Source organism: Mustelus asterias, chromosome 9 (assembly GCF_964213995.1).
Source record: "Mustelus asterias chromosome 9, sMusAst1.hap1.1, whole genome shotgun sequence".
Taxonomy (NCBI): Eukaryota; Metazoa; Chordata; class Chondrichthyes; order Carcharhiniformes; family Triakidae; genus Mustelus; species Mustelus asterias.
Window position 1 is genome coordinate 92,964,336 of NC_135809.1, and position 230,790 is coordinate 93,195,125.

The following is a 230,790-nucleotide window of genomic DNA, read 5'->3' on the forward strand; positions in this document are numbered from 1 at the left end:
GCCGAAACACTCCAGCAAAACTCCCAGCCAGGATATTTGCTCCCTTCCAGTTAAGGTGTAACCCATCCTTTCTGTACAGTTGCCATCCTGACTTGAAGATTTCCCAGTTATCTATGAATTTAAAACCCTCCCTCTTGCACCAGTCCTTTAGCCACGCGTTCAACTGTAGAATCTCCCTGTTCCGAGCCTCACTTGCACTAGACACCGGGAGCAGTCCAGAGATTGCTACCCTGGAGGTCTTACTTTTTAGCCTAGCACCCAACTCCCTGAATTTCTCTCATATGACCCCCCTGCTCTTCCTACCTACATCATTTCCACCAATGTGTACAATCACATCAGTTTGACTACCTTCCTTTTTAAATATGCTTCCTACCCTCTCGGAGACATCCAGTACCCCGGCACCAGGGAGGCAGACTACCATCCTGGATTCTCGTTCAGTCCCACAGAAGCGCCTGTCCGTGCCTCTAACCATTGCGTCCCCCACAACTATCGCTCTCCTAAACCCCTTCTTTCCCTTCTGGACCCCTGAGCCTGTCTCCGTGGAGGCGATCTGGTCCTCGTGGCTTACCCCTGGAGGGTCATCCCCCTCCGCAGAATCCAAAACAATATACCTATTGAACAATATTCAGTTCAGAAAAACTTACTAAAGTTGAATTTCAAGTGAATGATGGTAGATTAGTTTGGATGTCTTTATATGCCCTGTTTGTGAACAGAATTCCCACTCACCTGAAGAAGGGGCTTGGAGCTCCGAAAGCTTGTGTGGCTTTTGCTACCAAATAAACCTGTTGGACTTTAACCTGGTGTTGTTAAACTTCTTACTGAGATTAGTTTGGGGCAGGGGATGGCTAATATCTTAACTCACTTCCCAGGTAAACAACAAATAACATCAATAACATTATCTATTGAGCACCAATCTTTTAAATATATATATAAAAGGAGTTTGCAGACTATTTTTGGATGATCCCCACTGCCATATTCAGCTCCACTTAATAAATATGTTAAAAGAAGAGCTACTACAAGATAATATGATAAACTATGTAATAAAAATTTATTGTACAGAATATCAATTATATTTTATGCACTGTACTTGCATTCTCAAAAAACTTACAAAATGTATTTCATTATACCAGTATTTAATTGTAATCTTTAACCTTTTCATTAGAACACCTGGGTGTAGGTTTGGACAAATTGCACTTCACACATCAGTGACCTATTTGGTTTTAAAAAAATATTGTGCTCAAAGTGATGGAAAAATGCCTTTCCATTTTAGGCACCCATTATCAGCATCAAGCATATCTAGAGGAGGTGTGGCACGGTTGGGAGCAGAGTAAAGCTTTCTCTACTGCTGTATCAATGTGCTTCCATCCTCCTCTTAGCCACAGAGTAGCATCCCTGTTGTAAGAGCCAGGGGACTAAGAACAGACGACAAAATTAAAATGATGAAAATTAAATTTAAAACAGTTAGGAACAATCTCCTTGCTCAAAAATGCAACGGTTTGGAATAATCTACAAGATGGCATAATAAGAGACAAAAAAACTAGCATGTTCAAAGTCCATTTTGTTGCTATAATTGAGAGATGAGCTTCGATGAGTCTTGCAATCTTTTGACATGTTTTCCATTTTCCACTTACAAGCATGTTGGGATTTCACTGAGTGCAAATATAACATGAAATTGGAAAGTTTATTACTCAAGGTTCATAAACTTCAACTCATTTCATGTACAGTCAGCAGAGTCTGTGTTGAATTCAAATTCAGGGGCCAGTGATAGAGGGGCAATGTCTAACCCACTCATCATCCTTCCCCTTGAGCAAAAAGGAAAACGAGAAAAAAATATAATTTCCCATTAACCAGAGGCGGCCAATAGAAAGTTGAATTATAATTGTAGTATTTTGAAGACACAAAAAGGTTTTGCCCTTAAACTTGAAATGCGAAAACCATCATCATACACATCAATATTCTGAAGCAATTAGGGTCCATGGCTCCATAATTAAAATTTATGGAATACATAAAAGAACAAATTCAATGTCATGTCACCTTATTCAATGCATCAGATCCAGAAACAGAAAAAAAAACACTTGGCGATGCATACAATTACGTAAAATTACTCCCGTTACCAGTACAGCTCATTCAAATGCTAATTTATATCTACTGAATTGGTCAATCAGCCTACTGAGTTCCATAGTTTACAAAGTAAATCTTTACTTTAGTGCATATTACTTTATGTAAATAACCAGATTTGTATATAAATAGAATAAATAAATTTCTTGTGATTTTGTCAATGAACTAAAGCTGTTGTTTCTTAACTTTCAGTTTCTTCCTTTTTAGCTCTTCTTCCTCTTTTCTCAATTCTTCTGCATCCTCCATTATACCCAAATGCAAGCTGCAGGAGATTTAAAAAAAGTCAAGTTTTATAAAATAATACACTTACATTTTTCATCAAAGTTCTTCCACCTCCTGTTATCATATAATTCAACACCAACTTCAAAAGGTGATTGGGGGAGTCTGTTGGCAGGCAAAGGGACGTCTGGTAAGTGGGCGGCTTTCAAAAGTGTGTTAACCAGAGGTCAGGGTAAGCACATTCCTCTTAGAGTGAAGGGCAAGACTGGGAGAAGTAGGGAACCCTGGATGACGCTGGATATTGAGGCCTTGGTCAAAAAGGAGGAGGCATATGACATGCATAGGCAGCTGGGATCAAGTGGATCCCTTGAAGAATATAGAGGCTGTCGGAGTAGAGTTGAGAGAAATCAGGAGGGAAAAAAAGGGGACATGAGATTGCTTTGGCAGATAAGGCAAAGGAGAATCCAAAAAAACTTCTACAAATACATAAAGGGCAAAAGAGTAACTAGGGAGAGACTAGGGCCTCTTAAGGATCAACAAGGTCATCTATGTGTGGACCCACAAGAGATGGACGAGATCCTAAATGAGTATTTCTCATCGGTATTTACTGTTGAGAAAGGCATGGATGTTAGGAAACTTGGGGAAATAAATGGTGATGCCTTGAGCAGCGTATATATTACAGAAGAGGTGGTGCTGGAAGATATAAAGCGCATCAAGGTAGATAAATCCCCGGGACCTGATGAAGTGTATCCCAGAACGTTGTGGGAGGCTAGAGAGGAAATTGCAGGTCCCCTAGCAGAGATATTTGAATCACTGATAGTGTAAGAAGGGCCGCAGGGAAAAGCCTGGGAATTACAGGCCGGTGAGCCTAACGTCTGTAGTGGGTAAGCCGTTAGAAGGTATTCTGAGAGACAGGATCTACAGCATTTAGAGATGCAAGTACTGATTAGGGACAGTCAGCATGGCTTTGTGAGTGGAAAATTATCTCTCACGAATTTGATTGAGTTTTTTGAAGGGGTAACCAAGAAAGTTGATGAGGGCAGTGCAGTTGATGTTGCCTACATGGACTTTAGCAAGGCCTTTGACAAGGTCCACATGGTAGGTTGTTGCATAATGTTAAATCTCACCGGATCTAGGGTGAGGTAGCCAATTGGATACAAAATTGGCTTGATGACAGAAGCCAGAGGGTGGTTGTAGAGGGCTGTTTTTCAAACTGGAGACCTGTGACCAGCGGTGTGCCTCGGGGATCGGTGCTGGATCCACTGCTATTTGTATTAATGATTTGGATGAGAATTTAGGAGGCATGGTTAGCAGGTTTGCAGATGACACCAAGATTAGTGGCATAGTGGATGGCGAAGAAGCTTATCTAGGATTGCAATGGGATCTTAATCAATTGGGCCAGTGGGCGAATGAATGGCAGATGGAGTTTAATTTAGATAAATGTGAGGTGATGTATTTTGGTAGATCGAATCAGACAGGACCTACTCAGTTAACGGTAGGGCGTTGGGGAGAGTTATAGAACAAAGAGATCTAGGGGTACAGGTTCATAGCTCCTTGAAAGTGGAGTCACAGTTAGACAGGGTGGTGAAGGCGGCATTCGGCATGTTTGGTTTCATTGGTAAGAACATTGATTACAGGAAGTTGGACAAGACATTAATAAGGCCACATTTGGAACATTGTTCACAGTTCTGGTCACCCTATTATAGAAAGGATATTATTAAACTAGAAAGAGTGCAGAAAAAATTTACTAGGATGCTACCAAGATGTGATGGCTTGAGTTACAAGGAGAGACTGGATAGACTGGGACATTTTTCTCTGGAGCGTAGGAGGCTTAGGGGTGATCTTATAGAGGTCTATAAAATAATGAGGGTTATAGATAAGATAGATAGTCAACATCTTTTCCCAAAGATAGGGGAGTCTAAAACTAAAGGGCATAGGTTTAAGGCGAGAGAGGAGAAATATAAAAGGGTTCACAGGGGCAATTTTTTCACTCGTAGGGTGGTGTCTGGAACGAGCTGCCAGAGGCATGTTGGCGGGTACAGTTTTGTCTTTTAAAATGCATTTAGACAATTACATGGGTAAGATGGATATAACAGGATATGGGCCAAACATGGGCAATTGGGACTAGCTTAGTGGTAAAAACTGGGCGGCATGGACAAGTTGGACCCAAGTGCCTGTTTCCATGCTGTAAATCTCTATACCAGATACTCTGCATGTCCAATGGTTAGCACTGCTGCCTCACAGTGCCAGGGACCCAGGTTTGATTCCATCCTTGGGTGACTGTCTGTGTGGAGTCTGCACGTTCTCTGTGTCTGTGTGGATTTCCTCCAGGTGCTCCAGTTTCCACTCTCAGTCCAAAGATGTGCAGGTTAAGTCAATTGGCTATGCTAAATTGCCCCTTAGTGCCCCAACGTGTGTAGGTTTGGTGGATTAACCATAGTAAAATGCAAGGGGTAACGGAGATAGGACTGGGCTGTGGGCCAGGGCAATATACTGTGTTGGTGCAGACTCAATGGACTGAATGGCCTCCCTCTTTACTGTCAGGATTCTATGGATTAAGGGCAAATATAAAGAACTTAATGTCACCAGTTTACAACTCTTAAATCTCAAATCCTACATTAAAACAAGTTGGCAATATTAAGAAAACAATTTATTCAGCCTATCCTCACAATAAGCTTTTTAGAACATGCCCAGGTTGCACTTCACCCTCATCAGCTTTTCTGTAGTAGTCTACTCTCATTATCGGACTTTACTAAGAGCAATTTTTATTTTAATGTGAAGCTTGAATCACATATGTGACTGAAGTGATGGAACTATCATCTATGAATTAGAAGGTTGTGGGGCCAAGCTTTGTTCCAGGATCCAAGCACATAGTTTGGCGAGTTCTGAAGTTTTGAATGCTCTGCCTGAAAAGATGGTGTATTCAATAACTTTCAAAAGGGAAGATAAACACTTGAAAAAATTAAAGTTTCCAGGCGACGGGGAAAGCAATAGCTCAAATAGTAGAACAAGCATAATGAACCAAATGGTCTCTTTCTGTGCTGTAAGGTGTTGCTTATTCTATGACAATATAATGTAGCACTGAGAGAGTGCTGCACTGTCAGACGAGCCATGTTTTGGATGAGGTGCTAAACCAAGATCTCATGATGTTATTTGAAGAGTAGGACAACAGGACAATTCCCCTCATGTTTGGCCAATACTTTTTCCTCAGCCAAAACTACAAACTAATTAACTGTTCATTTATCCTGTTGATATTTCTGAGACCTTGTTGTATGCACATTGACTGCTTGTCTACATAACAGCGATTATACATCAAAATGATTCACCAGCTGTGAAGAATTTCAGGATGTCCCAAAGACATGAGGGGCACTGTGCAAATGCAAGTTTGTTTGTTCCTAAAAATTAAAATCAGTTTTTAAAACTAACAATATATATTTTGTTGCAGTGTCCTAAAAATAGCAATGCTTGGCACCATGATACTGAATTAATATCTCATATAACTGGGTTTCCCACACAACCACATAGTGCAACAGGAAACTAGTAACAAAATAAAGCTTGTGTTGCAAGTAAATAAGTGCTTTTAAGAAACACAATTAAGATGAAGAAGGTATATTAAATTTTGGCCCAATATCCTTGTAACTAATTTCTTATACATGAAGTAAAAATAGATACTTCAGGCTTCCTTAGATGCTAATTGATCAACGTAAGAGCTGGTGTAGCATATGCCCATCCTCCCTATTTCTGAGCTGGCAGTGGCTTTTGGATTAGAAAGGCACAGATTACCATTGCTCTAACTGCTATCCAGCTATCTGCTGCAAGTGTGGGGTCATTTGTCCTTCCGCCTGGCAGTCAAATAATCTTCTGGTGTTTACACATGAATAATGGCTACTCAAACAAGTTATAAAAGGGCAATCAGTACCCAATAGTGATCTGTACTAAGTCGTTATCAATAGCTCAAGGAGAAAGGAGAACATTGTCAAGACAAAAACATGCTCTATTTCAGTTGCAAAATATACTATGAAAAAACATGTACATTTCCAACTACATACATTATGCATTCCTATTTATAAAAAGTTTATACCACTGGTGATAACACACTTGCGTAAATGCTACACCACTCAGCAGACTTAAAAACTTGTGTACTACAAACTATATACTATTTATTAAGCACGCAAAGTTACCATGGTCACTGGCTCCAGATAAGGTCTGGAGGTGCACCAACATTGAATTTTACCTTTTGGCTTCTTCCTTCTGCTGTTCTTTCCAGCTACTCTCCATGTATCGCAGAGCGTAGTCACTTTCATCCCTGTACCTGTAACACAAAACAATGCTCAACAATCTCTCAAATTCATCAGAAATAAATCTCTCAGCTATAGAATATGGTTTTTATGGCTGTCTTTATGTTATCATGACATTTAGCCTTTGTTCTATTATCACAAGTGCTGCAGTATGAAATACTTTCCAATTGGAACAAAAGGAAAGTATTCAATTTCAAACAGTGTCAGCTTCAAACATGCCCACATCAAATGTTCACTGAAACACCCTGTTACCTTCCCTGACAATGTGCCAGATTCCACTAGTCAGTGAGCCACACCAGCTATCCTGAGGCTTCAATGAGATGGAATGCCAATGCCAGTTTTATGCTGTCAGCATTCACTGGGAGCTGGGTTTGAGACAGTCCAAACAGTTTCCCATAAAAGTCATTACACTCAATGCGCAGATTTTCATTCTATGGTTCTGAAGCTGGGTTCTACAGATGAAAGATTGCTTTGCCACCAAAAGCATAAATGAACATAGATATATTGGAAATTGATATGTGTCTGCTATTAAACTAGCTGAATAAAAATTGAATGTTCTTATGTCTTTCTCTCCCTTCCTACTATGCAATGTCTTACTAGGTTAGCTATAAAACTAACAGATTTAAGTGAATTATCATTCACTGACCATAAGTAAATCTGAAACAGGACTGGTTGAGGCTATCACAGGGCATCCTACTCAGGGTACATTGGTTTGCATCTTTACCACTCATTGAGTTAATTAAGAGTATCAGGCTGGACAGTTAATGTCATAAGCATGGCAGAGTACTCTACTGGTGTGGGGAAGAGAGTCAGTTTCATACTGAAGGAGGAAGAGCTTACCCATACTGTTCAGCCAGATTTAAACACTTTTATAGACACAATGTTACAAATCATTCCCATTCCATTGCCTAGCCAGAGTAAGCATGGAGGCCGTTAGTATAAAATTAACACCTAACCTGGTGAGGTAGTGGAAGAAAGTGGCAAGAAAATCAAAAATGAAAAATAGAAATGAATGAGGACAAGTTATTGACAAGCCTGATAGCGATTTCCATGATGCAGTTCATTCAATTCTTTGGGGATGGGGTAGCTTCATATGTCGCACTTTTGCTGATGGCTGAAGTGACCAATCCCGTCACAAGTGTCACATATGAAGTGGTTATCAAGCATTATTGTGGGTTGCTGTTTTTGGCGTGGGCACCAGCTGCCAAGCTTCTGTAACCACCGATTGTCATGATGACAATTTCCGTGTCATCAACCGGTGCCTTCTAGGTGTGAGAATCTGTGTTTAGGGCCTTCATGCCATGCTTGCAAGCATCATTGGAGTGCAACTCCGAGCATCCTACTTGTGTTCTGCAGCTGGCTACCTAGCCATACAGAAAATCCTTGGGTATGCATCAGCTTCCACCCTGTGAACACATCCGAGCCAGTGACGTCACCTCGACTTGATCAGTCTAACAGACTGAGAAATTTGCCTTTGAAAGGACAGCTGCACTCATGATTGTCCTTCCATCAGATGCCCGGAATGCACCACAAACAACAAGAAGATTGTTCAGTTTCCTTTCTTGATAGCTGTAAGTCACCCATGTTTCATACAACAAAGTGCAAGAACACAAGCCTCCCATTTAAGACTGAGATGAGAATAAATTTTTCCTCTCCAAGGATTGTGCATCTTTGGAACTTTCTTCTGCAGACATCAGTGGAGGTAGGCTCAATTAATATTTTACGGCAGAGGTAGATAGATTCTTGAGGGAGTCAAAGGTTTTTGGGGGTAGGTGGAATGTGGAGTTGAGGCCACCATCATGATCTTACTGAGCAGCGGAGCAGGATCGAAAGGTGTTTCCCTGCTCCTAATTCACATGCTTGTGTGTAAATTAAAACAGCTGCATTCAGAAAGATATGTTTCCACAAAGCATTAGGGACTTGCTGCACTACAAGCATTAGAGAAATGGTCAAGTCTCAATTCTGCTTATACTAGCACCAAACCAAGAATAAAATAGGGAACTACAAACAGAACTTGCAGAACAAAAAATACTATAACTTTCCTCCTTTTGAAAACCACAATAATTCTGCTGCTTCAGGAAAAGGAATGATCCAATTGCTTCATCAGCTTGTGGTTTTCAAAACACCACGTCAGAATAGGTTACATTAGACAATTTAGATTTTATTCTTATTTTCTTCCCTCTTCTGAAGAAGATGCTGTTTCAGAGGACATTTTATCGCATTGGCAACTTGACAGCCTCTCAACCAGGTGTTCATTTTTCATGCATTAACCCAAGCACTGGCTGGATAATCAATTGCTGCGGTCATCAGCATTAAGACCAATTCTATTAGCTGCCATCCATTTAAACTTGACAGCAGAAAATCACAGAACAGCAGTATATGGAAGAATAATCTATGGTAAATGTTTACTTCTCACTAGCCCAGACACAGAAAGGCTAACCATAGCATTCTAACAGTTGCAATGCAGAGATCAAGTAACTCAGCACAGGTCAGGAGTCAAAACATGTAGCCTTCTGGTCTGGTAGGTTATTGTTATAGCACTCAATGCCTTTATGTGTCCAACTATAGAACACAGGAACAGGGAGTAGGTTATTTAGCCCTTTAAGCCTGTTTTATCACTCAATTAAATCATAACTGATCGGAATCTCGACTACATTCACCTGCCTTAGCTCCACATACCTTTGTATCCTTACCTGAAAAAAAATCATTCAGTTTTGAAATTTTCAATTGAGCTGGCCCCAATAGCTGTATTGGGAAGGGAATTCCAGATTAACTCCCTTTCATATAAGGAACTGCTTCTTGACATTATCCCTGAACAGCCTATTTCTAATTTTAAGGTTATAGCTTCTTCTTCTGGATTCCCCAAATTGTTTCTCTTCCTATAAACATATTTACTCCACAACACAGACAAAGCAACTAATCACAACAGTTTTGCCTTACTTTCTGCGGTCATATCCAAAAATATCCTTGATATGTTTTGAGATTTCATCCTGCGATTCTCCAGCATCGTCAATGAAATCATCCATTTCTGAATCATAATCACTTTCTTCATCGTAACCAACCGGCCTCCGCCCATAGGAAATAGGCGACCTTGCAGCAGTTACTGGGACAAGAAACAAAAGCAATTGTTACAATGCATGCATTGGCAATGCCAGTTAATGAACCCAAAGTAGCAGGTCTCTCAACTCCTATTAAGACAGGGTCAGACAGAGAAAGAAAAATTCGAAGGGGAGGACCCACTATCCACGGTTAACTAAAAAAACTTAAAGAAAAAGCATATTATTCTGCAATGATGGGTTACGGATCAAAAGATAGGACAGAATATAAAAATCACCAAAGAATGACTAAAAGATTAATAAGAAGGGAAAAATTAAAGGAGAGAAAACTAGCTAGAAATATAAAGACAGATAGTAAGAGTTTCTATAGATTTTTTTAAAAAAAGAGTTGGTCCTATAGAAAGTGAGTCTGGGGAATAAGTAATGGAAAAGAAAGAGATGGCAGATGAAGTGAACTGTTTATTGCATCAGTCTTCACTGTAGAGGAATAAAGTAACATCCCAGAAATAGCTGTAAATAATATAAAAGGGAGGGAGGAACTCAAGAAAATTACAATCATCAAGGAAGTGGTATTGAGCAGATTGTTGGAACTGCAGGCTGACAAGTCCCCACGTCCTGATGGTTCTTAAAAGAAATAGCTAGCAGGATAGTTGATACATTGGTTGTAATTTTCTAAACTTCCTGAGATTCAGGAAAGGTTTCATTAAATTGGAAAAGAAGAATGTAACCCCTTCGCTCAAAAAGCGAGGGAAACAGAAAGCAGGAAACTACAGTTAGCTTCACATCTATCATAAGGAAAATGTTAGAAGGTATTACTAACGGCATTATAGCAGGATATTTGGAAAAAATTCGGGACAGTCAGGTAGAATCAGCGTGGCTTTGTGAAATTCATTTCAGTTCTTTGAAGTAACACGTGTTGTTAACCAGTGGATGCACCGCATTTAGATTTCCAGAAGGCATTTGGTAAGGTGCCACATCAAAGTTTACTGCGTAAAATGAAAGCTCAGAGTAGGGGTAACATATTGGCATAGATAGAAGATTGGCTAGCTACCCAGAAATAGTGGGTACGCATAAATAAGTCTTTTTCTGCTTGGCAAAATTTAACGAGTGGTGTGCCACAATGCTAAGGCCTCAACTGGTTGGTAAGTTTGCTGACAACAAAGATAGACAGGATAGTAAGATGTAAAGAGGACACAATGAGGAGATGTTGTTTTTTCCTGTGGGAGAATCTAGAAGTTTAAAATTACCTGTTTAAAAAAAGGTTGCCCATTCAGGACAGAGATGGGGAGAATTTTATTTTCTTAGAGGATTGAGTATCTTGGGAACTCTTTTCCTCAAAAGCAGTGGAAACAGTCTTTGAATATTTTTAAGGCAGAGGTAGATAGATTCTTGATTAGAGAGGGTGAAAGGTTATGAGGATAGACAGAAATAGAGAGTTGAGGTTACGATCAGATCAGCTGTGACGCTATTGAATGACGGAGCAGGGGTGAAAGGCTGAGTGGCCTACTCCTGCTCTTAATGCGCATATTTGTATGATCCTGAAATACAGCTTCCCAGTAAATTCCATAAGAGGCCATACCATTTTTGAGATAAGATATTACAATCAAGTTTCCAATGTAACATTTCTTTTAACTGGTGCTAAGAATCAATTCAGAACACATAACAGAGCAAACAAAAGTGCTAGACTCTGGGTTCAAGCACTTGATGTAAAACCTTTGGCAGCCTCACCCAGGCTTCCCCAGTAGTCCATAATTTCTCTCTTCCTCACTAGTTGACTGTAAAATGCATCAATATCTAAGCATAATGCTTCTCTCGCACAGCATTAACTAGCATTACCCATCTGCGTTAACTCGGACAGCTACCAGTGTGGGAATCCTCGCTGATTTTTCCACTGTTATTAATTTGGTTAAGGTGAGCTAACAATGAAAATAAACTGAATCTGAGATCATCTGGCCTGTGCAATCCAGGATATGAATAGGATTTACCTGTAATTCACTGCAGGCATTTTAATGGTCTATAATTGCCTGACAGTCAATGTACTGAAATGTTGGTTTTGGATATTTTCTCAAGGTACTGGTCCATGAGAGGCCTCACCCAAATTAAATCTTCAAAGCAATATTTATTTTTCTACTGCCAGTTTCTAGTAGTCTTGTTGTGCTTTCAGAGTGTGTTTCAAATTTTCCTTTGCAGCAAAATCAAGTTTAGTCATGTAAAAGTCTAAATAGCTTAGGAGCGACACACAGGGAATTGGGTGGGTGAGGAGGAGGGGGGTGGGGGGGGGGGGGGGGGGGGGGGGGGGCGAGATGGCTCGCCAGGGATCTTTTTCCTTTTCTCACCATATTCCATGTGATTCGACACTACATAAAACACATTTTTTTCCCCAATATTTGACATTATGTTGTACCTGGTGGCCGTGCCATTGGTCTGTATCCTGGCGGTGCTGATCTCATATTGCTCATCTGTCCATTGCTGGGCCGTGATGGGAAGTTCTTTGAAGATATTGTTTCTGCTACTACAGTACATTTGGGCTTTGGCACGCCAACTCCACTTCCAGGTTGTCCAGGAACAGAAGAATTTCCCGGCCGCACCGACCCAGAGCCGGCCGGCCGCACCGACCCAGAGCCGGCCGGCCGCACCGACCCAGAGCCGGCCGGCCGCACCGACCCAGAGCCGGCCGGCCGCACCGACCCAGAGCCGGCCGGCCGCACCGACCCAGAGCCGGCCGGCCGCACCGACCCAGAGCCGGCCGGCCGCACCGACCCAGAGCCGGCCGGCCGCACCGACCCAGAGCCGGCCGGCCGCACCGACCCAGAGCCGGCCGGCCGCACCGACCCAGAGCCGGCCGGCCGCACCGACCCAGAGCCGGCTGGCCGCACCGACCCAGAGGCACTCCTGCTTTTTGATTGCACAGACCCAGAGCTACTTGCATTCTTGTGCTTTGGAGGGCCTGAATTGCTTGCAACTTTTGGGTGTGTGGAACATATACCTCCTGCACTGCTGGGACGAGAATTCCCAGAACTGACCAGACCTTTAGATCTCTGTTGGCCCAGGTTGCTCGATCGCGGTTGGTCCGAGTTGCCCGAACTGCTTTTGTGTTTTTGGTTCAAGCCACTGGAACTTTTGGATCGTTCAGGAGCTGAACTGCTCACATTTTTGGAGTGCGATGGATTTGAACCACCTGTCCTTTCATGTCTTGTGGAGGAACTATCAATTTTCTTGGATGAAGTAGACTGATCCAGTCTTTTCTGGCTATTTTTTGAAGACAATGCAGAATGGGTTCCATTTGATCCAGGTTTCAGTCCTTTGCTTGGTGTCTGGGAGTCAGTTCCAGATTTATTTGAACTGTTTAGTACAGTTTTCCCACCATTGTTACTGGAGGTTTTGGGGACAGAGTGTCCAACTCCCCCTGAAGATCTGGACTTTTCCTGTGCAGGTGCTTTGTAAGACACTGAAGATGGAGGCTTTTCATTTTTCGGTTTCTTGTTAATTCCATGAACAGAGCTCCCCTCTCTGGATGAAACAAGTTTGTCTCCTGAATCTCGCACTAATTTTGTGCTTTTACTGTCTTTAGTTGAAGATTCTTTCCTGGATGAGCTAGCTGGGTGTGAAAATGTGACCTCTTTCTCAGATTTCCTTTTGTCATTGTGTTTCTGTCGTTTGCGCTCTAAAAATTCCATTTCTTTCAGTTCCTCCGCTGTGTATAGCTTCTCCTCCACTTTTTTCACTGGCTTCAATGCCACTGGCTCAAACTGCTTCTTTTCAGCTAGTTTCAGGAGTTCAGAGAAGTTCATGGGTGCTGATGGCGGCTTCTTTGGGACTTTAGGTTTTTTGACCTCTCTACAAAATTGCTCAGGTTCCTCAGTTGACACCTCAGGTTCTCTGTGCTGCCTCTTAGGCTCCTTGGATGGTATCTCGGGCTCTCGGTGTTGACGTTTAAGCCGTTTAACTGGTATCTCAGGCTCAGTGTACTGCTGTCTCTCGTCCCAATCCTCTCCAAACTCGTCAGAATCCTCTACTTCAGACATTTCATCCTCAGCCTGTGCCCCAACATTGTAATAATCTTCATCATTACTGTCATCCATTCTTTGGTCCTTCTCCTCATCGTCAGAAGTTTTCTTTTTGCTTTTCTGTTCCACAGGAACACCATCATAGCCTCTGAAATTGTCCTTTGTCCGGGTAGCCATTGCTCTCGCTTTACGATCATGTTTTAGTGCAACCCGTTTTGCAATCAGCTCTGCCTTCTTCCGCCTGTCTTCTAAATCTGCAATAAAAACAAATGAAAGATTCAAAATAGCCCCTTAAACATGACGAAGCAGCAAGAGATGCTGTTTAGTCTACTCTGCATGAAAAAGTCTAGCTGATGCTACTCAATGAACAGTAGGAAGTTTCAGGTAACCCCGCCATCAACGCCACCAAAACAGATGATCTGGTCATCTCTGCACTATGTAAATGCAAGTTCATTAAAACCAATGGTCAAATTCTGATTCTCATATCAAAGACACTAGTTATGAAAACCAGCATCATAACCATTTGAAATTACGACTGTAAGACCTCGTGCATTGGTCTCAAATGGCTAGGAATGGCCCTCTTCTTTTTAAATTATGGACCAGAAGAATATCTGAAGTTTTTCAAAAAGTCATTTTTTTACCATCCAAAACCTGCCAAGTTGACTCATTTCCTGCTGGGAGTTTCAGTGATGTCACCTTTGAGGAGTGTTGCTGCTCAACAACTCTATTTTAAATAGAATCCATGACTTCAGGCAGGTCTAAATTCCACATGACCCCAGGAAACCATGCTATAAGTTTGGGAATAGCGGTTTGGTTTTCCACAGCTCTGCCACTCCAAGGAGAGACACAGGCTGAGTATAGAAAGACAAAGGCAGCAGACACATGGAAACACCAACACCTGCAAGTTCCCCTCCAAGCCATACAGCATCCTGACTTGGAACTATATCGCTGTTACTGGAACTCCCTCCCCAACAGCACTGTGGATGTACCTACACAACATGGACTTCAGTGGTTCAAGAGGGCAGCTCTTCTCAAAGGCAATTAAGTATAGCTAGTAAATGCTGACCTAGCCAGTGGTGCCCACAATCCATAAATAAATAAAAAGGAATGTGTTAAATGGTGCCAACATCTCAAATGATCGGGCATATATATATTTTTAAAAGGGGAGTTCCATGACTAAGGAGCACTTTCCTCAATACTTTTACCCCTTCAGACCATACTCTTTTAACACACCCATTTGGAGACCATACATATTCTTGTGCAACTCTAATGTATCTTAATTCCATTCTGGCAAATGTTTACAGAAAGCAGAAGCTACTTTAGTGCTTGCATTTATAAAATCTCTTGAAGGAACTAATTACTTTTCAGCACAGCAAAGTCTGCAAGCAGACCATTTCAAGACTGCATGAATTATACACCAGATTTGATGTTCACACAGCACTCAGCTGATCAATTTAAATTAACATAAATTACTAATCTACAGGAAGAGGGTTGAAGAGATTTCTTAAATGGATTCCACCCTCTCAATCAAGTACTGAGTTGTCCAAGTCTGCAGTCGTTTGATTGAATTAAGCCATGTAATACAGTAGTATCCTCACGAATAAAAAAGACTGGTATTCCTTGCCTTGCAATGAAAAGAATATTGTGACTAAGCAACCATGATGACGAAATTTGTTCGCAATCTTTTTACTTAATCCTTTTAACAGAAGAGAATTTTGTGATTCCATAACTACCATGATCAAATGTCATACATTTGCCTTTTCAGTTAGATTACATGCATGAGACAGCCTGGCAGTTTGCTATTTTAACTGTACAGTCTTGATTATTTGCCTTCTTAATGATTCACAATGATTTTTATGTGCAGTCAATTTGCTTAAACTAGCTAAAATGGAATTGGGTCTGGAATTGCCTTGCAGACACACAGTCTCTAGGCCTGACATATTCTGGGTGTCGAATGCCTTGTAAGATTTACTAGCAATTGTAGTAGTTAGATGCTGAAAGCTAGCAGAGTCAGTGTTTTGGGTCTTGGGAACGCGGAGGTGAACTGCTGCTGTTTCTTTCCTAAGAATATCTCATTTCTAAGATTGGAAAACAGAATTGGATTATGCCATTCAGCCCTTGAGCCTCTCCACCTATCAATTAAATCGTGCCTAATTTGTATTTTTCTAACTCCATTGACAAGCCTCAGTTCCAGGTCCCTTAATATTCTTGCCTAACCAAACAAAAATCTGTTTCCAGACATCACCCTGAATAACCCAGCTCTGATTTAAAGGTTATGGCCGCTTGTTCCAGAATCCAACCTAGAAATACTTTTTGTCTATTTACCCTGTCAAATCCTTTAATCATCTTAAACATCTCAATTAGATCATCCCTTTATATTCTTTATTCAACAGCATATACAAATTAATACATACTCTCTGATCATTTCATATTTGTCCAAGTTAGTCACTTGGCCTCTAATAACAGATTCTAGTAACTTCCCACAGCATGCTAAAACTAAAGAGTATATAATTTCCTGGCATAGCTCTCCTAACCTCTTTAAATAATGGAGGGAGCCTCACCTGCATATGCTGAGTTCTGGTGATCTATATAAGTAGAGCATTCACCTCTGTGTCAGAGTGAAGGGGTTCTCCATTATCACCAGAATGTTATAGCACAGAAGGCTATTCCACATAAAATACATCTCAGGATTTTTCTGATCTGAATGATCCAGCGTAATTGCACTCTGCTACTCTCTCCACACACCCTTTAATATTTCACATTTTCAACAAACTCCCAAATCTTTGAAAATAATTTCTGGACTTTGCTTATGTCAGAGAATTTCACATTTTAACCACCTCTGCACACAAATTTATTTGCAAGATTTTGTTAGAACCATAGAACCATAGAAAATTACAGCTCAGAAACAGGCCTTTTGGCCCTTCTTGTCTGTGCCGAACCATTTTATGCCTAGTCCCACTGACCTGCACTTGGACCATATCCCTCCACACCCCTCTCATCCATGAACCCGTCCAAGTTTTTCTTAAATGTTAAAAGTGACCCCGCATTTACCACTTTATCCGGCAGCTCATTCCACACTCCCACCACTCTCTGCGTGAAGAAGCCCCCCCTAATATTCCCTTTAAACTTTTCTCCTTTCACCCTTAACCCATGCCCTCTGGTTTTTTTCTCCCCGAGCCTCAGCGGAAAAAGCCTGCTTGCATTCACTCTATCTATACCCATCAAAATCTTATACACCTCTATCAAATCTCCCCTCAATCTTCTACGCTCCAGGGAATAAAGTCCCAACCTATTCAATCTCTCTCTGTAACTCAGCTTCTCAAGTCCCGGCAACATCCCTGTGAACCTTCTCTGCACTCTTTCAATCTTATTTACATCCTTCCTGTAACTAGGTGACCAAAACTGTACACAATACTCCAAATTCGGCCTCACCAATGCCTTATATAACCTTACCATAACACTCCAACCTTTATACTCGATACTCCGATTTATAAAGGCCAATGTACCAAAGGCACTCTTTACGACCCTATCCACCTGTGTTATGGAGGATAACTGTGGGTTCACTGCAGAGTACTTGATTTATCAAAATGGGCAGCACGGTGGCAGTGGTTAGCACTGCTGCCTCTCACTGCCAGGAACCCAGGATCAGTTCCTGGCTTGGGTCACTGTCTTGCGTGGAGTTTTGTCTGTGTGGAGTTTGCACATTCTCCCTCTGCCTGTGTGGGTTTCCTCCGTGTCTGGTTTCCTCCTGCAGTCCAAAGATGTGCAGGTTAGGTAGAGTGGCCATGCTAATTTGCCCCTTAGTGTCAGGGGGACTAGCTAGGGTAAACACGTGGGGTTATGGAAATAGGGCCTGGGTGGGATTGTGGTTCGGGCTGAATGGTCTCTTTCCGCATTGTACAGGAAAGAGATAGAGAATCTGGTGAACTGATGCAAAGACAATAATCTCTCCCTCAATGTCAGTAAAATGAAGGAGATAGTCAACGACTTCAGGAAGCATAGTGAAGGGGATTCCTACGTCAAAGGGGATGAAGTGGAAATGGTCGAGAGATTCAAGTTTCTCGGTGTCCAGATCACCAACAATCTGTTCTAGTCCCTCCGCGCCGAAGCGACAGTTAAGAAAGCTCACAAACGCCTCTACTTTCTCAGGAGACTAAGGAAATTTGGCATGTTCGCTACGACTCTCACCAACGTTTACAGATGCACCATAGGAAGCATCCTTTCTGGACGTATCACAGCTTGGTATGACTCCTGCTCTGTCCAAGACCACAAAAAACTACAAAGCGTCATGAACAAAGCCCAGTCCACCACACAAACCAGCCTCCCATCCATTGACTCTGTCTACACTTCCCACTGCCTCGGAAAAGCAGTCAGCATAATCAAGGACCTCACACACCCTGGACATACTCTCTCTTCCACCTTCGTCTGTCGGGAAAAAGTTACAAAGCCTGAGATCATGTACCAACCAACTCAAGACCGACTTCTTCCCTGCTGCCATCAGACTTCTGAACGTACCTACCTTATATTAAGTTGATCTTTGTCTGTGCCCTAGCTGTGACTATAACATTACATTCTGCACTGTCTCCTTTCCTTCTCTATGTACAGTATGCTTTGTCTGCATAGCGTGCAAGAAACAATATTTTCACTGTATACTAACACATGTGACAATAGTAAATCAAATCAAAACAAAAACATGAAGATTGGCCAGTTTTAAATAAGGGCTGCCAGTAAAACTGGCATGAATCAGTACCTTCAGCAGAGATGGGGAGGAAAGATTATACCCTGTATAGACAACACCCTTAATAGCCTAACTGGGACAAAACTGAAGAAGCATTTTGCTGCTTTGAATAACACCTCTAATATATTTCATCACCTCTCCAACTTGATTGTGTTTTCAATTCTCAAATATCGGTTGCTTGAGGGCTGGTAAATGCATTGTAAAGAGATACGCAAAATGCAGCAGGAAATTTGTTACAGTATTGAGTCAGATACTTGGGTTATGTACAGTACCTTTATTTTTCACCTCCTCTTCTTTGCGCTTGAGGAATGCTTGCACCGCAGCAGACTGAACCCCTTTCACTTGCGTCTGCTTCTTCAAAGGTTTCACTGACAAGCTGTAACGCTTCTATTGAAAGTGCAAAAAGAAATGGCAATATGACACCAAGTACAATTCGTCCAACTAAACCTTTGGAGAAACAATGGCTGTTAGTATTCGACCACAAAGTAAACTCATGTAAAAGTCAATCTTATGTAAAAGGTGACCCCATGATTTTTGACCTAATAAACCTCAATTTTCTTTTTTACGGACCTTGTGTAAAAGTTGACGAGTTTTTCAGGGTTCAAAGCACAAAGATTTCAGAACCATGAAGTATAATGTTGAAGATTTGATTGCACTGCAAATGTACACATAATAATGAAATTAAGTATTGGCAAATAAATGTTTAAAACATTTGTACTCACGGTTTTTTAAATATTTATTGAAATTATCAGATTATGAAAGATAAACAATGTTGTGATTAATTACTTAATGTGACCACTTTACAGAACACCTCTACTTAACCCACAATCGTGACCCCCAAGCTTCTGGTTGCCTGTCATTTTAATTTGCTATCCCACTCGGACCTCAGTCTCTTATACCGTCGCAATGAAACTCAATGTAAATTTGAAGACCAGCACCTCATCTTTTGATTAGGTATCTTTAGAGCCTTCAGACTGAGTTAAAAAATTTCAGATTATAACTCCTCTCTTTTGTTGGGAGCTGCTGGTGATGATTTAGTTTTCACATTTACATCTCCTCCAAAGTCATTATTTTGTTTTGGCCTATGCTCTCTGGAGTTTATAAGAATGAGGGTAATCTCATTGAAATATTAGGGTTAGGATTTTCCATGGATTTGAAAGGGTAGGCACTAAGAGATTGTTTGCCTGAAGAATCTAGGACACAGGGAACATCCTCAGAATAAGTGATGAATTGTTTAGGATTGAGATGAGGAGAAATTTCTTGAGGGTTGGGTATCTTAGGAATTCTCCAACTTCAAGATTTGTGAATATTACATTGTTGAGTATATCCATGATGGGATAGATAGATCCTTCTGTTCTCAGGAAATCAAGGAATATGGAGTGCAGGCAAGAAAGTGGAGTGGAGGTGGAAGATCAGTTGTGATTGTTTTCAATGGTGCAGCAGGTTTGAGGAGCCTGATTTTGTTTTATAAAGTATATCCAAAATGTATCTACTAGTGAATTGGCATTTTAGATGTTGTGTCTTACCACTGCGGAATAGAGAGACAACTGCTCATTTGATCAGAAAGGTTGCGTTTTGTTGCCAGAATGTAAGCACAGAGCAATGAAAACCTTGGAGGAGGCAGAGATGGATCATCCACTCAGAACTTCTGGCTGAAGATTACTGTGAATGCTTCAGCCTCATCTTTTGCATTGATGCGCTGGGCCCCTCCATCATCGAAGATGGGGAATTTGTGGAGCCTCCTCATCTAATGAGTTGATGAATTGACCACTGCAATTCACGACTCGATGTGGTAGGACTGCAGATCTTAGATTTGATCCATTGGTTGGGGAAATTGCTTAGCTCCATTATTTAGACAGCACGGTAGCACAGTGGTTAGCACTGCTGCTTCACAGCTCCAGGGACCTGGGTTCAATTCCCGGCTTGGGTCACTGTCTGTGTGGAGTTTGCACATTCTCCTCGTGTCTGTGTGGGTTTCCTCCCACAGTCCAAAGATGTGCGGGTTAGGTTTGACTGGCCATACTAAAATTGCCCCTTAGTGTTCTGAGATGCGTAGGTTAGAGGGATTAGTGGGTAAAATATGTAGGGATATGGGGGTAGGGCCTGGGTGGGATTGTGGTCGGTGCAGACTCGATGGGCCGAATGGCCTCTTTCTGTACTGTAGGGTTTCTATGATTTGCTACTTATGCTGTTGCCACATATTAGTCCTGTGTTGTAGCTTCACCAGGTTGACAGCTCTTTTAGGTATGCCTCATTAAAACCAGAGTTGATCACCTGGCTTGATGGTAATGTTAGTGTGAGGGATATGCTGGGCTATGAGGTTATAAATTGTGGTTGAGTATAATTCTAAAGCTGCTGATGGCCCACAACACCTCATGGATGCCCAGTCTTGCGTTGTTAGATCTGTCTGAAGTCCATCCCATTTAGTACAGCGGTAGTGCCACACAATACAATGGAGGGTATCCTCAATGTGAAGATGGAATATCATCTCCACAAGGACTGTGTGAACTGATAGGGTCAGGGACAATTGTAACTGCAACAGGCAGGTTAGTGAGGATGAGGTCAAGTACTTTTTTTCCCCCTCATGTTGGTTTGCTCACCACCTGTCACAGACCCAATCTAGTAGCCATGTACTTTAGGACTTGGCCAGCTCAGTCTGTAGTGGTACTACCAAGCCACTCTTTGTGATGGACACTGAAGTACCCCCCTCCCCGCCTCCCCCCCCCACCCCCTTGGAGGAGTTACTGATTCACCAGCTGTTGGGGTGGGGGGGCAGAGATGTGTGGTAATCAGCAGGAGGTTTCCTTGCCCATGTTTGTCCTGGTGCCATGAGACTTCATGACCTCCAGATTAAATGTTGGGGACTCTTGGGCAACTTCCTCCTGACTATATACCACTGCGTCTGTTGGTGGTGTATGGGACATTATTGGTGAGGCATGATTCCATCAGTATGACCGTTAGGTTATTGCTTCATAAAGTTTTCCCAACTTTGGCACAAGCCTCCAGATGTTGGTAAGGAGAACTATGCAGCGTCAACAGGGCTGAGTTTGCCATTGTCATTTCCAGTGCCTAGGTAGATGCTGAGTGGTTTGTCTGATTTCATTCCTTTTTATTGACTTTGAAAGGGTGTGATACGCTGAGGAGAGGGCAGTTAAGAGTAAACCACATTGGAGTCACGTGAATCAGATGGATTCTTAAAACAATTGACATGAACAATCTTTAGACTTTTAATTCCAGCTTCTAAAAACATGTTTTTTTAAACTGAATTTGAATTCCACCATCTAATATGGTGGGATTCGAACCCAGGGCTGCTAGTCCAGTGACAACACAAATACACTACCACCTCTACGTGGACAATGTACTGGCTGAGGGCTGCTTTCATCTAAGAAATGAGGCGGTGGTGGGAGAACAGAGGGAAAGATAGGGTGAAAACATAAAGAACTGATTCTGAGATTCAGGAAAAGACAATTTGTCCAGTATGCACTATGTGAAAACGCAGCATTTATTTGGAGAATTGCACACTCTCTGAATCTATTTGTTTTCATAATGACATCATTAAACATCTCTTGGGAAACCAGCAAAGCTCCTAGCACAGGCAGAGCCATGCCAAGAAGTCTCAGTGTATCAGCATACTCCTACCGGAGGCAACATTTGATGAAAGCATGTCACAGATTCAATGTGGATGTCTAAAATCTTGAAAATTGAACAAAGGATAAACTGGGCGGTTGGAGTCAGGCTGTCACTGTGGCGACTACAGAGTTCCTAATTACAGTGGAGTTACATTTCATAGAATCATACAGCGCAGAAGAGGCCCTTTGGTCCATCGAGTCCGCACCGACACTTTAGGAAAAACTTGAACTCCCACCTAATCCCATCTGCCAGCACTTGGCCCGAAGCCCTGAATGTTATGATGTGCCAAGTGCTCATCCAGATACTTTAAAAATGTGAGGCAATACCTCTACCACCCTCCTAGGCAGCGTATTCCAGGCCATCACCAACCTCTGGGTAGAAAGGTTTTCCTTCACATCCCCCCCCTAAACCTCCTGCCCCTCACCTTGAACCTATGCCCTCTCATAACTAACCTTCAACTAAAGGGAACAGCTGCTCCTTATTCACTCTGTCCATGTATCTCGTAATCTTGTACACCTCGATCAGGTAGTCCCCCAGTCTTCTCTGCTCCAATGAAAAGAACCTAAGCCTATCCAACCTCTCTTCATAACTTAAATGTTCCATGCCAGGCAGCATCCTGGTGAAGTTCCTCTGCACCTCCTCCAGTCCAATCACATCCTTCCGATAACGTGGCAACCAGAACTGCATACAGTACTCTAGCTGTGGCCAGGCCAAAGTTCTATACAACTCCAACCTGACTTCCCTGTTTTTCTAATCTATGCCTCAATTGATAAAGGCAAGTGTCTCATATGCCCTTTTCACCACCCTAACATGCTCTTCTGTTTTCAGAGATCTCTGGACAAACATGCCACGGTCCCTTTGTTCCACAAAACTTCCTAGTGTCCTACCATTCACTGAGTACTTTTTTGTCAAATTACTCCTTCCAAAGTATATCACCTCACACTTTTCAGGGTTAAATTCCATCTGCCACTTATCCACCCATTTGACCATTCCATCTATATCTTCTTGTATCTCAAGACACTTCACCTCTCTGTTAACCACCTGTCCAATCTTTGTGTCATCCACAAACTTATTAATCCTACCCCCTCACATAGTCATCAATGTCATTTATATAAATGATGAATAATAGGGGCCTGACACATATCCGTGTGGCATGCCACTGGCTTCCAGTCACTAAAACATCTTTCTGTCATCACCCTCTGTCTCCTACAACAGAGTCAATTTTGAATCCACTTTATCAAATTACCCTGTATCCCTTATGAATTCACCTTATTTACAAGTCTCCCATGTGGGCCCTTGTCAAAGGCTTTGTTGAAATCCATATAAACTACATCGACTGCACTATCCTCGTCTGCACACCTGGTCACCTCCTCAAAGAATTCAATCAAATTTGTTAGGCATGACCTCCCTCTGACGAAGCCATGCTGACTATCCCTGATCAAGCCTCGCCTCTCCAAGTAGAGTTAGATGCTCTCCTTCAGAAAGTTTCTCTAATAGTTTCCCTACCACTGACATGAGACTCACTGGCCTGTCGTTCCCAGCTAACAAAACCAATGACACAGTTACAGCAGTATTTTTATCTTTACAAGAATTCCAGTTTGGTCTATGTAAATCTCAGTCAAATTTACAAAAAAAAACTCTTGATAATACAATTTACTGGCAATGTACCACGCTGACATTTGTGTATATCGGGAAGAGGATCTCCCTTTCACAAGCAGGGGTTGTATATAGCTGTTTGCATTGTGTAGAGCAGCACGGTGGCACAGTGGTTAGAATTACTGCCTCACAGTGTCAGGCTCTCGGGTTCGATTCTGGCCTTGGTGGCTATATGGAGTTTGCACATTCTCCCTGTGCCTGCGTCGGTTTCCTCTGGGTGCTCGGGTTTCCTCCCACAGTCCAAAGATGTGTTCGTTAGGTGGATTGGCCATGCTAAATTGCCCCTTAATGTCCAAGGATGTGTGGACCTTTTTTACTTTTCTCAAATTTTTACTCCATCTAAAACAAAAACAAATTCAAATTGAATCCAATTCATGGTTCCCATGTGAGGGACAAACAAGATCCAAGCTGAAAAGATGAGACATTGCACCCCATCTTGGGCTTGACTAAACAATGTCCAAGCTGACAGGATAAGGCATTAGACCCACTCTTGGGCTTGATCCGACGCTTCATCTTAGCCAAGGTGGCTTTCAAAAATTGCATCAGGTGATGCTTCGGTCAAACCTCATTGGCTATCCTGATCCTTTACCCCAGCCTGAGCAAACCACCATCGCAGCACACCGCAAGTGCAATGGGCTAGCCTCATCACCTGCTTGTTCATGGATTTACCCCTACCAGGTAGGGGGTTCAACCATGGTAAATGTACAGGATTACGGGGATAGGGCAAGGGGGTGGGCCTTGGTGGGATGCTCTTTCGGAGAGTTGGTGCAGACTTGATGAGAATGGTCACCTTCTGCACTGTAGGGATTCATAGAATCCCTCAGTGCAGAAGGAGGCCATTTGGCCCATCGAGCCTGCACTGACAACAATCCCGCCCATGCCCTATCCCTGTAACTATATGTTTTAACCCTGCTAGCCCCCCTGACACTAAGGGACAATTTAGCATGGCCAATCAAACTAACTCACACATCTTTGGAATGTAGGAGGAAACCGAACGAAAGACATGATGGCCTTTGCTGCAAGGGAATGGAATAGTACAGGAATAAAGATGTGCAGGGCTTTGTTTAGACAACAACTGGAGTGCTGGATGCAGTTTTAGATTCCACATTTAAGAAAGTACTTGCATTGGAGGTGGTATCACACAATTACATCACTGTTACAGTGCAGAAGATGGCCATTTGGCCCATCATGTCTGCACTGGTTCAATGAATGAGCATTTCAATTAATGCCATTCTCCTGCCTTCTCCCCATAGCTTGGCACATTGGTGCTTTGCAAATAACAATTCAATTCCCTTTAGAATGCCTCGCTTGAACCTGCATCCACCACATTCTCAGACAGTGCATTCCAGACCTTAACTACTCGCTGTGGGAAAAAGATTTTTCTCACTGTGCTCCTGCTCACCAACAAAGGGTCCCTGGAATGAGGGGGTTGTCCAATGATGCGCGTCAAAGGTATGTATTCTCTGAGGTTTAGAAGCATGAGAGGCGAAAGATTGAAACATACAAGATTCTGAAGCAACTTGATGTTGTGGACTTTTGAGAGATTGTTTAAGTCAGCTCAGTACAAGGGACAGATCATTTAGGACTGAGATGAGAATTGCTTCACTCAATTTTCTAGCCCAGGGAGTTGTGTATGCTCCATCATTAAATACATTTTAGGTTGAGATAGACAGATTTCAGTCTCTCAAAGAATTGAAGGAGTGAGCAATAAAGTGGCGTTGAAACCCAAGATCAGCCATGATCAGATGGAATGGTGGAGCAGGATCGATGGGCTATGCGGTCAATGCCTGCTCTTATTTCTCTTGTCTTGTGACTGGAAGAGACCGATCCATGGATATTGGGTGGAAATTGTGAAGACACTGGCCTAGAACTTTCTATCCGGCACAGTGGCTAGTGATTAATTAATGGTCACAGCCCAAGTCACTCAACATTTCAAAGCACAAATTAATAAATATTGGTTATAAATTAATAAGCATTGGTTAAATTACATAAGCTTGAGTTTTAACTTAAAATTAGATTGCAAACAGGATAGTAAGCCAATATGTTATTATAATCCTACACAAAATGAAAATAGTGAAGAAGCTGGAAATTTAAAATAACAGAAAACGCTCAAAGTAAATACTGATTAGATCAAGTATTAGGTCACATGGAGCAACAGAACTAACATTTCAGATAAATTATTTTCCATCAGAACTGGAATAAGTTAGAGATGTAATAGGTTTTAAGTACAGAGGCAGGAAAGAAGGTGGGGTTAGTAATGAGACCAAAAGAGGTGATCTGTGACATAGTGGAAGGTACAAGAGATAAAGTGACAAAGGGGTTGATGCAAGGCAAAAGGAGATGACAATGAGACAGATTAATAAATATACATTGGTGTGGAGCAGGCAAAAATGACACAAATCATCATCAACATTGTACTCAGCGCACCCAACTATTTCTTCTATTAACAGGTCTATTCATTTATATTGCTTAACCAGTTGCCTTGATTTCACCAGAAAATATGCTTCAGGAAAGGATTCTAGAACAAAGAGGTGAGACGCATTAATTAAACAGAAGCAAAAATGTCCCCAGTTTTAAGCATTACTGTTCCCAAAATGCTAAGCTCCTCAGAACAGATGCCATGAATCATAAAGGACACAATTTCAGTTGATTGGGAACGTCTTAACAAGTCTGTCTCTTGAGAGACCAACCTCACCTAGCTGCCTGCTCATTGTCTCACCCTCTTTCCACATGAATTCATTGAATATTCTCAATGTTATTTAACTGTCCATTTCAAAGGCTTTTCCCTTTGCACAAAAGAAAATCAATTTTCCCTTTTACTTCCAACTTTTTAATTTTTACTCGCATTCCTGATATTTGAACTCTCCCTGCAATAGAAGACAAATTTAATTTGCAGCCAACCTTTAAGTTGGTGCAAGTATTTTGAGGTTTTAAACTGCTAACTTCAAATTTGAATAGTTGGAATCCTTGTTACGGTGCCAGGGATTCCACCTGGAACCAAAGATACTATTTTTGAGAAACCTGTAGGTAATTATAGCAATGCAAACAGATGGTACTTTCAGACACTGGCCTGGCAATTAATTCATTTGCATATTTCAACAACGGTCTAAACCAAATACCAGCAACAACAACAACAACCCCCCCAACATGTTCTGCAGATGTGAAGAACTGTTTCACTGTCACAGAACTTAGGGTTTTAACTTATCTGCTGTCATTAACAGTGGATAATACTGCTAGGACAGCAGATAAAGTACTGCCAATGCTGATAACACCCTACATTAACAGTGCTTCATATTATCAGTGATGGGTGTTGGGGCCATTGGTTCACACAGCTGATATCAACACCCTAACAGGGTGGCAGAAGTGAGCTTCTCGGCGTTTCGGCTAAGTCAAGCATCAGATCAAGCCCAATATCAGATGCAATGCCCTTTCTCGTCAACTTGAATCTTTTGTGTCCCTTTTGTGGGAATCATGAATTGGATTAAATTTTAATTGTTTTTTTTTGAGCAAGCAAGGAGATGGATTAAGGGTTTGCCCATTGGCTGTGTAACTTTAAGAATCGTGAAAACACTTAAAAAGCTGATATCTACTCCCGAAGGCTGGCTGCTGGGAGGATCCTGACTTTCTTTTTTAAAACTTCCTGAATCTAGCAAGTTATCTCTGGAATTATGGCTAGCTGCAGGAAACTTGTGCATTATCCTCAGTTCCTCACGAAGAATATGAATACCAGCCAAGATGTGAACTTTGCGGTTCTCGAGTTCTGCTAGGAGCTAATTTCCCTTGCAGTTTAAGAAATTGTATGTGGCACTGAGAAGCATCCACAGGCCTGAGAAAATAAAACTGTAAAGTTTAAGATCCCTTATGCAACTGTTTCGTAGCTTTTTAGATATCATCAGTACTGATTTAATAGCATCTAAATAAAAACAGTTTAGGTTACATCTTTGCCAAATACTTGTTGCAGAAGACTGAACAGTTGAGAGGAAGTGTACACCTGCTCTATTGTGATTACAGGGGTGTAGCAGTTACGTATTGTGAGTAGTTCACAAAAATGGCATTCAAATAAGCTCAATAACAAGGCCAGAGGCAACAGAACAAGATGGGATGTGTTGGCGGGGTTTTCTTCTGAGGCTGTATATTGCTAAAACTTAAGCTAAATACAAAGACTCGCAAACTCAATGTCCTGATTCAAAGACGTGTCTTTATTTGATCAATATGCATTAGGAGAGGGATGCAAGAAGGATTCCAACTTCTCTCTAAAGTTACATCACAAAAGCACATTTGATGTACCATTTTCGAAGGTTTGTATTCCCCGCCCAATCTGTCATACAGACTGGATGGTCCAATCACTTTAATACACATTATTTACCTTGGCCAATAGCATTCTACCTGTTGGCATAATTAGGAATTCAATAGCTAATCGGACTCAAAAGCCCTTCCTCTATCGCTTAGCAACCTGCTTACGTACATCAGGTTGGTGTCAGGCCATGAGAATTGATAAGGAGTCACTTTCCCTGTCTGGCCGGCCTTGCCTTTATCAGCAAAACCTGAATACTTTCATTCATTGCAATTAGCAGTTGAACACTTCTATTCATTTATAATCTCAGCAATTCTCCAGCTGCAAGGACTTTCCTCTAATAATTCTGTATCCTATCATTACCAGAGAATACAGTCTGTCTGATTTCACTTTTTCCCATTACGCTGTGGGGCAATTGCTTTTGATCAAAGCTCACAAATACCTTTAAAACTACATTTCAAAGTTACAATACTTGTTAAAAATCCATTCCTATTGTTTATATATGTGGTTAATAAACAATACCCTCTCATAATATATGTAGGAGGCACATTGTGGTCCCTAACTAATCTACTTTGGTTTAAAAGCTCCTTAAGCAGGGGTGTCAGTATCTCCTGTTACAATAGGATGAAATATTTCATTTTCCTCTAATGGTTGCAGTGGACCTATAAAATGAATTTAGATAGTTTCAACAGTTCTCAGTGGATAGGAGTCCAAAGTCTAAAATCACTTAAAATTTGGAACTACCAACCTTACTAAGAATTAACTAGCTTTCTTGATGTAAGAAACTGTAATGACAGGAGATGGTAGGAACTTGCATTTATACAACACCTTTCACATCTTCAGGAGGCATAAAAACAAGTCACGTCTTTGAAGTGCAGTAACAGTGTTGAAGGAAGTCCTGTGGCGTAGAGCTACTGTCCTTACTTCTGAGGCAGAAGTCCCACTCCAGTACTTGATGGTTAAGGAAAGCGCATACATTATGTGGCCAAAAAGGTTGAGTATCAACTTGTAAGTCTTTCCAACATATGCCAATGGCTGGCAGCAGTAGAAGGAGAGATCCCGAGTCAGCCATGACCAGACTTCATTATAAGGGAAGTTTGCTTTACTGAAATATGTACCCTACGGTGTGGTTAGATGAAAACTTCACTACCATCCTGGTGGAAACGATGTTCTAAATTAGCCTACCAACAACAATGGCTGCCATTCAAATTATTCAACTATCTTGTATAAAGACAACCAGCCCCTCCTTCAGATAGCTGCCCCAATAGAACTGGCATCACTAATAATATATAAAGCATATTATCAAAATAATCATCCTGCAATCACAAAGTTACTGGGCTCCTCACGGTCACACATATCTACAGGGATAAAATAAAATCTACCCGGAGCCAACCCAAGCCAAGCAAAAATACTTATCTGAATATTTTGGACAGCCACAAATTTCCAGGGTTTTAAAGCTGTTTGCTGTTGCACTATTTCTGAAGAAAAATGTGCTGTGTATGCAGCTTCTTTATCTCTCCATTCAAAAACACCACATTTCCAAGCTCAAAGCAAACAGCTACAACTCTCATCCAATCATTCATTGTTATAATTTAGTTGTGGTACAATATGGCATTTAGGAGCAGAAAAATGTTTAAAGCTGCGCTGTAAAAGAGCACCAAGAATAAGCGATACATAGTACTCACTCCCAGAACATGATTTAGCATCTCTCCCCGCTAACTAAAACTAGCATCGAAGCACCTTACTGAACTGTGAATAGAGAAAGGGAGCTGTCACATTGAGAACCTCCCCTTCCCCCAGTTCCTAATCAGCAGATAGCTTCCATATGCTGTCATTCAGCTTTAAGATTTTGTTTGGTGTGTAGTATCCTTCAAGATCAGATTTACCAAACGTGATACAGTATGATTTTACCCCTAAGCTAGTTGTTTTGAATAACAAGTTAAGAGCACAAAAAAATAATGCATTTTAGAATCCCAATTCTAGTTTTATGGGGTGCACACCTTTGCTAATTTGTTTGCAGGCCAGTACCCAACTTACATCTTGCATACTCAATTGGACAAGGCCATTTCCCAACTCAAGAACAGCTTCTTCCCTGCTGCCAGACTTTTGAATGACCTACCTCATATTAAGTTGATCTTTCTCTACACCCTAGCTATGACTGTAACACTGCATTCTGTACTCTCTCCTTTCCTTCTCTATGAACGGTATGCTTTGTTTGTGTAGCGCACAAGAAACAATACTGTTCACCATATACTAATACATGAGACAATAATAAATCAAATCATTTAGTTCAATTCTCTAAAGACAAGGTGGATACAAAACTGGCTCGGTCAAAGAAGACAGAGGGTAGCAGTGGCATTCCTCAGGGATCAGTGCTGGGACCTTTGCTGTTTGTAATATATTTGGAGGAAAATGTAACTGGTTTAATTAGTAAAGTTTGCGGACGACACAAAGGTTGGAAAATTTGCGGATAGCGATGAGAACCATCAGAGGATACAGCAGGATATAGATCGGCTGGAGACTTAGGCGGAGAGATGGCAGATGGAGTTTAATCCGGACAAATGTGAAGTAATGCATTTTCGAAGGTCTAATAAGGATAGGAAATATACAGTAAATGGCAGAACCCTTAAGGCAAAGGGATCCCAGTGTACAGGTACACAGGTCACAAAGTGGCAACGCAGGTGGAGAAGGTAATCAAGAAGGTATACGGCATGCTTCCCTTCATCAGCCGGGGCACTGAGTTTAAAAATTGGCAAGTCATATTGCAGCTTTATAGAATCTTAGTTAGGCTGCACTTGGAATATAGTGTTCAATTCTGGTTGCCACACTACCAGAAAGATGTGGAGGCTTTGGAGAGGGTACTGAAAAGATTTACCAGGATGTTGCCTGGTATGGAGGGCATTAGCTATGAAGAGAGGTTGGAGAAACTTGGTTTGTTCTCATTGGAACGACAGAGGTTGAGGGGCGACCTGATAGAAGTCTACAAGATTATGGGAGGCATGGACAGAGTGGATAGTCAGAAGCTTTCCCAGGGTGGAAGAGTCAATTACTAGGGGCACAGGTTTAAGGTGCAAGGGGCAAGGTTTAAAGGAGGTGTACGAGGCAGATTTGTTTTACACAGAGGCTTGTAGGTACCTGGAACTCGCTGTCGGGGGAGGTAGTGGAAGTGGATACAGTAGTGGCTTTTAAGGGGCATCTTGACAAATACATGAATAGAATGGGAATAGAGGGATATGGTCCCCGGAAGGATAGGGGGTTTTAATTAAGTCGGGCAGCATGGTCGGTGCAGGCTTGGAGGGCCGAAGGACCTGTTCCTGTGCTGTAATTTTCTTTGTTCTTTGACAGTGTTGCTTTATGCATATCAAATCTGACAGCTGTCTCCTTCTTTTGGAAGCTTCATTCATCACACTTTCTCTACTCATATTCTTCATCATTATTTCCTCAAATGATCTCAAATAGAATTTCCATATCTCCTCTGATGTTAAAGTTGCCTCCAAAGCTCTTAGCTTCACTTTTTTTCCTGACAATCATATCTTTTCTTAAAAATTCAGGTCAAATTTTACAATGCTTTATCACTGGCAAGGTTCTAACAGTAAGTAGTCTCACAACACCAGGTTAAAGTCCAACAGGTTTATTTGGTAGCACGAGCTTTCGATGCACTGCCCCTTCATCAGGTGAGTGAAGGGTTCAGTTCACAAACAGGTCACATACAGACACAAACTCAATTACAAGATAACGGTTGGAATGCGAGTCTTAACAGGTAATCGAGTTTTTTCAGGTACAGACAATGTGAGTGGAGAGAGGGTTAAGCACAGGTTAAAGAGATGTGAATAGTCTCCAGCCAGGACAATTAGTGAGGTTTTGCAAGCCCAGGAAAGTCATGGGGGTTACAGATAGTGTGACATGAACCCAAGATCCCGGTTGAGGCCGTCCTCATGTGTGTGGAACTTGGCTATCAGTCTCTGCTCTGCTTGTGCTACCAGATAAGCCTGTTGGACTTTAACCTGCTGTTGTGAGACTTCTTATTGTGCCTACCCCAGTCCAACGGCGGCAACTCCACATCAAGTTTCTAACAGCGCTCTTATTCCTAGGCAGGATACAAGAAAATGCTTGTCTGATAGGTACTTGCATTCTTACCTCTCATCTCCCTCAATAACAATCATCTCCCCATGTTCATGTATAATTACATTCCTCTGAACTTTCTTTTCTGACATGCTGCTCATTCATTATTCTACTTGTTTAACTTCCATTCTACCTCCTTATCATACTGATATTACAATAACTTCTACTCCTAGTAGTTCAAGCTGTGACACTCCTACCTACATTACTTTTATTTTTCGTAAAATCCAGAGACGACATGAAAATCAAGATGGACATCTTCTAACCAAGAATTTCTGCTTCATATCATCTTTTTTGGTGCATTGACCATGCTAAATTCTCCCTCTACGTACCCGAACAGGCTCCGGAGTGTGGTGACTAGGGGATTTTCACAACAACTTCATTGCAGTGTTACTGTAAGCCAACTTGTGACAATAATAAAAACTTAAACCTAAAACTTTTACTTTGCTCAATATCAATGCCAGTGCCCACAACTTTTTTTTTCAATTCATAACACACAAGTTTACACAATGCAGACTTGACAGATCATATTTTTCATTCCTGAGTTTTATTGCAGTGTTGAATCTACAATTCCTGTTATTGCCTATACAGCAGCACTCCTTGGAGCTTCTGCATGGTGTCTGAGCACTACCTGCAAAATTGCTACAATCAATCAAAGCTTTCAGAAAATTAATTTGACACAATAATAGCTGTTAAGCCTCATCAACTGGTAGTTGTTATAGAGAATGAGTGGACAGCATTTTACAGAGTTCAGACATGCCACTCACATCAGTATCACAAGCCATTAGAACTGCATTTTGCCGATGGCACAATAAGCAAGACAAAACGGTTTTTGCATTGCCTCCATGAAAACAACTTGCACACATCCCCTTACAAAGGGATTTTTAAAAAACTCCAATAAATTTCAGGCAACTTGCTGTAACAAGCTTTCTGCCAACTGAAATGCTCTGGGGTGGGCCACAGCTGGAATACACCTGTATTCATTTCTGGTCCCCACACATCTAAAGGGACTACAGGTTGCTGTTTATACATTAGAGGGGGGATCTCAAGAGTATTGGGGATGAGTTAAGTTTTGCAAAGTTCAATTTTGTCTACTGATGCAAGGTTAACTTCAGGAAAGTGGAGTAAAACATTAAACATAGTAAGCAGATGGATAGGATAAATTTAGATTGATTCTAACTTGATATACCTTGAAGTAAAGCACATAACACAAGTGAAAAATCAATTTCAAATGTTAGAAATAGTCATTTCACTCAGTAATGCTTGGACTGAACTGCTAGACAACACAGAATGAACAGCATTAGATGAGCTCAAACGCAGTTAAAATGTTTCAGTTTTTTGCCGAAATATCCTTTCTTGCTCCCCAAACATTGTTACAATTGATAATTACTGAAAACATACATACCTAAGTATATTTAAATAGAAACAAATTATTCTTTAAATATATTATATCTCCTAACAGACCTGAGTGACTTGGATTCTACAGATGGCTTTTACTGGGAGCAAGCTTTAAAAGTTCAATTTGGTCCATCACCAGTTCAACAAATAAAACAGATTTATTATGTATTACAGACATAGTAACAGCTTGACTCACAGGGCAGCTATTTATAGTATGTCCCACAATCTCACCAACTATTTGCCTCACTTGGACTTTAAAGGTTAAAAACAAACTGCTGTAACTTGCAAGTTAGCAAGACAACTGTGCTTAATGACAATAATGTACACTGGGAATTTATGAAGTATTTGAAGGAAATGCGAGTTGTGGGGCTGGAGGAAGTTACACACGCGGAGGGACAGTGCCTGTTGAAAACAAGGAGGAGAATTTTACAATTAAGATACTGTTTAATGGGGAACAAGTCAGGAGCACAGTGATGGGCGAATGGGATTCAGTACGAGTTAAGTCACAGGCAGCAGTTTGACAAGTTTACAAAGAATGGAATGGGAGACACCAGCTAAGAGTGAATTTCAATAGTAACATCCAGAGGCACAACTGAGAGATTATGCAGCGGATGAGCAAACTTGGATGATATCAGAGAGGTGGACACAGGCGATCTTACTGATAGTACGATTATGTGGTCAGAAGCTAATTTTGGAGTCAAATGTGATGCCAGAATTGCAAACACATTGACCTAGTCTGAAACTGCTGGCACGGAGAGGGTTGGAGTTGGTAACCTGGAAATGTGTGTTTGCAGCAGAAATCAAAAACCTTTCCTTTCAGGTACTCCGGTTTCCTCCAACACTCCAGAGATGTGTGGGTTAGGTTGATTGGCCATGTTAAATTGTCCCTTAGTGTCAGGGGGATTAGCAAGGTAAATGCGTGAGGTTGCGGTGATGGGGTCTGGAGGGGTTGTGGTTGGTGCAGGCTTGATGGGCCAAATGGCCTCCTTCTGCACTGTAGGGATTTTATGATTCTAATGGTTTGAGTCTTCTAATGTTTAACTGGATGTCAGAAAAACAGTCTGTTAAAGTAGCAATTACAGAGCTGTCAAGAGGGGTAATGGTGAGGTAGAACTGGGTGTTGTCAGTGTACATGCGAAAACTAATATTATGCTTTCTGATACTGTTGCTGTGGGGCAGCATGTGAATGTAAACAGAAAAAGACCAAAGATTGACCCTTGCATTGACATTGATGGTCCAGGAGTGAGAAGTCATTGAGAGTGATATTCTAGTTAGGGATAGATAAGGGAGCTAAATGGAGGAGCTTAAACATGGAGTTCCAAGAAAGACGAGCATCAATCTGGAAGGCGAAAACACATTCAATGACTATGGAGAGGAAAGGAAAGCTGGAGATGGGCTAATAGATTGCAAGGTTTGGTCAAGGGATGTTTTTTGATGAGAATATAAGTTCGTATGTCTGGCTCTGGATGTTGGGGTATTTCAAGGGTGCTCTGTAACACTCCCCAGGCCTGACTCTGGGTGCTGGGTATTTAAAGGGTGCACTGTAGCTCTCCCCAGGCCTGGCTCTGGATGCTGGGTATTTAAAGGGTGCACAGTAACCCTCCCCTGGCCTGCTCTGGTTACTGGGGAATTTAAAGGGTACACAGCAACTTTCCCCAGGCCTGACAGTGATCGTTGGGGTATTTAATGGGTGCTGGGGTATTTGAAAGGAATGCTGTAACTCTCCCCAGGCCTGACTCTGGGTGCTGGGGTATTTAAAAGGAATGTTGTAACTCTCCCCAGGCCAGACTCTGGGTATTTAAAGAGTGCATAGTAACTCTCCCCAGGCCTGGTTCCTGGGTATTTAAAAGGTGTACAGTAACTCTCCCCAGGCCTGGCTCAAGGTGCTGGGGTATTTAAAAGGAATAAGAACATAAGAAATAGGAGGAGTAGGCCATCTAGCCCCTCGACCCTGCCCCGCCATTCAATAAGATCATGGCTGATCTGAAGTGGATCAGTTCCACTTACCCGCCTGATCCCCATAACCCCTAATTCCCTTACCGATCAGGAATCCATCTATCCGTGATTTAAACATATTCAACGAGGTAGCCTCCACCACTTCAGTGGGCAGAGAATTCCAGAGATTCATCACCCTCTGAGAGAAGAAGTTCCTCCTCAACTCTGTCCTAAGCTGACCCTCCTTTATTTTGAGGCTGTGCCCTCTAGTTCTAGCTTCCTTTCTAAGTGGAAAGAATCTCTCCACCTCTACCCTATCCAGCCCCTTCATTATCTTATAGGTCTCTATAAGATCCCCCCTCAGCCTTCTAAATTCCAACGAGTACAAACGCAATCTGCTCAGTCTCTCCTCATAATCAACACCCCTCATCTCTGGTATCAACCTGGTGAACCTTCTCTGCACTCCCTCCAAGGCCAATATATCCTTCCGCAAATAAGGGGACCAATACTGCAAACAGTATTCCAGCTGCGGCCTCACCAATGTCCTGTACAGATGCAGCAAGACATCTCTGCTTTTATATTCTATCCCCCTTGCGATATAGGCCAACATCCCATTTGCCTTCTTGATCACCTGTTGCACCTGCAGACTGGGTTTTTGCATCTCATGCACAAGGACCCCCAGGTCCCTTTGCACAGTAGCATGTTGTAATTTTTTTCCATTTAGATAATAATCCAATGTTGTAATTCTCCCCAGGCTGATTCCTGGGTATTTGAAAGGTGTACAGTAACTCTCCCCCGGCCTGGCTCGAGGTGTTGGGGTATTTAAAGGGTGCACAGTAACTCTCCCCAGGCCTGGCTTGGGTTATTTGGAGGCTGTGTTCAGACTCTCCATAGGCCCTATTCCAGGCGCTGGGATATTGAAAGTTGTCCGTGCTGTCACTCACCGTGGCCTGGGCATCCACTCGGTTCTCGGAGGCCTTATTGAGAACACTGCTGAAGTCCATGGCGCTGCGGTGTCCCGGGAACGACACTGCATCCAACTCAACCTCAACTAGACAGCAGCGTCACTTCCGGATCATCCAGCACTACTGCCGGTCCCTCGAGCGGTCACGTGGCCGGAAGTGCGTCCCAGTCCCTAATGTCACTCAGCGCCCGTCCCACAGAGACTGAGCAAGCATTGCACACACATTCCAGTGAATACCCCGACTCAGCAAGCATTGCACACACATTCCAGTGAATACCCTGACTCGGCAGGCATTGCACACACATTACAGGGAATACCAACTCAGCAAGCATTGCACACACATTACAGTGAATATCCCGACTCAGCAAGCATTGTACACACATTACAGGGAATACCAACTCAGCAAGCATTGCACACACATTACAGTGAATATCCCGACTCAGCAAGCATTGCACACACATTACAGGGAATACCAACTCAGCAAGCATTGCACACACATTACAGTGAATACCCCGACTCAGCAAGCATTGCACACACATTACAGTGAATACCCCGACTCAGCAAGCATTGCACACACATTACAGGGAATACCAACTCAGCAAGCATTGCACACACATTACAGTGAATACCCTGACTCAGCAAGCATTGCACACACATTACAGGGAATACCCCGACTCAGCAAGCATTGCACACACATTACAGTGAATACCCCGACTCAGCAAGGTTTGCACACATATTGCAGTGAATACCCTGACTCAGCAAGCATTACACACACATTACAGGGAATACCAACTCAGCAAGCATTGCACACACATTACAGTGAATATCCCGACTCAGCAAGCATTGCACACACATTACAGTGAATACCCCGACTCAGCAAGCATTGCAGACACATTACAGTGAATACCCTGACTCGGCAAGTATTGCACACACATTACAGTGAATACCCTGACTCGGCAAGCATTGCACACACATTACGGGGAATACCAACTCAGCAAGCATTGCACACACATTACAGTGAATACCCTGACTCGGCAAGTATTGCACACACATTACAGTGAATACCCTGACTCGGCAAGCATTGCACACACATTACGGGGAATACCAACTCAGCAAGCATTGCACACACATTATAGTGAATATCCCGACTCAGCAAGCATTGCACACACATTACAGTGAATACCCTGACTCAGCAAGCATTGCACACACATTACAGTGAATACCCTGACTCAGCAAGCATTGCACACACATTACAGGGAAGACCAACTCAGCAAGCATTGCACACACATTACAGTGAATACCCCGACTCAGCAAGCATTGCAGACACATTCCAGTGAATACCCTGACTATGCAGGCATTGCACACACATTACAGGGAATACCAACTCAGCAAGCATTGCACACACATTACAGTGAATATCCCGACTCAGCAAGCATTGCACACACATTACAGTGAATACCCTGACTCAGCAAGCATTGCACACACATTACAGGGAATACCAACTCAGCAAGCATTGCACACACATTACAGTGAATATCCCGACTCAGCAAGCATTGCACACACATTACAGTGAATACCCCGACTCAGCAAGGTTTGCACACATATCGCAGTGAATACCCTGACTCAGCAAGCATTGCACACACATTACAGTGAATACCCTGACTCAGCAAGCATTGCAGACACATTCCAGTGAATACCCTGACTATGCAGGCATTGCACACACATTACAGGGAATACCAACTCAGCAAGCATTGCACACACATTACAGTGAATATCCCGACTCAGCAAGCATTGCAGACACATTCCAGTGAATACCCCGACTCAGCAAGGTTTGCACACATATTGCAGTGAATACCCTGACTCAGCAAGCATTGCACACACATTACAGTGAATACCCCGACTCAGCAAGGTTTGCACTCATATTGCAGTGAATACCCTGACTCAGCAAGCATTGCACACACATTACAGTGAATACCCTGACTCAGCAAGCATTGCACACACATTCCAGTGAATACCCTGACTATGCAGGCATTGCACACACATTACAGGGAATACCAACTCAGCAAGCATTGCACACACATTACAGTGAATATCCCGACTCAGCAAGCATTGCAGACACATTCCAGTGAATACCCTGACTCAGCAAGTATTGCACACACATTACAGTGAATACCCTGACTCGGCAAGTATTGCACACACATTACAGTGAATACCCTGACTCGGCAAGCATTGCACACACATTCCAGTGAATACCCTGACTCGGCAAGCATTGCACACACATTACAGTGAATACCCTGACTCGGCAAGTATTGCACACACATTACAGTGAATACCCTGACTCGGCAAGCATTGCACACACATTACGGGGAATACCAACTCAGCAAGCATTGCACACACATTATAGTGAATATCCCGACTCAGCAAGCATTGCACACACATTACAGTGAATACCATGACTCAGCAAGCATTGCACACACATTACAGTGAATACCATGACTCAGCAAGCATTGCACACACATTACAGGGAATACCAACTCAGCAAGCATTGCACACACATTACAGTGAATACCCCGACTCAGCAAGCATTCCACACACATTACAGTGAATACCCCGACTCAGCAAGCATTCCACACACATTACAGTGAATATCCCGACTCAGCAAGCATTGCACACACATTACAGTGAATACCCTGACTCAGCAAGCATTGCACACACATTACAGTGAATACCCTGACTCAGCAAGGTTTGCACACATATTGCAGTGAATACCCTGACTCAGCAAGCATTGCACACACATTACAGTGAATACCCTGACTCAGCAAGCATTGCACACACATTCCAGTGAATACCCTGACTATGCAGGCATTGCACACACATTACAGGGAATACCAACTCAGCAAGCATTGCACACACATTACAGTGAATACCCTGACTCAGCAAGGTTTGCACACATATTGCAGTGAATACCCTGACTCAGCAAGCATTGCACACACATTACAGGGAAGACCAACTCAGCAAGCATTGCACACACATTACAGGGAAGACCAACTCAGCAAGCATTGCACACACATTACAGTGAATACCCCGACTCAGCAAGCATTGCACACACATTACAGTGAATACCCTGACTCAGCAAGCATTGCACACACATTACAGGGAATACCAACTCATCAAGCATTGCACACACATTACAGTGAATACCCTGACTCAGCAAGCATTGCACACACATTACAGTGAATACCCCGACTCAGCAAGGTTTGCACACATATTGCAGTGAATACCCTGACTCAGCAAGCATTGCACACACATTACAGGGAAGACCAACTCAGCAAGCATTGCACACACATTACAGTGAATACCCCGACTCAGCAAGCATTGCACACACATTCCAGTGAATACCCTGACTCAGCAAGCATTGCAGACACATTAAAGTGAATAGCGACTCAGCAACCATTGCACACACATCACAGTGAATACCCTGACTCAGCAAGTATTGCACACACATTACAGTGAATACCTTAATTCAGCAAGCATTGCACACACATTACAGTGAACACACTGACTCAGCAAGCATTACACACACATTACAGTGAATACCTTAATTCAGCAAGCATTGCACACCCATTACAGTGAACACACTGACTCAGCAAGCATTACACACACATTACAGTGAATACCCTGACTCAGCAAAAATTGCACTCACATTACATTTAAGTCAGCAAGCATTGCACACACATTACAGTGAATAACCTGATTCAGCAAGCATTGCACACACATTCCAGGGAATACCCTGACTCAGCAAGCATTGCACATACATTACAGTGAGTACCTTAACTCAGCAAGCATTGCACACACAATACAATGAATATCCTCATTCAGCAAGCATGGCACACACATTACAGTTAACTCAGCAAGCATTGCACACACATTGAAGTGAATACCTTAACTCAGCAAGCATTATACACACATTACAGGAAATACCCCGACTCAGCATGCATTACACACACATTGCCAACAAATATCCTGACTCAGCAAGCATTGCACAAACATTACAGTGAATACATTAATTCAGCAAGCATTGCACACACATTACAGTGAATACCCAGATTCAGCAAGCATTGCACACACATTAGAGGGAATACCCTGACTCAGCACGCATTGCACACACATTACAGTGAATACCTTAACTCAGCAAGCATTGGACACACATTACAGCGAAGACTTGGACTCAGCAAGCATTGCACACACATATTCCAGAGAATACCCTGACCTAGCAAGAATTGCACACACATTACAGTGAATACCGACATAGCAAGCATTGCACACACATTCCAGTGGACACGCCCACTCAGCAAGCATTGCACACACATTACAGTGAATACGCCGACTCAGCAAGCATTGCACACACATTACAGTGAGTACTCCAACACAGCAAGCATTGCACACATATTAGAGTGAATACCGTGACTCACCAAGCATTGCACACACATTACAGTGAGTGCACTGGCTCAGGAAGCATTATGCAGAAATTACAGTGACTACCCTGACACAGCAAGCATTGCACACACATTACAGTGAATACCATGACTCAGCAAGCATTACACACACATTACAGTGAATACCCTGACTCAGCAGGCATTGCACACACATTACAGTGAATATCCCGACTCAGCAAGCATTGCACACACCATTACAGGGAATACTCGGACTCAGCAAGCATTGCACACACATTACAGTGAATACACTGACTCAGCAAGCATTGCGCACACATTACAGTGAATACTCCGACAAAGCAAGCATTGCACACACATTACAGTGTATACCCTGACTCAGCAAGCATTGCACACACATTCCAGTGAATACTCCGACAAAGCAAGCATTGCACACACATTACAGTGTATACCCTGACTCAGCAACCATTACACACACATTGCAGTGAATACCCCGACTCAGCAAGCATTGCACACATATTACAGTGAGTACCCTGATTTATCAAGCATTGCACACACATTACAGTGAATACCCGGACTCAGCAAGCATTGCACACACATTACAGTGAATACCCGGACTCAGCAAGCATGGCACACATATTACAGTGCGTACCCTGATTTATCAAGCATTGCACACATTGCAGTGAATACCCCGACTCAGCAAGCATTGCACACATATTACAGTGAGTACCCTGATTTATCAAGCATTGCACACACATTACAGTGAATACCCTGACTCAGCAAGCATGGCACACACAATACAGTGAATACCTTAATTCAGCAAGCATTGCACACACATTACAGTGAATACCCTGACTCACCAAGCATGGCACACACAATACAGTGAATACCTTAACTCAGCAAGCATGGCACACACATTACAGTGAATACCCTGACTCAGCAAGCATTGCACACACATTACAGTGAATACCTTCACTCAGCAAGCATTGCACACATATTACAGTGAGTACCCTGATTTATCACGCATTGCACACACATTACAGTGAATGCCCCGACTCAACAAGCATTGCACACACATTACAGAGAAAACTTGGACTCAGCAAGCATTACACACATATTCCAGGGAATACCCTGACTCAGCAAGCATTGCACACACATTCCAGTGAATACGCTGACTCAGCAAGCATTGCAGACACATTACAGTGAATACGCCGACTCAGCAAGCATTGCATACACATTACAGTGAATACGCCGACTCAGCAAGCATTGCACACACATTACAGTGAGTACTCTGGCTCAGGAAACATTATGTGGCGATGCCGGCGTTGGACTGGGGTGAACACATTCAGAGTTTTAACAACACCAGGTTAAAGTCCAACAGGTTTATTTGGTAGCAAATACCATTAGCTTTCGGAGCGCTGCTCCTTTGTCAGATGGAGTGGAAATCTGCTCTCAAACAGGGCACAGAGACACAAAATAAGGCAGCATTACGCAGACATTACAGTGACTACCCTGACACAGCAAGCATTGCACACACATTACAGTAAATACCCCGACACAGCAAGCATTACACACACATTGCAGTTAACTCAGCAAGCATTGCACAGACTTTACAGTAAATACCCCGATTCAGCGAGTATTGCACACACATTACAGTGAATGCCCTGACTCAGCAAGCATTGCAGGCACATTACTGTGAATACCCTGACTCGGCAAGCATTGCAGGCACATTACAGTGAATACCTTAACTAAGCAAGCATTGCAGACACATTACAGTGAATACCTTAACTAAGCAAGCATTGCAAACATATTACAGGAAATACCCTGACTCAACAAGCATTGCAAACACGTTACAGTGAATAATCTGACTCAGCAAACATTACACCCACATTACAGTGAATGCCCTGTCTCAGCAAGCATTGCACACATTACAGTGAATACCTTAACTCAGCAAGCATTGCACACAGATCACAGTGAATACCCTGACTCAGCAAGCATTGCACACACACATGACAGTGAGTACCTTAACTCAGCAAGTATTGTACACATACATTACAGTGAATACCTTAACTCAGCAGGCATTGCACACACATTACAGGAAATACCCTGACTCAGCAACCATTGCACACACATTACAGTGAATACCTTTACTTAGCAAGCATTGCTCACACATTACAGTGAATACCCTGACTCAGCAAGCATTGCACACACATTACAGTGAATACCCTGACTCAGCAAGCATTCCACACACATTACAGTGAATGCCCCGACACAGCAAGCATTACACACACATTATAGTAAATACTCTGACACAGCAAGTATTGCACACACATTACAGTGAATACCTTCACTCAGCAAGCATTGCACACATATTACAGTGAGTACCCTGACTCGGCAAGTATTGCACACACATTACAGTGAATACCCTGACTCGGCAAGCATTGCACACACATTATAGTGAATATCCCGACTCAGCAAGCATTGCACACACATTACAGTGAATACCATGACTCAGCAAGCATTGCACACACATTACAGTGAATACCATGACTCAGCAAGCATTGCACACACATTACAGGGAATACCAACTCAGCAAGCATTGCACACACATTATAGTGAATACCCTGACTCAGCAAGCATTGCACACACATTCCAGTGAATATCCCGACTCAGCAAGCATTGCACACACATTACAGGGAATACCAACTCAGCAAGCATTGCACACACATTACAGTGAATACCCTGACTCAGCAAGCATTGCACACACATTCCAGTGAATATCCCGACTCAGCAAGCATTGCACACACATTACAGGGAATACCAACTCAGCAAGCATTGCACACACATTACAGTGAATACCCCGACTCAGCAAGCATTCCACACACATTACAGTGAATACCCCGACTCAGCAAGCATTGCACACACATTCCAGTGAATATCCCGACTCAGCAAGCATTGCACACACATTACAGGGAATACCAACTCAGCAAGCATTGCACACACATTACAGTGAATACCCTGACTCAGCAAGCATTGCACACACATTACAGTGAATACCCCGACTCAGCAAGGTTTGCACACATATTGCAGTGAATACCCTGACTCAGCAAGCATTGCACACACATTACAGTGAATACCCCGACTCAGCAAGGTTTGCACACATATTGCAGTGAATACCCTGACTCAGCAAGCATTGCACACACATTCCAGTGAATACCCTGACTATGCAGGCATTGCACACACATTACAGGGAATACCAACTCAGCAAGCATTGCACACACATTACAGTGAATACCCTGACTCAGCAAGCATTCCACACACATTACAGTGAATACCCCGACTCAGCAAGGTTTGCACACATATTGCAGTGAATACCCTGACTCAGCAAGCATTGCACACACATTACAGGGAATACCAACTCATCAAGCATTGCACACACATTACAGGGAAGACCAACTCAGCAAGCATTGCACACACATTACAGGGAAGACCAACTCAGCAAGCATTGCACACACATTACAGTGAATACCCCGACTCAGCAAGCATTGCACACACATTACAGGGAAGACCAACTCAGCAAGCATTGCACACACATTACAGGGAAGACCAACTCAGCAAGCATTGCACACACATTACAGGGAAGACCAACTCAGCAAGCATTGCACACACATTACAGGGAAGACCAACTCAGCAAGCATTGCACACACATTACAGGGAAGACCAACTCAGCAAGCATTGCACACACATTACAGTGAATACCCCGACTCAGCAAGCATTGCACACACATTACAGTGAATACCCTGACTCAGCAAGCATTGCACACACATTACAGGGAATACCAACTCATCAAGCATTGCACACACATTACAGTGAATACCCTGACTCAGCAAGCATTGCACACACATTACAGGGAATACCAACTCATCAAGCATTGCACACACATTACAGTGAATACCCTGACTCAGCAAGCATTGCACACACATTACAGTGAATACCCCGACTCAGCAAGGTTTGCACACATATTGCAGTGAATACCCTGACTCAGCAAGCATTGCACACACATTACAGGGAAGACCAACTCAGCAAGCATTGCACACACATTACAGTGAATACCCCGACTCAGCAAGCATTGCACACACATTCCAGTGAATACCCTGACTCAGCAAGCATTGCAGACACATTAAAGTGAATAGCGACTCAGCAACCATTGCACACACATCACAGTGAATACCCTGACTCAGCAAGTATTGCACACACATTACAGTGAATACCTTAATTCAGCAAGCATTGCACACACATTACAGTGAACACACTGACTCAGCAAGCATTACACACACATTACAGTGAATACCTTAATTCAGCAAGCATTGCACACCCATTACAGTGAACACACTGACTCAGCAAGCATTACACACACATTACAGTGAATACCCTGACTCAGCAAAAATTGCACTCACATTACATTTAAGTCAGCAAGCATTGCACACACATTACAGTGAATAACCTGATTCAGCAAGCATTGCACACACATTCCAGGGAATACCCTGACTCAGCAAGCATTGCACATACATTACAGTGAGTACCTTAACTCAGCAAGCATTGCACACACAATACAATGAATATCCTCATTCAGCAAGCATGGCACACACATTACAGTTAACTCAGCAAGCATTGCACACACATTGAAGTGAATACCTTAACTCAGCAAGCATTATACACACATTACAGGAAATACCCCGACTCAGCATGCATTACACACACATTGCCAACAAATATCCTGACTCAGCAAGCATTGCACAAACATTACAGTGAATACATTAATTCAGCAAGCATTGCACACACATTACAGTGAATACCCAGATTCAGCAAGCATTGCACACACATTAGAGGGAATACCCTGACTCAGCACGCATTGCACACACATTACAGTGAATACCTTAACTCAGCAAGCATTGGACACACATTACAGCGAAGACTTGGACTCAGCAAGCATTGCACACACATATTCCAGAGAATACCCTGACCTAGCAAGAATTGCACACACATTACAGTGAATACCGACATAGCAAGCATTGCACACACATTCCAGTGGACACGCCCACTCAGCAAGCATTGCACACACATTACAGTGAATACGCCGACTCAGCAAGCATTGCACACACATTACAGTGAGTACTCCAACACAGCAAGCATTGCACACATATTAGAGTGAATACCGTGACTCACCAAGCATTGCACACACATTACAGTGAGTGCACTGGCTCAGGAAGCATTATGCAGAAATTACAGTGACTACCCTGACACAGCAAGCATTGCACACACATTACAGTGAATACCATGACTCAGCAAGCATTACACACACATTACAGTGAATACCCTGACTCAGCAGGCATTGCACACACATTACAGTGAATATCCCGACTCAGCAAGCATTGCACACACCATTACAGGGAATACTCGGACTCAGCAAGCATTGCACACACATTACAGTGAATACACTGACTCAGCAAGCATTGCGCACACATTACAGTGAATACTCCGACAAAGCAAGCATTGCACACACATTACAGTGTATACCCTGACTCAGCAAGCATTGCACACACATTCCAGTGAATACTCCGACAAAGCAAGCATTGCACACACATTACAGTGTATACCCTGACTCAGCAACCATTACACACACATTGCAGTGAATACCCCGACTCAGCAAGCATTGCACACATATTACAGTGAGTACCCTGATTTATCAAGCATTGCACACACATTACAGTGAATACCCGGACTCAGCAAGCATGGCACACATATTACAGTGAGTACCCTGATTTATCAAGCATTGCACACATTGCAGTGAATACCCCGACTCAGCAAGCATTGCACACATATTACAGTGAGTACCCTGATTTATCAAGCATTGCACACACATTACAGTGAATACCCTGACTCAGCAAGCATGGCACACACAATACAGTGAATACCTTAATTCAGCAAGCATTGCACACACATTACAGTGAATACCCTGATTCAGCAAGCATGGCACACACAATACAGTGAATACCTTAACTCAGCAAGCATGGCACACACATTACAGTGAATACCCTGACTCAGCAAGCATTGCACACACATTACAGTGAATACCTTCACTCAGCAAGCATTGCACACATATTACAGTGAGTACCCTGATTTATCACGCATTGCACACACATTACAGTGAATGCCCCGACTCAACAAGCATTGCACACACATTACAGAGAAAACTTGGACTCAGCAAGCATTACACACATATTCCAGGGAATACCCTGACTCAGCAAGCATTGCACACACATTCCAGTGAATACGCTGACTCAGCAAGCATTGCAGACACATTACAGTGAATACGCCGACTCAGCAAGCATTGCATACACATTACAGTGAATACTCTGGCTCAGGAAACATTATGTGGCGATGCCGGCGTTGGACTGGGGTGAACACATTCAGAGTTTTAACAACACCAGGTTAAAGTCCAACAGGTTTATTTGGTAGCAAATACCATTAGCTTTCGGAGCGCTGCTCCTTTGTCAGATGGAGTGGAAATCTGCTCTCAAACAGGGCACAGAGACACAAAATAAGGCAGCATTACGCAGACATTACAGTGACTACCCTGACACAGCAAGCATTGCACACACATTACAGTAAATACCCCGACACAGCAAGCATTACACACACATTGCAGTTAACTCAGCAAGCATTGCACAGACTTTACAGTAAATACCCCGATTCAGCGAGTATTGCACACACATTACAGTGAATGCCCTGACTCAGCAAGCATTGCAGGCACATTACTGTGAATACCCTGACTCGGCAAGCATTGCAGGCACATTACAGTGAATACCTTAACTAAGCAAGCATTGCAGACACATTACAGTGAATACCTTAACTAAGCAAGCATTGCAAACATATTACAGGAAATACCCTGACTCAACAAGCATTGCAAACACGTTACAGTGAATAATCTGACTCAGCAAACATTACACCCACATTACAGTGAATGCCCTGTCTCAGCAAGCATTGCACACATTACAGTGAATACCTTAACTCAGCAAGCATTGCACACAGATCACAGTGAATACCCTGACTCAGCAAGCATTGCACACACACATGACAGTGAGTACCTTAACTCAGCAAGTATTGTACACATACATTACAGTGAATACCTTAACTCAGCAGGCATTGCACACACATTACAGGAAATACCCTGACTCAGCAACCATTGCACACACATTACAGTGAATACCTTTACTTAGCAAGCATTGCTCACACATTACAGTGAATACCCCGACACAGCAAGCATTACACACACAGTGCAGTTAACTCAGACAAGCATTGCACACACATTACAGTAAATACTCTGACACAGCAAGTATTGCACACACATTACAGTGAATACCTTCACTCAGCAAGCATTGCACACATATTACAGTGAGTACCCTGACTCGGCACGTATTGCACACACATTACAGTGAATACCCTGACTCGGCAAGCATTGCACACACATTACGGGGAATACCAACTCAGCAAGCATTGCACACACATTATAGTGAATATCCCGACTCAGCAAGCATTGCACACACATTACAGTGAATACCATGACTCAGCAAGCATTGCACACACATTACAGGGAATACCAACTCAGCAAGCATTGCACACACATTACAGTGAATACCCTGACTCAGCAAGCATTGCAGACACATTACAGTGAATATCCCGACTCAGCAAGCATTGCACACACATTCCAGTGAATATCCCGACTCAGCAAGCATTGCACACACATTCCAGTGAATATCCCGACTCAGCAAGCATTGCACACACATTACAGGGAATACCAACTCAGCAAGCATTGCACACACATTACAGTGAATACCCTGACTCAGCAAGCATTGCACACACATTACAGTGAATACCCCGACTCAGCAAGCATTCCACACACATTACAGTGAATACCCCGACTCAGCAAGCATTGCACACACATTCCAGTGAATATCCCGACTCAGCAAGCATTGCACACACATTACAGGGAATACCAACTCAGCAAGCATTGCACACACATTACACTGAATACCCTGACTCAGCAAGCATTGCACACACATTACAGTGAATACCCCGACTCAGCAAGGTTTGCACACATATTGCAGTGAATACCCTGACTCAGCAAGCATTGCACACACATTACAGTGAATACCCCGACTCAGCAAGGTTTGCACACATATTGCAGTGAATACCCTGACTCAGCAAGCATTGCACACACATTCCAGTGAATACCCTGACTATGCAGGCATTGCACACACATTACAGGGAATACCAACTCAGCAAGCATTGCACACACATTACAGTGAATACCCTGACTCAGCAAGCATTCCACACACATTACAGTGAATACCCCGACTCAGCAAGGTTTGCACACATATTGCAGTGAATACCCTGACTCAGCAAGCATTGCACACACATTACAGGGAATACCAACTCATCAAGCATTGCACACACATTACAGGGAAGACCAACTCAGCAAGCATTGCACACACATTACAGGGAAGACCAACTCAGCAAGCATTGCACACACATTACAGTGAATACCCCGACTCAGCAAGCATTGCACACACATTACAGGGAAGACCAACTCAGCAAGCATTGCACACACATTACAGGGAAGACCAACTCAGCAAGCATTGCACACACATTACAGTGAATACCCCGACTCAGCAAGCATTGCACACACATTACAGTGAATACCCTGACTCAGCAAGCATTGCACACACATTACAGGGAATACCAACTCATCAAGCATTGCACACACATTACAGTGAATACCCTGACTCAGCAAGCATTGCACACACATTACAGTGAATACCCCGACTCAGCAAGGTTTGCACACATATTGCAGTGAATACCCTGACTCAGCAAGCATTGCACACACATTACAGGGAAGACCAACTCAGCAAGCATTGCACACACATTACAGTGAATACCCCGACTCAGCAAGCATTGCACACACATTCCAGTGAATACCCTGACTCAGCAAGCATTGCAGACACATTAAAGTGAATAGCGACTCAGCAACCATTGCACACACATCACAGTGAATACCCTGACTCAGCAAGTATTGCACACACATTACAGTGAATACCTTAATTCAGCAAGCATTGCACACACATTACAGTGAACACACTGACTCAGCAAGCATTACACACACATTACAGTGAATACCTTAATTCAGCAAGCATTGCACACCCATTACAGTGAACACACTGACTCAGCAAGCATTACACACACATTACAGTGAATACCCTGACTCAGCAAAAATTGCACTCACATTACATTTAAGTCAGCAAGCATTGCACACACATTACAGTGAATAACCTGATTCAGCAAGCATTGCACACACATTCCAGGGAATACCCTGACTCAGCAAGCATTGCACATACATTACAGTGAGTACCTTAACTCAGCAAGCATTGCACACACAATACAATGAATATCCTCATTCAGCAAGCATGGCACACACATTACAGTTAACTCAGCAAGCATTGCACACACATTGAAGTGAATACCTTAACTCAGCAAGCATTATACACACATTACAGGAAATACCCCGACTCAGCATGCATTACACACACATTGCCAACAAATATCCTGACTCAGCAAGCATTGCACAAACATTACAGTGAATACATTAATTCAGCGAGCATTGCACACACATTACAGTGAATACCCAGATTCAGCAAGCATTGCACACACATTAGAGGGAATACCCTGACTCAGCACGCATTGCACACACATTACAGTGAATACCTTAACTCAGCAAGCATTGGACACACATTACAGCGAAGACTTGGACTCAGCAAGCATTGCACACACATATTTCAGAGAATACCCTGACCTAGCAAGAATTGCACACACATTACAGTGAATACCGACATAGCAAGCATTGCACACACATTCCAGTGGACACGCCCACTCAGCAAGCATTGCACACACATTACAGTGAATACGCCGACTCAGCAAGCATTGCACACACATTACAGTGAGTACTCCAACACAGCAAGCATTGCACACATATTAGAGTGAATACCGTGACTCACCAAGCATTGCACACACATTACAGTGAGTGCACTGGCTCAGGAAGCATTATGCAGAAATTACAGTGACTACCCTGACACAGCAAGCATTGCACACACATTACAGTGAATACCATGACTCAGCAAGCATTACACACACATTACAGTGAATACCCTGACTCAGCAGGCATTGCACACACATTACAGTGAATATCCCGACTCAGCAAGCATTGCACACACCATTACAGGGAATACTCGGACTCAGCAAGCATTGCACACACATTACAGTGAATACACTGACTCAGCAAGCATTGCGCACACATTACAGTGAATACTCCGACAAAGCAAGCATTGCACACACATTACAGTGTATACCCTGACTCAGCAAGCATTGCACACACATTCCAGTGAATACTCCGACAAAGCAAGCATTGCACACACATTACAGTGTATACCCTGACTCAGCAACCATTACACACACATTGCAGTGAATACCCCGACTCAGCAAGCATTGCACACATATTACAGTGAGTACCCTGATTTATCAAGCATTGCACACACATTACAGTGAATACCCGGACTCAGCAAGCATTGCACACACATTACAGTGAATACCCGGACTCAGCAAGCATGGCACACATATTACAGTGCGTACCCTGATTTATCAAGCATTGCACACATTGCAGTGAATACCCCGACTCAGCAAGCATTGCACACATATTACAGTGAGTACCCTGATTTATCAAGCATTGCACACACATTACAGTGAATACCCTGACTCAGCAAGCATGGCACACACAATACAGTGAATACCTTAATTCAGCAAGCATTGCACACACATTACAGTGAATACCCTGACTCACCAAGCATGGCACACACAATACAGTGAATACCTTAACTCAGCAAGCATGGCACACACATTACAGTGAATACCCTGACTCAGCAAGCATTGCACACACATTACAGTGAATACCTTCACTCAGCAAGCATTGCACACATATTACAGTGAGTACCCTGATTTATCACGCATTGCACACACATTACAGTGAATGCCCCGACTCAACAAGCATTGCACACACATTACAGAGAAAACTTGGACTCAGCAAGCATTACACACATATTCCAGGGAATACCCTGACTCAGCAAGCATTGCACACACATTCCAGTGAATACGCTGACTCAGCAAGCATTGCAGACACATTACAGTGAATACGCCGACTCAGCAAGCATTGCATACACATTACAGTGAATACGCCGACTCAGCAAGCATTGCACACACATTACAGTGAGTACTCTGGCTCAGGAAACATTATGTGGCGATGCCGGCGTTGGACTGGGGTGAACACATTCAGAGTTTTAACAACACCAGGTTAAAGTCCAACAGGTTTATTTGGTAGCAAATACCATTAGCTTTCGGAGCGCTGCTCCTTTGTCAGATGGAGTGGAAATCTGCTCTCAAACAGGGCACAGAGACACAAAATAAGGCAGCATTACGCAGACATTACAGTGACTACCCTGACACAGCAAGCATTGCACACACATTACAGTAAATACCCCGACACAGCAAGCATTACACACACATTGCAGTTAACTCAGCAAGCATTGCACAGACTTTACAGTAAATACCCCGATTCAGCGAGTATTGCACACACATTACAGTGAATGCCCTGACTCAGCAAGCATTGCAGGCACATTACTGTGAATACCCTGACTCGGCAAGCATTGCAGGCACATTACAGTGAATACCTTAACTAAGCAAGCATTGCAGACACATTACAGTGAATACCTTAACTAAGCAAGCATTGCAAACATATTACAGGAAATACCCTGACTCAACAAGCATTGCAAACACGTTACAGTGAATAATCTGACTCAGCAAACATTACACCCACATTACAGTGAATGCCCTGTCTCAGCAAGCATTGCACACATTACAGTGAATACCTTAACTCAGCAAGCATTGCACACAGATCACAGTGAATACCCTGACTCAGCAAGCATTGCACACACACATGACAGTGAGTACCTTAACTCAGCAAGTATTGTACACATACATTACAGTGAATACCTTAACTCAGCAGGCATTGCACACACATTACAGGAAATACCCTGACTCAGCAACCATTGCACACACATTACAGTGAATACCTTTACTTAGCAAGCATTGCTCACACATTACAGTGAATACCCTGACTCAGCAAGCATTGCACACACATTACAGTGAATACCCTGACTCAGCAAGCATTCCACACACATTACAGTGAATGCCCCGACACAGCAAGCATTACACACACATTATAGTAAATACTCTGACACAGCAAGTATTGCACACACATTACAGTGAATACCTTCACTCAGCAAGCATTGCACACATATTACAGTGAGTACCCTGACTCGGCAAGTATTGCACACACATTACAGTGAATACCCTGACTCGGCAAGCATTGCACACACATTATAGTGAATATCCCGACTCAGCAAGCATTGCACACACATTACAGTGAATACCATGACTCAGCAAGCATTGCACACACATTACAGTGAATACCATGACTCAGCAAGCATTGCACACACATTACAGGGAATACCAACTCAGCAAGCATTGCACACACATTATAGTGAATACCCTGACTCAGCAAGCATTGCACACACATTCCAGTGAATATCCCGACTCAGCAAGCATTGCACACACATTACAGGGAATACCAACTCAGCAAGCATTGCACACACATTACAGTGAATACCCTGACTCAGCAAGCATTGCACACACATTCCAGTGAATATCCCGACTCAGCAAGCATTGCACACACATTACAGGGAATACCAACTCAGCAAGCATTGCACACACATTACAGTGAATACCCCGACTCAGCAAGCATTCCACACACATTACAGTGAATACCCCGACTCAGCAAGCATTGCACACACATTCCAGTGAATATCCCGACTCAGCAAGCATTGCACACACATTACAGGGAATACCAACTCAGCAAGCATTGCACACACATTACAGTGAATACCCTGACTCAGCAAGCATTGCACACACATTACAGTGAATACCCCGACTCAGCAAGGTTTGCACACATATTGCAGTGAATACCCTGACTCAGCAAGCATTGCACACACATTACAGTGAATACCCCGACTCAGCAAGGTTTGCACACATATTGCAGTGAATACCCTGACTCAGCAAGCATTGCACACACATTCCAGTGAATACCCTGACTATGCAGGCATTGCACACACATTACAGGGAATACCAACTCAGCAAGCATTGCACACACATTACAGTGAATACCCTGACTCAGCAAGCATTCCACACACATTACAGTGAATACCCCGACTCAGCAAGGTTTGCACACATATTGCAGTGAATACCCTGACTCAGCAAGCATTGCACACACATTACAGGGAATACCAACTCATCAAGCATTGCACACACATTACAGGGAAGACCAACTCAGCAAGCATTGCACACACATTACAGGGAAGACCAACTCAGCAAGCATTGCACACACATTACAGTGAATACCCCGACTCAGCAAGCATTGCACACACATTACAGGGAAGACCAACTCAGCAAGCATTGCACACACATTACAGGGAAGACCAACTCAGCAAGCATTGCACACACATTACAGGGAAGACCAACTCAGCAAGCATTGCACACACATTACAGGGAAGACCAACTCAGCAAGCATTGCACACACATTACAGGGAAGACCAACTCAGCAAGCATTGCACACACATTACAGTGAATACCCCGACTCAGCAAGCATTGCACACACATTACAGTGAATACCCTGACTCAGCAAGCATTGCACACACATTACAGGGAATACCAACTCATCAAGCATTGCACACACATTACAGTGAATACCCTGACTCAGCAAGCATTGCACACACATTACAGGGAATACCAACTCATCAAGCATTGCACACACATTACAGTGAATACCCTGACTCAGCAAGCATTGCACACACATTACAGTGAATACCCCGACTCAGCAAGGTTTGCACACATATTGCAGTGAATACCCTGACTCAGCAAGCATTGCACACACATTACAGGGAAGACCAACTCAGCAAGCATTGCACACACATTACAGTGAATACCCCGACTCAGCAAGCATTGCACACACATTCCAGTGAATACCCTGACTCAGCAAGCATTGCAGACACATTAAAGTGAATAGCGACTCAGCAACCATTGCACACACATCACAGTGAATACCCTGACTCAGCAAGTATTGCACACACATTACAGTGAATACCTTAATTCAGCAAGCATTGCACACACATTACAGTGAACACACTGACTCAGCAAGCATTACACACACATTACAGTGAATACCTTAATTCAGCAAGCATTGCACACCCATTACAGTGAACACACTGACTCAGCAAGCATTACACACACATTACAGTGAATACCCTGACTCAGCAAAAATTGCACTCACATTACATTTAAGTCAGCAAGCATTGCACACACATTACAGTGAATAACCTGATTCAGCAAGCATTGCACACACATTCCAGGGAATACCCTGACTCAGCAAGCATTGCACATACATTACAGTGAGTACCTTAACTCAGCAAGCATTGCACACACAATACAATGAATATCCTCATTCAGCAAGCATGGCACACACATTACAGTTAACTCAGCAAGCATTGCACACACATTGAAGTGAATACCTTAACTCAGCAAGCATTATACACACATTACAGGAAATACCCCGACTCAGCATGCATTACACACACATTGCCAACAAATATCCTGACTCAGCAAGCATTGCACAAACATTACAGTGAATACATTAATTCAGCAAGCATTGCACACACATTACAGTGAATACCCAGATTCAGCAAGCATTGCACACACATTAGAGGGAATACCCTGACTCAGCACGCATTGCACACACATTACAGTGAATACCTTAACTCAGCAAGCATTGGACACACATTACAGCGAAGACTTGGACTCAGCAAGCATTGCACACACATATTCCAGAGAATACCCTGACCTAGCAAGAATTGCACACACATTACAGTGAATACCGACATAGCAAGCATTGCACACACATTCCAGTGGACACGCCCACTCAGCAAGCATTGCACACACATTACAGTGAATACGCCGACTCAGCAAGCATTGCACACACATTACAGTGAGTACTCCAACACAGCAAGCATTGCACACATATTAGAGTGAATACCGTGACTCACCAAGCATTGCACACACATTACAGTGAGTGCACTGGCTCAGGAAGCATTATGCAGAAATTACAGTGACTACCCTGACACAGCAAGCATTGCACACACATTACAGTGAATACCATGACTCAGCAAGCATTACACACACATTACAGTGAATACCCTGACTCAGCAGGCATTGCACACACATTACAGTGAATATCCCGACTCAGCAAGCATTGCACACACCATTACAGGGAATACTCGGACTCAGCAAGCATTGCACACACATTACAGTGAATACACTGACTCAGCAAGCATTGCGCACACATTACAGTGAATACTCCGACAAAGCAAGCATTGCACACACATTACAGTGTATACCCTGACTCAGCAAGCATTGCACACACATTCCAGTGAATACTCCGACAAAGCAAGCATTGCACACACATTACAGTGTATACCCTGACTCAGCAACCATTACACACACATTGCAGTGAATACCCCGACTCAGCAAGCATTGCACACATATTACAGTGAGTACCCTGATTTATCAAGCATTGCACACACATTACAGTGAATACCCGGACTCAGCAAGCATGGCACACATATTACAGTGAGTACCCTGATTTATCAAGCATTGCACACATTGCAGTGAATACCCCGACTCAGCAAGCATTGCACACATATTACAGTGAGTACCCTGATTTATCAAGCATTGCACACACATTACAGTGAATACCCTGACTCAGCAAGCATGGCACACACAATACAGTGAATACCTTAATTCAGCAAGCATTGCACACACATTACAGTGAATACCCTGATTCAGCAAGCATGGCACACACAATACAGTGAATACCTTAACTCAGCAAGCATGGCACACACATTACAGTGAATACCCTGACTCAGCAAGCATTGCACACACATTACAGTGAATACCTTCACTCAGCAAGCATTGCACACATATTACAGTGAGTACCCTGATTTATCACGCATTGCACACACATTACAGTGAATGCCCCGACTCAACAAGCATTGCACACACATTACAGAGAAAACTTGGACTCAGCAAGCATTACACACATATTCCAGGGAATACCCTGACTCAGCAAGCATTGCACACACATTCCAGTGAATACGCTGACTCAGCAAGCATTGCAGACACATTACAGTGAATACGCCGACTCAGCAAGCATTGCATACACATTACAGTGAATACTCTGGCTCAGGAAACATTATGTGGCGATGCCGGCGTTGGACTGGGGTGAACACATTCAGAGTTTTAACAACACCAGGTTAAAGTCCAACAGGTTTATTTGGTAGCAAATACCATTAGCTTTCGGAGCGCTGCTCCTTTGTCAGATGGAGTGGAAATCTGCTCTCAAACAGGGCACAGAGACACAAAATAAGGCAGCATTACGCAGACATTACAGTGACTACCCTGACACAGCAAGCATTGCACACACATTACAGTAAATACCCCGACACAGCAAGCATTACACACACATTGCAGTTAACTCAGCAAGCATTGCACAGACTTTACAGTAAATACCCCGATTCAGCGAGTATTGCACACACATTACAGTGAATGCCCTGACTCAGCAAGCATTGCAGGCACATTACTGTGAATACCCTGACTCGGCAAGCATTGCAGGCACATTACAGTGAATACCTTAACTAAGCAAGCATTGCAGACACATTACAGTGAATACCTTAACTAAGCAAGCATTGCAAACATATTACAGGAAATACCCTGACTCAACAAGCATTGCAAACACGTTACAGTGAATAATCTGACTCAGCAAACATTACACCCACATTACAGTGAATGCCCTGTCTCAGCAAGCATTGCACACATTACAGTGAATACCTTAACTCAGCAAGCATTGCACACAGATCACAGTGAATACCCTGACTCAGCAAGCATTGCACACACACATGACAGTGAGTACCTTAACTCAGCAAGTATTGTACACATACATTACAGTGAATACCTTAACTCAGCAGGCATTGCACACACATTACAGGAAATACCCTGACTCAGCAACCATTGCACACACATTACAGTGAATACCTTTACTTAGCAAGCATTGCTCACACATTACAGTGAATACCCCGACACAGCAAGCATTACACACACAGTGCAGTTAACTCAGACAAGCATTGCACACACATTACAGTAAATACTCTGACACAGCAAGTATTGCACACACATTACAGTGAATACCTTCACTCAGCAAGCATTGCACACATATTACAGTGAGTACCCTGACTCGGCACGTATTGCACACACATTACAGTGAATACCCTGACTCGGCAAGCATTGCACACACATTACGGGGAATACCAACTCAGCAAGCATTGCACACACATTATAGTGAATATCCCGACTCAGCAAGCATTGCACACACATTACAGTGAATACCATGACTCAGCAAGCATTGCACACACATTACAGGGAATACCAACTCAGCAAGCATTGCACACACATTACAGTGAATACCCTGACTCAGCAAGCATTGCAGACACATTACAGTGAATATCCCGACTCAGCAAGCATTGCACACACATTCCAGTGAATATCCCGACTCAGCAAGCATTGCACACACATTACAGGGAATACCAACTCAGCAAGCATTGCACACACATTACAGTGAATACCCTGACTCAGCAAGCATTGCACACACATTACAGTGAATACCCCGACTCAGCAAGCATTCCACACACATTACAGTGAATACCCCGACTCAGCAAGCATTGCACACACATTCCAGTGAATATCCCGACTCAGCAAGCATTGCACACACATTACAGGGAATACCAACTCAGCAAGCATTGCACACACATTACACTGAATACCCTGACTCAGCAAGCATTGCACACACATTACAGTGAATACCCCGACTCAGCAAGGTTTGCACACATATTGCAGTGAATACCCTGACTCAGCAAGCATTGCACACACATTACAGTGAATACCCCGACTCAGCAAGGTTTGCACACATATTGCAGTGAATACCCTGACTCAGCAAGCATTGCACACACATTCCAGTGAATACCCTGACTATGCAGGCATTGCACACACATTACAGGGAATACCAACTCAGCAAGCATTGCACACACATTACAGTGAATACCCTGACTCAGCAAGCATTCCACACACATTACAGTGAATACCCCGACTCAGCAAGGTTTGCACACATATTGCAGTGAATACCCTGACTCAGCAAGCATTGCACACACATTACAGGGAATACCAACTCATCAAGCATTGCACACACATTACAGGGAAGACCAACTCAGCAAGCATTGCACACACATTACAGGGAAGACCAACTCAGCAAGCATTGCACACACATTACAGTGAATACCCCGACTCAGCAAGCATTGCACACACATTACAGGGAAGACCAACTCAGCAAGCATTGCACACACATTACAGGGAAGACCAACTCAGCAAGCATTGCACACACATTACAGTGAATACCCCGACTCAGCAAGCATTGCACACACATTACAGTGAATACCCTGACTCAGCAAGCATTGCACACACATTACAGGGAATACCAACTCATCAAGCATTGCACACACATTACAGTGAATACCCTGACTCAGCAAGCATTGCACACACATTACAGTGAATACCCCGACTCAGCAAGGTTTGCACACATATTGCAGTGAATACCCTGACTCAGCAAGCATTGCACACACATTACAGGGAAGACCAACTCAGCAAGCATTGCACACACATTACAGTGAATACCCCGACTCAGCAAGCATTGCACACACATTCCAGTGAATACCCTGACTCAGCAAGCATTGCAGACACATTAAAGTGAATAGCGACTCAGCAACCATTGCACACACATCACAGTGAATACCCTGACTCAGCAAGTATTGCACACACATTACAGTGAATACCTTAATTCAGCAAGCATTGCACACACATTACAGTGAACACACTGACTCAGCAAGCATTACACACACATTACAGTGAATACCTTAATTCAGCAAGCATTGCACACCCATTACAGTGAACACACTGACTCAGCAAGCATTACACACACATTACAGTGAATACCCTGACTCAGCAAAAATTGCACTCACATTACATTTAAGTCAGCAAGCATTGCACACACATTACAGTGAATAACCTGATTCAGCAAGCATTGCACACACATTCCAGGGAATACCCTGACTCAGCAAGCATTGCACATACATTACAGTGAGTACCTTAACTCAGCAAGCATTGCACACACAATACAATGAATATCCTCATTCAGCAAGCATGGCACACACATTACAGTTAACTCAGCAAGCATTGCACACACATTGAAGTGAATACCTTAACTCAGCAAGCATTATACACACATTACAGGAAATACCCCGACTCAGCATGCATTACACACACATTGCCAACAAATATCCTGACTCAGCAAGCATTGCACAAACATTACAGTGAATACATTAATTCAGCGAGCATTGCACACACATTACAGTGAATACCCAGATTCAGCAAGCATTGCACACACATTAGAGGGAATACCCTGACTCAGCACGCATTGCACACACATTACAGTGAATACCTTAACTCAGCAAGCATTGGACACACATTACAGCGAAGACTTGGACTCAGCAAGCATTGCACACACATATTTCAGAGAATACCCTGACCTAGCAAGAATTGCACACACATTACAGTGAATACCGACATAGCAAGCATTGCACACACATTCCAGTGGACACGCCCACTCAGCAAGCATTGCACACACATTACAGTGAATACGCCGACTCAGCAAGCATTGCACACACATTACAGTGAGTACTCCAACACAGCAAGCATTGCACACATATTAGAGTGAATACCGTGACTCACCAAGCATTGCACACACATTACAGTGAGTGCACTGGCTCAGGAAGCATTATGCAGAAATTACAGTGACTACCCTGACACAGCAAGCATTGCACACACATTACAGTGAATACCATGACTCAGCAAGCATTACACACACATTACAGTGAATACCCTGACTCAGCAGGCATTGCACACACATTACAGTGAATATCCCGACTCAGCAAGCATTGCACACACCATTACAGGGAATACTCGGACTCAGCAAGCATTGCACACACATTACAGTGAATACACTGACTCAGCAAGCATTGCGCACACATTACAGTGAATACTCCGACAAAGCAAGCATTGCACACACATTACAGTGTATACCCTGACTCAGCAAGCATTGCACACACATTCCAGTGAATACTCCGACAAAGCAAGCATTGCACACACATTACAGTGTATACCCTGACTCAGCAACCATTACACACACATTGCAGTGAATACCCCGACTCAGCAAGCATTGCACACATATTACAGTGAGTACCCTGATTTATCAAGCATTGCACACACATTACAGTGAATACCCGGACTCAGCAAGCATGGCACACATATTACAGTGCGTACCCTGATTTATCAAGCATTGCACACATTGCAGTGAATACCCCGACTCAGCAAGCATTGCACACATATTACAGTGAGTACCCTGATTTATCAAGCATTGCACACACATTACAGTGAATACCCTGACTCAGCAAGCATGGCACACACAATACAGTGAATACCTTAATTCAGCAAGCATTGCACACACATTACAGTGAATACCCTGACTCACCAAGCATGGCACACACAATACAGTGAATACCTTAACTCAGCAAGCATGGCACACACATTACAGTGAATACCCTGACTCAGCAAGCATTGCACACACATTACAGTGAATACCTTCACTCAGCAAGCATTGCACACATATTACAGTGAGTACCCTGATTTATCACGCATTGCACACACATTACAGTGAATGCCCCGACTCAACAAGCATTGCACACACATTACAGAGAAAACTTGGACTCAGCAAGCATTACACACATATTCCAGGGAATACCCTGACTCAGCAAGCATTGCACACACATTCCAGTGAATACGCTGACTCAGCAAGCATTGCAGACACATTACAGTGAATACGCCGACTCAGCAAGCATTGCATACACATTACAGTGAATACGCCGACTCAGCAAGCATTGCACACACATTACAGTGAGTACTCTGGCTCAGGAAACATTATGTGGCGATGCCGGCGTTGGACTGGGGTGAACACATTCAGAGTTTTAACAACACCAGGTTAAAGTCCAACAGGTTTATTTGGTAGCAAATACCATTAGCTTTCGGAGCGCTGCTCCTTTGTCAGATGGAGTGGAAATCTGCTCTCAAACAGGGCACAGAGACACAAAATAAGGCAGCATTACGCAGACATTACAGTGACTACCCTGACACAGCAAGCATTGCACACACATTACAGTAAATACCCCGACACAGCAAGCATTACACACACATTGCAGTTAACTCAGCAAGCATTGCACAGACTTTACAGTAAATACCCCGATTCAGCGAGTATTGCACACACATTACAGTGAATGCCCTGACTCAGCAAGCATTGCAGGCACATTACTGTGAATACCCTGACTCGGCAAGCATTGCAGGCACATTACAGTGAATACCTTAACTAAGCAAGCATTGCAGACACATTACAGTGAATACCTTAACTAAGCAAGCATTGCAAACATATTACAGGAAATACCCTGACTCAACAAGCATTGCAAACACGTTACAGTGAATAATCTGACTCAGCAAACATTACACCCACATTACAGTGAATGCCCTGTCTCAGCAAGCATTGCACACATTACAGTGAATACCTTAACTCAGCAAGCATTGCACACAGATCACAGTGAATACCCTGACTCAGCAAGCATTGCACACACACATGACAGTGAGTACCTTAACTCAGCAAGTATTGTACACATACATTACAGTGAATACCTTAACTCAGCAGGCATTGCACACACATTACAGGAAATACCCTGACTCAGCAACCATTGCACACACATTACAGTGAATACCTTTACTTAGCAAGCATTGCTCACACATTACAGTGAATACCCTGACTCAGCAAGCATTGCACACACATTACAGTGAATGCCCCGACACAGCAAGCATTACACACACAGTGCAGTTAACTCAGACAAGCATTGCACACACATTACAGTAAATACTCTGACACAGCAAGTATTGCACACACATTACAGTGAATACCTTCACTCAGCAAGCATTGCACACATATTACAGTGAGTACCCTGACTCAGCAAGCATTGCACACACATTACAGTAAATACCCCGACACCGCAAGCATTACACACACATTGCAGTTAACTCAGCAAGTATTGCACACACATTACAGTAAATATCCCAACTCAGCAAGTATTGCACACACATCATAATGAATACCCTTACTCAGCAAGCATTACACACACATTACAGGGAATACCCTGACTCAGTAAGCATTACACACACATTACAGGGTCTACCCTGTCTCAGCAAGCATTGCACACACATTGCAGGAAATACCCTGACTCAGCAAGCATTGCACACACATTACACTGAAAACACTGACTCAACAAGCATTGTACACACATTATAGTAAATACACCGACTAAGCAAGCATTGCACACACATTACAGTGTATACCTTAACTCAGCAAGCATTGTACACACATCAGTTAACTCAGCAAGCATTGCACATACATTACAGTAAATACCCCGACTCAGCAAGCATTGCACACACATTATAATGAATACCCTGACTCAACAAGCATTGCACACACATTGCAGTGAATGCCCTGACTCAGCAAGCATTGCACACACATTACAGTGAATACCCTGACTCAGCAAGCATTGCACACACATTACAGTGAATACCCTGACTCAGCAAGCATTGCACACATTGCAGTGAATACCCTGACTCAACAAGCATTGCACACACATTACAGTGAATACCCTGACTCAACAAGCATTGCACACACATTACAGTAAATACCCCGACTCAGCAAGCATTGCACACATGTTACAGTGAATACCCTGACTCAGCAAGTATTGCAGGCACATTACACTGAATACCCCGACTCAGCAAGCATTGCACACATTACAGTGAATGCCCTGACTCAACAAGCATTGCAGGCACATTACAGGAAATACCCTGACTCAGCAACCATTGCAAACACATTACAGTGAATAATCTGACTCAGCAAACATTACACCCACATTACAGTGAATGCCCTGACTCAGCAAGCATTGCGCATACATTACAGTGAATACCCCGATTCAGCAAGCATTGCACGCACATTACAGTGAATACCCTGACTCAGCAAGCATTGCACACATTTCAGTGAATACCCTGACTCAGCAAGCATTGCACACACACATGACAGTGAATACCTTAACTCAGCAAGCATTGTACACACATATTACAGTGAATACCTTAACTCAGCAAGCAATGCACACACATTACAGGAAATATCCTGACTATGCAAGCATTGCACACACATTACACTAAATACCCCGACTCAGCAATTATTCCACACGCGTTTCAGTGAATACCCTTACTCAGCAAGCATTGCACACATTAAAGTGAATACCTTAACTCAGCAAGCATTGCTCACACATTGCAGTGAATACCCCGACACAGCAAGCATTACACACACATTGCAGTTAACTCAGCAAGCATTGCACACACATTTCAGTAAATACCCCGACTCAGCAAGTATTGCGCACACATTATAATGAATATCCTGACTCAGCAAGCATTACACACACATTACAGTAAATACCCCGACACAGCAAGCATTACACACACGTTTCAGTGAATACCCTGACTCAGTAAGCATTACACACACATCATAGGGTCTACCCTGTCTCAGCAAGCGTTGCACACACATTACAGGAAATACCCCGACTCAGCAAGCATTGCACACATTTCAGTGAATGCCCTGACTCAGCAAGCATTGCAGACACATTACAGTGAATAATCTGACTCAGCAAACATTACACCCACATTACAGTGAATACCCTGACTCAGCAAGCATTGCATATACATTACAGTAAATACCCCGATTCAGCAACCATTGCACACACATTACAGTGAATACCCTGACTCAGCAAGCATTGCACACACACATGACAGTGAGTACCTTAACTCAGCAAGCATTGTACACATACATTACAGTGAATACCTTAACACAGCAAGCATTGCACACACATTACAGTGAATACCCTGGCTCAGCAAGCATTGCACACACATTACAGGAAATACCCTGATTGCGCAAGCATTGCACACACATTACACTAAATACCCTGACTCAGCAAGTATTCCACACGCGTTTCAGTGAATACCCTGACTCAGCAAGCATTGCACACATTACAGTGAATGCCCCGACTCAGCAAGCATTACACACACATTACAGGCAATACCCCGACTTCGCAAGCAGTGCACACACATTATAATGAATACCCTGACTCGGTAAGCATTGCATGCATTACAGTGAATGCCCTGACTCAGCAAGCATTGCACACACGTTTCAATGAATACCCTGAATCAGCAAGCATTGCACACACATTGCAGTTAACTCAGCAAGCATTGCACACACGTTACAGTAAATACCCTGACTCAGCAAGTATTGCACACACATTACAGTGAATACCCTGACTCAGCAAGCATTACACACACATTGCAGTTAACACAGCAAGCATTGCAGGCACATTACAGTAAATACCCTGACTCAGCAAGCATTACGCACACATTACAGGGAATACCCTGACTCAGCAAGAATTGCACACACATTGCAGTTAACTCAGCAAGCATTGCACGCACATTACAGTAAATACCCCAACATAGCAAGCATTACACACTCATTGCAGTTAACTCAGCAAGCATTGCACACACATTACAGTAAATACCCTGACTCAGCAAGCATTATGCACACATTACAGGGAATACCCTGACTCAGTAAGCATTACACACACATTACAGGGTCTACCCTGTCTCAGCAATCATTGCACACACATTATAGTAAATACCCCGACTCAGTAAGCATTGCACACACATTACAGTGAATCCCTTAACTCAGCAAGCATTTCACACACATTACAGGAAATACCCTGACTCAGCAAGCATTGCACGCAAATTACACTGAATACCCCGACTCAGCAAGCATTGAACACACATTACAGTGAATACCCTGACTCAGCAAGCATTGCACACACGTTACAGTGAGTACCCGGACTCAGCAAGCATTGCACACACGTTACAGTGAGTACCCGGACTCAGCAAGCATTGCACACACGTTACAGTGAATACCCTGACTCAGCAAGCATTGCACACACATTACAGCAGGATTAAGGAAAATCCTAAGGCTTATTATACATATATACAGAGGACGAGGGTAGCCAGGGAGACGGTTTGGCCACTCAAGGACAGGAGAGGGAATCTATGCGTGGAGCCAGTGGAAATGAGTACTTTTCACCGGTATTCACCAAAGAGAAGGACTTGGTGGATGATGAGTCTGGGGAAGGCTGTGTAGATTGTTTGAGTCATGTTGTCATCAAAAAGGAGAATATTTTGGGATTCTTAGGAACATTAAGGTAGACAGGTCCCCAGGGCCTGATGGGATATACCCCAGAATACTAAGAGAGGCAAGGAAGGAAATTGCTATGGCCTTGAGAGAAATCTTTGCATCCTCACTGGCTACAGGAGAGGTCCCAGAAGGTTGGAGAATAGCCAATGTTGTTCCGTTGTTTAAGAAGGGTAGCAAGAATAATCCAGGTAATTACAGGCCTGTGAGCCTTACGTCAGATGGAGGGAAATTATTGGAGAGAATTCTTCGAGACAGGATTTACTCCCACTTGGAAATAATTGGAGGTATTAGCGAGAGGCAACATGGTTTTGTGAAGGGGAGATCGTGTCTAACTAACTTGATCGAGTTTTTTGACGAAGTGACGAAGATGATTGATGAGGGTCAGGCAGTGGATGTTGTCTACATGGACTTCAGTAAGGCCTTTGATAAGGTCCCTTATGGCAGACTGGTGCAGAAGATGAAGTCACATGGGATCAGAGATAAGTTGGCAAAGTGGATACAGAACTGGCTCGGTCACAGAAGACAGAGGGTAGCAGTGGAAGGATGCGTTTCTGAATGGAGGGCTGTGACAAGTGGCGTTCCTCAGGGATCAGTGCTGGGACCTTTGCTGTTTGTAATATATATAAATGATTTGGAGGAAAATGTAACTGGTTTGATTAGTAAGCTTGCGGACAACACAAAGGTTGGTGGATTTCCGGATAGCGATGAGGACCATCAGAGGATACAGCAGGATATAGATTGGTTGGAGGCTTGGGCAGAGAGATGGCAGATGAAGTTTAATCCGGACAAATGTGAGGTGATGCATTTTCAAAGTTCTAATACAGATAGGAAATATACAGTAAATGGCAGAATCCTTAAGAGTATTGATAGGCTGAGGGATCTGGGTGTACAGGTACACAGGTCACTGAAAGTGGCAATGCAGGTGGAGAAGGTAGTCAAGAAGGCATATGGCATCCTTGCCTTCATTGGCCGGGGCATTGAATTTAAAAATTGGCAAGTCATGTTGCAGCTTTATAGAACCTTAGTTAGGCTGCACTTGAATTTTAGTGTTCAATTCTGGTCGCCACACTACCAGAAGGATGTGGAGGCTATGGAGAGGGTACAGAAAAGATTTACCAGGATGTTGCCTGGTATGGAGGACATTAGCTATGAGGAGAGGTTGGAGAAACTTGGTTTGTTCTCGCTGGAACGACAGAGGTTGAGGGGCGACCTGATAGAAGTCTACAAGATTATGAGTGGCATGGACAGAGTGGTTGGTCAGAAGCTTTTTCCCAGGGTGGAAGAGTCAATTACTAGGGGGCATAGGTTTAAGGTGCGAGAGGAAGATTTAAAGGAGATGTACGAGGCAAGTTTTTTACGCAGAGGGTGATGGGTGCCTGGAACTCGCTGTCGGGGGAGGTAGTGGAAGCAGATACGGTAGTGACTTTTAAGGGGCGCCTTGACAAATACATGAATAGGATGGGAATGGAGGGATATGATCCCCGGAAGGGTAGGGGGTTTTAGTTCAGTCGGGCAGCATGGTCGGTGCAGGCTTGGAGGGCCAAAGGGCCTGTTTCTGTGCTGTAATTTCCTTTGTTCTTTGTTCTCTGTACAGTGAATACCCTGACTCAGCAAGCATTGCACACACATTACAGTGAATGCCTTGACTTAGCAAGAATTGCACACACATTACAGTGAATACCTTGACTTAGCAAGCATTGCACACACAGTACTGTGAATACCTTGACTTAGCAAGCATTGCACACACATTACAGTGACTATCCTGACCCAGCAAGCATTGCACACACATTACAGTGAGTACCCTGACTCAGTAAGCATTGCACACACATTATAGTGAATACTCTGGTACAGCAAGCATTGCACGCACATTACAGGGATAACCCTGGATCAGCAGGAATTGCACACACATATGGTGCATACTTTTTACAAAACACTCTGACTCGGCAAGTATTGCAAACACATTACAGGGATACCCTGACACAGCAAGCATTGCACACATATTATAGGGATAACCCTGGCTCTTGAGGCTCATTATACACACATTACAGGGATAGTCCTACATTGGCAACTGTTGCGCACACATATTACAGGGAAAACCCTGACTCAACATCTGTTGCACACACTTTACAGGGAATGCCCTGACTCAGCAAGCATTTCACATACATTACAGTGATAGTGCCTACTGGAAAGCTGCATTGCTGTTGCAGCAGCCTAGTTGTTCCTACTGGCTAGAATGTTGGCTTTAACCCGAACTAATGCTGTTCTGCTGTTTTTCCCTGGGATTTTGCAGAGTGGGGCTTCATATGAATGATTGGCAGGTATGGTCATGTGGAAAAGGCAAGAGGGGATCGTGAAAACTTGGGATGAATGACTTACTGCAGTGGTGTTCTGATTCTTTGAGAATTTTGTTTTTCAATCTGTCTGGTTGTGCCTCATTCTTTCCTGGAGATACTGACTGGAATTCCTTTGTATCGTTTGTTTAAAATGTGTTAAATAAATAAAACTTGAGTACAGCTAGAATACTGTTCTGCAAGCACTAGTCCCTCTCTTGTACCTCTCAAGGGGAATGCCACACATTTGTCACTCATAGCTGGGTTTTTCTCATAGAATATTCAAGCTTAGATGCTGCTTTTCAATTAAGAGAGAAAAATCTCTTTACCCCTCTCTGAAGTTGGAGACTGGAATCTGCCAGAAAATTAGTCTCTTTTTGGAGGTTCTGCTGTATGAGAGTGGCTGTGTCAGAAGCTATTTGAAGCTGAGAGAAACAGCAGTGTTTTCCTCCTTTCTGGAGCCTGAAGACTGGAACCCGCTAGACACTAAGTTTATCTCTCTGATGTTTGGCTGTTTTGAGGATATATTCTTCTCTGAAAATTGCTGCCTGGACTTCTGTCCAGAAGTGTTAAAAGGCTGAAAATCCAGCATCACAATAGCATACGTGTTTTTGTGCTAATTTGTATATGTCTATGGGATATTGCTTTAAATTGGAACAACAGAGATAGCTAGCTGTTAAGAAATATACTGTGTCATGTTTAAATCTTGTAATTGGTAAAAGTTATGCTAATTCTTATTGCTATATTCTAACTGTGTTCTTAAATAAACGTTGTTTGTTAAAAGCTTCCTAGTGGGTCACTTGAATCATACCTGGAGAGAAACATGTTATGCTCACCCATGCCAAAATTAAACCCTGACTCAGCAAACACTACATATATATTACAGGGATAACCCTGTATCAGCCAGCATTACATGCATGTTACGGGGATAGCCCTGTCTCAGCAAGCATTGCACACACATTATAGGGTTTCATTATTTAAGGCTGAGATAGATAGATTTTTGATCAATAAGGCAATCAATTATTATGGGGAAAGGATAGGAAAGTGGTGGTGAGGAATGCTGGATCTGTCATGATCCTGTTGAATGATGGAGCATGCTCAAAGGGCTGAACAGCCTACTCCTGTTCCTATTTCTTACGGTCTTATTCTGTTAATTGTGCCAAATGAACATAAGTTTTTGTTGGGTCAGGAAGTGAGCTCCTCAGTACAGAATACCCAATCTCTGGCCTGCTGTAGTACTCCTGTCATTTATAGGGTGTGTGTCATTTTCTAGTTAATGGTGACTCCAAAGATCTTGCTGGTGGGGAATGCGGTGATAGTAATGCCATTGACTGTCACGTGGATATGGGTAAGATAACCCTTGTTGGAGATAATCATCAGCTGGAATTTGTATGTCACAAATGTTATGAGCTACTATTTGTTAAATCGAGGATATCGCTGTAAGGTGTGTACATTGTATTTTGTACAGGCCTTACTGCATGTAGGCGTGAATATTTTGAATATCTGAGGTGTTCTGAGTGGTGCTGAACATGGCTATCATCAGTGAACAGCCATCTTCTCCTTATGGTGGAGAGAAGGTAATTGATGAAGCAGCCAGAAATAGTTGCACCTAGAAAGCTAGCCTGAGGAACTCACGCAGCAGTGCGCTGGAGCAGAAATAATTGACTCCTGACAACCACAACCATTGTTCGTTGTAGCAATTAAGACTCCAGCCACTGGCGAGCTCCCCACTCACCACCCCTAATTCTTATTGATGTCAGTTTTTACCAGGGCTCCTTAGTGCCACATTCGGTCAAATGCTAATGTCAAGGGCTCTTACCTCACCTCTGGAATTCAGCTCTTATGTTCATGTTTGGACCAAGGCTGTAATAAAATCTGCAGTCCAGTACAGCTGCAGAACAAAATCTGAACATCAGAGAGTGGATTATTGGTCAGTAAGCGTCGCGAATGGCGTCCAGATCTGCTGGATGAGAGCACAGAATCAGTGAATTGTTACAGAACAGAGGAGGCCATTCAGCCCATCATGTCCACATTGACTTTCCATTGGAGCAATATACCTAGTGTCACTACCCCACCTTCTTCCTGTAGCCTTGCTTTCTTTTCAGCTAACAATCCAATTCCTATCTGAAAGCCTCATTTGAACCTGCCTCCGCCACATTCTCGGGCAGTGCATTCCAGATCCTAACACATGCTGCGTGAAAATGCTTTCCCTCATGTTGCCATTGCTTCATGCACTGCTTCGTGAATTAAGGAGTTGCAAATGGAATTGAACATTGTACAGTCAAAAGTGAACATCCTCACTTCTGACCTTACAATGGAGGGAAGGTAATGTTTGAAGCAGCTAAAGCTGGCTGGAGCTATAGGAAATAGCCCAGAAGAATTCATGTAGCAATGTCCTGAACCTGAAATGGTTGGCCTCCAACAAACAAAATCATCTTGCAGGCTGATAGGTATGACACCAGCCAATGGAGCATATTTCATCTTATTGACATTGGCTTTAATTTTACAAAGATTCCTTGATGTTACACTTGGTCAAATGCTGCTTTGATGTCAAAGGCAGTCATCAGTCATCTCTGGAATTCATCTCTTTTGTTCTTTTTAGAGCAAGGCTGTGATGAGGTATAGAGTAGAATAGTCCTGGTGGCATCCAAACCGAGCATCATTGAGCAAGTTTTTCATGAGTCAGCATAATTTGATAGCCTGTCGACAACACCTCCCATTATTTTGCTGATGTTGAGAATAGACTAATGGGGCAGTAATTACTGGGTTGGACTTGGCTTGTTTTTCGTGGACCGAACATATCTAGACAAACTGCTGATTTGTTGAGTAGATACCAGCATTGTAGCTGTACAGTATATCCTTTCTCAAGTAAGGAGACCAAAACTGTACACAGTACTCGAGGTGTGGCCTCACCAGCACCTTATACAGCTGCACCATAACCTCCCCATTTTTAAACTCCATCCCTCTAGCAACGAAGGACAAAATTCCATTTGCCTTCTTAATTACCTGCTGTGCCTGTAAACCAACTTTTTGCGATTCGTGCACAAGGACATCCAGGTCCTTCTGCACAGCAGCATCCTGCAACTTTTTACCATTTAAATAATAGTCCATTTTGCTGTTATTTCTACCAAAATTGATGACCTCACATTTACCAACATTGTACTCCATCTGCCAGACCCTTGCCCACTCACTTAAAATATCTATATCTCTTTGCAGAGTTTCAGTGTCCTCTGCACATTTTGCTCTACCACTCATCTTAATATCATCTGTGAACTTGGACACACTACACTCAGTCCCCAACTCCAAATCATCTATGTAAATTGTAAACAATTGTGGTCCTAACACTGATCCCTGAGGCACACCACTAGTCACTAATTGCCAACTAGAAAAACACCCATTTATCCCCACTCTTTGCTTTCTGTTAGTTAACCAATCCTCTATCCATGCTAATACATTACCTGTAACATCGTGCACCTTTATCCTATGCAGCAGTCTTTGGTGCGGCATCTTGTCGAATGCCTTCTGGAAATCCAGATACACCACATCCACCGCACCCCCATTGTCCACCATGCTCATAATGTCCTCAAAGAATTCCAGTAAATTTGTTAAACATGACCTGCCCTTCATGAACTCATGCTGCGTCTTCCCAATGGGAATGATTTGATGGTAATGGTAGAGTGAGGGATGCGCCAAAACCTGAGGCTATAGACGGTGGTTAAAAAAAAATCTGCTTCTGATGACCCCCCCACCCCCAGTGCATCATGGATGTCCAGTTGTGAATGGGTAGGCTTCTTCTGAATCAAACTCATTTAGAACAGTGGTAGTGTCACAAAACATGGTGGAAAGTGTTCTCAATGTGCAGATGTGGTTTCCTTTCCACAAGATTGTGCAGTGGTCACTTTCACCAATGCTTTCATGGATGGATGGACCTGCGACAGGTAGATTGGTGATAATAAGATCAAGTAGGTATTTTCCTTGTGTTGGTTCCACTATCACATGCGACGGGTGCAGACTGGCAACTCTGTCTTTCAGAACTCCGTAAGAAGTTTAACAACGCCAGGTTAAAGTCCAACAGGTTTAGCCAACTTTAACCTGGTGTTGTTAAACTTCTTACTGTGTTTACCCCAGTCCAACGCCGGCATCTCCACATTTCAGAACTCCACCAGCTTGTTTGGTAGTGGTGCTACTGAGCCACTTTTGGGCACAGACTTAAATGTTCTGCACCCAGAATACATTCTGTGTCCTTGCTACCCCCAGTGCTTCTCCCAAATGTTGTTTAACATGGAGTGGTTCTGATTCATCAGCTGAGTGAGGGTGGTAACCGATAATCTGCAAGAGATTTTCTGGATTCTGTTTGAGTGTGACACCAAGGGACCTCATGAGGTGCAGAGTCAATGCTGGGGTCTCCCAGGGACAGTCCACATATACCCTTGTTTTGCACCCTCCGGTGGGTATTTCCTATCAGAGGAAACTCAGAGATGGCGATGGAGGAGTTTGCGATGTTGGTTGAAAGACCATGATTCGGTGTGTATGAGTATATCAGGATGTAATTTAGGACACTCCCCTAATATTGGCATATCCCAAGGTGTTGTGAGGAGAACGTTGCAGGGTTGACTGCGCTTTGTGACACGCTCAAATCCAATATCTAGTCAATGCCAGGTGGTCCATCCTGTTTATTCTTATTATAGTTTCTCATAGAAATTTGATGCAACTGAATGGTTTACTAGGTCATTTCAGAGGACAGTTAATAGTAAACTGCATTGTTGTGGGTGCTGAGTGACATGTAGGCCAGACCGGGTAAGGATGGCAGATTTCTTTACCTAAGGGTATAATATAGACTGAACAGCGCTTGAATTGATAATGTAACTGATTCATTTTCAGTTGTATATTATGACCAGTTATGCATGTTATGCTGTGAGAATGTACATAAGGCATAATGAGATTAAGTCAACTTGGCCACTGTTGAATTTGCTAGCTTGATCTTGTGGGAACACAAGGGTTAAGTGAGTGAAAAATGGTAATGGAGAGTTCAGCTGTGCAGGCAAGCACTTAAACAGGAAAGCATTCCAAAAAGCAGTATTAAAATGACTTAGAGGCCTTTCATTATAAGTTATCAGGAATCATGTCAATGGTACCAATACCTATGATTATAAAGACACCCATAGGTAGGACCTCATTAAGGAAATCTTGAAACATCTTCTGATTTCATGGGGTCATCATTGTGGTGAAGGGAATGAGAAGCCTTGAAACAGTGTGAAGATGCACCTGCGTGATTCTTATCAAACATTGGGAATATTTGGGGGCCTGGTAACAGTCAGAAAGGGCAGTGTGAAACGGTCTATAGGGACTCTGTCCATGAGTGGTGACATCGCTTTTGACCACTCACAGAGATGACCATGCAGGGAGTAACCAATCGCGCACTAGCACAAGTTTTGAACACCTGTACAAAGGGGCATAAAAAAATGTATCTTTCCTTTGTTCCTTGCTGTACAGTTGCTGTACAGTTGGACATGTGCCAACAAATCAGAAGTAACGTTTTTCCCCAAGACTTCTGATCAGCACTGCAGGCATGAACAGGGACTAGGAAATTGTATCATCCAGGCAACACGTAACACTTTAGTTTCCTGGTTGAATTAAAGATAGAAGGCCCGGGGAAAGATACCAACAGTTTTTCTGTGGGTTAAAAGAAAGTTGAGGGGCTAAGCTGCAAAAGATTAAGCCTTGTGGGTATCAACCATAAAACTGGATGTGTAAACCTTTGATCTCAGTTTAAAGTAAGGCATGGAACGGGATGAAAGAGGCCAGTTGTCCTATAGTTTAAAAGGTAAAACATGAACTGGATTGGGAAGATTCAGTCTCTGTGGGGTATTTCTAAAATGAGGATACACTTGAATTGAAAGAAATCAGTTTGTAAGTTTTGTTTTTCACTGATGAGTCCTGCATGACGTTAATTGTCTGTTCATCAACTATGTGTGTTATTCGTATCCTTGTGATCTTGAATAAAATTATTTCAAGAATTTTATAATCCTATACCTTGGTCAGTGTCATTATTTATTTTATTCAAGTCTGAACCTTTGTAACAGTCATAAGAACATAAGAACATAAGAAATAGGAGCAGGAGTAGGCCATCTAGCCCCTCGAGCCTGCCCCGTCATTCAATAAGATCATGGCTGATCTGATAGTCGTTTAGTTCCACTTACCCGCCCGCTCCCCATAACCCTTAATTCCCTTAATGATCAGAAATCTATCTACCTGTGACTTAAACATATTTAACGAGGTAGCCTCCACTGCTTCAATGGGCAGAGAATTCCAGAGATTCACTACCCTCTGAGAGAAGAAGTTCCTCCTCAACTCTGTCCTAAACTGACCCCCCCTTATTTTGAGGCTGTGTCCTCTAGTTCTTGTTTCCTTTCTAAGTGGAAAGAATCTCTCTGCCTCTACCCTGTCGAGCTCCTTCATTATCTTGTACGTCTCTATAAGATCTCCCTTCAGCCTTCTAAACTCCAACGAGTACAGGCCCAATCTACTCAATCTCTCCTCATAAGCTAACCCCCTCATCTCCGGTATCAACATGGTGAACCTTCTCTGTACTTCCTCCAAGGCCAATACATCCTTCCGCAAATAAGGGGACCAAAATTGCACACAGTACTCCAGAGTAGTTTAAGCACTGGTTGTGTTGCTTGAGAACACCAATGGTGTGCTCTATAATGTTCCTTGTGGCACCATGGCTCTCATTGTATGTCTGTTGTGGATGGGGTGATTCAAACATAGGTGGCACAGCCCATAGTTGCAGAATGAAGAAATCCTGACTAGTACCAAGAATACAGACCTTCATATGCATGACGCGCTGCCTGTAGTTGTACATTGAGGAATAGGGTAGAGTTGATCAGGCTCACGCAGGCAATCTGCATGCAGTCAATAGTACAGTGTGCCACGGGGAAGCCTGCAATCTGAGCAAACATTTGTGCTCACTCTGCCTACTTGCCTCTAGTGAGAGAGGATAAGATGAAGCTCTCTCTTTCTGTGCATAGACAGCTCCAATAACCTTTCTTATGCAGGAGTGCACTGCAATCTGCAAGTTGTTGCTTGTTTCTCCATTGGTAGCTTGAACGGAATGCACAAGTGTGATTAGTTTATTTTTGTTTGCATTATGTAATGACTAAAATTATAAAATTGGAGTGGAACGTGCATTTTTCTGGCAATTTTTATTTTTGTGTTGTATTTTTGATTCATTTTGAGCCATGGTCACCCTGACAATACGATCCATAACTTGTTTCAAGGTTGCAGGTATGGCCGCAGCAGTTGGCGGGTTTTACTTATGATGGGTTTTGTGAAGACATTTCAACCACTGATTGTTATTCAAGTAAGGGAATTGCTCCTTAAAGACCTGTGGATTTGGCTTCCTGTTCCTCCGTCTTCTATCAACTCTTCATGTTCTGCATGGCCTCCCTTCATTCTCCTCATCATGTTCAATTCCTAAAGAGAAGTCTGCCAGGCCACCGATATCTGAAAGTAACTTGTTTCAGCACAAGATTTTAAATGATCAGAAGTGTATTTCAGTGCTAACCAGATCACTTCCTTTAGATTATTTAAAATTTAGACAGGCATAAGAAAGCCCCCAACAATGCATACAAGGACTCCAGCAAGCAGAAGGAATGACCTATAAATAGTTCATGATCCCTTTAAATAGTGCTGGTGGAGATCCTTCATGCCTTTTAATGGCTTGTTTAGCTGTTTGAAATAAGACAGCATGTCGGCTTCAGTGTGGTGATTAAAAATGGCAGTGCTGGCATAAATCATCATTGCACATTGATTGACATCCTAATCTATGCACGTTGCTGGTGGCCATTAGGTGCACATGCAAACCTCTTTACCAAGGTGACATCTGGTGCATGTGTGCGCACCCAGATTTTGTGCATTATTGTGACTATAAAGAAACAGGTACCACAGAGCCCAATTTCTCCCTCTTTGTCTAAAATGAAAGAAATTTTTACTTTGAATTTTGATAGCAGTTAAGAGCTTATCATGCCAAACTAAGGTTTCAGCTGTTCAGTTGGAATGGTTCCACACAGATTAGCACGTGGCTGTCACCAGACACTTGGCTGATCACTTACTGCATATTGTCAGCTGGAATATAGGGACTTGTTTCCTGAGTCAATAGCTTTTTGGACAGCTGTGCTTTTTTTAGCTGACATAGCATCATAAATAACACCACTACCCGCATCCCCCTCCTCCCCAACGCCTGATTTAGTTCAACTTATTGAAATAAATGTTGAACACTCACATTTCACTTACATGGGTGAACTGAAGGGGGCTGGAGATCAAAAAAACGGTCTTCTTTAACTTTTGATCTTAAAAGGGTATCTTTTAAGTCCAGTTGACTTACTCTCATTCTTACGCTCATAATTTAGAGGAAGGAAGAACTATTTTAGAAACCAGAGTTGTTTCAAGTTGATGACCTTTCCTCAGCTCTGAGGATGGGTCAATGACCTGCCAAATCCGCTGACTCTTTCCAATGTTTTCTGATTTTTATTTCCGATTTCCAGCATTCACAGTATTTTGCTTTTGTAAAACCTTTTTTTTAGATTTTCTTTACAATAAGGAATTTCTCAAAATCCTATGGATGGTGATTGCTGCAAGATAGAATGATATACGAGGAACAGAATGAAGCCCCTCATTCCTCTCAGAGAGAGATATATGTGTTCTCCAGAAGAAATTTGTAGGGGAGGAGAAAAGGTTGTGTGGAGAGAGCTGCTGGAATTTTACCACCCCGCTCGCCGCGGGAAATGGGAAGGTCCGTTGACCTCGGGCAGGATTTTACGGTTTTAGGACGAGAGATCGTAAAATCACGCCCAGCATCTGCATAGATCAGTTGGGCCAAATGTCTTGTTTCTGTGCTGCAGATGATACAAAGCCTACAATGAAGATTGTTATATGTTAGAGCTGGCCAAAAGCTTTTATATATTCAGATAGATTTCCAACTTTACGCCTATAGAGCTAAGATTGTCGATTGGTTTGATGCTCGCATGGGTCAAAAATGGCTTTGCGCATCGGAAAACACCGTAATCACATGTTCTGAATAAACGCAACAATTTGCGTTTATTTAGTGCCTTTAACATGGGGAAGCATTCCAAGATACTTGGTGAAGAGGGACGGATAGAGAGATAAAGGGAGGAATAGAGGGATAAAGAGTTCCACTATCATATGCCCTAATTGCCCTAATTATCTGAGATCACCTTAAAAGTGATTCTTCTATTATCTTGCAATCATTGCAATATAAGTAATCAGAAATTATTAACCAAGTGTGTGAGCATCATATGGTACATTGATAGAACTACAGTGATTGTAGATTGCTGTTGAGGTGTCCTAAAGCTGTAGAACAATTAAAAGATTGAAATTTCATCCTAACTTCATCATAATTTCATCATGGCCTTTACTTTTGTAGTAGTATTTTTCTTAAGTTTAAAGTGAAAACTGGAAGTGGGCTGCTAAGGAGTCTGGGAAGGGTTTTTATTTTAACTTTAAAAGTCAGTTACCTGGGAGGTTCCCCCTCATTGTTCCAGTGGAGCAAGCAGAGAGGGAGTGATTGGAGGCAGGAGTGCTGGTGAGAGATTGATTGAATTATTTATTTATTTAATTAGTCAGTTAGTGTGTGGTTTTTTTTGGCCTTTATTTTTTGTAGTAGTATTTTTCTTAAGTTTAAAGTGAAAACTGGAAGTGGGCTGCTAAGGAGTCTGGGAAGGGTTTTTTAAGCGCGCGAAGTATAAAAGGTAGGCTGCAGTATACAGCGGGCAGCGTCGGGAGTGGGCAGTGTAGTGTGTGGGAAGCAGAGTGTGAGCTATAAGGGCTTTGGCTCACAGGGCTTCGGCAGAAAGGGCGAGGCAAGGTAAGCTATTTTTATCCAAACCTATATGGGATAAGGCTAACTATGAGTGATAGGCCAGTTCGGTGCTTCCGGTCTGGGATGTGGGAGTTCCTGGAAACACCTAGCCTCTCGGAGGACCACATTTGCGCCAGGTGCGTGGAACTGCAGCTCCTGAGGGACCGCGTCACGGAACTGGAGCTGCAGATTACTGACCTTGGTCTAGTCAGGGAGAATGAGAGAATAATTGACATGAGTTATAGGGAACTAGTTACACCTGGGCATCGGGAGGAAGACACGTGGGTCACAGTTAGGAGGAGTAAAGGTCAGAAGGGTAACGTACCAGAGAGTACTCCAGTGGCTGTCTCTGATAATAGGAAGGGCTCGGCGACAGGTGTGAGAGGGGAGGGGAGTGAGCAATTAGTGGAGGGGTCACCTGTGGTTGTCCCACTCCAAAACAAGTATATTGTTTTGGATAGTGTGGAGGAGGATGACTCTCCAGGGGTAAGCCACAGTGACCAGGTCACTGGCACACAGTCAGGCTCTGTGGCCCGGAAAGGAAAGAGAGGGGTTAGGAGAGCAATAGTGGTGGGGGATGCGTCGGTTAGAGGCACGGACAGGCGATTCTGTGGGTGCGAACGGGACTCCAGGATGGTAGTCTGCCTACCTGGTGCTGGGGTAATGGATGTCACCGAGCGGATCGGAGGCATCTTAAAAGGGAAAGATAAAGAAACGGATGTCATTGTACACATTGGTGCAAATGACGTAGATAGGAAGAGCAGGGGGATCCTACGAGAGCAATTCAGGGAGTTGGGAAATAGACTAAAAAGTAGGGCCATCTCTGGGCTGCTCCCAATGCCTCGTGCCAGTGAGGCTAAGAATAGGGAGTTAGTACAATTGAATGCTTGGCTAAAGGACTGGTCCAGGAGGGAGGGCTTCATTTTCCTAGATCAATGGGAAGTTTTCAGGAGAGGATGGCACCTGTACAAGAAGGATGGGTCACAACTAAGTTGGAAGGGCACGAATATCCTGGCTAGGAGTTTTGCTAGTGCAGTTCGGGGGGGTTTAAACTAGTATGGCAGGGGGTTGGGGATCAAAATATTAGGTCTACAAGTGTAGAGGCTGGGGACGAGCTTGGGGCTCGGACAAGGCTGGCAAAGAAGAAGAGCACTCTGGGGGAGGATGACCTCACTGGGCCTGGAGGTCTGGAGTGCTTATACTTCAATGCAAGAAGCGTAGCAGGTAAGACAGACGAACTTAGGGCCTGAATGCTCACGAGGAATTTGGATGTGGTTGCGGTGACAGAGACTTGGTTGAAAGAGGGACAGGACTGGCAGCTGAATATTCCGGGGTGCAAGTGTTTTAGGCAAGACAGAGGCGGGGCCAAAAGAGGTGGGGGAGTAGCAGTATTAGTTGGAGAGCATATTACAGCGGTGCAGAGGGAGGACAATTCAGAGGGGTCGTGTAACAAATCACTCTGGGTGGAGCTTAGAAACAGGAAGGGCGCAGTCACTATGTTGGGGGTATACTACAAGCCCCCCAACAGCCCAAGGGAAGTGGAAGAACGGATATGTCAGGAGATACTGGATAGGTGCAGGAAAAATAGGGTTGTTGTCGTGGGAGACTTCAATTTCCCTGGTATAGACTGGAAATCGCTGAGAGCTGGGACTCTGAATGGGGAGGAATTTGTAAAATGCGTACAGGAGGGTTCTTTGGAACAATATGTAGATAGTCCGACTAGAGAGGGGGCTATACTGGACCTAGTACTGGGGAATGAGCCCGGTCAGGTCTTCAAAGTTTCGGTAGGGGAACATGTGGCAAATAGTGACCACAATTTTGTTAGCTTTAGGATAGTGATGGAAAAGGATGAGTGGTGTCCCAAAGGTAAGGTGTTGGATTGGGGGAAGGCTAACTTTAGTGGGATCAGGCAGAAATTGGCAGCTCTTGATTGGGAGAGGCTGTTTGAGGGTAAATCCACATCTGGCATGTGGGAGTCTTTTAAGGAACAGTTGTTAGGGCTACAGGACAGGCATGTGCCTGTAAAAAAGAAGGATAGGAAGGGTAGGATTCAAGAACCGTGGATAACCAGGGAAATTGGGGGACTGGTCAAAAAGAAAAGAGAGGCGTATGTTAGGTCCAGGCAGCTAAAAACGGAGGGAGCTCTGGAGGAGTACAAAGAAAGTAGGAAAGAACTCAAACGGGGAATTTGAAGGGCAAAAAGGGGTCACAAAATGTCCTTGGCAGACAGGATTAAGGAGAATCCCAAGGCATTTTATTCATACGTTAGGAACAAAAGGGTTGTCAGGGAAAAAATCGGACCTCTCAGGGACAAAAGTGGGGAATTATGCTTGGAGCCCAAAGAAGTAGGGGAGATCCTAAATGAATACTTTGCGTCGGTATTCACAAAGGAGAGGGATGTGTTGACTGGAAGTGTCTCGGAGGGGAATGTTGAACCGTTGGAGAAAATCTCCATTCCAAGGGAGGAAGTGTTAGGTTTGTTCGAGAATATAAAGACTGACGAATCCCCAGGGCCTGATGGAATCTATCCAAGGCTGCTCAGGGAGACGAGAGATGAAATCGCTGGGCCTCTGACGTAAATCTTTGTCTCGTCACTGGACACAGGTGAGGTCCCAGAGGATTGGAGGATAGCTAATGTGGTCCCGTTATTTAAGAAGGGTAGGAAGGATAACCCGGGTAATTATAGGCCGGTGAGCTTGACGTCCGTGGTGGGGAAGTTGTTGGAAAAGATTCTTAGAGATAGGATGTATGCGCATTTAGAAAGGAATAAACTCATTAACGATAGTCAGCATGGTTTTGTGAGAGGGAGGTCATGCCTCACTAACCTGGTGGAGTTTTTTGAAGAAGTGACCAGAATGGTTGACGAGGGAAGGGCCGTGGATGTCATCTATATGGACTTTAGTAAAGCATTTGACAAAGTCCCTCATGGCAGGCTGGTGAAAAAGGTTGGATCTCATGGGATAAAGGGGGAGGTGGCTAGATGGGTGGAGAACTGGCTTGGTCACAGAAGACAGAGGGTGGTAGTGGAAGGGTCTTTTTCCGGCTGGAGGCCTGTGACTAGTGGTGTTCCGCAGGGCTCTGTATTGGGACCTCTGCTGTTTGTGATTTATATAAACGATCTGGAAGAAGGTGTAACTGGGGTGATCAGTAAGTTTGCGGACGACACAAAATTGGCAGGACTTGCAGATAGTGAGGAGCATTGTCAGAAGCTACAGAAGGATATAGATAGGCTGGAAATTTGGGCAAAGAAATGGCAGATGGAGTTCAATCCTGATAAATGTGAAGTGATGCATTTTGGTAGAAATATACAATAAATGGCAGAACCATAAAGGGTGTAGATATGCAGAGGGACCTGGGTGTGCAAGTCCACAGATCCTTGAAGGTGATGTCACAGGTGGAGAAGGTGGTGAAGAAGGCATATGGCATGCTTGCATTTATAGGACGGGGCATAGAGTATAAAAGTTGGGGTCTGATGTTGCAGATGTATAGAACGTTGGTTCGGCCGCATTTGGAATACTGCGTCCAGTTCTGGTCGCCACACTACCAGAAGGACGTGGAGGCTTTGGAGAGAGTACAGAGGAGGTTTACCAGGATGTTGCCTGGTATGGAGGGGCTTAGTTATGAGGAGAGATTGGGTAAACTGGGGTTGTTCTCCCTGGAAAGACGGAGAATGAGGGGAGACCTAATAGAGGTGTATAAAATTATGAAAGGCATAGATAGGGTGAACGGTGGGAAGCTTTTCCCCAGGTCGGTGGTGACGTTCACGAGGGGTCATAGGTTCAAGGTGAAGTGGGGGAGGTTTAACACAGATATCAGAAGGACATATTTTACACAGAGGGTGGTGGGGGCCTGGAATGCGCTGCCAGGCAAGGTGGTGGAGGCGGACACACTGGGAATGTTTAAGACTTATCTAGACAGCCATATGAACGGAGTGGGAATGGAGGGATACAAAAGAATGGTCTAGTTTGGACCAGGGAGCGGCATGGGCTTGGAGGGCCGAAGGGCCTGTTCCTGTGCTGTATTGTTCTTCGTTCTTTGTTCTAAACTGTGATATTGGAACTCACTTATCTGTCAAGGTAAAATGCACCCTCAATAAATCAAGGCATCAGGAAGAGGTTGTAAGGACAACTGACTCTTCTAGGCTACAATCATTCTGACCATAGATTGCCTGAATATAGATCAGAGCTTTATTGGAACCACTCAGCCTGCTGTCACATGGCCATTAGCTCTTCCAAGCTCATGCCAAGCACTAGTGTGTTGCAAGGAGTGGATGTAGATGCCACTGCTTCCTATGGCACTGACAATGCGCAAACAGCAATGTAGCCCCTCCACACACAGCACAGGAGGGAACTTCAAATCTGAACCTTCTACACATGAAGTGTCAAAACAACATAATCCAATGCAGGTCCTGCAAGAACTTTGCTTTCACTGAAATGAGTGACACCTTGTTGCTCTAGTGCCAGCCTTAAAACCTTCTGATACTGTTGTAGCAACATATCTAACTAATTGGTTAGGATCATGCATAAATTGAGTTTTAGGTGTGAAGCAGCCACATTAACTAGAGGTAGCAGTAGATGTAGGGCATAATGAAGGGGAATAGTTTTTCCCTAGGGATTCCTCCTGTCATTTCTGTTATGGTGATTAACGTTAGTGACTGTCCTCTCCTAGAGAGAATATTAGGCATGTTATAGCTTAATCAAATGGTTTTCTGAGAGCCAGGTGATGATGAAGATCTCCTACTGAAAGTACAGAATGAATGAAATCCCTAAGTGGAAACTGATTATTTCACTACGCTGAGGGCTCCATAAATTATCAACATGCTTCACAAAGTACCTTTCAATGCCCAGAAACTGCAGCTTCTGAATACTGGGAGTGGTGCCCAAACAAAGCAGTTCTGCCAAATAGCACTCCTGGTGTAGCATTTCACCTTTCTGATCTTTCCAGCAGTGGGCCGCTGCCACACAGGCTGAACATAACAACAGCTTGGATTTATATAACACATTATATCGCACAAGGGGCAGCACGGTGGCACAATGGTTAGCACTGCTGCTTCACAGCGCCAGGGACCTGAGTTTAATTCCCAGCTTGGGTCACTGTCTGTGCAGAGTCTACACTTTCTCCCCATGTCTGCGCGGGTGCACTGGTTTCCTCCCACTGTCCGAAAGATGTGCTGGTGCATTGGCCATGCTAAATTCTCCCTCAGTGTATCCGAACAGGTGCTGGAGTGTGGCGACTAGGGGATTTTCACAGTAACTTCATTGCAGTTTTAATGTAAGCCTACTCGTGACACTAAAAAATAAACTTTAAACATTTATTGGAATAAAATGTCCCATGGCATTCTCCAAAAAGCATTATAAAGCACAATTTGATGCTGAACCACATAATGTGTTATTCGGGCAGATAGTCAAAACCTTTATTCAGGAGTTAGATTTTAAGAGTTTAAAGGAGGAGAGCAAGATTGAGGTTTAGGGAGGGACTTCCAGAGCCTCGGGCCAAGGCAGCTGACGACCTGGTTCCAATGGTGGAGCAGTTAAAATCAAGAATGTTTCAGAGGCCAGAATTCGATGAGTACAAATATATCAGATGGTTGTGGAAAGTTACAAAAATAGACAGGGGAAAGGCCATGAAGGGATTTCAAAACAAGGATGAGAATTTTAAAACTGAGGTGTTGCTTAACCAGCAGCCAATGTAGATCAGCAGCACAGATGGATGAATGGAGATTGGTAGGTGTTAGGACAAGTGCAGGAGAGCATTGGATGATCTCTAGTTTACCAAGGGTAGAACGTGGGAACTGGATAGGGGTGCATTGGAATAGTCAAGCCTGGAGGTAAAAATGGCATGGGCGAGAGTTTCATCAGACGATGAGCGGAGGCAGGCCAGATTCAGACAATGTTATGGAGGTGGAAATAGGTGGATTTAGTGATGGTATTTAGAAGCTGCTCTTGGGGCTGCTGGTTCAGTTGCCAGGGAGAGCAATGGTATTGTTAGCAGAGACCGACAACAATGCCAATATTTAACTGGAAGAAATTTCTGGTCATTCAGAACTGGATGTTGGAGAAGCTGTCTGATAAACTAGTCATGACGGGGAGATGCCAGCGTTGGACTGGGGTGAACACAGTAAGAAGTCTCACAACACCAGGTTAAAGTCCAACAGGTTTATTTGGTAGCAAATACCATAAGCTTTCGGAGCGCTGCTCCTTCGTCAGATGGAGTGGAAATGAGCACACTCGAGCGTGCCCCTGCTCGGACGGAATTTCACATTGGCCCCAAGCCTAGACCCCCCCTTCCAGGTCAGGCGCCTCATAGCTTGAGCTGCCTCGTGGAAATGCCCTCTGTGCCCTTTTTGCAACCTTGTGGAGTCTGTGGACCATGTCTCTGTTTAGTGTTATAGGCTGCACAACCTTTTCAGTTTTCTAAAAAACCTTTTATTGAAGTTTTGTTTGCACTTCAGTCCCACGCTCCTGATCTACGGGCACCCGGTGCGGAGGGGGGAGGGCGGGGAAGGAGGATGACCTCCTCGTGAACCTGCTCCCGGACCTGGCAAGGCGTACCAGCTACAACTCCAGGCAGTGGGCAATTGAGGGGGTCGTCCGACCTGACTGTCTGCCCCTCTACTGTGGCTATGTTTGCGACCAAGTGTCCTTGGAAAGGGAGCGTGTAGTGTCCGTGGGCATCCTTGATGCTTTCCGTGCCCGCTGGGCACCGCAGGGACAGGGGTGTATTATTGACCCCTTTAATCGGCACGGTAGCACAGTGGTTAGCACTGCTGCTTCACAGCTCCAGGGACCTGGGTTCGATTCCCGGCTTGGGTCACTGTCTGTATGGAGTTTGCACATTCTCCTCGTGTCTGCGTGGGTTTCCTCCGGGTGCTCCGGTTTCCTCCCACAGTCCAAAGATGTGTGGGTTAGGTTGATTGGCCATGCTAAAATTGCCCCTTAGTGTCCTGAGATGCGTAGGTTAGAGGGATTAGCGGGTAATATGTGTAGGGATATGGGAGTAGGGCCTGGGTGGGATTGTGGTCGGTGCAGACTTGATGGGCCGAATGGCCTGTTTCTGCACTATAGGGTTTCTATGATTTCTATGAATTTGATGTTTTAAGTTTCCTTTCCGCTTTGTTTTTTGTTTTGGGTGATTCCACTCCTTCTAGGGAGCTGCCCCTTTTGAGTTGTCCCTAAGTTAATTTGATTTTGTTTATTTGGTTGGAACGCTCAAAGAGTTCTCTGATTAAGGAGTCACTAAAAGAGTTCTCTAAGTTAGTTTGATTTCGTTTATTTGCTTGGAGAAAAAAAAAGAATTCCCTATTAAGGATATCATTTGTGTAAATAAACAACTGGTATTTGAGACCAAAACTGGCAACAAGCAAGGTCGTATCTGCAATTTGAACCCAGGACCACTCCCACACTCGTTCAGTGAAGCCCCCAAAGCAGGAGTCATACCACTAGTCCAACGAGCCGTTTAGCTAGTTCCCTGATTAAGGAGTCCCTAAGTTAAGTTGATTTTGTGTATTTGGTTAAACACAACAAGAGCTCCCTGATTGAGGTCATAATTGCCTGCCCAATCAGAGAGTCTCATGTGCATAGAAAACTGAGAGTGTCCAATCTTCTGCCACTCTGGATTCTGAATGTGTACCAGAAGAACTCGAGGAATGAAATAGAGTTTGTAAATAAAGGGAATCTTGTGAAGGGACACCGGTCTCTGAGGAGCTATTTCAGGTAGAGGGTCCAAGGGGTGACGATGGTGACACAGTGATTAGCACTGCTGCTTCACAGCACCAAGGACTCAGATTTGATTCCTGGCTTAGGTCACTGCCTGTGCGGAGTCTGCATGGGTTTCCTCCCACAGTCTGAAAGATGTGCTGGTTCGGTGCTAAATTCTCTCTGTGTACCCAAACAGGCGCCAGAGTGTGGTGACTAAGGAATTTTCACAGTGATGTCATTGCAATTTTAATGTCATTGTGACACTAATAAATAAACTTTAAGGTTCTTTATGTCACATATGGCTGACAGGAATCTGCCGCTCTTACTGCCTGCCAATGGTGCGTTGTGTTGGGAGGATTTGCAGATTGAAAATCAACTTGTTTGACCCCGCCATGAACACATCTTCCTTGGCCATCAAGTCCTGGGGAAGGCAAGTGGGATCCTGGGCTTCTGGCTCACCATGATGGACTGCCTCACCATGATCTCCTAAAAATGCCAGTGGTAGATGATCAATTTTTGGTGAAAACAGTTCTGGGTGGGAGTAGTGGCGATGGATAATGTTGGTTCAGAATGCTTCTGAGGTTGGATTTGGGGGATCCCTGCCCCCCCCACCCTGGGTTACCAGCGGTCAAACCACCGTCACGTGGCTCCCCAGCGGCCCCGCCCCCGCCCGCCAGTGACGTCACGAGGCACTGTGAGGGCGGGGCCAGGGGGAGGCGGAATCAAAACGAAAACACAAGCGAAGCGGCTCCGCGAGCGAGCGGGATCCGGATCAGATCCCGATCCAGAACCCAGAGTCAGGAGCCCAGCCGACAGGAGGATGGTGTCGCCTGTCACCGTGGTGAGTGAGTGCCGGCTCAGCGGGATGGATGTTGCTGCTGATCTTATTTACCTGCGGGCCGAGGGTGAGGGGCTGATCTTCACCCTCCCCCCTCCCCCCAAAATACCCCCTCAGGGGAGTTAATTCCACAACTTTTCATTGAAGCTTCAGTCTGTCAGGACCCCCTCTCCAAACAAACGCTTGTGTGGCTTCCCTTTCCCTCTGCAGATGCTGCTAGGGGCTCTCACTGGTCTTGGCTCCAATCTCTCTCAATCTTTCTCTATCCCCCTTTATCTATCTATCTCTCTCTCTATTCGCTCCCCCTCTCCCTATCTCTCTCTCTAACCCTCTCTCTATCCCCCTCTCTATTTCTCTATCCTCCCCCTCTCTATCCCTCTCTATCTCCCCCTCACTATGTATCTCTCTATCTCTCTCTATACATCTCTCTCTCTATACATCTCTCTCTCTCTATACGTCTCTCTCTATACGTCTCTCTCTACATATCTCTCTCTACATATCTCTCTCTCTCTATACATATCTCTCTCTCTCTCTATACATATCTCTCTCTCTCTATACATATCTCTCTCTATACATATCTCTCTCTATACATAACTCTCTCTATACATATCTCTCTCTATACATATCTCTCTCTATACATATCTCTCTCTCTCTATACATATCTCTCTCTCTCTATACATATCTCTCTCTATACATATCTCTCTCTCTATACATATCTCTCTCTCTATACATATCTCTCTCTCTATACATATCTCTCTCTCTATACATATCTCTCTCTATACATATCTCTCTCTATACATATCTCTCTATACATCTCTCTCTCTCTATACATCTCTCTCTCTCTCTATACATCTCTCTCTCTCTATACATCTCTCTCTCTCTATACATCTCTCTCTCTCTATACATCTCTCTCTCAATACATCTCTCTCTCTACATCTCTCTCTCTCTATACATCTCTCTCTCTCTCTATACATCTCTCTCTCTCTCTATACATCTCTCTCTCTATACATCTCTCTCTCTATACATCTCTCTCTCTCTATACATCTCTCTCTCTCTCTATACATCTCTCTCTCTCTCTATACATCTCTCTCTCTCTATACATCTCTCTCTCTCTCTATACATCTCTCTCTCTATACATCTCTCTCTCTCTCTATACATCTCTCTCTCTCTCTATACATCTCTCTCTCTCTCTATACATCTCTCTCTCTATACATCTCTCTCTCTCTCTATACATCTCTCTCTCTATACATCTCTCTCTCTATACATCTCTCTCTCTATACATCTCTCTCTCTCTATACATCTCTCTCTCTCTCTATACATCTCTCTCTCTATACATCTCTCTCTCTCTCTATACATCTCTCTCTCTATACATCTCTCTCTCTATACATCTCTCTCTCTATACATCTCTCTCTCTCTCTATACATCTCTCTCTCTCTATACATCTCTCTCTCTATACATCTCTCTCTCTCTCTATACATCTCTCTCTCTCTCTATACATCTCTCTCTCTCTATACATCTCTCTCTCTATACATCTCTCTCTCTCTCTCTATACATCTCTCTCTCTCTATACATCTCTCTCTCTCTCTATACATCTCTCTCTCTCTATACATCTCTCTCTCTCTATACATCTCTCTCTCTCTCTATACATCTCTCTCTCTCTCTATACATCTCTCTCTCTCTCTATACATCTCTCTCTCTCTCTATACATCTCTCTCTCTCTCTATACATCTCTCTCTCTCTATACATCTCTCTCTCTCTATACATCTCTCTCTCTATACATCTCTCTCTCTATACACCTCTCTCTCTATACATCTCTCTCTCTCTCTACATCTCTCTCTCTCTCTACATCTCTCTCTCTCTCTATACATCTCTCTCTCTCTCTATACATCTCTCTCTCTCTATACATCTCTCTCTCTCTCTATACATCTCTCTCTCTATACATCTCTCTCTCTCTATACATCTCTCTCTCTCTCTATACATCTCTCTCTCTATACATCTCTCTCTCTCTCTATACATCTCTCTCTCTCTCTATACATCTCTCTCTCTATACATCTCTCTCTCTATACATCTCTCTCTCTATACATCTCTCTCTATACATCTCTCTCTCTATACATCTCTCTCTCTATACATCTCTCTCTCTATACATCTCTCTCTCTCTATACATCTCTCTCTCTCTCTATACATCTCTCTCTCTCTATACATCTCTCTCTCTCTATACATCTCTCTCTCTCTATACATCTCTCTCTCTCTATACATCTCTCTCTCTCTACACATCTCTCTCTCTCTCTATACATCTCTCTCTCTCTCTATACATCTCTCGCTCTCTCTATACATCTCTCTCTCTCTATACATCTCTCTCTCTCTAAACATCTCTCTCTCTATACATCTCTCTCTCTCTCTATACATCTCTCTCTCTCTATACATCTCTCTCTCTCTATACATCTCTCTCTCTCTATACATCTCTCTCTCTCTCTATACATCTCTCTCTCTCTCTATACATCTCTCTCTCTCTATACATCTCTCTCTCTCTAGACTCTCTCTCTCTATACATCTCTCTCTCTCTATACATCTCTCTCTCTCTCTATACACTCTCTCTCTCTATACATCTCTCTCTCATACATCTCTCTCTCTATACATCTCTCTCTCTATACATCTCTCTCTCTATACTTCTCTCTCTATACAGCTCTCTCTCTATACATCTCTCTCTCTCATACATCTCTCTCCTCTCTTATACATCTCTCTCTCTATACATCTCTCTCTCTCTCTACATCTCTCTCTCTCTCTCTCTATACATCTCTCCTCTCTATACATCTCTCTCTCTATACATCTCTCTCTATACACTCTCTCTATACTTCTCTAACTCTATACATCTCTCTCTATACATCTCTCTCTCTATATACATCTCTCTCTCTATACATCTCTCTCTCTATACATCTCTCTCTCTTATACATCTACATCTCTCTCTCTCTCTATACATCTTTCTCTCTCTCTATACATCTCTCTCTCTCTCTATACATCTCTCTCTCTCTCTATACATCTCTCTCTCTCCTATACATCCCTCCTATCAACTCTCTCTCTATACATCTCTCTCTCTCTATACATCTCTCTCTCTCTATACACCTCTCTCTCTATACATCTCTCTCTCTCTCTATACATCTCTCTCTCTCTCTACATCTCTCTCTCTCTCTACATCTCTCTCTCTCTCTATACATCTCTCTCTCTCTATACATCTCTCTCTCTATACATCTCTCCTCTCTATACATCTCTCTCTCTATACATCTCCTCTCTCTACATTCTCTCTCTCTCTATACATTCTCTCTCTCTATACATCTCTCTCTCTCTCTTACATCTCTCTCTCTCTCTACATCTCTCTCTCTCTCTATACATCTCTCTCTCTCTCTACATCTCTCTCTCTCCTTCTCTATACATCTCTCTCTCTCTATACATCTCTCTCTCTCTCTATACATCTCTCTCTCTCTATACATCTCTCTCTCTCTCTATACATCTCTCTCTCTCTCTATACATCTCTCTCTCTCTCTATACATCTCTCTCTCTCTCTATACATCTCTCTCTCTCTATACATCTCTCTCTCTCTATACATCTCTCTCTCTCTCTATACATCTCTCTCTCTATACATCTCTCTCTCTATACATCTCTCTCTCTCTATACATCTCTCTCTCTCTCTATACATCTCTCTCTCTCTCTATACATCTCTCTCTCTCTCTATACATCTCTCTCTATACATCTCTCTCTATACATCTCTCTCTATACATCTCTCTCTATACATCTCTCTCTATACATCTCTCTCTATACATCTCTCTCTATACATCTCTCTCTCTATACATCTCTCTCTCTATACATCTCTCTCTCTCTATACATCTCTCTCTCTCTCTATACATCTCTCTCTCTCTTATACATCTCTCTCTCTATACATCTCTCTCTCTATACATCTCTCTCTCTCTCTATACATCTCTCTCTCTCTATACATCTCTCTCTCTCTATACATCTCTCTCTCTCTCTATACATCTCTCTCTCTCTCTATACATCTCTCTCTCTCTATACATCTCTCTCTCTCTATACATCTCTCTCTCTCTCTATACATCTCTCTCTCTCTCTATACATCTCTCTCTCTCTCTATACATCTCTCTCTCTCTCTATACATCTCTCTCTCTCTCTCTCTCTATACATCTCTCTCTCTCTCTCTGTACACATCTCTCTCTCTATATCGATATGATTTTATTATTTAGTTTCTGACTCTTGTTGTTATGTGTTGCTGGACCCAGAGTCAGGTTCAATGACAGGTCTCTTGCAGACTGCCTCTACTGTGGAGCCATGTGATGGATCCTCCTCTCTCTCTCCTTTACTGGCCCCTGTACTTTTCTCTCGGATTTTCTGGATCATTTTTATTCAGATAAAAGGTTGTCATGTGACAGACATGCGTATGTACCGGTTCTGCAGAAGCTACAATGGAGGAGTTACTAAGGAAACTAGGAGGGATAGAGATGAAAAGGGAAAAAGAGAGAGAAGTCAGTGCAGTTGTACATTACTGGTATTTTGGCCTTGTGTTCAAAAATAATAATGTATTACTGAGCTGCCTACCTCCATCTCTGTATCATAGATTGCCATGCTGTTTTATCAATGATTTGATTTGTTATTGTCACATGTATTGGGTCAGTGAAAAGTATTGTTTCTTGTGTGCTGTACAGACAAAATATACTGTTCATAGAGTACATGGGGGGGGAAAAGGAAAAGAGAGGGTGCAGAATGTAGCATTATAATCATGGCTAGGGTCCAGAGAAAGATCAGCTTAATATATAGTGGGTCCATTCAAAAGTCTGATGGCAGAAGGGAAGAAGCTGTTCTTGAGTCGGTTGGTATGTGATCTCAGACTTTTGTATCTTTTTCCTGATGGAGCATATATAATGGTGCAACGACGATAATATCTCCCTCAATGTCAGGAAAACGAAGGAGATAGTCATCGACTTCAGGATGCGTAGTGGAGGACATACCCCTGTCTACATCAACGGTGATGAAGTGGAAATGGTTGAGAGCTTCAAGTTTCTCGGTATCCAGTCATGCTCATCAAAGTGAAGGATGTTATTGCTGGAGATGGGACACCATCAACTTCAGATATCTCAGTGTCAGGATCAATTAGAGCGAAGTTAGTAATAAGAAGAGGACCTTGGAGTTTGTGGTGCCTCAAGGTCAATTTATGTGGCCAGCAAGCACAGTGGTTAGCACTGCTGCCTCGCAGCGCCAGGAACCCAGGTTCGATCCCCTGCTTGGGTCACTGTTTGCATATTCTCCCCATGTCTGCACGCGTTTTCTCTGGGTGCTCTGGTTTCCCCTCTCAGTCCGAAAGATGTGCTGGTTAGGTGCATTGGCCATGCTAAATTCTTGCTCTGTGCACCCCGAACAGGTGCCGGAATGTGGCGACCAGGGGATTTTCAATTATTTTCAACTTCATTCTCATGTTAATGTAAGCCTACTTGTGGCACTAATAAATAAACTTTAAAGCAACTAAATTCTGTAACATGAAAATGTAGATTCTGTAGCTAGTCTACCCAGAATGGGAGCTCATCTCAAGATCGTAACTTGGGGAAAACAAATCACTGATACAAATGCTATATAAAATACTAAATTGGTGGTTTTTGTTAAACGAATCAGTTATTTTAATCTGTTCCACAGCTGTTTACTGTTTAGTCTCAAAATTTCCCATGCACTTGTATGGTCCAACACTTGATGGATACCAAGCACTCTTACTTGATTATTCACCATCCCAGAGAGACAGCTGGGTGTTAACCCCACACAATACTACAGATGTTGGAAATCGAAAATAAAAGAAAATGCTGGAAACACTCAGGATTTCAAGCAGCATCTATCTATAGAGACAGAGAGAGAGAAAAACAGTTAACGTTGAAACAATAACTGTTTCCCTCTACAGAAGCTGCAAAACCTGCTCAGCCAAATACCTGTTTTACTTCAGCTGTTATTTGTAGTTAGAAAGTGTAGTGCTATTTTTCTTTAATATTCATATTTACAACACTATGTCCTTGTACAGTCATATAAATTATAATTGTCCGCAGAACTGTTTAAATATTTGTTCATTTTAAATAATTTAAAATTATAGCATTCAATTCCTAGTATGTTTAAGGTGCCATGGACCCCAGTTTTTGTTGCTGAAAGACAGTAACCAGCAGTATTACATTCAGCAACATGTACTCGGGTTACTACGACATTAATAAACTAGGGGCTACATTGTTTTAATTTCAAATTGGGGTAAAAATTAATACTGATCTAAAATAATAGTTGAGCATTTAGAATGTAAAGGTTCAGAGGAACATCAAGGCCTCCAAACTGTCACTTATTCTTTGGTAACCTGCTACAGGACGGTGGCACAGTGGTTAGCACTGCCGCCTCACAGTGCTAAGGACCTGGGTGACAGTGTGGAGTTTGCACATTCTCTCTGTGTCCGTGTGGGTTTCCTCCGGGTGCTCCAGTTTCCTTCCACAGTCCAAAGATGTGCAGGTTAGGTGGATTGGCTGTGCTGACTTGTCCATTGGTGTCCCAAGATGTGTGGGTTAGGGGGATAGGGCCTGGGTGGGATGCTCTCTTGAAGATCAGTGCAGAATTGATGGGTCGAATGGCCTCCTTCTCCATTGTAGGAATTGCATGATTCCATACTTGCTGCAGACTCATCTGGAGTGGCCATTAGTAGTATCACCAATAACCATGGTCACTGACATTCAGTTTGGATTGTTACACAATCACTTTGCTTCTCATCTCATCACAGCCGCCTTGACTCAGCCATTAACATGAGCTGAATGCTAAAGAAATTGATTTTTTTTTTCAGTCATAGCGCATGGACATCACGAGCAAGATCAGCATTTATTGTGCATCCCTAACTGCCCTTGTGGTGGTGAGCCACCTGCTTGAATCACGCCAATCTTTGTTGTAAAGATACATCCAAGGTTGTTAGATAAGAAATCTAGAATTCTGGTCTCGCGGTGAAGAAGTAATGGTGATATGTTTCCAAATCAGGATGGCCTGTGATTTAGAGAGCAACTTGGAAGTGTCAACCTGGAGGGTTCCCAAGTACTTGCAACCCTTGTCCTTTCAGTTCTTTAGAGAGTGCATGTTTGGAAGCAGCCATTGAAGAAGCCATAGTGAATTGCTATGGATAGGTCACATTCACAGCCGCGGTATGTCGGTAATAAAGGGGTGAATGTCTCAAAGTGGACAGTGCCAATCCAGTAGAATGCTTTGTCCTAGATAGTGTCAAGCTTTTTGATCATTGAAAGCATTGGAAGATAGTTAAGCATAGGATTCTACCTTGTGGAACTCCTCCAGCAATATCCTGGGGTTAAAGTGATTCACATTCACCAAGCACAACCATATTCCTTTATGCCAGGCATGTCTCCTGAAACGGGAGTGTTCTTCCTTTTTGGTTTCACTTTTGTTGGGGCTTCTTGCTGCCACACTGGTTTGATTCCTTCCCTGATGTCAAGAGGAGTCACTCTCTCTTTACCACAAGGAATCAGGTTGGTAAGCTGCTAATTGACCAAGTTGGATTAGTCCTGCTTTTGTAGAAATGTCTATCAAGGAAAGCTTGGCAAGTTGGTGAGTGCATCCTGTAGACAGTCATGCACCACTAATTGAGGGGTGAATATTGAATCACCAATGTCCTGGATTAAGCTTATTGGTCATTGTTGTGGCTGCACCCATCCACATGATTGGTGAGGATTCCATCCATTTTCAGTCTCTCAAATACATTGACCTGGGAGGTTCCCCCTCATTGATCCACTGGAGCAAGCTGAGAGGGGTGATTGAAAAGCAGCAGTGCTGGTAGGAGATTAATTGGATTAATTGAATTGTTTATTTATTTAATTAGTCAGCTAGTGTGTGTATTTTTTTGGCCTTTACTTTAACAGCAGTTTTTCAAGTTTAAGTGAAAACTAGAAGTGGGCAGCAAAGGAGTCTGGGAAGGGTTTTTATTTTAACTTTAAAAGTCAGTTACCTGGGAGGTTCCCCCTCATTGATCCACTGGAGCAAGCTGAGAGGGGTGATTGAAAAGCAGCAGAGCTGGTAGGAGATTAATTGGATTAATTGAATTGTTTATTTATTTAATTAGTCAGCTAGTGTGTGTATTTTTTTGGCCTTTACTTTAACAGCAGTTTTTCAAGTTTAAGTGAAAACTAGAAGTGGGCAGCAAAGGAGTCTGGGAAGGGTTTTTATTTTAACTTTAAAAGTCAGTTACCTGGGAGGTTCCCCCTCATTGATCCACTGGAGCAAGCTGAGAGGGGTGATTGAAAAGCAGCAGTGCTGGTAGGAGATTAATTGGATTAATTGAATTGTTTATTTATTTAATTAGTCAGCTAGTGTGTGTATTTTTTTGGCCTTTACTTTAACAGCAGTTTTTCAAGTTTAAGTGAAAACTAGAAGTGGGCAGCAAAGGAGTCTGGGAAGGGTTTTTATTTTAACTTTAAAAGTCTGTTACCTGGGAGGTTCCCCCTCATTGATCCACTGGAGCAAGCTGAGAGGGGTGATTGAAAAGCAGCAGTGCTGGTAGGAGATTAATTGGATTAATTGAATTGTTTATTTATTTAATTAGTCAGCTAGTGTGTGTATTTTTTTGGCCTTTACTTTAACAGCAGTTTTTCAAGTTTAAGTGAAAACTAGAAGTGGGCAGCAAAGGAGTCTGGGAAGGGTTTTTATTTTAACTTTAAAAGTCAGTTACCTGGGAGGTTCCCCCTCATTGATCCACTGGAGCAAGCTGAGAGGGGTGATTGAAAAGCAGCAGAGCTGGTAGGAGATTAATTGGATTAATTGAATTGTTTATTTATTTAATTAGTCAGCTAGTGTGTGTATTTTTTTGGCCTTTACTTTAACAGCAGTTTTTCAAGTTTAAGTGAAAACTAGAAGTGGGCAGCAAAGGAGTCTGGGAAGGGTTTTTATTTTAACTTTAAAAGTCAGTTACCTGGGTGGTTCCCCCTCAGTAGTAGTTTTTTTTTTCTCTCGGGCCCCTAGCCCTATAAATTGGTGCAGAGGAGATACCCGATCCTCTACACTGGTAGAGGATCCCACCCTTCCATCCTCCTCTAACCTAATTATAAGTGTGGGGAAGTTTTTTGTTTTCTTTTTTTCTTGCTGGTAATGGCTTCAGGGATGGCAGTTCAGGCAGTATGCTGCATCTCCTGTGGGATGTATGTGGTGAGGAAATCCAGTAGTGTTTCAGGAGATTTTAGTTGTAAGAAGTGCATTAGATTGCAGCTTCTGGAGGAGCGTGTAAAGGAGCTGGAGGGGGAGGTAGAGGAACTCCGCATAATTCGGGAGGCGGAGGTGGAAGTTGATAGGAGTTATAGAGAAATAGTAACTCCTAGAAATGAGGCTTGGGTCAATGCCAGGAGGAGGGGTAAGAAGCAATCGGGAAGACAATCCCCTGGGGCGGTTCCCCTCCATAATAGGTTTTCGGTGCTGGAGGCTACAGTTGAGGAGGAATCAACTGAGCATAGAGAGCAGATCTCTGGGGGTGAGCCGAGTGAGAAAGCTCAGGTGGTTAGGGGCTGTAAAAGACTGGGCCTTGTGATTGGGGACTCCACAATTAAGGGGACAGATAGGAGGGTCGGAACTAAAGGTAGGGACTCAGGGTTGGTGTGTTGCCTACCAGGGGCTGGGGTCCGGGATGTGTCTGACAGGGTATTCAGGACTCTTAGGGGGGAGGGAGATAAACCACAAGTTATTGTACATGTGGGGACACACGACATAGGGAGGATAGGGGAAGGGGATATTAGGCAGGGATTTATGGAGTTGGGGTGGAAACTAAAGGCCAAGACTGACAGAGTGGTTATCTCTGGACTCTTGCCTGTACCACGGGATAGTTTAGAGAGGAATAGGGAGAGGGAAGGTTTGAATTCATGGCTGAGGGGATGGTGCAGGAGGGAGGGGTTCAGGTACTTAAGCAATTGGGGCTCGTACTGGGGAAGGTGTGACCTCTATGAGAAGGATGGTCTACACCTTAATCAGAAGGGGACCAATATCCTGGGGGGTAAATTTGCTAAGGCCATGCAGGGAGGTTTAAACTGATTCGGGGGGGGGGAGGGATCCTGAGTAGTGGGGCTGAAAGTGAGGGATGCATGGATGGGGACTGCAATGCACGGCATTGCAGAGGTGGGGTGGAGCAGGGTTTGAAATGTGTATACTTCAATGCCAGGAGTATTCGCAATAAAGTGGGTGAACTTGCAGCGTGGATCAGTACCTGGGACTTTGATGTTGTGGCTATTTCAGAGACATGGATAGAGCAGGGGCAGGAATGGATGCTGCAGGTCCCGGGGTTCAAATGTTTTAGTCGAAGTAGGGAAGGAGGTAGAAGAGGGGGAGGGGTAGCATTATTGGTCAGAGATTGTATCACAGTGTCAGAGAGGAGGTTTGATGAGGACTTATCTGTTGAGGTAGTATGGGCGGAGATTAGAAATAGGAGAGGAGAGGTCACCCTGTTGGGAGTCTTTTATAGACCTCCTAAAAGTTCTAGAGAGGTTGAGGAAAGGATTGCGGAGTCAATCCTGCTTAGGAGTGAAAGTAATAGGGCAATTGTTATGGGGGATTTTAACTTGACTAATATTGACTGGAATTGTTATAGCTCTAGCTCGTTAGAGGGGTCAGTTTTTGTTCAAAGCGTGCAGGAAGGTTTTTTGACTCAGTATGTAGACAGGCCAACTAGAGGTGAGGCTATATTGGATCTGGTGCTGGGAAATGAGCCAGACCAGGTGCTAGACTTGGAAGTTGGTGTGCATTTTGGTGATAGTGACCACAATTCGGTTACGTTCACCTTAGTGATGGAAAGGGATAGGCATGAACCTCGGGCCAGTGGTTTTAGCTGGGGGAAGGGTAATTATGAGGCTATTAGGAGAGAATTAGGAAACATAGGTTGGACTAGGAGATTACAGGGACTGGGAACGTCCGACATGTGGAGTTTTTTCAAGGAGCAGCTACTGCGAGTCTGTGATAGGTATGTCCCTGTCAGGCAAGGAGGAATTGGTAGGGCTAGGGAACCGTGGTGCACCAAAAAAGTTTCTTTGTTGGTTAAAAAGAAAAAGGAGGCTTATGTTCGGATGAGACGTGAGCACTCGGGTAGTGCACTAGAAAGCTTTAGATTGGCTAAGAGGGAGTTGAAGAGCGAGCTTAGAAGGGCTAAAAGGGGACATGAGAAGACTTTGGCGGATAGGGTTAAAGAGAATCCTAAGGCGTTCTATAGGTATGTCAAGAACAGAAGGTTGGTTAGGGCAAGTTTAGGGCCAGTTATAGATGGCAGAGGGAAGTTATGTGTGGAACCGGAGGAGATTGGTGAAGCATTGAACCAATATTTCTCTTCGGTGTTCACGCAAGGGGACATGAATATAGCTGAGGAGGACACTGGGTTGCAAGGGAGTAGAATAGACAGTATTACAGTTGATAAGGAGGATGTGCAGGATATTCTGGAGGGTCTGAAAATAGATAAATCCCCTGGTCCGGATGGGATTTATCCAAGGATTCTCTGGGAGGCAAGAGAAGTGATTGCAGAGCCTCTGGCTCTGATCTTCAGGTCGTCGTTGGCCTCTGGTATAGTACCAGAAGATTGGAGGTTAGCGAATGTTGTCCCATTGTTTAAGAAGGGGAACAGAGACTTCCCCGGGAATTATAGACCGGTGAGTCTCACTTCTGTTGTCGGCAAGATGTTGGAAAAAATTATAAGGGATAGGATTTATAGTTATTTGGAGAGTAATGAATTGATAGGTGATAGTCAGCATGGTTTTGTGGCAGGTAGGTCGTGCCTTACTAACCTTATTGAGTTTTTTGAGAAAGTGACCAAGGAGGTGGATGGGGGCAAGGCAGTGGACGTGGTATATATGGATTTTAGTAAGGCGTTTGATAAGGTTCACCATGGTAGGCTTCTGCAGAAAATGCAGATGTATGGGATTGGGGGTGATCTAGGAAATTGGATCAGGAATTGGCTAGCGGATAGGAAACAGAGGGTGGTGGTTGATAGTAAATATTCATCATGGAGTGCGGTTACAAGTGGTGTACCTCAGGGATCTGTTTTGGGGCCACTGCTGTTTGTAATATTTATTAATGATCTGGATGAGGGTATAGTTGGGTGGATTAGCAAATTTGCTGATGACACCAAAGTCGGTGGTGTGGTAGACAGTGAGGAAGGGTGTCGTAGTTTGCAGGAAGACTTAGACAGGTTGCAAAGTTGGGCCGAGAGGTGGCGGATGGAGTTTAATGCGGAGAAGTGTGAGGTAATTCACTTTGGTAGGAATAACAGATGTGTTGAGTATAGGGCTAACGGGAGGACTTTGAGTAGTGTGGAGGAGCAGAGGGATCTAGGTGTATGTGTGCATAGATCCCTGAAGGTTGGGAATCAAGTAGATAGGGTTGTTAAGAAGGCATATGGTGTCTTGGCGTTTATTGGTAGGGGGATTGAATTTAGGAGTCGTGGCGTTATGTTGCAACTGTACACAACTCTGGTGCGGCCGCACTTGGAGTACTGTGTGCAGTTCTGGTCCCCACATTACAGGAAGGATGTGGAGGCTTTGGAGAGGGTGCAGAGGAGGTTTACCAGGATGTTGCCTGGTATGGAGGGGAGATCCTATGAGGAGAGGCTGAGGGATTTGGGATTGTTTTCGCTGGAAAGGCGGCGGCTAAGAGGGGATCTTATTGAAACATATAAGATGATTAGAGGTTTAGATAGGGTGGATAGTGATAGCCTTTTTCCTCTGATGGAGAAATCCAGCACGAGGGGGCATGGCTTTAAATTGAGGGGGGGTAGTTATAGAACCGATGTCAGGGGTAGGTTCTTTACCCAGAGGGTGGTGAGGGATTGGAATGCCCTGCCAGCATCAGTAGTAAATGCGCCTAGTTTGGGGGCGTTTAAGAGATCCGTAGATAGGTTCATGGACGAAAAGAAATTGGTTTAGGTTGGAGGGTCACAGTTTTTTTTTAACTGGTCGGTGCAACATCGTGGGCCGAAGGGCCTGTTCTGCGCTGTAATGTTCTATGTTCTATGTTCTACCTCCACTACTTAGGACAAAGCCATCCAGTGAATGGGAATGCTATCACTTTCATAATCCTGTCCAAGTCACACACCATCCTAACTTGAAGATATATCACTGTTCTGTCATTGACTCTGTGCCAAATTCCTGGACTACCCTGCCTGACAGCAATATGGGACACTACACAGATCACTGCAGTTCAAGAAGAATGTCCATTACCACCTTCTCAAGAGCAACTAGGTGGCAATACTTGTTGGCCTTTCCATTTGAAACATATTCTGACAATTAACAAAGAAAGAGCCCTCCACGTCTTCAATTTCTAAGGACAATTATAGCCTTTTCTTTTTGTTTGTCTTTAATTCCAGTTTTTTTAGGGCTGATTTCCATGTTGTGGGGCACTCCAGTATTGTTTAGTTTGATAGGATAGAGGACAGCTACTTTCACTGCTTGAGAGCTGTGCTCTCTTGTCAACTACTGGGCGGCATGGTGGTACAGTGGTTAGCACTGCTGCCTCGTACCTGGGTTCGATTCCCGGCTTGGGTTACTGTCTGTGTGAAGTCTGCACGTTCTCCCCATGTCTGCGTGGGTTTCCTCCGGGGGCTCTGGTTTCCTCCCTCGGTCCGAAAGTCGTGCAGGTTAGGTGCATTGGCCATGGTAAGTTATCCCTCAGTGTACTTGAGCAGGTGCTGGAGTGTAACGACTAGGAGATTTTCACAGTAACTTCATTGCACTGTTAATGTAAGCCTACTTGTGACACTAATAAATAAACTTAACTATTTATGTTCTCATGCAATTTCTTAGTCTAGATTTATACCCAATGCCTACATTACAATTAAAATTTGAGAACTATCACCTTTTGACATTGCAAGATAGGATTTTTCTACCTAATCTTCTCTCTGCTTCTGGAGGTGCTGGCCAGCCCTGGAGTACAGGGGGTGCCAGCACCTCTTCAGTATTTCAGCCAAGTGCCTATTCTTCCTGTAAAAGTCTGGGTCATCAGTATAACTAAGTGGAAATATTTCAGATGGTTGTTTGTTCTGAAGCAAGGTTGGTTCTGTCATCTACAAAACAACTTTAGCCTAATAACTGGAATGAAGGATTATTCAGATTCTTTTATAGTCATTGTATTATAGAATGAGTCAGTCTTGAGTTGCTCTTGTATAGCCCCTGGTAATAGATTCAAAACAGCACTCAGCTAGTTGGTTACATGCCAGCCTTTTGGACATAAAAGGGAAGTCTCCCCAGTTCTGTGTATGAGTTCTAGTATCTTTGTGCTGCTAGAAAACCTTCTTGGTTAGTATCCTTGGACTTGAGATATGTTAGCAACAGACTAGGAACTGCAGCTCCCGTGAGAGGAAATCTGTCAGCTCCCATGAGGCTGTTCACTATCAAAACAAGAAACATTTGGAGTATATCCATTTTCGCTGTTACTATCCATATTCATTGATTCTAAACAGGCTTTTATGGTACAGTCGCAAAGAGGAGGCCAGTAAGTCGATGGATGACCTATATGGTACTAATGCTATAACACCAAGGATCAGGACAGTAAGGATCGTATGTTAATGTGTTCCAAAATGCAGCAAAACTAATTGATGTGAAGTTGCACTGTTTTTGTTGGATTGGGGGGGTGGGGTGAACCACTTAAGTGACTGGCTGAATCTTTGCTGATTTTTGTTCTTTCTCAGTTATTGCACTTCAAAAGTAATTTATTGTATGAAACAGAGATATTTCAAAGTAATTGCTATATAAATGTGATTTTCAAAAAAGTAATGTAAGTAAGGCAACGGAAGACCAGTTTCTTTTCAATATGGGTTTCTGTTGTTAGAAATTGACCTTTTGGCTGACTCTGGGTCCTAGTGCTAGCAGCAGCCGAAGGTTGGTCTTCCAGGATCGCTTTTTGGCTAAGATGAAGTGAAAGCATGGAGGGTAGCCAATGAGGTTAAACTGAGGCTTCACCCGACGCAGTTTTTTTAAAGCCATCTGGGCCTTTTGGCTCAGATGTAGCTCAGATCAAGCGCAGGAGTGGGTGTAATGCCTCACTCTGTCAGCTTGGGTCTTGTTTGATCAAGCCTAAGGTGGGATGTATATCCTGTCGTGTCAGCTTGGATCTGATTTGTCCCTCGTGGGCTTAATTGGCTTTTTGATTAGGACTAAAGTATCAAAAGGTGCCAAACAAAATTGAGCCTTTTGGCCGAGGTCAAGCCCAAGATGGGGTGCAATGCAGTATCTTGTCAGCTTGGGTCTTGTTTGCTTCACTCGTGGGGAGCATGAATTGGATTCAATTTGAATTTGGTTCTTGGAGAAGGCAAGGAGATGGATTTGGGTTTGCCCAGTCCATGCTGAGCATTGGCTTTGTAACTTTAAGAATGGGGTAAAACAAAATTAAAAATTGAGCCTTTTTTGGTGAATTTTGTGTTCATCAAAATGAGACATGTCCATGTAGGAGAATTGAGTACCTTCCATTCTAGCAGTGTGAGTGAGCACCCAGACACAGTTAAATGCAGAGCAAAGCTCCCTTCACTGTCCAATAACGTGTATTGGTCCCATTCTTTGGAGAACCATTCCCATTGTTCCATTTCCATTTTCCACACCAATCATCTCCTGGCATCTCTAAGGGAAATTGCCAAGTGAGAGTTGGTTTTGTGTTGTAGGCCCTCGCCCACTTGCTCATTCAGACAGGTTCTTTCTAGCCAACTGAGAAAGGGATTTTCATCTGACCAGCCTGGACTTCATATAAACCCAGTTTCCATAACGATAGTTACTGATTCACTGCATCAGGCCCAGGTGTCAATTCTTCTGCAGTTTGGAAGGTTTTACAAACATCTCATTCTCGTCTCCCCATTGCATACAGTATTCTAAGATCAAGTGGAAGCTATTGGTAACCTGTTCTCTGGTATCTTGTTTGGTATGATGTGGAGATACCGGCGTTGGACTGAGGTAAACACAGTAAGGAGTCTAACAACACCAGGTTAAAGTCCAACCGGTTTATTTGGTAGCAAACGCTACGAGCTTTCGGAGCGCTGCTCCTTCGTCAGGTGAGTGGGAGATCTGCTCATAAACAGCAAAGAGGGCATATAAAGACAAACTCAATTTACAGAATAATGAATAATGATTGGAATGCGAGTCTTTACAGCTAATCAAGTCTTAAAGGTACAGACAATGTGAGTGGAGAGAGCATTAGCACAGGTTAAAGAGATGTGTATTGTCTCCAGACAGGACAGCCAGTGAGACTTTGCACATCCAGGCAAGTTGTGGGGGTTACAGATAGTGTGACATGAACCCAAGATCCCGGTTGAGGCCGTCCTCATGTGTGCGGAACCTGGCTATCAGTCTCTGCTCAGCGACTCTGTGCTGCCGTGTGTCATGAAGGTCGCCTTGGAGAATGCTTACCCGAAGATCAGAAGCCGAATGCCCGTGACCGCTGAAGTGCTCCCCAACAGGAAGAGAACAGTCTTGCCTGGTGATTGTTGAGCGGTGTTCATTCATCCGTTGTCGTAGTGTCTGCATGGTTTCCCCAATGTACCATGCCTCGGGACATCCTTTCCTGCAGCATATCAGGTAGACAATGTTGGCCGAGTTGCAAGAGTATGTACCGTGTACCTGGTTGATGGCGTTCTCACGTGAGATGATGGCATCCGTGTCGATGATCCGGCACGCCTTGCAGAGGTTGCTGTGGGAGGGTTGTGTGATGTTGTGGTCACTGTTCTCCTGAAGGCTGGGTAGTTTGCTGCGGACAATAGTCTGTTTGAGGTTGTGCGATTGTTTGAAGGCAAGAAGTGGGGGTGTGGGGATGGCCTTGGCGAGATGTTCATCTTCATCAATGACATGTCGAAGGCTCCGGAGGAGATGCCATAGCTTCTCTGCTCCGGGGAAGTACTGGATGACGAAGGGTACTCTGTCCACCATGTCCCGTGTTTGTCTTCTGAGGAGGTCGGTGCGGTTTTTCACTGTGGCGTGTCGGAACTGTCGACCTTATCTTGTTTGGTAGCCAGTCATTAAGACATGCTTAAGGAGGCCACGGGGATAACACTTATATTGAAGAATGATGCTAGGGAGCATGGAGGGTTTAAAACAACGGAGCTTTATTTACAGGTATGTGTTCTCTTGCATGGCTGCTGCTTTTCTGCCTGTTTCCCCGCGCAAGTGACTTATCTTGGCATTACAGTTGAATACATTAATACATTAACATAACAGAGCTTAGGTAAGCTAATGGAAATTAATATAAATACATAACGCTGACCCAGTCCCTCTTTTCAGCTGGTGAGCTCTCCACAGGAATGCAGTGAATCATAGAGTGTAAAACTCTGTTCGAACATTTGTGTAAATCAACAACATGCACCCGTGGATCAGAGATATCGCCAAGAGAAATGTGAAAGTTAATTCAATGTTCTATGGATTGTTGTTGCTAAATTATCAGACGGTTTGTCTGACGATATTGGATGAACAGATATACCTCCAATTAATCATTGGGAAGACTGGAGCCATTGTCTTTGGGCCTTGCTCCAAAGTTCATTCCTTCTATTTCTCGCTCTCTCTAGCAACTTTGAGAGTTTTAAAAATTCTTTCACAGGACCGGGGTGTCACTAGCTAGACCACAATTTTTATTGGTTGAATCAGTTTGTCTACAATCTTGATGTCAGAATGGCTCTGAGATGAGATGAGACACAAATCCATACTGTCACTAAGGCTTATTTTATGTTCCTTCATGGGATGTGTGAATCACTGGCGAGGCCAGCATTTATTGCCTATCCCTAAGTGCCCTTGAGAAGGTGGTGATGTGCTGCCTTCTTGAATCACTGCACTACATTTGGCATAGGTATACCCAGGGTGCTATTAGGGAGAGAATTCAGGATTTTAACCTAGCAATACTGAAGGAACAGCAATGTGGATCCAAGTCAGAATGGTGCATGGCTTGGAGGGGAACCTGTAGGTGGTGGTTTCCCATGCAACTGCTGCCCTTGTTCTTCTAGGTGGTAGAGATTGTGACTTTGGAAGGATCCTTGGTTAGTTGATACAGTGCATTTTGTAGTTGATACACACTGCTGCCACTGTGCGTTGGTGGTGGAGGGAGTGAATGTTTATTGTGGTGGGTGGGATGCCAGTCAAGCAAACTGCTTTGTCCTGGATTGTGTTTGAACTTCTTGATTGTTGTTGGAACTGTGCTCATCAAGGCAAGTGGAGAGATTCTGGGACTTGTGCCTTGTAGATGGTAGACTAGATAGGCTTTGAGGAGTCAGGAGGTGAGTACTCTCTGTAGAATTGCCAGCCTCTGATCTACACTTAGAATCTCTACACTGCAGAAGGAGGCCATTCGGCCCATCAAGTCTGCACCGACTCTCTGACAAGAGTGTCTTAATGTGGAGATACCGGCGTTGGACTGGGGTAAGCGCAGTAAGAAGTCTCACAACACCAGGTTAAAGTCCAACAGGTTTATTTGGCAGCACAAGCTTTTGGAGTGCTGCTCCTTCATCAGGTGAGTGAAGACTTGTATTCACAAACAGGGCATATACAGATACAAACTCAATTTACAAGACAATGGTTGAAATACCAGTCTTTACAGGTAATCAAGTCTTAAGGGTACAGACAATGTGAGTGGAGAGAGGGCCAAGCACAAGTTAAAGAGGTGTGTATTGGCTCCAGGCAGGACAGTTAGTGAGAAATAGTGGTAACCCCCACGACTTGCCTGGGCTTGCAAAATCTCACTAACTGTGACGGGTGCAGCAGTGCGTTCGAGGCTCCCCTAACCCCAGACAACAGGAACGAGGACACCCACAACGTCCAAGGCAGAGACCGGCCTGCAACCCCGGCACCAACCGAGGGCTACACGACACCGACCATGTCACCCAGTCGTGGTCGGAGACCTGAGGCAGGGTCGGACTGCTACCTCAGCCCTGCAGAATTTCGTCAGCGCCACAGGCATGCAGCACCTGGAGCAGGCTGACTGAAAGACATGTAAGAATTGACAAACCCTTTATTTTTAAAATGTCTTTAAAGTTTGCATCTCTTAAATGTACGCAGCATTAAAGATGGTCTGAGATGTGCGGCCAGCTTGTCCTACCTGGCCAAGGTAAAGGCTGACCTGTTGTTCTTGCAAGAGTGTGGAATACCCCACCTCAGCAATTACAGGCGCTGGTCGAGTGTGTGGTCCCACGGACCGTCCATCTGGTCAGGTGGGAACGACTGCCGTACATCCGGCCTAGGCATTCTGCTGCGAGGAGGCAACTTCACCGTCTCCGAAGTTAAGGAGATGGTGGGAGGACGCCTCCTCGTAGCAGACGTCACGTACAAAAACTGCCCTCTCAGGCTGATTAATGTGTATGCCCCTGCCGTCAAGACAGAGCGGCTGGCACTTTTTGAACAGCTGCCACTGCTACTCACCACCTCCAGGCCAATCATACTGGGATGGGGATTTTAACTGTATTATTGACAAGGCCGGCCGATCCAACAGGGCTGAAAGCAAACTGGACGCTACGTCCAGAGCCCTGCTGGAAACAGTCAAAGATGCCAAGCTGCTCGACGTCTTCAGCAATCCGGCATACGGAGGGCAGCGTAGATACACGTGGTCGCGGCCAGACGGGTCTGTCCGCTCCAGGATCGACTTCATGTTTGCATCCCGCGCGCTCACGGTCAGGTCCACCGACGTCAAGCCGGTATTCTTCTCTGACCACTGCCTCCTGCTGGCAGACTGTCAGCTGGAGGAAAACCAGAAAGTGGGCCGGGGGTCCTGGAAGCTAAATGTAGAACTGTTGACCCCAGAGAACCTAGAGGAACTCGAGGGTTTACCACTGTTGGAGAACTGTGAAACCCTTCTTTGAGTCTCCATCGCTCTGGTGGGAAACCATCAAGGGCAACATCAAGAGGTTCTTTATCCGAAAAGGGGTTCAGAAGGCCAGGGAGAGATGGGGGGGAAATGTCCCGACTCCAGAAAAGCATGCAGGAGCTACTCCAACTGCAGTCGATGGGGTTGATGTCAAGGAGGATCTCCGGGAGGTGAAGAGCCAGCAAGCCTCGCTCTTTGCCTCGGAGGCCTCCAAGGTGATCTTCCGGTCCAGGGTCCGCTCTGTGGAGCAGGATGAAATGTGCTCGCGTTTCTTCTTCCAGAAGGTGCACAGAGAAACCTCTGTGATCGGCAGCCTGAAGGAAGAAGATGGCTCTGTAAGGTCATCACAGTCTGACATTCTGAGAATCTGCAAATCCTTCTATGCCGGACTCTATGACCTGAAGCCAACAGACAGCACGGCCTCCCAGTCTTTCCTGTCGTCTATCACGCAGGTCTTGGACGACGGCGAGTGGGAGAGCCTGGACAGACCGGTAGCTCTGGATGAGCTGACAAAGGCCGCCGAGTCCCTTCAGAAGGGTAAAACTCCCGGAAGCGATGGCTTACTGGCTGAGTTTTACTTGGCATTGTGGGACTTGACGGGCCCGGACCTCCTGGAAGTATACGAGAGTATGCTTCTGGAAGGCAGCATGTCAGAGTCCATGAGGAAAGGCATCATTACCCTCATCTACAAGCAGAAGGGGGAAAAGGGAAGAAATTAGAAATTGGCGACCCATTTCACTATTGAACGTGGATTATAAAATTCTGGCCAAGGTCATCGCCAACCGGATCAAGTCTGCTCTGGGGTCAGTGATCCATCCTGATCCAACCTGTGCTGTGCCAGGCAGGAAGATCTCTGATAGCCTCGCGCTACTCAGAGATACGATCGCCTACGTGCAGGACAGGCAGGTGGACACCTGCCTCATCAGTCTAGACCAGGAGAAGGCGTTTGACAGAATATCGCACAGCTACATGATGGATGTGCTCTCCAAAATGTGCTTTGGGGAGGGAATCCGCAATTGGATCCAACTGCTCTACACAGACATCAGTAGCGCAGTTTCAATCAACGGGTGGGAATCAGATATGTTTCAGATCAGGTCTGGAGTCAGGCAAGGCTGCCCTCTCTCCTCTGTCCTTTGCCGAGGCCCTCAGAAGCGACCCAGGCATCAAAGGGGTTACGATCCCAGGCAGCGGAGGGACGCAAGTCAAAGCCTCCCTCTACATGGAAAGACATGGCTGTCTTCTGCTCGGACTCCTTGTCTGTTCGCAGGCTCCTTCGAGTCTGTGAGCAGTTCGAGCTGGCCTCGGGGGCCAAAGTCAACCAGGGTAAGAGTGAGGCCATGTTCTCTGGGAACTGGCCTGACACATCCTTTGTCCCCATCACCATCAAGGCAGACTACCACAAGGTGCTGGGGATATGGTATGGAATGGCAGGGGCATGCACCAAAAACTGGGAAGAGCGCATCGCCAAAGCCAGACAAAAATTGGGATTGTGGGAGCAACGCTCCCTCTCCATCACTGGGAAAAACCTTGTGATCAGATGCGAGGTTCTGTCCGTGTTGTTGTACGTGGCGCAGGTGTGGCCTCTCCCCAAATCCTGCGCAGCAGCAGTGACCCAGGCCATCTTCAAATTTATCTGGAGATCAAAGATGGATCTCTAGAGAACGGAGGGAAAAACGTTCCCAACGCCGCCCTCATCCTGATGGCCACCTTTGTGTGCGGCTGCATCAAGCTGTGTGTAGATCCTCGGTACAGTAACAGCAAGTGCCACTAGTTTTTGAGGTTCTACCTGTCCCAAGTGTTGCGGAGGATGGGTCTGGCCACATTGCCGCGGAACGCTCCAAGTAGTTGGACAGTACCGCAGCACCTATCCTTCGTGGAGAAATTCTTCCGGAAACACACCTTTGACCACATGGCTATCAAGCAGTGGTCAGCACGTAATGTCCTTGAGGCCCTGAGAGAAAAGGAGACGGTGGATCCTGTCGGATGGTTCCCTGAGCGGACTGTCAATGTCATTTGGCAGAATGCCTCATCACCAGAACTCACAAACAAGCACCAAGACCTGGCTTGGCTGGTGGTGAGAAGGGCACTCCCCGTCAGATCCTTTTATGCACGCCCGAGGGCTCAACCTCACCGCACGCTACCCTCGAAGCGGCTGCGGAGCTGATGAGATGGTCGCACACCTCCTTGTGGAATGTGCCTTTGCAAAGAAGGTCTGGAGTGAGATGCAGGGGTATTTGTCGCGGTTCGTCCCGAGCAGCTCGGTGACGCAGGACTCTGTGCTCTGCGGGCTGTTTCCGGGGACGCACACAGAGACAAATATCAACTGCTGCTGGAGGGTCATCAACTCGGTGAAGGACGCGCTTTGGTCCGCCCGAAACTTGCTGATCTTCCAGCTGAAAGAATTGTCCTCGACCGAGTGTTGCAGACTGGCACATTCCAAGGTCCAGGACTATGTGCTCAGGGACGTGCTCAAGCTTGGGGCAGCCGCCGCAAAGGCACAATGGGGAAAGGCCACCATGTAAAGCGTCTCAACCGAGGCAGATCGAGGGCCGGGTAACTGCAGAATACCCTCGACCCGCGTAACTGTGTGCCAATCTGAAAAATAACGGCACACAGTAAACTCTGATGTATGTATATAGTTTTTAAGTAATGAAATGCAATGAAATGTAATGTTTTGTAAATAAGCACTGTATTGTACTGTAAAAATGATTCTTTTTTTTGCACTGTTTATAACTTTGGATCTGTTGTTTTGCAATGTTTTATTTGAGAGGTTTTTTTTGAATAAAGTATATTTTTGAAATTTAAAAAAACTGTCCTGGTCGGAGCCTTTACACACCTCTTTAACTTGTGCTCGGCCCTCTCTCCACTCACATTGTCTGTACCTTTAAGACTTGATTACCTGTAAAGACTCGCATTCCAACTATTATCTTGTAAATTGAGTTTGTGTCTGTATATGCCCTGTTTGTGAACACAAGTCTTCACTTACCTGATGAAGGAGCAGCGCTCTGAAAGCTTGTGCTGCCAAATAAACCTGTTGGACGTTTAGCTGGTGTTGAGACTTCTAAGAGTGTCTTACCCAGGCCTTCTCCCCCGCCCTAACCCTGGAACCCCATACAGTTACCATGGATAATCCATCTAACCTACACATCTTTGGACTAGGGAGGAAAGTGGAGCATCTAGAGGAAACACATGCAGACACTGGGAGAATGTGTGGAGTTTGCACCGTCACCCAAGGCCTGAATTGAACCTGGGTCCCTGGTGCTGTGAGGCAGCAGTGCTAACCACTGTGTCATCCCAACAAATACTTCCCTTCCTTGAATATAAAGCACATTTGGCAGTGGTGGGATTCGAACACACGCTCCCACAGAGACTCGAGCTGTTTTAATCAAGCACTTTAGACCATTCGGCCAAGATATCGTATCCACCTTGTAACCGCTGTATTTATGTGGCTAGTCCAGTTCCATTTCTGGTCAATGATAACCCCAGGATATTGAAAGTGGGAAATTTAGCGATGGTATTGCCATTAAATGTCAAGGGACGATGATTAGATTCTCTCTTGTTGGAGACAGCACTCGTGTAGCGTGAGTGTTACTTGCCACTTGTCAGCCCAAGCCTCAATATTGTCCAGATTTAGCTGCATATGGAAATGGGCTGCTTTGTCTCTGTAACATTGCCTGATTCTTTACCTGCCTTAGCTCAGCTGCTTATATAACCCTCATACACTGTCCTTAAAGCCTACCTCTTTGTCCAGACTTTTGGCCACGCCGTAATATCACCTTGCATAGCCTGATGCCAAATTTTGCTTTATAACACTCTTGTGAAGTGCCTTGGGATATTTAATTACTTTAAAGGCACAATATAAATACAATTTGTTATTGTAAGGAAGAAATAGCAGTCCCACCCAATGCCAAATCTCCAGTTCCTGTTTGGAACATTGTGGTCTGAACTCCCTTTGAACACAGGGAATGCGGGATAATGAATGTGTTAGAGAACTGAATGGTGCATTAGATTATACACTGGTCTCCCATTTCTTTGACAAAGTTCAGCTTAGACTGACCTGGATACGAGTCTCCTTTCTGGCTCTAAGTGGCTATGACAGATTCATATTGGCAGTCCTCAAGTCCATTCGTGGCACTAAACATTGACATAAGTTGGCATTAAGATACTTATTGAAAGAAGCTGTAACAAGAGCCGCTGTGGGATACTATTGAGGTTGGGGTTAGATCTGCTTTTGGAACAAAGGAAATTGAGCTTTACTTTGCATTTAATTTGTGTTGTCCTTGAAGGTGCAGTAAAGAGGAACCTTTCCTCTGCATCTAATCATGCTGTACCTGATCCTGTACATGCTCGATATGATTCTGGGTAAAAGGGGAACGATGGGACACTAACTTTTCAGGAATGTAGCTGGTGGCAGACATTCTCATTTCCTTCCATCAGTAATGCTCCTTTGCATAGCTTAGCATACACAGCCAGACTGTAAAATATTGTCACCAGTTTGCATGGTCTTCATACTATATTAAACTGAAGGAAATATTAAACTTTAATTCTGAGATTGAAATGCAAAAATGGATTTCTACCATTAGTTGAGGGGAAATTGTTGCTAAAATCATCCCTTGCAGAATCCCTTCAGAACTAGGCTTTGTAACTTATTCTCATCTTTCTGATAATTCTGCTATTAAAGTAATTTTCACATGCACTATACTTTAATCTGGAGTTTCTCCAGATTGCACACCTAACTGGAGCAGATCACATGTGGCAAGGATTCAACTTAAAAAAAAAAGGGAGCATGGTGCAAGGAGTCCCTATCCCTAGTCTGGAATGTTTGTAGGTGGTATTGAAGTGTCTGTAGATTTTGGCACAATACTTCCCCAATACAAATTAGGGTGGACAATGAGGGATCAAGTAAAAGTCAGATGTGCCTGTGAGAACTCAGCTTCAGCAGGGAGAGTAGATAGAAATGACGACTAAAGGAAGGAGTTTTATCTCTTTTTCACTCGCTTAGAGCAGTGAAGGGCAACGTAGGCTAGTGATGGGCCCCATGAGTGGCCCCATGAATGGCCCTCCTTCATCTCAGTGGGTCACAAGCTTGAAATTTGGCATGTTTGCCGACCATGACCCCATGAATAAGATCAAATACATTTAATACACATGGAGTATTTCATTAATGTGTTATAGAAAATGCTTAATCATTCATTATATTAATACAAATGTCATCAATATCAAATGGTAAAAACAAAAGAAATATTTATACTTTGGATGCAGAGGGTATGGCTCTCCCAATCAATCACCATACATCTCACTTCACGTGCCCTTGCTTTAGTGTGTAGGGAAAAAAATACGCAGATGAAATCAGCGGGATGTGGCAACCCTGTGAGTGGACAGTGGGCAACAGAATGTCTCGTAGGCTGCACTCAGAACCCAGATGGGCCGCATGTGGCCCCTAGGCCTCAGGTTGCCCACCACTGGTTTTGAGAGTGAATAGTCCAGCAAGACCAAAGCAGGCCACTTGGGACTGATATCAGGGGTAGGTGAGAGAGCAATGGGAAATTGAGGCAATTGGAATTTGCATTGGTAGTCAACAGTTCAGTTTAGCATATGAGAAATTAAAACTGAATGGGACTTGCAGGTTCAGGTGTCGCTATGAAATATGAATGAGTTCAAATGCAGAGAGAAAGAGAGAGAGGCATTATGGATTGGCATTATTCCAAGTTTTTATTTGTAAGCCTTAGGCATGAAAGCTATGGGAGCAATTAAACTAAACAACATGACAATAAAAAGCTACAATGTAACTATTGGAAAGGCAAATTAGCCAGCTGACAGTGAATGCTCCTTTTGGCTACTCTAATGAAGGAAGCTGTGTATTAACTGTTCTGGCTGGAAGAGGGTTAAGTCATTTTTTTTGATGCTGGTGTTTTGTGAGTGTGGTGAAACCATGTGACAGTACCTCAACCCACTTTTGAAACTTTAGATTCCACAAACAGCCGGCAAGCAGCAGGCAACCCAGAGCTTCCTCTGAAAGTAATCTTAGTACGTACAGAGCTTGAACAGTCAGCAGTTTCCCATTGAGGTGACGAACAATATGATATCCCTGGAAAAAAGAAGCAGCTGAAGGGAACAGAAGGAATGAGTAAAGTGGCAAATATTTACTATACCCAGTTCTGTGTCAACCTACAGCATTATTAGTTAAATGATGGCTGCTAATGGAAAACTGTGGAGAGCTGGTGCTATCTTTCTCCACTCAGGTTCTGGAGATGCCAGCTATCCTTGCTAGGAGTACGGTTGCACAAGGTGTCGGGACCATTCCGGCACCAGCTTCAACATGTGTGAGCTGGTAGAACCTTCATCTACAGTGGGTTCACAGGTGGATTGAGTCCACCTTTGACAGGACTGTCCATTGGGACCATTGGAAAGTGGTCAACAACTTTAACCTTGTATTTTCTTATCTCTTAGCCTAATAGGGAGGCAGTTGCTGGGCTCCGATTGCTGCCCTGATTTAGGAATGATTCTGAGACCTGGAGGTCTCCTGGTGTGGGCTGACCCATTGCAAAGACTGAAACTCCCTCCAACCTACCTGTCATACTGCGTGCATTCCTCCCCTCGGGTCACCTGAAATCCTTCTCATTCCAGTTACTCATTCTGCTAAGTTCAGGCCTGAGTTTCACTTTAGACATACAAATTAGGCCAGGGAGTTAAAATGGCCTGGAGGTCACAATGGCATTGAATTGACAAACAAGTTTGACCCTTGACAAACCTCCTCATCCCTTTCACATGCCGTACTTACTGCAAGGAGGGCATATATGAGAAATTGAGGCTCATGCTGCAGATAGCATTCTGAACATTTCATCAATGTTTGGACAGCTGTGAGCAGTGTACTCTCCACGTTTGTTAGTGCTTTCTCAGGATTTTCTATTGGAGACATATTAGTCAGAAAATTACCCTGAGTAATTCTGGAAGGAGCAGTTTGGTAACACAGATGACTCAGAAGCTCTTTAAAAGTGGCGGGCGAGTCCAGATTCTGGGATTCCTGACCCCATTCCAAGGCTTTCCAATTTTCAGGCGTATCTCTTTTTAAGGGTCCAGGATATTTGAGTCATGACCACACTTAGCACTCTCGACCTGGCTGGTTCCATCGTAGGGATAGACATTTCCGAGTCTTCCACAATTTTCATGGAGTTAGGCCAGGTTTGCAAAGAGTCATGGTTCACAGCACCTCTGAGCTGTCATGACCATAGTCTGCACGAGGGAACGCTTTGAAAGGTGTGTTCAAAGGTCCTCCCCATGCCTTTTACGCCAGGCTATGTCCCTCCACCCACCCCCATGGCTCCTCAAACCCCCATGCAAAGCTACGACATTTCCATGCCCATAACCCACTATACACTGTAAAGAACCAATGAATTCTATAGTGATAATAGGATATTTGTTATTAAAAAATGCTCTAAAAAGGTAATTCATTTATTACTTCCAACTGCTTTTTTTTAAAAAAAAGTAATTTTACTACATGGGAAAATGTCAATCATTCAGACCCTTTGAAATGTCAATAGCAGGAATTGCAAGCACTTGAAACCTCCTTACCTCCTGTTTTAAAAAAAAATATTGTGCAGTTGTTAGCAGAGGAGAGCTGTCCATCAAGCAATCTTTATTTTCATGAAGTGAAGTTTCAAGTGCTTGCAGCATCTGCCATTGATACTTTAATTGCCATGTACTAAAAGGAATTTTTAAAACATGGTGGAAAGTAATGAATGAATGACCTTTGTAAAATGTTTTTTCATATGTCCTATTGTCACTGTTTGATGAATTGCCCCCCTGCCCCCCCCCCATGGCCTGTTCCTTTGCGGTGAGATGAGACCTGCTATTAGCCAGCAGCGGGATCTTCAGGTCCCATCACTGTCAATGGTATTTGCCATTGAATCCATCCCACACAGCTAGGAAATCAGCGGCAGGGGTGTGCTGCTGGCAGGACCAGAAGAACCCACCGGCAGGAAGGGAGAGGAAATCCCACCCGTTGTATTGTGGGTCAGTGGGAATGGACTTGCCATTATGTGACATTGGGGTGGGTGGAGAGGCATAGCTTGGCATGAAGGTGAATGGTGGGGCATGGATGGGTCATGGGGATTGTGTGAGGAGTTTCGGGCTCAGAGACATTGGGAGGGTGGGGCTTACGATTTTCATTGTAACTGGGATAAAGTCCCACGGCACTTGGCAGCCCCTAATGTTTCCTCAGCCTGCATCCACCCTTATGAGATGAAAGTCCCACCGCTGTGGGCAGTTTCTCCTGAGGTGGGTGCATGAAACCAGGAATTTTCCTGACTCCTGCTACCCACTTCGGTGATGTAAATCCAGGCCTGTGCTTGGGTTTTAAAATCCCGTGAGAGTTCAGAAAGAGTTAGATTGATGGGGTGAAGTGGTTCCTCAGTCTGAGGACCTGGGAAAGAATCAGTTACAGAAGGAGACAGAGTGATGATGCTTGATTTCAGCGCAATGAGGAGGAAGAAAGTGTTGCAGCTCAGGAGCAGGAAATTCATTGGAGTAATGACCATAGTAATATCCATAAGATAAAGACTGAATAGATTGTAGAAAATATGTTTAGAATAAAAGCAGCTGTCATGTAACAATACAGAGGGTCTGATTTCAGTATGATAACTGACTCTGTCTTTCTCTCTCTTTTTACTACCCTGTATAGGTTAAAAATGAGGGGCCTAAGTTAGTGCCTTTCTTTAAGGCCACCTGTGTGTATTTTGTTCTCTGGCTACCAACCTCCAGTCCATCGTGGTTCAGTGCACTGATCAAATGCCTGCCTATCTTCTGTCTCTGGGTATTCTTGCTGGCTCATGGAATCAACTTCCTGGGAACACGTTCCAACGCAAGGAAGATCTTGGCAGGACTGATATTTTCTGCTTTGGGAGATGCTTTTCTTATATGGCAGGAACAAGGATATTTTGTCCATGGTGAGTGGATCTGAGAAGTGGTGTAAACAGTGTCACACTTTTTTCATGTCTGGTGAATAAAGAATGTTCTCCTCTGCTCTGGAATATGAGAAGCTGTGTCAATGATAGAGTGTGTGTGTGTGTTGATGATTAGGGCCTGGTGCCCGTGCTTTGACACTGTGATATCCCAGTACGTGCGCTGATGGTGCGAGGTGCCAGCGCACTGACAGATCATAAGAAGTAGGAACGGGAGGAGGCCTTTTGGCTCTTCAAGTCTGCTCTGCCATTCAGCAACGTCATAGCTGATATTGTGATTTACTCCCACTTTATTTCATGCCTCTCAAACCACTTTACTTCCTTGTTGATCAAAATTATATCAACTGAGCTTTGAATATATTCAATGATCTAGCCTCCACTGCTCTTTGGGGGGGAAAAAAATTCCAAAGATGAATTGACTCTCTGAAAGAAGAAAGCGGCAATGCCCCCCTTCCCCCTCCAAGCACCAACAACCTCGCCCCATTAGGCCCTGCCCCCTTGGCACTGCCTGATGCCTGGTGGGCAGTGCCAAAATGCCCCTGGGCATTGGCACTTTGCTCCTTGGGCAGTGTCGGTGGGTCAGGCTGGCAATGCCCAGGGGTCCCCGTCTCCCCCCCCCCCCCCCCCCCCCCCCCCCCCCCAAACTCCCCTTGCCCTTCACTCCAGTGGGGTTAGGCCATTAACTCCTCGTCACTGGGGAGTTATTGCAAACCCCACGGGAGTGAACCACTCCCGTGGGGGGGGCAGAGTCTAGCGGGCCGTGGTGTCCGCCCTCTGGCACAGAGCTGACGGTGCTGGAAATCCGCTGCCAGAGACGCGCGGAGGCCGTGGTGCCCAGCGGGAAGCCTCTGTTTGAGTCTCCCGGCCCGCTTCACTACAAATGCGCAGTGGACTGGGAGAATCACCCTCAAAATTTCTTCTCATCTCTGTCTTAAAAGGGAGGTTGCTTATTTTAAACCTCTGTCCTTTAGTTCTAAATTAACCCACAAGGGATAACATCCTCATTTGCTGGGGCACTCTGCTCTGTCCCTTCCTGCCACATTCTGGTTATCGTTACCCATCTGGTTATCCCTACCCAGTCCTATTGCCTTGCCCTTTGTATTTACTTTGCCACATCTCCCATTATTACCTCACTATTTAGTTTGAAGCCCTCTCTACAGCTCTCATTATATGATTCATCAGAACACTGGTTCCCAGCATGGTTCAGATGAGGTTGAACAGTTCATCTCCCACTTTCCTCAATATTGAATTGAACCCCATTTCTCGCACACCAACCTTTAAACCACATATTCAACTCTCTGATCATAACCCTATGCCAATTTTCTCACAGCGTAGCTAGTAATCCAGAAACTATTGCTTTTCTGGTTCTGCATTTTAACTTGGCTTCTAGCTGCACCTAACCCTTAAGCAGGACTTCTTTCCTTGTCCTAGTTATGTCATAGATACCTACGAGGACCATGACAACTGGATCCTCTTCTCAATCCCCAAACCTGCCTCACTCACAGTCACACCCTTCTGTCCTTGACCATAGTCTAAATCAGAAGATCCTAGACTAAGGGATAAGACTACCCACTGGAATGAAATGTCCAGGTAAATTCCCCTCTCCCTGATGCATTGTAGTGTCTGCAGTTCAGGCTTCAGCTCATGAACTCTGACCAGTGGATCCGTGTTGGGCCCCCTATTGTTCGTCATTTATATAAACGACATAGATGACTATGTGGGGGGTAGGATCAGTAAGTTTACTGATGACACAAAGATTGGCCGGGTGGTTCACAGTGAGGTTGAGTGTCTTGGGTTACAGGAAAATATAGACGAGATGGTCAAATGGGCGGACAAGTGGCAGATGGAATTTAACCCTGAAAAGTGTGAGTTGATGCACTTTGGAAGGAGTAATTTGACAAGGAAGTATACTATGAAAGGTCTGACACTGGGAAGTTCTGAAGAACAAAGGGACCTTGGCGTATTTGTTCATAGATCTCTGAAGGCGGAAAGGTAGGTCAGTAGGGTGGTGAAAAAGGCATATGGCACACTCGCCTTCATCAACTGGGGTATAGATTACAAAAGCAGAGAGGTCATGATGGAGTTGTATAGAACTTTGGTGAGGCCACAGCTGGAGTACTGTGTGCAGTTCTGGTCGCCACATTGTAGGAAGGATCTGAACACACTGGAGGGGGTGCAGAGGAGATTCACCAGGATGTTGCCTGAGATGGAACATTTATGTTATAAAGAGAGGTTGGATGGGCTTGTGTTGTTTTCTCTGGAGCAGAGAAGACGAGGGGCGACCTGATTGAGGAGCTCAAGATTATGAGGGGCATGGACAGGGTGGACAGAGCAACTGTTCCCCTTAGTTGAAGGGTCAGTTACGAGGGGATACAAGTTAAAAGTGAGCGGTGGGAGGTTTAGGGGGGATTTGAGGAAAAACATTTTTACTCCGCTTGACAAGTACATGAATAGAATTGGAATAGAGGGATATGGTCCCCGGAAGGGTAGGGGGTTTTAGTTAAGTCAGGCAGCATGGTCGGTGCAGGCTTGGAGGGCTGAAGGGCCTGTTCCTGTGCTGTAATTTTCTTTGTTCTTTGTACTCAGAGGGTGGTGACAGTCTGGAATGCACTGCCTGGAGGGTGGTGGAGTTGGGATGCCTCACATACCTGGATGAGTACTTGGCACGCCATAACATTCAAGGCTATGGGCCAAGTGCTGGCAAGTGGGATTAGGTGGACAGATCAGGGCCTTTCATGCGTCAGTGCAGATTCGATGGCAGCGGGACACCCCAGCTCCACCAATCTTCCCTGCCCCCTTGGCACTGTCTGATGCCTGGTGGGCAGTGCCAAGATGCCCCTGGGCATTGGCACTTTGCTCCTTGGGCAGTGTCGGGGGTCAGGCTGGCAATGCCCAGGGGTTCCTCCCCCCACCCCTTTGCCCTCGATGGCCCCCCTTCGCTCCAGCAGGGTTAGGCCGCTAGCTCCCCTTCAGTGGGGAGTTATAGTAAACCCCACGGGAGTGAACCACTCCTGGCTTCAGTGAGGGTGGGGAGCAGATTCTAGTGGGCCCGGAGACTTCAGTCTGGGTCTGCCAATAATATGTAAAATATATTTAAATTAGGATTTCGAATAATTTATACAGCTCTGTGCCGAATTCTGGCACAGAGCTGACGGTGCTGGAAATCCGGCTGTCAGAGACGTGCGGAGGCCGTGGTGCCCAGCGGGAAGCCTCTGTTTGAGTCTCCCGACCCGCTTCACTACAAAAACGCAGCGGACTGGGAGAATCACCCTCAAAATTTCTTCTCATCCCTGTCTTAAAAGGGAGATCCCTTATTTTTAACCTCTGTCCCTTTGTTCTAAATTAACCCACAAGGGATAATATCCTCATTTTCTGGGGCACTATGCTCTGTCCCTTCCTGCCACATTAATAGAAACCCTACAGTGCAGAAAGAGGCCATTTGGCCCATCGAGTCTGCACCGACCACAATCCCACCCAGGCCCTATCCCCATATTCACCCGCTAATCCCTCTAACCTGCGCATCTCAGGACACTAAGGGGCAATTTTAGCACGGCCAATCAACCTAACCCGCACATCTTTGGACTGTGGGAGGAAACCGGAGCACCCGGAGGAAACCCACGCAGACAGGAGGAGAATGTGCAAACTCCACACAGACAGTGACCCGAGCTGGGAATCGAACCCAGGTCCCTGGAGCTGTGAAGCAGCAGTGCTAACCACTGTGCTACCGTGCCACCAGAATAACATTCTGGTTATCGTTACCCATCTGGTTATCCCTACCCAGCCCTATTGCCTTGTCCTTTGTATTTAATTTACCACATCTCCCCTCATGTGATCATTACCTCACTATTTAGTTTGAAGCCCTCTCTACAGCTCTCGTTATATGATTCATCAGAACACTGGTTCCCAGCATGGTTCAGATGAGGTTGAACAGTTCATCTCCCACTTTCCTCTATTGAATTGAAACCCATTTCTCCCACACCAACCTTTGAACCACATATCCAGTTCTCTAATCATGCCAATTTTTTCACAGCGTAGCTAGTAATCCAGAAATTATTGCTTTTCTGGTTCTGCATTTTAACTTGGCTTCTAGCTGCACCTAACCCTTAAGCAGGACTCCTTTCCTTGTCCTACTTATGTCATAGATAACTACGAGGACCATGACAACTGGATCCTCTTCTTAATCCCCAAACCTGCCTCACTCACAGTCACACCCTTCTGTCCTTGACCATAGACTAAATCAGAAGATCCTAGACTAAGGTTTACAGAATCCTACAGTGCAGAAAAAGTCCTTCGGCCCATCAAGTCTGCACTGACGCATGAAAGGCTGTCCTCCGAATCCAACTTGCCAGCACTTGGCCCATAGCCTTGAATGTTACGGCATGCCAAGTACTCATCCAGGTATGAGGCATCCCACCTCCACTACCCTCCCAGGTAGTGCATTCCAGACCATCACCACCCTCTAAGTAAAAAGGATTTTCCTCAAATCTCCCCTAAACCTCCCACCCCTCACTTTTAACTTGTATCCCCTTGTAACTGACCCTTCAACTAAGGGGAACAGCTGCTCTCTATCCGCCTGTCCATGTCCCTCATAATCTTGAACATCTCAATCAGGCCACCCCTCAGTCTTCTCTGCTCCAGAGAAAACAGTCGAAGCCTATCCAACCTCTCTTTATAACTTAAATGTTCCATCCCAAGCAACATCCTGGCGAATCTCCAGTGCGTTCAGATCCTTCCTACAATGTGGTGGCCAGAACTGCACACAGTACTCCAGCTGTGGCCCCACCAAAGTTCTATACAACTCCATCATGACCTCTCTGCTTTTGTAATCTATACCCTGATTGATAAAGGCGAGTGGGCCTTTTTCACTACCCTATTAACCTGCCTTTCTGCCTTCAGAGATCTATGAACAAACACGCCAAGGTCCCTTTGTTTTTCGGAACTTCCCAGTGTCAGACCTTTCATAGTATACTTCCTTGTCAAATGACTCCTTCCAAAGTGCATCACCACACACTTTTCAGGGTTAAATTCCATCTGCCACTTATCTGTTCATTTGACCATTTTATTTATATCTTCTTGTATCTCAGGACACTCAACCTCACTGTTAACCACCCAGTCAATCTTTGTGTCATCGGCAAACTTACTGATTCTGACCCTCACATAGTCATCTATGTCATTTATATAAATGACAAACAATAGGGGGCCCAGCATGGATCCACTGGTCACTGGCCTCCAGTCACTAAAGCGGCCAATCACACTTGTGTTTTAATTAATTATTTGTGTTTTAATTAATTATTTTTCTTAATCAAATTTTCATGATTGCCTTCAGTCCACTTGTGCTTCTGGGCGGGACTAACCATGTTTCCTTGCCACTTGTTTCATGGCATTGGAAGCGGCCCGTTACTGGCTCTTGGTCCCACCGCTGTCGACGGGGTTTCCCATTTTTTGCACCATCCACTGCTGGGAAACCCAGAGCAGCGGTTTGCCATCAGCAAGCCCGGAAGATCCTGCCGGCAGGAATGGATGGAAAATTCCAGCCTATGTTTTTATTACTGTTATTATTTTAATTAATTTTATATTTCTGCCAATTCAAATTCCCCAGTTTTGACAAGAGAAAATGCTCACCATCCAAGCAGTCATGTACCTTCCTCCTTGTTGCCTCTGTAGCAATGGGGTAAGACCCCAGAGTACCTGTACCCTCTGGGTGAGGCTCCATAGTGTCTGGACTGACTGGGTGAGGCCCCAGAGTGTATAATTTCTTCATTGTCTTTCCCTTCCTGTCAGCTAAACTGTGGCAAATTTATTTCCCTTATTCTGAGTGTATTTTAATAAAATAAATGCCAGAGATATTTTGATGTCCAATGTAACAGATGCTGTATACAAATGATGTAAATATATGAGCACTGATAACGAATGTTTGGGGTCAGTTGATGGCAAAATGCTCTGAACTTCTCTAACATTTTGCTTTTTCTAATTTGGGGTTTTGTTCTGCAAATTTATTTCGCCCTAAATGTTTAATCCCAAATGAAGCATTGAACCCCTGGGGCACAATCTTAAAATCACTACCACTCAATGGTTTGGCCCTGCACACAATTTTCCCAGCCTTGTTTTGCCGGTGAGATCAGCTTCACTCACTTTTAACGAGTCCCAGAGGGCATCGCCCAGGCTCACTTACAGTTGCCTCCGCTCCTACCAGCCAGAATCACAGTTGGTCTCCCACCAGTGATGGCCTCACTGGGGGGGATCGGAGATCATTGAAGCCCCTGGATGGTTGTGGGCATGGCTGGGCAGTGCCTATGGGCCAGCCTAGCACTGCCCACCAGGCACCATGGCTGCCCACCGCGTGGCAGGAGATGTTCCCAATTCACTGCGAGATTGGGGCACCTGCGCAATGGCGCCTCTAGCAGTTTGCAGCCAGCTTCATCAGTGAGCTTAATCTCACCCCACTGGTAAGAATCGCACTTCTGTCCAAAAAGGTGAGTGTCATAAGATTGCGTATTTAAGCTCACCCAAAACACAGGTCTGAAACTTCCATTTTCTCGCTCGTTCGACACTTAGAACTTTTTTTCTTGAGATTGCGCCCTAAGGAACAGAAGAGGTATGTGAACCATATTGTTCTAATCAAATTTTTCCTGTGAAGTCACCAACTCCATTATGTCATGGCTCTACACTTACTGATAGCCTTCTGATGTCTCCTCTCAAGTGCCTGTTCAATTTACGTTGTGACTATGGGCAGTGAGTACTGCTTGAATATTCAGTGTCAGGGTAGCACGACAAGATGCACACTTTCCCAACAGGGATCACTGAGGTGAGAACCATGGATGATTTTTCTTTTTCCTCCCTCTAGCCTGTAAGTGTTGAAACCAGTTGTATTTACATGGTAGCACAGTGGTTAGCACTGCTGCCTCTCAGCACCAGGGACCCAGGTTCGATTCCTGGCTTGGGTCACTGTCTGTGTGGAGTCTGCATGTTCTCCCCGTGTCTGCGTGGGTTTCCTTGGGTGCTTCGGTTTCTTCCCACAGTTTGAAAGACGAGCTGGTTAGGTGCATTGGCCATGCTAAATTCTCCCTCAGTGTACCCGAACAGGCACCGGAGTGTGGCGACTCGGGGATTTTCACAGTAACTTCATTGCAGTGTTAATGTACGCCTACTTGTGACACTAATAAATAAATTTTAAAATCTGTGATCAGCTAACTCATGGTTTTTTGGAAATTAAACCAGGAACCTTTCTGAACTGAGTTAAATCTATCCCACTCCAGAGAGTCTGTTTACCGGTGCAATCATTTTAAACACCTTTATAAATCAGCTGTCTTTAGTTTAAGTTTCCAATGTTGGGAGTTTTTATTTCATTTTGATCTCTGTGTTTTAAACTGTATTGTTTACACTGCTTTCTCTTACCAACTCCTCAGGACTGCTCATGTTTGCAATCACGCATATTCTCTACACCTCAGCCTTTGGAATGAAGCCCCTGAATCCTGAACCTGGCTGCGGAGTGGTGGCTATTTGTGGAATCTCTTACTGCCTGCTCTACCCATACCTTTCTGGCCCTTTCACCTACCTGGTGGCAGTTTACATCGCTCTAATCGGATTCATGGGCTGGCGAGCCATTGCAGGGGTGCAGCTCTTCAACGACCTCTGGACGTGGACCAAACTATGTGCCTGCCTTGGAGCCGTGCTCTTCATGGTGTCTGACCTCACCATCGCTGTCAATAAGTTTTGCTTCCCTGTGCCTTATTCCCGGGCCATCATCATGGCCACTTACTATGCTGCCCAGATGCTCATCGCCCTGTCAGTTGTGGAATGCAAGGACGATAGTAATAGGAGCATCGGAAAGATGAACTGAGAGACAAACCCTCTCCGACAATAACCTAACAAAGTATTCTTGAGTTCCAGTGGGCACAGAAAGCTGGAAAACTATGGTGTGATCTGATTTAGAGCCATGTGATTTATTTTCATTGGTTTGCTTCTGTGTTAGCTTGTTACCTCCAAAAAGTAGTCTGCAGTCAGAAAACTGTAAATACTGTGATTGAAACCAGGATAGGCAGCACTCTAGCTGAACCCTGGCTAAATGTTCTCATCTTGCTGCAGTTTTGTGCTGTGGACTCCCCCTGCACGTCAGTAATGAGATAGAAATGGTCCAAACTCATTTCAATAATTATCCCTCGAATCAGAGTGAGAGCGGAGGCCTCATATTTTTAGTGATTGAATTCTGTGACAACAAGTTAATCTCAGACTCATTCTTCCTCAATAATGTTCTGAAATACCCTTTGCTTACACTATGTGGAAGCTTTATAACCAATATCACTTGGTTGTTATATGGTTTGAAAAGAAACTATAACAACATTTAAAGGGAATTGGAAAATATTTGAAAGGAAAGGATGAATATGGAAGATGAAAAACAGGGAACGACCACTTGGTCCATTCAGCCTGGTGATGTCTTGTACATCACAATAAATATATTCCCTACCCCACCCAGAAGTCGTGTAATCTCCCGGGAGTGGTGAGAAACCAGACCTAAAACCCAGGCATGTTAAGGGGGGAAATAGGAAATCTTCCTTTCTGATCTCCTGAGGAAATCGGAATTAGACCAGGAGGCCATTCTAGCGCTGATTCTCATTATACAGTACCTACCTCTTGTACAAAGTGATCTCCGCTTCAGGGAAAGGTTGGGGAAATGGGATTACAGGAGACAAGTCCAGTTGAAGAGCTGGCACAGGTTTGATGGCCAAATGATCATCTGCTGTGTTGCAATTTCTAGAGATTTTTTATGTGATGTATATGTCGTGTTGTTGCTGATCCATGCATGGATGCCTCATGTATGCTGGGTAATGTTTGCAGTATCCAGAGGGGACCTAACTTTAAAGTTTCATGGCAAACTTTTCCTGATGAAATGGGTTGCATTTCAATCCCCTAATCATAAACCGTATCCTATTTTAAAGTGTCATGTGCCAGGTGCTGTTGGAAAATCGACCCTTTACTGTTATACGGCATGGGGGGGAGAAGTTCAGCGCTTTTCTTCTATATCCAGTGCATTCTGATGCTACTCCATACTGATGCCATGTCTGCGTGTGGAGCCTAATTTCATAATGGGGACCGTTGCCAAACATGGACTGAAAATTATGGGATGTACACCCTTGAATTTCAGATGCATGTAATTGATGGGTGAGGCTTCTCACGGCATTGTGTATTTAGAAAATCACTTCCATGCTCTCTAGTTTACCAGACAACTTTCCACAGAATTTAGGTTCATAATGAAAGTGTATCAAAATATAAACATCAAATTGCAAATTTTGTCACATTTTAATTTGCACCCTCTGATTTTCTCTTCTCCCCTTTTTGAAGTTTTTGACTGGAGCTGAGATTATGGTTCAGAGGCTGCTGGCAGTCCGGTAGCTTACCAGGTAGCCATGGGTAAGCTGATGTGGTGAGTGCTGGCTGATGCATTGAGTGATGGAAGCCTGTTTGACGGTGCTGGCATCACAACTTATCCCAGCCCTGTCCTCGACACATGCTTTCTTTCCAACAGGGTTACTGAATAGCAAACAGAGACAGAAGTCCTCAACAGATATTTGTTGTTCCTTCACAGTCCGCACACCGGAACTCTGAAACTCTACCTGGTACGTCCGAACAGATCAAATCTGAAGCCTTCATGGATTGTGTAGCTCAGCTATTCATTGGCCTTAACCAGCTGAGCCATCTGCTGTTCACAATTGATCTGAAATTTCATCTGGATTTAACTTTCTGGCTGAGTTTAAATTCTGTGGATTTTTCTAGTTTAGCATGAAGCAGTTGTCAGAGTATCGGAAGGTGACTCTTCCATCAGCACTACTGCATTGTATTTATTCTGTCTCTTACACCAGGACATGTGTGATTTGCACACCTGGATGAGGAGTGACAGTACCAGAGTTTATAAAATAATCCATTAAAAATGGAGAAATGTCCAGTGGAAGTTCCCTTTATTCAAAGTACCCATCTTTTTAAATGCTATTTCCCTCTAACTTCCACTAACTAGAGGGCTGAAGAACCTCTGGAATTTCAGGACCTGTCTTTTTAATTGTAGAATGGGGTGGAGGTACTTTGAACAAAAAATATTGCTCCTGGACTTGGCTTCTTTTTAATAGGTGTGCATCAGAGCCCAATGTTCCATTTGACTATTTTATTTCCTACTTGTTTGTCAGACAAAGTGCTTTGTTCTTTTAGCTGAGAGCAGAGAGAAGTTGCAGCACCAAGTAGGACTAATAGGTATTACTGTTCCAGCATTATCTATTGATTTCAGTGTACTGGAGCATAAGTGTTACCAACCTGAGGACTTTAATATGTAGGCAAGACAGCTGTGTGTTTATTGGAGAGAGCTACGCACACGTATGTAGGCATAGGAGAGTTGCACGTCAAGCTGCATGTGTAACGATTTCGTGCACCAAACGTATATAGACAGCTGTGTGTAACTATTTCCTGTATCTACACAATTATGTTTAACTATCTACTGTACCTACAGTATGTAGACAGCTGTGTAACTACTGTACCTACACTGTATATAAACTGTTGTAACTGTCTCCTGTACCCTACAGTATTTAGATTGCTGTGCAACTGCAATTTTCTTGTCTGTATTGTTCAGCTACTCACTGCAATAATTAGCTGATGCATCTGGATAGCTAGTTTGCAAATTCTACACACAGCTCTCTGTACTATGTCTATAGTATGTAACTGACTCCTGTACCTTTACAGTATTTAGACCGCTGTGCAACTGTCTACTATGCCTACAGTCTGTAAACGGCTGTGTGTAACTGACTCCTGTACCAACAGTATTTAGACTGCTGTGTGTAACTAGCTCTGGTAGCTATAGTATGTATCCTGGTTGCTGAAGCCGATTGTAACGCCCTTATCATTGCTGCAACTGAGATCAGTTAACTCAGCACAGACCAGAAATCAAGCACGGCAATTTTCTTGTCTGTATTGCTCAGCTACTCACTGCATTAATTAGCTGATGCATCAGGGATAGCTTGTTTGCAAATTCTATACATAGCTCTCTGTGATTGTGTTCTTTAGAAATAGTCCAGTCACTGATTGTTTAGAATGATTGATTAAGACTGAGCAATAACACTATAATCTTTATTGAGTGGTTTAGATGGAGTTATAAATCACAAGATCATTCTTACTCTCCACTAACAATTTTGAGAGGCACACCAGCGATGGTTTAAAAATAGCCATTTAAATTATACCTCTGTGTTATGGCTTATTTTTCAGGAAAGTGTATTGCTGGGTGTGTGAAATCTTTGCCTTGGGTCCATTGGAGCTATGAAAATCATGAGCTTCTGTCCTTCCAACCCTGTCTGAGGGAGTATTTTGAGTAGTTAACACTTAATGGTCATTTCAGATTTGTCACGTGGCTATAGTGGGTGATGATGATGCTTATTGCACCAGACTCTTAGAGCACAATATTGAGGTGTATTGATTAACGTGTAGATAACCCCACCCCTCCCACAATCCTGAGTCCAATGTGTTGTGTTAGTTCAGTGCATTTGATTAACGACTGCTCACTAGTGATTACAGCAGTCAATGCTGTCATTAAATTTAAAGAAGCTTGTGGAATTGGATGATGTAGTAGGTTAGGAACTGGTCTTTCACTCCAGAATCTGAATTGAAATTCAGCTGGATGGAGTTTTGTGCAATAGTGTCAGAACCACATGTTGTCTACTTGCTGGAAGAGTTCCTTATAAGGGAGGTCTCAATCCTGTTTCTGGTAATCAGAGATATGCAGCACAGAATTGTCCCCAATGTGATGGCAGTTGGTACTGAATTGGCAAACTTGTCCAGAGAACCACAGGGTGAGAAATAGACAAATGCCATACTGATGCAATATGGGAGCACGCTCGTGAAATTGGAATTGAAGTACATCCTTAGGGCAGTGTGCATTAACTGAATACTTGGTGCTGACATGAAGGTCAGACAGTGGAAAGTAACTTAGCAATATCCACAATCTTTATGAATATAGAATAATAAATGCCTTTTTTAAATTCACAAGATAATATAAGAAGGAGGACATGTACATTTGGATAGTTGAATCTACAATAAATAAATGTAGGCTCGGATTTTTCAGGCCTGTGTAATAGAACATAGAACAGTACAGCACAGAACAGGCCCTTCGGCCCACTCCCTATCATCCTGGTGTGCTCCATGTGCCTATCCAATAACCGCTTAAATGTTCCTAAAGTGTCTGACTCCACTATCACTGCAGGCAGTCCATTCCACACCCCAACCACTCTCTGCGTAAAGAACCTACCTCTGATATCCTTCCTATATCTCCCACCACGAACCCTATAGTTATGCCCCCTTGTAATAGCTCCATCCACCCGAGGAAATAGTCTTTGAAAGTTCACTCTATCTATCCCCTTCATCATTTTATAAACCTCTATTAAGTCTCCCCTCAGCCTCCTCCGCTCCAGAGAGAACAGCCCTAGCTCCCGCAACCTTTCCTCATAAGACCTACCCTCCAAACCAGGCAGCATCCTGGTAAATCTCCTCTGCACTCTTTCCAGCGCTTCCACATCCTTCTTATAGTGAGGTGACCAGAACTGCACACAATATTCCAAATGTGGTCTCACCAAGGTCCTGTACAGTTGCAGCATAACCCCACGGCTCTTAAACTCCAACCCCCTGTTAATAAAAGCTAACACACTATAGGCCTTCTTCACAGCTCTATCCACTTGAGTGGCAACCTTTAAAGATCTGTGGATATGGACCCCAAGATCTCTCTGTTCCTCCACAGTCTTCAGAACCCTACCTTTGACCCTGTAATCCACATTTAAATTAGTCCTACCAAAATGAATCACCTCACATTTCTCAGGGTTAAACTCCATTTGCCATTTTTCAGCCCAGCTTTGCATCCTATCTATGTCTCTTTGCAGCCTACAACAGCCCTCCACCTCATCCACTACTCCACCAATCTTGGTGTCATCAGCAAATTTACTGATCCACCCTTCAGCCCCCTCCTCTAAGTCATTAATAAAAATTACAAAGAGCGGAGGACCAAGCACTGATCCCTGTGGCACTCCGCTAGCAACCTGCCTCCAATCCGAAAATTTTCCATCCACCACCACCCTCTGTCTTCGATCAGACAGACAGTTACCTATCCAATCGGCCAACTTTCCCTCTATCCCACACCTCCTCACTTTCATCATAAGCTGACCATGGGGGACCTTATCAAACGCCTTACTAAATTCCATGTATATGACATCAACTGCCCTACCTTCCATCAACACACTTAGTTACCTCCTCAAAAAATTCTATCAAATTTGTGAGGCACGACTTGCCCTTCACGAATCCATGCTGACTATCCCGGATTAATCCGCATCTTTCTAAATGGTCTTAAATCCCATCTCTAAGGACCTTTTCCATCAATTTACCAACCACCGAAGTAAGACTAACCGGTCTATAATTACCAGGGTCATTTCTATTCCCTTTCTTAAACAGAGGAACAACATTCGCCATTCTCCAGTCCTCTGGCACCATCCCCGTGGACAGCGAGGACCCAAAGATCAAAGCCAAAGGCTCTGCAATCTCATCCCTTGCCTCCCAAAGAATCCTAGGATACATTTCATCAGGCCCAGGGGACTTATCGACCTTCAGTTTATTCAAAACTGCCAGGACATCCTCCCTCCGAACATCTATTTCCTCCAGCCTATTAGTAATGTGGATGAAAATCCCATTATAGTCACTCTCTCTCATGAGAGAGCCATAATGGGATTTGCACTGGGGAGATCTCACACATGGCATAACATCGTACTTTCTGGGCACTGGCAGGAGGTGGGCGATGATTTGGGGGAGGTTGGAGATTGCCAGCGATGACAGGTGGGAGTGAGATTGCCGGCATTCGTGTTTTGGGGGTGAGGGGATTGTTACAATGTCTGTTGAGGGGGGGCTTATCATTTAGCTTTGAGATCAGGATGCCATCTCTGGAGCTGGCTTCACTGATGCCTTTAGGCCCCACCCTCAGGAATGGCAGCGCAAACCCTGCTATTTTTTGACAAAGTGTCAGACAATCTGGAGAGAGGACCTGGCTGTTTCTCTGGGAAGAAACATGTCAGTTTTCAGTCATATCTTGACACTTTGCTATTTCTTTGCAAATTCCATCCATTGTAAGATTATTAATAACATAGGCATTGTATGTGGAGTAGGACATGTGTGAGCTCAGTCTACAATAATATATAAACCTAGGTGAAGAATTAGTGCTGGACATCATCAAGGTTGAAAAGAACACAAAAATGGCAAAGTAAATGAACATTAGGGTTTTAACAACGTGACGATTTCAGAGAGGTGGAAAGATTGAGGGAGTTAAGGAGCCCCAAAGCTTTGAGTTCATGTGGAAGAATGGGAGTTAGAGACAGTGATGAATTTTGATCTATGTCCAGAAAGGAGAGAATGCGTGGGGTTAATGGGATGAAAAAGGGAAGTTCCGAGGAATAATGATCTCTGTAATATTGCCAAAATAGAGGAAAGTAAGAAAGATGGCAATAGGTAAAGAGAAGCCAGAGGCTACAGATGAGACCAGTATCTCTTATTACAGAACCAGCATTTGTATCGTATCCAGTTGTATAAGAGAGGTTAGAACAACTTGGGAACTTTAAAGAAATCTTAAACTTCAATTTTAATGTTAACTCTGGACATTGAGATTCAAGAGAGTAGAGCAAGTGTGCTCACATATATTGCTGTTTTTTTTTAGGTCAGAGCAATTTGGGCTAGCATTATGTTTCAGGTTGATGACCATTCATCAGAATGTTTAACCTGAAATGTTAACGTTATTTCTCCCTCCACAGACATACTGAGCAATTTGTTTTTATTTCAGACTTCAATGAAAAATCAGGGTAGCCGTTGATTTCCTATCACCCATTTTACACGATTGCATAAAGTCAATCCTCTAGCCTTCCGTGTTACCATACTGATGTAGTACAAAAGGAAGACTGGGAGGTTAATTTGGTACATTTTGGTCATTTAAATCTGCCATGTTTCTAGTACACTGATCAGGAAAGAGAGAAGCAAAATATTGCAAGGCAAAGAGACAAACAGTACTGTAAAGAGGAAATAAAATGATTAAGAAAAAACAAAGAAAACAGAACTTAAAACGCTATACACCGAATTTCAAACATGTTTTCCAACATTTGTTTATTGTTAAAATTTTCTTCTAGATATGCACTGGTGTCTTTAAGAAGGGAAATGACCATATGAGAGCATTAGAAGTGCTCCTAATTGGCTATTCTTTATGCATGAATCTTGTTAGCAAGCCATTTGGGGGCATGAGAATCAGCGCATTCCTCTCTCATTCAATGTGCACAAACTTCATTTAGCAGTATCAGATCAGGAATGGGACCTCTGACTGATTTTCCTTGTTCCCAATTTACTGATGTTGAGACCAATTGTATCTCCCCTTCTGCTTTCAAATTTAAATCAGCTGATTTAGTTTAGATTGGTGATCATCTAAATGTAGTTTTTGTATTATTTCAGGCAGGACTCACTCCTCCCAGGTCTGGATGTGTGTTTTGAGAGGGTTAGGAGTAAAAGGTTTGTTTTGCTCAATTGAAGGACACCACAAGAATGTTGTCTGTATGCTGCTGATCTGTCTACTGGACATGTGACAGGAGTTTGTCTTCCCTGTCAGTGATACTTTGTTATTTCTGTTTCAAGCCAATGAAACAACCAGTGAGGAACCTATTAGTTTAGCTAAGCTACAGTCTTGATGTGTCCTAAATGTACAAAATTCAATCAGCACTACAAATAATGTGTATATGCCAGTACAATAATCCCTATCCTGTGCACTTTGGTTAAAAGGGAAAACTTCACTGCTAGCATGTGTACAGTTGACTCAAGGGAAAAGGGAATGATTGACTCTTGTGTGATTCTACACAGCTGTGTGTTTCAGTTTCAGGTCTGGCAAATGTCATATTTAATAAATTTGCATGATAGCAGAGACGATAAACTATTCCCAAAATGTATCACGTAGTATTTGTACAGCTGGCAGGTCAGATGAGTACAGCACTCATCTTCGCTACATTCATTACTTATGCAACCAATCTCATAATGGCTGTTCATTTCTGTACTGAGAGAGTTTGGCAACTTTGCTCAGTAGCACTCTGTGTCGAAGGTAGCTAGTTTAAATCCTTCACCAAGAACTGAACTCTCTTGTTCTCCGCCAACATTTCAATGCGGTGTTGACCTCCAGCTGAGATGTGAAATTGAGACCCTGCCTACCTGTTCAGACCCCATTAAAGAGCCGGGTGACTTGACCCAGCATACCCCTCTCACCACCAGAAAAAAGATTAACAGCTCATTCATTTTATTGTTATTTGTGTGGTTTTGTTATGTGAAAAGGGCATTGCAGTTCAAAGTAATTCATTGTATCTAACACACACATGAGTTTCTGAGACAATGATAAAGTGCTTTCTAAATGCACACATGGATTAGCGCTTCATTTCATAGACCGGTGACACAGTCAAAGGTAAATCAAGTTCCTTTTTCCTCTAGTCTTATATTTTACCGACTCTGTATTTAAAATTCTTAAAAAGCGAGTGGGAACCAAACTTCACGTTGTTGCTTTTTATTTCATTTAGGTGACATTCCTTTCCTCCTTCCCTGGTGATTAGGAATATTTACTGAGGGAGTTTTAGGTGGATATTGGTCACCCTTTCATATATACTCATTCTTTATGCATGGACCTAGATAAATGGCAGCTGCTCCGTCAAGAGGAGCTTCAGAGTCGAGGCTTGTCTGTCCGCATCTTCCAACAGCTTCACCACATATTTCAGCCGAAGACACTGGATATAGATTCGGAGCAGGAACCTGAATGGCTTTGTTTTACCTGCCCTTCCCAAACAAAGGTACTGAGGCCAATTATTGCTGCTCTGACTATTGTCAGCATATGTGTACAGAGGTTGGACTGGTGGGATAGGTTTCACCTACTTTGCTGAAATATTTGGCATTATGACCTATTATCTTACTGCTATATATGCTATAGAGTATGAATGTCTAACATATTTGTACCAATTTTGCAGTCTAAACAAAAAAAAATCATTAATTTTAAAAATCCTTGTTAAAATACCGACAGAATAATTTGACGGGAGTGTGTTAAGTGCCTAAATTATGATATTTCTCGGAAGTATTTCTAGTGTTTTAACCCCCGTTCTTCTATACACAGGAACATTATAATCCCGATACAGCGTGTGTATATAATAGTGCAGTATTAGAACCAAGGAGAAATATGTTATATAGATGCAGCATATATGTATAGTGCAGTATTAGCGCTAAAGAGAAATATATATTATATAAGGAAGAGTAATATTTTGGTAAAGATGTATCTATTTTCCTTTTGTGTGTCTGGGGAATCTGCATTCCCTGGCTCTGGACAAGTGAGACAAGGATGCAAAGATCTGTTTATGTTGGGTCTCCCTCTCTGCACCATTTGAAAGTTTTAACATGTTCAGTGTTTTTGAGAATTGGCATGTGGAACATGTGCAACGTAGTGGCCCTCCCCTGTGAGAACACCACGTTGATACTAGATTGTGCCATTACGCTGATGGGTGTTCACTTGTGTTTAATGGGAGCTGTGATGTCTTGCTGGTAAGGTTAAAGATCAGTAATTTTGTAAGCAGCACATTTGTTAACACAGGACAGTTGTGGATTGCAAGCTAACTGAGTTCTTTCTCGTGCTTCATTGAAGAGCTTCAATGTTAAGAGCTTTATCTGTACCTATGGTAAAACTAAAAACTTGCAAAAGTAAATACAGCAAAACTTAAAGGTTGAAACTGCTCTGCAGACCACTTACATTAGTTATAGTTGAGTTTGTGGATTTTTGCTTTTAATTTTAGGAATTTCTTAAAGTTGAGGGAAATTGGTTGCGACTCTGTACCCAAGGTTTCATTTTTAGCTGAATAGCTGTTTGTTAGTGTATTGCTTTGGTATGACTGAGTGGAATCCTAACTAAATGTGAATTTAATTGCAGGGACAGCGTAGACTCGGTTTCTGTCGGGTCTTCGCTAATACTTAAGGACTAGACTTTCTTCCCTTTGATAATGAATAGGAGAATCTAGCCCTAGTGTCAGTATAAAAGAATGGAAGGTACCAACTCTCAAACACAATCTTGAGATCTGTTGCATTTTATTATATGACTTATTTTAAGCCTATTTGCCACCCATCCCATTTTAGACTGGACATAGTTTTTGTATGATTGTGGCAAAAGGTAACGACCCTATTTTAAAATTATTTCTTCTAAAAAAAAGTTGCAATTTTGTAATTGTTGAATCTGTGTACAGTGCATCACTCCAGGTATCTACCATGCAATAACCATTGCTGTATCAATTGCTTTTCTTCAAGACATAACAGTTTATAATAGACCATTTCATAATTAGTTGACCTGTATTCCCTATCCTATAATTCCATCGGTCGACTAGTGCACACAGTGTTACTGAGCTCTGAGTATGGATATCCTGTTAGTGTTATGGTGCATGCATTGAATAATCTGAATCTTGTGATTCAGATGGTAGCTACCTTTTGGTTTGTATATCTGTTTTATGTACCCTGATTTGTTTTTGTCCGTGCTTTCATTTAAAAGTGTTTATTTTCATTGTAAAGGATAATGCGGTGAAATTGTTCTTTGCCCATAATGCAAAATGGGTGGCAGTGAATTGACAGCCTGTTTAAATCTTGTTTGATTCTCTATTCCATTGATGTCAATGGCGCTGCCTAAAGCCTGTTAATAAATTGTACAAAGCAAATTGGTGTTCTTCATTTGTTATTTATATGCAACCCCCCCGCCCCCACCCCCCAACAACCAGCAAATGTTCTTACCCCCCCTCCTAAATTGCTGAATCTTCAGTGGCATGCTGTTCTGTGGATGCTCCTGATACCATGCCTGTGTACTGATGCTTCATGTGTGAAACTTGAAGTGAATGTTGACAGGCTATTCAGCTGTTGAACCCTACCCCTCCTCACCTACAAACATGCATTCTCCAACATAGAATTACAGAATCGTAGAATGGTTCCAGCACAGGACAAAGCCATTTTGCTATCAGATTCATGTTAGCTCTCAGCAAGAACAATTTAGCTACACCACAGCTGTGCCCTTTCCCTGTAGCCTTGCATTTTTTCACTTCAGATGCCTATCTTATTCCCTTTTAATTAAAAGCAACCATTCACCATTATTCCGTTTCCTGTTATTTGATTAACCTCAAACTATGATATCACTATCCCTTTTATCCCAGAGGCTTCAGCTTTGCTGGCAAGCCTGTTATCTAACACTCTATCAAACACCTTTTGGAAGTCCATGTGCTCCTCACCAACCCTCCTTGTTACCTCAAAAAACTCAATCAAGCTGGTTCAATACAATGTGAATTTAACAAATCTGTGTTGCTGTTCTTTAATTAACCCACTTGTACAAGTGACTATTAATTTTGTCCCAGATTATCATTTCTAAAAGCTTTCCCATCACTGAGATTAAAGTGACTGGCCTGTAGCTGGTTGGTTTGTCCTTGCACTCTTGTTCAAAGAAGTGTACAAGATTTTCAATTCTGTAGTCCCCTGGCACCACCCCCTATCTGTAAGGAGAGCCCAGAACCACTGCAATTCCCACCCTTCCCTCAGCGTCCTCAAATGTATCCCATCCATAGTGATTTATCAATCATACAAGTGTGGTCAACATTTCAAATATCTCCTCTGTACATCAATTTTTAATCCACCCAGTGTTTCAACTACCTTCTTATTCACCATGAGCCCTCGGTAAAAACAGATGCAAAGTACTCACGGATTAGTCATTGTGACTTGATGTATTCCAGAACACTGCAGCAACAATAATGTCACTACTGTAACCTCAGCTGACTGTAGATAGAATAGGGATTACTCCTGAGGCCTTCTAGTCCAAAGGACTCAATTACACACTGATGGTACAAATTGTGCTAAGTAGAAGCTCTGTTATTCATTCATGTGTCACTGTGGGGTAACTCAGGTAAGGAAAGCGTGGAGATGGACAAGAGAGTGAGTCATAATAGATATCTGACCCTTTTAAAATTACATTAATTGTTAGGAACAGGAAAACACTATTTGGGTCAAATGAATCTGCCTTCTCAGTGTATACATCAATCCCCCCCCCTGCCTCTAACTGAGGTGAGCAGTATAAATGAGTTCAGTCGTTCTTTCACAGTAATCCACACCTGTATTAACCTTCAGATGAAAAAAGTTCCATCCTGCCTTTGTTTCTTATTCTTCATTTAATTTTAAGCTGTACTAACTGATATTTGAACTCACCATTCACCGTAGTGGACAATTTCTTTAGATCAGTTTTGTAAATTCTCATAATCTGGGAAACTTTGATTGTGCCAACTTGAAGTCTACTTCATTTAAAGTTATGCCAAAGTTTCCAAGTTAACACCCCAATGTCAGCTCAGGCCTTCAGTGTACCAGTGAATGACGCACCTCATGAAGTGTCAGGGGAGCAGCAAGTGGATCAAGACTTAACCTGCAATATTATCCACTGCAGGGTTTTTAAGGTCTGCACAGAGCTTCCTTCCTCAAATGTGTAGATTGTGCAAAAGATGCTGATCTTAGAAAAACAGCCTGGTTCAGCTGAGTCCACAAGCAAAAGAGGGAAGGGGAATTAACCCCAGTGACTCTCACAATATGACCACATGAACAGTTTTTTTTAAAACATAATTTATTTTCACAATGACAATATTTTGTAAAAAACAAATAGATGAAGAAATTGCACAGTTTACAATACAAATGTTGAGATGATCTGCTACTCCATCCGGCTTGTATTTAAAGCGTTGGCACCAGAGTAGGTTTTGGTTTGGGTACAGGCTTCTTTAACATTTTGCTCTTTGCGTTTTTCAGACGATAAACCACGTTTGCAACCTCATCAGATAATGCCTGTAGGGAATTTAAAATGGAATTACCTCAATGGAAGGAGGTTTTGCTACTAAGATGGTATCTGAATTTCATTTCACCTCAACCTTGAGAGCAAATGAAACCACCTGCTGTTGTTTCAGAATTACAACCTTCCGGCCTGTCTGACATCAGTATACACGACACCGAGGAAAATTATAGAAATGAACCTGTCTAATGCCAATTAAACACAGTGCTAAATGAAGACTAATTTTGAATTTATTAAGTAGCTTTTGGAATTGACTGAAGCCCAAACGGAGAATCCTGTATCTAGTACTGTCTTGGGACTTGCTGCTTTTTTTAAACATAAAATAGGAACGCACTCCTCATAGTAAAGCATTTAGCAATACCTATATATTTAATGACAGCACATGCATCTGATACCATGATGCATTTCCATGGCATTTTAAGTCATGGTATTGCCTGCAACAAATGTAAAGTAGCTTGTTCAAACACAGTTCCATGAAGATGGTTCCCCTTTAAACTACTAATTTCTTGTGCAAAGCATTGCTCCCATGAATTTTATCCTTTTCACTTTCCCTCCCCTCTTTGAAGTCACCAATTCTTGGGGTATCATAGATCATAGAACCCTACAGTGCAGAAAGAGGCCATTTGGCCCATCGAGTCTGCACCGACCACAATCCCACCCAGGCCCTACCCCCATATCCCTCCATATTTTATCCACTAATCCCTCTAACCTACGCATCTCAGGAAACTAAGGGGCAATTTTATCACGGCCAATCAACCTAACCCGCACATCTTTGGACTGTGGGAGGAAACCCACGCAGACACGAGGAGAATGTGCAAACTCCACACAGACAGTGACCCGAGCCGGGAATCTAACCCAGGTCCCTGGAGCTGTGAAGCAGCAGTGCTAACCACTGTGCTACCGTGTCACCCGGGTAGTTTCACCTGAAACAGAAGACCTGTCTTCTGCTTCTAAGGAACTAGTCTTCTTTATGTGAACCTGATCAATATGAGCTTTTGTGTTATTCTACTGTGGAAGCCATTGCGGCTGATGTCTACCTGGCAACACTGTTTGCCTTGCCCCCTTTGTGCTTAACTAGGGAATTGAGTCAATTGTAGTGTTTCAAATACGACCCTGCTTGCACCCAGCAGCTTCAATCTAATGCCTGGCAACAAACTTATTGAAGTAAACACATACCTTGAAAACAGAATCACTGTTTTCTCTTTCATTTTTTGCTTTTGCTGTACTTCCCAGCTGAAAGAAGATCATAAACAATTAAAATCTGATTCAGTTAAGCATGGGGCAAAATGTCAGGGAATTGTATTTTTTTAAAGAAATCATGTTTCCTTTTGGTTTTTCTCCCTATGTTTCTGAGATACTCGTTCTTACAAGTACCAGAGACCCAAAGGGTACTGTTTGTGGTTGGGCACGGAGTGTCAACAAAGCCTTTGACTACTGGGGGCATCACAGCTAAATATGGAAGACCCACAACATTCCAGCGTGCTTAGCTCAGCAGAGATTGGGAAGGTTCCAGGTTCAATCTGCATTGCTCAATGCCTTGGATAAACTCATTGATCTGAAAGGAAAGCACTACCTCATCATTTAACAGCATTGACACAAGGATAGCAGCCCTCCGACCTTGCCCATGATTGGGATTCTCTGTTCCCGTTGCAGTGAATGGAGATTTGGCTGAGCTGGCATGGGAGGTGGGGCGCCTGACAGCGGAGCATTCCGGCCAGTAAACCTGGTGCTGCACAGAGGTTCAGGGACACTTCATGTCCTGCAGTGCTAAAGCACTGTGCCATCACACAACAGGAAACATGTAAACTTTCAATATTCACCTCCTCAGAGTTTGTCAGGTCTTCACATACGACTGCCACAGAACGGAGCCAGTTCTGATAAATGTCTTCCTCTTCTTGGTTATGTTTCTTTTCACTGAAAGGAGACGATTCAGTCAGTAACACTACAAATCAAAAGTACTTTGTACATGTTAAGCCATATTTGTAGAATCCAGTAGAAAGAATGTGTTGGGTTTGATATTGGTCTCCCACTCTGTTTATACTGCTTCTCTGACCAGTTTGCGCAGGCTAAGCGTTCCACCAAAAACTGGAAGGAAACAAAAGCAGCTGACCACATTCCTCTACAGTTACTGCCACTGGTGCTGGCAAGAGCAAGGTAACGATCCCCTCCTCACCACTTCCTTACTTACCTTGTAGTACTCCTACTGAATGAATGGCACGGTGGCACAGTGGTTAGCACTGCTGCCTCACAGCGCCAGGGACCCGGGTTCGATTCCCAGCTCGGGTCATTGTCTGTGTAGAGCTTGCATGTTCTCCTCATGTCTGTGTGGCTTTCCTCTGGGTGCTAAATTGCCCCTTAGTGTCAGGGGGACTAGCTTGGGTAAATACATGGGGTTATGGGGGTGGGATTGTGATTGGTGCAGATTCGATGGATCAAATGGGCTCCTTCTGCACTGTAGGTATCCTATGAATATTGGGCTATTGCCACTCTCTAAGGTAAGTTCTCCCACTCTTGGGTGTAAAGGTCATATAATAAAATGCCTGTGAGTAGTGTGAAGCGGTCCCAGCCAAATAAGATTGGGACATTACTGGGTTAGAGCGGAGAAATGTTTATGTTTTGCATTTAACCGTGCTATACTTGGCCTGAGAATGTTCGCTCAGCATGAACATCTTTCACCTTGTTGAGTGAAAAACATGCCTACAAGTCATCCAAAAATAAAAAACTTTCTATTTGTTTCTGCTTTCCTTCCTGATTCATTTGATTAGCAGTTCTTTCTTATCCTCATGGAATCTTGGAGTGGTTTTCCGAGCTCGATACAGAGACCCTGGGAATGGAATGGTTCCAGCATTATTCAGCTCACATTGTGTACATCCCACCATGCAAAAAACATTCACTTTAAATTGATTAATCCTGGGCTAAAATTGTGGACGGATGAACGTTATTGTGAATGTGTAGTGTTTTCCCACTAACACGCATTTCTGGGTTTTATGCACACCCTCTGAAGCTGTGTTCCAGTTGAGTTTGGACTAGGGTGCTGTATGTCCCCTGTTGATGCACCACTATTTGGGTCCTACCTGTACCCAGTTCAATTGATGTCGGCTAAGGATAAAATTAAGCTGCATTTCGGGACACCCCATCCCACCCTCCTCTCCTGAAAATGGACTACATTCCATGGCTGGAATGTAGTCCATTAACATCAACAACTCTCCAGTAACTCATATAAGTGACAATAGGCAGTGTTTATAGAATCAGAGAATCCCTACAGTGCAGAAGAGGCCATTCGGCCCATCAAATCTGCACCTACTCTCTGACAGAGTGTCTTACCTAGGCCCTTTTTTCCCCCACCCTATCCTCATAACCCCACACAATTCCCATGGCTAATCCATTTAACTTACACAGCTTGGGACACTAAAGGGCAATTTGGCATAGACAATCCACCTTACCTGCACATCTTTGGACTGTGGGAGGAAACTGGAGCACCTGAAGGAAACCCACACAGACATGGGGAGAATGTGGCACAGTGGTTAGCATTGCTGCCACTGTGCCAGGGACCCAGGTTCAATTCTGGTCTTGGATGACTGTCTGTATAGAATTTGCATGTTCTCCCCAAGTCTCCGTGGGTTTCCTCTGGATGCTCCAGTTCCCTCCCACAAAGATGTGTGAGTTAGGTGGATTGGCCATGCTAAATTGCCCCTTATTGTTAAGGATACTAGTTAGGGTAAATGCGTGGGGTTATGGGGATAGGGTCTGGGTTGGATTGTGGTCAGTGCAGACTTGATGGGCCAAATTGTCTCCTGCACTGTTGGAGTTCTATGATTTCAATGATGAATGTGCAAACTCCACACAGTCACTCGAGACCAGAATTAAACCCGGGTCCCTAGTGCTGTTAGAGGTGGGAACCAACCTGATTCCGACCCATCCTTTTCAGAACAGACAGAAGCTGATGCCAATTGTAGGAGATCCCATGAGTAAAGGAGCAGAAAGTTGACCATCAAATATTGGGAGGTTCAGAGACTCAGGCCCACACTGCACATGTTAGTGATCATCCTCCCTCTGAAATGTCTGCATTGAAATCAAAACACACTGCACCATTTCCTGCTCTAGCCCATTCTTTCCCCCAAAATTATGGAGCTCCTCGCCTCTCTCAGTACTTCTTTCACCCACAATTAGGCTTCTAAATTCCAGCACTGTTTCCTGACCTGGTTTGCTTTTCAACTCTGAGCCTGGCCACATGACCCAGGTTTCTCATTTAAGAAAATGCCACGTCTGCCTTTGTTATGTATGTGACATTACTTAGGCTAATTTTAACTACCTTCCCTTCTCAACGCACACTGCACTGTAAGGACGGCACGGTGGCACAGCGGTTAGCACTGCTGCCTCACAGCGCCAGGCACTTGGGCTTGATTCCTGGCTTGGGTCACTGTCTGTGCAGAGTCTGCACGTTCTCCCCATGTCTGTGTGGGTTTCCTCCGGGTGCTCCGGTTTCCTCCCACATTCCGAAAAACGTGCTGGTTAGGTGCATTGGCCAAGCTAAATTCTCCCTCAGTGTATCGAAGTACGGTGACTAGGGGATTTTCACAGTAACTTCATTGCAGTGTTAATGTAAGTCTACTTGCGACACTAATAAATATAAATAACTCTCTCCCTACTGGAAAGAGCATTTGTTCTATACACGATCATTAAATGAGTATGGAAGAAAGTTCTATTACACAATCTTTTGAATGAGCTCTTTTTGAGCTTCCATTTCCCTGCACGCTTCCTTCACTCGACCCTCCATGGTCAACCGGCCACTGAGTTGTGCAGCGTGTATTCCCAGCACAGTTATGTTCACACTGTCCTCAACTAAGGAGCTGAAAAACAAGAGAAAAACAACTCAAAAAACATGGCCTCTCACCATGCAAAGAACCGGTGACTCAAATTCACTGTCAGAACTTAGATCCGTTAACACCTGACAGTAAGAGAAAAGTTAATATGGAAATGATTGGTTGAATCTGTATGCTCATAAATCTATTCCTTTCCACGACATTGTTAACATTGAAGAAGGATGAATCGCAGGCCTCGTTTTCAAAGAATAGATACAGCTAGATTATTAAATAGCTAAGCTAGTTGGCATTAATGACAAAATGTGCAGGGTTGCTAGGTTAAAACACACTGGACTTCAAAAGACAGGCTTTTATCACAACAGCGGTGGCACAGAAGAAGGGAAATTACTGCAGGAAAGAAGGAAACCGGTTCCATTTACGATGGAGACTGCAAAAGAAGTAAGACGTTAAAGGTTTGTACAGAAATAGGGTATAATTGAGGAAGGACAAAGGTAGGAAGCAGAGGTCACGCCAAGATACAAGGATCTCATCATTATCTCCTAACTTGTGCAATGAGCTGGGCTTGTAAAGTGCCCAGTACAGTTGAACTTAGCAAGATCTATGAGACCGATATGCAGAAACATTTTGAAGCTATTAATGCAAGCTACAACCAACGGTTTCAGATAAGGATCTCTCATCTCTTGCAAAGCTCTTTGCACGTCAGCTTCAGATTTAGAACTGCAGGTGCTGCCCTTAAAATAAATGTTTTGAAGGATATTAAGGTAATTGGTGGAAATATTACTGCCTGCAGTGTTTCAAATCAATTATTAAGAATAAAGAACAAATCATTCTAATGTTGAGCTCCCAATATTCCTATAAACTCCTTCCCCATAAACAGACCCACTCCCCATAAACAGACCCGCTCCCTTCCCATAAACAGACCCACTCCTTCCCCATAAACAGACCCACACCCTCCCCATAAACAGACCCACTCCCTTCCCATAAACAGACCCACTCCCCCATAAACAGACCCACACCCTCCCCATAAACACACCTACTCCCCATAAACAGACCCACTCCCTTCCCATAAACAGACTCACTCCCTCCCCATAAACAGACCCACTCCCTCCCCATAAACAGACCCACTCCCTCCCCATAAACAGACTCACTCCCTCCCCATAAACAGACCCACTCCCACCCCATAAACAGACCCACTCCCTCCCCATAAACAGACCCACTCCCACCCCATAAACAGACCCACTCCTTCCCCATAAACAGACCCACTCCCACCCCATAAACAGACCCACTCCCTCCCCATAAACAGACTCACTCGCTTCCCATAAACAGACATATTCCCCTCCTGACGTCAGATGTGTTCACCTTCCCTGGTAACTGCAGCTGACAGGGGTAAAATCATTTGGCAAATTGATGCGAGTTGTCCCATTAGAATTTGGAAATATATTAGAATACACTTGCTGTATCAACCGATTAACATCAACTGTGGAGTAGGGAGCTCAGAGTGGGAAGATGGATGTCAGCTTTATGAAGCAGTGCCTGGGGTACCTGTTGTTTGTGATGTGTTTCTCCTGACTGATGACTCGACAGGCCTGTCTGTCATCCAGAGTGGTAAAGCTGACTTGGAGCTGAAAGGGCAACTTCTCAATCTCCTGGATTGCTAAGGGAATTAAAAGATTCATGCAGTCTGAGTCACAGAGCTGAATAACATTAAACATTATGAAACAAAATTCATTCAAGCTCCCCCACCCTCCCCGGGACCGGGCGGAGGGGACATTTCATTGGCCGGAGACATTGTTGCCTCCCTGCCTCCACCCCTTGATGAAGTCCAGCATCTTCTCGCCCAGGTGCCAATTGATGCCCTTAAGTGGGCAATTAATGCCCACTTAAAGCCCCCCCTCCCACTACTATTGGTATTCAACCAGCAGAGGGTGGGGAACTCACCATGCAGGGAAATCGATAAGCAAGCCCTGTTGGGTTTTCTTGTGACCTAGTTAGGGGTGTGCTCCCTCATTCACAAGCACTCCAGGCTGATCAAGGGACACAGCATTGGGAATGGGGGTGACGTTGGGAAACGGGACCTGCTGAGAGCAGCCCCAACCATGCCCTCCCCTCCCTCACCAAAGAAATCCCCCTCCCACGACCTACATCCTTGTGTCACTTACCTTTCTCCAGTGAACCCATGATGAAGGCCCAAGAGAGCTACTGGCAGCAGCCACCAATCCTAGCCTCAAATTGGCCAGCAGATCTCAAGGGCAGCTGCGGGGAATGCAGCAATTAACTGTTATCTATGAAGCTGGGGGTCCCAGTTTGGGGATACGACTGCAAATTAGGGGTCTAAATCCTTTGGGATCCTGGAGATTGAGTTGGCCACGGTGCATGTCAGGACGCGGTGGCATTCATTAAATTTCCCCTCAATGGATGGATTTCCATGCAGGAGGTGGGAAAATTAAGCCACAAAACCTTTGGCTTTGGCAGACCTTTAAAGTGGCCCCTGGCAGCCATATTTTAGTTCCAGGGAAGCAGGGATAGGCTGAGGTTGGGCCTGCTGCCTTCCATGCTCCCTGACACCCCCCCATGTCCCTTCCATGCCCCCCATGCATCCTCCGTACCCACTTTCCCTATACCCAAGTCTGCCAAGTCATTGAAATAATTCTGAAAGTGATAAAATAAGCAAACATGCTCTGAAAATCTATTGCGAAAATCAGTGATCCGTTTGCAACCTTATTAACATGTCAATCAACCACAGATATTCATGCGATCATTGTTAGTAGCTTTTATCCACTTCCGATTTCTTAATCTTGTGTAAATAAGCACATCCAGTGAAAAAAGCTCTTCGAAGAAACAGCAGGTTATGACAAAATAACAGAGATGTCAATTAAACAAAGCTTTTTCTCCCATCTGCAGCTATACATGGAACAAATGGCCTCATTATGAATGCCAATTTATAATATGAATTGTTGTACAGTGACTTGATTGGAAAAAGTGAGAGTGTTTGCACCAGGTAAGCCCAGGATTCTCACAACTGTGATATTTTCTGCAGTTAAATAGCTTGTAACAATCACATTTGATAGATGGCCAGATATGTAAGATGCCAGAGGGCTGGTGACATCCCTGGAAATGTAGGCCAATAGAGATTTGAGTCTTTATGTGGGGACAAGGATAAAATATATCTGAAAAATTGAACAAAGTCCATGGCAAAATTTCAGGCCGAAGCTTGTATTGCATTTCCCACTGCTGGAACTGACTGATGATAGTAAAGTGGCGACATTATGTCCAATCTTTCCAGACAGAAACATTCCAAGAGCTGAACTTCCCTTCAATGGAGTAATGGAACATTTCCACTTATGTATGTAATGCATTGGCTAACCACAAGGTGGTGGACATTGAAACCTGAAATAGTTGAATATATTAAGGACAAAATGTAATGCCCTCCCTCCTGATCAGTCTGATGGCAGGGGCATTGAATCAGGCAGGAGGGTGATGTGTGGGACCTGCTGCCTTCCTGCTCTTCCCCAATCAAGTATTTAGCCAGCGGCAGGCGGGATAGTCACCATGTGGGAAGACCGGAAAGCCCAATCTGGGATCCAAGGAAGGGCCATTGGTTCAAAGGTATTCAGTGCCAGATTGAGAAAGCTGTGGTTGGGAAGGGAGGTGGGGAAACGGATGCTGAAAGCCAACTCCCTCACCCCCCTCTTCCTCAACCTTGCAACCAACAAAACCCTCTGGTTCCCCCATCCCTTCTATGACCCCCAGTAATCCTGAGCCTCTCCCTAGGTGCATTGCTGGCAGCTACTGCCACTCCCCAGGTGGAGCTGCCTGCAAGACCCAGTAGCCAGTCTCTGAATGGCCAAAACGGAGGCTGGGCCTCCATCCCTGGAAACCTTGATCCTGGGAAAGGTCTGCAACTGGCCAATCAACATAGCCTGTGCTCGGCACTTAACACAACAGACCTTCCCCAAAGAAGGCAATGTAGTGCTCTCACTGGCTTTCCAACCAGCCAGCAAGCCCCCATTGCCCTCTCTAACTACCCCTTCAACTATCGTCTGTTCCATGTGATAAGTGTCAGTGTGATAAGTAGGTAGAATGTTGGAGCATCAATCGATATTGCAGAATTATCAATAATAAAGACAGAAACTCAGCAGGTCTGGCAGCATCTTGTGGAGAGAGAAACAGTGCTAACATTTGGAGAGCATATAGTTTCCCCCTCCACAGTCACTGCCAGACCTACTGAGTTTATCCAGCATTCTCCATTTTTATTTCAGATTTCCAGCATCCACAGTATTTTGCTGTTATTTTCTTGCAGAATTATCTGTCCAGTACAATTGAAGTACAAATTAAATAAAGCAATGTGGCACTCTGGTTAGACTGAGTGCTTAGTCAAGTTTTAGCCATCAAGTTACAAAAGAAATAACTAAATCCCCAAGGCAACTGAGAGAGGAGCCAGAGTTCTGATATGTTAAAGGATGTAGGCAAGACACATCCTAAACACTGAGGTAAAATAAGTCAGAAGGACAAGAGTGTATGGGATTAGATTTGATTTTGATTTGATTTGTTATTGTCACATGTATTAGCATACAGTGAAAAGTATTGTTTTTTGCGCACTCTACAGACAAAGCATATCGTTCATAGAGAAGGAAATGAGAGAGTGCAGAATGTAGTGTTACAGTCATAGCTAGGGTGTAGAGAAAGATCAACTTAATGCAAGGTAGGTCCATTCAAAAGTCTGACAGCAGCAGGGAAGAAGCTGTTCTTCCGTCGGTTTGTACGTGACCTCAGACTTTTGTATCTTTTTCCCAACTCTTGCCAAGAGTGGCTTGTACAAGGTGGAGCCCCGTTCCCTCAGGACTTTGAGGTGAATGCAACATAGCATTGCGGTGCTCCTGCTGCACTGAATGTTTCTCTCTGGGACTGAAGGGTTTGTTCCCTCCAGCTCCATGTTGAACTTGTCTTTATGGACATCACTGTGCTGCGCGTCTCCCCTTTTAGAGAAGGAAAGGAGAGAGAAGGGCAAATGGTGAAGGATAAATTTAGGATGGATGTCATGAAGGACTTCTTGACAAAAAGAGGAATCAACACTTGAATTTCGGAATTGGGCAGAGCAGCCAAACGTTTTGGAGCCATTCTAGAGCTTGTTGGATGACTGGATGGTTAAGATGGAGAAGCTATGATAGGCCAAATGACCTTAATCTTCCACATTTATCTTCACAGTCCCAGATTTCATTGCAGGGTCATCTATTTTCTTGGTGGTATTTCCAACTCTACTGCAGCATCCTTTCCTCAATCTCATCCTTTGCTGATCCCAGGATCTCTGGGATGCTGCTTATCTATATGGTTTTATTCTCATTTTTCTACACAGTTCCAGCAGAAACAAGAATTTATTTTCCTCTCCCTAATTTAGAGTCACAGAGGTGAAATGTATCGCTGCAATTGCTGCTCTAACAGAGATCAGCCAACATATCACAGGTGGCACGCTGGCACAGTGGTTAGCACTGCTGCCTCACAGTGCCAGGGACCCGGGTTCAATTCTGGCCTCGGGTCTCTGTCTGTGTGGAGTTTGCATTTTCTCCCCGTGTCTGCATGCGTTACCTCCGGGTGCTCCGGTTTCCTCCCGCACTCCAAAGATGTGTGGGTTAGGTTGATTGGCCATGCTAAATTGCCCCTTCATGTCAGGGGGATTAGCAGGGTAAATGGGTAGGGTTAGGGGAATAGGTCCTGGGTGGATGTGGTTGGTACAGACTCAGTGGGCTGAATGGCCTCCCTCTGTACTGTGGGGATTCTATGATTCTATGATCAAGGGTTGAATCTGGAATTTCCTGCTCACTTTGGTTCAGGAACAGATTGAGTGATGGACGGGAGCGCGAATGAGTTTGCCTAAATTTGTCTTTAGAGAAGACACCACTGAACCACAGCTGCAATAAAATAATATCTGCAGAATGTTCATTGCTTTTTGTGAATGTTGTGCTCAAGGTTTCTAACTCAGGCAGCCATGTTGGACATCTAGCACTCCATGGTCAGGTATGGCTAGTAAGAAGTTTAACAACACCAGGTTAAAGTTCAACAGGTTTATTTGGTAGCAAAAGCCACCAGAAGAAGGGGCTTAAGGCTCCAAAAGCTTGTGGCTTTTGCTACTAAATAAACCTGTTGGACTTTAACCTGGTGTTGTTAAACTTCTTACTGTGTCTACCCCAGCCCAACGCCGGCATCTCCACAGTATGGCTCAGTCAGATACAGAGTAAAGCTCTCCCTACCTGCTGCTTGATCCCACCTCAGCAAATTAGTCTTCATCAGTGTGACATTCTCATTTTCCACACCAACCAGTCTGTGGCCTCAATGAATGAAGTAGCCATTGGTGCAATTCACAGGCACTTTAGTACAATGAGATGATGCCCACTAATACCAATATTGAGAGTAGCTAACCTCATTTCACATAGGGCCCTTGTAACCATCAGGTATACTTAAAAAAAAATACAGTAGTAATCAAGTCCCGGAACTCACTGCCTGAGTGAGTGGACATGATAATGATTTCAAATGGAAAATGGTTGGTCGCTTGAGAAAAGATAGAGCAGGGAAATGGGACTGATTGACAGAGGAGCCAGCATAGATTTGATGGGCTGATTAGCCTCCTTCTATGTAATAATGACTCTACTCTTCCTTCCTATTTGACTAGATTAGATCTGTGCCCGTGTACCCACATGAAAGACAAGGGGCTAGCTCATTGCATCACTATTTCAACACTATTTCCTTCATTCTCAGAATTGGTCAATCACTATGTTTCATTTGCAATGTTACTGCTTGAGCTGCTTTTCTGTCCTCTTTCTCCATTGTTTATTTATTTCTCAGGTTTAAACACACATGGCACCATCCCCGGGTCTTTTCACACCATTATTTGCACATACACTTTTCTTCCCAAACGCTTGCGTGACCTCTTTAATTGTTTCCTTTTACATAGTTTGTGGGTCTGTGACCACACTTCAAAAGTACTTCCTTAGTTGCAAAAGGCATCCAGAGGTCATGAAAAGTGTTTTTTTTTAAAGATGCGAGTTGTTCATTTTTCTTTCTTAACCCCCCACTACATTTCCCCCCCATTATTCCAACCCACTCTGATGAAGAGTGCACATACCCCAAACAAAAACTGCCCTGTGTTCCTAACATTTTTTGTTTTCATATCAGATTTTCAACATTTAAATCTCTTTCTGTTGATTTCTTCTGACTCACAATGTTGGCCTTTGTGAAGGTCAAACAGATGGAAGATTTCAAACAGTGTCCAAGGCAATTGGTATGTTGGCCTTCATAGCAAGAGGATTTGAATACAGGAATAGGGATGTTTTACTGCAATTGTACAGGGTTTTGGTGAGGCCACACCTGGAGTATTGTGTACAGTTTTGGTGTCCTTGTCTGAGGAAAGATGTCCTTGCTACAGAGGGAGTACAGCAAAGGTTTATCAGGCTGATTCCTGGGATGGCAGGTCTGTCATTGAGGAGAGATTAAGTCGATTAGAATTATATTCATTAGAGTTTAGAAAAGTGAGAGGGGATCTCATAGAAACTTATAAAATTCTAACAGGGTTAGACAGAGTAGATTCAGAAAGAATGTTCCCGATGGTGGGGGAATCCAGAACTTGGCGGCACGGTAGCACAGTGGTTAGCACTGCTGCTTCACAGCTCCAGGAATCTGGGTTCGATTCCCGGCTTGGGTCACTGTCTGTGTGGAGTTTGCACATTCTCCTCGTGTCTGCGTGGGTTTCCTCCAGGTGCTCCGGTTTCCTCCCACAGTCCAAAGATGTGCGGGTTAGGTTGATTGGCCTTGCTAAAATTGCCCCTTAGTGTCCTGGGATGCGTAGATTAGAGGGATTAGTGGGTAAAATATGTAGGGATATGGGGGTAGGGCCTGGGTGGGATTGTGGTCGGTGCAGACTCGATGGGCCGAATGGCCTCTTTCTGTACTGTAGGGTTTCTATGATTTCTATGAACTAGGGGTCATAGTTTGAGGATAAGGGGCAAACCTTTAGGACTGAGGTGAGGAGGAATTTCTTCATTCAGAGAATGGCAAATGTGTGGAATTCACTACCACAGAAAGTAGTTGAGGCCAAAGCATTGTCCAATTTCAAGAAGGAATTAGAAATAGCTCTTGGGGCTAAAGGGATCAAGGGATGGGGGAAGGCGGGATCAGGATATTGAATTTGATGATCAGCCATGATCAAAATGAATGGTGCAGCAGGCTCGAAAGGACAAATTGCCGACTTCTGCTTCTTTTATCTACGTAGCCATCTTCTTAGAGCACGTGGTACCATTTTCTGCAACTCCATTTTGGAACATTAATCACATTAGTAAAACTGAGGTGCAGTGCAGTTGGCAATTCTTTCTGCCACTTACTCTGAATGTGAGATTCCTTTATTCCAAATTCAAATGTCAGCTCCGTATCTTTGGTCACATTACCGACCCGTTTCACATACTTATTTCCTGCTTGTTCCTCATATTCAAAGTACCTAAGGATAAGGAGGCAAAAGAAAAGAGTTTTCTCCGCTTGCTTGTAGAGTGAATAGAAAGAACAACCTGCATTTATTTGGCATGTTTAACATAACAAAACATCCCCCAGGAACAAAACAGGACAAAGGAAAGATTACACTGAGGTGCATGAAGACAGGTGACCAAAACTTGGTCAAAGAAATAGGAATGTCTTTAAGAAGGAAAATAAGATGGACAAGTGGAGAGGTTTAGAATGGAAACTCTGGATCTTGGGCCTGGACAGCTTAAGATATCGATGCCAATGTTCGTAGAACCACAGAACTGTCACAGAACAGAAAGAGGCCATTAGGCCCATCGTGTCTACACTGGCTCTCTGCATAAGTAATTCACATAACGGCATTTCCCACCTTCTCCTATAACCCTGCACATTCTTCCTTTTCAGGTAACAGTCCAATTTCCTTTTAAATGCTTTGACTGAGCCACCGCATTCCCAGGCAGTGCATTCCAGATCTTAGCCACTCACTGGGTGGAATTTTCCTGTCCTGTCCACCACGGGAATCGGGGCAGGCAGGACACAGACCATGCAAAGATCCATTAACTTCGGGCAGGATTTTCCGGTCTTGGAGCGAGCACGGCCAGAAAATTCCGCCCACTATTGCAAAAGCTTCACATTTGCTTCTTTTGGGAATTACTTTAAATCTGTCCCCTGTTCTTGATCCTTTCACTTTCACAAGTGGGAACAGTTTCTCTCGATCCATTCTGTCCAAACCCCAGTGATTTTGAATACCTCTATCAAGATAATCTCCTCTCAGTCTTCTCTTTGAGGAAAACAATCCCAACTTCTCCAGTCTATCTTCATGACTGAAGTTTCTCATTTCTGGAACCATTCTCATGAATCTTTTCTGTACTTTCTTTAATACCTTCATATCTTTCCTGAAGCGCAGAGCTCAGAACAGGATGTTGCCTGGTATGGAGGGGCTTGGTTATAAGGAGAGATTGGGGAAACTGGGGTTGTTCTCCTTGGAAAGACGGAGGATGAGGGGAGACTTAATAGAGGTGTATAAAATTATGAAAGGCATAGATAGGGTGAACGGTGGGAAGCTTTTCCCCGGGGCGGTGGTGACGTTCACGAGGGGTCATAAGTTCAAGGTGAAGGGGGGGAGGTTTAACACAGATATCAGAAGGACATATTTCACACAGAGGGTCGTGGGGGCCTGGAATGTGTTGCCGGGCAAGGTGGTGGAGGCGGACACACTGGGAACGTTTAAGACTTATCTAGACAGCTATATGAACGGAGTGGGAATGGAGGGATACAAAAGAGTGGTCTAGTCTGGACCAGGGAGCGGCGCGGGCTAATTGTTCCTTGTTTCTCGTTTCAAGGCTTCATTCTATGATCATCTTGCTGGTGCCAGTACAGAGCGAGACTGCGGATAGTTGGGAACCTGTCTTGGGGGCAGGGAATTCAGATGGTGTTCGTGGAAGTGGAAATGACTAGGGTTGGGAAGCATTTCCCGATCAGGGCCACTGTGATCTCCTGGACTCGTTTCGATCGCCTCAGGGGGTCGGAGAGGAATTTCCCAGATTTTTTTCCCCATATTGGCCCTGGGGTTTTTCACTCTGGGTTTTCGCCTCTCCCTGGAGATCACATGGTCTGGAATGGGGAGGTGGGGGTGAGTTAATAGGTTGTAATGAACAAAGCATCGTAGCTGTGAGGGACAGCTCGGTGGATAGGATATTGGTATGTAGATAGGCTGGAAAATTGGGCGGGGATCCTGGATTCAGGATTCAATCCTGGACCGGGGAGCGCCGCGGGCTTGGAGGGCCGAAGGGCCTGTTCCTGTGCTGTATTGTTCTTTGTTCTTTGTTCTTTGTTCTTTGAAGGCAATATTCCAACTAATGCCAAACTAGTGCCTTATACAAATTCAACATAACTCCCTTGCTTTTATAGCCTATGCCCTATTAATAAAGCCTTGGATATTCCACGTGTCTGTGTGGCTTTCCTCTGGGTACTCCAGTTTCCTGCCACAGTTGAAAGGTGTGAAGATTAGGTGGATTAGCCCTGATCAATGCATGAGGTTACAGGGATAGGATGGGGCAGGTAGAGTGCTCTTTTGGTGGGTTGGTACAGACTCAATGGGGCGAATGGCTTCCTTTTGCACTGTAGGGATTTTATAGATACTGTATACTTTATTAACTGCTCTATCAACCTGCCTTGCCACCTTTAATGACTTATTCACATTTCCACCCATGTTCCTATGCTCCTGCACTCCTATCAGAGTTGTACCCCTTATTTTACATTGATTCTCCATGTTATTCCCACACTTCACACTTCTCCACATTGAATTTCATCTGCCATGTGTCTGCCCATTCTACTAACTTGTCTATGTTCTTTTGAAGTTCTACAGTATTCTCCTCACTGTTCACAATGCTTCCAAGTTTCATATAATTCACAAATTTTGAAATTGAGCCCTGTACACCAAGATCTAAGTCATTAGTATACATCAGGAAAAGTAAGAGTCCCAACACTGACACCGAGGGAACTCCGCTACAAGCATTCTTCCAACTCGAAATACATCCATTAACCGCTACACTCTGCTCTGGCCACCCAGGCAATTTTATATCCATGTTTCTGCTTTCCCTTTATTCCATGAGCTATAACTTTACTCACAATTCTGTTGTGTGGTACTGGATCAACTGTTAAGGCAAAGGAAACTGTGAGTGCACTAGAACATTGGAGCAATGCAGAGTTCATGGAGGGCTGGAGGAGATTACAGAGATAGGGCAGGGTGAGGCTATGCAGGGATTTAAACATGAGGCTGAGCATTTTAAAAAGCAAGATGTTCAGGAATCAGAAGCCAATGTAGGTTAGCAAGAACAGGGATGAAAAATGAACTGGACTTGAAGCAAGTTAAGATATGCAATAGTGTTTTGGATCAGCATGGAAGATGGAATGCTGCTACGGATGGCATGGTGGCACAGTGGTTAGCACTGCCGTCTCATAGTGCCAGGGGCCCGGGTTTGATTCCCGGCTTGGGTCACTGTCTGTGTGGAGTTTGCACATTCTCCCCGTGTCTGTGTGGGTTTTCTCCAGGTGCTCTGGTTTCCTCCCAAAGGTGTGCGGGTTAGATGCATTGGCCATGCTAAATTGCCCCTTAGTGTCAGGGGGACTAGCTGGGGTAAATGCATGGAATATGGGGAGAGGGCCTGGGTGGGATTGTGGTTGGTGCGGACTCGATGAGACGAATGGCCTCCTTCTGTACTGTAGGATTCTATGGATTCTATGACTAGGGAACCATTAGAACAGTTAATTGTTGATAATATTAATTAAATTTAATGTCTTAGAACTTAGAAACACATTCCTAGTATTTGGACTTAAATGACTTGGGACTATTTGGGCCTAGGAACACACCGTGTTAATAGGGTTTATGTGGTTCAGTATCACCAGGGTCAATGTTGCACCATAGAAGCTACACCTGTCCAGTTCAGCATCACTTGAGGTCCAACAGTGTGCTTTATCAATGAGGAATATTTGACCCTTATCCTGCACTGCTATCTCCTATATCTCCTCAGCTTTCACAAAAACAAGCACATTAACATATAAACAAATGAATCATTTAAAGAATTTTCAGAAATGTTTTCATGGTTTTTCAAGATATTTATGAAAGTACAGTTAACAAACAGAATTTGGAAAACACAACCCAACATCAATAAATAAATTAATAACTCTTAATTCTCTTTTTCTCTCCACAGATGCTGCCTGGCCTGCTAAGTATTTCTAGCAGTATTTTGCTTTTATCATCCCAACATTACTTATTTTAAGTGTCAAGCAAATGCAATAATTACCTCAGTGAAAAAGGTAGTCATTCACAACGCCTTGTTTGCACAGATTGCCAGGGGAGAATGTCTCTATTGCTGACAAGGTAAGGGTTAGGACCTCAGCTGGTATATTGGTGATTGCTAGTATGATGTTAAAGGTGAAAGGTTACCACCCTATTTAATGGAAATCTGACTTCATTTGTGGCTCACTGCATCCAATGGTTGAACCTTCAGCCATTATGCACCTTGACTCTGAAACTCATTGCTCAACCTCCATCATCTGCCTGTTTTGACATATCTCTTACCATTGTCAAAGATTTTCTCAAAACCTCTCTTTTCATCTGCAACTTCATATCTCTTAATCATAGAATAGAATTATAGAATCCCTCCTATGCAGAAGAGGCCATTTGGCCCATTGAATCTGCACTGACCCAACGAAAGAACACCCAACCTAGGCCCAATCCTCCCTAACCCTGTAACTCCACACATTGATCATGGCCAATCTACCTAACCTGCACATCTTTGGACTGCGGGAGGAAACCAGAGTACCCGGATGAAATCCATACGTACACGGGGGGAACATGCAAACACCACACAGATAGTCATGGATGGAATCGAATCCACTGTGCCAGCATGCTGCCCTTTTCCTCCCTTTTCCTGCTTGATGCCTATTTTCCACACACTCTTCTGTGAAGTGCCAATGGATATTTTGCTGAATTAAAGGCATTATATATACATAGGACACAACAGATGACTTTTAGTGAATTACAAGGGATGTGTCTATTCTTGGTCAATTATTTGATAGCTACATATACTTGTTCCTCAGAAAGTTACACTCACATCTGTTCAGGGACCACAAAGGTGACAGTGGCATCAGTCGCAATTACATCATCCTCCAAAGTGGCCTGAATCTCTTTCGGTAAATTAATTGGATCAACAATGTTGACCTGGAATGGGAAATGATACCAGATGACAATGTGGCATGTGAGAAGTGTATTGCAGTTCTGTAGACCGTCGCTTGTACATATATAAACATTGTTAATAATAACTTGAAGCCACAAGTTGACTTCAAAGTTACTACACAACATAAGTCAGGTGTTAAACCTGAGATTTTCTACTTTATGGTTCAGTACATCTCACATTGTGCGTTCCCTCACTGAACCAATGGGGACATTTCTACAGGAGTTACTGAAATATCTTTCAGTCCACGTACTGCATTTCTAAATGAAGTAACTGGCAATAGTATCACTTCCCCTTGCTCCCATGTTCTTACCCTTCCTCCTGTCTGATCTGCCAGTTTGCCGAGCTCTGCCAGTCGACAATCTGTGCCCTCTATTGTCAGAATAGATACGATCACCCTAGAGCAAGGACAGAAATTGTGACACTGCAGAACAGAACATTTCTGTGTTTTATTACTCCCTTACTATAACTTTACAACTCGGAATTTTGCTGAAGTCTACCTTTAGTGTTATAAAGGTTTTTAATGGGATTTCCATTGGTGCCTATTCAATAAATATGAAAATATATGCATGGAAACAGAATTTTATTAGATCCATAATGCGCTTTGGAAAAGCAGGAGAGAAGACAAATGGAACCAAGAAATAGTGGCTAGGTGACACTAAGATTATAAAATATTATAAAATATTCTGGGAAAGAATAGTCTAATGTAGATCGGGAATTCCACAGGTTTGATGCCAATGCAGCAGGACACTACAATTTCAGTTTTTATTTCAACATAGTAAGGGTGTAGGGAGAAGGAAGAATGGGTAGGGGAGATACTTGGAGCATAGAACGAACAAAAGAGGAAGATTCTGAGAAAATTGGCGAAAACTAGAAATGTGTGAAGACAAGTTAGTTATAGATGAAGTTTTTTAAAAGTTTATTTATTAGTGTCACAAGTAGGCTTACATTAACACTACAATGAGTGAAAATCCCCTAGTCACCACACTCCAGTGCCTGTTCGGGTACACTGAGGGAGAATTTAGCACGGCCAAATGCACCTAACCAACACGTCTTTCAGATTGTGGGAGGAAACCCACGCAGACATGGGGAGAATTTACAGACTCCACACAGACAGTGACCCAAGCTGGGAATCGAACCTGGGTCCCTGGCGCTGTGGGGCAGCAGTGCTAACCACTGTGCCACCGTACCTGCCCAAAAGGAAGCTAAAGGTGGTGAAGGATCAGATGATAGACCATCTGGGAGTTAGGAAGAAGAACGTTCCCAGGTGTGGGAATATTCAGGCTGAGACAGACTTTAGCAAGCTAGTCTGATCCAAACTGGCAGCTTAGAGTAACACAGGGACAAGGTGATTCATATTTACATGCTTTTTAAACAACCCTGAACTGAATGCCATTCTTCTCATCTCTACTTGTGAGAGATCAAAAGGACAGAAAGCTGAAGCATTTAGCTACTAAATAACAGTTACTTCATAAAGGTTATTCATTGCATATGGACTGTTTTCAGATTGCGCTTGGGTATGATAAAACCCTATATAAATTCTACATTTCCCAAAGTTAAAGTAAAAAGAATTAACAATAACGATTAAACAAATCGTTGAACAAATTGAGTGATTGAACAAATCGGGGCGGCATGGTAGCACAGTGGTTAGCACTGCTGCTTCACAGCTCCAGGGACCTGGGTTCGATTCCCGGCTTGGGTCACTGTCTGTGTGGAGTTTGCACATTCCCCTCGTGTCTGCATGGGTTTCCTCCGGGTGCTCCGGTTTCCTCCCACAGTCCAAAGATGTGTGGGTTAGGTTGATTGGCCATGCTAAAATTGCCCCTTAGTGTCCTGAGATGTGTAGGTTAGAGGGATTAGTGGGTAAATATGTAGGGATATGGGGGTAGGGCCTGGGTGGGATGGTGGTCGGTGCAGACTTGATGGGCTGAATGGCCTCCTTCTGCACTGTAGGGTTTCTATGATTCTATGATTCTAAACACTGGAATGTAAAAGAAGACTGCTTACCCGCTTAAGGTCGCTTGCTCTCCTACGTTAGAGTAAAACTGTCTGGAACACTTGTACACCTCTTCCTCCACACTCTCCAGGTATCCGAGGCCTGTGTTTGCCCTCCCGTCTGTGCAGATGATTACCTAAATTAAGCAGAATTCACTGTGGTTATAGACCTGACTTTACAGGTGCAATATGTTTGTTGAGAACCCAGCCCTCTACTGGAGATGTAGCACAGATGATTGCCCCCAGTCCCCATAATTTTCAGCAATAGCACTTGATGGCAAGCTGAAAAGCATGCCAGTATGTGATGTGAATGAGAAGCCTTAATTCCCCATGACTTGCTGCATAAAGGAAGGGTGAGCTTTGTACTCAGGCTATGAAGGCAAATTGGGGACCCAATGATTGGATTCCAGATCTGTACTGCGTTAGCTGATTTTAGATATTGCAATTTGTCTTATATTATCAGAAACAGGAAAGGTGCAATCACTATGCTGGGGGTATACTACAGGCCACCCAACAGCCCACGGGAAGTGGAGGAACGGATATGTCAGGAGATTCTGGATATGTGCAGAAAAAATAGGGTTGTTGTAGTGGGAGACTTCAATTTCCCTGGTATAGACTAGAAAGCGCTTAGGGCTGGGGGTCTGGACGGGGAGGAATTTGTAAAATGCGTACTGGAAGGTTCTTTGGAACAGTATGTAGATAGCCCAACTAGAAAGGGGGCTATACTGGAACTAGTTCTGGGAAATGAGCCCGGTCAGGTCGTCAAAGTTTCGGTAGGGGAACATGTGGCAAATAGTGACCACAACTCTGTTAACTTTAGGATAGTAATGGACAAGGATGAGTGTTGTCCTAAGGGTAGGGTGCTAAATTGGGGGAAGGCTAACTATAGCCGGATTAGGCAGGAATTGGTGGCCGTTGATTGGGAGAGGCTGTTCGGGGGTAAGTCCACGTCTGGCATGTGGGAGTCTTTTAAGGAACAGTTGATAAGGCTGCAGGACAGGCATGTGCCTGTAAAAAGGAAGGATAGGAAAGGTAGGATTCGAGAGGCTTGGATAACCAGGGAAATTGAGGATCTGATCAAAAAGAAAAGAGAGGCGTACGTTAGGTCCAGGCAACTGAAAACAGATGGAGCTCTGGAGGAATACATAGAGAGTAGGAAAGAACTCAAACAGGGAGTTAGAAGGGCAAAAAGAGGTCACGAAATGTTCTTGGCAGACAGGATTAAGGAGAACCCTAAGGCATTTTATTCATATGTTAGGAACAAAAGAGTTGTCAGGGAAAAAGTCGGACCTCTCAGGGACAAAGGAGGGGAATTATGCTTAGAACCCAAGGGAATAGGGGAGATCCTAAATGAATACTTTGCATCGGTATTCACAAAGGAGAGGGACTTGTTGACCCGAGGGTCTCAGAGGGAGTGTTGACCCGTTAGAGAGAATCTCCATTACAAGGGAGTAAGTGTTAGGTTTTTTACGTAACATTAAAACTGACAATTCCCCAGGGCCTGATGGCATCTATCCTAGACTGCTCAGGGAGACAAGAGATGTAATTGCTGGGCCTCTGACGGAAATCTTTGTCTCTTCGTTGGACACAGGTGAGGTCCCTGAGGATTGGAGGATAGCGAATGTGGTACCATTATTTAAGAAGGGTAGCAGGGATAACCCGGGTAATTATAGGCCAGTGAGCCTGACGTCCGTGGTAGGGAAGTTGTTGGAGAGGATTCTTAGAGACAGGATGTATGCGCATTTAGAACGGAACAATCTCATTAGTGACAGACAGCATGGTTTTGTAAGAGGGAAGTCGTGCCTTACAAATTTGGTGGAGTTTTTTGAGGAAGTGACAAAAATGGTTGATGAAGGAAGGGCCGTGGATGTCGTCTATATGGATTTCAGTAAGACATTTGACAAAGTCCCTCATGGCAGGTTGGTTAAGAAGGTTAAGGCTCATGGGATACAAGGAGAGGTAGCTAGATGGGTAGAAAACTGGCTTGGCCATGGGAGACAGAGGGTAGCAGTCGAAGGGTCTTTTTCCGGCTGGAGGTCTGTGACCAGTGGTGTTCCGCAGGGCTCTGTACTGGGACCTCTGCTATTTGTGATATACATAAATGATTTGGAAGAAGGTGTAACTGGTGTTATCAGCAAGTTTGTGGATGACACAAAGGTGGCTGGACTTGCGCATAGCGATGAACATTGTCGGACAATACAGCAGGATATAGATAGGCTGGAAAATTGGGCGGAGAAATGGCAGATGGAATTTAATCCAGATAAATGTGAAGTGATGTATTTTGGAAGAACTAATGTAGGGGGGAGTTATACAATAAATGGCAGAGCCATCAAGAGTATAGAAACACAGAGGGACCTAGGTGTGCAAGTCCACAAATCCTTGAAGGTGGCAGCACAGGTGGAGAAGGTGGTGAAGAAGGCATATGGTATGCTTGCCTTTATAGGACGGGGTATAGAGTATAAAAGCTGGAGTCTGATGTTGCAGCTGTATAGAACGCTGGTTAGGCCACATTTGGAGTACTGCGTCCAGTTCTGGTCGCCACACTACCAGAAGGACGTGGAGGCTTTAGAGAAAGTGCAGAGAAGGTTTATCAGGATGTTGCCTGGTATGGAGGGTCTTAGCTATGAGGAGAGATTGGGTAAACTGGGCTTGTTCTCCCTGGAAAGACGGAGAATGAGGGGAGACCTAATAGAGGTGTACAAAATTATGAAGGGTATAGATAGGGTGAACAGTGGGAAGCTTTTTCCCAGGTCAGAGATGACGATCACAAGGGGTCACGGGCTCAAGTTGAGAGGGGCGAGGTATAACTCAGATATCAGAGGGATGTTTTTTACACAGAGTGGTGGGGGCCTGGAATGCACTGCCAAGTAGGGTGGTGGAGGCAGACACGCTGGCATCATTTAAGACTTATCTGGATAGTCACATGAGCAGCCTGGGAATGGAGGGATACAAATGAATGGTCTAGTTGGACCAAGGAGCGGCACAGGCTTGGAGGGCCGAAGGGCCTGTTTCCTGTGCTGTACTGTTCTTTGTTCTTTATTATCTCATCTTACTCCATATTGGTAACAAAGTTGGAAAGTAAGTTGTATGTAACGTCAGGCGAGGGTAAGGTTGTGTTGGTGTCTTATGCTGCTAAATAACTAAATGGGGAGAGACTTCGGGGTGCTCCGGCGTAGAGGGATCTGGGTGTCGTCATTCATGAGTCACAGAAAACTAGCATGCAGGTACAGCAGATAGTAAAGAAAGCGAATGGAATGCTGACATTTATAGCTAAATAGAATATAAAGGTAAGGAAGTATTGTTGCAACAATACGAAGCATTGGTGAGGCTGCACTTAGAACATTGTGCATACTTTTGATCCCCTTATTTGAGAAAAGATGTAGTGGCATTGGAGGCAGTTCAGAGGAGGTTCACTAGATTGATTCCAGGGATGAGGGGTTTGTCGTATGAAGAGAGATTGAACAGTTTAGGCCTATACTCCCTGGAATTTAGAAGAATGAGGGGAGATCAAATTGAGGTATACAAGATGATAAAAGTTATGGATAAAGTAGACGTGGAGCGGCTGCTTCCTCTTGTGGGGCATTCTAGGACAAGAGGTCATAGTCTTAGGATAAGGGGCAGCAAATTTTAAACAGAGTTGAGGAGAAACTGCTTCTCCCAAAGGGTTGTGAATCAGTGGAATTCATTACCCCAAAGTGCAGTGGATGCTGGGACAGTGAATAAATTTAAGGAGGAATTAAACAGATTTTTAATTGGTAATGGGTTGAAGGGTTATGGGGAGAAGGCAGGAAAATGGGGATGAGGAGCATATTAACCATGGTTGAATGGCTGAACGGACTCAATGGGCCGAATGGCCTAATTCTGCTCCCATATTTTATGAAATTATGAACCTGCCAACATTCACAACCATCAAACAACAAAATATGGTCACATGGGCAAAATATCAGAGAATAACCAGCACCCTTGGAACTCCAGTGGTTTCAAGAGAAGATGTGAATGAACATTTTTTTCAAATTGACCCAAATTTGGGTTCCTTTGGACGCCTGCTATTTCTATGTGGCTTATTCATACAGTCAAGTGCTATTGCCACATTTGAACCAGTTGTTAAGAGGAACAACTGCACTGAAAAATGACCTTTAACTGCCCTTGATTGCAAAGTGATATCGAGAACTCAGTGTGCAGAAGAATTACAGGCGTGAGTCCACATTGCATTGCTGTGTAACACAATGTTCTTCCCCTGTTCATTCCAATTTAAAAACATTTTCCTTTTGGCTGAAGACTGCTTATATTTTTAAATCAGATTAATGCTACCAGTCTTGTTAACATCAGTCAAAGTGGAGTCCATGAAGGTGCCTGTGTGTTTTCCAGTGTTGGATGGAAACCAGCATTAAACAAATTGGAAAAATCTAGCCTTTTTGTGAGGTAACGGGAGAGATTTTCCATGCAATCTGCCACGTGTTTTGCGGCAGGAGAGACAGCCCACTATGACTGGCCGCGGGATCTTCTGGTCCCGTCATTGTCAATGGGGTTTCCCGTTGAACGCACCCTTCATTGCTGGGAAACCCGCGGCGAGGGTGCACTGTCGGTGGGACTGGAAGATCCTACTGGCATGAACAGCTGGAAAGTTACAGCCCACAGGTTTAAAAAAACATATTTCATTTATTATGTAAATTAGAGTCATTGGGTGTGATTTTCCGTCCGCCCTTGCCCCAAGCTGGAAATTCCCCACCGAAGGTCAATGGATCTTTGCGTGGTCCGCCTCTGTCCAGTGCGATTCCCGAGGCAGGTGGGATGGGAGAATTCCACCCATAGAATTCTGACAGTACAGAAAGAACTCATTTGGCTCCAGTTAACTCTTTGAAATAATTAATCATACTTCCCAGCTCTTTCCTCATAGTTTTGGTTCTGATCTGCAATTATTTGAATTCTAAATGCTACGTACTCACCTTTGACCCAGGTTTCTTTGACGCTATTGATACTGAGATGAGTGCAGCTGGTCCCAGGGCCGTTGCACCTTGTTCTCGCATTCTATAGGGATGAATAAAGACAAGAGATCAACAACATAAAGCACAGCTCTGTTCTGGCCTGTGTTGTGTTATCTGAACTCAGATTGGTGAAGGTGCTAGACCTATACTTGTCTAGGAAGGGAGAAGAAAAGAGCTGCTGTGTTCCTGTTCACCCGAGAGACTGTTGCTGGGTAGTGTGCGTACATTAGCTGAAGCCTGGGTTGACATTGACTGTGAATGTCCCATGCAATTAAACTGACTTACACATATGCTTACTATGTTGGTAGCTTGCCCATTTAGAGCTGGGTCTTAGCAGGAGCCAGTCACTTCAACAGAAAAGTTGGGATCAAACAACAAAATGCAGGACAAAATGAGTTAGATCAGTCAGGCCATAAGAGCTGTAAGGGTGAATTAAACAATTTAGCAAAAGGGGGAATAGATCTAACATCTCTGCATTCGAGTAAAATCACATGCTGGTAAAACGTTCTACCTCAAGGACCTGAGATCAGCAGAACTCGCCAACAAGGCTATTTGAAGAAGCGACAGTTTCTAGCTAGAAGATATGTAGACAAGATTGGGATTTTAAACAATGTTCTGTGTACTGACTAACTGTAATAAGAAGTCTGTATCTGTGACTTGGTGGAGAGTGACATATTAAACTGCTGTTCCTATGACTGCTGTATTGGAGAGCTGTGTTAGAGCTGTATTAGAGGAAGATACTACTACAAAGGCTTGTCTGGGGTAGCTCCCTCCATGCTTGAATCATGAATAAACTATTGTAACCTGTCCCTGGGTCTCCTGTGGACAGTTGGAAGAAGTCCACCGCAACAGCACAAAAGGAAAGTCAAAGACAAGAATGGGCTGTTTGGCCCACCAAAGTTCCAGCTCTAGTATTCAAACTCTGTTTGCTCAGTAGCTGACTATGTATGAATGTTTGTAACATCAGCGCCTGTACAATTCTGCTGGTCAAATTATTCTAGATACTGGTCAGCCTTTATATGAACAAGTTCCTTCTGTATTTTCCTACTCTTAGTAAACGCTGGCCCTGTCTGATTTTTAAACAGGGAGCAGAGGGAGATGGGCTTACAACAGGAAAAGGGATGAGGAAGAGCGAGATTGAATCCTGAGAAAGGTGAGTGATGGGGTAAACTGCTTGATCTTGCATTTTCTTGAACAAAATGAGTTTCTAATGAACTGCATCCTGACAATGTAAAGGTAAAGTAAAGTCAAGTTTATTTTTTGGCCACAAGTAAGGCTTATATTAACACTGCAATGAAATTACTGTGAAATTACCCGAGTCGCCACAGTCTGGCACCTGTTTGTGTCAATGCACCTAACCAGCACGTCTTTCAGAATGTGGGAGGAAACCGGAGCACCCGAAGGAAACCCACGCAGACACGGGGAGAATGTGCAAACTCCACACAGACAGTCACCCAAGCCAGGAATCGAACCCAGGTTTCTGGCGCTGTGAGGCAGCAGTGCTAACCACTGTGCTACCGTGGGGTGACCCTTTGGAGTCACCTTGACTATTCCTTAATTTTCAGTCCTGGCTATGGGAGAATATCTCGGTGTAACTCTGCCTAGCAGGATGATGTGCTCTCTTTATATTGGACAAACCAATTCCAACAAAACGAGTATGCTTTGTACCCATTCAATAATTGCTTAACATTCAATTTGTGAACAGTGAATGCAATACTTACCCATGTACTCGGTAATTTAGTGCGTGAAGGCTTTCTGCAATGCATCGTGGAAGAGGATAATCTCTCCCTCTTGTTGTTAGGTAGTCAGAGTCCAATAGCTGATAATCACTCAGTCTAACAGGCTCACACAGACCATCCCCATAGATTGTTACCTAGAGAGAAGAAAGGATATGGACCCAGTAAGACCTGGAGTTTTTGCTCAATTGTTTTGGTTTGCTAAGCGCAATAGATGGCAGAATTTTAAGTGCAATTAAATTCAGCATAACTGGAGTTGCCCGACCTTTTCAGTTAGTTTAAAATGCATTGCACTAGCAACGTTGCCCACACCTCCAGAATGAAATAATCACCATTAGGAGTTTCCACTAACTGCCCTCATTAGCAGAGTTTTGAGGAGACTTCAGAAATTAACCTGCATCTTTTGGGCACAAAGACACTGAGTGAAAACATTTCAAATAGGGTAGCGTACTTTGTTTATTTACTGAGAGACTGACTTTCTGAATGTAAGGAGCAAATGGTTCTTTTTTCTGCAAACATTATTTTCAATAATATCTCATTATGCACAGATGGTGAATTGATACTATGATTAACATTTCTTTGTGATTAAACACATTTTCAGCTAATCAAATTGCACCGGCTTGCCACTTTTAAATACAGTATATATCAAGGAGTGTTTTTAAGTAATTTTTTAAGGGAAGGATTGCTGCCTGATTGCGCTAATCCATGGAAGATTTTGCACATGGTGATGGGGATGTGCAGAGAATGAAAGGAAAAAGAACATTTTTCAAAATGGGCAGGATTTTGGATGCAATTTATGCCAATTTCACCCATTGCATACAAATCCTCATCCCAGGTGTTGAATTACTAAGGGGAGGCAGTGGTGCAACATGGGTGGTTGGTGTAGTGGTATTGTCACTGGTAATCCAGAGACCCAGGGTAATTCTCTGGAGACCCGGGTTCAAATCCCACAATGGCAGATGGTGAAATTTGAATTCAATAAAAATCTGAAATTAAAAGTCTGATGATGACCATAAAACCATGTTGATTGTCATTAAAAAAAAACCCAGGTGGACAATCCTCATGTCCTTTAGGGAAGAAAATCTCCCAACCTTACCTGGTCTGGCCTACGTGTGGCTCCAGATCTACAGGAATGTGCCCTCTGAAATGGCCTAGCAAGGCACTCAGTTCAAGGGCAATTAGGGATGGGCAATAAATGCTGATCCGGCCAGTGATTCCCACAACCCATTAATAAATAAAAAAAGTTGGAATTAGCAATAGACATCAGCTGGAATTCTCTGGTGTCGCACACTCCGGTACCGCTGCGAGCGGGAATGGAAAATTTGACGCTCAGCCAAATCCCCATTCACAGCAGTGGGACTGGTTAATCCCAGCCACAAGTGAGGTTAGAGAATTCCGACCATCAGAATGAAATGATTCCACAGGCCAAGAGATAGCAGCTCAATTCTGTATTCAAATTAAAACTACAACTCTTTTATAAAAATGTTTGGAAAGTAAATCTGGTTTGACATCTATTATTTATTTTTCATAACTATGCCTGTTTATTTCTAGGAAGCAGTGTCAACAAACAGTGGTTGCTGAGCACAGGGGACAAATGGTTCGGCTTTCAAACTGGGAGTTCCCCGGGCTTAATGACAGTTTGGTATATACTCCTCACCCAGAAAGCTCTACTGTCAGATATACCCACCCATCAATCTAATGAGTCCATATGTCAGTTTACCTACCCACTGTACCATTCTTATTATTTCCTAAATGTCACTATACCTCATCATTAAACGTAACCAAGGCGACTCGCTTTTGAGGGCTGGTTTGTGTCATGTGATTCAAAGATCTCAAGATTGCTTCTTGAACACTCTGTAGCAAGGAAAAGGGGTGGTCAGTTTAGCCGATGATGTACAACAGTTTCTACACTCGACCTTACCAAATATTGACACTGCATTATCACCAATGAGAAATAATGAACATCACAAAGTATATCAGCTGCCCCTGGGAGAGTTCTCCATTCCGTTTATTTCACATTGCGGGGAGAATTATTCCCCTAAATTTTGTTTTATTTTTAATGAAGCCCATCTCTACAGTGATGAAACATCTTCATTGCAATGTTGATGACATGACTGCATCAGCGTATTTCTAAACATCACTTATTATTGTAAAAACATTAACAACTATTGTTCTATAAATTATAATAGAGACTACGTTGATTAAATATCCAGTTATACAATGGTCCCAGAATGTTGTTTGTAGTGGGCAGCAAATCAGGTTTGAATGGTGAATTCATCATTGGGGACAAAATATCCTCCAGTGTTCCTTGATTTATTTTAAGAATTACAGAATGTTTTTTTAGAACATGCCTTCAGGATATTAAGTGGGTGGGACAGATTAATTGCAGATTGTGTAATGGGTGACACAATGAAATGGGTGATGTTAATTCTTCAGCATTTTTGATATTCCCTTTTACTGACTTTAATGGAAAAATTCATCAAGTGTGGCATACAATGGATGGCTTTTTCGATATTGTTTGTTTCCCACCAAGGCTCAAAGCTAACATTACCCTCAGGGGCTTGCTGAGAGGGAAAGTCATTCCTGTTGGGTCTATAAGTAAACACTGGCCAACTAGTGAATCCAAATCTGCCATCCAACGGCAAAGAAGATGGACAGATTTTGGCTTGGCCTGGTTCACTTATTGTTCTCCTTCCTCTCTTGCCTGGTTTCTATGCAAAGGTCCTGTTGAAGCCAAGACCTGGCTGTGTGAGGAGTCATGGCTGTGAATCTGTGTCACTGCCACTGTTGAGTTTTAACTGCGTAAAGGAGTGACTGGACTCTCACGGATCCCCAAAAGACTGCCCTCATACCAAAGGTTATCGAAAGGTTGGCACTGGGAGAACTTGCGTTGCCGGGATTAAATTCCGTCCACTGTTGTCAGCAGCCTGTCTGCAAAATGCAAACTTGCACAGTGTCAATTGGATTTTTGATCATGGGAGCAAGTGTTGTGCCTTATTGTGTCAAGGGTCAAAATCCACTCGAGTACTTTTGGTTAGGAATAACAGCAGCTACCCATACTGACTCATCCCTTTCCCCTCCTATTAACTAAGATCATACAATGCACTGGAGAATAGGGATTGAATTTGGGAGTGTTCTAATCTGTGCAGTGCTGAATCACAGCACAAAGTGCATCTACTCACACAGCTATCGGGAAAATCTTTTCTGATTATAAAGAAAACCCAGAAAACTCCTAACAGTTCTATTTCTGCAATTGAAATGACCTATGGGAAGTGCAAGAAATTCCCTAACTGTCCCGTGGCAAAATAATTTGATTCTGCAAACTGAGGCATCTGTGGTTTTCAAAACTGTCAGAAGCAATTTTATATCGTTTGTACAGCCAAGAAAAATCATTTCTAAACAGGACAATTAGTGAGACAAAACTTGCACTTAGCCTCCACATGACCATCTTTTATTTCCAAATAGTTCCTGATGGTGAGAATCCAGTTTCGAAATTACTGTGCCTCTTTCAGCTAATTCTTGCCGCAAGTTGGTACAGTAGAAAACACAGGGAAAGCGGGCTGGGCCCAGATAACAGGCCCAAGCCTCCTCTGTCAGTCTATATGTGGCTGTTTTTGGGCCAGAACATTTGCCCCAAACAAGGGTTGTCTGTGGCTGCAGAGGCATTTCCAGGAATCGCAGAATTCTCCTGCTCCGGGGATGGGGCCTGCAGTGGGCTGGTATAACCTGAATGTCCTGGATGTGGGCCTGCTCCACTGTGAGTTTGCAAAAAATAGTTTTCCTGTTTTGGTTCCTGCATAAAAGGTGTCCATCACACTTGCACTTCTTAGAAGTGTTATAGAGACTCTTCCTAATGGTGGGCGCACACTGGGAAATGCAGATCTGGGAAAGTTTAGCAAGGTGGAGGTTTCTGATGGATGTAACCTGGTATTTACACCAAAGTTGTGAATCTATAGACGTCCAAACCTCTTATTTTTAAACCAAAAGAGAAAATGCTGGAAAATCTCAGCAGGTCAGGCAGTATCTGTAAGGAGAGAAAAGAGCTGACGTTTGACAAAGGGTCATCGAGACTCGAAACGTCAGCTCTTTTCTCCCCTTACAGATGCTGCCAGACCTGCTAAGATTTTCCAGCATTTTCTCTTTTGGTTTCATATTCCAGCATCCATCGCAATTTGCTTTTATATTTTATTTTTAAAGGGGTTTCTGATGATAAGATGTGCCCACAGTTCAAAAAATGATGACAAAACTTTGAAAGGAGACCTTGCTCTGTAGAAATGTTCCTGAAGGCAGAATTCCTTTGTTAAAATAGCAAAGGAATCTCAATGACAGAACTCTGGCCTTGGCCTGGCCTAAATTGTCCCTTAGTGTCCCAAGATGTGTAGGTGAGGGGGATTAGCGGGGTAAATACTTGGGGTTACAGGGAACAGGTCTGGGTGGGATTGCTCCTTAGTGTCAGGGGGATTACGTGATGTTACAAGGATAGGGCCTGGGTGGGATTGTTGTCAGTGCAGACTTGATGGGCCAAATGGCCTCCCACTGCAATGTAGGGATTCTATGATTCTATGATTAGATTTAGAGAGGGTTCTCTGGCAGAATCCCCAGAGAACTGGAATAAAAAGTTAAAAGCAAGCTGCAATGCCACCTCCCTTGGTGATCTACCAGTCTCCACTGGAATCCCAGCAGGAGATCAGGACATCCCCTGCGGAATTTCAGTGTCACATCACATTGAAGGGACCCAAATGCTTTAAAGAGATACTCATTCTTTAAAGAGGGGCTGTATAAAAATGTTCTCTAAAGAGTTAGAGGACAGGATTTTCTGCCCCCCCACTCATTTTCTGCCCCCCCAATGTTTTCCAGCGGTGGAGGCTGCCCGCCATTGGTCGCTGGTGGGATCTTCTAGTCCCACCAGTGTGTACACCGTTTTGCGTGGCTCGCCCGTCCCACTGTGAGGGGTCGCCTTTAGCAGGACTATAAGTTCCCATCAGCGGGAAGGGCCAGATAATCTGCCCAGAGACTTTATAAAGCGACACTGATGGTGAGCCTCTCGGTTTTAAAAGGGTCATCCAGGTTCGACCCTCCTGAACAATGGTAGTGATTCAAAGAGAAAGCTTAGCAAACATTTTCAGAAACGTCTTTATTCAAATAAGGAAAATGAAGAATGGAAAATTACCAAACACTCATTTTCATCCAGCTTAACAACAAACTGAATTTTAAGTCATTAATGATAATTAAAGCCTATTTCAGATTTTTACAGATAAGATTGAATATGAACCAGGCATGATTTGCTGGAATGAAGTGAAAATAACTTGTTTCCTAAATTTCATTTTTATCTCCTGTCCCTAATTTTGCTACTTATTCTCTTTTTCTTTCATCCCTCCCCACACACACAGCTACACTGAAGAGTGCAGTAGAACAGAGGGATCTGGGAATACAGATACATAATTCCCTAAAAGTGGCATCACAGGTAGATAGGGTGCTTTGAGTGCTTTTGGTACATTGGCCTTTATAAATCAAAGTATTGAGTATAAGAGTTGGAATGTTATGGTGAGGTTGTATAAGACATTCGTGAGGCCGAATTTAGAGTATTGTGTGCAGTTTTGGTCACCTAATTACAGGAAGGATATTAATAAGGTTGAAAGAGTGCAGAGAAGGTTTACAAGGATGTTGCCGGGACTTGAGAAACTGAGTTACAGAGAAAGGTTGAATAGGTTAGGACTTTATTCCCTGGAGCGCAGAAGAATGAGGGGAGATTTGATAGAGGTGTATAAAATTATGATGGGTATAGATAGAGTGAATGCAAGCAGGCCTTTTCCACTGAGGCTAGGGGAGAAAAAAGCTAGAGGACATAAGTTAAGGGTGAAGGGGGGAAAGTTTAAAGGGAATATTAGGGGGGGCTTCTTCACACAGAGAGTGGTGGGAGTGTGGAATGAGCTGCCAGATGAAGTGGTGAATGCGGGCTCACTTTTGACATTTAAGAAAAACTTGGATGAGAGGGGTGTGGAGGGGTATGGTCCAGGTGCAGGTCAGTGGGACTAGGCAGAAAAATGGTTTGCACAGCCAAGAAGAGCCAAAAGGCCTGTTTCTGTGCTGTAATGTTCTATGGTTTTATGGTTCTAAATACATATTTGCACAAACATGCCAGTCACAACTGGGTTTGCAAAGCTCATGAAAGACCCACTTCCAGGCCCAAATCAAATGTTCTTCTGTGAAAATACAAAATTGAGGGAAGCAGGAATAACCTTGTGGCATCTTCTCGGTGAACTCACCCAGTCAGATCTCTTCTCCGTGTCTTCTTCCTTTAGCAGGGTGACACACATTCTTCTTGAGAAAGGGAGTGAGGAAGGGCTAGAATACTCCATTATGGTTCCATTGGTCCACAGCATAAAATGGAAGCACTATGGGCCGGAATTCTCTGGCTGTTCATGTCCCGCCACTGCTGCCAGCGAAGACAGAGAATTGGCGCTCAGCCAAATCTCCCTTCATTGCAGCGGGACCAAAGAATCCCGCTGGTGTGAAGGCCGGAGAATCCCGGTATCTGATTACTGTTAATTATATACTGATATTAAATAACATCGAAAATAAGAGACAACTACTGTTAAGAATTAAGAAGATAAACTGTAACAAGCCCTTTGGCGTGCTTATTTCTGACCCAAGTGGTTGAGGGTTTTACAGAGCACCAGTATGCCACCCTACCCAACATTCATTGTATTTCCAATTGGGTCTCCTGAAACATCAAAGCAAATAGTTACCTGTAGTCTTGAAATATGAACTGTTCTGGGACCTTCATCAGCAACCTCAATCTATAAAGGAGAATGGAGGACCTTGAGTTGGTTTAGACATGGGTTCTGGAATTGGTGTGAACAATTATAATGGCCCCAAGATCACTATGATGCTGCATCTCAAGAATCAAAAGCAAAGCATCACAGCAATTTGGTGTACTGAAACAGATCAGTCCTTTAGATTGGAGATCATTGAAGAACCCATATGAAAATAATGATATATACACTTTGAGGGCAATACATATCAAATACGGTTAACGTTCTGATGTGTTTTATGGATCTGTTATGTAAATAACATAACATGTTCTTCACTACTGACACTACATCCATGGTTCGCTGTGCCTGCATTCTGCAAATATCTTAATATTTCACTGTACAAATATTGTAGAGTGCATCTCAGTGTTTTACCGGTACCTGATTTTGTCAAAATATCTCTCAGAACACTCGGCACAGTGGTTTGTCAAGCCTGCTGATTGTTCCCAGTACTTTCTATTTTATTAATAGAGAAATGCTACATGCAGCTAAGGATAGTCACAATTATATTTTGTGCAGTATTGTTAGTTCTCTGGGGTATTGCAGTAATAAGGCTTTTCCTGACTTTTGAGTAGTTTTATTACTGTACTTAAAATGTTCTAAGTTTAATGCTATGTTTGATATTACAGTAAGAGTTGTAAATAAAGAAACTGGCTTGTCTGTGCTGATGAAGAGTTACCTGAATACATTGGTGACAGTGGACACTTGACATGTAGTGAGATGTTGTTCTAGATTCTGAAGTTCCTCTCATGATTCAAGCTAATATTCTGGGGCACGGATCTCTTAGAGGCCCCAGGACTCCTTCTTACCTCATTGGTTACACACATGCTTCCAGAGGTGTCTACACAGAAGACCACCAAAGACTCGTCCACATTCATGTAGTCTTCATTGGTAGACCCTGAGATATATATCACATCTTGACTGTTGGGTATTGTGCTCAAGGTTCGAGTCACCACATTGTGCTTATAACAGAATTCACAAGGCCATATCTGAACAGAGAAGAAAACAGACCTGGGGTTCAGAGTTTAATAAAAAGATAGTTTGCATAAATAATTACAGAGACAACTCACAGCATCAAGCTAGACTCTGGGAGACCCCATTCTGGAGTCCTATTTACAGGGCAACATCTTAAAATGGGCATGTTCTTTAAGCTCAGCTATATCGCAAGTTTTGTCAGGGCCGTTAGAAGTATTATTTTATTTTTTACTTTGCCAAATGAGATGACCTTTGATCTGGAAGAAGTAGCAGTAATGACAATTTGTAATTATTTAAAATGTCTGGGGAATCTGTAATTATTTTAAAAATGTTAGAAAAGGAATTTTAAGAGTTTGAATAAATTGTAAAGGTATCAAAGGTAATTTTCTTGGATAGAAAGAAATGCTGGACCACCTGACCTGGTGACACTTGTTGTGGAAGGTGTACCTGCCAGAAGGAAGTTAAGTTATGGAAGCCATGTGGCCAGAGACAAGGAGGAGCTGGAGGCAAAAGGTGATCAGCACACAGATGCAGACACAAAGAGAAGGCAGAAGAGACAGAAGGAGGAAAACAGAATTGTGTGAGGAGAAGTCAGAAAAGCTCTCTACGAAAAAGTCAGTTTGCCATTTGGCAGTTAGAAGAAAAGTTCCAGAAGCTTTTGGGAAAGTCTTGTATGAATGAGTTAAATGGGACTGAATCCTAGAAGTGCTCGGGTGTGCAAAAGAGATGGGAATTCGTATCTGAGGACCAGATCGTGAACTGGATATTGTTGGTTAGTTAAAAAGGAACACTGGAGAATGATGCCGTCAGGACTAATGCGACTGAGTGAAGGAGAATTTATGCCTTGTCGATGTTAACCATATTCTGGGTTCCCCAATGGAATATGACTGCTGGTGAATGCAACATGGAGTGCTGAATGATTGAATGGGAATGTGAACAATCCTTCATACTGGACTTTGGGTTAAGAACATAAGAACATAAGAAATAGGAGCAGGAGTAGGCCATCTAGCCCCTCGAACCTGCCCCGCTATTCAATAAGATCATGGCTGATCTGAAGTGGATCAGTTCCACATACCCGCCTGATCCCTATAACCCCTAATTCCCTTACCGATCAGGAATCCATCTATCCGTGATTTAAACATATTCGACGAGGTAGCCTCCACCACTTCAGTGGGCAGAGAATTCCAGAGATTCACCACCCTCTGAGAGAAGAAGTTCCTCCTCAACTCTGTCCTAAACTGACCCCCCTTTATTTTGAGGCTGTGCCCTCTAGTTCTAGTTTCCTTTCTAAGTGGAAAGAGTCTCTCCACCTCTACCCTATCCAGCCCCTTCATTATCTTATAGGTCTCTATAAGATCCCCCCTCAGCCTTCTAAATTCCAACGAGTACAAACCCAATCTGCTCAGTCTCTCCTCATAATCAACACCCCTCATCTCTGGTATCAACCTGGTGAACCTTCTCTGCACTCCCTCCAAGGCCAATATATCCTTCCGCAAATAAGGGGACCAATATTGCACAGATGCAGCAAGACATCTCTGCTTTTATATTCTATCCCCCTTGCGATATAGGCCAACATCCCATTTGCCTTCTTGATCACCTGTTGCACCTGCAGACTGGGTTTTTGCGTCTCATGCACAAGGACCCCCAGGTCCCTCTGCACAGCAGCATGTTGTAATTTCTTTCCATTTAGATAATAATCCAATTTGCTATTATTTCTTCCAAAGTGAATAACCTCGCATTTGTCAACGTTATACTCCATCTGCCAGATCCTCGCCCACTCACTCAGCCTGTCCAAATCTCTCTGCAGACCTTCTACGCCCTCCACATGATTCACTTTTCCACTTATCTTTGTGTCGTCTGCAAACTTTGTTACCCTACACTCAGTCCCCTCCTCCAGATCGTCTATATAAATGGTAAATAGTTGAGGCCCCAGTACCGATCCCTGCGGCACGCCACTAGTTACCATCTGCCAACCAGAAAAGCACCCATTTATTCCGACTCTCTGCTTCCTGTCTAGAGATCATATTTGGAACTGCATATGGTACCACATGTGTTGGGAGTGATGTGGGTGCTTGTGGTTGTGCAAGGTGTATTTCCATTATATCAAATAGTTCAAGTGAAATTTACATTTTTAGTTTGAAGTAACATTTGGATTTTAGTTTATTTTTTAAAATTCATTCAAGGGATGTGGGTTTCTTTTGCAAGGCCAGCATTCATTTCCCATCCCTAATTGCCCTTGAGAAGCTTTAATTTACGTTGATTATGAATTGTATTAATGTAAAAGTTACAAAAATGAAATCTTGTCCGGTAAATTTCTTCATTGGGGTACTTTAGGATCGCAGCTCAAATTAAAATCATCTCCTTTCAATTGCCCGTGTTCCAAGGCTTGCCATTGCAAGTTCACTTCTGCAGCAATCCTCAGTAATCATACGACGGCTGATCCAACCTTGTCAAATAGGAAAATACCATGTATGTAGAAAATGTGAGGCCACATCTGGAGTATTGTGCACAGTTTTGGTTCCCTTATTTGAGGAAAGATGTAGTGGCATTGGAGGCAGTTCAGAGGAGGTTCACTAGATTGATTCCAGAGATGAGGGGTTTGTCGTTTGAAGAGAGATTGAACAGTTTAGGCCTATACTCTCTGGAATTTAGAAGAATGAGGGGAATTCAAATTCAAGATGACATAAGGTATGAATAAAGTAGGCGTGGAGTGGATGCTTCCGCTGATGGGGCATTCGAGGACGAGAGGTCATAGTCTTAGGATAAGGGGTAGCAAAATGGCGATGAGGAACATATTAGACATGATCGAATGGCGGAGCGAACTCGATGGGCCGAATGACCCAATTCTTCTCCTATATCTTATGAACTTATGTGAGCTCTTATGTATCATGTTTCCTTGAATTATAGCAATGATGCTTCTCTAAAGGATGTGGACTCTCAAAATAATGCCCAGCGTTCAGCATTATCGTACAAATATGGAACTCACTATGTCGGCATATTTCTGGTGAATCCGGCTAATGCTTGACAAAGCTGCTGAACAATTCTGGCAGTAGATGGCTTTCACAGTCTGGGATCGCTCTGTAATGGAGCAGGAAGATAAAGTTAAAGTTCAGTCTGACTCAGTTGGCGCAACACTTACTGAGTCAACAGTTAATTGTTTCCAACAGCCTTCAGTTCCACTCACTGATTGGCTCAGACTAGATTCCAAACTGCAGCAACTGATCTGGATTGATTCCTTCCTCTTCAGTCGCACCTTGCAACTGACCAAATTAGTTGATATTGATCAACGTCTCATCAAGTGAAATAAAATGGGTTTTCCTCACAAAATACTAACAAGCTTTTGCCTGGGTTGAATGCTAAAATAACAGTCGCAAGTGTGCGAACAAACTGCCACATTGGCCCAACAACAGTCACTGCAGCTCAGAGTAATTGCTTATACATGAAAGGCTTTGCGATATTTCTGTGAGATATGTTAAGGTGCAATTTAAATACAAGCTTCTTTTCTGTACATGTGACGTAGAGATTTACAGCGTCAGAGGAAAGAGGCAATTATTTAACACCCTCTGTGGGAAGGCTAAAATAGAAACCAGCATTGGGGGAAATTGTCCATAAGCCTGTGTTACATCACTCCCTGGCACATTGGTACATCAAAGGGATTAGTCAGGCCTGTAATGAGAATCTGCATCCCCTTTATTTTTATATGCAGAAGAATAATGACCTGGTAATGCACTTACCATCACTGATGTCTACCAACCTTCCCAGGTTAACAGAGACCACGTTTATATTGGCTTGTTTACTCTTGGGGGAACTAGACTTCTTAGGGGCTGGAAAAGCTACAAGAAAACAGACATTAAGTTACTCAAACTTCACCTCGTACTGAAAATTATTATTATATTAACCATCAAATCAATCCGAGAGGAGCAACAACGTCAATCAAACATCAGAATGTAATAGGGGAACAGGAATGAGTTACACAGGAACGGGAGTGAGTTACGCAGAGGAACGGGAGCGAGTTACACAGAGGGGAACAGGAGTGAGTTACAGAGAGGAACGGGAGCGAGTTCCAGAGAGGAACGGGAGCGGGTTACGCAGTAGAACGGCAGTGAGTTACACAGAGGAACAGAATAGGAATTAAGCATATTGGGCAAGTGATCATTTAGTTTGAATGATGAACCCAGAATATATTATCTCCTGGGCGAGAAGAGTTTGCCTGGACAGTGACTCTGCTCAAAATCAGCAGGATGCTGTCCATGTCATTGAGCAAGAGCCAACATTGTCAAATCGGATCGGGGAAGTGATGTCTAGATTGGAATATAACCAAAGGACTGGGAAGTGATATCCAGGTTAGAATATAACCAAGGGTGTTGAGATGTTCGTGTTCATTTCTAGAATAATGGATTCATGAACGTGAATTATGGGCTGAAATCTAATCAAGGGATTTTGGTGCTCCCAAACACATTCCTTTTAAATATTTTAATACTGAATATTTAATATGGTCATTTTAAATATTTTGGTATTTCATCTATAGGCTATCTAACCTATCCATTAACTGCCTGTGAACTTGTTAGTGGTACTGTAGAGTATCCAATCCTAATTATTTCAATAGCAGAATAGATGTTGATAGTGAAATATGGGTCCCTATGTTAAGAATAACTAGGGAAAGTCAGGCAAATTTTTTTTCCCAAAGAATAATTGGATTTTGGAATAAGTTTCTAAGAAAGGCAAGTGAAGTGGGTGGGATAGTTGTATCCAAGTTCCATCTAAAATGAACAGGCTGATTTGATCTAAGCCCTTTTCCACAAGCCAACCACTGTTACACATCCCAGTGCTAGCCATTAATGGATACACCTCACTGCAGGCCCCTCTTCAGTTATCAGTCTGTTATCTGATGCCCTTACCTGGCCTGGTCTACATATGGTTTCAGACACATAGAGATGTGGTTAACTCTTAAAAGCCCTCTGAAATGACCTAGCAAGCCACTCAGTTGAAAGGCAATTAGGGATGAATGAATTTTTAAAAAAGCAACTAGTAACCTCAGACCAGGATAATAGGGGTATACAAGGGAGCGAGGGACTGATGGGTAGAAGAAAAGCCTAAGTCCTGAAATGAAGCAGTCACAGATGGGAATCTGAATAACTAAAGAACATAACAATGAATACTGAATGCCCTTTCTCCCCTTCCTTCCACTTGTGGGTGGCACAGTGGCAGTGGGCAGTATGGTGGCACAGTGGGTAGCACTGCTGCCTCACAGCACCAAGGGCCCGGGTTCGATTCCCAGCTTGGGTCACTGTCTGTGTGGAGTCTGCACATTCTCCCCGTGCCTGTGTGGGTTTCCTCCGGGTATTCCGGTTTCCTCCCACATCCGAAAGACGTGCAGATTAGGTGCATTGGCCATGCTAAATTCTCCCTCAGTGTACCCAAACAGGCACAGGAGTGTGGCGACTAGGGGATTTTCACAGTAACTTCATTGCAGTGTTAATGTCAGCCTACTTGTGACACTAATAAATAACTTTTAAAACTTTGACTTTACCTTTGGTTCTGAAAGGCTACACACATTTTGCTGAGGGATGCATATTGGGAACCCATTGTACCTTGGCCAATATGACATTTTGCAGGTATGAGTTCAGACAGAAAGTACTCCAGACTATTTAACCATGAGGAGCACCACATCCCAGACCAATTTTGCCCTCATTTAAATTCCACATACATGAGCTTCCATTGGGGGCTTACTGGATAATGATCGGGAGTGAGAACATGGCCGAACTGTTTTCTGCTCCTTAGCCTGCAGGCTAAGTAAACTGATCCTAGGTAGGATTGAGATGCAACGTTGTTGAATTGAACTTCTGCTGAACCGCCTGCCAACACTGTCCAGAATCACTTTCAGGCTGGGTTCATGTGAAAGAATCATCCCCACTCTAACGGGATTGATTAGTTGGTTAGGCTGTCTGAAACAGGTGATGAAATGCAATAATTGTCGAAGTCTTTACACTGAACACCTCGAACCTCCTCATCTCAGAAATTGCAGTCTAAAAAAATCTTAATGCAAATTCGCTTTGTTTTAATAATTCATTCACAAATTCATTCTGGGAGAAGAGTGATTAACAAGTTCCAAGGTGTAACAGTAAGATTGGGCGAATCCTCTTAAGTAATCCCTATAATTGTTAAAGAAGGAAAAGCAAGCATTTATACAATCCCTATAATGTCCTCAGAATCTTTCACTGTACTTTTAGCACCAGTAAATTAATTTTAAAATGCAGTTACTCTTGTCACACAGCCACACAGGTTGCACAACTCAATCATCTTTAGAAGCAAAATAATTTCATTTATCATGAAGCAACTTACCACGCTTGGGCCTTGGTGGAGGGGTCTGAGGGTGTGCGTTCAGTGCAGTTGGCAGAGTTGCAGAGAGATGAAGGCTGGTGAGAGAACTGGGACGTGGAGGCAGAGGAGGAGCCTGGCTGTCTTCATCATCTGTTACCAAACACAATATCAAAACTTAATAGGAAACACAGAGAGAGTATAACTGATACTATTCATTCTCTATCATCTTTTGTTTGCCTTTCTCTGTTCTGTCTTCTGTCTGAAACTATGCTGCCCTACATTCTTCTCCTCCCCACCTCTTTTTCCATTTTACTGAGATGGGTTGGGCTCGATTTTAAATGTGTGTAAGTCAATCTGTTTAGAGTGAGTTAAAATTGAGCTCCAGGACTTTCACATTAACCTCCTGCTAGAGCCTTGAAGTAATGCCACATCTCACCTCTCTCAGTCTTCCCTTCCTTCTGCAATCTGGATATTTATAAGCTCAGCATCAGCTAATCAGGACTTTCACTCTCCAAATATGCAAGATTAAACAGCGGTGTGTTATGCAAGGCTTTGCAGTTGTCAGCTGTACATTGTCTGACCATGTCTTCTCCCAATGCTCCTACTCCATAATCGTGATGCACTGTCTCCATCTGAAACATGGCTGCTCCTTTCGATTCTCATTGCAAGAGAAATTTGGAGCATTCCACAATCCACAACAGATAATCCTCAGAGAAGAAGCGATCACTGCCTGTGTGCAGCAAGACCAAGATAGTATTCAGGTTTGTGCTAATAAATGGCAGGTAATGTTTGTGCCCAGAAATGTTCATCTCCAACAAGAGAGAATCTAATCATCTCCCCTTGACATCCTTAAACATTGAATCCCTCTAATAGCTACAGGGCACCAATGTGTCCCATATATAAGATAAACTCCAGTGACTCATAATTGCTTCTTTGACAACAGCTTCCAGATGCACGAGTTCTACCACCTGAAAAGGAACAGGTGCATAGAAATATCATTACCACCAAGTTCCCCTCCAAGTCACACACCACCCTAACTCGGAAATATACTGCCATTCCTTCGTTGTCGCTGGGTCAAATTCCTGGAGCTGTGTCCCCAACAGCACCTACGCTATATGGACTGCAGCGTTTCAAGTGGTACCACAAGCTAATCAAGGGCAATTAGGAATGGGGCAGTAAATGCTGGCCCTGCCACTAATGTTCAATTCCATGAATGAATAAAGGAGAATAGACGGCACTGTATTTTTATGTAAGGTGCTCAGTCTGACAGGCTGGTTCCTGTGCTCCTTGCTGACTGGAACTACAAATCCAGGCGATCTACCTGAATGGATCAGGGACAAGTCTTTACCTATTGGAATTGATTTTCTAGTTCTGGCAGGAGGCTTCGGAAGCTTTTCTCGGTTCCCACTGTGTGAAGATTTTGGCACGGTGGCGTACACACAGTTCCCCTCAGTTGAAGGTGATAGTAGGAAACGGTTGTCATACTGATTAATACTGCCTCGGGCCTGGAGTGGTGGAGGCCTGAAATTTGTACTTGAATATGTTTGATTTTCGACAAGATCAGGAATAGAAGCTGGTCTCTCGAGCGTTTGTTCTGCAATTGAATACAAACAGAAAAAAAAGTTAAACATCTATTCACATTTATTTTGCCTGATTTGTTATGCTTCTCGAAGTGAAGTGTGAAGGCGATAGGAAAGACGGATTTTTTCAATTCCAGATTATTCATGGTAGATTCAGAGCAAATACAAAGTGAATCTCCCACTCCTCTGACCCAGCTATCTGCCTGAGCCCCAGTTTCAGAATCAGATAGCACAAAAGGAAGCCAATCAGCCCCCGCTGCCTCTCTGAAAGAGATATCATAGAACCCTGCACCGACCACCCAGGCCCGATTCCCATAACCCCACATATTTACCCTGCTAATCCCCCTGACATTAGGGTCAATTTAGCATGGCCAAGCAACCTAACCCACACATCTTTGGCCTGTGGGAGGAAACTGGTACACTTGGAAGAAACCCACGTAGACTCGGGGAGAATGTGCAAACTCCGCACAGAGAGTGACCCGAGCCGGTAATCGAATTCAGGTCCCTGGCGCTGTGAGGCAGCAGAGCTAACCTCTGTGCCACTGCGCCACCCGCGTTATCCAGTTAGTCCAGCTCCCCTCCAAAATCACTGAGGAGGATGACATTTCTCCATTTCCCACTTCAACCATCTTGTGCACTCCCCATATTTATGGGGAGACAGGGAGGGAGCAGAGGTGCACATTAGTGCCTGGCATACCCAGGGATAATGGTCCTGCAAAATGTAATAACAGCATGTCATTAGAATTATTTTACTCATTTGCTCGCCCAGAAGTCAGCCAGCTTGACAGGCTGTTAAACTGGAAAACTTGCTAAATAAAGCAGCTGTCTGGGACCAGCAAGGTTCAGACATCATTGCAGGGGACGGTGAAGCCGGGCTAGGAGATAGAGAACAGATTGAGGGAAAGAGATTGGGATTGGAGAAGGGAAGAGAAATATCATTGTAGTGGAGGAGGGGTATTCGGGGAGAGATCTGATTGTAGGGAAGGAGATGGAATTGCAAGGGGCAAATCATAGCAGGTTTACTTCAAGGTCGGGCAGTTCAGCACTCTTGTTCTTTCTGACCCACAAGCAGTGCTGGAAAAGCATTTACCTGTTGGATTTACAGAGCTTTGGGAAACTCAATCTGCATCTGTTAAATTTAAATATTGGCTAAAATCTGAGCAACACAGCCTCATTAACATATTAAAAACACTGACCTGGCACCCAAGAGAGAACAAAGAACAAAGAACAATACAGCACAGGAACAGGCCCTTCGGCCCTCCAAGCCTGCGCCACTCATGTGCCCACTAGAGGGTTACTCACTAGTAACCCACTAGTAACTAGAGGGTTATTTAGCCAACCTCAGCCCGTCACAGTTAAACCTGACGAAGACACAATCCCAGTGGTTTGGAGTTGGATTGGTTTCACATTTGTACCAATGTAGCCCCCACTCCAAATCTCTCACCTCTCCATGTTTGGTGATAGTGGGGGGAGGGAGGCGGTGGGGGTGGGGGGGAGGGATGGGGAGGGAGGGGTGGGGAGGGAGGGGTGGGGGGGGAGGGGTGGGGAGGAGGGGTGGGGAGGGAGGCGGTGAGGGCAGTGGGGGAGGGGTGGGGGGGGTGCACGGGGGCACTGTTAGGAATTAAAATTCCACCTAAAGTGACAACATCCAAACTTATCTCACACAGGAACATTATCTTAAGGCAGCCGACAATTTAATTCCATCGTTCAGGTTGGAATCAGAACCTCTATCCCACAGTGAAGGGATAGTGCACTAATTGACTTCACAGTCCATTCCCTCAAAGAATAACGTGGGCCAACTTCTCCCCGTTTTGAGTCAGCTTCTCTCCCGAGAGTTGTTGTTTGACTAAGAGCAGAGTTAGCTATGGTTGTTTGTGACCTATCAGACTGCCCTCAGCCACAGCTTGTGGCACACATTAAAGATCGTGTTGCAGATTGCTAGGATTCTGCTGCTGCCTGTCAGGAAAACACCTTAAAACAATAAGTGAACGAGCTTCTCTGGATTTTCACCTGATATGGTGATGGAATTCAGGAGGATCACAGATCGCAATGCAGATAGATAGATCAAAATGTTTGTTTTATATTAAATAAATCCTTAACATAAAACAAGAAGATTTTGAACCTCCTGGATTTAGTTTTATCTGGCTGTGTTAACTAAGCTAACACTCAGCTCATGCCACAACTATCAAGCGTGCCGAAGCAGGCTCAGGTATGGTAGTGTAGTGTACTAGTAATACAAAGGCCTGGGGTAATAATCCTGAGATTCTGAATTTAAATGTATTTATCTTTGTAATTATTTTGTTGCACTGTTGTTACCTCCATGTATCTTTGCGCCAGTGTGATTTATTGATAATATAGATGAAATTTAATAATCAAAGGAAACAATGCTATTTGGATGTCAGAAGATCACTGTACAGGATAACTCGTGCTGGGATCATGAAATAAGATGCCTCAATAATGACCTAATCCGGCTTTATTACAATTGTATTTCTGTGTGTATTCTGGTGGTTAAAGTACCCGGACAAATTAGAATAAGAAAGCAATCCAACTGCATCTTCCCAACAATGTGGAATTTGTCCAGGAACATCCTGTCCACAAACGGCAAGATCAATCCAATCTGAACAACTGCTGCCCATTCGTCTATTCTTACTCATCAGCAAACAATACTTTTCACTGTATACCAGTACATGTGACAATAATAAATCAAATCAAATCAAAGCAATGCAAAGTGCCATAGACAGTGCTAGCAAGCGGCACTTACTCACTAACAACCAATTCACTGACACTCAATTTGGACTCCACCGGGACCACTTAGCTCCAGATCCCTTTCCAGCTTTGTTCCAAACACGGACAAAAGAACTGAATTACATTTGTGAGGTGAGAGTGATTGTCCTTGACAGCATGGCAGCAATTGACTGAGTGTGACATCAAGGAGCCTTAGCAAAATGAGAATCAGGGGAAAACTTTCCCCTGATTGGAGTTGATACTTAGCACAAAGAAAGATGGTTGTAACTATTGAAGCCTAACCATCTCAGCCCTGGGTCACTGCTGCAGGAGTTCCTTGGGGTAGTGCTGTAAGCCCAACCATCTTTAGCTGCTTCGTCAATGACCTTCCCTCCATCAGAAGTAGGAATGTTCATGGATGATTGCACAATGGCCAGCTCAGTTTGCGACTTCCCAGATGATGAAGCAGTTTGTGACTGCATGCAGCAAGGCCCAGGCAACATTCAGGCTTAAACTGAGAAGTGGCAAGTCATTTTTGTGCCACGCTCGAACCAGGCAATGACCACCTTCATCAAGAGAGGGGCCAGTCCCGATGACATTCAGCAGCATTATCAACATCAGATGCCACCTATAAGGAAGAAAATAATGGCACCAAAGAATGACAAATCGCAATGGTCAGTGGCTTCCAGTCCAGGGGTTTAAAGGGAGTAGGTGAGAACATCGCAGATGCCCAAATTATAATCTTCTAAAGTTCTCAGAAACACTGCTTTAGATTTGAACATTGAGCAGATCACTCCACTATTTACAAAAGGTGACAAAGGGAAACAAAGGAATTAAACCAGTTGGCTTAACATCCGCTGTTGGGACATGGTTAGAGCCTAGAATTAAGGATAGGGTGACTGAACTCTTGGAATTTTTTCAGCTGCTCCGAGAGGACCAGGATGGAATTGGAAATGGTCGGTCACGCCTGACAAACTTGACTGATTTTGTTTGAAGAGGTGGCTGGAGTAGTGGACAGGGAAATGTCCATTGAGCTTATGTGTGTGGACCTGTAGTATTTTGAATTGAAGGCAAATTATTAACCTGGTTAGGAAATTGGCTGAGGCAGAGAGTAGGGATAACGGACAGGTACCCGAATTGGCAGGATGTGATTAGTGATGCCCCACAAGGATCTGTGTGGCTGCTAGAGATATTGATCGAGAATTGGCAAAACTGGTTTAAATGAATATCGATGTACACAAATGGGGATTCGTCTGGATTAGACATAAAAGGACAGCACAGGGTACTTTACTAATGATCAAAAGTTAGAAACAGTGGAGGTTTAAAGAGACTTGTGTACCCACAGGTACACTGACCATTAAAATGCCTTCATCAGGTAGAGAACAAGGCCAATGGAATGCTGGCCTTCATTTCTAGTCTAGAACACAAGGGAGTAGGAGTCATGCTACAGCTATACAAAACCCTTGGTTAGGCCAGTTGTAGGATACTGTGAGCTGTTCTGGGCACCACACCTTAGAAAGAAGCTAGTTTTGACGGGGGTGCCGAGTAGATTTACCAGAATTTTATCAGGACTCCAAGGGTTAAATCATGAGGAGAGATTAAATAAAGTAGGATTATATTCCATGGGAGGTTTTAGGGTTGATATGATCAATGATTTCAAGTAATTGACCTGAAGTATATATGTTCAATAGAGAGAGACTATTTCCATTGGTTGTGGAGTTTAGAGTTAGGACTGAAGTTGAATGTTCCTAACTCAAAGTCTGCCCATCACCTATAAGGCACAAGTCATGAGTGTGACGAATACTCTCCACTTACCTGGATAAGTGCAGCTCCACAAGGAGCTCAACACCATCCAGGAAAATGTAGCCAGCTTGGTCGGAATCTCATATACCACATTAAACATTCACTTCCACCAGTGGCACAAAGTGGCAATAGAATTCAACATACACACACCAATTTATCCTAGCTTCTTTGACTGTATTTCCTGAACCCACAAGCTCTACCTACCATCTAGCAGGACAAAAGCGACAGGCAGATGGGAACACAATCACAGTTCAATTCTCCTCTAAGTTACACCATCCTGACTTGGAACTATATCGCCGTTCCTTCATGATCACTGGGTCAAAATCCTGGAATTCCCTCCCAAACAGCACCTTGGTTATACCTAAAGCACATGGGCCAGCAGTTCAAGATAGCAGCTCTCCAGCACTTTCTCAAGGGTAGCTAGGAATGGGCAATGAATGTTGGCCTTGTCAGCCAGGCTCACATCCATGAATGCATAAATTATAGAAAAGAACGTGTTGGAAATATTTGTTGTTATCGGATTTTTCCTTTCGCTATGTACAGTTTATTGTAAGTTTACACTGCCAAAAAAGCACAAGCTTTTTAAACTCATTCAAAATCCTGTAGATTTTAGTCAAACTGGGTCTTCCTAGTCCTAGTAAGCGGTACGGTGGCAGCACTAATGGGTGGCACGGTGGTACAGTGATTAGCACTGCTGCCTCATAGCACCAGGGATCCAGGTTCGATTCCCAGCTTGGGTCATTGTCTGTGTGAAGTTTGGACATTTTCCTCGTGTCTTCATGGGTTTCCTCTGGGTGCTCCGGTTTCCTCCCACAGTCCAAAGATTTGTGGTTTAGGTGGATTGGCCATGCTAAATTGCCCCTTAGTGTCACGGGGACCAGTTAGGCTAACTGCATGGGGTTATGGGGATAGGGCCTAAGTCGGATTGTGGTCGGTGCAGACTCGATGGGTCGAATGGCCTCCTTCTGCACTGTAGGGATTCGATGCTTTTTAATGTGGACCTTTCTGTGAATGGAGTTTAACACCTATTTGAATAGAACTGGATGTTGGAAGGTGCTGATACTCAGCAAGGTCCCAACTTCACCTTCAGCAATGTGGTATCAGCTGGAAGGATAGAGTGACTAACACTGCAGTAATGGGGTAAAGATCTATGTACAGTAACAGAATGACCAACACTTCAGTAATGGAGTGGCCTGTGAATAGTAAAACAGCAAGTTACAACATTCCAAAGAAATGATACGTTAAAAAGCTGAAGATTTTGTTGCCTCAGGAAATTGATAGAATGGGTGTCAGTTGAAAGATTACATGTAAGAGCAAAGCTGAGTTTAAAGTTTTATTTTATTAGTGTCACAAGTAGGCTTACATTAACACTGCAATGGAGTTACTGTCGCCACACTCCGGCTCCTGTTCGGGTACACTGAGGGAGAATTTAGCATGGCCAATGCACCTAACCAGCATGTTTTTCAGACTGTGGGAGGAAACCGAAGCACCCGGAGGAAACCCACACTGACACGGGGAGAATGTGCAGACTACACACCGACAGTGAACCAAGCCGGGAATCAAACCCGAGTCCCTGGTGCTGTGAGGCAGCAGTGCTAACCACTGTGCCACGATGGTGAATAGACATGTAATAATGGACACAGAGCTGATCATAATGGTGATATCTGGTAGTGTCACTGCGCAGTTTGGTTATGATGAATAAGTGACTGGGCAAGTACTGAACAGATTATTTATAACATATGTCTAATAATGAAAGCATGAGTTGTTAGGAAGCCCTGGGCTGAACAACATCTGCAAGGGTTTTGTCCCACCAATTGATTTCCATCTTCTGATATCTGAAGTTTCTGTACCTGCCACACAGCCTATGTTGCTGTAAATGCAGCTTGTGTTGAGGTCTAAGCATTCGCCACATGGTTCTGGGTAACCTCAGTATTGTTTAGCAATGGAAATATGACAGTGCTCATGTGTCACTGATTTCACCAACACACTGCCAAGTTGCAAAATGCATCACAAATTTTCTGCTGTTGCTCAGTGTAGTGGAAACAAGCCCTGCATGCACTGAGTCCGAGTGCCACTGAGAGAGAAACCTCACCTCCAGTCATTGGTTTCCAAATTCTGACTGAATATCACACACATCTTGCACTTGAAGACTGAGTATGGGGGCGAAACAGGAAGCCATTGCACCGCCACCTGCTAACACAACCTCAGAATTTTTTTTTATAAGTCCTTTGGAAAGGAGCCTATTTTAATCTGAAAATATTGAACTGTAAGAGTGACGATGCAGCTGTGATTACCAGAGTTGGAATGTTCCACTTGTCAAAAGGCTCCCTTAATTTCCCAGCTAATCTTTCCTCTCATTTTCATGTCATTTTCTCCCCTCTTTGCCAGAAGGCTTTGACTGCTGCTGGCTTTATGGCTCCACAGATGACACTATCTCAGCCATGTTCATGAATCTGGACAGTTAGTGTTGAAAGGTTAGATTATCAGTGATAGCGAGAGTGATGAGCAGACTAGAATAACTGCCATAGGGAAGGTACGATATAAATAATCAAACAGGAAGGTGACCATCTCACCTTCCTGTAAATGTAAATGGAAAGTGGGAGGCCTTCAAAGGAGAAATTTTGAGAGTGCAGAGTTTGTATGTTCCTGTCAGGATTAAAGGCAAAGTAAATAGGAATAAGGAACCTTGGTTCTCGAGGGAGATTGTAACACTGATTAAGAGGAAGAGAGAGTTGTATGAAATGTACAGGCAGCAAGGAACAGATCAGATGCTCGAGGAGTATAAAAAGTGCAAGAAGCTACTTAAGAGGGAAATCAGGAGGGCTAAAAGAAGACATGAGGTTGCTTTGGCAGACAGAGTGAAGGAAAATCCAAAGAGCTTCTATAGGTATGTTAGGAGCAAAAGGATAGTGAGGGATAAAATTGGTCCTCTTGAAGACCAGAGTGGTAGACTGTGTATGGAACCAAAAGAGATGGGGGAGATACTAAATGGTTTTTTTGCATCCGTATTTACTGAGGAAACAGGCATGGAGTCTACGGAAATAGGGCAAACTGGTAGGGAGGCCATGGAACCCCTTTACAGATTAAAGGGGAGGAGGTGCTCGCTGTCTTGAGGCAAATCAGAGTGGATAAATCCCCAGGACCGGACAGGGTATTCCCACGGACCTTGAGGGAAGCTAGTGTTGAACTTGCAGGGGCCCTGGCAGACATATTTAAAATGTCAGTATTCAAGGGGGAGGTGCCGGATGATTGGAGGGTGGCTCATGTTGTTCCGTTGTTTAAAAAAGGTTCCAAAAGAAATCCGGGAAATTACCGGCCAGTAAGCACAGTGGTTAGCACTGCTGCTTCACAGCTCCAGGGTCCCGGGTTCGATTCCCGGCTCGGGTCACTGTCTGTGTGGAGTTTGCACATTCTCCTCGTGTCTGCGTGGGTTTCCTCCGGGTGCTCCGGTTTCCTCCCACAGTCCAAAAATGTGCGGGTTAGGTTGATTGGCCAGGTTAAAAATTGTCCCTTAGAGTCCTGGGATGCGTAGGTTAGAGGGATTAGTGGGTAAAATATGTAGGGGGAGGGCCTGGGTGGGATTGTGGTCGGTGCAGACTCGATGGGCCGAATGGCCTCCTTCTGCACTGTAGGGTTTCTATGTTTCTATGTTTCTATGTAAGTTTGACGTCGGTGGTGGGCAAGTTATTGGAAGGTGTGATAAGGGATAGGATCTACAAATATTTGGATAGACAGGGACTTATTAGGGAGAGTCAACATGACTTTATGCGTGATAGATCATGTTTGACCAATCTATTAGAGTTTTTCAAGGAGGTTACCAGGAAAGTGGATGAAGGGAAGGCGGTGGATGTTGTCTACCTGGATTTCAGCAAGGCCTTTGACAAGGTCCCTCATGGGAAGTTAGTTAGGAAGGTTCAGTCACTGGGTATACATGGGGAGGTAGTAAATTGGATTAGACACTGGCTCAATGGAAGAAGCCAGAGAGTGGTTGTGGAGGATTGCTTCTCTGAGTGGAGGCCTGTGACTAGTGGGGTGCCGCAGGGATCGGTGTTGGGTCCATTGTTGTTTGTCATCTATATCAATGATCTGGATGATAATGTGGTAAATTGGATCAGCAAATTTGCTGATGATACAAAGATTGGAGGTGTAGTGGACAGTGAGGAAGGTTTTCAAAGCTTGCAGAGGGATTTGGACCAACTAGAAAAATGGGCTGAAAAATGGCAAATGGAATTTAACGCAGACAAGTGTGAGATATTGCACTTTGGAAGGACAAACCAAAGTAGAATGTACAGGGTAAATGGTAGGACTCTGAAGAGTACAGTTGAACAGAGGAATCTGGTAATACAGGTACAGAATTCCCTAAAAGTGTCGTCACAGATGGATAGGGTTGGAAAGAGTGCCTTTGGTACATTGGCCTTTATAAATCGGAGTATCGAGTATAAAAGTTGGAATGTTATGGTAAGGTTATATAAGGCATTGGTGAGGCCGAATTTAGAGTATTGTGTACAATTTTGGTCACCTAGTTACAGGAAGGATGTAAATAAGGTTGAAAGAGTGCAGAGAAGGTTCACAAGGATGTTGCCGGGACTTGAGAAGTTGAGTTACAGAGAGAGATTGAATAGATTGGGACTTTATTCCCTGGAGCGTAGAAGAATGAGGGGAGATTTGATAGAGGTGTATAAGATTTTGATGGGTATAGATAGAGTGAATGCAAGCAGGCTTTTTCCACTGAGGCTAAGGGAGAAAAAAACCAGAGGGCATGGGTTAAGGGTGAAAGGAGAAAAGTTTAAAGGGAATATTAGGGGGGGCTTCTTTACGCAGAGAGTGGTGGGAGTGTGGAATGAGCTGCCGGATAAAGTGGTAAACACTTTTAACATTTAAGAAAAACTTGGACGGGTTCATGGATGAGAGGGATGTGGAGGGATATGGTCCAAGTGCAGGTCAGTGGGACTAAGCAAAAAATGGTTCAGCACAGACAAGAAGGGCCAAAAGGCCTGTTTCTGAGCTGTAATTTTCTAGGTTCTATGGTTCTATGAGATCCCTACCGAATCATAGAATCCCTACAGTACAGAAGGAGGCCATTTGGCCAATCGAGTCTGTACTGACTACATCCCACCCAGGCCCTATTCTCGCAACCCCACATATTTACCCTGCTAATCCCCCTGACACAAGGGTCAATTTAGCATGGCCAATCAACCTAACCCGCACATCTTTGGAGCACCTGGAGGAAACCCACGCAGACACAGGGAGAACATACAGACTCCACACAGACAGTAATCCAAGCTGGAATTGAACCGGGTCCCTGGCGTTGTGAGGCAGCATTGCTAACCACTGTGCCACCGTGCTGCCCATGATGGAAAGTTGATTTCCATGATGGAATGATGGAAAGTTCATTTCAAAATATTCAGCAGCCAAGTGATTATATAAGTGTCTTATCGGAGGCAAATTACACATGTTCACAAATCAAAATAGATGATTTGTAAAAGGCTCATATTTTATCTCCACATTAAACAGCAAAGCCTGAATCATTCAGTTTATTTATCTCAGTTCGGACCGAGGATAAGGCTGCAGCTTTGTACTTTCTCCTCCATTAGCTCCACCATCAGAGAGAGGCAGAAACTATTAGTTGGGAGGCAGCAGACTAAAAAGCTAGCTGTTTACCAGCGGAAATTCTGATTACTCCAAACTGATTTCCAATCCATCTCTGTACTAGATAAATTATGTTGACCTGGGGTTTCTTGATGCAGTCAGCGAGTGCAAGAAATGAAATACTTTAAATACTCGTTTGGTAGTGCAGAACTCGGGTGTGGCTGAAAAAAGACACATGTCAAAGTTTTTCATCTTGCACTCATCAGGACATTTGCAAGAGTAACAAATGTAAAGGGAACAATAATTTATAAATTGATACTCAAATTAAATACTGTTCCATTCTCCAGCATCAATGATCCTCAGCTTGCTGGAGAAATGAAATTTACCCGCCCTATAAATTTGCATTGTAATTTCCTTTGCCTTCTCAAGGTACAGGGGCAGATGAGAATCAATGCCTACCTACACAAACCTAAACCCATCTAAATGTTACCAGCAAGTAATGATGCCAAAATCGCTCTCTGTATCTTGTTACAGTCAGAAACTAAAACTTTCACACATGGAGCCTACACACTGATAATGTCATGTGTTGGCAGGTGACACTTTCAGTCTCTCCTACTGACGGGGGAAGAAAAATTTGTAACCTTATAATCTGCAGTGTCTGCACAAATTTGCCAAGTAGCTTTTCAATTGTCTTGTGATCAAGGTGGTACCATTTTAAGGTTCACACATAAATGATCCTGTTAACTTAAACATGCTGGGTTTGGGACCTCAGATTTGCTACATAAATTATATTAAAGTCCACTGAATATGGATCGTTGTGGTCAGGGATCAATATATTCTGTCAAGTTTCTGAATAGTCAATCTCCATGCTTGGTTAATATCAATTAAGTTTGCAGTCAGTTTTTAAGTCTGTGCTATATTTAAAAGCTTTTTTGCACCAGTATAGAGTCCAAGAGCTTGCTGAGTTGAGTGGTAACGAGTTATTTGATAACAAAGACTAGGTGAGGGGGCACAGCACTGGGAGCCCATCAGTTCCCTCCCTAATACAGAGACGCTAAAACCAACTGTAGCCCTCCACCAGCACATCTGCTGAGATCGGTTACATTCTTTTCAAGGAGGATCAGAGCTTGGGTCTTTCTCTGTGTGTGTGTGGCTCCATAACCCAGATGGGAAATTTATCCAAGAGCTAATAGGAGAATAAAAGGTAACAATCTTCCATAAACACGGCGAGAGAAGAAAGAAAGAATAGATTGATATTTTGTTCAGATGAGATAACTGGCACTTACCACGCTCCCTGTTTCTGCAATTTGGGGAAGGTGTATTTTGCGAATTGTACACAATGTGACTGTATGCAAATTCCATGACTTTTAACTGAACATCCAAGCTGGAAAGGAATGACCAGAAAAAAAAGAAAATGTTATTACTGGAAAATAAAGACATTAAAAACCATGAATTGCTCAACGTTGGTGACGCACCGTACATAGATTTCCAGAAGATATTTGATAAGATGCCACACCAAAGGTTATTACGGAGAATAAAAATTCATGTTATGGGGGTAAGATCTTGGCATAGATTGAAGATTGGCTAGCTGACAAGAAACAGAGTTGGCCTATATGAGTCTTTTTCTGGTTGGCAGGATGTGGGTAGCATGCCACAGGGATCAGTGCTGGGCCTCAATCTTCTAGAATTTATATAATTGACTTAGATGAAGGGACTGAAGATATGCTTGCTAAATTTGCTAATGACACAAAGGTAGGGAGGAAAGTAATTAGGATGTAAGGAAGATACAAAAGGACATAGATAGGTTAAGTGAGTGCGCAACAATCTGGCAAATGGATTATAATGTGGGAGAATTTAAAATTGTCCAGGAAGAATAAAAAAGAAGCTTGCAGAGGTCTGAGATACAGAGAGATCTGAGTGTCCTAGTGTATGAATCACAAAATGCTATTATACAGGTACAGCAAGTAATTAGGAAAGCTAATAGATGTTGGGTGGGATTCTCCCAAAAACATTCTAAGTGTCGAATTTGCGTAAAAACTGGAGTAAATCACGGTAGATTGCTCAGCGGGATTTCAAAATGAATCTCTCACACTCTGTACATCACAGACAGCACTAACATGATTCGTGTGAAAAATCAGGGGCAGGACCTATTCCTGCTGGAGAGGCCGGCAGCATAGTGCTGAGTGGGCCATTGCGCGTGCGCCGATCTGTCAGTGCTGAGATCGGCGCATGCACAGTAGCCCCGCACTGCAGGCTTCCCGATCGCTGGCTAGCCCAATTGCTGGCCAGCCCCATGACCCCCCACGTCACTGTCCCTCCGAGCCCTCCTTGGCCCGATTGCTGGCTCCCCGAGCATGTCCAGACTAGCCTCGGCACTCATCCCTACACTCCTGGCAGGCGGGGGAAGACACTAACGAGCCTGGAGATTTCAGTCCCAGGCCCACTAATGGGATGTCAATCCCCATTAGCATGATCTATACAGCCCTGCACCAATTTCTGGCATGGAACTGATGGTGCCGGAAATCCGGCGCCCGGAGACTCGCGGAGGCCATAGCACCCAGCGGGAAGCTCGTGAAACAGCCTCTGCTTGAGTCTCCCGGCCCGTCGTGTTGCTGGGCTGTGAGAATCGGCCCTGTTATCCTTCATTGTGAGAGGAATTGATCTTCAAATTGCTTCAATTGTACAGGACATCAGTGAGACCACGTCTTGTGTATTGTGTCGAGTATTGCCTGTTTATCTAAGAAAATAAGTAAATGTGTTAGAAGCAGTTGAGAGAAGTTACTAATACCAGGAATGGACAGCTTGACTTATGAGGAAAGGTTGGAGAGGTTAGATTTGTGTCCAGTAGAATTTAGAAGAGTAAAAGGCGACCTGATTAAAAACTTTATGATTCTGAGGGATATTGACAGAATGGTTGTGGCGAGGATGTTCTCTTTAGTCAGAGAATCTAAAACCAGGGATCACTGCGTAAAAATAAGGGGTCACTCATTTAAGATGGCGACGTGAAGAATTTTTTTGTCTCATAGGGTCATGAGTCTCTTCCTGAGAAAGCAGTGGAAGCAGGATCTTATTCAGAGTTAGGCAGATTCTTGATTAACAAAGGGGTGAAAGATCATTGGAGGTTGGCAGGAATGTGAGGTTGAGCTTACAATCAGATCAGCCATGATCTCATTGAATGGTGGAGCAGGATTGAGGGACCGAGTGGCCTTTTCCTGCTCCTAATTTGGATGGATGTATGTGTGCATGTCTGTACTGCTCACCATGTGTGCTCTCACTCTATGATTTCAGACGTCAGCATTTAAATTATGGGGAAGGGTTAAGGTGAGGATTGCTTTCGGTTGAAAAACAATACCTATTTGAGGCTTTAAAGATTATGAAGAGAATTGAGAAAAATTAATCTGGGTTTTAAAAAAAAACTGTTCATCCATACGCCAGAAGGTCCAAGTTAGAAAGCTCAGAGGAAGAAGGGAAGTCAAGCAGAATATATACATTCCTTGAGCAGAGGACTCATTGAATAAGCTCAGAAAACACTGGAAAGACTCAGCAGGTCAGGCAGCATCTACGGAGAGAGAAACAGAGTTAATGTTTCAGGTCTGTACGACTCTGCTTCAGCTCTGAAGAATCGTATGCACTTGAAATGTTAACTCTGTTTCTCTCTCCACAGATGCTGCCAGACCTGCTGAGTCTTACCAGCATTGTCTGTATTTATTTCAGATTTCCAGCACACGCAATATTTTACTTTTATTTAATAAGCCACCATGAGAGAATATTGAAACGGACAATCTAAATGAGCAGAGACACACTTTTGGACAGAAAAGGGATTGAGTGATATGAGGACATGGAAACTGGGTGGAATTGAACATATTAATTTTACAGTCATGTTGATGATTTTGAAAAACTCCACTCAGCCAGCAAAGAGGGGGATGTTTACCACTTCATGCAACAGTTGACATACCTCATGCTTTGCAACAGTGATCTTTACATGCCACGCACCAGTAACTATCGGTCCCCAGCACATGTACTCAATGTTATTATATCCCCTCCACCCTGTTAAGAAATCTGTAAATGTATCAGGGAGATTTAAGGAATGAGAAAAGAATATTCACCCCATTTTGTCAATGTACAAACCACCTGTCTGGATCCACATTCTGTAAGCATACATATCTGGTGATCCACAAGCTATACATTCAGGGTAAATCAGTACTCTATCGCTGAACTTAAATCAATTAGAATGAATCTCATACAAGCCAACTGACACTTTTCACTGCTGAGCTGAGGTGGTGGTCATAAGCATTCTAGTGAATGCCAGCATTTAATTGCTGCTCAACACGGCACAGTGGCACAGTGGTTAGCACTGCTGCCTCACAGTGCCAGGCACCCGGGTTCAATTCCCAGCTTGAGTCACTGTCTGTATGTTCACCCTCTGTCTGCGTGGGTTTCCTCCGGGTGCTCTGGTTTCCTTCCACTATCCGAAAGACGTGCTGGTTAGATGAATTGGCCATGCTAAATGCTCCCTCGGTGTGCCCAAACAGGTGTCGGACTGTGGCGACCAGGGAATTTTCACAGTAACCTCATTGCAGTGTTAATGTAAGCTACTTGTGACACTAATAAATAAACTTTAACAATTTTCACTGAGCCAGATATCAGTGTGATCAATTAAAGTCACTTATTGGGGATAAATCTGGCCAGATCTAATACACTGCTTGATGTTTCTCATCCAGGCATTTCTCTGTCTGATTCTCCCTTAAACCTAGTTTCCGATCAATTTCAATAACTTAACAGGATAAAATTAAGCTTTATGCAATTTTAAAATTTGAATGTGCTGTTTGGTAAACTGGGGCATTTTGTCAAGATTCCTCTTATTCCAAAATTCTGCAAATTGTTTGAGATATTGGTAAATACGATGATTTTGTTGTTAAAACGACAGCTTGTGAATGATGCATATCATTATTGGCCATTATAACAAAAAAAAAACCCCACAATCACCACAAGTTGTTGTACGCAAAAAATGTTAAGGAATTTTAATTTGAGTTGAACAGTTTTGGAATTAATCTCAGCTAACATTGCACGCCTTGAGGTGTTCCGTTCCAGCAAGATTTGCTGGGATTGGGAAGGAGTGGGGTCGAGAATTCCAGCCAGGAATGAAGATTGGTTTTTGAAGATTGGTGAATACCTGCAATCATTCGGGATCCGGGAGTGTTTATAAAGAAATTTCCCTGAGGAGACTGAACAGCCGGCATAGAACCCGTGTTCGGGGTAGATCTGGCCTGGCTTATTATAAATTTCAAATCAGTAAATTACAAAGATTCCGACACGCAATAGCCTTTAATAAGGCTACTGAGAGACAACCTTTCAACAACTTACTCTGCTGAACCTTTCAAATACTATTCAGCTTTTCCAGCCAGTGACTGGATAAAATGCAACAACACTGTTCCTTGTTCATGGAATACAGGCACAGGCCACTGAGTCTCCCTCGAATAGTTCTACAACACTTCCTTGCTAGTGCCGCTCACCCTTTATCCATGAGAAGACTGAAGAATCCTATGCTTTGCAGGGACAATATATATTGACCCAGAATTTGGGGATATTGCAGCATCATGCACGCTACAGCATTAGAAAAGCAATTCGCTTGCAAAGTTGCTGGAAGTACAAGCTGACAACAGCAAGGTGACGGCCACAGGGCATCTGGGACCTCGTAGAACCATGGGACCAGCAGTGTGTCCCCTCAGCAATGCGATTAAAGAATGGACATGCTGCAATATCCCCTATTCCAGCTAATTCTGAGTCAATATACATTGTCTCTAAAAGGCATCGGATTCTCCAGGCTCCTCATGGATAAAGGGGGAGTGACACTAGCAACGTAGTGTTTTAAATCTATTCAGGGGACACTTAGAAATCTCTGCCTGTTATTCATTGATAAAGAAAAGTAAATTAGAGAAGGTGAATTCAAATTCAAATCAGGTGTAGGAAGAGAAATAAAAAGAGGGAAAAAGGATTGGATTAAGGGGAAAAGAGAATAAAAGATAAAGGAAAAGTAAGAAAAAGATTAAATCATTTGAAATTTAAAAAAATTTTTTAAAATCAAAGTGGAACAGATTAAATAGTTTTCTTTCTGGGGCACAGAGGTTTATTAGATCCTGTTAACATATTATTAAAAGGGTACTTACACTGTTGAGTACCAGTCCTGACTTGCAACAGCAAGTTTAATTTGAGCTTTTCACTGTTCAAGTTCCAAAGATTCCTTCTAGGTGAAAAGGTTATTTAATTCTTTTAATTTAGGATACTTCAATCGCTGCTTACGATGCAGCCTCTACACTGGGGAGACTAAATGTAGATTGGTTGACCATTTTGCGGAACACCTCTGTTCTATTGGCAAGCATGACTCCAAACTTCCATTTCAGCTGTCAGTTGTTTTAACTTTCCACTGCACTCCCACTCTGACCGCTCTGTCTCCAGCCTCCCACACTGCTTCAATGAAGGTCAAAGTAAGCTCGAGGAACAGCAGCACCTTATCTTTCAGCAAAACACTACAGCCTTACAGATTCAACAACTCAACAGTGTGTTCAACAATTCCAGATCACAACCTCTGCTCCCCCCCTTTAATTGTATTTAAGTTTTGGATGGCAGCTGTTGGTAACAATATTACATCTTCCATTACATCCTTTCCCCCTCACACCTCTCCTTGTATTCGTACTTAGTTGAAACCTGCTACATCTCTTACCTTTCCCACTTCTGATGGAAGGTCTTCGACCTGAGACATTGGTTTGCTCTCCACAGATCTGCTGAGTATTTTCAACATTTTCTGTTTCTGTTCTATTTTCAGATTTCCAGCAGTTGCAGTATTTTATATGTTTAATTTGAACTGAATGTTGCAAATCCGGCAAGAGCTTAGAAGTAACGGGGGCATGAGGGTTTGTTGTTTGAGCAAGGCAAATGACAAGAGTGTTTTAAATCAATCGGCAAGTTCTGGCAATTCACAATTCCCACAGCATATTCTCCTCCTCAGCAGTTTGCTGGCTGGTTGAGGTATTAATTATGTTATCAATTCACTGTTATGAACTCATTGCTATTTTTATTGACAAGGTTAGAGCCTCTTTGTCCTATGGAGTATTTGATTATCTCAGTCCAGTCCACACCAACCTCTATTATCAATCAGCTACTTATCTGTTTCTGTTTCTGAAGAATTTAATAGTCACAGCATCAGCCTTATTCTCCAAAATAGCTCATTAAAGGATGACTTTGAGGAATTTTGCACCCAGTATTCCATTATGGCTTTTTAGCTTCCGTGACTGAAACGTAAGCCTGAGTCTTCGTGGTGAATGAACAACATTATATAATGAAGGGGAGGCACTATTCCTCTCTGCTCTTCCTCATTTTTAACGTCCATTGAAGTATTGGCCAGAATCCAGTGTTGTTCACCCAGCTACCGCTGCCAGCGAGAATGGAGAATTTGGCGCTCAGCCAAATCTCCATTCACTGCAGCGGGACCGGAGAATCCCGGCCGCGGGCGAGGTTGCAGAATTTTGGCCATCATGTCCCATATTGGCATCATTAGAACGCAACAGTACTGGATCCTTTCCCATCTATTCTCAAGACACTGATGTCCAGCTTTTAAATCTCACCACCTTCTGGTTCTTTTAACATGGATTCTGTTCCCCATTAAGGTGAGTGATATTAGTAAAGAAAACCCAGGTTGAGGAATAAAGCTCCTGCTATTCTGCCCATCCCAAATCCAATCACAAAAAAGCATCACCTACTGTGGCAAAACTTCACTTCCTATTTTCCACTCTGAGCACATGGCCTATTTGGACAACATTGCCATTTAGTGTTGATTTATGACCAGTCTTGTACCTTGTATCTATACACATTAAGGACCGGATTGAAACAATCCAAACTCCTTTTGCATATGGACCTTGTCACCAGCAATGACTTTCATCCCACTGGTTTGGGCTGATTTGTGAAAGATCAGCATCTGACCCACTGCTCCACATAGTTCCTGATGCCAAAGGTTCCTGGACTTCCTTAGTTACAAACCGCTGAAAATCTTTCACAGCATATCTCAGGAAAAGGCTTTTTGTATGGTTGGCTGATGAGGTTTTGAAAAATCTTACAAAATGGTGCATGGAAATTTTGAGAAGGTTACCAAAAAGCACCAAGAAGATTACGCAGCTCTGAGGAATTTTTTTTTAAAATTTTTGTTCATCAGATGTGGGCATCACTGGCTAGCTCAGCATTCATTGCCCAACATAGAACATAGAACATAGAACAGTACAGCACAGAACAGGCCCTTTGGCCCACAATGTTGTGCCGAGCTTTATCTGAAACCAAGATCAAGCTATCCCATTCCCTATCATCCTGGTGTGCTCCATGTGCCTATCCAATAACCGCTTAAATGTTCCTAAAGTGTCTGACTCCACTATCACTGCAGGCAGTCCATTCCACACCCCAACCACTCTCTGCGTAAAGAACCTACCTCGGATATCCTTCCTATATCTCCCGCCATGAACTCTATAGTTATGCCCCCTTGTAATAGCTCCATCCACCCGAGGAAATAGTCTTTGAACGTTCACTCTATCTATCCCCTTCATCATTTTATAAACCTCTATTAAGTCTCCCCTCAGCCTCCTCCGCTCCAGAGAGAACAGCCCTAGCTCCCTCAACCTTTCCTCATAAGACCTACCCTCCAAACCAGGCAGCATCCTGGTAAATCTCCTCTGCACTCTTTCCAGCGCTTCCACATCCTTCTTATAGTGAGGTGACCAGAACTGCACACAATATTCCAAATGTGGTCTCACCAAGGTCCTGTACAGTTGCAGCATAACCCCACGGCTCTTAAACTCCAACCCCCTGTTAATAAAAGCTAACACACTATAGGCCTTCTTCACAGCTCTATCCACTTGAGTAGCAACCTTTAGAGATCTGTGGATATGGACCCCAAGATCTCTCTGTTCCTCCACAGTCTTCAGAACCCTACCTTTGACCCTGTAATCCACATTTAAATTAGTCCTACCAAATGCCCAAGACTAATTGTTCTTGAAATACTGCTAAGGAATCTATTTAATTAAAATATATCATTTAAATAACTCTTTGGAACACTCTCAATTTAGACTCAGTTGATAACACTCTTTCCTCTGTGGGTTGTTGTTTCAAACCTTGCCCCGCTTCAAGATTTGAGCAGATAATGTAGTCTGATTCTTCGGTGCGGTGCTGAAGGAGTGCAGTATGGTCAGATCTGCTAATCTTTAGGTTAGATGTTAGCCCAATTCACTGCCTGCCGCCTGTCTGTACTATTTGAAAAACAGATCAAGTAACACTAGTTGTGGTAATCTAAAATGTTAACCGGAAATTATGAAAAATGTACAATAGGTCATTAAACATCAATGGGAGAGAGATAATTAAAGGTTTTTCACAGAGATAGGTTAGTGTGATGCTAACCTGTCTCTCTTTATGACATTGATTAGGCATTTTATTTTCTTGCGTCACTCTTTTCCTGTTTAGATATTGGCACAGCGGTTAGCACTGCTACCTCACAGTGCCAGGGGTGGGGTGGCGGGGAGGGCAGGGGGGGGGGGGGATGGGAGTTGGGGGGGGTGGGAATGGGGGTGTGAGGATTGGGGGGGTGGGAATGGGGGTGTGGGGGTAGGGGTAGGGGGTGGTGGGGGGGTGGGAGGGGTGGTGGGGGTTGGGAGGGGTGGGGGTGGTGGGGGAGGTGAGGAGGTGGTGGGGGGGTTTGGAGGTGGTGGGGGGGTTTGGGTGGTGTGGGGTGGGCCTGGGTAAGATGCTCTTTTGGAGAGTTGGTGCAGACTTGTTGGGCTAAATGGCCTCCTTCCGTACTGTAAGGATCCTATGGATGTTATGAGAGTTGACAACATCATAGTAGGTTTGATGGAGTAAGTGAGGTTGATGGTTTGTGAGACAAATGATCAGTACTGGCAATATACTGATTTGGCCATTAGTTTGGAAATGATTATTAACTCTGTGCTTTAATTCACTTGGGCTCACTCTTAGACTTGATAGTTTTGTTGAAATCAGGACCCAGCCCCAAAGTTTAGCTGAAGCAGCCTCTGAGGAGAGGAGGACAGGACAATTAAACAGGATCCCTTTCCTGTGCCCACCCATTCCACAACCTCATCTCCTGTTTGCTCTCACTCATAATTCACCATTTCTAATTTGACCTCTTGGCTGGGCAAAGATGAGTGGGATCAAAATCAACTATATTAATTTGAGCCTGGTGCATATTTGCAAAGTGAACCAAAATGGTGCAAATTCAGGGCATTGTGTGCAAATAATTATTTCACATACACAAAGACTGACTTCGTACAGGTCATGTTCAATCCTTTTAGCTAATCCCAATTGGGATAGTAATGGGCTCTACTACACAACACTAGCCTGGACTCCAGATGTGAGAATGCAGCCACAACACTATCCAATAGATCACAACCACACCAACTGTGCATAATAGTACACAGCAGCATCCGATGGTGCGTAAAGTATCCAACAGTATTCTGTAGCACACAGGAGCAATAACAGTACACAAAGGTACTCAAAAGTACACAATAGTACACAACAACATTCACTGGTGTCCAACAGCTGATAATAGTACCCAATCATATGGACCAGCACCCACCAGGGCAGAACAATGTTCAACAATATGCAGCAGCACTTAGCAGAGTGCTTACCTTATAGTATACAACAATGCTCAATACTGCACAGCCATGTGTAAAATTACTTAATAGTATCCTACAGTGCATATAGAATTGACTATATAGTATCCTACACTGCATACAGCATTGACTATATAGTATCCTACAGTGCATATAGTATTGACTATATAGTATCCTATAGTGCATATAGCATTGACTATATATACTATGTTGCACAAAGATACGCAACAACACCTAATGGCACACACCAGCACGCAGAAGTGACTGATAGTATTCAATGGACTACAGTAAGGCTTTCACAAGGTCCCCCAAGGTCCCACGTGGGATCAAGGGCAATTTGGCAAATTGAATCCAAAACTGGCTTCTTCTTGAAGGCAGAGAGTGATGGTCGAAGGTTGTTTTGTGACTGGAAGCCTGTGTCCAGTGGCACACCGCAGGGATCAGTGCTGGGTCCCTTGCTGTTTGTAGCGTATATTAATGATCCAGATGCGAATGTGGGGGTATGATCAGTAGGTTCACAGATAACATGAAAATCAGTGGTGTGGTAAATAGTGAGGAGGAAAGCCTTAGATTACAGGATGATATAGATGGACTGGTCAGATGGGCAGAGCAGTGACAAATGGAATTTAACCCTGAAAATTGTGAGGTGATGCATTTTGGGAGGACGAAAAAGGCAAAAGAACACACCATGAATGGCAAGATGCCAAGGAGTATGGAGGGCCAAAGGGACCTTGTCCAAAGATCTCTGAAGGCAGCAGGACAGGTAGATAAGGTAGTTAAGAAGGTATATGGGATACTTGCCTTTATTAGCCAGGCATAGAATATAAGGGCAGGGAGGTTATGATGGAGCTGTATAAATCACTGGTTAGGCCACAGCTAGAGAACAGTGTGCAGTTCTGGTCACCACCATGGCGTTAGTGTACCTTAAAGAATTTTTTCTAAATATGTTCTCTGCAGTTGTAAACAGACCTTTTCAGTTTTTTTTTCTCATTGTTGCCGGGTGGTCTGCTCGAAGTCCGTTTATTGCTACTTCAATGGCTTAAATGGGGTTCAGTTTATTTTTACTCTGGGTTCTTTTATGACCTTGCGGTGTGAGGGGGATGATTGATTGACCAAAGTCAGGTGGTTCCTCCCCAGGAAAAAAATCTAAGGATTCATTTTTAGTTTTAGTTTAGAAGGGGTGGATATCAAGCTGATATCCCTCTTCCCCTGGTTTTGGAAATTCTGCTGTTGGCTGGAAGCAAGGTTCCTGGCTTTCCTGGAGTAGAAAATCTGCTGCTGGTGGTTGGCTTGACTAGAGTCTCCCTGGTGTTTGGGAAACTGTTCTGACTCCAGGTTTGTGTGTGTGTGGGTGGCTCAAGAGAACTGCAGCATTCAACCAAAGGATTAAATTCCAGTATCACGGGAGCATTAGTCTTTGCTGTATTAAACCTGTGGCAAAGATTTTGTTTATGGGATTTGTTTCAATGGAAAGGTGTTTAGCTGTTAAGGTTTATACAATATCATGGTTTTTTTCCTTGTTTGCAATTGCTAAAAGTTATTCTTTTAAACCTTGAAGAAATTGTGGAAGATAGGTGCAAACGCAGGGAAAGATATGAAGGTATAGTTGGGACAGAAAACCAATGTATATCAGCAAGAGTGATGGACAAATAGGACTTAATGTGAGACAAAATGCAGCAAGTGGCAATTTGAAGGGTGAAGATCAGAAGTTGACAATCAGGACATTTGAGAAGTAACAATGACAATAGGATGAATAAAGATGTTAGTTGCAGCATGGTGAAGTAGCTAACATTGCACAAATAGATGCAAATGGCCTTCAGGATGAATATGATGTGGTTGTTCAGCTCTCGGCCAGACAGGATACCAAACGTTTGTGCCATCCTGTTTCAGTGGAGGTTGAAAATAGACCTCAGGAACAGGAGATAACGGAAATGATCTTGAAGATAGTTATGGGGTGGACGGGATGGAAAGTGAAGAGTGATGGTTGAATTAGGAGGTAGTTTGTTAATAGGGGACTGTGTTAATAGGATCCAGCCGACTGGTGAAGTTGAAAATAAGACACAGCGTTTTTTTTTACTTTATTGAGAGAGTTTATTGACTTTGTTCAGTTTCAGTTCTCCTCCCACACCCCCAGTGCCCCAGTTGTTCCCTATTTATACTTTGTTGAGCAAAAAGGTTAACTAATTAACCTAAATCAAACAAACTAAGGGACAAATTAAAAGAGCTGTTCATTAAAGGGGTACTGCATCAAACAAAAACAAATCACAAAGAAAACTAAAAAAAAACCCAAAATGTGATTTAAAGAAAGGTCAATCAAACACCCCAGTCACTGCAGTGCCCATGGAGCTCAGAAGGTCCCTATTTATAGGTGCTTAAAATGCTTAATTAAACAATAGCTTTCCAATGCAATTATTATATCATTAACAACTGGGAACTGAATCTTACAGATAAAGCAATGTGTGAGATCTTTGCCTTCAGCTTTGGGGTGAGATTGTGTGGTAAATTGGGCGGCACGGTAGCACAGTGGTTAGCACTGCTGCTTCACAGCTCCAGGGACCTGGGTTCGATTCCCGGCTCGGGTCACTGTCTGTGTGGAGTTTGCACATTCTCCTCGTGTCTGTGTGGGTTTCCTCCGGGTGCTCCGGTTTCCTCCCGCAGTCCAAAGATGTGCGGGTTAGGTTGATTGGCCATGATAAAATTGCCCCTTAGTTTCCTGAGATGCGTAGGTTAGAGGGATTAGTGGATAAAATATGTAGGGATATGGGGATAGGGCCTGGGTGGGATTGTGGTCGGTGCAGACCCGATGGGCCGAATGGCCTCTTTTTGCACTGTAGGGTTTCTATGATTCTATGAAATGGGTTTAAGGAGGTGTCACCTGAAGACAGCAAGCCCAAAGGCTGGCGGGACTTTAAAAAAAATAATTTATGAGATGTGGACGTTACTGGCTAGGCCAGCATTTCTTGCCCATCCCTAATTGTCCTTGAGAAGGTGGTGGCAAGCTGCTTTCATGAACTGTTGCAGTCCATGAGGTGTAGGTAAAACCACAGTGCTGTTAAAAAGGGAGTTCCAGGATTTTGACCCAGTAACAGTGAAGGAATGGCAGTTTATTTCAAGTCAGGATGGTGAGTGACTTGGAGGGGAAACTCCAGTTGCCAAGGGCAGTCATTTTCACCTCACCTCTGGGAATTCAGCTCTTTAGCCCATGTTTGAACCAAGGCTATAATAAGGTCAGGAGCTGAGTAGTTCTGACGGAACACAAAATGTGCATCAGTGAGCAGGTTATTGCTGAGCAAGTGCCACTTGACAACACTGTTGATGGCACCCCCCATCCTTTACTCATGATTGAGAATAGACTGATGGGATGGAAATTGACCAGGTTGGATTTGTCCTGCATTTTGTATACAGGACATACCTGGGCAGATTTCTACATTGCTGGGTATTTGCCAGTGAAGGGTGGGCAGCATGGTGGCACAGTGGTTAGCACTGCTGCCTCATAGCACCAGGGGCCTGTGTTCAATTCCCGGCTTGGGTCACTGTCTGTGTGCGGGATCTGCACGTTCTCCCCGTGTCACCGTGAGTTTCCTCCGGATGCTCCAGTTTCCTCCCACAGTCTGAAAGACGTGCTGGTTAGTGTGGCGTCTAGGGGATTTTCACAGTAACTTCATTGCAGTGTTAATGTAATCCTACTTGTTACACTAACAAATAAACTTTAAAAGAGGCACTGTAAGTTCTGGAGCACAGGTCTTGAGTATTATTGCCAGAATATTGCCAGGGCTCAGAGTCCAGTCCTTCAGCCATTGCTTGATATCACGTGGAATGAATTGAATTGGCTGAAGACTGACATCTGTGATGAGAGGCACCTCTGGAGGGGCCGAGATGGATTATCCACTTGGCACATCTGGCTGAAGATGGTTGCAAATGCTTCAGCCTTCACTTTGCACTGATTTGCTGGGCCTCCCCCATCATTGAGGATAGCCATATTTATGTAGCCTTCTCCGTCAGTGAGTTGTGTAACTGTCAACTAACATTCACGGCTGGATGTGGTGGGACTGCAGAGCTTAGATCTGATCTGTTGGTTGTGGAATCATTTAGCTCTGTCTATCACTTGCTGCTTATATTGTTAGGCAGGCAAGTAGTCCTGTGTTGTAGCTTCACCAAATGGATACCTAATATTTAGGTATGCCTGGTGATGCTCCTGGCATGCCCTCCTGCACTCTCCATTGAACCAGAATTGATTCCCTGGCTTGGTGGTAATGGTAAAGTGGTGGATATGCCAAACCGTGAGTTTGCAGATTCTGGTTGAATGCAATTTTGCAGCTGTTAGCCCACCGTACCTCGTGGACACCCAGTTTTGAGTTGCTAGATCTGTTCTGTAATAATTCTTGTTCACCAGTTAAGGGAAAAAACAACAACATGTTTATTTACAGGCATAGGCTATACAAAGGCTTGTAGCCTCATGGCCGCAGTTAGCTTCCGAGAAGATTCTAGAACAGGAACCTGAGCTCACCAGAGTGATCCCCCACCCAGCTCCCTGATTCGTTCAATAGGTCTTGTGACCCTTACTCTGCAGATTGATCCTTAAAGGGACAATCACCGCATCCCTCCCCCTCTAGGTCATTTTATACAAATGTCAATACTCGATTTACACACTCCAAAATAATTAAACATTTAATACATGAATTTAGTCAATTATAAATTAAGTCTTCCAGGGGATTTCCGAATCTGTGTGGAGCAGTATAACTCCTCTATCTGGGGCACTTCCACAGGATTGCTGTCAACCAAAACCACATTGACAGCTACATTTTCAGACACAGGCAGTTCAATTTTATTTGTTTCCATGGTGACGCTAGCTGTGTCTGCCACAGGACGACCAGTTAGTTCAATGCTTGGATAGCTGACAATATTACCAGATAGCAATGTAGTACCTGATGGCCGTACTGGCTGCTGGGACAACTCTCACTCTCTCAAATGGTGTATGTGCTTCCGGTGAGTCCTCCCTTCTACGTCCACTTGGTAAACAGGGGTCCAATTTTGGATACAGTGACTCCAGGAACCTAACTCGACCCACTTCCAAAATTCCTCACATACATAGCTTCTTCCATTGAAAAAAAACGTTTGTCTACTGACTCCTTTGGCTGGCCTCTACAAGGCTCCATCGCGTGTTGTGATGACAGTTCATTAACAATTCTGCTGCTGGGACTCCCATTGTTGCATATGGCGTGGCCCTATAGGCCAGAAGGAATTGTGAGATTCTGGTTTCCAGGGTCCCTCCTGATTGCTTCTTTAGGCCAGCCTTAAAGGTTTGGACGGCTTGTTCAGCTAGACCATTGGATGTTGGGTGGAAAGGCACAGTCCTAATGTGCTTGATACCATTGAGTGTGGTGAAGTTCTAAAACTCAGCACTTGTGAATAAGGTTTAATTATCAGACACAATGGGCGGGAATTTACGGCCTCGCTTGTCCCAAAACTGTAAAATCTTGCCCAAGGTCAATGACCTTCCTATTGTCTGTTCCTAGCCCGCTCCGATTCCTGTGGAGGGTGGGGGAAATTTCCGTTCTATGACTTTAGGTATTCCATGGTGGAAAAGCATTGCCGCAATTTCTCAACTGTAGCATGTGATGTCGGAGGCTTCACCTCAAACACTTCCATCCACTTTGAATGTGTATCGACAATGAGCAGGAACATTGTGCCCATGAATGGACCAACATAATCAATATGGACTCATATCCACGGCCAGCCAGGCCACACCCAAGGGTGCAGAGGGGCTGCAGCAAGTTTTAATTTAAAAGTTTATTTACTAGCCACAAGTAGGCTTACATTAACACTGCAATGAAGTTACTGTGAAAATCCCCTAGTTGCCACACTCCGGCGCCTGTTCGGGTACACTGAGGGAGAATTTAGCATGGCCACTGTACCCAACCAGCACATCTTTTGGTCTGTGGGAGGAAACCGGAGCACCTGGAGGAAACCCACGCAGACACGAGAAGAACGTGCAGACTCCCACAGACAGTGACCCAAGCCGGGAATCGAACCCGGGTCCCTGGTACTGTGTGGCAGCAGTGCTAACCACTGTGCCACCATGCTGCCTCAACCTTTGTTGCAATTGGCATTGTTCACAGTGCTTGACTAGAATTTCAATATCGGCATCAATGCCAAGCCACCAGGCATAATTTCCGGCCTTCATCTTCATCTTAGATATACCCAGATTTCTTCCTGCACCTGGAAAATCTTGGTCCAATTTAACTTGATTTCCTTAAGCCAAATGTGGCCCAGACGGCTTTGTCCTTTGACTGACATTGTTTGTATTGGGAGTTGGGCACACTGTTGCCCATAGTTTACAGGTATTGTTGTCAGGCCTATTATTTTTATGGCTTCTCTTGTAAGTTGTTAACTTTGCTGCAATATTCTTTAAATTCAGTGGCTGAGTTCCTCTCATGTATCAAAATGTATGTGTACCTATCACATTAGAAAATGCCCCATTGTCCACTTCCATCTTAATAGAATATTCATTTACCTGGAGCATTACGGTAATGGGGGGCGGTCTTACCCACTTTCACATTAAACAGAGAGTGAACATCGAAATCACTGTGCTAGCTTCTTCCACATTATGTACATGTGATGTTCTACTTAATGGGAGCACTATTTATTTATTTATTGTCACAAGTTACTGTGAAAATCCCCTAATTGCCACACTCTGGTGCCTGTCTGAGTACACTTAACCAGCACGTCTTTCAGACTGTGGGAGGAAACCGGAGCACCCGGAGGAAACTCACGGTGACACGGGGAGAACATGCAAACTCCACACAGACAGTGACCCAAGCCAGGAATCGAACCCAGAGCCCTGGGGCTATGAGGCAGCAGTGCAAACCACTGTGCCACCCCACATTCACATTAAACGGGAGTGGATATCTAAATCATTGGTGCTAGCTTCTTCCACATTATGTACATGTAACGTTCTACTTCACTGGGTAGGTTTGACTTGTTTGTGCACTGATGCCTTAATGGCCATTCCTGTGACAGAAAAAAACACTCAGCCGCTTTCAAGATTCAGGGGAATGGTTACCCCCACAACAGGAACATTTTTCTTCAATCTTTGCTGATTGATTGCCTCGTCTTGTTTTATTTTTGGCTGAATTCACTTCCCACTCCACTATTACATCTTCGTTTTTGGTGCCACAAAGGTTCCTGCCCTAACTGATGAACTGTGCCAATTTGTGTGCTTTCTAACTCTTGTGTGCCCTTTTCAGCACTTTCCATTGCCAGCACTTTCTCCAAAACCCGCTTAAAATTCATATCTGCCTCTGCTAGTAACTTCTGTTGAATAACCTCATTATTCACCCAGCAGACAAATCTGTCCCGCAGCACATCATTTAAAGTCACTCCAAAGGCATACGAGAGTTGTTTCATTTTGGCAACCAAAGTTGCATTAGTTTCCCCTGGAACTCTCCCCCTTGAATTAAACTTAAATCTTTGCAATATGATCGATGGTTTTGGATGGAAATGTAACTTTGCTACCCGACTACAAAGGGTTTGGAAGGTACTGACGAAGGAGGCTTGTCAAGTTCCTGCAGAGCATCTTGTAAATGATACACACTGCTGCTACTGTGTGTCGATGGTGGAGGGGAATATGTTTAAGGTGGTGTACAATTATCCCAATTATCTGAGCTAAAGGATATAGTGAGTGTCATTCTTTATGTGAATAATAACAAAGATATTAAGTGCCAGTAGCACAGCTTTAGATTTCTACATGGAAAAAATAAAACATTAAAAATAGCTCCACCCCCATAACACCTGTGACTCCAAAAATGTGTGTGGCAAGACTGTATTCCTCTAAATAAATTATCACAGTAAACCTAGTTAATTTAACTTGTAAATAAATCATTAATCCATTATTGTGCTAAGTAGAATAAAACAGAGTTGACATTTATTACTTAGGATCTACCAGCAGAACAAAAATGTAGCAACATTTTAAAAAATATGACTGGAATAATTAATGTAATTGAGTCAAATAATCACAGAGAACAGGATATTTTAGATCTGGTATTGCATAATGAAACAGGACTATTTAGTAATTTTATAGTAAAGGAATGTCTTGGGAAGAGTGATCATAATATGAAATAATTTCATATTAAGTTTGAGAGTAATGTGGAACCAGTGGACTAGTATATTTGGATTTTCAGAAGGTATTTGGTAAGGTGCCACATAAGAAATTAGAACGCAAAATTAGGGCTCATGGGATTGGTGGTAATATATTAAACTGAGTTGAGAATTTATTAATGGACAGAAAACCGAGATGGGGAATAAACTAGTCATTTTCCGATGGCAGGGTATAACTATTAGACTGCTACAAAGATCGGTGCTTGGGCCTGTTTACAACCTATATTGTTGCGGGGACCATAGATAAATTATCCAAGTTCGCTGTCAATACAGAGCTCGGTGGGAGATGGGGATGGTGTAGGAATTTTCAACGGGTTAAGTGAGTGGGAAAACAGGTAGCTGATGAAATATAATGTAAGAAAATGTGAGGTTATTCAATTTGATAGGACCAATAGAAAAACTGAACTTTTTAATTGCTGAGAATATTAAATGTTGGTGTTCAGAGGCATTTAGGCACCCAAGTGTGAGAAACATAGAAAGTCAATGTGCAGATACAGCAATTAGGGAGGCAAATAGTATGTTAGCCTTTATGGCAAATCGATTGGAATATAGTAGTAAGGGAGTCTAGTTTGTAGGGAGTCTAGAATATGTAGCTCTTTGGTGAAATCACACTTGGATTACTCAGTACAGTTTTGTCCTCTTTATCCAAGGAAAGATAGACTTGCCTCAGAGAGGGTGCAACAAAGGTTCACTGGATTGGTTCCCGAGATGACAGAGATATGGAGCAGAATTGACCAATATAAGTGTAGAAGAACGAGACATGATCGCATTGGAATGTAAAACGTTCTTCGAGGATGGATGCTGAGAGGCTCTTTTACCTGGCTGAGTAATCTAGAACTAAGAGGCATAATCTCAGGATTAAGCAGTCAACTATTTAGGACTACGATGGGCTGAAATTTTCTCACTAGATGTTTGCGAATCTTAAAATTTTCTACCCCGGAGGGCTATCGGTATTCAGTCATTGGGTATATTTAAGGCTGAGACCATTTCGGCACTGAGAGAATAAAGGGATGCTGGGGAGATGAAGTTTTTAGATGAAGTTGAGGGACTGGATGGAGTACTGATCCTATTTCTTATGTTCTTATGGTGAAGGATTCAAATAGCAGGTTACACGTGTTAGAGATGAGGGATAGGAAGGAAACTGAAGTGGAAACTTTTTACCAAAGGGGATTGCTGCAGTGAGTTGAGAAGTCATTGAAGTGAACAGCATAAATGGGTTCATGAGGCAATTAGATGTACTTCCTGGAGAGATAAGGAATTGAGGAAATGTCAGGAAGGGGATAGGTGGCGGTGTTCTGTCACAAAGGGATAGGATTGTTGAGCCTTATGTTAACTTCATAAATTTCATAGTCTTTATTAATCTAAGGAGCCAGGCAATACAAAAATCCATCAGGAATTAATGTTGAGGACCCAGACTATTTCCTCGGGTGGATGGAGCTATTACAAGGGGGCATAACTATAGGGTTCATGGTGGGAGATATAGGAAGGATGTCCGAGGTAGGTTCTTTACTCAGAGAGTGGTTGGGATGTGGAATGGACTGCCTGCAGTGATAGTGGAGTCAGACACTTTAGGAACATTTAAGTGGTTATTGGATAGGCACATGGAGCACACCAGGATGATAGGGAGTGGGACAGCTTGATCTTGGTTTCAGATAAAGCTCGGCACAACATCGTGGGCCGAAGGGCCTGTTCTGTGCTGTACTATTCTATGTTCTATGTTCGATATAAGAAATCTTAATTATTAAACACATCTCCACCAGTTGATAAAAACTACATTCCAGGAACGATTGAGCGACAATCCTTTTTAATCAGAGCCTCGCTCTAATATCCTAAAGTCATCCTTACTGCATATGCAGTTGCATGTTTGTTATGCCTTCATTTCTAATTTAAGTTCAATGCATCCCTTTATAACATTCAGTGATTTTATTGCTGATGTGGCTTGTGAATTAGAGTGCTCAATTAGGGGTCCATGAACTATAACTGCTCTTCTCCCCTTTGTATGAAAGGATGCTGCTATTCACTAACAGGTCCATTGATGTAATAATGGGATAAACCCTGGCACTTTCCACCTTCTCAATCAACCTTGGCCAATCTTGGGAATCGCAAAGACATACACCCTGAAAGCCATCACATTGACATGCATTTGGCAGTCCAAGTACTACACACTGCTCCCAAATTTATCAATGCAAGAATCCCATCGCCTATAATGGTAATAGTAATGTAATAGTTAAATTGGTGGTGTGTCACAGTTCACTCAAGGAGTCCAAGTTGCTGTGGCAAAATCTTCTTCTACACGCATGTTATAATCTGGAACTATGAACAGTAATAGTAAAGGCTCCAACTTTCTTTCCACGGCTGACCAGGAATCTCTCCCATTCTTTGCATCTGCCATTAATATGTGTCAAAAGGATTTGCAGGTTGATATTTAATCTACTTGGCCAGATCTGAATGTAACTTCCTTGGCCATTCTAGGATGGGTCTCAAGCCTGGAGCTCTGGCTCAGAGACAGGGACACTATCCACTGCACCACAGGACTGCCTGGAGTTATGTTACAGAGCCAAACATGAGAGGCCTGGACAGATTATATGAGCTTAAATTCAATCACGACAGTTTGAGAATTTGAAGTCACTTTTAAATAAATTGAGAAATGTGAAAAGAAAAGTTCTGGTGTCAATTATATTGGCTGTAGAGTTGTTGGATTTTCATTAAAAATTAGTGGCCTTTAGGGTCTTAAACCTTACATCCTTATTTGTTTTGGTGATTCCAATCACATACCAACATAGTTGACGCTTAACTGTTTTCTGAAAGTGATGGAGCAACCTACTCAGTCATGAGACGTGATCAACACAGTAGTGATGGGCAATAAATGATGGCCTAGTCAGTGACACCCAGTCCCAAAAATAAATAAAACAACATCATTTGTTAACAGGAAATCCATCAAAACATAATTAAGTAAGTTTTCCATGTGTAGCAAAGTATTAATATGATAATGAAAGAAACATCTAAGATTTTTCTAGAAATAGCGAACAGGAGTGATCACCATGAACTCAGTTACAATATTAAGGTACATAACAAGCACACTGGTTCTTACCTCCAACATCTTCCCCAAGTATAACAAACTCTCACTTTAACATTCTCTAATATCTTAGAAATCATAGAAACCCTACAGTGCAGAAGGAGGCCATTCGGCCCATCGAGTCCGCACCGACCACAATCCCACCCAGGCCCCACCCCCACAAGGAAATGCTTGCACTTCAATCTCTAAAAGTGAAGTCATATAAAATGCTTCCATACAAGAACTGTCTCGATACATGCTCTGTGTGGTTTCAAATGAAAGTCTTTACATTATATAATTGTACATTGAAAGTGCATGCACACACTTCCCTACTGCTGCTGATAAATCTGCTCTCCCAATTTGTGCAGAAGTGAGGAGAGGGGAGCAAAGCTTTGTCCCAGACAATAGGAAGTGATTTCTGTACCTGACAGACGAGGAAGGGTTTCTCCTAGAATGAGGAGGAAAATTCCAAGGGTTTGGCTAGACGTTCACTTCACAGTCCAAGAGGAGCCCTTTCACCCAATAGCTGAACATTGCAGTGTGGAACTGTGTGCGGGACAGGAAACCAGTCAATACTATCTGTATCCCTTCATCAGCAACTATTTTTAACTGTGAGGTTTTTTTTCAAAAAAGACAGAGAGGGTTCAGATCTGCACAGGAAACAGGAAACGCTTCAGTCAATGAATCATAAACAGGAAGCTACAAGGGAGAAATAAAAAAAATCAGATTTAATGATGTTATTTTAATAAATAGCCCAATTTTAAAAAATAAATCTGAAGTAAATTAACTGTGAATGAAATTTAAACTCTATTTTTGTTGAACAGAGATTTATCTATATTTTAAGTCACAGGGTTCATTATTATAATTGCTTTCTTGCTAGTGTAATGGTTGTGATCTGGAACTAGAAACCGAGAGGTCATTTGTTGAAATCCCACTCTGCCAAGCTGTGAAATTGTGGTAAATAAATCTGACGGTGAGCAGAGTTGTAAAATCTCATCTAATCCACAAATGCTTGTGAGGGAAGGAAGACCGCCATCTTGGTCTGGTCAACCTTTAACTTCAGCCCTACTTTATTTGGTTGACTGATACCCTTTGACATAGTCTAATCAGTAATCAGTCACCACAAAGTTCACTCGAGACATATGCAGGCAACAATAGCACCCCTGTCAACAAACTCTACAGTTGATCAATTTGTCCAACTAATGATGAACAAACAAGCAATTAAAAGGAGGAGAAGAATTTCCTGAACATCTTCATCCTCAACTGAGGTGGAGCCTAACATGGAAGTACAAGAGATAGTTATGTTTAATCAAAAATGCTGAGTGGATGATTCCTAGTCATCTTCTTCTAGAGGACTCTACTGTACCAGTGCACAGTTATTAAGAAGGAAAAGGATGCTAACATTGTCATGTCTGTTGTGCTTAAGACAAGTTTTCCAAAGCCAGCTAACCACCTAGTCAAGTTATTCCAGTATAGCTAGGACACTGAAGCACCTCTGGCAATACAGCGCTCCCTCAAATACTGCCTAGATTATGGCCTGTGGTCGTTTGCATCTAGATATAGCCATGATCTGGGCACAAACAAACAAATGGGCTGAAAAGATAATTGAATTCTAGAAGTAAGTTAGTTCTGAACATAGCTATAATGCACCCAAGTCTCCTTGATCTTTATTTTCCACCCACCAAACCCATCAAATCATTTACTTTCCACCCATGGGGTGGCACGGTGGCACAGTGGCTGCTTCACAGCACCAGGGACCTAGGTTCGATTCCCGGCTTGGGTCGCTGTTTGTGTGGAGTTTGCATATTCTCCCCGTGTCTGTGTGGGTTTCTTCTGGGTGCTCTGGTTTCCTTCCACAGTCTGGAAGCCGTGCTGGTTAGGTGCATTGACCAAAACAGGCACTGGAGTGTGGCGACTCGGGGATTTTCACAGTAACTTCATTGCAGTGTTAATGTAAGCTTACTTGTGATTAATAAATAAACTTTTTCAAACTCTCGGTCAGAATCAATGTGAATCAATGTCAGATAAAATGTGAAAGTACCCTGGGGGCCATTCTCCGGCCCCATGCACCCCGGCAAAAATCACGTTGTGGCCAGAGACCTGAGCGAGGGGGCCAAACGCAATTTGATCCAGGGGAACCCCCTTTGAGACTCCGCCTCCCCACAGCAATGTAATCTGAATCACAACCAGCGAGGACATAAACCTGATTAGCATAATGAAATCTCCATTTAAATATTTATTTCCGGGCTTTAGCTGGATTCACCTGGTTCCCGGTATTCACCGATCTGTCGGTGCAACGGGAAGCCAGCAGGAATCACTACTGGTCTTTACAAATGGAGGCCAAGCATGAAAGCTATGTTGGGAGGCTCGGAGGCCATTGGAGCCCCCGGGTGGTCAGTGGCCTGGCAATGCCCGTGGCACCCTGGCAGTACCAACAAGTCAAGGGGTGGGCCTGAAGAGGTGAGGCCTCAAGGGGCAACGGTCTATAGGCAAGCCCACAAGGGGCTGGGGCTCTTGATGCTGGCAATTGGGAAAGGGGGTCCAGATGATGCCAGTGATTAAAGGGGGGGGGGCTTTGATGCCAGCGATGAGGGCCATAAAGGTTAATCTGAGATCGTGGTGCCCTTTACAAACTGCACCCCGAGGAGCAGGCATTGCCTGGGTCTTTAGGCTCTCCTCTCTCTTTCACAACGCAAATCACCCCACCCCCGCCCCCCACCCCCGTCCCCCCCACAAAAAATGACTAAGTGGGGGAGAATCGCACCGGCTGCCCTAGCGGGAATTGCGCCATGATTCCCACTGGAGATGACACTTAGCCATTTTTTGAAGAATTGCGCCCCCTGTTGTACCTACTCGGGCCTCTTTCAACACTGTGCCCAGATCTTCATGCACTGATATTCTGATCTTCCAATTGCAATTTATTTTTTAGCATTTGAAGAAACATTAATCTCTCTGAGACTTGCCCTCTATATTCTTTTTTTAAACTGATTTTTAGGGCGTAAGTAAACGATACAACAGAATTTGATGGATTTCTCCAATTGCAAGTTATTGAATACTCAATATGGCTGATGTGAATGACTGATGGTTAAATTAGTTGAAAGTTTCAGGATTCAAAGCAGAAAGTAACTGGAGTGGGATCGGCATTTCCTTGAACCCTGATTATTTATGCTGATTTAGGCTCATTCATACCCGCGCTGAAGTTTGGGCAGATTCTAATGAGCTTGGTGATGCGCGATATAACTCACGAGGCGAGAGATGCTCGAGGAAATAAAGGCTTTTATTGACTACTACAATAGAGCTACCAGATATAATACACGATCCCAGACTGAAAGGTCCCAGACAGAGCAGTGACCTTTATACCTCTCCCAGGAGGCGGAGCCCGACTGGGATGTACCATAATAACTATAATACAGGTAGAACAGCCCAACCCTAACCCCAACAGCAACATATATACAGACTCATAGTACTGGCCAGACCCTGGCTCAGTACTACCTGGTGGGAACCAACGATGGTTCACCACATTCACCCCTCCTTTGAAGACAAAGGCCGGTGGGGTACAAAAAAAACACAGAACAATTGGTCATCAGTCTATAAGTTCAGACGGTCTGGGGGACCGCACCGTCGTTGTGACCTCCTCAACACCGGCGATGACACCGGAGTAGGCACTCGCGGTGGCGTTCTCCCCAAGGCGGTGTCCAACGGCTCCTCCAATGTCTCACGGGCCGGTTGACCCCGAGGTGGTGACAATCCACTGAGCTCGGACACGCCTTGAAGTGGCGACCATCTCCTGGACTCAGGCAAGCTGTACACGGGAGTAAAAGGGTTAAGTGATGGTCCCGATGCTGCCCGCGCCGTGTCAGGAGGGGAAACAATAGTTGGGGGGTCTCTAACAGGAGGCATGGGAGCGACAGGGGTTTCCAAGCCCCCTGCTGGCGCCAGGTCTCGAATCGAGACCGTGTCCTCTCGCCCGTCAGGGTATGCCACATAGGCATACTGAGGGTTGGCGTGGAGGAGATGGACCTGTTCAACCAAAGGGTCGGACTTGCGGGCCCTAACATGTCGCCGCAGGAGGACAGGTCCTGGGTACGTCAACCAAGACGGTAATGAGGTCCCAGAGGAAGACTTCCGAGGGAATGAAAACAGCCTCTCATGGGGAGTAGCGTTGGTTGCCGTACACAGGAGTGAGCGTACGGAGTGGAACGCATCAGGGAGCACCTCTTGCCAACGGGAGACTGGAAGGCTTTTTGACTTCAACGCCAGTAAGACAGCCTTCCAGACTGTAGCATTCACACGTTCCACCTGTCCGTTACCCCTAGGGTTGTAGCTCGTGGTTCTACTAGAGGCAATCCGAGGGAAGGGGGCCCTTAAAGTCCACACTCAGTCTTTCGAAGGGACGAGTGGCCTTAACGAGTTGTGCCCTGTCAGGTCGGTAAAAGTGCGGTTTGCATTCCGCGCATACCCGGCAGCTTCTAGTTATGGACCTGACATCCACCACCGAGTAGGGTAGATTCCGGGCTTTTACGAAGTGGTAGAGCCGAGTGACCCCTGGATGGCAGAGGTCATTGTGGAGAGCCTGCAAACGATTCTCCTGCATACTGGCGCATGTTCCACGCGACAGGGCATCCGAGGGCTCGTTGAGTTTCCCTGGACGATACATGATGTCGTAATTATAGGTGGAGAGTTCGATTCTCCACCTCAAGATCTTATCGTTCTTGATCTTGCCCCGTAACGTGTTATTGAACATGAACGCCACGGACCGCTGGTCCGTGATCAGGGTGAACCGTTTTCCCGCCAAGTAATGGCGCCAATGTTGGACGGCCTCCACAATGGCCTGGGCCTCCTTTTCCACCGCTGAATGTCGGATTTCGGGGCCTTGGAGGGTGCGAGAAAAAAATGCGACGGGCCTTCCCGCCTGGTTAAGTGTGGCGGCCAGGGCGAAATCAGATGCATCACTCTCCACCTGGAAGGGGATGGACTCATCGATAGCGTGCATCGTGGCTTTCGCGATGTCGGCTTTTAGTTTTTCAAAGGCCAAACGAGCCTCTGGTGCTAGGGGAAAAGAGGTAGACTTGATGAGCGGACGGGCTTTGTCCGCGTAATTGGGAACCCACTGTGCGTAGTAAGAGAAGAAGCCTAAGCATCTTCTCAGTGCTTTTGCGCTAGTGGGCAGGGGAAGTTCGAGGAGGGGACGCATACAGTCTGGATCAGGGCCAATGACCCCGTTTTCCACCACGTATCCGAGGATAGCTAAGCGGCGCGTGCGAAATACACACTTCTCCCTGTTGTAGGTCAGATTCAGGCGAGATGCAGTGCGTAGGAATCTAAGGAGGTTGGTATCGTGGTCCTGCTGGTCATGGCCGCAGATGGTGACGTTATCCAGGTACGGGAAGGTAGCCCGCAGTCCGTTATGGTCCACCATTCGGTCCATAGCACGCTGGAAGACCGAGACCCCATTGGTGACACCAAAAGGAACCCTTAGAAAATGGTACAAGCGACCATCCGCCTCAAAAGCCGTGTATTGTCGGTCCTCTGGGCGAATGGGGAGCTGGTGGTAGGCAGACTTTAGGTCGATGGTGGAGAACACCCGGTACTGCGCAATCTGGTTGACCATGTCAGAAATGCACGGGAGGGGATACGCATCCAGCTGCGTGTATCTGTTAATGGTCTGACTATAGTCAATGACCATCCGGGGTTTGTTCCCACTCTTGACCACCACGACCTGCGCTCTCCAAGGACTAGCGCTAGGTTGTATGATCCCTTCCTTGAGGAGCCGCTGAACCTCCGATCGAATGAAGATCTGATCCTCAGCGCTGTAACGCCTACTCTTAGTCGCGATGGGCTTGCAGCCTGGCACGAGATTCTGGAATAGGGAGGGTGTGGTAATCTTAAGCGTCGAGAGGCTACAGGTGGAGCGCGTTGGGCAATTTGGAGGCTGCTGTTCTCCCACTGAAAGCAGAGGGAGTGGCCCACCGTACTGTAGGGTTACACTCTTCAAGTGGACCATGAAATTTAGTCTGAGGAGTATTGGCACACAAAGGTGCGGTAACACCAGGAGCTTGAAGCTCTCGTAAACCGTGCCCTGCACCGTTAGATTTACCACGCAACTCCCTAGCACGGTGACAGACCGGGACCTTGACGCCATCGAAATTGTCTGCTTGACAGGCTGGATCTGGAGGCCACACCGCTTCACAGCGTCTGGGTTAATAAAGCTCTGCGTGCTCCCACTGTCAAACAGACAATAAATCGTGCGTTTGTTTACCTGTATGTCCATCATGGACTTGTCGAGTCTGTGAGGCTTTGCCTGGTCCAGGATGATCGACGCCACCGTTGGTTCATGAGCGCCACTGCAGGCAGCTGAGATGGATGATGGCGACCCCTGCTGGTCATTCGCGGTCGGTGCCGACCAAAATGGCTGCTCCCATAGGTCGCACGTGGGCGATGGCGCCAAAATCAGCGACCCCTGGTGGTCGCGCGTCTCTTGCGACTCCGTCGTCAGGAATGGCGACGTCCTGGCCTCGTACGTGGAAGAAACCCTTGACGATGCCGACGACGAGGAACCCGGCTCCGGGGAGTCGCACGCCGCACTGCTGTTCCTGGAAGTAAGTTTGGATCGACATACCTTTGAATAATGCCCCTTCTTGCCGCAGGCGGAGCACAACACCGCTTTAGCGGGACATCGCTGCCGAGTGTGCTTCACTCCCCCACAGAAGTAACACTGCAGGCCGCCTGGAGCTGCTGCCGTCGTCAGGCCCAAGGGTGGGCATGCCATCACGCAGCTTTTCGGACCCGCTGGACGAAGTGGGATCTGTGACTGCTCCTGCCACGCTGTCTCCACGTGGTCTTCGGGATACATCGCCAGGCTTTTGGAGGCCGTTTCTAGCGTATCCGCTAGCTCTATAGACTTAGTGAGATCGAGATTACCTTGCTCCAACAGTCGAAGTCGGATATAAGACGATCCGATTCCTGCCACAAACGCATCTCGAGCGAGGTCGTTCATGTTCTGGTCTGCCGACACTGCTTTGCAGTTACAGCCCCTGGCTAGCTGTAGGAGCTCGCACGCAAACTGTTCCGTCATTTCGCCGGGCTGCCGTCATCGAGTGGCTAAGAGATATCGAGCATGCATCTCGTTTGGCGGTTTAATGTAGCGCTTCTTAAGAAGCTCGAGGGCCCCTTTGTAGTCGGTGGCCGCACGGATCGCTAAATATACAGCGTCGCTTACCCTCGCGTGGAGGACCCAGAGTCTGTCGTCGTCGGTGGTGACCGCTGCGGAGGCTTCGAGGTAATCCTGAAAACATTTCAACCAGCGGTCGAAGGTGTTGGAGGTGCCCGCCGCACGTGGGTCCAGCGTAAGACGTTCGGGTTTAAGCATTTGCTCCATGCTCTCTGTATCGTTTTCTTTTTTTTTTTAACGACGAGAGTTCAATTAGTAGTCAATAAAATTGATGCGCGATATAACTCACGAGGCTAGAGATGCTCGAGGAAATAAAGGCTTTTATTGACTACTACAATAGAGCTACCATATATAACACACGATCCCAGACTGAGGGGTCCCAGACAGAGCAGTGACCTTTATACCTCTCCCAGGAAGCGGAGCCCGACTGGGATGTACCATAATAACTATAATACAGGTAGAACAGCCCAACCCTAACCCCAACAGTAACATGTAGAACAACCCAACCCTAACCCCAACAGCAACATATATACAGACTCATAGTACTGGCCAGACCCTGGCTCAGTACTACCTGGTGGGAACCAACGATGGTTCACCACACTTGGGAAGGCACTTGGGTGGAACATTGAGAAATTGGCAATGCTATTGGGTGCAGATCCTGGGTCTCACTTCTGGGTCACCATCAGGTTGGAAATTTCAAGCCTATCAAATTGTGGAGTGAGGAGGAAGCCAGGCTTTATGTGGAGCTCTGGAGGTTGAGTGGTGACAGAGAACTCAGTTGGTAGAGGTGAGAAAAGAATCATACGTCAAGCAACAAACTCTTGCATCCTGAGCAGGATGTTGTGGCTTTGTCGAATTTATGTGTGAACGTGAACTCTTAAGAAAGCTCAAAGCCACAGTATTCTCAGAAAAAAAAAGTCTCATTATCGGGTTAGCAGATTGTTCAGGAAAGTCCCAGAGATTGTTAATAGAGGGCAAAATGTGAATGACTTCAGCAAAATCTCACCCAGGGTAATACTCCCAGAGGCAACAACCACAGCCTCCAAGTTGTGTGGAAATCTCACACCAGGTTTGTTACCTCAGCAGCTGAGCAGTGTAACACGCCATGCTACTCCACCTTTACAGCTCGTGTGTGACTGACCCTGCAGCCAATGTAGACTTCAAATCAAAAAGGTAAGAGGCCCAATGTGATTCTCAACCCCGCCCCCCACCGCAAGAAAATCTCAGTGCCTTAGTTTATCAAAAGGTTGAAATGAAACTGTTTAAGGAAAGGGAAAGTAGATTTGAGGTACTAAGGGAGAGAGAGCAAATGAAAGATTAAAAGAAATAGACAGAAAGAAAGACAAGTGACACAGGGAGGCAGACAGATACAGAAAAGCAGCATGTGAAGTAGGCATAGAGACTAAGAGGGGAATATACAAAGAGAGGGAGACAGAGAGGAAGCTGGACAGATACAACGAAATATAGTGAATCAGATACAGAGAAGGAGAGATATAGGGATGGAGTCAGAGGTGGGGAACAAGGGAAAGACAGAGAGAGAGAAGGAGAAAAGCATGGACAGAGCAAGAGACAAAAACAGAGTTGCTGTTAGCATATCTTCACACCCATATACTGTTTCTTAGCCTTTGGGGAATAGTGGGGAAGTGGTGGGCGGATTTCCGAGCTGATTATCAGCCCGTTGAACCACGTTGAATGTACTTTCGGTGCCGAACCAGTCCTGGAATTGGACTCGAACCCAGAGCTTCTGGTCCAGTGGTAGGGGCGTTACCACTGCACCACAACACCTCGTGAAAGCAGAGTGAAAATGAGGCAAACTTAACAGTTTAACATTGGTGCTAAGAAACTAATGGGAAGCCAAACTAGAGGAGAGAATAGGAGAACATCAAGGGTGCAATTTACTGGTTGAAGAACTGGTGGGAGTATGGCATCACTTCCATTTGGGAAGGCCAGTTGAATTTAAGTGCTCATAAGGCGGTAACTAGCCAGCATTGGGCCTTCCCTGGGATCATGAATCCCTCCCCCTGAGCGCTGCCACCGAATCAGTGGCCAGCGGCTTTCCATTGCCTGTCAGCGAGCAGCACTGGTGCTGGTAACATACCCACCAGACACCTAGGATCAACAAGGGACACGGGACACAAAGTGTGTGAGGGCAGGGAGGGAGTCAATGGCTGGCGGGAGGAGGCCAGAAGGAAAGGCAAGAAAGTGGGTCGCAAGTACACCCCTTTCCCATTGCCGGGACCCCCGAACAGGCACTAAGTGCCTTTGAACAAGGAAACCCCCCCCCCCCCCCCGGCAACCCCCACCACAACCAAACCATGCCCCCCTCCCCCCAAAATCCCCATAGATAGCAAGCAAACCCAACAAAGTTTGCTTCTTGAGCTCGCCGTGTGGTGACTCCTCCATCTGCCACCGGCAGCGATTAGTGTCCGGGTGAGAAAACGGTCCACGAGCCTACCCGCTCTGGGTCTTAACTGGACAGAGGTAGGAAGATGGCAGACCCCACCCTGCACCCCTCCAATTAATTAAGTGGCCCCTGCCTCCAAACTCTCTGCTGTGTGTGCATTAAATTCTGCTCCTAAATATAAAAACTATACTAATGAATAATCAGCATGGATTTCAAAAGGAAAACTTCTGTTTGACCAACCTTATTGAATCTTTTGATAAGGTTACAAGGAGACTAGATAATAGTCATGCAGTAGATGTAATTTATTGGGATTTTCAAAATGTCTTCAATAGGGTGCCCCATAATTGACTAATGAATAAGATCAGTGAATGTGGAGCCGTGGACAAGTGACAGAAAGGATTGCTACCTGGCTCCCAGACAGAAAGCAGAAAGTGGGGTTCAGGGGTAATTATTCATGCTGGCAGATGGTGGGAAGTGGTGTTCCACAAGGATCAGTGCTGGGAACACCACTGGTCACAATTTACATTCATAATTTGCACTTTGGAATCAAAACGCCATTTCTAAATTTGTGGGGGTGGTGATGGGGGAATGGTCAATACTGAAGAGGACAGCTTCAAATTCCAGGAGCTCATTAATGAACATGCAGAATGGCTAAATGTGAAATAATACGCTTTGGTAGGGAGAATAGGGAGGTCACTTATTACTTGGAAGGTACAGGTCTCGGTGGGGCAGAGGAACAAAGGGACCTCAGAGCACAAAATAGTTTTGCCTAATTCGTCAAACAAGACGTCGTATTTTCTTAACAATTCTGCACTCACCCTGCCCACACTTGAAAAATTGCGGCCCAATTCAATTAAATTTTTTTCAGCAAATCGTGGCCTAGAAGGCTTGATCTTTCACCCATCACTATTATTTCTGGGAGCTAGATAGACTGCTGCCCATAGTTCACAGGGGCTATAGTGGTGGCTTTTACCTTTATCGTTTCTCCCATGTACATCTTCAACTTGGCAGAAGTCTCTAAGTTCAATGGTTGGGCACCCTCTCTCAGGTACTAAAATGTTTGCCCATCACAGTGGCTGATGCCCCTGTATCCAAAGAACAAAGAAAAGTACAGCACAGGAATAGACCCTTTGGCCCTCCAAGTCTGCGCTGATCATGATGCCTGCCTAAACTAAAATCGCATGCACTTATGGAGTCCATATCCTTCCATTCCCATCCTATTCATGCATTCATCTAGATGCCCCTTAAATGCTGCTATCGTACCTGCTCCCACCACCTCCCAGGGCAGCGCATTCCAAACATTCACCACCCTCTGTGTAAAAAACTTGCCTCGCACACCTCCTCTAAACTTTTGCCCACGCATCTTAAACCTATGTCCCCTATTACTTGACTTTTCTACCCTAGGAAAGAGCATCTCACTGTCTACTCTATCCATGCCACTCATAATCTTGTGAACCTCTATCAGGTCACCCCTCAACCTCCGTCGTTTCAATGAGAACAAACCGAATTTATCCAACCTCTCCTCATAGCTAATACCCTCCAGACCAGGCAACATCCTGGTAAACTCTTCTGTACCCTCTCCAAAGCATCCACATCCTTCTGGTAGTGTGGTGACCAGAATTTACATAATATTCTAAATGAAGCCTAACTAAGGTTCTGTACAGCTGCAGCATGACCTGTGAATTTTTATACTCAATGCCTTGACCGATGAAGGCAAGCATGTCGTTTGCCTTCTTGGCTACCTTCTCCACCTGCGTTGCCACTTTCAATGATCGGTGGACATGTACGCTCAGATCTCTCTGCCTGTCAATGCTCCTAAGGGTTCTGCCATTTACTGTACAATTCCTACATGCATTGGACCTTCCAAAATGCATTATTTCACACTTATCTGGATTAAACTCCATCTGCCATTTCTTCGCTCAAGTCTCCAACCGGTCTCTTTCTTGCTGTATCCTCTGGCAATCCTCTTCACTATCCACAACTCCACCAATTTTTGTGTCATCTGCGAACTTACAAATCAGACCAGCTACATAATCAGACCAGCTACATCCACTTCCATATTAAGAGGTTTCCCATTTACCCAAAGCATAATGGGTCTGGCTTGCCTGTTTTTAGACTAAAGAGAGTGTGAAGACCACATTCACTGGTGGCAGGCTCTTCCACCTTGTGTGCTTGTAGCATCTTGGTTGTTCAGTTAGTTACTCAATGACCATGACTCGGCTCTGCATTGGTTTATCAAATATCTTCTATTGTGACAATAATAATATTCCGTTTCCTTACACTTACATGATTCAGGAATGTGGTTATCTCCACATCGGTAACCTTCCATTTTAAGAATCATTGTCGGATTGCCTTTGCTCTATCTTAGTACTCTGTGGGTGACTAGAATCGTTTCTTGCTTTGAGTTGCTTTGCAGGCTTTGGTACTACGGCTGGCTGCATGTTCCCACCCTAACTGGTAACCAGCCCTATTTTATGTGCACTGCAGCTCTTGTGCATCTTTTTCAGTGCTTTCCATGGCCAGTGCTATCGCCATTGCTCATTTAAAATTTATGTTGATTTCTGCATCATTGCTCACACCACGGATTAGCCAATTCCTTAACATATCATTTAGGGTCACTCCAAAATCACAATATCCAATAATTGCTGCAGTTTAGCAATGTAAGTCACGATTGATTCACCCGGGGCTTTCATCCTTGAATTAAATTTGAGTCTCTGGAATATGATTGATGTTTGAGGTTAAAAATAATCCTTCACTAAATCCACGAGCTCCGTGAATGATTCAGAATGGGCCACACTTGGGGCTATGAGACTGTGAATAATGTCATAGGTCTGACTTACACAGGCACTCAGGAGAATTGCTTTGTGCTTTCCCTCCTCCACTATTTCATTTACTTGGAAATAGAACCCCATGTATTGTGTCCCATCCTCCATGGAGGGGTCAACTGGGTCTATTCACCTGGAGAGAAGCATTCTGGTGATTATATTTTTTATTTTTCTCAGACTTCGGTTAAAACAGGATACTCACAGGTGTCAGACCAAAGGCAATGACAGGGTCATTTATCCTCATTGCCAGATGTAATGATGTAGTTTCGGAGACTTTTCTAGTGAAGCAAAAAGGGATTTATTTGCATGGCCATTGTATGAGTTGCATGCTCGCAGTTAATCCAAAATATCTCAGCCCAGGAGAACTCCTTCCCCAGGAGTGATTCCCCACATTGGATCCCGATTGGTTGTCCAGACCACGTAACCCTCACTCAGTTGTGTTGCCCTTAATGGTGTAATAAATAGTGTAGATGGGAGCATAAAATTACAAAGAGAAAGTGATAGATTAAGTGAGTTAGCATGACCATTGAAAATGGAATTTAGCATGTAGGGCCATCCATTTTGGACCAATTCATCCATCTTATTGTGAAGGACCCTCTTGGGTCTAGTGACCACAATATGGTCGAATTTCTGATTCAGATGGAAGAGGAGAAAGTTTGGTCCCAAACCAGTGTCCTCTGTTTGAACAGAGGGAAATATGATAGGATGAGGGATGAATTGGCTAAGGTAGACTGGGAGAGAAGGCTGGCAATTAATATAAAAAATGATAGTAAAAGTTTTTATAAATATATAGAAAGGAATAGAGTGGCTAGAGTGAATGTTGGACCCTTGGAGGACGAGAGGGGGGAGTTAATAGTGGGAAATGAGGATATGGCTGAGTCTTTAAATAAGTTTTTTGTGTCGGTCTTCACGGTGGAGGACACAAATAGTTTGCCAAATATTAACGATAGAGGGTTGGCAGCAGGAGAAATACTTAATACAATTAATGTTACCAGAGAGGCAGTGCTGGGTAGACTAATGGGACTGAAGGTGGACAAGTCCCCGGGTCCGGATGGAATGCATCCCAGGTATTGAAAGAAATGTCAGAGGTAATAGTGGATGCGTTAGTGATTATTTATCAAAACTCATTGCATTCTGGGGTAGTGCCGGTTGATTGGAAAACGGCTAATGTTACGCCGCTGTTTAAAAAAGGAAGGAGACAAAAGGCGGGTAACTATAGGCCGGTCAGCTTAACGTCTGTAGTAGGGAAAATGCTGGAATCCATTATTAAAGAGGAGATAGCAGGGCATCTGGATAGAAATGGTTCGATCAATCAGACGCAGCATGGATTCATGAGGGGAAAGTCGTGCTTGACGAACATGTTGGATTTTTATGAAGATGTGACTAGGGCGGTTGATGGAGGAGAACCGGTGGATGCGGTGTTTTTGGATTTCCAAAAGGCGTTTGATAAGGTGCCCCATAAAAGGCTGCTGAAGAAGATTAGGGCACACGGAGTTGGGGGTAGTGTGTTAAAGTGGATTGGGGACTGGCTATCCGACAGGAAACAAAGAGTCGGAATAAATGGGTGTTTTTCCGGTTGGAGGAAGGTAACTAGTGGCGTGCCGCAGGGATCGGTACTCGGGCCGCAACTGTTTACCATTTATATAGATGATCTGGAGGAGGGGACGGAGTGTAGGGTAACGAAGTTTGCAGACGACACAAAGATAAGTGGAAAAGTGAATCGTGTGGAGGACGGAGAAGATCTGCAGAGAGATTTGGACAGGCTGAGTGAGTGGGCGAGGATATGGCAAATGGAGTATAACGTTGATAAATGCGAGGTTATACACTTTGGAGGAAATAATAACAAATGGGATTACTATCTCAATGGAAACAAATTAAAACATGCTACCGTGCAAAGGGACCTGGGGGTTCTTGTGCATGAGACGCAAAAGCCCAGTCTGCAGGGTACAACAGGTGATCAAGAAGGCAAATGGGATGTTGGCCTATATCGCGAGGGAGATAGAATATAAAAGCAGGGATGTCTTGATGCACCTGTACAGGGCATTGGTGAAGCCGCAGCTGGAATACTGTGTGCAGTATTGGTCCCCTTATATGAGGAGGGATATATTGGCATTGGAGGGAGTGCAGAGAAGGTTCACCAGGTTGATACCGGAGATGAGGGGTTTGGATTATGAGGAGAGGCTGAGGAGATTGGGTTTGTACTCGTTGGAGTTTAGAAGGATGAGGGGGGATCTTATGGAGACTTATAAGATAATGCAGGGGCTGGATAGGGTGGAGGCAGAGAGATTCTTTCCACTTAGTAAGGAAGTTAAAACTAGAGGACACAGCCTCAAAATAAAGGGGGGTCGGTTTAAGACAGAGTTGAGGAGGAACTTCTTCTCCCAGAGGGTGGTGAATCTCTGGAATTCTCTGCCCACTGAGGTGGTGGAGGCTACCTCGCTGAATATGTTTAAAGCGCGGATGGATGGATTCCTGATCGGTAAGGGAATTAAGGGTTATGGGGATCAGGCGGGTAAGTGGTACTGATCCACGTCAGATCAGCCATGATCTTATTGAATGGCGGGGCAGGCTCGAGGGGCTAGATGGCCTACTCCTGCTCCTATTTCTTATGTTCTTATGTTCTTTTGTTCCTCTATTTGTTCTGCTACCATCCCCTTTCACCTTGTACTATTAGCCCTTTTTTCATTTAATAACAGAGAGTTAAATTATATTAGTCCAACAGTGAATATAATCCATGCAAAAAATAGTAGCAAAAAGTGCTACTTCACTTGAATGTGCAAACCATTCAATAAAGGATGGATAATCTAAGAGTACAGATGGAGTCCTATTTCTGAGCAGCCTGTCGGTAAGTCTGCTTTGAGGTGTGAAGGATATGAGAACAAAACCATGTTGGCAGTTGTCTTATGTAAAGTTAAAGCATATGGGATTGCAGGTAATGTCTTGAGATAGATAGAAAGCAGATAGGAAGCAAAGAATTGGCATAAATGGGTCTTTTTCTGAGTGGCAGGCAGTGACTAGTGGGGTTCCGCGGGGACCCCAACTGTTCACATTATTTATTAATTATTTGGAAAAGGGAACTAAATGTATTATTTCCAAATTTGCAGGTGATACAAAAGTTGGGTGGGAGGGTGAGCTGTGAGGAGGATGCAAAGATGCTTCAGCATGATTTAGACAGGCTGAGTGTGTGGGCATATGTGTGGCAGATGCAGTATAATGTGGATAAATGTGAGGTTATCCACTTTGGTAGCAATAATAAAGACAGATTATTTACTTGAATGGGTGTAAATTGAGAGAGGTGGATACTCAGCGAGGCCTTGGTGTCCTCATGCATCAGTTGCTGAAAGTAAGCATGTAGGTACAGCAGGCAGTAAAGAAGGCAAATGGCATGCTGGCCTTCATAGCAAGAGGATTTGAATATAGGAATGTTTTGCTGCAATTGTATAGGGCGTTGGTGAGGCCACACCTGGAGTATTGTATGCAGTTTTGGTGTCCTTATCTGAGGAAGGATGTCCTTCTCACAGAGGGAGTACAGCAAAGGTTCACCAGGGTGATTTCTGGATATGAATTTGATGATCAGCCATGATCAAAATGAATGGCGGAGCAAGCTTGAAGGGCCGAATGGCCTACTCCTGCTTTTAGTTTCTATATTTCTATGTCTGGGAATCTTGTGTCTATCTTCATAAACATCTATTGTACATTGTACATTGATGGACCCCTTCTGACTGATGAATAGTCTTGGGTGGTCTGAAGGTGCCTTGATTGCCACATATGTGAAGATGTCTTGTCCCTATTGGAAGCCAGCAAGCAATGCAAACCCAGCTCCTGGTCACCCGATTTGATGGGCGTTATTAGTGGAAAAGTTAATATACTTGCCAGCCTCGTCAAACAAAGCACCAGTCAGCAGTCTTATACATTTGCATGCTGCCCGCAGTGAGACCTTGTAATTGTCTCCAACAGTTGTGCCCTGAAAAGATCCAGAAGCAGGGAGGTTGAGGATGTTGATGATTTTGATAGCGATTGGTAAGGTGTGGTCAACCTGTCTGCTTAACAGCAAGTCTGGTTCATCAGGCAGCAAATGTCTGACAGTGTCCGAGGTGAGGCCCTGAACCTTCTGACTCTCAGTCATGTGGAGGAAGAGTGTCCTCTGCATGTGTGCCCTGTAGTGAGTGTGGCCACTGTCAAGGTGCACCTCCCTGTTGATCTCCTCTCTCCTATGGAGCTGCAGGTCTGCGAACAGTAGGCTGCTGCTGCTCCTGTTGGGCGTTTGTGGTGATTCTGGTCATCTTGCTCATCATTTTAGGACTAAAGTAACACAGCATGAGCATGATAGCTTAGACCAATAAAGTGCAGGTCAGAAGTGCAAATCTCCAAAGTTTAAATAACACGTCCAAAGTTGTCAAAGTAACTGCTCAGTGCAAGCACTGTGAATGAAGCCTTTCGCACAGATATGAAAGCTGTGAGGATTGTGTATTCAGTGGCCTCAGTTACTGCTGTGTTCACACCCTGTTCAGACTGGTGAATTCCAGTAAGCCCAGGAAATCTGTGGACCAGCAATTAAGTTACAAAAAAACATTTTTGCTGTAATTGGGCACTTTTAATGTATTGAAATCGACAACCTGCCTCTCCTGAAGGCGTTGCACACAGATCTACAAAGTTAAATTTGGAAATTGGTGGGTTGGAGTGGACTTCCTGACATACTTGCATTTTTACACCCACCGCCTCAGCGCCTGCACCTAAATCTACACACTCCCCCAAGTTAAAACTTTCCACCACCATAGAGAGCAAGGCAGACACACAGAGAGGAAGAAATGGCAAAAGAATAGAGGGACCAGTCAATGAGAAAACATGGAATGGAAGGAAATACAGAAACATGGCAAAGAAGGAGACTCACAAACATGTAAGTACAGACAAACACAGGGCACATGAGAAACAGACATGGCGAGAATGAGAACAGACACAGGGAGAATGAGAAACAGCCTCGTGGAGAATGAGAACAGACACAGGGGGAATGAGAAACAGGCACAGGGAGAATGAGAAACAGGCGCAGGGAGAATGAGAAACAGGCACAGGGAGAATGAGAAACAGGCAAATTATAGCCATAAAGACTGATAAAAGCACAATAAAGACATTCACGAGAGGAAACAAATAAGAAATAATATAAACAGTGATTAAGGAAAAGACACAGAATCAGAGAATGACATATCAACTGTAAAATGATGAAGATGATGGAAATGTACTTTCTAATTAACATTCTAACAGTAAACCTTCAGGAGTAAGCAAACATCAAAAGGGTTAATTCCATCCACTGTTGTTTGTCGAGCCTTTTCACTTCTAAAGAATTGTATGCTGTGAAATAGACACATCCTTTAGTTCATGGTCCACGGTGATGTGTGGCTTATATGGTTTACAGGCTCTGGTAGATTGAGCCTCTGAACCTCCATGCAGATTAACAAAATACTCACTGTTTCCACTACCTCAAACCTAGAATGAAAACAAACAGATAAACAAACAAACAAACTGTGATCTTTCCATTGCTCAATATTATAAAGCAGAAATGTAAAATGTACAATCCCACCCCCACAGATCTTTATTCTGTGAATTGAGTAAAAAGATTGTTGCACTCCCATGACAAACAGTGCCCGGCATTTTCATGACTTTTGATCAATCCATACTGTCAGGGTCATGACCCAGCGAGTAAGGCCACTGACCACTGTTGTATAGACCAGAAGACCCCAGATTTCAGCCCAAGTTTATAATGGTATTAGCTGATCTTAGCCAAGGAGCAACTGGAAAATTCCTATCGTTCATGTCACAATCTGTACACTTGTGAGGCAAAAGGTCAGTTAGAATTTCCAATCCTAGTCGGTAGGCAATTCCTGTCTGAAGTTGCAAATGTATGGATGTTGGGTGAAGATGGGGTTGGAAACAATTCCACTGTCCATATTGTTACAATTCCCATAGAGACCAGTAACTTTTAAAAATAAATTAATCTTTGGACAACTGACAGCAATAACCAAAGGACAAGATTTCAAGCTTTAGGGCTTTTACTGTAACACACATCTGGTTCATTGGTGTCCTTTAGGAAGGAAATCTGTCATCCTCACCTGGTCTGGCCTACGTGTGATCCCAGATCCACAGCATTTATAGGACATGGGCATCACTGCCTAGGCTAGCATTTATTGCCCGTCCCTAATTGCCCTGGAGAAGGAGGTGGTGAGCCACCTTCTTGAACTGCTGCAGGCCCTGCGGTGTAGATACTGCTGTTAGGAAGGGAGTTCTAGGATTTTGACATTGCGGCAGTGATATACTTCCAAGTCAGGATGATGTGTGGCTTGGAGGGGAACTTCAAGGTGATGTGTTCCCATATGTTTGCTGCCATTGCCCTTCTAGATGGTAGCGGTCGTGGATTTGGAAGATAGAGCTTTAATCGTCCACAACAAATTCATGAGCACTGACTAAACACAGAATGGGGACCAAATATGAGATTCCACTACTTTGAATGGTTTATTCAACATCAGGTAGGGCATTTCCCAACTAAGCCACTGGGACAAAAGAAGAAGATTTTGACTGTGACACACCCACGCGGAGGGCAAATGTGTAGGTCTGCCCTCACAGAACATAGTTAGATCATGGGAGATGGTCATGATGGAAGAAATCCCAACTTTTAGTTATAGCTTTTCCTGTGAATGAAGAGTATTTCAGTGCATAACCAGAACTCCTAGTGAAATGCCAGCACTTTAGGAAGCATTGCCTATTAATATCAATTCCTTGTCAGG

At 43.9% G+C, this 230,790-nt stretch overlaps 3 protein-coding genes across 7 annotated transcripts; 1 reads left to right on the forward strand and 2 right to left on the reverse strand.

The window, feature by feature from the left end:
* Positions 1–1,025: 1,025 nt before the first annotated feature.
* On the reverse strand, positions 1,026–36,532 carry spty2d1 (SPT2 chromatin protein domain containing 1). The gene is made up of 6 exons (XM_078220583.1): positions 36,413–36,532; positions 18,709–18,823; positions 12,096–13,952; positions 9,576–9,738; positions 6,572–6,649; positions 1,026–2,380 (listed from the first exon to the last, which is right to left on the reverse strand). Exons 1-6 carry the CDS (start codon positions 36,470–36,472, stop codon positions 2,284–2,286), a joined length of 2,370 nt encoding a protein of 789 aa, XP_078076709.1. The 5' UTR covers positions 36,473–36,532; the 3' UTR covers positions 1,026–2,283.
* Positions 36,533–87,317: 50,785 nt separating this feature from the next.
* tmem86a (transmembrane protein 86A) lies at positions 87,318–128,477 on the forward strand. 3 transcript variants are annotated; one of them, XR_013498758.1, is made up of 4 exons: positions 87,318–87,444; positions 115,970–116,234; positions 123,656–126,970; positions 127,050–128,477. XR_013498758.1 is itself a non-coding variant. In XM_078220584.1 (3 exons), exons 1-3 carry the CDS (start codon positions 87,424–87,426, stop codon positions 124,087–124,089), a joined length of 720 nt encoding a protein of 239 aa, XP_078076710.1. In that variant the 5' UTR covers positions 87,318–87,423; the 3' UTR covers positions 124,090–128,477. The 3 variants fall into 3 exon arrangements, 1 of the variants encoding a protein (XP_078076710.1); XR_013498759.1 differs by having other exon boundaries at positions 87,320–87,444; positions 123,656–125,670; positions 125,773–128,477; XM_078220584.1 differs by having other exon boundaries at positions 123,656–128,477.
* An 8,451-nt stretch (positions 128,478–136,928) lies between these two features.
* On the reverse strand, positions 136,929–212,169 carry LOC144499169 (circularly permutated Ras protein 1-like). 3 transcript variants are annotated; one of them, XM_078221261.1, is made up of 20 exons: positions 212,039–212,169; positions 191,025–191,122; positions 179,391–179,636; positions 178,064–178,192; positions 175,456–175,554; positions 174,708–174,799; positions 171,556–171,735; positions 170,684–170,734; positions 165,699–165,788; positions 163,920–164,071; positions 162,160–162,241; positions 157,226–157,350; positions 155,532–155,616; positions 155,099–155,205; positions 150,350–150,462; positions 143,523–143,634; positions 141,867–142,007; positions 138,978–139,071; positions 138,334–138,390; positions 136,929–137,153 (listed from the first exon to the last, which is right to left on the reverse strand). In XM_078221261.1, the coding sequence occupies exons 2-20, from the start codon at positions 191,098–191,100 to the stop codon at positions 137,043–137,045; spliced, it is 2,142 nt and encodes a 713-aa protein (XP_078077387.1). In that variant the 5' UTR covers positions 191,101–191,122; positions 212,039–212,169; the 3' UTR covers positions 136,929–137,042. The 3 variants fall into 3 exon arrangements, with proteins under 3 accessions (XP_078077387.1, XP_078077388.1, XP_078077389.1); XM_078221262.1 differs by lacking the exon at positions 175,456–175,554; XM_078221263.1 differs by lacking the exons at positions 155,099–155,205; positions 155,532–155,616.
* Positions 212,170–230,790: the final 18,621 nt, after the last annotated feature.

What these genes read in the sequence shown, in the direction of transcription:
- spty2d1 (XM_078220583.1), bottom strand. Translation starts at nt 36,472, where the DNA reads ATGGACTTCAGCAGTGTTCTCAATAAGGCCTCCGAGAACCGAGTGGAT. An exon ending in AGAGGAGGTGAAAAATAAAG is followed by an intron (nt 13,953 to 18,708) that starts GTACTGTACATA and finishes TTTTTATTGCAG; the next exon opens with ATTTAGAAGACAGGCGGAAG. An exon ending in TTTGGATATGACCGCAGAAA is followed by an intron (nt 6,650 to 9,575) that starts GTAAGGCAAAAC and finishes TTTGTGTTACAG; the next exon opens with GTACAGGGATGAAAGTGACT.
- tmem86a (XM_078220584.1), top strand. Translation starts at nt 87,424, where the DNA reads ATGGTGTCGCCTGTCACCGTG. An exon ending in TGGTGTCGCCTGTCACCGTG is followed by an intron (nt 87,445 to 115,969) that starts GTGAGTGAGTGC and finishes TACCCTGTATAG; the next exon opens with GTTAAAAATGAGGGGCCTAA. An exon ending in ACAAGGATATTTTGTCCATG is followed by an intron (nt 116,235 to 123,655) that starts GTGAGTGGATCT and finishes CCAACTCCTCAG; the next exon opens with GACTGCTCATGTTTGCAATC.
- LOC144499169 (XM_078221261.1), bottom strand. Translation starts at nt 191,100, where the DNA reads ATGGAATTTGCATACAGTCACATTGTGTACAATTCGCAAAATACACCT. An exon ending in TGGTTACGTTTAATGATGAG is followed by an intron (nt 164,072 to 165,698) that starts GTATAGTGACAT and finishes TCTTCTCTCTAG; the next exon opens with GTAACAATCTATGGGGATGG. An exon ending in AAACACATCACAAACAACAG is followed by an intron (nt 142,008 to 143,522) that starts GTACCCCAGGCA and finishes CTTGTTTTTCAG; the next exon opens with CTCCTTAGTTGAGGACAGTG.